Source organism: Myodes glareolus, chromosome 22 (genome assembly GCF_982192425.1).
Source record: "Myodes glareolus chromosome 22, mMyoGla1.1, whole genome shotgun sequence".
NCBI lineage: Eukaryota > Metazoa > Chordata > Mammalia > Rodentia > Cricetidae > Myodes > Myodes glareolus.
Genome location: NC_142047.1, coordinates 54230042 through 54518399, shown reverse-complemented (window position 1 = coordinate 54518399; position 288358 = coordinate 54230042). Strand labels below are relative to the sequence as shown.

At 48.7% G+C, this 288358-nt stretch overlaps 2 protein-coding genes and 1 long non-coding RNA gene across 3 annotated transcripts; 2 read left to right on the top strand and 1 right to left on the bottom strand.

Annotated features, from left to right (window-relative positions):
• The first annotated feature begins 33322 nt into the window (after window positions 1-33322).
• On the top strand, window positions 33323-94484 carry Pgbd5 (piggyBac transposable element derived 5). The gene is given in 8 exon segments (XM_048450248.3): window positions 33323-33676; window positions 77931-78358; window positions 82596-82679; window positions 82682-82732; window positions 87535-87715; window positions 89409-89606; window positions 91087-91192; window positions 92874-94484. Coding segments are annotated over 8 exon segments (1572 nt in total). The 5' UTR covers window positions 33323-33348; the 3' UTR covers window positions 93070-94484.
• A 37220-nt stretch (window positions 94485-131704) lies between these two features.
• Window positions 131705-256178, bottom strand: Galnt2 (polypeptide N-acetylgalactosaminyltransferase 2). Its single transcript, XM_085681892.2, has 16 exons — window positions 256012-256178; window positions 193336-193429; window positions 180185-180338; window positions 158325-158423; window positions 158027-158094; window positions 157843-157908; window positions 150613-150734; window positions 148741-148828; window positions 146908-146995; window positions 146030-146133; window positions 142911-143037; window positions 140856-140948; window positions 140561-140644; window positions 139415-139541; window positions 136425-136544; window positions 131705-134132 (listed from the first exon to the last, which is right to left on the bottom strand). The coding sequence occupies exons 1-16, from the start codon at window positions 256132-256134 to the stop codon at window positions 133977-133979; spliced, it is 1713 nt and encodes a 570-aa protein (XP_085538018.1). The 5' UTR covers window positions 256135-256178; the 3' UTR covers window positions 131705-133976.
• LOC148118615 (uncharacterized) lies at window positions 195561-197856 on the top strand. Its single transcript, XR_015735996.1, has 2 exons — window positions 195561-195759; window positions 197221-197856. It is a non-coding gene; the product is annotated as an uncharacterized LOC148118615 (long non-coding RNA).
• Window positions 256179-288358: the final 32180 nt, after the last annotated feature.

Sequence of the window (288358 nt, the reverse complement as noted above, 5' to 3'; positions counted from 1 at the left end):
CCTTAGCGCCCCAGTCTTCCCGTGGAGGACTGGGGGATTCCTGGAGAGCCAGTGTCTATAGTCCACATTGGAGGGTCGAGGGAACTGGGTTCTGATGGCAGGAGAAGAATGCAGGAGCAATGGCCCTCGACAGTGTGGATGTACTCAAGTAAGAAACAAAGGCAGGCAAGCTTTTCCCGGGGCTGAAGGCAGCTGCTCACTCTCTAAAAGGGGTTTCTCCTGTCTGGAAATCCTCCTAACAGACCCACCCAGAAGCATGTCTCTTTTTTTCTTCCAGATTTAATTAACCTGACAATGAAGATTAACCACCATGCCCTTCAAGGTCCTGATGCTGTGGTTTGGGGGTGAAAGTCAGAAAGTGGCCATGACCTTCCTGCTTCTGCTGCCTTCTCAGATGCTACAGTGCCATGTTTAGGGGTAATGAATCTTAAAACACGCTACATGGTTGCTAATTTATTAAATTTGTACAGTAATTTGCTACAGTGGATCAACCAATACCAATATATTATTATGGGCTGAAGTCTATAATTTACCTTGATTTTTCTCAGCTTTTTCCTAAGGGACCAACGCTACCCCACAACAGCCTCCTGTTGTTGAAAGACTCCCGCGTGGGCGTCTTCCCTCGGGAGAGACCCCGTGCCCAAAAATCAGTCGAAAACACGCAGCCGCATGCAACAGCAAGAGGTTTATTGGATGATACGCAGGTACCTGGGGCGGCAAAGTCTCTCGAAGGACTTCCGCGCCTGCAGGTTGGGGGTGAGGGGTTCTTATAGGAGAGCAAAAAGCGAGGTTTACAGAAGCAAGATGCAGGGTGGTAAATTTTTAACCTAAATAACAATGAGGGGACTATTTAGCGGTTTACTGTTTCTCTTATTCTGCCCCCCTTTCCTGGCTGGCGACTAGATGTCTGATTGCACAGCCCCTGACTCGTGAGAGCCCCGCTTTATACGTGACTCAGGCCTCGCAATCCTCTCTTTCTTTGTTTCTATGGCCAGTCCATAAATCCCTGTCTTGCAGCCAGATAAGGCTGTCCTTGCTCTAATCTCAGGTGTCTTTGCTTTAGCATTCCGGAGGTCCTGAATTAAGCTTGTTATTTGCTCAGCATTCCGGAGGTTCTGAATTAAGCTAAACGGTATAATTGTGGTTAAAACGAGTTGGGGTCCTTCATTGTCATGCTTCTGATGGTCACTTATTTCTACTGTCATGAGATATTCCTTTGCATCATAGTTGGTTTTATTTTATTTTGAGATTTACTTAATTTTATGTATATGGGTGTTTTGGCTACATGTATATCTATGCACCGTGTTTGTGCCCGGTGCCCATGGAGGTCAGAAGAAGGCACTGGATCCCCTAGAGCTGAGGTTGTAATCAGATTGTTGTGAGCCACCCCATGGGTGCTGGGAATCGAACCCAGGTTCTCTAGAAGAGCAGCCAGTACTCTCAGCTGCTGAGCCATCTCTTCAGCACTTGTGATTGTTTTTAATGTTAACTTGCCACAAATTAGAATCACCTGACCACGAAGAATCACCTGGAGAAGATCCCCGATTGCCTTGACTGAGTGGGACGACTCACCCTGAATGTGGGTGGTACCTTCTGGTCGCAGTCCTGATGAAAAGGGTGTGGCAAGGGAGATTTTTTATCTGGCTTTTGCTCCTCGGCCTTCCCTTTGCCAAAGAGCTCGTTTGCCCTGTTGCCGCTGCTGATTCCTTTGCTGACATCACAGCAAGTGCTCCCAAGCTTTCTGGGCAGACTAGGGACCCGCAGCTCCAGGAAACTGAGGTTCTTACACAAGCTTGGGACTGCTGAAGCGCCCAGCCTCAAGGACCTCACAGTAATGAGGTATCCAGATTTTTCAGCTGTGTTGAGGATCAATGTGTGATGTCAAATCCATTGTTTGTGATTAATGTCAAAAATCATTGTGCACAATGGTTTTGATTAGTGGGCGTGTTTACTGCTGTTATTTATTTCCAGTGCTGGGGATTAAAGTCAGGGCCCCACACATGCTGACCCAGCTCCTCTGAGCTGCATTCCCAGCCCTGCCTACAGTTCTGAATACAAGAAAGCTTTATAGTTTCTCGTTCTTTTCTACCCAATCTTGTGACTTTCCAGCTTGGAATGTCAGGCAACTCTTCCTGAATATGTCAAGTATCTTCCCAGATCCACATGCTGTTTTGCCATCGGTGGCAATAATTCATATACTAATATCACATATCCTTGGTATTCAAAACTCCCGTCTTTCACAGGACATTAACAAAGCTACTAGAAAAACTGGATTGCCATGGCCATAGTGTGGAAAGGGGACACAGTGAAGTGAATTAAGAAAGGAGCCAGGAACAGAACTGTTCTCTCTAAAAGAAAGACTTCTATCTAAATCAATAGTGAAATGGAGGTCATGTGACACCCTGAAGGATGTCATGTGACACTCTGAAGGATGCTCTATGGCTCTGTATCTGCAGTGGCCTCCATAGCCACCAGCAGGACTGGGTGTGCTTCAGGCTTTCATGTGCCCTCTTGGGCACTACTCTTTGTCCTCATTCCATGACTCCTTCTGCTGCCCATCACTGGGTTTTTCTCATGCCTGTCTTGTGCCTCAAAGCCTCACAAGAGGATGTGAAGGCTCTGGTGGTCACCATCAGCCAAGCTGGACTGAAGTGTTGGAGACCCCTGAATTCACAGAGCACAGGGAAGCTAATAACATAATTACCTTTGGGACCTGACCCATGGTCCAAGGTCTCCACAAACTGGCCATGGAGACAATAGGTACATGTACTCTCTGGCTCACGGTGGGTGTGGCACCAAATGGGTCAGCTTGGGTTTCTCTTTGGCAAGGTTCTCCTCCACCGTCATAAATATCCCACAGCAGCACACTAGTGACTGAATAGAGAATTGGGGACCTTCTAAATCTATGTAACTGTCTAACTGAGAGCTGTTCCTTCCTTAAATGTCGTCACCCACTCCAGGGTTCCTAATTCCAACAGGGCAAACATCCCATGCTGTTGAGCATGGATATAATTCAGGGGGGCTTCCCAGTAGGATAAAAAATAAAAGAGAAAGAGAGAGAGAAGGAGGGGAAAGAGACTATCCATGGGGTTGATACGTTCCAGGTGTGGGATTTCTGCAATCCTACCTTTCATTTATAAAATTTACTTAGTCATGATAGACGGCTGATGGATGGATGGAAGGAAGAAAGGATAGATAGAATACCATGTATATATGATAGATAATTGTTAGATAGATATATATATATATAGGTAGATAGTAGACTGATAGCTACCTACAGATGATTAATTGATTATATAGATGATAAATATAGAGAGATGATAGAATATAATATATGCAGATGATATAGATATTATATATAGATAATGTTAAATTGATAGATATAGACAGATGATTGGCTATGTAAATAAGTGACAGATGATAGATAAATATAGACAAATAATAGCTGATCAATAAATGACAGCTATGTAGTCATAAAACAGTTATAGATAAGTAGCAGGTAGATGACAGACATGGATAAGTCATATAAAGATGGGGGATAAATGGCCAACAGAGCGTTATGTCTCATGGTCCAACAGCATTCATCCAGCGTCATTTCCACGAGTAGCATACTATCACAGAATGGACAAACCAACAAGAAAAGAAACAAAGGATTTAAACCCAACAGTTTGGGGCTGAGCCTTTCTCTTGTGCCGTGAGAGGTCCAGGGGAAACGGGTTCTCGTGTCCTCTTTCCACATTGTCCATGGCTGTTTTGGGGGATGAATGACAAAGGACTTCAGGTAAGTATGCAGTAGGGTCGACTGTGTTTATGGAGGAATGATGGAGCGAGATGTTGCCACATCACATTCTGGGTACCCCCATACAAATAGATTATATTTCCCAGCCACGAGATGTGACTGTGTTGCCGGGTAAACGCCTTTTCCTTGAACAGAGCCGCTTGCACACCCTTCGGAAACATTCAGCAGCCTCCTTTAGTCTTTTTAAGGGGATACTCTCTCCAGACGGCTTTTATCTCCTCTCACCGACACCACCTGCAGGAGTGATGGATTACCTCGGCATATCTCAGAGAGGAGAAAGCAAATGTGATATCAGGCAAGTTTACCAAGGTGTCTCTGTGTCTCTGTAAATCTATCTGACTGTCTGTCTGTTCCCCCTCCATCTCTCTCTCTCTCTCAGACATGTGAGTGTCAAAACTCACCTCAGCCTAAGACTGTGTTATCTCACAGCTGTTATGGCCCAGGTCTTGCTGAGCTGCTGGGGCCTCACAGCCTGATTCACACACACGTCAAGTGTGACTTGGTGCAATCACAAGCACTCCCCATGAGCTCGGTCTGCGTGTTCTCAGTCTGAAGTATGCTCTGGGAGGCGTGAATAGCTGCAACCCAGAGCCCCAGGAGGCAGAAGGATGTTCCCTTCAGATGCCTGGAGCTATTCTTGGCAGTCTCTGTGCTGCTGAAGGCTCATTATAACCCTGGATGCTATTCCCTTTGGGACATTTGACAATGGCCCTGCAAAACTCCTCTGGCAGCTGGAGGAGTTTCATCCAGCCCTCTTACCTCCATGAGAGAGCCATCCTATCTGACCTTAGAGAAGCACTTAGAAAAATTCCTCCTCTGGGATGCCTGCGTTCCCTGGCCAGCCAGTTTAGCCTAATAGGTGAGCTCCAGACTTCAGACCCTGTCTCAGAAAGTAAGACAGAGAATTGATTGAGGAAGACACTTGACATCAATGCTGATTCACAGCTTGCACACGCACACATGCGGGTGCACACACACAATATTGGCAACTTAAAAAAAAATTCCCTCTATGCCTGTGTCAGGTACCATTCCAGAAGCCTATCACAGAGGAAGGTCCTGGTATACAGAGCTTCTCTCGCTGCTGTGGGGCTCAGTTTTGTCACTGAATCCCCAAAACCCTTCTGCCAAAATCAACAAGGTCCCCTTGTGAAGGTCAAGGAACCTGTGGTGCCCCTGCTTCAGCCTTCCTCGTGCTGGGATGGCACAGAGGCACACGCCATCTATAATGGCAGAGCTGCTCTTGTTTCTCTGTGTTAGGAAGCTGAAGCACCCTAAACAACCATAATCATGGAAAAAAACCACACGAGTGATTAAATGCCTTCCTTTCACTCAGAGCAAACAGAACTGAAGCAGAGCCAGGGACTGTCAAGACGTGGAATTTCTCCCACAGGCTCCTATGTTTTGTGCATAGTCTCCAGCTGTTTAGGGTGGTGGTGAGGCCTCACTAGCTGGGCTAGGCCTTTGGAGTTATAACCCAATCTCTCCGCTTTCTGCTCTTTGTGTGAGAGGCATCAGCTCTAAGTTCCTGCCTTCACGCCTTCCCCAGCATGACAGAGTGGTACATTGAGTTGAACTGCCCCCCGCCATGCTGTGTTGCTTCTGTCAGACATCTGTCATAGTAACAGGAAAAGTAGTGGATATAGGAGCATGAGAGGCAGGCAAGTGAGGGCAGGTCTCACCTAAGCCTCTGCTGCGCTGAGTACAGAGGTGTGGGAGTCTGCTCTAGAACTCCAATTGCTCCAGAGTGGAATCTGAGGCAAAACACCTGCCCAAGGAAGACACCGAAGGACTACAGCTTTGGGCTCAGAGTGAACTAAGTGAGCCTTGTCAGGGAGACGAAGCAAGCATGCTCACTTATCTGGATTTGTATTAGAGAAAGAAAACCTTCCCCTGGGAGCATATAACAATAATAACACGTGATACAAGTTTTTGGTCCAAATTCACAGAACCTCTCTGCAGCACCAAATACCGCAGAGTGATGTTTAATTCAAAGTGGTCCCAGGTTAGTGGGAAAATGAAAAAGAAACCCTCTCTATGAATACCGACATATGGACCACAGGACTCTTCCTTAGACAATGGCCCAAGGCCATAAGCCACTTGTGTCACACAATCTGAAAAGGAAAGGGTACCACATGACAATTAGGAGAGTGAGCCGCTGTCAGAGCAGATCACAGGGAACTGGATGGACCAGAGGACAGTCTGACTGCGAAGATAAAAACAGTCAAGGGCTGCAGAGGTAGTTTTGCAGCTAAGAACACTTGCCACTCCTGCAGAAGACCTGAGTTCGATTCCCAGAGCCCAAACAACAGCTTTCAACAGTCTCTAACTTGAGTCTCAGAGGAACTGAGGCCTTCTGGCCTCCAAGGGCATCAGGCATATATCTGTTACACATCCGTAGCGTAGAGGCAAACACTCATACACATAAAACACATAATGAACAAGCAAAAACTAAATGGGATTGACTAACAAACCTAACACAAAATAAATGAGATGAAATAACAAGTGAACTAAACAGAAGATTCGATATGGTCAAAAAGACACTTGGTAAAATTAAAGATAGGTCAAGAATATTCTTTAGTGAGACACGGTGCACACCCACAATTCTTAGGAGACTAAAGCAAAGGATCAGGAGTTCAAGGCCAGCTTGGGCTACAGAGTGACATTCTGTAAGAAAAGGTTAAGAAAAAGAAGGGAGGAAAAAAGGGAAGTAAGAAGGGAGGGAGGGAGGGAGGGAAGGAGGAAAGAAGGAAGGAAGGACAGGGAAATAGTAATAGAGACTAAAAAGGCATGTTAGCATTTGTCTTAAGTGTAAGCCTTCGAGTGGAAGAGTACGCCATAGTTTAAAAGATAAGAGGATCCGGGGTGTAGCTCACTTGGTTGAGTGCTTGCCTTGTATGCATAAAGCCCTGGGTTCAAGCCTTCAACACTGCACAAACTGAGTTTGGTGGTGCCCATTTGGAACCCCAGAGGCTGGAGCAAGATGATCAGGGCTCAAGGTCAACCTCTGCTACACAGTGTTTGAGGCCAGCCTGGATAATGTGAGACCCATTCTCCAAAAACTGAAAAATTAGGGGGACATGTTTCGCAGAACTGTGACGGACACCAAATTTAGATCCTTGGAACCCAGTGAATTCCAAAGTGATAAGCAGATGGAAGGGCCATTATAAACAGAGGACAGCGTGGTTCCCAGAGGTCTTTGTGCTGAGCAGGACGCTGGCCAGCTTCAGTTCCTATAGGCTGACTGTGGGTCTTGGGAGAGCTCGGATGAGTCACGAGGCTGAAAAGAGCCTCGACGGGACCAAAACAGCAAAAGTCCTTTCGCCACACAAGTGTATCTATCAGCAGATGTTGAAAACAAGCCTTGTGTTCATCAGGAGGCAGGAAGCTGGCCAAACAAACCAAGCCTCCACACAATGAAGGTCTTTAAAAAGAACGGAGATGTGATTTCCCAACAGAGAAGAGAGAGAAAAACTGAATGGTGGAGGTGGGGGGCGGGGGGAACCTGATCAGTACAAAGGAAGGCCAAACACACACACACACACACACACACACACACACACACACACACACACACACAAGGACAGAGACGAGAAAACAATGAATACCAGGACATGGGTCCAGCGGTGACTAAGTGGACACACTGTGTTTACAGGTGAATGTGTTAGAATTGAAAAGAATTCTAAGTTGGCTGTGGTGGTTCCTGGCTATGACTTCAGCACTTGAGAGGCTGAGGAAGGTGGAGTACCATACATCTGAGGCCAGCCTGGGCTAAAATGCAACATCTTGTCTCAAAAACATAAAAAACAATAACAAAAAAGAATTCTATGCATATTCTTATGACAAGATGTACCTAATACAAAGATCCTAGAAAAGCATGTATTAGGTGAACATTAGCACCCAAAAGATGACCAACGGACTTTTAAAAAGATATGCTAGAAATTATAACCAGAGATAAAGAGAGTACTTAGCCAGGTGGTGGTGGTGCATGCCTTTAATCCCAGCACTTGGGAGGCAGAGGCAGGTGGAGCTCTGAGTTTGAGGCCAGCCTGGTGTACAGAACTAGTTCCAGGACAGGACAGGCTCCAAAGTTACCTGGTCTCAGGGGGAAAAAAAAGGAAGAAGAAAGAAAAAGAAGAAAAAGATAGAAAAGATAGTAATTAAAGGCCCAACTTGTGAGAATGAAACTGGTAGAAATGTGATATTTAACTTTAAAACATATTACGTATATTTGGTGTGTCTAAAAAGAGAGGCATAAAATTTACCTTAATAATGAGAGATCTAAAAGTACCTCTCTGTAGTTGACCATAGCTGGTATGCTGTAAGTGAGCTACCAAGTAGACAGAAGATCAGTAGGCATGAAGTGTGAACTCATCTTGACAGCCTTGCTGTAGAGATGGAGGAGAAGGAGGGAGGGCATGGACTCCCAGGCTCAGAGAAAGTCACGCAGTCAGTGTCCACAGAAATGAGCCACCTTCTAGATTGGAGAGCCCCTCTCACCTGTGGGAGCCAAGAGCAGCTCCTGAGACAGCAACGTGACTGTGCGAGAGGGTGGGGACAGCAGGAGATGAACTTGTGGGGAATTACACACCTAGGGGTCACAAGTAGACGCCATGGGTTGATGAGATAGCTCATGGGTAAAGGGCTCTTGTTGTCAACTCATGACCCGAGTTCCATCTCCCAGACCACGTGGAAGAGGGAAAAACCGACTCTCGCAAGCTGTCCCACATCAATGCCCAGCCCCCTTATGGAAGGGAAGAAATGCATGCAATAATAGAAAAAGGTTTTAAGATTGACTTATTTTCAAAAAGATTTATTTTAATTTGACCAATAAAAACTATGTTTGTCCACGGCATACTAAATGCTATAGTGATATTTTATTTGTGTTTTAATAACGCTTGCCTGAAGATCAGAGTGCAAAGCTAGCCACACTAGTCAGCCATCGAGGCTGGGCGTTGGTGGTGCACGCCTTTAGTCCCAGCACTAGAGAGGAATATAAGACGGGAGGAGACAGGAGCTCAGGGTCTCAATCCCCGTCTGAGGTTTGGGGGGTCGCCCTTTCGGACTGAGCGCTGGTAGAGGTGAGAGCTCTCTAGTGACTTAGCTGCCTTGATTTTCTGATCTTCAGCTTGAACCCCCATATCTATCTCTGGGTTTATATTATATGCTACAGAATATGGTTTTTTCATTAGTTCTTTGAGTATTTGATGCAATGAAATATCCCCTCTCCCAGCTCTTCCCAGATCTAACCCTCTCCCTTCCCACCCAAATTTGTGTCATCCTTTCCCCCCACATCCAAGTCATATATTCTCTTTAAAACTTTTTCTATTTGCTGGTTTTGCTTTTTGAGACAGAGTCTCACTATGTAACCCTGGCTGGCCTGGAATTGACAGTGTAGACCAGACTGGCCTCCTACCTGAGAGATTCGCCTGCCTCTGCCTCCCTGCCTACATACTTTTGGTTGTGTGGCCTTTCACTGGAGCATAGCTGACTTGGAGTAATCGGGCCCTTCTTCTCCCAGCAGTTAACAGTTGCCCATAGCTCCTCAGCAAGGGGTGGGAGTTCACGTCCTCTCTCTACACTGGGATTTGGTCTGGCTGGGGCTTGTGCATGCTGTCACGATCCCTGGGAGTTCGTATGTGCAGTGGGAGTTCATGTCCTCTCTCCATGCTGAGATTTGGTCTGGCTGGGGCTTGTGCATGCTGTCACGATCCCTGGGAGTTCGTATGGGCAGGTACTCTGGTGTGTCCAGAAGACACTGTTCCCTTGCCACCACTCTCCACTTCCGGCTCTTACCTGATGGAGGAGGGTTATCTGTCTATTGTGTTATTTTCATTGGTCAATAAAGAGACTGCCTTGGCCCCTTGATAGGACAGAAAATTTGGTAGGCGGAGTAAACAGAACAAAATGCTGGGAAGAGGGCTATGAGCCAGAAGCCATGGAGCCAGCCACCAGGTCAGACATGCTAAATCTCTCCCGGTAAGCCACGACCTCGTGATGCTACACAGATGGTTAGAAAATGGGTTAATCAAGATGTGAGAGTTAGCCAGTAACTAACTCTCTAGAGATAATGGGCCAGGCAGTGCTTAAATGAATACAATTTGTGCGTTGTTATTTCCGGGGCTAAGCTAGCCGTGCAGGAGCCAGGTGAGGCAAAAAGCAGGCCTGCCTACAGCCCCTCACTACACTTACCCTCTTCCCACCCCCTCTTCCGCAAGGATCCTCAGGTCTTTGGAGGAGGGGTGCAGCATGATGTTTGCTTACAAAAAATAAACATCTAAGCTATTCATTGTCCCATCGCAAAATGACAGCAGGAATGGGAAAATATTTAGACATACAAAATCATCAAAATAATATACACAGGACTTGTGGGGGAATTCGAGCAGATGTCTATTAACTTAAGTCCTAATATTATAAAAAGAACGCCTCTAAAGAGATGAGCAAAGCATCCAAATTAGTTTGATTAATAATGTCTTTTGCAGCAAGGCATGGTGGTAAACACCTTTAATCCCAGGACTTGGGAGGTGGCAGGGGGAGAAACGGGGAACAGGCAGAGGGCAGGTGGATCTCTGTGAGTTTAAAGCCAGCATGGTCTACATAGTGAGTTCTAGCACAGTCAGAGCGATGTAGAGAGACCCTGGCTCAAACAACAATAAAATGTCTTTTGCGGAGCAAGTTTTTAATTCTTATGTTTTTGAGATGGGTGTCTCAAATAGTCTGGATAAAATGGAAAAGATGGGTTGTGTTTTAGTTTGATGGAAGCCACTGTGGTAGTTTGAATGAAAATGGCCCCCACAGGCCCATAGGGAGTGGCACTGTTAGGAGGTATGGTCTTGTTGGAGTCGATGTGGCCTTGTTAGAGGAAGTGTATCACTGGAGGTGGGCTTTGAGGTCTCAGATGCTCAAGCCAGGACTAGGGTGGCGTTCTTTTCCTGCTGCCTGCAGATTCGGGTGGAGACCTCTCAGCTTCTTCTCCAGCACCATGTCTGCCTGCACACCGCCATATTTCCATCCAAGGTTTAAACCTCTGACCTGTAAGCCAGTTCCATGTTTTCCTTTACGAGAGTTGCAGTGGTCACGGTGTCTCTTCACAGCAATAGAAACCCTGACTATGAGCCTCTAGTAGGCTTTACCTTCGGAATTAAGATGACAAATCCTCGTAAAACTACACCTAGCCAGCCACCTCGAAGAGCTTGTCTTATGTATTCTAAGAATAAAATTCCTGAACCATAGAAGGTGCGTTTTAGGGAGTTTCATATAGATTCACTGGTGGGAGTGAGGCAGGGTGGAGGGGGTGGAGCTACTGGATAAACAGGAAGATGCTGGGAATAGGATACCGTTGAGCTCGTAGGCTGGGGACATTTTTTTTTTTTAATACAGCTTATAGCTGAAACTGGGGTGAGATACAGGGAGAGCATTGGAGCAAGCTTTCTTTTGGGCTACCAACCAGCTCCCAAATCATGACACAAATTTATTAGTTATAAATCCTTGGCCTTAGCTTATGATTGTCCCGCTAGGTCTTATAACCCGTTTCTCTTTGTCTATGTTTTGCCTCAGGGCTTTTTACTTTTCTTATTTCTGTATGTCCTACTCCATGTCTGGCTCGCTGGTGGCTGCCTGGCTGGCCCCAGGAGCTCTCTCTCTCTCTCTCTCTCTAGCCTAGATTCTCCCTCCCACTTATTCTCTCTGCCCCCAGCCCCACCTATCCCTCTCCTGCCTAGCTATTGGCCGTTCAGCTTTTTATTAGACCAGTTAGGTGCCTTAGGCAGGTAAGGTGAAACAGTAACACATCTTTACATTATTAAACAGATACAGCATAAACAAATGCAACACACCTTTACACAGCTAAAGTAATATTCCACAACATGGCATAAGATTGTCAGCTCATTTGGACTGACCACTGGGTGTCCCGGTGCCTCTTCCCCCAGGTTCAGTTCTGTCCCCATGTGAGGCTTCCAGACAAGCGTAAGAGATAAGGAACTGGGAACTAGAACTCTCTTCTGACATACTTAGCCTCCAGCAAGGACCAAACTACTGTTTCGGGGTCCCTGTTCTACCTGACTAGTTGCTATCTCTTGTTTTTCTCGCATGCTTCCCTTTAGCCTAGTATGATCTTGAAATTCTGATCCCTGCTGTGCCCCATCTGAATGAGTTTGGGGGAGCTGGGGAGGTCTGTGTTGACATGTTTGGATTTACCTATGAAGGTCCCGTTATTCCAGAACCTGCCATTGAAAGCACTCTCCTCCCCGAAGTTTACTGTTTTTGCTCCTTTGCCAAAGATCAGTCAGCCATGTCAGAGTGGGTCTGTTTCCGGGCCCTCTCTCCTGTTCACTGAAAGCTGTGTTCCCTTCATCTGATTCTCTGTTCTCTCGCTAATTCCACACAGTCTCGTAGATACCAAAGCTGTATGGTAAGTCTGCAGGTGGGGAGGGTCAGTTCTCTGCATCTTCTCCTTCAAGGTTGCGCTGGCTGTCCTGTCTTTTGCCCTTCCAAATGAACGCTAGGATCAGTTTGTCACTGCACAGTTACTTGCTGAGGTTTTGATGGAGACTTCCCCAAAGCTACAGATCCATGGGAAGACCTCCCCATCCACGAACATGGGATGTCTAGCACTTGTCGAATTCTCTGGCTTTGCTCATCAGATCTTTGTGGCTTTCCCACATAGGTCTTTGTAGTGGTAACTGTCCTTGCTGCTGTAACTAAACACCTAACAAAAGCAGCTGAAGGGGCGAAGCACATATTTGGGCTCACCCGTCGGGGGTGCAACCCATCCTGGTAAGGAAGGCATGACCTCAGGGGCGTGAGGCAGCTGGTCACATGACATCCATAGTCAGGATGCAGAGAGATGAACGCTCTGCTCAGCTCGCTCCCTCTTCTTTATCCATCTGAGACCACAGACCTTAGGATGGTGCTGCCTGCATTTTAGGGAGTGTCTTCCCACCTCAATTACCCCAGTTTAGGTACTCCCTCATATACTTTCTCAGAGGTTTGTTCCCTAGGCAATTCTTGCTGCTGTCAAGTTGACAGCCAACATTGACATCCCAGTTACGAACATACTGTTAGATTTACACCCAAGTATTTTGATCTTTTCCCTTTTCTTTCTTTTTTCTGTGCTAAAAGAATTTTTAGAGGAAAATGAAATTAGAAAGCTTAGCAATTACAGAGAAGTAAAGTAAAAGGGGGAACATTAAGCTGCGTAATTGAAGGCGTAATTTCAAAGGCAGAATAGCACAAGCACAGAACGCAGTTTGTTAAGAAGGCATAAAGAGAATTCAGAGGCTTCTTTAGTGGAGCAAACATGGGAACAATCTGAGCCTCACAAGAAGAGCCTGGGAGCCTCAGAGGCAGAACGGATTGTCCACAGAGCTGACTCCACCAGGCTGCCCCAGCCCTTGCCACCACCCCACACCATACGCCCTGGGACTGGGGGCATGGGAGGCGGGGGCAGGAAGCAAGAAGAGGAGACGGGGAAAGCAGAGCTCAGATATTGCATGTTTCCTCTGTTGGTCCCAAAGCCACCATGAGGAGCTGAGACGCCACCTGTTCTGAGAAGGCGCAGGCTGTCAGACAGACCCAGGGGAGGTACCCAATGAAGAACTCGGCTTTCTGATGAGCTGTTTATTAGTGAAGGGTGAACTCTGAGAGCAAGGGTATCAGAAACTGAAGATAATGTGAGCTCAACTACAGTTTGGTAGAAAGAAGGAGAAATCCCAAAGGGTAAGTACCTAGACCAACGGGAAGGAAACCCAAAGGAAGGTTGTTGGTATGGTTTGGTTCATGTGGAGCAGACTCCAGCATAGGTATCCCATGCCATGGTGTCGAGGGCTCGCGCAAGGCAGTGGGCTATCTTTCTCAAGCCGCATCCTCACCTCTTACCTAACTCATGAGAAATCAAAACTTGGGGTGTAAATCAAGGAAGGGGGGCTGAATTCCATACCTATGCCAGCTCCTCCTCCCTCCAAAGAGGAAAGACTCACAGGAAAGACAAGAGTGATCTCAGGTCCTTCAGAAGGGACGGCTCAAACAGGCCTAACCAGGAGGTTACAAGTACCAGGGAACACATAAACTCTGTGTGCCAATTGGCCAGCTGTGAAGATCAAGTATTCAAATGGATCACAGAAACAAACAAACAAACAAACCCAAGCTGAGTGGTGGTAGAGTTCACCTACAATCCCAGCACTCAGGAGCCAGAGGCAGGAAATCTTTGAGTTCAAGGCCAGCCTGGTCTACAAAGTGAGTTCCAGGATGGCCAGAGCTACACAGAGAAACCCTGTCTCAAAAAACCAAAGAGAAAAAAGAACCCCTCATTCTCTTGTTTTTTGAAGATACATTTCTCTGTGTAGCCTTGGCCAAGACCCTCTTAAAAAAATAACAAGATCATTTTACATGCATAATCTCCTTTGACCTTACAACCCAATGAGGTCAGGACTATGTACTAGTGTGTTGCATTCATCTAAGTGCCTATACATGTGCAAGTGTATACACACATGTGTGCGTATGGAAGTCGGACATTAACCTCAGTTGTCAGTCGTCAGAAGTTGTCCCCCTCTGTTCATGAGATAGGGTCTTTCACTGTCCTGGAACTCACCAACTAGGATGGCCAGCCAGCAAGCCCTCGGTATCCTCTCTTTCCACATCCCCAGTGCTGGGATTACAAGCTTGCAACACTGGGAACAGCTGTGTAAGTAGGTACTGAGGGTCACACTCAGGTCCTTATGCTTGGTGACAACCACTTACTGACTGACTGACTGAATCATCCCTCCAGTGCGAGGCAGGACTCTCACCTCTATTGAAAGTTTCTCAAAATAGAAAAATTGGAACTTAGAGCAGATAACAACTTGCCAAAGGCTTGGGGGTGCATAGTGACAACAGGATATGACAGAGACTGCTGGAGGGGAGAACCCACCAAAGCCTGGGCTAACCCCAGCCCCTCTGTGTGCCCACTGGAGTATCTCAGAGCCAGCTAGGAGGTCTCTCGTCAAGACCGCCATTTCCTCACCATGACATGCAGTGAGCTGACCTCTGAGTCTGCAGCTGCAGAGGGAAGGCTCTTTTGGAGAAACGGGAACAGCAGGGCAGTAACAGTGCACTAACCACACACTATGTCCTCCCACCTTGGAGCCTCGCTCTTCTCTGCAGCACCTGCCACATTTCCCATTCTGGATTTAGGCAATCCATCTCTCTGTGGTGTCTTCCCTGACCAGTTGTCTCCAACAGTAGAGATGTTTGTTCTTTCTCCCTGAAAATCTTCTTCTTTATCTTCTTGATAAATATTTGTCAGATGAGCCTCTGTATTTGATGTGGGATTCCCCTTGGTATGCTATGAATATGTTTTATTGTCATTGGTTAATAAAGAAGCTGCTTCAGCCTATAGCAGGGCAGAATAAAGCCAGATTGGAAGAGATATAGAGAGTGAGTAGGTGGAGTCAAGGAGATGCCATGGAGCTGCCAAAGGAGAACCTTACCCAGTAAGCCACAGCCTCATGGCGAGACACAGAGTAATAGAAATGTGCTATTTTAAGAAACAAGAGCTAGCCAATAAGGAGCCTGAGCTAACAGAACAATCAGTGTTGTAATTAATAAAGCTTCTGTGTGATTATTTGGGTCTGGGCAGCTGGGAAACAAAAGAGCAGTCTTCTACAAATGGCACCTGAGTGACTGGGACTAACACACATGGCCTGCCACCCACTTCAGTCTGGGTTCCTGTACACCCACTCAGGGTTAGGAGAAAAGTAGCCGAGAGCACACCAGCAGCTTAGCACTCTGCCTGGGTAACCTGCTGAATTGGGTCACTAGGCATGCATAGGCAGGGGAGCATAGCAGATTCCCACTGCCATACACAGAGATATTTCCAGGCTGTACAGTATGCTGCATGGCAGAGTTAGCTTTTACTCAGATAAAACAGGGTTATGTACTTCATACTTCTTCCCAGAATTGAGGTGGTGAGCAAGACTCTTATCCAGCAGTTCCAGAGCTGGCAGTAAACACACCTCCTCCATATTGAAAGGCTGAGAGAGGCGGAGCCAGTCTTCAGGGCCACTATGACCACACTGCTTACCATTTTAAAATGTTCCTGGTCAGAAAAGGATTTCAGATATGCAATAGGACAGATTCAGACATAAAAGACCTCAAAATGAGACACAATGTGTTCAAAAAGTGCATGTAGGCTTGGGAGAGAGAAGAAAAAGAGTATAGACAGTTATAAAAAGAAATAGTTTTTTTTAAAAAAAAAACAAAGAGACAGTCATAGATTAAAGGAACAAACAAAAATAAGCCATGTAAAGATGGAATATACACAGAGAGTCTGCATTATGTATATTATTGTGTTTTCTTTGAATTTTTTGACTGCAGAGAGACATTTGATTCTGGGGGCTGCTAAGTTAAACCAACATAAAGATATTTTGATTTCAAAATTTGGGTCTAAGGATATGTTACTTTGGAAAAGAGGTTCTGTTTTGTTTCCACAGAAGATGAGAACCTGTGGATTCCTTCTAGGCTAAAAGTTCTCCATGAACCCTAAAAATACTTTGACCAACATAAAAGCAGGAAACAGTTTGGAGAAAACTATACCCAAATTCCCAAAATGATTGTTTATAAATATTTGTTTTCATTTAAAAGGGGATGGATCTAAATCATTAATGGTCACAGTCAATCTCTTTTTTTAAAAAAGTAAGGGAGATATGATAGAGATGAATACTTTGCATTTTTATGGATCTTGGTCTATTGATACAAATTTAACGTCAATTTTGCTATATGTATTTCTGTTTAAGTTATTATGTTTAGACAGCTCATCTAAAGATGGAATGTATAATTTGAAATTGAAGATTAATAGGTAGTCATTTATAATCGTCAAACTTGTAGTCATGTTAGTTAGGTTTTCTAGATATATAGAGATATAATTCAGTTAGGTAGATAATCTTCAACACCCCAAAGACCTACAGAATATGGCATTCAAAATGTTTTAAGAACTTAAATTTTTCTCAACAGTAAGACATATCTGCTTCTGGCAACACCAATTACTTCAGAGAGGTCGATGGGCATTGAAGAAACTCGTTAGGGAATTTGCCTTCAATATGTCAAGTCTAGCCATTTGGGCAAGAAACTGCTCTTGCCTGGACTGCTTGATGGTATGCTGTATGAACTGGACATGCTGTACCCACAGAAAAGTGACTGTTGAACCTTTTAAAATATGGGATGGTCCTTCAGGGTTCCTGCATTACAGAAGAAACTGCCAGACATTCTGCAGGACACAGAAGAAAGTGACTGACAAACTGCCAATATAGGTGGAACTGTCTTTTAAATTTCCTGCTTCATGGAAAAGTCTGCCAGATGCTATGGGTATGTAGGCTGAAGATGGATGCCCCAATGTTACAGAAGAACTTTGAGTGGCTATTCAGGCAACAAGATGTCTCTGTCACTTCTAAAGTTTTGGAAGTTGCTTACAATGCACTTCTTGTTTACCTAGATAATATTATATCCTTCTGGGGTCTTTGAAGAGTGGAAGACAGATAGTCATAGTTTTCCTTAGTTATGATAAAAGATAAATTAGATATGAAACTTTAGATTTACAAAGATAAAATAGATGATAGTATATTTTCTTTAATTTTGCCAGATACAAATAGACTAAATATTGTAACTGTAATTCTTGCTTGAACCTGTTTTGTTACATGTAATTTTGCTATGTTAAAATTGAAACCTTTTTATTTAGATAGAAAAGGGGAGATGTTGTGGGATTCCCCTCTGTATGCTATGAATATGTTTTATTATCATTGGTTAATAAAGAAGCTGCTTCATTCAGCCTACAGCAGGGCAGAATATGGCCAGGCTGGAAGAGATATATAAAGAGAGTAGGCAGAGTCAAGGAGATGCCATGCCAGCTGCCGAAGGAGACAGTCACTGAAATCTTATTCAGTAAGCCACAGCCTCGTGGCAATACACAAAATAATAGAATTGGGTTGCTTTAAGATATAAGAGCTAGCCAATAAGAATCCTAAGCTAATAGGCCAAACAGTGCTGTAATTAATATAGTTTGTGTGATTATTTGTATCTGGGCGGCCATAAAAAAAGAGCCATCTCCTTCTACAAGTATTTAATCTTAAGGGGACAGTACCTTGGAGACGTACTTGGTAGTTCCTTTAAGAGCTAAGTATCGAGGTGGGGAGAGGCAATAGCTCACCTGGTAAAGAGAACCTACTTTTGTTCTCCAGAACCTATAAATAACTTGATATGTCCAGGTTTTGTAGCAGGTGATTGTAATCCCAGCACTGAGGGGATGGAGACAGGCAGATCATGGGGCATCCTTGACCAGCTCATCTCTCCTGCTTGGTGAGCTCCAGGCTAGTGAGAGAATTTGTCTCAGAAAAAGAAAATGTGGAGCTGGAGAGATGACTCAGTGGTTAAGAGCACTTGCTGCTCTTTGGAGTTCTAGAGTTTGGTTCCTAGCACGCACATCAGATGGCTCACAATTGCCTGAAACCACAACTCCAGGGGGTCTGAAACCTCTGGCTTCCATGGACACTGGTGTGGAGACACATATACACACCCACACGTGCACAGGCACACATGCACACAAATAAATAATAAAATAAATGCTTTTTAAGGTGAGGTGTAACACCTGAAGTTATGATCTGGCCTCTACATGTAACACACACACACACACACACACACACACACACAGAGTGTGTGTTAAATAAGCATCTACCTATGACCTACCTTCTATGTCTATGTTTGTGTCTAAAAGAAAGGAAGATACACACCAGAAAAAGCCCCGTTTGAGGGTGATAATAACATCCTTGTTTCTGATAATCCAGATGCCTACCAACAGAAAAATGGCTAAGCAAAGACTCCCTTAAACGGAAATGGAATACAACGATGGAAAAGAACAAACAACTATCCTAAAAGCAGCAAGCGTGGTCTCAAAAGCTCGTGTGTTGTGAAAGAAGTTGGACATAGAAATTCTATTTCCAGTAAGCTCACAGAATCAAAGAGCTGACCCACAGTGACCAAAGCAGAAAAGCTGTCCTGGGCGGGTGCTGCTCTCCACAGGGCTGCACAGCTTCTTGGGTATGAAAGTTCTTTATCTTGTTTTGGATTTTGGCCCAGAAATAGGACTAATGTTTGAACTTACCAAATAGCTCATTCAAGATGTGGGTATCTTATTGCACAGAGATGATAAAAAAATTAAAAAAAAAACTTTAAAAATGTTAACCAAGGGCTAGAGAGATGGCTCAGTGGTTAATAGCACTGACTGCTCTTCTAGAGGACCTGGGTTTAGCTCCCAGCTCCTACATGGGTACTCACAAACACCTGTAGCTACAGCTCCAGAAGATCCAGTGTCCCCTTCTGGTCTCTGCAGGCATTGCACCCACATAGTCATCTACATATAGGCATACATACATATACACACAATTTAAAATAAAAATAATTATCTTTAAAAAGTAAAATATTAGCCAACATGAGTCAGAGAATTCTTTCCTTTCTCTTGGACAGCTGTGCTCTCTTGCCAAACGGATCCATTTTCTAGCTGGGAGATCTTGACACTTCCATTTCCTTGTGTGTAATCTGAGAAAGAGAATGTGTCCCTGATGGAATTTTTGTGAGGGTGGAGTGAGGGAAGGTAGGAAACACAGTTAGCCTCCTATTATCTAGCACAAAACAAGTGTTCCCTTATGGTCACCACCGTGTCTTGCAATTAAAAAGACAGCTCTCCACTGGGCTCCCTTTGCTCCGATTCCGGTAGGGTCTCTCTGAGCATGCCTCTGATCTGTGGGTGTGGAGAATGTGGCTCCGTGAGAACACAAGTGCCTCTGACCTTGCAGCAAAGCGAAACTGGGTCAAACCGAATCAATTTTGATAATGGCAAAGTTAACAGTCAGTTCTGAAGCCTGTTCCCCGAATCTCAGATCTGTCTTTTATCTCACACGGGAACTTACGGGAACCACTCGTTGACAAAGGCCTTTAAAACCATCGTTTTGATTCTCAGAGTAAATGTCTGCTAAAGGTTACGGATATGGTTGGCGCTGTCATTTTATTATCTCAGAGAATGAAAGTCATTATTTCTTGATTTTTACATTATTGACCTGGGTAATGATTTCTGTCACTCCAGACAGCTGGGCTTGCTCCGGGGAGCCTATGATTGCTGGCTCCATGCTGTGCCTCTCTTTGTCCATCCCTCCCGGGACCCTGTGACACAGAGAGGTTAGGATGTCAGAGCTGGCTCAGGCTGTGAGAACAAGCGGCTGTCTCCTATGGAGTCACATCAGCTGAGACAGAGCTCTGGGAGTTTCTGGCCAGTAGCCCAGTCTCAGAGCTACAAGCTCGCATCTGAGAATCCAAGACGTAGGAGGTCAGGTGGGAGAAAAGACAAAATAGTCCCTGGCTGCCCTGCTGTGTGTGTCCTGAGTCCTGGCTATGGAGGGCTCAGGTAGAGCTCAGGTAAAAGCGGTGGAGATAGCTCCACCCCGAAACTCTGAGCTTGCCTGCTGCTCTGCTCAGGAGTTCCAGCCAAAGATTAGAGCCAATGGCAGCAGCTCAGGGTTTCTAGCTGAAGATTCCTGGGAGGGTGGATGTTTTTGTGAGTTACAGCAGCGCACTCATGACCACGTTTCAGTCAATGGTGCACAAAGTAGCCCTGTATGATTATAAGAAAGCTGGAAAACGCAAATGACCGGCAATACTGTAGCCAGGGCAACATTACAAATAGTACCTTGGCTCCCTGGTCTCAGCGAACCTGTCCCCACAGCTCCATCTAGTACATATAGGGGAAGGTGTCGCTACTATAGGTTCAACGTAAAATGTCCCTAAGGCTTATGTAGTTAAATGCTTTGTCCCCAGCTAGAGGCCTGTTTGGGGAGGTTGAAAAACCTTTAAAAGGTGGAGTCTCACTGGAGGAAGTGGGTCACCGTGGGTGGAGCTTGAGGTTTGATTGCTAGGTACCATTTCCTGTTTGGTTTCCATTTCTCTGCTGTGGAGGCCATGTGGTCAGCTGGTGTTGTGTGATACTTTGATTGTGTTCTGACGAATAAAGCTTGCTTGGAGTCGGAGTGCAGAGGACTGTAGAGAGAGGGACAGGAAGTGGTGAGGCAGGGCTGAGACAGGATCCCGGCCTTTCCAAACGCAGAAACAGTGAAGGCAGGAAGCGCCAGTGGCTGTTTCCCCGGTTCCTCTGATTTTCAGGTTTTTACCCTGATATCTGACTGTAGATTTTTTATTGATAAAGATGAATTAGATAAACGCTTCAAGCTGGCCTCATGTTCTTGGCACTAGGATGGTGCACATCTCCCGAAATAGGAACCAAGTTGAATCCTTTCCCCCGTGAGGTTGCTTCTTGTCAGGTTTGTAGTCGCCACATGAGAAAAGTGATGAGTTAGCTGGCTTCTCTGTCATGCTCTGGTTGTCCTCCAGTGTTATTTCAGTGCGTGTTCCTACCTAGAAAATGAAAGCTCACTGTAGCTTTCATTGGTGCAACTCAAGGGCAGCTGTGCACTTCCATGATACTGAAGCGGAACAACTGAAAGAAGAAAGAGGTTATCCGACTTACCGTTTCAACGATTTTAGCCCACAGTGGAGGAAGAATATGGTGGAACAGAGTAGCTCAGATTTGGGTGAACGGAAGGCGGCCGGGGTGAGGACAAGACATAGGCCTCAGTGACCTCCTTCTTCCAGTCAGGTCTTGACTTCCGCAGTTCCACTCCCTCCCAACAGCCTCTTCTAGATTCAAACCTGTCAGTGGATCAATTCAATTGTGAAGACAGAGCCCCCATGATAGAATCACTTCCTAGCCTAGGAGCTGGTAACCAAGCCTGAAGGGACCCAGATACAGGCTCTAACAAGCAGCCTTGGTACACAGCATCTCAAAGTCACTTGACCTCCTGATCCTTCTGCCTCTGTCCTCTGAAAGCTGGAATTGCAGGTGTGTGCTGTTGTCGGGTGATGGGGATGGAACCCAGGGCCCCAAACATGCAGACCAAGCACTCCACCCACTGAGCCACACCTCAACCTTCTTGATCACATGCTTTTCTCTTGTGCGTGATTTACCCTCATGCTGCTTCATTCATGTAGGTAGGTTTAGGAGTCATTCATTGGCTGTATCACATATACACTGCGTGACTAGCTACGCAGTTGGCTATACCGTCCAGGTTTATGGATCACACCATGAATGAAATTGCCCCATGGTGCACTTCTTAGAATGATCCCTGTGTCTCCTGTCATGAAACAATGAGGACCCTAAGAGAGAGATACATGGATCTAATCTACATGGGAGGTAGAAAAAGACAAGATCTCCTGAGTAAATTGAGAGCATGGGGACCATGGGAGAGGATTGAAGGGGAGGGGAGAGGCAGGGAAAAATGTAGAGTTCAACAAAAACCAATAAAAAAAAAGCAAAAAAAAAGCTGGCGCTCAACTTGCTTTCTTCCTGACGATGCAATGATGCTTCCTAGATTCGTGGTGGGTCTGAGCATCTCAGGCAAATGTCTCTGAAGACACACACACTCAGATGCATCCAGAGGTGTGTCTCCATGGTGACTCTAAATCCATTCACATTAGCATAAAGATTAACCATTCCATCCTGTCCCTAAAACCACGAGTTAATTTTGAATCGCAGTTGGCTTAGCTGAGTTTTCTTGACCCCTTGTTCTAGTTTGTTTTCGGGAGTGAAAAACACCATGACCAAAAGCAACTTGTGGACGAACGGATTTATTTCATTTTACAGGCCTATTATCCGGGGAAAGCCAAGGCAGGAAGGAATTGGAGGTAGGAACTGAAGTAGAGACCATGGAGAAAGGCTGCTGAGTGGCTCTCATTCAGCTACATTTTCTACACCGCCCAAGCCCATATGCCTAAGGACAGTACCTTGGGCTGAGTCCTCCTACATCAATTAACAAACAAAAGACAGGGCCACAAACCATCTGGTTAAAGCAAACCCTCAGTCAGGGTTCCCCTATCCAGGTGACACTGGGCTATGTCATTACATCAGGTTGGCGATAACTGACCGGCTTGCCTCTGCTCTTGTAGTTTCCACTTTGAGAATTTGTCGCCCCTGTACAGACTAATATTGCCTCTTCATTTTTCTTCACATTTCTGAATCCTCTACTGCTTTCAAGAACCTTGTGGGCACTCAGTCTCTTGTTTGCTGTCATGCTTTCCTAATGATATTAATTTTATTTAACACGTCATACAAAATGAGAGATGAACAACTAAATTGAAAAGTGTATTCTTTTAAAAAGTGTCTTTGGTGGAACTCTAGAATCTTAGAAAACAAATAAAATCAGGGCTGGGGTTGGAGAGGTGGCCAGCAGTTAAGAGTGTGTGCTACTCTCTACTCTGGCAGAAGACCCAAGTTTAACTCCTAGCCCCACATAGAGTGGCTGACAACGCCTGTAATTCCAACTCCAGGAAGTCCAGCGCCACCTACTGGTCACCACAGGCACCTGCACTCACAGGTGTGCATGTGTACGTACTAACTTACACACTCACTCACACACACACAGAGAGATGGTACACACCTTTAATCCCAGAACTCAGTAGGCAGAAGCAGGTGGATCACTGATTTTGAGGCCAGGCTGGTGGCCTATACAGTGTGTTTTGGGCTAGCTGGGGCTACATAGTGAAACTCTGTCTCAAAGAAGAAAAAGCAGGGAGTGGTGGCTTAAACCCTAATCCCAGCACTCAGGAGGCTATGGAAAGAGGAGGCAACTTGGGCAACACAGCCAATTCTAGACCAGTCAAGACTTGTGAGTCCCCAACACAATAACGAGAACTTGGATTTTTATTGAATTTGCGTATGGAGCTAGCTTAGCAGTTAGGAGTACTTGTTGCTCTTCCAGAGGACCCTGCTTTGATTCTCAACACCTACACAACAGCGCACAACTGTCTGTAATTCTAGTTACAGATACCTGACACACTTCCTTGGCCTCCAGGGGCACAGGCGCACACACGGTGTGCAGACATACATGACAGGCAAAACACAAATACACATAAAATAACATAAAAATAAGTTTGAAAAGAGTGTGCATGCATACTTCTTCAGTGTGTTTCTTCCCAAAGGCTTCGCTTTCTCCTGACCCCTGTGCTTTCAATCCATATTAATAAGTTCCCTTTTAATAAGTTCCAACTTATTAAATCCCTTTTAATAAGTTCCAACTCTGTTTCGTACTGTCTCTCTCTGAAATTCTTTTCTGCATTGAAGCAAAGGATTCGGTTTTACCTGAGTTGAGGTCCCTAACCTCAGGCTGTTACAGGCGACAGCGTGGAGCTATGGTTCTGCCAGTGTTTTCAGCAACACTGGCGGGTTGAGCACTTTAGGAACATTCTGGATTCTTCCTAGAGAATGCTGCCCAATGGAGACAGTACAGAGAGATGGGCTCTTCAGAGAAGCAAGCAGATAGCTATTATTTTTTTAAATAACCAATTAAAAGTGCTTTGGTACAGAAGATACCGAGGAAATATCTTTCATTTGATAAGTTTGGGATTCTGAATGAAGCCCGTCTCTTATGTGTAAATCAATAACGGAAATACCAGCAGCAATGAAAGGGACCCACGGTGGCTAGTGACATGTAATTACCCTCATCCCTGCTCTGTGTAGCCAGCAGATAATTAGATTTGGACGTCTGCACCAAATAGGATTAAAAACAAACTCCGCGGAGATGCCCAAATGTTCAGTTCCTCTCCCTGCTAATTTTACGCTAGAACAAAGGAAAAGCCCCAGGCAGGTGCTTTCTGGCATCGGACATAAGGTGGCCAGATCCCAAATTAGGGGCTGTTGGTTTGTTTGACTGTGGACATGTGAAATTATATGAGAATACTTTTTGTTCTCTACAGAAGATCTCACTGGGAAGTGATTGATATGTATTAGTATAGACTGAGGAGCCCAAAATGTAATATTAGTTTGTAGGTGATGGGTACATTAGGAAGGTGCCTGGACACTTGGAAAGGGCAGTGAAGTGGACTCTGAGGTCACCATCCTGCTGTGCTATCAATATCTTAGCAAACACAAGGTTCCACTATGAAGGGGGATGCCTTAACAAAGCATATTAATATTTTTAAAACTATTATTTGTTGATTCCAAAGAGGGACAAATATCGAGCCATATGCTTGTGTTCCAACCTATAGTCAGTGAAATAGCAGTGTGGGAGTGGTGAGGAGGAGGTCAGAGTCATGTGACCTTTTAGGAGCCAAAACCCTGCCACCGATACCTTTGATGATATTTTTCTTCAACAGAGGGTCTTCATGTGCTAAGGGGCCTGGAATAGACAGCTCATTATTCTGTTAAGGAGTGGTCCTGTCTCTGCTTTGGTGGGAAAATACTGTCTTCTGGACATTCTGTGCCCTGCAGGTCTCCCAAGGCAGTATACAGCCCACCCTCTGTTGCTGTTGGTCAGTCATTCAGGAGCCTTAGGCACCATCCACTTTAAGACTCAGGGAGGTAAAGAGGGGTCCTGTGGTGACTATAAGAACATTTTTAATTTTTTATATATTTGTACCTTTATGCCTATATCTATATAAATTTGCATGGTATTTGCATATGTGCATGTAAAAAATTGCGATTATCTAAAATATTGATTTGCCCTCTATTTTGGTAAGGTGGGGCACGTGACAATTTAGAACATGTGGCATTTTCCCTAACTCTGTGATGTGAATTTGGCATTCTCCTAGCCCTCAGAGCATCCCTACCTTTCAGATACTCTAATTAAGGTCCAATCCCTTGTGCACAGCAGCACATCAGTGTGTGTCCTCCAGACTTTGTCTAGCAGACCAGACAGGGCGTCTAGCCAGGCAGCAGGGATTGGGAGGGGCAGGGTCCCTGAGCAGGAACAGAAATCTTGGTTAAGGAAGTCTTAGTTTATCTTCTTGGGCCAAGCATGGTGTCTGTAGAGAGTCTCAAAACCAAAAGGAGGAAAAGGACCCCAGGTCCTGCTTGTCTGTGTGTGTGTGTGGGGGGGGGGGGCGCGCTGTGGAAAGTCTCGGGAAATCCTTCAGTGAGGAACACCAGGTCTGTGCTCTAGAGGGATTGTCCCTGACTCCCACCAGAGCCTTCTCTGATTCTTGTCACTTTGTCCTTAAATGGCTTTCCCAGAAGAAGGATAGTGATTACATCCAAACAGTAGGACTTTGGCAAGTGAGGTGACGTATTGATCCATCCTGGGAGCACTGACTACACCAAGGTTGCTGTTTGTGACCCCAACACTAACATTTATAAAAAGTTACTGGGAAGGGTACTAGGGGAATGGGCAGAAATTGAACTACATATGATGAAAGTCCCAATTTGAGCGTTTCTGTTTTCTTTCTTTCTCTTCTGTAAGAGGAAGGTGGAGAGGAACGCCTGTCAGAGTTTAGTGAGGTTTTGGTAGGCATCTGGCCTTTTACCATAAGTGGATATAAATCAACATGGTGACTCCAGAATAGAGGGGCTGCCTAGCATTATTGCCTAGGAACACACCTGGGACTTCTTCTTTCTTGTCTCCAGTGGATGCCATGGTCTTTGGCAGTTCTTACGGGAATATGTATGACACATTAAACTGAGTGTGACCCCTGCAGCTTAATTAGTTCCTGAATACCAACACTGGTGACTTGGAAGGAAGATTCTTTTCCTGGACAGAGCCAAGCTCTGAAGCAGAGTGCAGGAGGCAGCCTTTCCACTCAGGGCATAAATAATTCCTGTCCATAGTCACCTCTCCTGCATGATCCGTCAACTTAGGTACTGATCAGTGTTCCAAACTGGGAGGGGAATGAGGTGTAAATGACAGTTGGATAAATCCTAGGCAACCACCATGAAGAATATACTATGAGGAGATGGCTTAGTGTATACCTGCTGGGATTCCAGGTTCTTGTGCTCAGGAACAAAGAATTGGCCCAAGAGACACGTATACACAGAGAGCCAAGAGATCCCTTTTAAACTGAGAATTAAATACACATATATAACGTGGTTTGACCAAATCCCCCATTCCCTCCCCTCCAATCCCTCTTCTATCCCCCTCACCACTACTTTTCCCTTCAAATTTCATGTACGCTTTTATTTTTAAAAACTCGCTGTGTCCACTTACTTATTAGTGTCTGTGTGCGCATGGATACAGGGCCATTTACTAGAGCATGGAAATACTGGAACATTCTGGAAATACTGGAAGAGGGCCCCATCCCTGGTGAGAGAACTTTTTGCTTGCTTGTTTGTTTGTTTTTGAGTCCAGGTCTCTCTATGTAGCCCTGAATGTCTTGGAATTTGTTATTAGACCAGGCTGGCCTTGAACTCACAGAGCTCCGCCTGCCTCTGCCTGGTATTGATTAAAGTGTTTATCCTGGCGTTAAAGGTGTAAGCACAGTTGACAGCTTCTGGTGTGTGCATGGGATGACACAGGTATCTTTAAGTGGGTGGCCACTGGGAGCATATGTGCATGCTCCAATGAGGATATAGGACACATAAATAGGACTTGGTGAATTAGTTTTTGGGGGGTGGAGGAGTAGGGCACGAGGGTGGGAAGGTTTACCTGGGTGGAATAGGAAGCAAGTGCGCACTGTGTGAAATTCCCAAATAATCAATACAAATATTATGCTTTTAAAAAAGTGTATGAGTCACCATACTCAGCCAACTTTTATTTTTTATTATTTTTTATTTTTATTTATTTATTATGTAACATACATTCCATGTATGCTTGCATGCCAGAAGAGGGTACCAGTTCTCATTATAGATGGTTGTGAGCCACCATGTGGTTGCTGGGAATTGAACTCAGGATCTCTGGAAGAGCCGTCAGTGCTTTTACCCTCTGAGCCATCTCTCCAGCCCCCTCAGCCAACTTTTAAAGGAAAAAAACTAAAAACTAAAAAAGGAAAAAAAAAAAACAAAACTAAAAGCTGAAGAACCAAAGTTCCTCTATTTTCTTCTCCGCCTCCATCTTGTGTCTTGTGTAAGCTATTTCCTGTAAAGCATTCCAGTCCTCAGAAAGGACCAAGGGCAAAAGTAACAGAGTAGCCACACGAAAAGTGCAGATAACCCCAGAATGTTCCTGAAGGTCAGCCAATAAGAAAACTTGACAAGCAACAGGCGAGGTTTGAAAATAAAATTTCTGAAAAGTCCCTAGACACGAGCCAATCAGAACCGTCACCCCCACACTCTGCTAATGTAACTTTTCTGGGTTTTGCCTTTAAATAATGTCCTCACGGATTGGGCATAACACAAACAAACAAAAAAGTCTTCCAAGGGAAGAAGCCAGCCAGAGAAGGGCAAAAGTTTAGCAGCTCAAATGGGCATTCTGTACAAAGAGCTAGGCTTTATGTTACCTTAGCCATGCTTTTTTTTTTTTTTTTACTTCCTTGCATTATAACACATGCTTTCTCAAGCACACTGCACTGTCTAAAATCTAAAGATTTGTTTTTAAATTTTTTGTTTGTTTGTTTGTTTGTTTTTCAAGACAGGATTTCTCTGTGTAGCTTTGGAGCCTGTCCTGGAACTAGCTCTTGTAGACCAGACTGGCCTCGAACTCACAGAGATCTGCCTGCCCCTGCCTCCCAAGTGCTGGGATTAAAGGCATGTACCATTACTGCCCGGCTATTTTTAAACTTTTATTTATTTATTTATGTGTGTGTGTTTGCATGTGTGCCCAAGCTTGTGCACACATGTGCACATGTGTTCAGGTGCCTGTGGAGTCCATAAAAATGTGTTTGCTCCCATGGAGCTGGAGTTCCATGCAGCTATGAGCGACTAGACATGGGCTCTGGGAACTAAACTCATTTGTGTCCTCTGGAAGGGCAGAAAGGGAGGGCTCTTAACTGCTGAGCCATCTCTCCAGCCCGCCAGTAATTCTAGATACAACTTCCTGCATCAGATGCTTAATTAGCATCTTAAATCTCCCCCCAGTGTTGCTACCACAATGAGACAAAGATTGCATTCAGAGCTCTACTGTGCCTCTGTGCCTGGACCAGCAACTCCGGACAACAGAGAGGGAGGTTTTTAGCCTTCCTCTTTTCCAACTTGTGTTTTCTCAAATATTGATTCCATAAGTTCTATATGAGACTTTCTGGGCCTTACTCTTCACCTTGTTTTTCTGCTGTAGGATGATTACTAGGAGTTCAAAGCCAGCAGCATGGGCTTCATAGGGTGACTAGAGCACAGGAGAAGGAGGAAGAGGAAGAAGAGGAGGAGAGAGGGACTGACAGCTGCACCTCTAAAATCCACTGTGGGTAACATAGAGGACTGTATCTAAAAAACAAAAACACACCATGCAGACAGTTTTGGATTCTGCGCAGATGCTTCAATCTCCATTATCTAAGAATATAAAATCCTAACTTAGCAATATGTATTTTTCTTCACACTAAACATTTCATAATATTCACTTGAAAAAATAATTATTTCAAACCCTGGATAAAGAAAGGTGGGTTGAAACATTAAGTTATTTGTTCTGCCTGGCAGGGGGTCTAATTGCCCTAGATTAGCACATAGAAATGTAAATTATCTAAACAACTCAAGGAGAAAAAGAAATCCTTGTGAGTGAGAAGCCCCTTCCCCACCTTTTCCATGCCCTTGCCTGTGTTCTTGCTTACCAACCTCACTGGTATTAACTCTAAACTCCCAAGTCGGAAGGGGAATCTCTGCAGTAAAAGGGCTTATTGATTGATTTTGGATACTGCTCAGAAAGAGATGCAGCTCTGGGACAGGTTTCCTCAGCTCCCAGCAGCTTAGCTCTAAACAAGGTGGATGGGGGATGTGGCAGTCAATCAGTTGGTAAAAAGCTTGCTTTACAAACATGAAGACGTGAGTTTGGTCTCCAGAACCTATCTAAAAAGCCGGGCACAGTGGCACATACCATGTGCTGTCCCTTGCGCTGTGACCCAGAACAAACCTGTTCTCCCTTAAATTGCTCCTGAAAGACTATTTTTTTTCTTGTTGTATCAACAAGAAAAAAAAAAAAAAACCGAGAAAGTATACTATCAGAGGAGACTGTGTGTGTTTCCCAGCACAGTAACAGAGTTCTTGTCCAAGTATTTAAGGCCCTGAGTTCAACCCCAAGCTCTGCAATCAATCAACCAATCAAAAATATAAAACATAGATATAAAGAAGGCTCAGACACAATTAAAAATGACAATAGTTTTTAATTTTTAAAATAGATTTATTTTTGTGTGGTATCTGAGTGCCTTGCCTGCATATGATGTACGCCAGGCACATGCCTACTGTCCGTGGAGGCTAGAAGAAGACATCAGGGTATGAGATACCATATGGGTGCTGAGCTCCAACTGAATCCTTCACAAGAGCAACAAGCGCTCTTAACGGCTGAGCCACTTCCCCAGCCCCACCAAGGGTTTTGACATAAGCCATGCACCTTTGTTTTAACAAAACCTAAGGAGTCTACTCTAGATGAATCACTTTCACTGCCTGGAACTCTTTCAGAAGCCCCAAAGCTAAAAATTCTATGTTAATCTAAGATTAATTATTTTTGAAGTTACATCATTTGGAGGATATTTTCAAATGACTCAAAGGTAAACAAACTCCGTGTAGTGTTTCCGGTCTACAGCAATGCTCACAGGCTGTGTTCCAGCTAAAGGGAAGGACGAGGAGCCAGGTGGCACCACGCAGAGGGTACTGGGCAGCTGAGAGCTTACTGTCCCTTATTTGCTCTGTCTCTTCTCTCTCCTATACTTTCCACAAGAGGCAGTTGCCTGTCTTCAAAGATTGGCATATTTTCACCTTTCCTTGCCTGGAGAACTTGCTTCAACAAAATAACATGCTAAGTGCTTGACTATCAACTGAAGCAGTCATCTAGCTTTAATTTTTGTATGTATTTATTTAATGTTATGGGTATATGGTGGTTTAAATGAGAGTGGCCCCCATAGGCCATTTGATTTCCTACTTGGTCCCCATTTGGTGGAACTGTTGGGGAAGATTGGGAGGTTTGGTTTAGTTGGAGGAGGTGCGCTTTGAAGTCTGAAATAATCATTTCAGGCTGGTTCTCTCTACCTTGTGCTTGTGGGTTGAGACGAAAGCTATCAGCTGCCCCTGCTCTGATACCTGTTCTGCCATCACGGAAGCCAGCCCTCTGGAACTTATGTAAGACCAATTAAATGCCTTCTTCTGTAAGTTGCATTGACCATGATGGTTTTTTACGACTGGATGTTTTGTTTGCAAGTTGGAAAACAGCCTGGGAACATCAGACACTGTCTCAAATAAAAAATAAAAATAAAAACAAAGAGAAGGAAGAGAATAGGGAACAACAGTTTATTGAATAAGATAAGGGAGTTGAAGAGATTGCTTAGCAGTTCATAGCAACAGGTGTTCTCCCATGGACACTTATCAACAGTACCTGGTGCCTGCGGAAGCCAGAAGAGGGCATTGGACCCCTTGACACAGGAGTTAGCCAGCTATCAGCTGTCACCTTGAGACAGGATTTAGCCAGCTGTGAGCTGTCAGGGAAGTCCTGGGAATTGAACTCAGGTCCTCTGGAAGAACAGGTTGGCCTCCGGCTTGCTATCTCACTCTGCAGCTGAGGAATGACCTGGGACTTCCGCTTCTATTGCCGCCATCTCCCAAGTGCTTAGATTACAGGCCTGTGCCACCACAGCCAGTCTGTGCATTCCTGGGGATCAAACCCAGGGGTTCTTACGTGCTTGGTAAAAGTTCGCTAGGCCCATAAACTTGTTTCTTTCCTCTGTTACTCCCATATGAGCTGCTGGAAAGCACAAAGGCCCTGTGTTTCCTTGGTCTGAGCACCACATCAGAGTCAGTGAATGACTGTCTGTGCTTTGGCTGTGACTGGTTTGATGTTCACATACTGAAGAAACAACCAGAATCACACTCACATTATTAGCTGGGGAAGGATGGACTCTTTCCTATAGACTGTACCCTCTAATGCCAGCCCTCCCCTTTGATGGTCACTTCATTATTTTTAATAGGTAATACAAAATCTTACAGGAGTCTTACCCAGGGTTTGGATTTGATCCATGAGGTCTTATTTTGTTCTTTGAGCCTATGATTTCCCATGACCCTTTCTGACTAAGTCTGTTTCTGCACCCTACATTTTTGCTGTACACAGGAATGCTAGAAACCCCCCTTTCCTGGGCATGCTTTCCCGAAAGACTTGCACACACTTTCTTGTTTATCAGCTAATACACACGGAGGAGAATGATGTGCAAATCCCCCTTCTTTTTCCATCCTGCCGGTTTGTGATTGTCAGTGGGTTCATGCCTGTGCAGAGACCTGATTTGGAGGATAGCAAGGACAGAAGGATAGGACGGGGTCTGGGGATAGGAAGATACGAGTGAAAGGTTCAGCTGGTGGCAGATTGGTCCCAACACCTTCATTCCGTATGCACACTTAGAAATAACAACCCCCCATCTTTTGTTTTGTGTAATTATCATTTAGTATACCCAGTAGGGTTTTCAAACCTTTTATATCTCCGTGGATTTATTTTATTTCAGAGTGAACGTTACTTTATGACTCAGTCACCATTAATGTGACTTAATTATGATGTTAGGGAGGAGAAGGGGAAGAAGGCATTCTGATGAGGGGAGGCTGGCTAGTCTGATGCTTCTGCCCCAGAAGAGGGGGATACTGAACTCTGCTCCATTGTTACAGCGCCGAAGCCCTGGCGACCCAGCTGTTTCTTTCCTGACCATATAATCCTCTTCGAGATTGCATGCTCCAGATAGTCTACCAGAAGTGCGTGTTCAAGGCCTGCGCAAGCAATACCAGAGCGCTCTTGGTTATAGATCTGGAAGCAATCTTGAGTTCCAAAGGTGTCAGCGTCAAGGACTGTGAGGAATGACGAGCCACTTCAGACTAATGTTGCCGCCCTTACACGACAGTTGTTGGAGGAGACTGGATTATTGCCTGAGCCAGCTTCTCAACCGAGCAAGATTCGGGGAAGCCAGAAGGGCAGCCTAAAATTCACCAGAGCGCGCGGCCCAGCCTGGCGAGACGCCCACCTGGAGCGTGTCCGCTGCACGAATTTCAGAACCGCTGGGCGGACAGCTCCCCGGCGCCGGGCGCGGCTGCGCAAGGGGCGGGCCAGCGCGCACGAACCACGAGGACCCGCCTCCCTCCCCACGCCCCCGGGCGGCCAAGAGCCAGTGCGAGGGGCTCCCTGGAGCCGATGGGACGGGCGCCACGCCCCAAGGAGGCGGGGCGTCCGACTATCCCCGCCCCCTCGAGGCCCGCGGTTTCCATTGGCCAGCGGTTGGAGGTGCTGGAGGCGGGCCCGGTCCGCGGCTCGCGCCCGGGAAGGTCGGCGGCGCAACGCGGCTGCCGTGGGGAGGGCGCACGGGGACGCGACGGGGCCGGGCGCGGCGGAGACGCAGCGGGCGGGGGCGGCGGCGGCGGTGGTGGCGGCGGCGGCGCCGGGCAGTGACTGAGTCTCCGCCGCGGCCGCAGCTAGCGGCGCCCGAGCTCCAAGGCGCATCCCGGGCTCGCGGCCCGAGCGGCCAAGACGGCGGGCCGGCCGGGCGCGGGGCGGCGCGCGCTGTGCTGCGGGCTGCGCTGGTGGGGAGCCGCGGGCCGCGGCGGGGGTCCCGGGCCCGGCGTGTGCGGCTGGGAGGCGCTCTGGGGTGTGGGCGCGCGGGCGGCGGCCGGGGCCATGGCCGAGGGTGGCGGGGGCGCGCGGAGGAGAGCTCCGGCGCTGCTGGAGGCAGCCCGCGCACGGTACGAGAGCCTGCACATCTCCGACGACGTGTTCGGCGAGTCGGGCCCGGACAGCGGCGGGAACCCCTTCTACAGCACCTCGGCAGCCTCGCACTCCTCCTCGGCCGCCTCCTCGGACGATGAGCGCGAGCGCCCCGCTCCTCCGGGGACCGCCCCGCCACCCCAAGCCGCGGATCCGTTGGAGCTGGAGGAGGATGAGGCCGGTGGAGGCTGGAGCGCCGCGCTGCGGGATCGCCCGCCCCCGCGCTTCGAGGACACCGGTGGTGAGGATCGACCGGGGACACTGGGATGCAGGGGCGCAGGGCGCGGCCTGAAGGCTGGAGTAAGAGCCGGGCGGGCGCTAGACACTCCCGACCCACACCTGTGATTTTCTGGAAGCAGATGGTTTGGGAGCAGGGATTTAAACAGGAGATGGCCCTCCTGCCCGGGGGGGGGGGTGGTCCCAGGTTTCTTGTGGGTGGAAACCACGCGAGCACTTTGCCAGAGGCTTTCTGTCATCTAGCGGAGTCACACCTGTGGGGTCAGTAAAGTATGGGCTTCCTGACACTGCCGAGGCAGGGTCATTTGCAGTCCGCAGGACCTAGGTGCCTGGGGTGAGGCTGGTCGTAGCTGAAGCGCAGTGAGAGCCCAGTGCGAGGCTACCCCAGCATCTTCACTGAGCTCTGTTTCTCTGAGAAACTTCCTGTGGTGCCAGTCGATCTCTCGCTGAGAGGGGCGAAGGGTGATTCCTCTGCGTTAGTGCGCGTGCTCGTCGTTCGATTACTTTTAAGGTGTGTAGACCGGACCCAGGTTATCTGGAGATGTCTGGAGTTGAGCGCGGTGACTGCCACTCCGGGTCCTCAGGCTGCTCTTGGCCTTTGCAGAGTCGAATTATAAAACATCGCTGCTTTGCAGTAGCTCAGCCCTCTGCTTTCTGAGGAAGTGGAGGTTGCTTTGTGTCCTCACCCCTCTCCCCTCCCGTGCTGCTGTTCAGACTCCGTGGCTTCCAGGCAGGCGGATGTTAGGCCAAGTGTGGATGGGCACCCAGGAATGCCCTTTGCACGATCCCCCTCCCACACACTTTGGATTAACCCAGGGTAGTGTACACTTAGTTTGACACTCTAATTATTGTTCAGCCCAGCTGGAATGCAGGTAGACGGGAGGCAGGCCCCAAGGACTGGATCTGGAAACCTTGCTGCAGGGCACTGGAGATGGGAAAGTCTGCCCCAGCTTTGGAGGGAGGGAGTGGTCTGCAACCTTACCAGGCTGCGGTGTGGGTGGGCAAAGTTGCAGCTGGACTGGAGGTTTACCATCGCCATGAAAAGCTCTAAGTGGGTATATTTGGAAGCGGGGCCGTTTGGCTGTGACTAGCCGTACTCTGAATCATGCTTCTGTACTAGCCTGCATTTTCCAGTGTGCCATTAGGAGCCTTCTGCCCTGGGCAGCTGCTTTCCATATTGACTCTGGGGACTGTACCAGCCCAGTGTCCTGGTTTGGCAGCCTTTACGCTGTGAGCCTGTGTGATCGCATGCTGTAGCACTTAAGATAGAAGTCTGCAGAGGAAGACTCAGCAAGCTCATAGGTCCCAGGGCAAAATAAGGACATGGCGCTGGGTTAGGCCTCGTTTAAGAATGATGAGGGTTCTGGTGTTGAGAAGTGTAAACACACCAAAGTGACTGTTTACACAGTAGCTTACGTCTTAGTAACCTGTAAGTTAAGATTCCAAAGCAGAGTCCTTTCGTCTGTCCACTGCACTGTCCCCATCGTGAAGACCAGTGTTACCTGCCACTGGAATTAGATTCACATCCTGCACCTGAGCCTGAGTCACTGAGGCGTTAGCGACTGTTTGCTGGTGTTTGTGGTTAGTGTTGTTTTTCTACTCTGGGAGTCGTCCTGTCTTTTAAACTGAGATCTACTTTAGAATTTTCTCTTTGGGCTAGCATCTCCTTAAGGGAAACATGGGAAAGGGTAGAGGGGCAAAGCTGATGCTTTGTTCAGCATGCAGACTATGTTTTGTCAGGGCTTCAAACATGCTGATTTCCGGGGTGGTCTGAGCAGACGCAGGAGCCCAGGAGCGTGGAGAGAGGGACGTGTTTATTAGGAGGCCAGTTGCTGCAGAGCTCAGCCAAGAGGTTGAGCTACTGGCCCACAGCATCAGGGACACTCCAACAATTGCTCTACACCCCCAGGGCTGCTGCTTGCATCTCCCTCCCTTCTGTGCCCTCTAGTTTCTTAACAGATAAACTGGTGGGGAGGGTGGGAGGGGAGAGAGGAAGAGAGTGGCACTTTGATCTGTCACCAGGTTCCATAGTGGAACATTTGCAATTGCTCTGCAGCTGTAGTCCAGTGAGGGCTGCACGGGACTCTAGCCTAATACGGGGCTTACTGACTTGCCCCATCGTAAACAATTGTCTCTGTCTGTGAGTGTAAGAGAGTGTGTGGGAAGGTGTGCATTGCCTTTGTCGGTTGAGCGGGGGGGGGGGGGGAGAGTTTTCTTGGGGAGAATGCACCTGTTTGCTTTCTCAGCACCTATAATGACCTGGAGACCTTTGCTGAGCCTTTGGGCAGGAAAGCAGGGCACGATTGGGCCCGTTCTGCATTGAGTTGCCGTCAGAACTCCGTGGAGATTGCGCACACAGTAGAGAGACGTTGGTGTTAAGCTGAGAAGAAGAGGGGAGGAGAGATACCTGTGGTTACTGGTGAGAATCCTGGCCCTTCAGGCTGTTCATCCCTGTTTTCCATGGCTTCAGCTTGCTGGATGGAGTATGCTTGGGGAGGCACAGCCAGCAGTGGCAGGGGAGCGGCTCTTCCACCCCTCTCGGGCTCTGCTCTGAGGTGTGGGTTCCCTTGGGAAGACTTAAATATACACACTGCTGGGAGGCTGGTCGACACACTTTAACCCTTGATGAGAGATTCTTCCTGGAAACTGAACTGCTTTCTGGGAGCACGGATTTGCTGCTGAAACCCCTAAAATAGCCCTGCAAGCTGTCAGCCTCCTGTCTTCCCATTGTGCACATCCCCAACCATGTGCCAGGACTCCTGGGAGCAGTGTGAAGTTTAGGCGGGCTGTGTCCAGGGCCTCTGACCTTCACGTTTCCTCCGCTACTGACAGGCCTTGGATCTCTTCTTAGAGGAGGCAGAGGAGCAGGCGGCACCGCAGTCTCGGGGCTCCTCTTCTAGCTTTGGTGGATTTTTGTGGCGACTGTCTGTGATTGGGCTGTTCGAAAGGGAAGTTCACAGACAAGTCCCCTCCCATCCATGATACCCTGCCAACAACTGCCTGAGACTCACTCCAGTAGGAGCCTCACCTTGGGAAGATGAGAGGAACATGTGGGGTTGGAAAGAAACATTGTTGAATTTAGGATCTTAGAGTTTACTGCTGGCTTATTTTATAATTATTATCATCACTGTTGTTATTTTAGGGACAGGTTTCTCTGTGTAGCAGTTCTGGTTGTCCTGGAACCTAATTTGTAAACCAGGCTGGTCTCAAACTCACAGAGATGCACCTCTCTCCGCCTCCCTCCCGAGTGCTGGGTGGGATTAAAGGTGTGTGTCACCACACCTGGTTTACTGCTGGTTTATTGATAAAATCTTCTATTTTTAACTGTTGTAATAATTATTTGTTATATATATTCTTTGAGAGTTTCATACATACTTGCAATGTATTTTGGTCATATTCATACTGTTCCCACCTCCAGCTCTTCCTAGACCCCTCTCCAACTTTGTGTTTCTCTCTCTCTCTCTTTCCCTCTCTGTCTCTCTCTGTCTCTGTCTCTCTGTCTCTCTCTCTCACCTACTGAGTCTAACTTATACTGCCTGTATATTGCAGTGATGTGGGGCTATCCACTGGAGCATGGTCAGCCTAGCAGATACCACAGTCCTGAAGAAAACTCTCACCCCTAGCTGGCATCAGCTCTCAATAACTCCGTAGCTAGGGATGGGGCTGCTGTGCCCCAGCCCCAGCCATCCTGGAATGTAGACGGCCTTGATCTTGATCTTATGGATTCCTGAGTAGCATGGTCACTGCACCACCCCAGTCCTCCCCAACCTCTGGCTCTTAGGTTTTCCCACCCCCTCTTCTGCCATGTTCCCTAGCCTTTCTGACAGGGGTGTGATGTAGATGTCCCGTTTATGGCTGAGCACTCCATAGGCGTTCTTTGAACTCTCACTATTTGTGAATCCCTAATAACACGGTGATCTAGTAAAACCTTCCAACTAATGAGTAAGAAGAGAAAAATGTTTCTTTTTAAGGCTGGAGTTAAGTGGGGTCTATGACCTGGGAGAGCGGGAGGCCTTTATGTGGAGTTGGGGGAATCAAATCGGCACCTTCTGTCTTGGCCCTGTGCCAGGTTGTGTGGCAGCAGGAGGAGCCTGAGACATAGGGAGCCGCAACTGCAGTCTCAGGCAGTGCTGCCTAACAGCTGAGCAGCCATGCAGGGTCCATGCAGCTAACTTCCTGGGAGCCCTGTGTCCCAGGCCTGTGTCCAGGTGGGGAACCTGGAGCCCTGTGTCCCAGGCTGTGTGCAGGTGGGGAACCTGGAGCCCTGTGTCCCAGGCTGTGTTCAGGTGGGGAACCTGGAGCCCTGTGTCCAGGTGGGGAACCTGGAGTCCTGTGTCCCAGGGCTGTGTGCAGGTGGGGAACCTGGAGCCCTGTGTCCCAGGGCTGTGTCCAGGTGGGGAACCTGGAGTCCTGTGTCCCAGGGCTGTGTGCAGGTAGGGAACCTGGAGCCCTGTGTCCCAGGGCTGTGTGCAGGTGGGGAACCTGGAGTCCTGTGTCCCAGGGCTGTGTGCAGGTGGGGAACCTGGAGCTCTGTGTCCCAGGGCTGTGTGCAGGTGGGGAACCTGGAGCTCTGTGTCCCAGGGCTGTGTGCAGGTGGGGAACCTGGAGCCCTGTGTCCAGGTGGGGAACCTGGAGCCCTGTGTCCCAGGGCTGTGTGCAGGGCTGTGTGCAGGTGGGGAACCTGGAGCCCTGTGTCCCAGGGCTGTGTCCAGGTGGGGAACCTGGAGATCCTGGTGAAGTTCACGCCAGTCATTGCTGATTGTGTGTCGTCACACACCATGTTGACGCAGACTCTGTGGTAGAAAAGCTGTCAGTTTCTGCAGAGGGAGACAGTCTTAGCTTCTTAGCTGTGGAAGCTGATGCAAAGACTTGGCCAGGTGGACACGAGGACACCATCCCCTAGTCAGCCCTCCAGCTCCGGACAGGCAGTTCCACCCCTTTTGTTTCTTGAACATCTTTCAGCCCTGCCACCGTACCTGACTTATTTCTATGTTAATACGTAGAACTGTTCTTTCAGTGGGGTGGGAGGGTTACTGTTCTGTGAACTTTAACACGTGAATATGCTTTTTTTTAACCAACCCTTGTTAGGGTAGAGCAGGGAGAATTTCTACTCTCCCTAGGAACACAGTGCTGCTTTTAAGGAGGCGGGACTTCCTGTGCCAGGAGGCGGGACTTCCTGTGCCAGCAGGTGTGGCTATGGATGCTGGCAGAGACTGTGGAAGGTCCTCACTTGTCCAAGAGTGTCAAACTCATTTTTATTTCTAAAAACTGTGCTTGTATATTTTTCTTAACATCGTAATAAACATCTTCACTCTTAAAAATAAAAATTTATTAAAGTTTTTTTAGTCCCACGATTTTCCATTATCTGGAAAAAGCTAATTGTGATGCTCAGTACATAAGTCATGTATATAAGATTACATTATGGTGGGTGAACTGAGTTTTGAGTGTAATTAATGACCCATGGACACTTTCCATTAAATTTTAAAGTTGTAAATTCTAACGAACATGTAATACTCTGATGATCTGGTTAGCCTTGAGCCTTTGGCCTTAAAAATTACTATTGTGTGTGTATGTGATGTGTTGGGGGCGCATGTGTGCCATGGTGTGTATATAGAGATCAAAGGACAATTGGATGGAATCAGTTCTTAGCTTTTACAGTACATGTGACCCAGGCACGGAACGTAGGTCTTCTGGCTTACGTGGCATCTCACTGGTTGAATCAGTGTTCTCAAAACTTAGTTTGTGGACACATCCTTTATTTAAGGATTTATTATAAGGAAAATAAAGACCCTTAACATAAAACCAGCATAATGGTGTCCAGGGGAAGGATTTTTGTACATATTTAGATCTTTTGGTGTCTGCTGCGAAAGAACCTCCCAGAAGCATATCTGTTTACACCCTCGCCAGCAGTGAGTGCCCTGGCTCCTCCACGAGAAATTTTGGTCATGTGACAGATAACTTCGAGATTTTGAAGCAGGGTGTGTATTGGCTCCCGGTTTCAGAGGTTCCAATCCCTGGCTGTCTCCACTCCTTGTGGTCTGAGGTGAGACAGGGCATCGTGGCAGAGCTGGTCGGTGGTGGATCAAAGTGTTTCATCTCAGTAACAGCTGGGATACAGAGAGGGGACAGAGATGGAGGGGCACAGGACTAGAAGCATCCCTCAGTGGCCGGCCTCCAGTGATCTACTTCCTTTCGGCCTCACTTTCTAGAGTTCATATCAGCACCTCACTAAAGAGCCATCAGCTTGTGACCCGCAAGTGGATGAAGGCTGCCGGCCTTGGGGACCAAGTCTTCATAGCCAAGCCTTTGGGGGTCACTAGTGCAGTTTCATCCGGTTGCAATGGTAAACCGCTGACGGAAAGCAGCTTGGGGGAAGAACGTGCTTGTTTCACCTTACGCTTTCGGGTCATCATCTATCATTAAGGGACGACAGGGCTTCCGGGCAGAAAGCTATCAAGGCAACGCCCCCACAGGCATGCCCACAGGCCAGCCTGCTTTAGGCAGTTCCTCAGTGGAGGTTCCTTCCTCCCCGTGACTCTAGGTTGTGTCAGGTTGGGGGTGAAAGCTGATCAGTACAGATGCTCAGCTCCAGCGTGATTAGGGGCTTCCTTTCAGGATAGCAAACTAGTATGCAATTTTTGGGGTGCCTATGCTTGTGGGAGTCTTGCACTTAGTGAAGTCTGTGTAGGGGGTGTAACAGACATGAGATGCTTGTATCCTGAATTCCCATTCATGTCCCACACAGATACAAGTCAAGGACATCTCAATACCTAAAAGATCCTCCTGCCCCTTCTCGCCAGTGCCTCCCTCTTCTAGAGAGAGCCATTAGAGTTTTATCCTCTAGAGTAATTTTGCTTATATTATGCTTTCAAGACTAAGTTATACTATTGTGAGTCTAAACTTTTTAAAAAATTACTTGTAACTTAAAAAATTTATTATTTTAAATTATGTGTAAGCGTGTGTCTGCTGTGGGTATGTGCACATGAGTGCAGGTTCCCACGGAAGCCAGAGGCCTCAGATCCCCTGGAGCTGGAGCTAGAGATGGTTGTGAGCTACCTGATGTGGGTTGTAGAGCTGAACTCTGCTCCTCTGGAAGAGCATCAAGTGCTTCTATCTACTGAACTGTCTCTGCAGTTACCTGCATGTATTTTTGAGGATCTATATTCCTCCGTTTATTTGGGGCACAAATACCTAAGCATAGATTGCTGGTCTGGTGAGATTTTAAACTAGATTATTTTTCATGGGGGCGGGGAGTCCGTCCTCTGCTTCATATGGCATTAAGCAACATGTCAGGCCCACCTGCCTATGCCCTTCTCCTCGGTGGTAACCAGGCACATTTCTGGACTTCAGTCTGCTGGGGGGCAGGATGACTTACACGCCGAAGACCAGTGTTGCAGTGGGTTTATTCTCCTTCAGCAGGGAGTGAGAGGTGAGAGGTATTAATTCAGCAAGCACTTTGAGCCCTGCTGAGACAGGAAGATAAGTTCAGTCTCCTGGGACCTGGGAGGGTGGAGGGGAGGCTGACAAATGGCGGAGAAAGAGATGGGTCTTAGTGTGTGGTGATGGGGAAAGAGATTTACGTGGGATTCCAGAACATGGTATAAGAACAAGTAAAAAACTAGTCAGGGCTGCAAACCGTCTCAAGAGAGAGGCCGCGGTGGGTGAGAGCCTCCTGCAGAGGATCCGGGTTTGATTCCAGCACCTACATAGTGGCTCACAGTTGTCTATAACTCCAGCTTCAGGGGTCTGACACCCACTTCCGGCCTCTGTGGGCATTGGGCACTGTGTGCACATGGTGTTCTTACATACATGCGGGCAAAAGACAAACAAATAAAAATAAATACACCTTTTTGAAAAGAGAAGGAGAAGTTGAGCAGTGGTGGTGCATGCCTTGGATCCCAGGCAAGAGGCAGGCAGATCTCTGAGTTAAAGTCCAGCCTGGTCTTTGGTGTGAGCTCCAGAAAAGCCAGGGTTACACAGAGAAACCCTGTCTTGAAAAAGGAAAGAGAGAGAGAGGCAGAGGGGACTCCATCTTGCTGTGAGTAGCCTCCTTCAGATGAAACTGAGCTTCCCTGTGCGAATGAACCCCGGGTGAGGATTGGTTTGAAACTTGCAGTTGGTATAGTTGCATCTCGAGTAACCTTGAGCTGAACCCCGAGTTGACCTTGGGGAGCACAGGACTCCCCACCGCCACCCCATACACCTGCGGGAGGATTCAGAGTGGTAGGGGACCTTCCAGGAAGATGGCTAGGAACAGGCAGTGTGGTACAGTGGTCACGGTAGACTGGTGGGTGGCACGAGGACCTCTGTTTTGCTCTCTAAGCTGTAGTGTGCTGTGCCGGCCTTTGTCTTAGGGTCCTTTGCTGGGGTTCCTCTTCTGATTCTCCTTAGATCTAAGAGTTTGTTTCTTGTTTAGAGTGTCTCCATTTAATTTTATGTTTTGGTTTGGGAGACAGGATGTGGAACTTGATATGTGTGTAGCCCAAGCTGGACTTCCGGTCCCTAGTATGACCTGTTCCACCACACCTGAGTATGGTATCTTTCGAAAATAGGTTTTGGATTTTGGGGCACTTTGAATCTTACTCTCAGATTGCAGGTACTCAGTTCATACTACATTGTCTGTTCATCGGTTAGTTGAGATTTGTTTGGGTTGTAACTACAGTTTGGAATAAGAGCCAAAAGCTTACATCTTTGTGTGAATGTAGTCTTCATCCTTCCTGGGTCTATGCCTCAAGGGTAGAGTTGCTGTTTCCTACAGTAACATTTTGGGTTCTCCCTGACTATTTTCCGTTGTGGCTACCCTGTGTGCAAGTTTCAGGAGCAGTAGGTGGCTCGCTAGGGGCTTTCTTCTTGTCCCCTCACACTTGGCGTAGGGGCTGATTTTAGATCATCTACTGAGGGCAGAGTAGATCTAAGAAGGTCCTGATTTGGGCTAGCCTCTATACCTGAAGTCAAGCATCTCTCCTTACGCTTATTGTCTTTTGAATATTCTCTCTGTGTGTGTATACATGTTCATGTGTGTTCCGGTACCCGTGCCCATTTGTGGAATGCATGTGGAGCCAGAGGTCAGCCTTGGGTGTCCTCCTTCATCCCTCATCACCGTATCTTTTCTAGACAGAGCTCTCACGTTTACCTGGATGTCATTGGTTCAGTTCAGTGGCTGGCCAGTCAGCCTGAGGATCCTCCCAGTTCTGCCTCTTCCGTGCTGAGATCACAAGTACACACCACTAGGCCTGGCCTTTTTCAGGGGGGTTTGGGGAACTGAACTCAGATCCATATGCTTGTGTGGCAAACACTTTACCCACAGACTCCCCTCCCTGCCCAGCCCCCTCTGGAGAGTCTAATCCAATCTTTTCTCACGTTTCCTTGTTTGCCTTTTTTGTGACTAAGTTGTAGGAGTTCTTTATATATTCTGGGTACTTATTTTTTAGAAGACCAGTGACTTCCAAATGTGTCCTTAAAAGAAGAGAGCCTGTACATTCTGAAGAGTCTCCCCTCCCTGCTCTATCTCTGTGTCTGGGAAGTAGTGACAAGGTCACTACCCAGCGTCCCTGCACTTCCTCCTGAAAGCGTCTCTTCTGTATCCTGCTGTTATGAGAAATGACCTGGTCAGAAAACAACTTCAGGACGGTTCATCTGGGCCAAAGTTCAAGGGTCCAGCCCGCCACAGTGGGGAAGTCAGGGCAGCTGGCCACATGGCCTCCGCAGTCAGGAAGCAGCGTTTCGAATACGCTCGGTTTTCCCTTCTCATGCAACCCAGGACCAGGTTTAGAGTGGGTCTTCCCACTGCAAGGAAACCTTCCACAGGCATATCCATTGCTGGGTAATTCTAGGACCTCCGGCAGTCGGTGTAAGATATCACAGCGCTGTCCACTTTAGCTCCTGCGCGTGTATCCGTTCCATTCTGAGTTCTGTTCGGAATGACGTCAGGTGCCTGTTTTGTTGCTTTGGGTGTAGATGCTCAGTTTCTCAGCACTGCTCTCTGGCAGGACCACTCTGTCTTCACTGAATTGTCTTGGCACCCTTGTCAAACATCAGCTGACTGCTATTTATAGTCATATCTTTCTCTCTTCCTCTGCACCCCACCCCCTTTCTCTGCAGAGACTGAAGCCAGGTCTTGTGCCTGCTAAGCCTGTACCCCACTACTGATCTGGTCCCTATTTTCTATTTTAACTGTTTCTTTTTCTTCCCATACTTTATAATGAAATGGCTATTTCTACCTAATAATTTGAAAATAATATGCTGATTCCCTAACCAAGAGCTTTTTAGGCTGGGAGGATGTAACTCACTGATAGAGCACCCACCTAACATGTACAAGACTCTAACTCTGATCCTCAGCACTGAGACGTTAAAGAATAAGACCTCCCGTATCAGAAACTTTGAACTTTCTGTCCTTCAGTTGCAGGGTTTGTGACCTGCAGTCTTCCCATGCCACACATTCATGGATGTAATCACACACACACACACATATGATAGATCAAATACACATTTTACCCAAATGGCTAAATGTTTGCTTAAGTCTTGCCTGCAGCTGACTGAAATGAATGTCTAAGATGAAAAGAATATCTTTTGGAGTTTTGTTTGAAAGCATTTACATTAAAGTCTGTGGGTTGAGGGTTGAAAGGATCAACAGCATAGCTCAGGAGTAATAATGTTTTTTTTTCTTTCGGTTTTTCGAGATAGGGTTTCTCTGTAACTTTGGAGTCTGTCCTGGAACTAGCTCTTGTAGACCAAGCTGGCCTAGAACTCACAGAGATCCGCCTGCCTTTGCCTCCTGAGTGCTGGGATTAAAGGCGCGCGCCACCACCGCCTGGCAGGAATAATAATTTTTCAACCCGTCAGAGCCTGGATCTTGCCTGCAGCTGTTCTACTGGGAGCTCGTGAAAAGGGAGAGATGTTCCCTTCCAGCAGGTTCAAGGAGGTCCCCTCATCTGGGGTGCGCTTCCCTTCCTCTGCTGGTTCCACTCGCAGGTTTGCATTTAGACATGAGGATTTACTTTGGTGGGATGTTGTCATTTCATTCATCAAAGTCGGGGGTGATGAACCTTGCTCACTGCCTCAGGGTGTTCTTTGGGCATTCTTAGGAGGAAGTTTCCGGGGCCACCTGTGTGTGTGTGTCTGTGTGTGCGCGCGCGCTCACACACTTTAACTCATGTTTCTCCACTGTTCCTAGGATCACTTGGAAAAGCAGGGACTGTGGCAGTGGACCAATATGCTTTCCTTTCAAGCTAACAAAATCACTGGCTTTGTGTCCTCCCGCAGACATAAGTGGTGTGCAGTGAGGAACGCCTGCCCTCCCATGGGTGATCACTTGGTTCTCAGGGTTCCTGGGGGTGGGGGTTGAAGCACCAAAACAGAAACAAGGCTGGGGCCTCCTTAATCTAGCAGGCTACAGAGGCCGGTGTGCTGGCATGTCCGAATGTCTGCTGCTCAGGGACAGACAGTGCACATTACCCTAGGGAAAATTTTCTCTGCATACCACTTTTTCCAGCAAGGACTTCATCACAGTGAATCATCGTCAGAGCAGATCTTGGAGAGCCTTTCTCTCTTGGTGGACAAACATGGTGGCCCGTCCCTAGTGCTCACAGCATCCCTCATGCAGAGTGGGGCTTTAGTCTCTAGAAATGAAAATGAAAAGGACTTATTGCCACTCCCCTTCTTTGACAAGGTCTCTGTGTGTGGTGTAGGCTGGTCTTCAACACATGGCCATCCCCCTGCCTCAACGCCAGCCAGTATCACAGATGAGAATCATAAGAAGTTGACGTCATTTGCTGTTCCTTTAGTATTTGAGTAAGTTCCCAGAGTGAAGGTAGTTTTTCTCTAGAGCTTTCTTTTTTTCATGCATTGTATATTCTTTGTAGGTCTAGACTGTTTGCCATGAGTGGTATAGTAAAGGATTTTGACCTCTTCCTGAATTTCCAACTTCTCGCTTTTCTACTTTTTTTTTGTTTTTGCTGTTGTTGTTTCTAATTTTAATTTTTTGTTTCATTTTATTATTACATTCTATCCACAGTTCTCCCCAAGATAGGACATTTCTCTGAAATAGTTACATCCCAGATTTAATGTAATTTTATAGCCATTTAATTTAATTATTAAGGGCTGTGTAGTTCAGCATTGTGCATTTTAATATGTAAAACAGTTCTACAAAAATTGTTATACAATCTGGGCTATTTTTCTGCCTTGTATCATGTCAGCTCTGAAAGGATGTTCTTTTAACAAAAAGTGTGTATATATGTGTTGTTGTGTGTCTGTGTCTGTGTGTCTGTGTACATATGTGTAGTTCCCCCATGGAGGCCAGAAGAGGGTATTGGACCCCTTGGAACTGGAGACTTAACAGACACTTGTGAGAGCCACTTGGCATGGGTGCAGGGAACTGAACTGGGGTCCTCTGGAAGAGGAGGAAGTGCACTTGACTCTTGAGCCATCTCTCCAGCCCCAAGGATAATTATTCTCTATAAAATTTGTCCAGACTTTGGGGGTAGAGAGCCGGCCCAGAAGTTGAGAGCACTTCTGCCTTTCGAGAGGACCTGGGATCGATTCCCAGCACCCACATGATAGCATCCGTCTGTTTGTACCTCTGGTTCTAGTGAATCTGACTCCTATTGGCCTCTGAGGGCATCAGATACAAACATGGTACACAGTCCAAAAACCCGTACACATGCAATAGTCAACAGATTTTTTTAAAGTTACCTGGGCAACATACTTATTATACTCCTGTATTGACTGTCTAATTTTCAAGTATAGAATGTCTTTTAGATTCTCAATTTATTTTTGTGTGGTGTGTGTTGTTGGGGGTATGTAGTGGATATGGATGCTAGGAACCTGGTAAACTCTCATTTCTGTTCTTAATTCAGCAGCCATGAAAGTTTTTATTGAAAGCTTCTCCCTTGTCTTTGAGTACATTTATTCCTTTAAAAACTGTATTCCACTTAAAGTCAGGCACGATGGCACACACTGTTAGTCCTAGCACTTGAGAAGCAGAGGCAGGGGGATTTCTGAGTTTGAGGCAAGCCTGATTCTTGATACAGAGTGAGTTCTGGGACAACTAGGGTACACAGAGAAACCCTGTATCAAACAAACAAACAAACAAAGTAAATGTATACCACTTATTTAGTGTGTGTGTGTGTGTGTGTGTGTGTGTGTGTATAGGCCAGGGCAACCTGTAGGAGTCACTTCTCTTCTTCCACCATGTAGGTTCCAGGGATGAGTGGTACAGGATGTCAGGCTCAGGGGCAAGCACCCTTTCCATCTTGCCAGCTCCAGGTATATCCATTCTTTCAGAATTCCATTCCACATGAATCTTGGGAATGTCTTCAATCTGAGCTATGTCTGTGTTGCTTAACTTTATGTGCAAGGGTACAGTCAGGTAGTAATGAAGGTGTGAGTCAGCTGGTTAGTGTGTGCTCCTGAGGTAGGATTGCTGCTGGGGAGTACTGGTGGGAGGCCATGATTAAGGACATTAATCACCCCTTTGGTAGGCTCCTGCTCAAGCCAAGTCTTGGCTCCTTGTTGGCCAGTTTTCTCCTGGCTCATCTTGTATTCTCAGGCATGGCTTCTGCTGCCATGACCTTCGCTGCTGTTTGCTCTAGTTGTGGACCTGGGGTGGACACGCAACTCCAGAAATGCATTTCCTACCTTGGGAGCTGTGGATTTGCAGAGGGAAGCATCCCCAGGCCCCTTGTGCAGCCCTTGTCCCTGCCCAGAGCTGCACTGGCAGAAGCGTGGCCAATTTGTATACCTTTCCTTTTAGGTTTGAGTTCATTCTGCCTGAGTTATAGGCCTTATTTCCCTTTAGTCTGAGATCCAGAAATGTCGCCAGCGAACACCCCGTGTCTTTTCTTGTCACCTCTGTGCAGAACTTGTGCCTTCGTTGCCACCCCTTGGTTATCCCTTCCATCCCTGCCCTGCATCTCCGAATGAAGCCTTGAGATCTCTGGCCTCACCTCTTCTGCTGCTCTCTTCATCCACCCCTGCTTTGCTCTTGGCAGTCTCCACCTCCCAAGTCAGTCATTCAGTAATCATTGTGACCACCTTTGCTAGAGGAGCTGTTAGCGGGGAGATCGGGCGTCATTGTGGAGTGTCTGTCATGAGACATGTATTGCAGGAGAAATCCTTTGGGTGCTGTGATTATTTTAATTAAAATTCAAGCTACACCTGTACCCTCCAGCTGCTCTTTCTTCTGGGGCGTGTGGCTTCTTCTGAGCAGGCTTCCTGCCTCTGCTCCTGAGACTCAAAGCCAGCACTTCCTGCAGGCTCCTGGGATCTAGGTCTGGTAAGGAACTGGCTTCCTACTCCCACGAGACTTTGCTTCCGGCAGCAGCCTTGGAGTTTAGTTTGGGTCCTGCTGCTGCTCGTTAAGGCAGATGGGGAGCCTGTGCACCTCTGAAAAGCTGCATACTAAACTATCCCAAACATGGTGGAAAGGCGGGTACCGCCGTGGTGACTATAGACACCCTATATGTCTATGGCATGCGTATGGCGGTCAGAGGACATCTTGTAGGAGTTGGGCTTTTCCACCATGTAGGCTCTAGGGATGGAACTGAGGCCATCAGTTAGGATAGAAAACACCTTTCCTTGCTGAGCCATCTCCTTGGACCCTACTTTGGGTGTTTCTCAGGGTGGCGAGGGAATCATACAGGTCTTGATCCTGATCGATCATAGTCATGCGCTGATGCTTTACAGCTGACAAGGCATCTCTGATTGCTCCCCTCACTGATAAAGCAGAGAATATTACTTTCCAGGAAGTTGTGGGCATTACAGTGTAACATCCCTGAGCCTGGCACTTGGGTGCCCAGGAAGCAGCTGGCTTTTTCCTTCGCTCCTCTGTCCCTGTGTGGTATCACTTCTAAGCACCTTACATCTCAAGTACTGATTCAGGCTCTTGGGAGACACTTCCGAGCAGAGCCGAGGCTGCCTGGGTGAGGCCTGTGCTCAGTAATGGGATCGTAACCAGCAGGAAACATGACACACTGATGGCATGCCAGAAGAAATGTTACAAAAGAAGCCGTGGGCAAGACTCAGGGTCCAGGGTCTCAGAAGTGACAGCAGGGGAAGGCTCACCGCAGAGTTAAACGGGACGGGCAGGCTTCCCTGAGAAGAGCACGCTCACGGGTGGTAGGGGAGTTGGCCAAGTGTCCATGCAGGAAGTGGGTGTTGCACCCACACAGGCAGATGAAGTCCTTCATGAGGCCTGGCCTGCAAGCTTAGTGGCAGTAAGGCCCCCGGAGGGGTGAGGAGCAAACCAGGAAGTGGGGACATAGAAGAAGGAGGTCAGGAGGTTAAGGAAGGGGAGGTGTGAAGTGGTCTTGCGGGACCTGACTTACAGGGTATGATGTCGAGTCTCTGGTGCCCTTTAACAAAGGTCTATGGGGCCTAGTGTGGCTTTTGAAGACATGTGCTGTGTTGAGAAGATGCTGCAGGGCCTGAGTGATTAGACACTTGTAACCTGGGAAGAGACGGTGGGGTAGGAGTGATTGTTTCTGGGGATAATTTGAATTCCAGCACCTTGATGGGTTGAGAAATTGACCTTGAGAACTGAGTAAAAGAGGGATCGCCAGCACCAGGGACAAAAACATAGTACCTACCATCTTGGCAAGATTTGGATTTTGCAGATGCCATCAACAGCCTCTTCTGGACACTGTCCAGTCACCTGGCCCCGCACTTGCCATGTAACTGTTACTGTTGACAGTATTGATTGTGTCCATCTGTGGACCAGATCAGAAGTGTGGCACATGTGGTCCATGATGGTGGAGTGCATGGATGCTGAGACGTGGGCCGTCGTGGTGTTCCTTTGTGGAGTGGTGGGTGTGACCCTGCATTGGATTCTTTTCTCATTGCGGTGACAGAGACGGATGAGAAACAGCTCGAGCAAAGAAGGGCTTTCCTGTAACTCCTACTGTGGAGCTATAGTCCTTCATAGATGTAAAATGTCATGTTAATGACCAGGCGATTGTCTTCTAGGAGATTAGGTCTCGTCAGTTTGACGGTGTTCACCATCACGAGCTCCACGAGAAGACTGGAGGAAGCTGGGTTAGATGAGCATACGTTCAGACTCTGAGTGGCCCTAGCGTGACTTACCCTAGTGGCATAAACAACCTCTTAGTGTAAGATCCTCCCAGATTGTCCTCAGGGGCACACTTACATAGGAAAATGTATACTGTTTATTGGATATTTAAATGGAACTGAGAGCTCTCACTTTGATTTGCTAAATCTGGTTCCTCTTCCTGGCAAGTCCTTGTTCATTACACATGCCACCCTAGTAACCTGTCAGGTTGCTAAGTAACAGGACTTGACTTTGAAAGAGCCTTTTGATTTTTGTTGGTTCCACTGGGCTCCTGGGTCAGCCTTTTTAGCCCGTTGGCTGAGCTGCACATCAGAGAGTGGAAGGATCCACGTGTCCTGATCACCTTGAGCTTCAGTGTCTTCTGCACGGAGAAGCTGTCTGTGTGCAGGCCTGAAACAGAGTCTGCCATCCTGCAGGCTGTGACAGTGCGGGCCACAGGGAGGGGATGCAGGTGGAAGAAATGCACAGAGGTGCAGCATCCCCAGAGCCTGGAGACTGATATGGAAACCAGGGTGGAGCCAGTGCTGAGGCACAGAGGCCTTAGGTAGATGTCCTCAACATTTGGCCTGCTGATGGTCACCTCTTGTCCATTCAGGGCTGAACTGTGTGCATCTGTGCCATCCCCCCACCATGCCTAAATTCATGCACTGAAATCTTAATTCCAACTGCCTTTATTTAGAGATAGAGTCTTGAAAGAAAGTGATGAAGTCCCTAGTCTGGTCTGACTGGTGTCCTTGAAAAAAGAGGGGATTAGGACGTAGACACACAAAGGGATGAGAGTATGTGACCACACGGAGAAGATGGTCCACAGGTCAAGGGGAGAGGCCTCAGGAGGAACCTGGCTTTGATCTTGTACGCCCTCCATGGCTGGTGGAGATTTCTTATGTGCACGCTCCTCATCTGTGGGACTTCTCACGTTAACTAGCCAGCTGAGGTGTCATCCGATGAAAGGAGGTGAGAAAGATCAGAGGTCAGGTGAGGCTTACAGATGATTGGCTGACTCTAGAGGTTCAGAGGAGATATTTCCAAGGGGTTGGCCCTACTCATAACCTGCTGGGACCACAGTGCTGGGAACCAAAAGTGCCAGTATAGACTTGTAGGTCATCTGGTGCTATCAGCTCCTCTGGGGCACAGCTAAATGGAACCTCCAAGCCTGTGTGTGTATGGACGCAGGGTGTGTGTGTGCATGTGTGTGTGCGTGTGTGTGTGTGTGCGTGCGTGTGTGTGTGTGTGTGTGTGTGTGTGTGCACGCACTATCAGCTCCTCTGGGACACAGCTAGAGAGAGAAGCCTCCAAGCCTGTGTGTGTATATGGGTGCGGGGAGGGGAGCGCTATCAGCTCCTCTGGGGCACAGCTAAACAGAGCCTCCAAGCCTGTGTGTGTATGGACGCAGGGTGTGTGTGTGCATGTGTGTGTGCGCGTGTGTGTGTGCATGCACTATCAGTTCCTTTGGGGCACAGCTAGAGAGAGAAGCCTCCAAGCCTGTGTGTGTATATGGGCATGGGGCAGGGGTGCTATCCGGAACATCCGGAATGACTTTGCAGTTGTGTGTTTACTACCTTGGATGTGGAACCTCCTCTGGTGTCAGAGGTTGGATCACATGAGGAAAATATCACCCTACTCAGAAGCCATCAACCATCGGTTTTTGGTTTTTGTTTGTTTGTTTATTTTATTTTTTAAACTAGGGTAACTAAGGGAGGATGTGCAGTCTGAGGTCACAGCTCTCACGGAATCTGCATATGTTACACCCATGGGTTCCTCGAGGAGGTCTGGGGAAATATCCTAGAGGGATCCTATAGCAGAGATGTCTTAGGTAGCTTACGTATCACTTTTATGACATTGTTCTTGGGAATCAACTTGATAAATATGCTCAAGTCCCTGGTGTTACTTGAATTAACATGTCATTTTAAAATGTGTCTTTCTCTATAAAAATGTCACCTCAGATTCAGAAACAAGACTTAAGTCAGGGTTAATTGGAGAGGACACCATCATAGCAGGGTTCTGGATTTCCGGTTCGCTGTACTTAGTTCTTGTGATGTGATGTGCTGGTCATGCTGGCTACAGAATGCTGCTGGGGAGGATTTGCTTTCAATGGCCTCATTAGGGACTTGGGCTGAGAGATTTGACCAGTGACGTTGAAGTGCTACTTGACAGACAAGGGGGCTTGCCAGGTGGACATCCCTCACCGGTCTCAAGCTGGGGTCACTGAAGGGATTCCATCTGCAGTGGCCAGTTTAGGCTCAGAGTGAGTGTGCAGGTGTGTGTGCTCACACAGGCATGTGTGCGTATGTAGGCATACTTGTGTGCTCATATGGTTGTGCTCATTCAGGCTTGGGTGTGCTCATGTAGGTGTGTGCTCATGTAGGTGTGTGCTCATGTAGGCATGTACTTGTACTTGTGTGTGTTGGTGCAGCCATGAACCCCTGCAACTAACTGTTCCGGGATGGGCTGCTGTGGATCGTGGCAGACTGTGATTCCTGGCTCCTGGGACTAAAACAGACATCTGGGGTTTTGGTAAACAACAGCCCGAAACGCTGTCCTCAGCTGTGCCAGCATGCCTGCTAGCTGTGCCTGGAAAGACTCAGGTGCAGCCCTTGTTAAGGCCCACAGGTATGCGAAGCTGCCTGGAACCACTGGGTTTAGAAAAGGATATTAAAATATTAGGACCATGTTATTTGGCTGGTGTAAACAGGCTTGTGACATTCTTGTGACTGATCTGACCAGCTCCTCTTCCATGCATCGTCTAACCCCCCCCCCCCAACACCAGTTCGCAAGCTTCGGGCAAGGGGCTGGAGGTTGAGGAAACACACACAGAGACAGACAGACACACGGACCTCCAATCACTGGTACAAAGGCCCCCTTTAATAGCACCATGGAGACTTAAATACCCAGCAGTCAATGGCCAACAGGTGAAAACCCCATCCTCTGATCCTCTAGGCAAGGTACAGCTTCTAGTAACTTCCATTAGAAGGCTCTAGAAGGCTCTAGTAGGGAAGAGCAGCTGAAGGCCAGGACTCCATTGGTCCCAACATTCCTCATGGGCAGACTCTCTCTGTTTTTTTTGCAGGGAAGCATGGTTCTGAGGGCAGTGACCTGCTTGGATTCTCAGGACAGTGAGTGTAGTGTTAGGGGTGAAGTTCATTCCCGTGGGTGCTGAGCGGACCTTGCAGGAGGGGACTTGTCAGGGCTTGCCTTTGCTGTTGGTCAGTGTGAGGGACACCTTCCACGCTTGAGTGTGGAATGACCTGACCAAGGGTTGGGTCTCCAAAAATTGAACGGTAGTAGGCTTGTTTTCTTGAGCCCCGGATGAGGGCTGTGAGGGGAATTTATAAGCGGAGTGTGGGGGAGACAGTCTGGTTTTCTGCAAGGGTCTTAGCCCACCCAGAGTGATGAGCAGAGAGTGGGTGGTAGGTGGAGATAGCCCAGAGATCCACGGTTCTGGAGGCCTGTCCAGTCTTTTCTTCCTCTCTGGGTTTGGGTTGTTGCCTTGGAACAGAAATCTGCTCTAGCAGGGAAAGACCCTCTCCTGTCCCATGAGACCCTCTGGTTCTTAAAGGTCTATGGTGGAAGGTGCCAGACAGACTTCTCGTTGTGTGTCTTCCTTCCTCACATCCTCCTGTCCCCTTTTCTACCCAGCTGCCCATCTCCTGTTGTTCCAGGTGCTTGGCTGGCTGGGCCATGACGGTTTTGCCATCACTCTCCTTCCTTGGCTCTCTCTCCTACCAGCCGGTACTGTTCGCTGTAGCTCTGTCTTCCATTCTTTATCCTCAGGCCTTGCTTGGCATGCCCCTGCCTCAACTTCAAGCCTCAGCAGGAGCCTGGGCGAGGGATAGGAGCTGATCAGAACCACAACACTAAGGGACCATGTGGGCTTCCCCTGGGTGTGTGGACCAGTAGGAGACGGGCCACTGAGCCAAGATTTTGGAGGTCGGAAATATAGACGATTTTCTGGCTCAGGATGTGTTCCCATGAAGCTCGGGATGAAGCCATCTGAGCAGATGGAAGGGTAGGACAGAGCCACAGTCCCAAGACACCCTCCCAATTCCTGTGAGCTGAGATGAAAGCAAAGACTTTGTACCTGGGCTTTGGTGGAGCCACCGGTAACTCAGTGACATTTGAAACTTTTGTCACCGAGACTTGGATGGTGGCCTGTCTTATAAACTGGCACCAGGCTGTGCCTTTCTGAGCTTTTGCTCCCACCCAGTGGGATATAGGAAGGGGAGGAGGCCGCAGGCTTTTTGGAGGCTTCTCAGCCACACCCAGGTCCCCTCGTGATAACGATGCCAGTTCCCTCCACCCACTCAGCACAGTCCAGGTGTGGGGTGGAGCCAGGGCCAGCGGGGATCAGTGTCTTATAGCTCACACAGCATGAAAATGGAGAAGCAGGCATCAAAGGAAGTTAGGTTTCCATCTGCACATCTGGTCGGGAAGCTTTGCAGCCCGTAAGCCTCAAGCCAGCTTTCCCCGGTGAGACGTTCGTTTCATCTCCTGGCCCTTTCTGACTTCATCAATCCGTGAAATGCACGCATGCCCAGCAGGATGTGTGTTTGGCTCCCTGTGCAGAAGGAAGGCAGCTGGGTCCTCTCAGCTTGCTCTCACTGCCCCTGAGCACCGAGGGAGGGTTCATGGTGGAGACTCGTTTAGTCTAATAGTGTCAGAGAGAGGAACATCTTGAGTATCTGTGTTGGGAAGCCTCTTCTCTTTATTGCTATGGGAAATGATGTGGATGGGGTTTATCTCTGGAGATAGCATGTTCTCTTAATTGTGCTCCACACACCGTGACAGTGAAATTTGTGCATGACTAGCCCGGCTCTGTGTGCACCTGGGGTCCTAGAAACTCTTCCAGCACAGCCACAGAGGGTGTCAAGGAGTGTCTGGTGTTCCGGTCCTCGCTGACACCAGTATCCGCTAAGGTATACTCTTGTGTGGCAATGCATCCTGGGACAGTCCGTATTTACACAGACTCCCATCCCATCTTTGTGGGTGATGATGAAGCAAAATTCGTGTTTTCCCCGGGACAAAATGAGAGGCGAAATGGGGAAATGGCTAGATTGTCGCTCCGTGTGCAGTTTCTGACCCCTTCCCACGTGCTTCAGCGACTAGACAAGAGCAAGTCAGGGCCCGCCTGGCACCTACCCGTCTGGCACCTGCACTTTGAGCTGCTGCGGTGTCCAGGAGATGACCATTGGCCACCCCACCCACACCCAGAACACTCAGGAGCACAGTCTTTGGCTGTGTCCAGCCTCACTGCTCCAGAGTGGGCCCTTCAGGGTGCTGCAGGCAAATGAGCACCTTCCAGCTGTGGGATCGATCGATCTATCAATCTATCAATCTGTCTGTCTGTCTATTTATCTGTCTATCTATCCATCTCAATCTGTTTATCTGTCTATTCATTTTATCTGTTTGTTTGTTTATTGAGGTCCAACCTCGTGTAACCCAGGCTGTCCTCAGGTTGCTGTATAGCCAAGGATAACCTTCATCTTCTGATCCTGCCGCCTCCACTTCCCAGATGCTAAAGTAATAGCTATGCACCACTGCGCCTGGTTTATGCAATGCCGGCAGATACTCTGAGCTACGTCCTCAGTCCAAACCCATGATTCTAGGCTACAGATACAAACCAGGCAGGGAAGGGGGGGTGGAGTCTGAGAGCACCACTGTGGTGATCTTGACATCACACCTATGCTCCAGGTGAGAGGCCCGGCCACAGACTTGGGTCTGCCCCCCCACCACATCTGTTTATCTTATGTGTGTGTCTTGCTTGTATGAATGTGTGCCACATATGCGCTTGGTACCCACGGAGGTTAGAAGAAGGTGTCTGTTCCCGTGGAGACTGGAGTTCCAGTTGTGAGCTGCCACGTGGTTACAGGGAACTGAACCCAGGTTCTCCGATAGAGCAGTGAGGACTCGTCACCACTGAGCCCCCTCTCCAGCCTGCCCTCACTTTTTCTGAAGCCTGCTGACAGACTGCTGGGAACACAGTGTCTCAGACATGCCTGGGTTGGTTTCGTTTGCTGTTGTCAGAAAAGATACACAGCAGACGAGCCAAGAGACGGTTGAGAGGCTGGGGCTTTGCTGGGTGATGTCAGGATCTGGGAGGAAGCTGAGGCCAGGGCAGTGGATCAGCAGGTCAGTGCAGGTGTGTGGTGGGTTGTGCCATGTCTGGACCTTTTTCCCCTGAAAGGAGCATGGACCTGAGTTAGCGGTGGTAAAGAGTAGCGCTCACTCAGATGCGGCGGATACAGGAAGGGTGTCTAATCGCTCTTCCCTGCTCTCTGCCTAACGCTGTCCTGGGATAGCGTGGCCTCCTGGGTGGCTTGCTATGTTCTGGGACGTTGCTTATGTTCAGTTCCCTCTACCCTAGCTTGGCCGTTAGCTGCTGACCCCTGAGCTGAGGCTGTCCCAGCTTGACTGTCTGCTGCTGACCCCTGAGCTGAGGCTATCCCAGCTTGACTGTCTGCTGCTGACCCCTGAGCTGAGGCTATCCCAGCTTGACTGTCTGCTGCTGACCGAAGCAGTTTTCATCTTCTCATCCTCTGCCTTCTTGCTATATGATTTGGGCAAACTACTTTTTCTCTGGACCTCAGTTTCCCCATTTGTTTAGTTATTCTTTTTATTGTTTATTTATGTATATGCTATTTGTGTGTGTCCATGTGTGCATGTATGTGTGAAGGCCAGAGGACAGCCATGGGTGTCATTCCTCAGGAGCCATCTAGCTTGTTTTTGAAGACAGTTGGTCTCACTGGTCTGGAATTCACCTGGTGGGCTAGGCTGGCTGGTCACTGAGGCCTAGGGATCTGCCTGACCCCACCTCTCTGTCTCTAGGATTGTAGCCATGAACCACCATCCCGGCCTTGTTTTAGACCTAGGCTCTGGGGATCGAGCTCCAGTCCCCATGTTTGTACAGCAAGCATTTTACCAACTTCCTGTCTCCCCAGCCCACTTTCCTTTTCTCTTAAAGGACGGGGTAAAGACAACTTCCTATTGTAGGTCCTCCAGCTCTGGGGCAGGATTGTGTCCTAAATCATTGTGATTGGGTTCATTTTTCCCCATTCCAGGTTGCAGGGGAACTCTGAAGACTCTGAGTCGAGTTGTTCTTGATGTGACTTAGTGACTATGACGAAATAGCCAAGGTTAATAACCTTTAAGGAAGAGAGGCTTGTTTGTCTCAGTCCCCATTCACGATCAGCTGGCTCCATGTTTCAGTCCCCATTCGTGGTTGCCTGGCTCCGTGTCTCAGTCCCCATTCATGGTCGGCTGGCTCCATGTCTCAGTCCCCATTCACGATCAGCTGGCTCCCTGTCTCGGTCCCCATTCGCAATCGGCTGACTCTGTGGCTTTGGTCATCATGGGCATCAGAGAGACTATGGAACAGGGAATCAATCCCAGGATCCCCTTCTAGGGCACACCCACCAAAAGCATAATTTCCAGTAGGCCCACCCCCTGGAGGAACACATTGCCTAGAGCATACAGCCTTCTACACGAGCTCTCGTGAGACACCCCAGACCCAAACTGTAGTGTGTCATAAGGCTGAATTTTGTGTATTGTCGCTGAACATACTGTAAATGACTTTCCAGCCCCTGTTTTTAATGAATCCTTCTGCAGAACTTGTGCATCTCCATGGGTCCCTTCTAAAACCACAGCTTCTGGGCTCTATGCCCCAAGCCTGCAGGATGAACAGCCTACCTCCTACTCCATACAGCCTGAAGGCTGTGGTTCTTGTAGGTGGAGACACCCAGCCTAGGGTGGGCAGGGTGTCTGGGCAGCATTTCATCTGTCATGGAAACAGTACCCATGAGTACACCATGTGTGTTTCTTTGCTCGTTTTTTTTTTTTTGTTCTTGTTTTTGTTTTGTTTCTTTGCATGTGTGTATGTGTGTATTTCACATGTGAAGGATTGTGGGTATGTGTGTGTGTGCGTATGTATGCGTGGAGGTCCCAGGTGGACATCAAGACTTTCTTGCTCTTTCTCCGCCTTGTTCATTGAGGTAGGGTCTCCCAGTTGAATTCAGAGCTCCTGACACAGGCTAGTCTTGCTAGCCGGCTTGTTTCAGAGATCTCCTTCTCTGCCTTGCTAGTGCTGGAATTACAGGTGGGCCCGTCGCACTTGCCGTTATGTAGGTTCTCAGGATCTCACCTCGTCTTCACGCTTGTGCTGAAGCACTTATCCCCAGGCCCTGCTTGTTTACTTTTGAGACAGGGTCTCATGTAACACAGGATGGCCTCATATAGCTGAGGATGACCTTGAATCTCTGATCCTCCTTCCTTTACTCCCAAGTGCCAGGTTCACTGTCATGCTAGGACTGAGCCAAGAGCTCTGTGTGTGCCGGGCAACCCTCCTAACGACTGAGCTGTCACTACAGTCTCCAGCATAGATATGTATAGGAGGAAATCCCACTTACTTTCCAGGGCCACCCAAGGTTTCGAAACACCACTACTGAGTTTTAGTGATGCCTCCTCTTGTGAAGGAATTTGCTCAGCAGGGGGCTCACCTCAGCTCCCTGGGCTTCCTTCAGAGAACTGGCCCAAATGGATAGAGAACTGGTTGACAAATGTCTGCTTCAGAGTACCCAGCTGCAGAAGTCCTTCCCATTTTCGGGCCTGACTCAACCACAGCCGAAGGCGGTAGAGCCCCTTTGAGGCTTTCTTTGCCAGAACAGTGGCAGGTGGCAGGTGGCTGGCTCCTCAGGAGGCCTCATATCCCCCTGCTCACTCTGCAGTTTATCCCTGGGCCAGTGTGGGGAATGAAACCAGAGGAAGCTGGGTGCAGTTGAATGAGAGCAGTGCCAGGCATGTTCAACCCTGCCGTGGGTGGCTGGCCCACTGTGTGCCAGAGTCCTACACTCAGCCACATTGAAATTCCACTCGTAGACCATGACATGGTGCATCTGCCTCAAGGGTCCCAGCCGAGCTCTATGCTAGCTTTTCTTATCTATGATCTACAGATTTGGATGTAGTTATACTTCTGTGGCCATCTACCATGGCTGGGCAGGGGTCCTGGAGTTTGGTTCTGGGCAACAGGCACTGGCTGGCAGAAGAATGGTCTTGGAAAGTAACCCAGTGGTAAGATATTCAGCTAACAGTTTCTGGTTACAGTCCATCACTGTAGGGAAGTCAGAGGGGCAGAAACTTGAGACAGCTGGTCACGCTCATTCAGTTAAGCTGCAGACTGCAGTAAACATATGCGCTCTACTGCTCAGCCCCTCTCTCCGCTTACGGTCTAGGGTTCCAGTTAAAGAATGGTCCTACTCGCCAGGGGTGGCTCTTTCCACCTCAGTGCAGTAAGATACCATCTTCCGGGTCATTTTAGAGTCAGTCTCTAGCCCTCACAGCCAGGAAGACCTCTTTGGCGGACTCCTTGATGTGTTCGGGATGTCGCAGGGGCCTGAGTGATCCTGGAGTTTGTCACAACTTTGAAAAGGGGGTCAAGATTGTTGGACAGATCCTCTCATAAGCAGCCTTGGAAGGGCTGTCCCGGTGACCTTTTGGCTTCCTTCCCTGGGGCTGTGGACCCACTGAGCCCTGGCTATCCCCACAGTGAGCCTCCGCTTTCTCATAGTTTCTGACAGGTAGAAAATCAGGCTGAGGGCCAAGCCGCCAAGTGCTTAGGAGAAGCGAGGGGGCTTCTGTCTTCCTTAGCCTGACCCAGCCGCCTGCCTCAGGGCCCCTGGCCTGCTCACTGCTGGTCAAGAAAATGTTCCTTCCCTCAGGGTCACAAGGCAAGCCCCACTTTGTCCTTTACCTTTCATTCTGGACCACACGGATGACATCTTCACAAGGAATTGAATCAGGGTCAAGAGAGAAGGGTGTTCTTAGTAAAACCTCATTTACTGTTGGCTCAGAAACACTGGGTCTGGAAATGAGGTCGCGAGAGAGCCTGTGCGGCAGGAAGCTTACCGTGCGGCTCCTATCTGGGTCTCTGCTCACCGTTTAGAAAATTTAAAATTTCATATAAATGGCCTGCTCCATTACGACTGCCGGGCTGCCAGGCTGCTGGGTTATTAAAGAGTAAAAAGTGCTTCTAGTACCTGCTGTTAGAACTCTAGCACCGCGTCTCTGTGCAGAGTGGGGTCCTGCAGGCCCCAAGTGGGAAGCACATGTCTAGAGATATCTCTGGAAGAAGGGACCGCGTCTCTGTGCAGAGTGGGGTCCTGCAGGCCCCAAGTGGGAAGCACATGTCTAGAGATATCTCTGGAAGAAGGGACCGCGTCTCTGTGCAGAGTGGGGTCCTGCAGGCCCCAAATGAAACCTTGAGTTCACCTTGATGTTTTGTGATTCTGGGAATTGAACCCAGGACCTCATGCGTGCTAAGAAAGTACTCAACCATTGATCTAAGCCCTAACCCTCTTTTTACTCTATTTTGGGACAGGTTCTTAATATTGATGGCCTTGCACTCACTGTGTAGCCCAGGGAGGCTTTGAACTTCTCCTGCCTCAGCCTCCCGAGTAGCTGGGTTTGCAGTCCTACAACACCAGGCTCAGCTTCACCTTGATTTTTGTTTTCTTTTTTAATTTATGTGTGTGTTTTTCCTGGATATTTGTTTGTTCAAACGTAAGGATGCCTGCTCCCCACAGGGGCCAGAGGAGGGCGTTGTATCCTTTGGAACAGGAGTTAACAGTTTGCAAGTCTCCCTGTGGGTGTTGAGAATCAAGTACATACACATGTATCACACACACACACACACACACACACACACACATGGCAAGGGTAAGAATTTGCAGCAGTGCCTAGTATAGAACTTTAGCAAAGCCATTTTAACTTTTCAGCCCCTCCTCTTTGCCAGCTCTGTGCCGGGTGCCCACCGCCCTCGTTATCATGGGAAGAGTAGTCGGTGTTTGTCACTGCCGAGCCCTCTTTCCAGCTTCTTCAATTTGATTCTGATGCCAGTTTCAGGAGGGAAGACTGAGGAGTGAGGTGGAACTCCTTCCTGACCTGGGGATTAGTCCAGCACTGGGCAAAATGCCACATTTGAAATTTGTACTGTATTGTAATATTTCAAAAATATGCGTTCTAAATATATAAAAGTAACTCAGAAAGGCTAATGAGAGTCATCTGAAGGAAGAGCCAAGGGCAGGCCTGAAGACACAGTGTGATTTAATGGGTTTGGGTTTGGCCACACTGGGGATCCTGAAGTTAGACATTCCTAATGAGGTGTTCTTGAGTCTGATCAGAGAAGCCTCACAAGGAAGGTAGCTCAGTTGGCACTGGGCAGGCGGTGGCATCCTTCTGCCACCATGTCCCTAGGATCTCAGGGTTGTGATTCTGAGTCTCTGGACTCCGCATTAGGAAGGAAGACATTTACATTCTGTTTTTCCTGCCACCTAAAAGTGTCTGGCCTGGCCGTTTACAGCTCCAAATTCTCCCTTCAAAGCAAGGCAGTGACTCGCCAGTTTTCCACTGTCAGGAGCAAGCCTGGTAATTTCCAGGCATCTGTCTCTTTATTCAAAGTCAAAGCCCTGCAGGCAGAGGCACCATGATTCAGCAAGCAGAAGGACAGGGTTGTCAGGGAGAGAGATGGGGCTGTGGAACCCAGAGGCTGAAATCCCAACCTCAAGGCCGGGTGTTGGTACACTAGGCTGGCTGGCAGAGTCGGAGGCTTTCATTCTCTGTTCTGCAGAGGGCAGAGCCAGGCTGAGTGGCTGAAAGCACATTTATATAAAATCAGCCCTTTAGCCAGGGCTTCACCACAGCTCAGCTCAAAGAAGAGATAAGCCAGCTGCCCAGGGCTGATGTTTCATTCTGTTGTTTTAGCGCAGTGAGCGGGCCAAACAGAGGCAGGGAAGTGGGGAAGGGCTACTACCCAGCCAGGTGCCAGTTCTGGAGGAGCACAGATTCCCACAGTAGGCAACAGGAACGGGAGCTGGCCAGGCATCACGGGAGCCAGGCTGACCTCATTCTGCCCCTCTGCCCGAGGAGCCTGGAACAAGTGACTGCTCGGCTACTTCATTTGGAAGACTGCAGTTTATGACACTAAGGGAGGACACGGGTAGAGATGCCTAGCAGAGTGCCCGGCCCGTAATGGCTGCTTGGTAGATGGAAGACCATTAGAATGGTGGACAGCTTGCACGGGACACCAGCCCCACATGCCAGAGCTGGGTTTAATCGGGATGGGTGCCACTCCCGACGTCTCCGTGCGCCATACTGGGCCACCTAGCCAAGCCCCCAGAAACATGCTCAAAACTCTCAGCCTTGCCACCTCCCTCCCACTCCGTGTCAGATGTCGGAAGGATCTGCGCTCGCTCCTCTCTCCTCCACTCGGGCTCAACGCTGGGGGCTCCCTGGGGTGCATAGGTGGGATGTGCAGGTACACTGCTGTACCCAGAGTTCACCCACTCTGCCTGTCTCTGATGTCATGGGAATGGGCTTGGCACGCTCTGCCCATCTTTGTCTTGGCTCCTTACCATCTGGCCTCCGTCCCTTTCTCTGCTTGCCTGGCCAGCCCACATAGCCTCTAAAACCAGAGAGTTTGAGAAGCTGGACATGGAGGTAGGGAAAGCCAGCTAGGGGTCAGGCTGGACACTACAAGTCTAGGGCCTTCCAAAGGCTCTCTAGTCCCAGGCACCATATCTGTTGCCCCGTCCTCAGGCACTGTGGGTCAGGGGGCTGGCTCAGAAGCCTGGCACACGGCTACCACAGCAATTCCAGCCAGAGGACATTGTGAACAAGGGTCAGTGCCCTTGCCACAGTAACCAACACCTGAGACTTAAAGAGACCTAGATGCCCAAGATGCATCTTCACACCAGGCTCATCGCCACACAATGAACATCCTAATTTGCTCTGAGTGTCCTGCTTTCAGAGCTGAAGTCCCGGGTCCAGAAAGATCTCTCAGTCCTTTGCACACCTGGATAGGTGTTCATCCTGTCACCCTCCCAGTGACAAGCCAACTCCATGCCATCATGACCACGCAGAATAGAGGCCGGAATCCCCACCTACCATCGGCAAGCTGGCAGTGCTGTGCTGCCTCAGGAATGGCAGCTCTGGATGTCCCTTATCTGACCCCGGGAAATTCCGTCACTCAAACACGGTGCCACATGTTGCTTGCTGATTGGTTCCTGCTGGCCTGGGACCCTCAGCAGAAAGTGACCACGTGGTCACAGGGAATGGAATCATACATAGAGAAGCATCACGTTAAGGCTGGAAAGCAAACTTTGTATGGCAAAGATGCGAAAGGTGTGGCCTTTGAAGGATGAGGGCTCCACTGAAGTTTTCAGGAGAACGTGGTGGCTGAGCGAGGCTTACAGGCTCTGCAGGCGATGAAGAACAAGGCAGGATGATGAGGAGGAAGCGGCTAGGTCCCTAGCTTCAGTTACTCCATCTGCAAAGTGACGACAGTAAGCTCTCACAGGGAGCAGGGGACTAAGTAAGCTCACAAGATGGCACCTGACACCATGGAGGACATGATAACGGGCTATGGGTGCTGTGTATCACGTGAGCAGTGGCTGACCCTGTAAGGTCAAAGAGGGAGGAGTCAGCCCATGTCTGGAGTAGACCAGGAGGCTGATCACAGAGCGGGGATAAGCTTTGGGGAGGGGAGAGGTTAATCGCTGAGAGCAAAACTGCACAGTGTGCTTGTGAGCAAGTACCCATGGTGTGGCCAAAACCATGCAATGACATGTGGATCGTGTCAAGGGCTCTAACGGGGTGCAACCACCCCTCAAGACTCAGAAGCTAAGGGCTCTTGATACAGTAGACAGAAGGTGCCTGCAGAACACTGGAAGCAGGAGAGTTGCTGGAAAGGATTCTCTTTAAAACTGACTCTGGGGGCTGGGCATGTGGCTCAGTTGGCCCAAGGCCCTGGAAACTAGAGGCAAGAGACTCAGAAATCCAAAGTCATCCTTGGCTATGCATCAGATTTGGAGCCAGCCTGGATAGCATGAGACCTTGACTTTTTTAAACAAAATCGTGGGGTTGGGGGTGTGGCTCAGTTGGGAGAGTGTTTCTCTGGCTTGTGCAGAGCCCGGGGCTCCAGCCCCAGCAGCACATGAACTTGGTGTGGGGTGGGCACCTGTAGTCCTGGCACTTGGGAGGCAGAGGCAGGAGAATCAGAATCCAGTTTCTCAGCTACAAAATAAGTTTGAGGCCAACCTGAGATACAGAAGGACACCCCCCCAAAAAAAACGAAACAAAACAAAACAAAAACCATGGGGCTAGAGAAGTGGCTTAGCAGTTAAGAGAGCTTGCACTCCAGAGGAAGATTTAATTCCAAGCACTCACATAGCGGCCCACAACCACTCAGCTCCAGGGGACTGGGCGTTGTCTTCTCACCTCCACAGGCACCGGGCACATGTAGGGCACATGGGTATAGGCAGGCAAAACATACTCATGACATAAATCAATCTTTAAAAATAACCCCAGAATGATGATGATTAGATGGGTGGGAACTGAAATTCTAGCAGCTCTAGTCTCTCCCAAAGGTGTTGGGGACACTGAGGGAGCAGGCATTCAGGAGAGGATGGTGAGGCCGGTAGACAGCAGCTAGAACGTGGGTAGGAGGCACTGGAGGAAGAACCAAGGAAGTCGTGGGTCTGGGAGGTTGGTGGTTGGCTGGAGGGCTGGGAATGGGGTCCTTCCACTCACTTGGGCCTGCCAGGGTCAGCTCAGGATGGCATTGGACTTGAACAAGCATCATGAATGAGCTTGGGCCATTTCCGTAGGCCTCCCGGTTTGACGAGGAGCTTCTGGTCTGTAGAGTGGCTGGATGGAACAGGAAAAGGCCCTTCCCGTTGGTGTTGCTACCGCAGCCCCGCAGGCAGGAGATGCCATCTTGTCTGTGTAGGACGTCGGGCAGCTGCTCTTCCTGTTGGGCTGACTCATGTAAAGGAGGCCGATGTCATCTGGTGTGGTGATGTACATCTGCCATTCTAGAACACAGGGGGATGGAGAGTTGGAGGACAGCCTGGGCTAAATAACAAAGCCCTGTCGCAAAAAGGGAAGGAAAGGAAGGGCGGGGCGGGGGGAGGATATTGTCCCCATTCGCACTGGTGTTGACACACTGCATAGCCCAAGGCCTTGAAAGGACCCTTCTTTCTCTCGGACACCACAGGCTGTGCCCACGTCTGGAAGGTGGTGTCGCCATGCCCAATGTTGGCAGGTGCAGGAAGTGGTGTGCTAGGCTGTGAGGATGCACAGGACAAGAATATTTCTGCCCTTGTAGGGTGGTCTGTGGGAGACAAGGTGCAGGAGAGCGGTTCCCAGAGCTGGAGAGGTGTTGGGCAGCTTCATGTACACAAGAAGAGCCCCAGCTCCAGGCCCTACACCATGCTCACCTCTCTTCACAAGTTCCAACCTGCTGCGTGGCCCAAGTGCTGAGAGCTCGGATGCAGGGAGGGGAGCTGTGAAAGGTTTTCCTCTGTGCTCAGTGGGTGCTTGGCAGCAGGGGCTCTTCTGGAGGTGCCACCTGACCACCACTGCTCCTTAGTGTCAGGTGAGGTCACCTTAGTATGGAGTACAGCCAGAGACTGGAGGCCCACAGAGAGCATCCCCCAAATACCCTCTGCCTCTGTGGACTTCAGAATGTGTGCTCAGTGTCTGTCAACCCCTGTAGCTGGGAGACCCGAAGGTACATCTTTTGTTATTGATTTGTAAAAACTTCACCCTTCTCAGATGCAGAGTCGACCCGAGGTGGATGCCTAGGTTTTCTATAGCGGGAACCTTAGACAGAGTCACTGTGTCTGTGTTGAGGCAGCATTTGATAGCTGGTGGCTAGCTAGTCCCTAACCTGTGTGAACCTTGTGCTGCACCCTGCTTCCTGTACGGTGCTTTGTTTTGTTCTCAAGATTGCTCTCTGTGTTGAAAACTCCTATTCTGCAGATGGGGAAATAAAATTTGTGGTGTCTGTGCCCTGTCTGTTTGGAAGTTAGGAATGCTTGGCTGCAGACCTGGGCGTTCTTCCTACAAGGTGATCTTGAGGCTCTACCGGCAGCCTGAGCCACTGTGGTCAGCCTGGTGCTCCACCAACCCCTGGCCAAAGGGCTCCACTCCAGACAGTGCTGTCTTGGCAATAATGCCCCTGGCTCTGCATTCCAGGCCATCTTGTGGGTTGGCATTTTCCTGGTTGCCTCTTCTACATCTGTGTGTGCCTGGCCCTGTGGGATTCAGAACTTCTCCCCAGGTGCCTTTTCGTCTCGCTTTTCTAGTCTTCAAACTCAGCAACACAGTATTGGGATCGGGAGATAGCTTTGAGGGAGCTGGAAATCTTACGCCTCTGCCTCTGGGGGCTGCTTGTACCTGGATTTGGGTGGTGCCCTCCAGGGGCTGTATATACCTAGGGGTAAGGGTTTGGAGACTTGGTGAAACTGGAGTCAGGGACAGGTCTTGGGACTGTGTGGATTTGAAGCCAGGAGAGCCTGCAGGTGCTTGTATTTGGGGTCTGAGACTTCTGGAGTTGGAGGACTTTCCCATCTTAGGGGGACTGCCAGGCCCTGTCCACAAATAAGAACTTGTGCCTCGGTTGGCCTTTTCCTGTTTTCTAGCCATGTTTGTGCCTGCCTTTCTTGAGAAGGTAGCCTGTGCCTTCACTATGCTAACAATACTTTACAGAACCATCCAGCCTTTCTCCTGTGCCCTGCAGGTGAGGGCCATTTTTTTTCCTTTCCCACAGTGGAAGCCGTGCCCACTGACTGACTGGGATAGTTGTTCCAAGAGCCAGGACGTGCACATTTTCAGCTTTCATTCTGTAAAGGAGGAAGCTAAGTCCTTTGCCTGGCATCTGCATAGGGTCTCAAGCCCATCCCATCTGCCACCTGAGAGACATCTCAGCCCTTCTCATAGCCTCAGGCTCGGGGCGATGCCTGGCTCTGCAAGCCTTGGAGTCAGAATGAGAACGCTGAGCAGCGGTGATGGGCATGGCAGCTGAGGGCAGCTCTGGAGGACTGGGAAGCCCAGAGGCCAGGCCCTCAGCTTGCTTGGGGGTAGACGAGGCTGCTGGGTGACTCGATTCTATATCCATTTTTCACCTCAGCATGCAAGGATCCTGCAGCCTGAGAAGACAACAGAATCTAGCAGGAAAAGTGGGCTAGCCTGGAAGGTAGGGACTGATAGACAAGTTTGGGCTTGAAGGATATCCAGCCTGGGTCCTCCCCTTAGCAAAATTTCCCCTCTCTAGACTTGTCTTGGAAATACGCCTCCGTAGTGGCACACTGAGTGCAGTCACCCATGGAACTCGGGCCACACTCTGCTCCTGGTTGACTCTGGAGGAAATGGAAACAGTAACACTTGTAGGAGGGGCCTGCCTGCTTTTCCTGGCCAGGTGGTCCTCACACCATCCTATAGTGCTTCTGCAAGGCAGGTGGGCCAAGACAGATGCCATGGTCAGCTGGGTCCCCAGTACCAGGAACTGTGCCCACAGCAACTCTAGCCATTGGGAAAGTATAAAGGAAGAAGACGTGGTTTGTGGGGCTGGTGAGACAGCCCAGCAGGCGAAGGTGCTCAGCACAAAGGCTGACGTTGTGAGTTTGCTCCCAGGGACACACACGGTGGAAGGAGAGACTTGATGCCTGCAAGTTGTACTCTGATCTACACATGCACTCCAAGGCACGCTCATGCCCACATATATACATGAATGCATATACATATGTGCTCACACATGCACAAACATAAAAAAGATAACACCATGGTATATGGGAGTTGGCCCTCAGAAGGACTCTGGAGAAGGACAGCTACTGTATTTGTGGCCTGCCACTTCATTGTGACTTTTTTCCATCTATAAGAAAAGCCAGGTATTATGGCTCCCATCTGTAATCACCGGCACTAGGAGCCTGAGGTCAGAGGGTTGCCCTAAGTTTGAGACCACCCTGGGTCTATGGAGTGAGTTCTAGGCCCAGGCCACAGAAGGAGGTCCTGTCTCAAAAACCAAATTAAAATAAATAGCAGCAACAATGCAAAAAGTACAGGGAGGGAAAACTCTGCTGAGCTAGAGTTTTAGAAAACCCAGTCCAGCCTGATCTTCTAGGCATTTGCACTAGGGTCCAGGGTGACAGAATTCGGTATTTTCTGTGGTAACTCTTAAGCATCCATGTAGACATCCCAGCTGGCCTTTGGATCTGGGGCCAGCTCAAGACTGTCTGGAAGAGGGTGTGCGTGAGGCATGTCTGTCCTTGACTGTCCCTCCCTTCCAGTGCTCACCCCTGGACAGCCTCCTCTTGCTCTCTCCTGCATTTCACCAGCATCTGCTAACAACTGCACTTTCTTCCCTGAGTTTGACAAACAGTACCCTTGGTTTTCGAGAGGCTATTTATATCCCGTGGAAAGCATAAACAACCATTTGACTACCATAGTAACATTTTTGGGATTCTTTTATTTTTTTACAGCCTCATTAAATCTGCATCTTTTGCGGTTTGTTGCTTTCAGCCCGCACATACACATTTGGGTGATTTTGCTTTCCGTGTCTGCTTTCTTATTCCTTTTTGGAAACTTGGTGCAGGAGGGAGAAACCGAAGAAGGTATGGAAGCCTTTGGAAGTCCATGAAGGGGAAAGGCAGTGAGTACCGAGGACGGTGGCTCTGAATGCTGTCCAGGGCTAAACCCTACATCTGCTCCCCCTGAGGCTCTGTGGCTTCTATTAGGGAACAAACGTGGACCCAGAAGCAGGTGGATTGCAACACACAGAGTGCCCCCTCTAGAAAGGATGGAGATCACTGTATCCTGCGCAGCTTTTGCAGGTGAAAGCAGCCCTTGGCTTGGAGGCACAGGCAGAATTGGAGGAAAGAGGACTGCCTGAGCACTTCGATTCCATCCTTGGCTTGTGTATTGGTCGCTTTCCTGGCACTGTGACAAAGTACTCACAAAAGCACCTCTTCTGGCTCACAGTGTAGGGTACGGCTCATCATGGCCGGGAAGGCATGGCAGCAGGAACATGTGAGGTTGCTGGTTACTTTACATCCACGGTCAGGAAGTAGAGAGCAGTGTGTATTGATGCTCGGCTCACAGCCTTTCATTATACAGCTCGAGACCAGTCTGGACTAGTACTGCCCACATTCCGGCCTATGGAATGGTACGGCCTGTGGGAAGACATACAGGGTCTTTCCACTTTAATCAAATCTAGAAAATGGCTCACAGACATGCCTAGAAGTCTGTCTCTTCCTGTGAAGTTGACGGTATTAACTGTTATACTGTGGCTTAAGGTTCTGGTCCCAGCAACACCCCCCCCCCACACACACACACACTCCGTTGGAACTCCATTGCTACCTTTACAAACCATATATTTAGCTGTGTCAATGATTTCCAGAAATCATAATTCAAATGTATAAAGAAGAAGTTGGAGATTCCCATGGATCCTTCTAGGCTGAAGCATGTGTGACTCACCCTCAGCCTTACATGTTTGTAAATGCTTCTTTTAAAATTTTAAGTTTGGACTGTTTTGCTTTTATTACTTTATAATCGTTTTTACAAACTTTGTTTTGTATGTATGAGTTTTTTGTCTGCATGTGTGTATGTGTACTACATATGTGCAGTGCCCATGGGATCCAGAAGAGGGCACTGGATTCCGCTGAAACTGGAGTGACAGTTACAAGCTGCAGTGTGGGTGCTTCTAACCCTCTGTAATTCCAATTCCGGGGATCTGGTGCCCTCTCCTGGCCTCAGAGGTCACTGCATGTACACGGTGTGCTTAACACTGGTACATATAAAAATACATTTAAAAGCGCTCAGATACTTGGGAAGAAACTCTCCCCCGATTGCCCTCCTAAAGTCAGCAAGGCAAGAACATGGCCCCTCACCCTGGTCCCCATCTCCTGAAGCAGGCATCGAGCTACAGTCACAGCACCAGGTGGGACTTTAGACTCCTTGTTGCACACGTATAGACTTGGTGGATTAACTCAAGAGCAGAAGCGTGTGCCAGCTCTACATAGGGGTCACCTGTTTCACCGTGGAGTACCAAGTCCCCTCCCACTCACCCCTGGAGTGTGTGTCTGGAGAGGGAGCAGCTGTGGGGATGTGTCCATAGGGTCTGAACACCCACCACAGCACTGCCATTGCCCTCCTTACCTCATGGCCCTCAGTCTGAGCCAGCCTCCAGATGAAGTCATCCATTGCCTGAGAGCCACTCTCAAAATAAATCCCCTCCCTCTAGACTTCACCTGCTGAACTTCATTCCCAGTCAACAATGATGTGACAGAGTTTCAGTTGGAACAGTGGGGCACTGCAGAGGAGGGGGCTGCACCAGGAGAAGGCTGAGATGAAGATGGGGAGGCCAAGGCTGCCTGCTGCAGGCCTTGAAGTGTCCCTGCTGACACCTCGGGCGGCCATGGGGAGAATCTATAAGGGCATTTTGGTGCTGCTTGACTCTTGTCAAATGAGTCCACCTGTACCGGAGCACATCATGGGGTAAGAAGACAGACCCTGCTCCCCTCTCCACGGCTGTCGACTGTGGGGCTGCTTACAGGCTTCTCTGGAGAGCGTGCGGTGACTAGGAGGGGATTGAAGCACAGGGCGTCCCCACTGTCTACTTCCATTTGCAGGGCTTTCCTTGGAGAGGCAAGTCCTGTGTCCTTTGTGTTTGTGCAGATATGAAGGAGGACTCTCTAGGACTAAGGGGATGAGGGTGGATGTTGGTGATGCCGCTGGGAAAAGCAACGTGGTGCCACGCCACAGCAACAGCCAGAGAGTTCTCTTCAGAGATCTCTGCTTGGGCAAAACCGGAATTCGTGGCTTAGACAACGAAACCCATTTCAGAGTGAGCCGAAGTTGAAGCAAAATTGGGTTTGTTGAAAAGAAAGGAAAAAAGCTCTCTCAGAATGAAGCCATCTGACTTGACAGGTGTGGGCCCTGGAGAAGCAGATTCCTCTGCACACACATGTGGGATCTGTGGCTCTCAAGCTAGAGCTCAGAAGGTTGCTAAGAAACCACCTTGTTTCTTTCTACCCTTGCCCAGAGAGTGTAATTTGTAACACGCTTTAAAGTTAGTTTTTCTCAGTCAACACAATTGTGAGTTAGGTTTATAAGGTGTCTCTGCATCTGAGAGACTGGAATGCTAGCAACAGCTCACCTTCAAGTAACCACAGCCTTGATTGATCACAGCCTTTTGACAGTCTTAATTGAAGTGTCTTGGGGAACACTTCATCTGGCCCTTAAATGAGCACGGTTTATTGTCTTTGATAAGATGCCGTTCAGAAGACACACCTTGTCTCAATGAGCCTTTGTCAGTAGTACCTGGAGACTGCCCTTTTTCTTCAGTAAAAGCAGATCTGGTCCTAGAGCCTTCCCTCTCTCAGCCTTTTCTCCCTTCCTATGTCGCCCCGGATCTTTCTGTCCTGCCTCGGGGAAAGACATCCTGCATCTGCCATGGCTGACTCACAGTGTCCTGTGTCTCCAGGTGCTTTTCATTTTGGTTACCCATTAGATGTGTGTATAATTGTGCTTGAGATTAGCAGGGTGAGGTATGGATTGGGGTCTTTCTAGGGTGGGATTGGCTGTAATAGGAGTGGAATCCAGGGAAACCCAACAGTATGAAACCGCTCCCGCCACCTCCAGCGAAGTCCAGCCTGGGTGCAGAGACTGGCAGAGGGCCCATTCTGGGTACAAGGCCCTGGTTTCCATCACTCATCTCCAGGTGGTTGCTTCCTGATCTTACCTGGAAGGCAGCTGTCTCAGGTGTCCTGGGCATGCTCTGGAGGGCCCTGCTGCCCTCACTCACTGTAACGGAACACAGGCCTCGGCGCTGCATGGCTGAGTAGACGGCCTGTCTCTAGGAGCCTTCATCTGCATCCTCTCCAAGGCTTGAATAGCTTGTTATAGGTTTTGTTAACACCAGAGTGGGAGGACAATGTCACTGGGAAAGGAACTGACCTGGGCACAGACTGTCCCTGCCCTCCAGAGGGTGTTGTGGGACAGTGTCTGAGCCCTGTGCTTGGCCCTCATCTGTCTGTAGATTTTCCTCAGGGATGTGGTGATGAGCTCTCGGTCACTAACGGTCCTCCTAGTACACCGTCAACTGAATTGAGACCAGTGTCCCACACACCAGTCACCTTAAGCAAAGTGCCTCTGGAGTCGAAGATTCCACCCGGCAGCTTTCTTCCCAAAGGGTGTGGAAGCGCGATACCTTCACTGGGAGCAAAATGCTGCCCTGAGTCTGTAGACCTGTTTTTGTTTGTTTTGTTTCTAACAGATTTATTTTGCTTTCCTTTTTTTAATTATTTATTTTCCTTTTTAATTTTATGTGCATTGGTATTTTGCTTGCATGTTTCTGTGTGAAGTTGCCAGCTCTTGGAGCTGCAATTACAGACGGTAGTGAGCTGCCGTGTGGGTGCTGGGAATTGAACCCAGGTCCTCTGGAAGAGCAGCCAGTGCTCTTATCCACGGAGCCACCTCTCTAGCCCCAATTCTATGTTCTTTTAAACAGTAGCATGCGTGTAGAGAGGGTGGGTAGTGGTCACATGCGTGTAGAGAGGGTGGGTAGTGATCGCATGCGTGTAGAGAGGGTGGGTAGTGATCGCATGCATGTAGAGAGGGTGGGGAGTGGTCACCTATGTGTAGAGAGGATGGGTAGCAGTCACATGCGTGTAGAGCGGGTGGGTGGTAATTTTAAATATTCTTTACATCTTTGGTTCCTCAAAACAACAGACTGAATTGTGCTGAGTTTAGGCTCCAGCTGTCTGACCACTGGCCTGAGTTGGTTCTCAAGACTGTCTGGGTCCCAAATAAAAGCCCCACGTGGGGGCTGTCCTTACTAGGGACTTTATCCCATCTCCGCTTTTGTCTTTGTAAAAGCTCGTGATTTGAAGCTTAGGAAAGAATAGCTTTGCCGCAAGATGGGGCAATTAGAGGCGCTTTTGTGCTGGAAGCTTAAGTTGCAGATTAAAGATCCTTCAGCAGACTTGGGATGTAGCTTGCCAAGTGTGCATGAATCCCTGATGTTAGCTCCCAGCACCATATACACCAGGCGTGTAATTTCAGCACTTAGGATGTGGAGGCAAGGGGTCAAAAGTTCAATAGTGAAGTTCAAGGTCAGCCTGGGATACCTGAGATTTTGTCTGGGAACCAACAGTCATGTGGGCTGAATGTTCGTTGTACTTAGAGACTTATGTGTAAGTCTCTCTTTGGGATTGTGTAGGGATTGTGCCCTGGACTGGGCTGTGAGTACCTCGCTCCAACCACACTCAGAAGGAAAGAGGAAGCCTCCGTCACATTAGAGGACATACCACTCTCTATTCTGTTTATTGAGCACGTTTGTCTTGTGCTGTGGGTTGTGTTTCTAAGACATGGGGGCCGATCCCAGCAGGTAATGGCTTCAGAGGGTTGATTTTCTACATCTAGTCGTGAAGCTGTCTTGTGTTGATGTGGAGTTATGGTGAAGGCCTTTGGTACAGGGAACTCTTCTAATAAAATGGACCCAGCTGGAAAGGTGAAGGGTGCATTCCCCTGAGCTAGGCTGTCTGGTTTATGCTGGTTCTAACACTGTATTATTCGTCAATTTTCTTGTTGCTGTGACAGATACCTAACAGGAACAGCTTCAGTTAAAATGGTTTATTTTAGCTCACAGTTCAAAGAAGACAGTCCGCTGTGGAGGGGAAGGTGCAGAGGCAGGAGCATGAGGCTGTTGGTCCCATTGTCTCCAGTCAGGAAGGGGAGCGAGATGCAAGTTGGTCCTCACTTTCTCCTTCGTGCATTCTGGTACTCTGGACTGTGGGGTGGTGCCACCCACATCCTGGGGATGGTTCCCCATCTCAGTCAAGTCTCTGGGAGTAGCCTCACAGATGCTCTGACGGCATTTCCGTGATGAGTTTAAATCCAGTCAAATTGACAGTGAGGACTAACCACCGCGTGACCTTGGAAATGGCCCTGTAAACCATGGCAACATCCCTCTGTGACTTAGATTCCCCCTGGGGTCAATAGGGTTAATAACAGAACAGATTGCATGAAGCTGGTATCCAAGAACAAATAAATTATCATTTGAGAAGCAGACAGAACACACTCTTTAACGCATGGTAAATGATGTGTGTATGTTAAATTGGACATTCTTATATTTATGGCTAAACAAGCGAAGCGTTCCCTTGGCGGTACTTTTGGAGCTAACACTCATGAAGTATGTTGAAACATGGACAGGAGACAACAGACGGATCCCTGCAATCCCTCAGCTCCCGGCCTGGGGAGACACGAGTACCCTGCCTGCACCTCTTCAGGCCTTCACCCTTCTGGTCTCCTGGGCCTGCTGCTCCTTGCTTTGTCCCAGCCCTGTGCTCACTATCAAATGAGGACGCTGAAGTCTGTGCCTTGTCATTCTTGTACTTCTGAGCAGTACCGTCGTCTTGGGATCAGTTTCTGTACCCCAACTCCCCTTTCTCATTTTCTTCTTTCTCTTCTCTCCCAGCAGGGCGTGGGTGGGTGTACGAGGGATGGGAGGGATATAATTAGCATCCATGGAGAAGCAGCTCCAGCCTGCATGCTTTTCTGGGACAGCAGTACAATGAGGAGGACATGGGTGTCCAGGGACCAAGCTCTCTGCTGCCATCCACCCCAGCTGTCCTGCTACCTTTGCCCCAGTGCACACCCAAAGTCAAAGCCAGCAGAGGGCCCAAAGGTGGGACACGGGGCTCTGTGCATCCCATGAGCTGGGCCGTGTGTCCATGAAGGACCATGGGTCTGTCTGAGCTGTGACGAGCTGTACCCTTAGTGCCTTCTAACTGGATGTGTTTATGTTTATGAGACTGAGAGGCAACCTCTCACCCAGGTGTCCAAGTGGGCCCATCTGGGAAGGAAGTCTGGTACCTACACACGCTGCACACACACAGACCAGGAGGAGCCGGCTCCCACGTTGAGCAGGGAGCATGAAAGTGGTCCTTGGCAGGGATCATAGTGAGGTAGAGGAGGATTTGCATCCACACCTGTCTGTTAGGCCATTTGGTTCTCAGTGACATCACTTTCACCAGCATCTCCCTCAGTCTTGCTGTTGCTAAAGAGCTGTGTTTAAGCAGGGATCTGGCCTGTGTTAGAGGTCTTAGCTTTACCCCTTTGTTTGGGCTGGAAGAGCCAGACCTGTCCCTTGAGCCCTGTGGTGTGAACCTGTGCTCGGAACTTAGATCTTCCACTCTGACTAGACCCTAACGACAGGTGACACTGCTTTCGGATCTCTCCCCAGTGTCCAGGCCTCCTGGTTATGACGTAAGGTCCCTGCTCCCTTAGTTACTCGTCAGATGCCTTTACCCTGTTTACCCCACAGCAGGAGGGTGTCACGGAGGAGAGAGATACATGGTTGTTCCCATGGGGGCATGTGGCATTCTTAGTAATCCACCAACAGCAGGCAAAGTCCCATGCAGAGCTACAAAGTCAGCTCGCTCTAAGTCACCCAGAGAGCATGGGCTGTGTCCTACTTCCAACATTCTCTCCGTATGGGGCTCGTGCCCCTCGGGGCTGACGTCAAGTTATGTGGGCCGTGCTAGGAAGCTAAGTGTTCTTTTTGTGAGACTGCGGGCAGGAGCTGGATCAACCACTTAATTCCTTTTTCATGGCAGTCAGCCTGTGTCACCATGTTCCGAGTGACAGGGATCATAGCCACCAGGAAAGACCAACAAGGGAGCTCATCAACCTGGACGGGTCAGGGAGCCCAGCCACTCTGCTGTGGTCGTGAAGCAGGCCGGAGTGGGACTCAGGGATCCGGAAATGGCATGCATGGGAAGGAAGAGAGAATTCCACGCCTCTCTCTCAGCACAAGGCAGCAGTTACAATGCTGGTTCTCTCCCCTGCTGAATGCCATTCTGAATAATTTATGGCTCCACCCACTAACTGCTGAGATGTTCACTAGGGCCGTTAAGGCACACCAGCAAACACAGCCCTGTGTTTCAGCACCCCCATGCCAACTGGACTGCCGCCTGGGTCAGCGTGGTGCACTGGTACCAGCTGGGCTACCTTTCTCCGGTGTGGCAGGAGACGGAATACGGTGGCTACCCGCTGTCTAGGTGAACTGAGAGCAGAATTTGCTTCACAAAGCCCTCGGTGATTTCCTCTTGGTGTCCCAGCAATAGCTGCCAGGCCTTGGGTTTATCTCCTCCTGCCAGTGCTATGCTGGGGATTATGTGGCCTTGTTCATCTTACTTTGTAGATAGTCTTTTGAAGCTGGTTTCCCTCGGTCCATTCTACAGAGAGTAAACAAGAGCTGGGAGCAAGTGGCCAGTCGGATGCACAGTGAACTGAATTTTAAGTGATCTTGCTAGGGAGGTGGCTTGGAGGTTAAAGTGCTTACCTCGCAAGCGTAAGGGTTAGAGTTTGGATCCATATCTGTGAGCTCTGGGTTTGGTTGAGAAACCCTGTCTCAGTGGATAAGGTGGGCATGAATGATTGAAGAAGATTCACAATTTCAACCTGGGGCTTCCATATGCACGTGCACACGCACAGGTGTATGTGCACCCCCACACGTACCTATTCACATGCACACATGCACAGACACACATCACACACACCCATGTACATGGAAACAAAAAAATGTTGTAGTTGCATCCCTGGATCCAGCCACTGCTCAAAAACCCAGCCGTGTCATTGGCTCTATCTGTCTTCCTTTTGCTGTGAACAGCTTGGTTTTTCACAGACCCTGCAAGCTGGTGGGAAAGGAAGGCCTTTGAAGCTCTGGAGAATACACGCAGTTTTTATTAAAAATTGCCACACAGATGCAAAAGAAAGCATGATTCCTCCAAACCAGAGCATGCTGCTTCAAGCCTGTTTAATAGAACTGCAATCGGTGGTTCCTGAGAATCATATAACCACACACATGCTCTTAGGAGGTAGAGGCAGGTGGATCTCTGAGTTCGAGGCCAGCTTGGTCTACAGAGCAAGTTTCAGGACAGCTAAGGCTACACAAAGAAATTCTGCCTTAAAAGAGAGAGAGAGAGAGAGTTCTTGATTTTAGGGTAATGCAAAAGCAGTGGTGTATTCGAGTAGGAACCATATTTGCATTTTAAACCTGGATTTTTTTCTCTGACCGGCATTATGTCAGCTGGTAACAGCTGGTAATCCTCCTGTTTGGAACAGTGATGTTAAGCTATGGTTCCTGGTCGGCTGCCATTGTGAGGGGAGCAGCCAGTACCCTGCAGTGTGCTGTGATTGAATTAGAGCAGTCTGGTTAGGGCGGTGCATGCATTTTCCAATTAAAATGGTTTTGGTTCAAGGTGAACCAAATGTTATAGTAAGTTTAAGAGTCTTGGTGTGTGTGTGTGTACTCGTGTACAAAGAGGCTGTATCAGTAAAAATCTGTGAAGCTTGTCTCCCAGTGGTGAAACTGTCTTACATTATTCCCTTTGAATTAGCCCAGCAATGGTTTGAAATTCCGTGGGAATGCTTAGTAAAGTTTGCCTCTGCTGGCTGCAGCTGAAGCCCGGAAGTTTCCAAGTCCCCTTATCTCACACGGTACCTGCTAGAGAGCCACAGTGGAGCTGCAGGCTCCTCCCATCCATGTCTCTCCTCACATCAGTCTTCACGGGGTGGGCTGCATGTGGCAGAACTCTTGTTAGCTAGATTCTTGCAAGAGTGTTGCCACTGGTATCCTGAAGAGTGTATACGGGGGCTGCCTAGGTGTGATGTGTACGGGGGCTGCCTAGGTGTGATGTGTACAGGGGCTGCCTAGGTGTGATGTATACGGGGGGCCGCCTAGGTGTGATGTGTACGGGGGCTGCCTAGGTGTGATGTGTATGGGGGCTGCCTAGGTGTGGTGTGTACAAGGGGCTGTCTAGGTGTGATGTGTACGGGGGGCTGCCTAGGTGTGATGTGTACGGGGGCTGCCTAGGTGTGATGTGTACAGGGGGCTGCCTAGGTGTGATGGGTCTGGCAGCAGGAGGACCAGGGAACGGGAGGTCAAGGTTGGAAGGGACAGAACAACAGGGCTTTTCTAAGGAGACAGGTTTGGAAGGAAGGTGGGAATGATGGGTGTGTCCTGGGAGATAAGACAGTAGCCTCCAAGTGACTAGAAGCCCAGGGGACGGGAGGTCAAGGTCAGAAGGATCAGAACAACAGGGCTTTTCTAAGGAGACAGGTTTGGAAGGGAGGTGGGAATGATGGATGTGTCCTGGGAGATAAGACAGGAGCCTTCAATTGACTAGAAGCCCAGGGGACGGGAGAGCTGGGCCATGGCCTCCAACTGGGTAAGATGTCAGTCAGATGCAGGAGGGAGAGGGGCTAGAGAGGGTTGCTGGCCTGAGGCCCAAGGCCAAGAGGACCTGGCCCCTGTCAGGTGGTGGTGGCTCTGGGAGTGAACACTTGGTCTGTCTTTGGGTTTCAGGTCCAACCAGGAAGATGCCGCCCAGCGCTAGCGCGGTGGACTTCTTCCAGCTCTTTGTCCCAGACAACGTGCTCAAGAACATGGTGGTGCAGACCAACATGTATGCCAGGAAGTTCCAGGAACGCTTTGGCAGCGACGGTGCCTGGGTGGAGGTGACGCTGGCCGAGATGAAGGCCTTCCTGGGCTATGTGATCTCTACCAGCGTCTCGCACTGCGAGTCGGTACTCAGCATTTGGAGTGGAGGCTTCTACAGCAACCGGAGCCTCGCCCTCGTCATGAGCCAGGCCCGCTTTGAGAAGATCCTCAAGTACTTCCATGTCGTGGCCTTCCGTTCCAGCCAGACCACGCATGGGCTCTACAAGGTCCAGCCCTTCCTCGACTCCCTGCAGAGCAGCTTTGATGCTGCCTTCAGGCCATCTCAGACCCAGGTGAGGCCAGTGTGCATCTGTGTGTGTCTCCATGCATGTTCATGCATGCATATGTGTACGTGTGCACTTGCATGTGTATATCTCCACACATGCCCATGCATGTATATGTGTGCATGTTAACTTGCATGTGTATATCTCCACATACGCATGCATATGTATATCTCCACACATGCCCATGCATGCATGTGTGTGTGCACTTGTCTCCACATATGCCCATGCATGCATATGTGTGTGTGCATTTGCATATGTATATCTCCACACATGTCCATGCATGCATATGTGTGTGTGCATGTGTCTCTGTGTGTCTGTCTGTGTGTGTGAATGTCAGCCAAGGTGCCATTGAATGCCCTGAAGCTTTTCTTAGCTAAGGACAGGATTTAGGATGTCCTCTCTCCCTGTCCAGCCATACTTTCTCCAGTGACTTGAACGCTTCAAGGTCACCAGCCATCCTCTTAACCTTATGACCCAAACATGTTTATAAGGGATAGTGGGGGCTTGAACCCCAACCCCAGACATCTGGAATTCAACCTTTGCTCAGAGGTACAGCACATTCCCCTCCCCACATCCTCCCGCTCCATGGCTCTTCCAGCACTAGGCTTTGCACAGCCTTGTCTCAGGATCCCAGTCCTGGTGGTGTTGCCTTCGCCTTCTGGACAGCGAAGGGGGAACTGGAGCTGCGGCTCCTCTATTGCTCTCTGGGACTTCTTACATGCAGAGGTTCACCTGGCCACTCAGGGTAGAACCTGAAGCCATTTCCAGGGTCTGGTGGCCCAGAACCCCTGGCCCAGCCCCCTGACTCCCTCAGCTCCTGACCACCCTGCCTTCCATGGCCTCCTGTACCCAGAGCTGTCACACTGCCACACACAGTCTGTGTCAGACTCTCAGACTCTCTTCAGAATTGCTGTTGATCTAGCACACCGAGGAGGTGGCTGGTATCTGTAAAGCTCTCTAACTCAAGAAGTTGTGTGCCTGGTAAGTAAGCTGAGTTCCCTCTGTGGAGAGATCTGGTTACAGACGGACCATTCTTGATGCCCATGACTTTCTTCTAAGAGGCTCCTGCTAGGCTCCCATTCCTAACGTTCACTTCGGCCCAAGTCTGTAATGGTCCCCTACTCTGCCCAACTGGAAACACTAGGGTTTTCTGTGGGGGTCTGTTACTGTGTCTCAGGTCCACGGGCTTCTGAACTCTCTGCACAGGTTTCCCTACTGTTATAGAACTTGCCAGATGCCTTGTGAGAGCCAGAGGTGGGGTGGTGGAAGGGGATAGAAAGCTACATTCTTGCATGGGAACTTGTCTGCCCTTGTGTGTTGAAACAGTGTTCTTCCCTGCAGTCTTGCAAGAGCTGGGGTCAGACTTCCTCCAGTTCCCAGGAGTGACCCAGCGCTGTCTCCCTTGTACCACCATTGTGACTCTGCCCTGAACACACAGATGCTCAGGCACATGCACATGTGCCCATGTATGTGCACACACACATACACGTGTGCACATGCACACACAGGTACATGAGCTCTCGGTGTGCAATCTTGGAAGCTATCATTCTAGCAAATGTTACCCTTTGCAGAGGTTTTGCAGAGTCCTCAGAAGACCCCAGAATCTACCAGCAAATAAAGTCATTTTTGTGTGTGACGTTCACATACAAGTACATTATTTTCATCAAAGTCTTAACCAGAGAATATCCCTGGAGAGGGATTACACAAATAAGCAAGAGATGTTTGTCTACCATACGTGCTACCTGGCACACCCCGGTGGCTTGTCGCACAGAGGGGACTCAGGGATAGTGCTGTGTGACAGAGATGCTGGCTGTTTTCCCCAGAGGAGGAAGAGACTCAGATTCTTGCTGGCCCTGCTGGGATGCACTTATCAGTGTGGTTGAAGATCGTGTGGAGATGTTCTCGCTCGTTCACTGAGGAAGAGGACATTTGTGTGGCTGAGAAACAACAGAAGCATGTCAGGGAGACGGGCAGGGGAAGAGCAGGGAGCAGGGGCACCTCCATGCTGTCTTCCCTGTTCTATGACCTCCTTAGATTGTCCATTTTGCTAGATGGTTCCACACGGGGCTTTGGTTGTCTCATAAGCTTCAAGGAGTCAGGGACTATGAGGAACTGGGCACGAAGGTCTGGGCTGCAGCACAGGCCACCTTGTCCATTCCCATACCAAGCAGAGGCAGGGCACATCCTGAAGTCACTATCAAGATTTTCCACCAATAAAAATCCAAGGGGCAGAGTGTGCCAGTGCATACCAGTGAGGTGTGGCTGATGCTTTTTTAGGGAAAAGATTTATTTTTTTTTTTTTTTGTGTGTGTGTGTGTGTGTGTGTGTGTGTGTGTGTTTTGCCGGCATGCGTATAAGTACACTACATGTGTGCAGTGCCCACAGAGATCAGAAGGAGGCATTGGAGCCCCTAGAACTGGAGTTCTACAAGGTTGTGAGCTACCATGTGGGTGCTGGAAACCAAATATGGGCCCTCTGCAAGAGAAGCCATCTAAAAAGCCTTGAGGCTGATGCTTTTTAAAAATAGAACCAAAGGACTGTTACCAAAAGAATGCTGGGTCACGAGTGCAGAGCTCACCTTCCAGGGTGCCCGTGCCGGGCCATGGCCTAATGCGGCTCTTCGGGAGGACCTCATGCCCTGAACTGACTCAAACCTACCGAGAGAGACACACTCGACCACCGTCTCTAGGAGCTGAGGTCCTTGAAACTTGCTCCGCACGTGGTCCTCCCATGAATCCTGTCCCTGCTTGCCTGTGGTCACAAGGCTGCCGCAGTTGAGGACAGAGAATTACTCCAATCAATTTTGTTCACAAAAATAGGCAGTGGTTTGATGGTCCTCCGTTTAGAGCAGTGTGTCGTGTGGAAATCCGTGTGTCTGCACATCCTCTTACTTTGCTGCAGACGCGCACTCTCATAGCTCATAACCGTGGAGTGGAACCGGGGAGGGAATCGTAACATGCGCTGTGCTGCCTCAATGTACTCCCAACAGCTCCCAAGCACTTCAGTGTGAAAAAGCAACTTGGAGTCTTTTTATTTTATTTTTTTCTTTGAAAAGGTCATAAAATCATGTTATCAAGACGTTGACATAGGCAAAGGACAGTTAATGATTGCTCAGGGTGTTGGAGCTGGAGCGACGGCTCAGTGGCTCAGAATGCTTGCTGCACTTGCCGAGGATCCAGGCTCACTTCGGAGCACACATTGGACAGCTCACAACCACTCGTACCTCCAGTCCCAGGGTCAGATGCCTCTGGCCCCCGTGGACATCTTTGTAGTTGCTTTGTTTGTTTTCCGGTTTGCTTGCTTTTAATTTTGGGCCCCCAAATAAATACATGGAGACTTATTCTTACTTACAAATGCCCACCCTTAGCTTGGCTTGTTTCTAGCCAACTTTTCTTAAATTATCCCATCTGCCTTTTGCCTCTGGGCTTTTGCCTTTCTCTATTCTATATACCTTTCTTTCCTCCTTATTCTGTGGCTGGCTGGGTCGCTGCATGGCTGGCCCCAGCATCCTCCTCTCCTCCTTTTCTTGCTTCTCAATTCCTTCCCTAGACTTCTCTTCCTATTTATTCTCTCTGCCTGCCAGCCCCACCTATCCCTCTCCTGCCAGGCTACTGACCATTCAGCTTTTTATTAGACCAATCGTGTGTTTTAGGCAGGCAGAGTAACACAGCTTTACAGAGTCAAACATGCAACATAAAAGAATGCAACAATCTTCGTGTCATTAAACAGATATTTGACAGCATAAACAAATGTAACACATCTTAAATTAATATTCTGCAGCACATCTTCATTCATGTTCACATATGCCCCCCCACACACATACCCCTACACACACAATGACACAAATTGGGCCTGGTGGCCCTGGACCAACGATATAAATCACTGATATGGGCCACAGTCATACCTGGCTCCATCCCTGTGATGTAGGGTTTTGACATGACCCAAGGATCGAGGGTTCCAGATGCTCACAGTCACTGAAGATGGGCCTGGGACAGTGGCTCTGAGCCTGTTGTCTCATGCCAGGGAAGATCACAGGCACAGCCAGTGTGTAGGTGAGAGCACCCATGCTTCCCAGCTGAGTCCTCCCCAGAGCCGCAGTGTGGTTATGCTAACCCTTCGCAGGTAAGGAGACTTCAGGTCAGAGAAGCCAGGCGACTTCATCGTGGTCACACAGCCTTCCGAAGGTGTTGCTGAGAGCCAGACTCACACTGCCCCGTGAGCACTCCTGGTTTTCCTTTTCCCACAGGTGCTACACGAACCCCTGATTGATGAGGACCCCGTGTTTATTGCCACATGCACGGAGCGTGAGCTGCGGAAGAGGAAAAAAGCGGAAAATTCAGCCTGTGGGTCCGCCAGTGTTCTTCGACCGGCTTCATCATCCAGGTGAGTCGGGCACTGCGGAGGGGGGGATGAGAGGTGTAGGAAGTGGGGGGGGGGGACCCTGGGGAGACCCTGGGCCCAGTCAGCTCACTCTCTTCCCACTGTCTGTCACGCTCGGCCCCAGCACTCCAGCAGAGGGCAGTCTGTCTCTACCTCCTGTGGGGAAGCTGGTCCTTGGAGAGGACACAGCCATGATTGACTCCACCCCTGTCATGTAGGGGTTTTGAGATGACCCAAGGACCAGTGGTGCCAGACACTTAGAGGCACCAAAGATGGCCTGGGATACTGGCTTTGAGTTTGTCTCGGTGGAGGCAAGCCTTATTAAGGAGAATTTGGTAAAGGTGGGAGATTGAGGAAAAGAAGAAAAGCCCCTGAGAGCTGGAGGGTTTCCAGGAGGAAAGCCATCAGACTTCCTTGCCTAGGGTTCATCTGGGGCCATGGCAGAGACTGGACAATGGCTGAAGTAATTGCTTTGAGGCTGGTTATTCCTCTTGACTGCTGCGGGCTGAACCGAGGCAGGAACCACGAGCTCCATGCATGTCCCCTGACCCAAAAATGGCGATTATCGTGCGTTGTTCAGGCCATTGGGGTGGCTGGAGCCCAACTCTGTCTATCTCTGGGTCCATCAACAAAGTGCTGCCTTGAGTGTCTGCTGCCTGTCAGTCGCTGGCCGTGTTGCCAGCTCCAGCCTTATTGGCGTCTCAAGTGCTGTTGCTTGCACTGTGTCCTCTCTGCTCACATTTACACGGCCAGCCCACAGTTTCAGCGTCCAGTTACCTGCCGTGAATCGCCATCTGAAACTATCACTTAAACCACTCCAGGAATAGCCTTTCTTGAGTAGGGAGATGGAATCTGAGTCCACCCTGCATATCCACCCCATATACACCACCTGCCCATAAGTCACCTTGCTGCTGTCTGTCATTGGGTCGCCTAACACAGTGCTTGTGCCAAAAATGAGCCGTATTTCCGTATAGCGACCCAGCAGATTCGTCAGAAGTGTCTGGCAAAGTGCTAAGCCTAGACGCAGCGTGAAAGTTCTTGAATTGATAAGCAAAGAGGAACAGCTGAATGCCGGCTTGCTGAGGTCTGTGCTAAGAAGGAATCTCCTTACGAAGCTGTGAAGAAGGGAGGTTCGGGCTCATTTTGTTGCCATATTTCAAACGGCAAAAGGTGTAGCCACAGCTTGCGGCAAGACACAGAATAGTACTGTCTGTCAGATGTCTGCTGGGGGTCCTGCAACAATCCCAGGATAGTGGTGACGACTGAGTTTGTTTTTTTTTTTTTTTAAAAAAAAAGCACTTTGGGGGCTAGGGGTGTAGCTTGGTAGAGTGCTTTCCTAGCATGCACAAAGCCCTAGATTTGATCTCTAGCACCGCATAGCCTGGTATGGTAGTTCCTGCCTGTGAGCCCAGCTCTTAGAAGGTTGAGGCATGAGGATCAGAAGTTCAGGGTCGTCTTCTGCTACATACAAGATCAAAGCAAAGCTTTCATACATGAAGCACCCTGTCTTAAAAAATAAATAAATACTTAAAAAACAAACAAACAAAAAACTTCTGGGTGCCCAACTTCACAGTGGGCTTGTAGGCCGCATGCCACCAATGAGGGCTCCAAGCATGTAATCTGCTTGCTCACAACTGCACCAGCAGTAGGTGTTGCAGCCACGCCTCCAGTCTAGCACCCACGCCCTGTGTCTCCGGTGTCCCTTGTGAGGGGATGTACATAGGCCTCAGGGCTCTCTGGTGTGGCCAGACAACCCCCCCCCCCACCTGTATCTTCCCTGTGCACATTCGTTATGTACCTCTGTGCAGTTTGCCCATGACCGCATCATGTATATCCTCCCTGGCTCCTCAGAGCTGGTACATATCAGTGGCCTCTGCGTTCACCAGCTCAGTTGCTGCCGTGGCCCTCATGTTCTTCCAGGGATCACAGGGATAAACAGGAGGACCTCTTGTAAATTCCAGGCCAGCCTGGGCTGCAGAGTGAGACCGTATCTCTAAACAAGAAGTATAGAGAGGGTCTGTAAGGCAGTCTAATGGGTAAAGGTGCTTGTTACCAAGCCTGACGATTGCGTTTGATTTCTGGGACCCACGTGGTGGAACGTAGAGAGCTAATTCCCCCATGTTGTCCTCTGACTTCCACATACTCTCCATGGTGCACAGTGGCATGTTCACATGCAGGCATGCATGTGCACATACATACATGTACCATAAACTAATACATTTAATTTTTAAGGCATAGAACTTATTGTATAGTAGTGAGTTCTCCACCCTTGGGAGCCTCTAAGCACCTCTCTGGTTCCACTTCCAAATTCTTGACAGGGAGGAAAAGGCTGTTGGCTTAGCAGAGGGCCATTGTACACCATGGCCACCTTGAAGAGAATGCTCAGACTTGTCCCTGTGGGCAAAGTACTGAGCAATTTCAGATAGTCTTGCAAATGTGTGTCCTAAGCCAAGGACAAACTCTCAGCTGCCCGTCACTGGTGTTCGGGGAAAATTACCAGTCCCAGGAGAGCAAGATCCTGGCCTAGCATTGAGTCCTGACCATCTCTAGACCTGCACAAAAGCCAGTACACACCAATGACCACAAACTCGTGTCTTAGAACACATCAGTTTCCAGCTGCACTTTGTCAGTGCTGGTGAAGAAGGTCTTTTATAATTAGTGTCTCCTCCTAATTTAATCCTATGTTCAGCACCACCCCCACAAAACCCAGCATATCTGTAATTCCAGGGAATGCTTTACTTTTTAACATCCATTTTTTGTTTTATGTATATGAGTTTTGACTATATGAGTGTATCACATCACATGTGTACCTGGCGCCTGCGGAGGCCAGAAGAGGGCATCAGATCTCCTGGAACGATTACAGACTGTTGTGAGCCACCACGGAATGCTGGGACCAAACAGAAGTGCTCTTAAGCACTGAGCCATCTCCCCAGTCCTAGTAAACATTTACTGTTCTTTATGTTAGTCACTTTTCTTGTCACTAAGACCAAATGCATGACAAGAGGCAGCTTAGAAGAGGTCCGTGCTAGTTCCCTGCAAGGCAGGCACAGAGGTAGCAGGAGCAGTGGGTAAGGTAGCTGGCTACACCATGTTGACTGTCAGGAAGCAGAAATCTCAGTAGAAAACAGAGACCAAGGCATAATCCTCAAAGCCAGCACACCACACCCTTCATGAAGGCCCCACCTCCAAAAGATCCCTTAACCTCTCAAAGCAGTACCACCAGCTGGGGACCAACTGTCCAAACACACAAATGTAGGGAACATTTTGCATTCTGACCACAACCTGCAGAGATAGCCATTTGAGTATGTAGTCAGCATGTCTATATTACCCATGCTGACTGAAGCCGGAGGGGTAGAGACGTAGACAATCCTATGGCTCCCAGAGAGTGATGGACACTCTCAGTCTTGCAACAGAAGGCTCTTGAGCCCTGGGGGAACACAGTGGCTGGTGTTTTGACTTCAGCCTCGTGGGCCATGAACACAAGAGTCAGCTGTACCGTGCTCAGGCTCCCCTCTTGTAGGGTTGGTGCCAACATATATGTCTGTGGGACATGCAGTATATTTTTTTTTTCGGTTTTTTTTGAGACAGGTTTCTCTGTAGCTTTGGAGCCTGTCCTGGAACCAGCTGTAGACCAGGCTGGCCTCGAACTCACAGAGATCCACCTGCCTCTGCCTCTGCCTCTGCCTCCCGAGTGCTGGGATTAAAGGCGTACCACCACCGCCTGGCTAATTTTTTAAACCCTGGAACATAGTGTTTCTGAAGCTAAGGGTGGATGTGTGCAGAGTCAAAACACTTTTATTACGCTGCATTTACAGAAACTCCACGCAGGCCGGGACCACCAGCTTGCCGACCATTGCTGAACCCAGTGGCTCTGCTGTTCTGCCCGCTTCTCAGTGCAGTATTGCCCACTCTGTTGAAGGCTTTCTTGCTAAGCACATTCCTGTGCGTTGATGAAACACAGAGTTGGGCCCTTGCATTCTCTGTTCTCTTCAGGGGCACCTGTGCTTGGTAGGTGACCTCCCAAACTTACCAGACAGGATGGGTCCTGGCATGGCAGCCGGGTCTTCCACATGCTCCTTTTGGGTGTTTCTCAGAGAGCCGAGCAGCCCTGGCAGGTCAGATTGCTCCAGTGTCAGCATGTGCTGCAGGCCAGGGCAGGGCAGGCACGAGAGAATGGTAGTGGGCTGTGTACAAAGTCTCCGAGCATTCCCAAGAATGTCTGCTCTCTTTAGGGGACTAGTTGGTACCCTACATCGAATCTATCCTCTTTCCCACGCCTTTGGTGGCCATCACGGAGCCGGCATGGATTGTGTAGTGACTGCTTCCTAAGTTCAGCACCCCCTCTTTGCTGACCTGGCCCCTGGAGTGTGTCTGACCTCCACTGTGTCTCTGGTCTGGTGAGACAGGTGAGGCCTGCTCTGCCTGCCTTTGAGCTGACTAGTCATCTTGCCCAGAGGTCAGTACCTACATAAGAGCGTGCCTAGCCCTTGAAATGGCCCTTGCTTCTGTGTTTTTGATATTTTTATTTATGTTTGGGAACTGAGAAGCAGGTTTGCATCACTTTTAACTGCCAGTTTTGCCATCTGTAACTGCTTCTTTCCCACCTAGACTTTTCCAGAAAGAAGCCTCCAGGCTGAACCACCACTGCTCAGGTTTTGGGTGGCCATGGTGGCGACCTAAGACTGTACGAGGCTGATGAGATGCTGGGGTAGTTTCCTCGTGTTCTCTGCCCCATGTGTCCTGCAGCTTCATGCTGTGGTCCACGTTGCCTTTCACTGTCTGACCTCTGTGCATTTCCATTCAAGATCTATGTCCACCTGAAGGAAGGCGGTGGCCCAGATGGCCTGGATGCTCTGAAGAACAAGCCACAGCTCCATGGCATGGTGGCCCGGAGCCTGTGCCGGAATGCGGCTGGGAAGAATTATATCATCTTCACAGGGCCCAGTATCACCAGCCTCACCCTGTTTGAAGAATTTGAGAAGCAAGGTTTGTCCAGTAGCCACCCCAGCGTGGCCAGCTCCTTGGGGAAGGGGTGGGAGGTGAAGAGGACAGGAGAAGTGGCCATCACTGACTGCACAGGTGTCTCGGCTGCCCCGTGTCTGGGTTCTGGTGATCTCAATGTCCTGGGCTCATCATCTAGAGACCGCATTGGCACAGAGCTCTGCCAGTCTTCTGGGCACTCGTGTGTGTGTCCTTCGCCGTGTGGTTCTGGCCATCAAAGGCCTGGAGGAAAAGCTCCTAGTAGGAAGAGTCTGGAAAGTACGAGAATCACCCACCATCACTAGTGAGACTCCTTCCCATCTGGCAGAGACCTGTGTGGTCAGGGACAATCCCATGGGCCTCAGAAAGGTCTTGGGCTTCTCAGGACAAGAGGTTCTGTTTGTTCTTTGCAGACTTGATAAGCTTTTCATGGTTCTGACAGAGTTGGATGTAAAAATGAAGACCTAAATGCTAAGCTGTGCGTGGAGACAGCTCAGAAAGTGTCACTCACAGACAGAAGCTACTAGAATTGAGGCATTTTGTTCTGCCACACAGTGAACATCAGGCCTTAAAACTGAACCCTCCTGTATTGTGGAAGAGTAAGCAGCTTACACCCTGGGCCTTGGAAGCTGTGTTGAAGTGAGGGAGCAGTCCACCTCTGCACTGCAGGCTAAGTAAGGGTGACTGTCTGCACTGGCCGTCACGGCAGGCTCTGAACTCAGCAAGAGTACAGACTGAGAGGGGAAGGAAAGCTGCAGAACTGGTCCTAGAACACTTGACAGGAGGAGATCCAGCTCTCCATGAAACACAGTGGGGAACTGAGAGAGGCGTGACCTCTGATGGTGTCTGCATAGATGTATGTGATGGTCCACTCCTGCCTGGATTTGCTCTCTCTCTCTCTCTCTCTCTCTCTCTCTCTCTCTCTCTCTCTCTCTCTCTCTCTCTCTCTGCGTGTGTGTGTGTGTGTGTGAGAGAGAGGGGGGGGGGGCGGGAGGAAGGGAGGATGGGAGGGAGAGAGAGAGAGAGAGAGAGAGAGAGAGAGAGGGCAGGCGAGAGTGTTGGTACAGAGTATGCCCTGGACCACTGGGGCTGCTGGGCTGCTTCCCCAGGAGTCAGGAGTTGCTTCTGATATCCAAGGCTCAGTAAGCTAGGAGATGGGCAGAGAGTGATTGGGTATGGGCTTTTGTCTTTCTAAGGTTAAGTAATATAGAAATGACATCACTATGAACTTTTGGAAGCATCTAGAGTTACTGAGTTCTTTGCAGTGGAGTGCCATGTGCCTCATCACAGTGACGAGTTCTTAGGACTGTCAGGTGTGTCCACCCCAAGGACTCTGGCTGCATTGTTGGGCACAGCCACAGCACTTTACCATCTCAGCTGTGACCTGGGGTCTTTCCCTCCCTCAGGTCTTCTTCCTCTTCTTCTGGGAGGTACATGTGATAACCCAGCAAATACGGGTTTCTGGAAGCAGACGGGATGATAGGCCCCACGGCGCCAACAAAGGGCCCTGTGGATGAGCGCCATATTGTTGCAACAGTCCATTGCTCACACTCATCAGGGCCTTGGTGACCTTAGTGCGGTTCTTACAGAGGAAGGAAGGCACATCTGGGGGTTCTGCTCGCACCTCTCTCTCCTTCCCTGGGTTGGGGGTGGGGCACCCTGACATGGCACATGTGAGATTTTGCGTCTTTCCTGCCAGGGATCTACTGCTGTGGCCTACTGAGCTCTAGGAAAAGCGACTGCACGGGCCTCCCTCCATCCATGTTGACCAACCCTGCCACCCCACTCGCCCGGGGCCAGTACCAGATCAGGACAAAGGGGAACATGTCTCTGATCTGCTGGTATAACAAGGGGCACTTCCGCTTCCTGACCAATGCCTACTCCCCTGTGCAGCAAGGTGAGTAGGGAGTGTGAGTGTGGGCATAGGAAGTGGGGGGCATCCAGAGCACAAGCCTGGAGGACCCTCATGCTGGCTGTGTCCTTAGTCATTGTTCTGTCCTAGGAAGGGGCAGGGAAGAGCCTCGTGCAGCCCTTAGCTCGCCTTAGCAAGCTGGGAGGATTTGATTGACAAGTGGCTTTGTGACCTGCCTGCTTGTTAGGGTGCGGTGCTTCTGTTGTCTAGGGCATAATGATGCGCTACACTCTGGGTGGATGTGTGGATCATTTTATCATCGCGGACTCCTGCAAGCAAAGCGCCTGTGTAATCCTGGCTGCCAGGCGGCCCACTGCTTTCCTCACTGATTCTCTGGGGATTTAAAATCGATTCAGAACAGAGGGACTTAATTAGCCCAGAGTCTGTATTTAAAGTAACTGACAGTTAAGACAGTGTTAAACTGCTGAGAAAAAAATTGACGATTGCAAAGGAATCTGCAGAGCTGCTTCCAATGTGGCATTCCCATGCGCTGTTTGCATTCCTGTTTGCATGCTGGTAGTGTGACATGCAGGTTCCTGTGGCACATATGTGTGTGCGCGCAAGTGTGTATGTATATACACTGTATGTACATACATGTATATATAGTGGTGCAATGTATGTATGGTTGTGTTACATGTGTGATCCACATGTGCTTCTGCAGCAGTGTGTGTATGTTTGTGTCCTCCGTATAGTATGTGCTTCTGTAGTGTGACCTAAAACTAGTCAGCACAGTGGGACACCCTAAGCTGCTAGGAAGGATACCCCCATCTTTGTCCCTGTGTCCGGCAGAGGCTAGGCAGAGAGTGCAGGCCAGGCCAGGGGACAGGCATCGCACAGCAGCCATTGGTGAGATGGAATGGGGAGGTCCCGTGGGTTCTCCCTTGGTCCCCAGGCTCTGCTGGTTGTGACTTGTGCTCTGACTTTGGAGGCATTAGCTGCATTCCCTTTGTATGTGCAAAGAAAACATTCTGAGGTAGATGTGTCTGTCAGTGGATGGGTAACAGTGGGGAAGGCAGGGAACTTTCCATCCCAAGGCCCCAGGAAAGGACCTTGAGAGGTGTGAGGGGGTTGGACCTCCTTGCTCCTCTGTGATATAATCCATTAAGGATGCAGAGTCCCCTCTCCCGGCAGCCCTTGACCAAGTCACCCACTATGGGAAAGAAGAGAGAGCGCTACTTCCCCTCAGTTCCTTTCAGGCTTGTCCTGGTTGTGCTTCTTAGAGCTGCCCGTGGGTGTGTCATTGTCCCTGTGCCCCTTGAAGCTGCCGAGTCTTGGTGGCAGATGTCTTTGCACTTGCTGCCTTCAGCGTCCCCTCCCCCTCTCTGCAAAAGCATGCGATGGGTGGTGCTGATGCTGATGCAGTTCCCCATCACACCCCACACCACCCCCAGGAACTGGGCTGCCAGGAACACGAGGAAAGTGCCTAAGTGCCTGAAAGAGGGCTGAGCACCCATCTCCCCCACAGGTGTCATCATCAAGAGGAGGAGTGGGGAAATCCCCTGCCCTCTGGCCGTGGAGGCCTTTGCTGCTCACCTCAGCTACATCTGCAGATACGATGATAAGTACAGCAGGTGTGTGGGGGCGGCCGCTGTGCCTTCGGGTGGCGGTGGCTGGGGCTTTGCGGGACGAGCGACACCGGCACACTGGTGTTGGGAGGTAGTGTTGACCCAGACATGCTGAAGAGCATGTGTTTGGAGCATGAGGACCTATGAGGTCGTTTCTGGCCCTCCTCCAGGCCCCAGGTAGCCTACACACCCACCTTAGCTCTAGAGACCTCTGCACTCAGTTCACAGTCCAGGCCTCCAACCCCATCTGAGGTCCCCTTCCCTCACAAGATGCCAGTGATGGGCATCCTAGCACACCCTTCAGCCTTCATCCTCCATGGGCTTCGTCCATCCCACCCCCCCTCCCATCTGCCCACTGAGTCCTTGGTTCCTTTGCACAAGAATGCCCGTGATCAGGTGTGGGCTTATGCTGTGCATATACAGTATGCAGAAGGCACATGCAGTGTGTGCAGCAGATGTGTGTGACTTACATGCGCACAGAGCTAGCTAGCCTGCCCAGGTCTCCTGATAACCAGAGGAGGCTGTTGTGCACAGAGCCCAGGCCTCCTGACAACCAGAGGAGGCTGTTGCACATGTAGATGCCTTCATCACAGTCTTCCTACCCAGAGCAGAGCTAGTCCAGCTGGCCAGGTACCCAAGCTCGGCTGCCTGAGGGGAACCTCCATTGTTGGGCCTATGACCTGGTCAGGAGGGGAGAGCAAGACCTGTGTCTTCTCTGGAGCATCTAGCCTGTGAGAAGCCACCTCTTCTGCCTCAACAGGACGCTTACCACATCAGCGCCACAGCGTTTCAAAGAAGGTGGTGGTTTAGTGGACACAGAGGCGTAGTGTCCTGTGCCAGACACTCTGACGGTCTTCAGACATGATATGGCCAGGATGCAGAGAACATATATAGGAAAAGATAATTCTAAGAGATAAGGTTCTGGGCATGAATAGTGTCCTCAGGGCCAGTCCCAGGGTCCTGCGTCTTCCCCAAGGAAGAACAAATGAATAACAGAAACGCATCTGGGAAAGAGAGAGCACCTCGCAGGACCCGGAGCTGAGGGAGTAAGTACTTCAGGTGTAGATGGGCCTAGAGAAGGGCTTCGGGAAGAGGGCTGCTGGGGATGGGGTTGGGCCTGCTGTAGCCCCACCCTCTCTCCCTTTTTCTTCATTTTCCTTGAGTGAAGCTCACTGTGACAGGGCCCTACCCACAGCTGGTCCCTGGCGCCCCCACCGTATGGGTGTCTGCAAAAACTGTGACCAAGTATAGAGCCTCTGGAGCCCCTGGGCTCTCCTTCCCAGCTTGCCTGCCGTGTGACTTTTCTGAGGAGAACAAACACTTGTGCACCCCAGATCGGGCACTCGTTACAGATTAAAGAAATAGCTCCAATAGTCTATCCTAGTCAGCCAGCGAGTTTGTCATGGTCACTGAACGGGAGCATGGTCACTGACAGCGCCCAAAAGCTCTATTCCTGGGGCTCCCTCAGCTGGTTGGGGAGTCCCCTCCTCCCAGTATTTGCCATGGCTGATGTAGGGATAGGACCTTGTGAACATTGCACCCCCAACCCCCAAGGTTCAAGAGCTCCCTCTGCGAATTTTATTTGTTTACTTCCTGCGACTTAAAGAGCTTCCCTCCACGAGGAAGGGATGGAGCGTTTAAACCCCAGGAAACAGCTCTGCGACATTGTACTCCTCTCTGTCCCCAGGTATTTCATCTCCCACAAGCCAAACAAGACGTGGCAGCAGGTGTTCTGGTTTGCCATCAGCATCGCTGTCAACAACGCCTACATCCTGTACAAAATGTCAGATGCCTACCACGTGAAGAGGTACAGCCGGGCTCAGTTTGGAGAGAGACTTGTCAGGGAGTTGCTGGGCCTGGAGGATGCATCACCAGCCCACTGAGACTGTGCTGGCCCAGGGGTGGCAGGGACAAGGAGGGAGCCTGTCACCTGCCTGCCTGCTGGAGGGCCCATGTGTGGCCAGAGGGTCTGCTATCAGCATCACCCCCCGAAAGGGGGTGGGCTCCCCAGAGCCCGGTACGGGTGACTGGAGGGGCTATGGCGCGGAGGCTACCAGCAGCAGGACCGGTGGACCATGCTCTGCTGCCCAGAGCTTGAGAGATCATGACAGGCTCAAGTTCAGACCAGGCAAGCTTGCAAAATGGGCCACTCAGTGCCACCACTCAGCACCGAGGGACGTGTGTGATCAGCTTAGACGGCTCCCTTGAAAGAAGACATGCGGTGTGGTGCCGTTAAAACTCCATGAGACAGGAGCGGCTACAGCTTGCTGGCTAAACAGGGTGTTCCTGCTGCATCCTCCACGGGGCTGGTGGAGGGCAGGGCCGAGAGGGAACCGAGAGGTTCCCAGAGAAGAGCAATGCTGTTTTTTTATTTTTCAATATATCTTCAGGTTATTTTCCTACTGTTGCTTAAGGTCTACTGTAAACGAGATGTATCCCTTCCTCTCCCACCCCCCACCCCTCACAGTTCCCTGCATGATCACAGTTCTGTGTCTGGCCTGTGACAGGGGAGGAAGGGCCAGATGTGGCTGCACCTCCCAAGGCCTGGGGACCCGCAGGCTGTGCTCTTTGTCACCATGTCGTTGTTGGCAGAATTACTTGTTTTGAGAAATACGTAGCGTTGTGAAAACAAAATCCTCCAGTATCCTTTCTCCGTGTGTGGTGGTCCCCCAGAAAGGTACAGCTGGATCAGGAGGCCCTGGCTAGGGAACCGAGGTTGGGGACTTCCCACAGCAGGGGCCGGCAGCAGCTGGCAGGAAGGCATGTGGAACCCAGAGACCCAGGCCTTTCTGCCAGAGGTTGATGCATCTCCATGGAGCCTCCGCCCCGAGGTGGGTCCGCCATCCCCACACACGGGAAACGAGTGATTCTGCACCTTGCAGCAGCCCCTTCATCTGAGCTCCGCAGCCACCTAATCTCTTCAGATACACCATGTCCTCAACAGGGGCTTTGGGGCACTCTTCCGTGTCCATTTGGTGAGCTGAGGTGTGGCTGGCACCTCGTCGCTCCTGTGTCCTCCCTCTCCACAAGCGTCCTCACTTGTGGTGGGACCCACGATGCCACAGATCGTGGGCCCGATTTCAGATTGTGTTTGAGATAATCTTTGCTGTACCCTTAACTGGATTGCGAGCACTTTTGCCACGTGGAGAAATATATTTTTAATTTGTGACGCTTTTCTACAAGGTCCACTTTTTCTGAGTTCAGGTGTTTCCAACACTTAGGGAGACCAACGAAGGCCAATGACTTTTTCTTTTCTGTCCAAACAAGAAAAATAAAAATAAAAGTCTATTTAGATGTCGGCTGTTAGTCTGTGGCTTTGTTTCCAGGGCCAGGGTTAGAACGCTAACTCCTCTGCCCTTCCTTTCCCATCGTGTGACCAGGTACGTGTGAGCTAAACTGTTCGTGGAATCTTGAACCACAGAAGAGTTTATCAGAAGGAATCAGCGAGGATTTGATGTGTGGATATGCATATGAATGGTTGACAGTAGTTCTGAGTGTAGCTGTCCAGACTCCCCACACACACACAAATATTTTTAGTTTTGGTTACCTGAGGTCAATTGTGATCCAAAAATACTAAAATGGAAAATTCCAGAAATAAACCTTCCATAAGTTGTAAACTTTTATTATAATACATTGCTACACTTGTTGTATTTTATCATTAACTTCTTACTGTGCCTAATTAAACTTCATCACAAGAGTGTAAGAAAAGAAAGAAACACAGTGTGTAATTCCAGCTCCCACACATGGCCTTGGGTCTCTGCCACAGGAGGCCAGCAGGTGGCGCTGTTCTACTGGTGTTTGCACCTGTGACCTGCTGGAGCCACCCCAGGGTGTAGGTGTTCTTTGTGGTTCCGTTGCCACCTATTTTCTCTAAATAGTGGGAAGATGGCAGTGAGGCCGTGGGGGCACTGCAGCCTGTGAGGGTTAGCAAACCCTCAGCTTTGGGCCTTGCTCCTCAGGTGTGCCTTGGAATGGCTTTGGGCACCACTGTCATTAAACTCACTGGACGAGGCCAGTGTCTCCTGGTCCTGAAACAGACACTGACTGTTCAGGAATCAGACGTCTCTGGTCCCTGTGTCCGCTTTCTGTCACCCAGACAGAAGGCAGGCCAGTTAGATCACAAGGCCAGGCCATCTTTCTCACAGCTGCAGGCGTCTTAGCACGTAGCTCACCCTTCTGGTTTAGCAAGGCAGGATACCTTGACAAGAGGACAAGGAAGAACAAAGCTCTGGACTCTGTGGCAGCAAGGAAGTAAAAGGTCCCAGTGTCCTGTTCAAAAGCGCACCCTGATGGCCTAACCTCCTTCCGCTGGACACCCCTCTTGCCGGCTCTGCCACCCCCCAGTAGTGCCATAGACTGATGAAGACTTCAACACAGCCTTTGGGAGGACAGTGACGATCCCTATCCCAGTGACCCAGGAAGTAATTCTCCCCAGAGGCGTAGCACAGGTCCCAACTCCTTCCTGCATGTCCCACATGTCACCACTTCCCCAGGGACCGGCAGCACCGCCACATCCCGTGGCCAGTGAGGCCTCTCTCCACTTAAGCGTGTTCCCCAGGGGTTGTCTTTGTTACCAGGCATAGATATGAAAGAACCATGAACTCCGGACCCCTCCTATGAAACAAACCCCAGAATTTCTCTAAGGCAAATGGCCTTCAAGGCCCCCTGAACAAGTCACGCTGTTGTCCAGGGGATGCGGTGTGTGGTTAGCGGCAGCCTCTGGTGAACTCAGTTCAGAGCATAAAAAAAAAAAAATCTGTGTTTGCCCCTTTCCTTTCTAGGTTCAGTATTTGTCTGACAGGAGGCTCAGATCAGGACACTGTCTCCTGTGGTCTTTGGGTCATCTTTGAAAACTTGGGTGGGTCATTCTAGGCGAAGACTCCCTGGCTACTGACTAACCAAGGTGGCTCTCCACCAAGATGGAGTAGCCTGTGTGTCAAGAATGCTTCCCCAACCCACGACCCAAGGCTCTAAATCTCTCATCTACAGCCAGCCCTCGGCTACCACTTCCCTGAAGCCAGCCTCAGCACCTGACGGTGTGGGTGTGGGACAGTCCTATGGGGGCAGTCACCACAAGGGTGGCACCAGGGTCACTCCCTGTGAGGCAAGCGGGACAGATGCGACCTTCTGTGGGCTCGTCAAGGGTACAGGTCATGTTGTCAGTGTGTGGCCGGCGGTGGGTTAGCACAGACAGGCAGGTGAGCAAGAGGAGGCCCTGAGTGAGGCCTCTGTGCCTTCCCTGTGTGCACAATAGACCAAAAGATTATTAAGAAAACAGGGGTTTTACTTAAGATTGTTTCTAATTTTGCTGCAAGACAAGGAAGGAAAGGGGAGAGGGAAAGAGAGAGGGAGAGAGAATTCATCCGGTGGCTAGAGAGATGGCTCAGCGGTTAAGAACTCTTGCTGCTCTTACAGAAGACCCAAATCCAGTTCCCAGCACCCACACCAAGTGGTTCACAACTACCTGTAACTCCAGCTCCAGAGATCCCACACCCTCATTCTGGACTCTGCAGAAACCTGCACTCAAACATTCACACACACACACACACACACACACACACACACACTCATGTGCACATAATTAAAAATAAGTATTTTAAAAGTTCACCTTGAGTTTTCAAGGTAGGAAGATGGGTGCGTTCAGTTCCATGCATTTTTAGGTGTAAGCTGAGGATCTGGGGTTAAGGGCTGTGGCAGGATTTCACTCGAGGCTTTCTTCCCCGGCATCATTTTGCTCTGATGCCCTAATGCCAAGTAACCTCCAAATCCATAGGAGGACAGTGTCAACTTAAACGTGCAGGCAAGGCTCTCTGGGATCCACACAAACCAGGTATCCTGGCCTCACCCGCAGCTAGAGCCAGTGACTAGGAAGGGGCCAGGGTGGGAGGCCCCCGTGGATACACATGGAAGGGACGGGTGAAAGAACCAGGGGCGGGGGATAGGTGGTCAGCCCTGACCCAGGGGGCCTGGACAGTGGCCTCTGAGTTTCTTGGTCATCTGTGAAAAGGTGGTATGTACTATCTTTTTCTTTTAGGCCACCAACCAGCTCCCAAATCATGACAGACTTCTTAGTCATAAATGCTCGGCTTAGCTGAGGCTCGTTTCTGGCTTGTTCCTTAACTTAAATTAACCTGTTTCTCCTTATTTAGCGTTTACCTTAGGGCTTATTACCTTTCTTTTTATATCTTACTTTCACTGCTTCTAAATGTCTGTCTGGCTAGAGGCTACCCGGCTTCTTGCCCTGGGCACATCTCTCTTTCTCTCCTCCTCTCTTTCTTACCTGGCAGCCCCCACCTGCCCTTTTCCTGCCTAGCTACTGGCCATTCAGCTCTTAATTAGGCAGGCAAGGTGAAACACATTCAACGCATCTGTACATAATTAAACGCAGCGTAAACAAAAGTAACACAGCTTTACAAGGTTCAAGTAATATTCCTCAGCATAAACAAATGTAGCACATCTTTGCCCAGTTAAAATAATTTTCCATAGAAGCATTCGATTTGGCCTAGGGCTGGATGGGGTCTGATGGGTGTTGTCTCTGAGAGGCAGCCTCCGGCACTGGGGGAAGAAGTGTCCAGCATTCAGTGCTGGCTCGATGGAGTCAAGGTGCTTCCAGAGACCGAGGACAACCTGCGAGGGGCGGCTGATCCTGAAAATTGCTCTCGAGGAGTGTTGACGCCCGTGGGTGGGAGGGGCTCCTAAATCCACCTGTAGGCCTGAGCAGGGCACCTGTTTGAAGTGCTGACCCTCAAGAAAACACACATTCAGGAAGCCAAGCCCTAGCTCTGGACTCAGACAGCCGATCCTGAGTTCCCTCCTCCCTTAAGAGGAGCGTGAACTAACACCATGAACATTGTCTGGACCTAAGAACACTGTCTCTCAAGCCCCCACTTCAGGTGGAGGTTCCTGCCCACTCCTGGGGAGCAGCCATGCATCACAAGAACACTTGTGGTCAGAGGAGACAGTAGCTCTCAATGGGGAGCAGCCACGCATGGCAAAGACATCGCTGGGACACCTCTGGTCAGAGGAGACGGTAAGTCTCAGTTTAATACAAATTCCATAGACCGTGAGTTAAGTCTGGGGCCTTCTGTGTGACCTATGACCCCTGTGAGGATAGTTCAGGTGTCCAGTTACGTTTGTTCTGCCAACAGAGTTTCACAGCCCGAAACTCTGAAGTATGGTCACATACAATGTGTTTTCCACTCTTCTGGTTCTCTTGGGGTGAAAGGACACAAGAAATGTGCTCACACAAAGCACCAAGTTTGCTGGTGGACACAGCTGCTATAACTGAGTATAAAATGTCACTGGGAACGGATGTACTGAAGGCTGGGTCCGCGGAGATGGTGCTCTTGGGAGGTGACTGAACTGAGCCATGACCTAGCAGCTGGTGAGTTTACAGCTGAGTGAGAGCCATAGGACCACGGCCTGCTTAGAGGAAGTGGTTACCGGAGGCATGCCTTTAAAAGCTCTGCCTTGTTCCTGGTCCCTTAACCCTTCACCCTCTGCCTCCTGACCACCATAAAGCCACGTCCTTCAACCACGGTGTTTCTGCCATGCCACGGGCCTGAAAGCAACAGACTGAACCATAAGTAAAAACCCTTTTTTTGTTTAAGCGGGTTTCTCAGATAATGTCGTCACAAAAACCTGACCAATAGATCTGGGATTAGGCCACGCTTGGGAACCCCACCCATGGCTGTGGGAGATGAAGACAGGCCAGGGTCCCTCGTAGACCCATTCTGCTGCCGCTCTCTGCGTCTTCCTTGTCTCCACTTCCTTTCTCCCCCACCACAGGCTTTTCCGTGTAGCTAGCTAGCAGCTCCCTCAAACACTGGCCTGCAGGCCTTTGCCTCCTCTGCCCCGAGGGAAATCTGGAATCTGGGCTGAGCATCGCAGTAAGAAGTGAGGAGACCCAAAGGTAGCGTGTGAGCAAAGGTAATGTAAGAGGGGGTCTTGGGCAGAGGGCTGGGCCCCGTGTCCAGGTTCCCGAGTGACTTGGCCAATCACCTGTGCTTAGGAAATCTGCCCAGGGGAGGAGTTCAGATAAAGACTGAATGGGAATGTGGCTCCGGCCTTGCTGGATCTGAATCGTGGGAACCGTGGCTGTTAACAATGGCTAGGAAGAGGACAGTTTCATTGTCCAGGGTTCTGTTTTTATTACTAGAGAACACAAAGGTTGTGGGGAGGGGGGGCTGGAGAAGAGGGCTCCATGGTTAAGAACACTGTTGCTCTTGTAGAGGACCTGGGCTTGGGTCCCAGCACCCAGATGGCAGCTCACCAATGATTTCTAACTCCAATTCCAGGGATCCAACACTCTGTTAGCCTCTGCTGGCACCAGGCACACGTGTGGTGCCCATCCCTACATGCGGGAAAATTGCTCCTGCACATAAAGCTAAAAGATTGTGAGAGGCACATGTCTTTCAACATAAGATAGGACATTAAAATGTTTCAATAATTTTTAGTATGCGTGTGTGTGCGTGTGTATGTGCGTGCCAGCGTCAGTACACACATTGGATGCCCTCATGCTGGAATTAGGTACTGTGAGCCACTCTGTGTAGGTGCCGAGTATTGAACCCTGGTCCCCTGTCAGAGCGGCAGAAGCTCTTAGCTGCTGAGCCATCTCTTGAGCCTCCAGCATTAAAATATTTTTGTAACACATTATAACGATGCTTGAGGTTTTCTACCAGTCAAAGATAGTTTAGAAGCATGCTTTAAAATCTCAGTGCTTTCCAATCAGGCTCTCAGGAAAGGCAGAATTTACCTTCACTACTTTCTGTGTATCATGATGTAATAACTTTTTAATAAAATGGCGACTTTCTCCTAATCCCATTTTTGATCTCTTCCCTCTATGGCTCTGTCCACATCTCGGCAGTTACCCTCATTGCTACCTCCACCTTTTACCTTTCTTTCCCAGAATTCCCCTGTTGGAAGGGGGGGGGGGACAGAGGAAGACAACAGAAGGGAATGGGACTCTCTGAGAGCTTGCTCCCAGAAGACATTGCGAGTAGATGGCATGGTGGGGTGGGCATCTAAACAGGACCAACAGGGACAAGAAGACAGCCCAGGGTTTTATAAACTACCCAGGTCAGCGCGGAATCCCACGGGGCTTCTCCCAGGTCGAAGGAATGAAGCTGTTACTTTCCCTTTCTCTGTGGTTTGGTCTTTAGTCTTTTCTGATGTTCAGTTCTTTGTCCATCCCAGAGAATGAGTTCAGTGATGACCCCTAACTAGGGTGGAGGCTTATGCCTAGACCGAGAGATCCTGCAAACCAAACCCCCAGGAACTGATTATCATCCCAGAGAGAGCGGGAGAGAGAGGACCGACTTCCCATTGGACATTTGTTGCAGGAGCTCCTTCCGCTCCTTTAGCCAATCGCTGCTGAGTTACCAGCCCATTGGGGCGTGGTCTCTCTCTTTAAAAAAAAGCAGCGGCTGTCCTCCTCTCTCTCTGGCTTCCAGCTCCGCTTCCGGCTCCTAGACTCCTTTCCTGTTCGCGTGGAGGGGCTGTTGTCTGGGACTGTAATCTGTAAGTTTTTTCCCCTTTGAATAAATAACCATTCTATTAATCATAATTCCAAACTGGTGTGGTGTTGTCTGTGACTTACGTTTTCATCTGGCGCCCCAAGTTTGGTTGTAGAACCTCCCCTCCCCCCCACTCAACTGCTTGCTGCCAGCTTGGCTAGTCATGAGCCCTCCCTCAGCTGCAGCCTGTGTCCTGTGTGTGGAGCCAGCAGTTCAGTTAAACCCCACGCCTCCCAAGCTCCACAGGCTCGGGACAGTCTCTGCCTGACTGGTTTGCTCTTTTCTGAGTTGTTTTTAAATTTCCTTTGTAAGTGCGGCACTTTAGTGGCGTGAATCAGAACGACTCGGTCACGTGGAGGCATACGTGACTTCCGGGTTGCTCTTTTCTACCCCTGGATTCTGGGTTTCTGGTTCCATGTATGGAATTTATTTTAATTACATTTTCTTTGTTGAGCAACTTATATTTCCTAGTTTTTAACAAATACTAAGGCAGACACTGAAACAGGACCCCGTTTCCGTCACCTTTGCAGTGGTTCTAGTCGCGACTTGGCAACAGCGCCACCCACTAGACAAGAGGTAATATGGCAGTTTTTGTTTCCAACGCCAATTTTACTGTTTTCTTTATTAATACAATGGATTATGTCATGCAAGGTTTATATGACTATGGGGATACATTAATTTACTTGTTACTAGGTTTCAGTTTTCTTTTCAATGTTTTATTAGTAACGAAGATACGATTTTTACAGACTAATAATGAACAACTAGTTGGAAAGATTAAAATTATTGAAAATCAAGGGTTATCTGAACAAGTGGATACTATGATAGACAAAATTGACTCCATGTCCAAGGGTACTAGGAAGTTACCTGAAAGGGTTCAGGCTGTTGAATTTGATGTTCAGACATTACCACAAAGTTTTGATAAGGTGACAGATAGAATGTACCTCCAGAATGGGAACCAAAAAACTGATACCTTAGTGAAATTCCTAGAAACACGGGTAGGTCAGGAGATTCAAGATTTAAGGGAGACAATGATAAAAAGATTAGAAATGATTGAAGAAATTATTGGAGCTGGTGAACAGAGTAAGAAGGCACAAGGACAGGATACAATGCCACCACCAGCTGTTAGAACTGGCTTACCCAGGGTTCTAACAACATACCCTGTAATTTATTCTGACAAAGGGTCAACTTCTAAAAGCTCAAAGGGAGTTAAAGAAGCTAGATGGACACCAATAGCAATGAATGATTTAAAAGAAATTAAGAAAGCTGTCATTAATTATGGCTTGCACTCTGCATTTGTTAAGGAAATGTTAAGGACTTGGGCTTCTAATGTCAGAGCTACCCCCATAATTTCTCTCAGCTAGTGTCTGCAGTTTTAGATGATGGACCTTCCTTGATGTTTGGAATTTATTTCAGAGAAGAATCCAAACATATGGAACAACAAGGAAGAGCAAAAGGTGTGGAGGTTTCCGACGACCAAATTCTTGGTGTAGGAGCATATGTTGATCCACAGGTCCAAGCTCTTTATGACGAAAAAGTGCTGTCCTTATGTCACAAAGCAGCCTTGAATGCTTTGAATAGAATACAAGATCCAGCGAAAAGGGTCGAATCATATACCAGGGTTAGGCAGGGACAGAGAGAACCCTTTACTGACTTTGTGCAAAGATTAATTAAGGCTCTGAACATAGGGGTAACAGACCCAGAAGCTAGACGAATATTTCTTGAATCTCTAGCTTTTGAAAATGCAAATACCGAATGTAAAAAGATAATTGGGCCTTTAAGATCTAGATCAGCACCTATGGAAGAATGGATACAACATACGATTAATGTTGAGACGTTTAGCTATAATGATGAATCCTGGGTAGGAGAAGCGATTTCCAAAGCTATGAGGAGACATCAAACTACCAGGTGTTTTAATTGTGGTAAATTAGGACATCTGAAAAGGGATTGCAGGCAAAGAAATTCTAGGAATAATATCTCCTCTGGGAATGACAAAAGTAGGAGATCTCAGCCTTCAGGTATATGTAGGAGATGCAGTAAAGGCCGACATTGATCCAACAAATGCAGATCAACAATAGACAGACAAGGCAACCTGATACCATCGGGAAACTCCTTGAGGGGCCTCTCACAGGCCCCCAAGCCAAAAGTGCCCAGTCATTCCCAGTTACAGTGGAAAATGTGTCTCACCAAGAAAATTGAAAACTCCAATGTCTGCCGTAAAAAGTAATACTGGTCTAAATGATGAATTACATGTGGAGAATGAATCAAAAAATTCAGTAGGACAGAGTAAACGTATATTGTGGCAAACTTCTATTAACGATCAAAGACCAAAGCTAAGAGTCTGTATAAATGGCATTTTTATTGAAGGCTTATTAGACACAGGTGCGGATGTAAGTATAATTACTCCAGAATCTTAGCATCCAAATTGACCTCTTCAAGAGGTAGATGTTCAGTTCCTGGGAATTGGAACCCTATCTCGTGTAAAACAAAGCACAAGATAGGTGGAATGCATAGGGCCTGAAGGGCAAATAGGAAGACTAAGGCCATATATAGCCAACATTGCAATAAATTTATGGGGCCGTGACCTGCTACAGAAATGGAATACTCAGATTAACATTCCTGTAGTTCCAGGAACTCACAATTCTGGGAAGGATATGATGAGGTATTATGGAAAAAGGTCACCAGCCATTTAGGCTGTACAAGAACATACAGCCAGTAGCAAACCTTTAGAGGTACCAACAGCCCCACCTTTAAAATGGCTAACTGAGAAGCCAATGTGGATCAAGTAGTGGCCTCTAGCTGAAGATAAATTACAGGCTTTGGAACAGCTGGAACAAGAGCAACTAGATGCTAACCATATTGAAGAATCAACCAGTCCTTGGAATTCTCCTGTGTTTGTTGTAAAAAAGAAATCTGGTAAATGGAGAATGGTGACAGATCTAAGAGCTGTCAACAAGGTAATTCAACCTATGGGCCCACTACAATCTGGAATTCCTTTGCCTTCTCTATTATCAAGAGGATGGCCTCTTATAGTTATTGATTTGAAAGATTGTTTTTTCACTATACCTTTGCAAGAAAAGGATAGAGAAAAATTTGCCTTCACAGTGCCTACTTAAAATAATTCTCAGCCTACTAGGAGATATCAATGGACTGTCCTCCCACAGGTGATGCTCAATAGTCCCACATTGTGTCAATATTTTGTTAATAAACCATTGGAAATAATTCGTAAGCAATTTCCCAAGTCCATAATTTATCATTACATGGATGACATTTTATTATCTGATTCAAATAAAGATATTTTGGAAAGTATGTTTGAAGAAGTAAAGAAAGTCTTGCCTAGGTGGGGATTACAAATTGCCCCGAAAAGATTCAAAGAGGAGATTCTATTACTTACCTAGGTTACAGAATAGGGTTAGAGAAAATTCGAATGCAAAAGGCACAAATTAGGAGAGACCGGTTACGGACTCTTAATGACTTCCAAAGATTGTTAGGTGACATTTCCAGTCTACGACCAGCTGTTGGGATAACACCTGATCTAATAGTTCATTTAAACAAAACTTTGGATGGTGATAAAGATTTGAATAGTCCCAGAAAATTGACGGTTGAAGCAGAAAAGGAACTGACAATGATTGAGAAAAAATTACAGAAGGCACATGTGGATAGGGTCAACCCGAATCTTAGTTCCATCCTAGTCATACTGCCTTCCAGAATTTCTCCTACAGGGATTTTAATGCAGAGGGAAGGTATTATTTTAGAGTGGATATTTATACTTCATAAACCAAGTAAAAAATTAAAAACTTATGTAGAAAAGGTCTCTGAATTAATTATAAAAGGTAAACTGAGACTTCGTCAACTAGCAGGTATAGACCCAGCAGAAATTATAGTGTCTTTTACTACTGAGGAAATAAGAAAGTTATGGGAAGATAATGAACCATGGCAAAGAGCTTGTGCTAATTTTTTGGGAGAAATTAACAGCAACTATCCCAAAAGTGATAGACTTAACCTCATAAAGAGAACTTCTTGGATTCTTCCTAGAATTGTACGTGATGCTCCAATAACTGGAGCCCGGACATTTTATACCGATGCAAATAAATCAGGGAAAGCAGGTTATACATTGGAAGAATTGAGTAAGGTGGAACAAAGCCCTTATAATTCTGTCCAGAAGGCAGAATTATATGCCATTTTTATGGTGCTAAGGGATTTTAAAGAACCTCTTAATATAGTTACAGATTCACAATGTGTAGAAAGAGTTATCTTGCATATTGAAACCGCTGAATTCATACCAGATGACACAGAGTTGACTTCATTGTTTATCCAGGTACAGGACATAATTAGGAATAGGCTTTGTCCAATGTACATAACACACATCCGGTCCCATACCGGTCTGCCTGACACAAGGTAACGCTGAAATTGACCAATTATTGATTGGAAGTGTTCTGCAGGCCTCAGAATTTCATAAAAAAAATCACGTCAATAGTAAAGGCTTAAAGAAAGAGTTTTCCATTACATGGCAACAAGCTAAGGACATTATAAAGAGATGTCCTACTTGTTCTTTCTATAATCAAACACCATTGCCTGCAGGGAGTAACCCAAAGGGTACTCAAAGGAATGAAATCTGGCAGATGGATGTGTTCCACTTTATGGAATTTGGTAAATTAAAATATGTACACCACACCATAGACACGTATTCAGGTTTTCAATGGGCGACTGCCCTGAGCTCAGAAAAGGCTGATTTGGTAATCACACATTTTTTGGAAGTTATGGCCATCATGGGTATACCTGCACAAATAAAGACAGACAATGGTCCAGCATATGTATCTAAGAAAGTGAAACGCTTCTTTGCTTATTATAATATAAAACACGTTACAGGTATACCAAATAATTCTACAGGTCAGGCAGTTATAGAAAGATCAAATCATACTATAAAGGATATGCTAAACAAATAGGGACGAAAGATACCCCCAGAAATAGATTGCATAATGCTTTATTAACCTTGAATTTTCTTAATGCTAATGAGAAAGGAACAACAGCAGCAGAGAGGCATTGGATAATGGAAAAAACTTCTGAACTAAACCAACCTGTTTATTTCAAAGACGTGCTGACCTCTCAGTGGAAGCCAGGAGATGTGCTACGTTGGGGAAGGGGTTTTGCTCTTGTTTCCACAGGAGAAGAAAAATTGTGGATACCATCAAAATTAATAAAGGTTCGATTTGAAGAGGAGAAACCTCTTGGAAAGGAGAAATGACAGCTCATCTACAATGATGATATTCATACAGGTGGTAAGAAAAACATATAGAATGGGGGCAGGGATCTGTTTTTGCAATTTTAAAAGACATTGATCTTGAAATTTAACCATCATTTTACTTTCACAGGATCCTCCAGAAAGAATGTCACCCCCATGACAGCTGGAAGTAAATCTAGAGAACGACGTCCCCTCTCCCAGTAAAGTTTGTCCTTGGGTATAGGGACATCATTTAGTGGTTGGTTATAATTAGTATACGGTTGAGGGTTGGGGGAGGAATTTTATAAGCGCAGAAATCTTAAAAAAAAAAAGAGGGATAATTGGATTATGGGATAATAGATTTGTACTTGTGAGCTATTGTTTTTAGACAAACATATTGGTATCGATTCTTATATATTGATACAAAGTTAAATTATGTTAACTATTTTATGCACGCATGCTTCTACTTCTGTTTAAAACATTTTTATGTATTGATATATATATATTGTATTGATATGTGTATATTTACCTTATTGCATTGTACACTTCTACCTCTGATTAAGATACTTATGTATTGTTTATGTATTGATATGTATATTTACCATATTGCAATGTATACTTGCACATTGTTTATATTTGGAGGTCACATTGTCCAGAGCACTCACCCCTCTGCTCAGCGGCTTCCTTACCCCACACTTGGCTCTTGGGCCCCTGGGCTGTGAAGAGCAAAGATCAGGCACCTGGGGCCAGCTGGGAGCCAGGAAGACTTGCCCGGTTTTCTCTTGACAATTCTAGCACTTAGGCAGAACTCAAAGTCATCTGAAGTTCTGATGGAAGGAAAGAAAGTAACACTAAGTGGAAGAAAGCCTGCTTTGAGTTCAGGATGGGGAATCCCTAGAATTCAAGTCCAGGAGGTTCCAAGCAGACTGGAGGGCAAGGGCTGTCTGTGTAGGGAAGCTTCTGTCTGTCCAGGGTCCACAGAGATACTACTGGCGTGGCAGGGCCAATGCCTTCATACATGTGTCCTTCCGCTAACCTACGCTCCCCTGTGCCCCTGGTCCTGTTGTATATGCAATGCTCTCTGCTGCCCTTGCAAAAAGAAAGCAGTGTCTGGGGGTCTCCAAGCTGATGGGTAAGTGGGGAAGAGAATGGCAAGAGTGCAGGGTGTGGAGCTGCGGGGCTGTGGGGCTGCAGAGCTGCGGGGCTGCAGAGCTGCGAGGCTGCAGAGCTGTGGGGCTGCAGGGCTGCGGGGCTGCGGGGGGACTCAGTGGAGACGTCTTATCCTGGGTCCTAGCCCTGGCCCTGCAACAATCAGTCCATGCAGCTAACAATGTACGGGTTTTCCCAGCCTGTAGCCTAAATGGCTAGACCTTGGATGCATGTGTGAATGTGCAGTCGGCCCAGGCCAAGTCGAGGCCAAGAAGGATCAGCCTGCTTGAGCGCCAGGCTGTAATGAGGGCTCCCCCAGGTTCTCAGTGTCTGTTCTTTCTGCCTGGCATCTCTCAGCCCGTTTTTCTCTGATTGAACTAGAATATTCTTTCCCTCCTTGCTGCCACGTTTGCTCTCTCCTTCTACGCCTTCTCATCTGGTTTTCACTTCTCAGCTGCATTCTGTACTCTCCAGATTAGAGGTACATGTGGCAAATTATTCACACCGGCGCATATCATGCTTTGAGATCATAAATGTGAGAAGAGGGGTCAAAGGTGACACTGACTCCAGTTCTTATTTAATGGTGGGTATTACGAGGCTGGGAATTCATTAAGGTCACAGGGTATTGAAGACTCACATTTGCAAGAGTCAATAATCCAAAAGGTACCCATGCCCGCATCTGTAAGTAAGTGACAAGCTGCGGGTGACACAGACTGGAAGATGCTCCAATGAATCTTTTGTCTTACGAATGGGTGATATGTGGCAGCCCCCCTAGACTGTATCCTTGCCCACAGGGGTCTCTTCGCTCTGTGGGCCTTTAGAAGGAACACCTGATAATTTTATACACGCGAGTCTGGCCTCATATAACTGGAGGTTAAGAAAATTGGCCTTCGCTGGGAAATATCAGAGTATGTGAAAACCAAGACAGAAAGTCTCCACAGCTTCAAGCAGATCCTGGTGTGGGCTTGAGGACTAAGTGGACTCATTACTTGCCCGTGAAGCTTAAGAGAATTGCAGGCCCATGTGTTCCTAAGCACTTTTCTGCCGGGTGTTGTCAATAAAGGAAGGACCTTCATGAAAGGCCTCCAAAGCCACAGAGGGAGCACTCATTGCTGTAGAGCCAGGTCTAAAAGAACTGGGTACGCCCTGCTCTCAGGACATGGAGTGATTGCCCCCCCCCCTAGCTTCCTACTTCACATGGTCAAGAATGGGGTAAGGTCTCTAGTTCTGCTTGTCCAACTCCGACAATGCTCCTTTAGCTTGTCCCTGGCCTGGATATACAACCAGGGGATTTCTAGAGATTGGACAATAGCTAGCTTCGTGGCCAAGAGTGTCCCGGTAGATGTCCACTAGTGTGAACCCTTCAATCTGTGGGACTATAACCACGCCCCCTTTTATATGCCCACCGCCCACCAGCGATGGCGTCAGACCTAAGTGAGAATCCGCTTTCTCTATGACTGCTCCCTATGTCAAGTTGCTACTTGTTGGAATTTTGACCCCTTGGCCTGATGGGCATGTCGTGAGGTATAGTAGGGAAGGTGGCTATGAATAGCCAGTTTCTGCTGAAAAACGGAAGCGTGGCTGGCACATAGCAGTGACTGGATGCAGGCACAGCACAGATCAGCCTGAAAGGACCCGTGGGCGGAGGTAACCTGTTTCAGCGGGATAACACTAGGTTTGGAGCCAGGTCTCGTGCGTGAAGCTTTCTTAAGCAGGAGTTTCCCCCTCCAAAGGCCCCTGGCTTGCACATCTGGGGCAGATAGGAATGTTACAGTCACCAGAGGCCAGCCTATAAGAAAGGGACGACCTTGCCTAGATGCCGTGGCTGAGAATGAGCTGGTAATTCTGTTTCTCTGGGATTTCCGTAAATGACTAACACAGGGAATTTCTAAACTGGAAGATGGTTGGTTCCCAGAAGGAGGCAAAACCCAAATTCTGGGCTTCTGAGAGGATGTTACTGTGCTGAAGCTTGGCTCCCAGGCTCTGCCTAGTAGACCCTCGGACATTTGTGACTGTGTAACAAGCGTGACCGTGAGCTGATGGGCTAGAGCCCACTTGCCTCCTTTATGTATCTGGTTGTTTATGAACTGTGTGAGCTTGACCCAGGGGATGTTTTAACTTTGGGGTTTGGTGTGATATGAGGCTGGAGCAGAGCAGCCCCTATCACACAGAATGCTCTTAGCGAACTCAGTCAATGGGGCCTCTTGCCCATCTCGGGGCTGGTATGGTCCACATAGAGAGTGTTTTGAGGACTGGTGGCATCAAATGTCTTGAATATAAGCAGAACTATAGGGGACCTGGGCCTGAGTCCCAGTGGTGAAGGACAAGGCAGTGGCATGGCTCTAAGAAAGACTGATAGAGGAAGGTGGGAGGTGGCAGGGGTCTGGGTGGGTGCGGAAAATCCGTCACTTAGCCTAGCCTTCTCCCCAGCTCAGACTGGAAAGGGCTCAAGCTCCCCACTGCTGACAGGCTTGGACGGCCTCCCCAGGCGGAGGAGGGAATGCAGACAGCAAAAGGGTAACTCCTCCTCTGTCTTATGTAGATGGGGCAACTGGTTCCAAAATTCCTCCAAAGTCAACACATAGCTGCTCTCTCAAACACTGGGCAGTTTTAGATCCCCAGACACTCAAACAGAATCCTGATCTTTGTCAGAAGGTGTAGTCCCAACATCTATGCGGGAGATGATGGGAGATGAAGGCCACCTATGCTCACAGAACTTCGTCTGGCAGAGCCATAGGGTATTGAACGGCTCAGCTGTCTGCCTTCCTATGCAGGCGCACGCTTGTGTGAATTATGATTGTGATTGTGAATGTAGGTTTCTAAGTAGCTGGCCACTGCCGTGGGGTGGCCATTGCTATGATGGAACACCTGGGGGTGGGAAGGGGGTTTATTTGGCTTACACTTCATTATCAAGAAAAAAATTGGGGAACTCAAGCAGGGCAGGACACTGAAGGCAGGAGCTGATGCAGAGACCATGGAAGGTGCTGCTTACTGACTTGCTCCTCAAGGCTGCTCAGCCTGTTTTCTTATAGAGCCCAGGCTGGGCCTTCCCTATCAATCACTGATTAAGAAAACACCCTCTCAGGCCAATCTTATAGAGACATTTTTTTTTAAAAAATTAATTTATTAAACTTTGTGTGCATTGCTATGAAGGTGTCAAATCCCCTGGAACTGGAGTTACAGACAGTTGTGAGCTGCCATGTGGATGCTGGGAATTGAACCCAGGTCCTCTGGAAAAGCAGCCAGTGCTCTTAACCGCTGAGCCATCTCTCTAGCCTCCTGGAGGCATTTTTTTTTCAACAGAGGTTCCCTTTTCTCAGATGATTTTTGCTTGGGTCAAGTTGACATAAAACTACCCAGGACATTCACCCTCAGTCTATCCAGGGAGGGTCTCAAGTTAGACCCCGGGAAGGGCAGACACTTCTGTCATCTCGATCCTCCTTGCTCACGGGAGCTCACTGGGCTCCCCTGTGACCTTACGGCTGGCTAGTTTTTATTGTCAACTTGATACAAGATAGTCACATGAGAAGAGGAACTCCCGTGAGATTGGCCTATAGGCAGTCTGTGAGGTATTGTCGTCTTGATTTAGTGATTGGTGTGGGAGGCCCCAGCTCACTGGGGAGGGTGTGCGGTGCTACCGCCAGGCAGGTAGTCAGGATAGTTTAGAAAACAGGCCGAGCAAACTGTAGGGAGCGGCACCCATGAGTGGTCTCCGCTTCAGTTTGCGTCCCAAGGTTCCTGCCTTGAAGTCTTGTCCTGGCTCGCTCCATGATGGACTTCAACCCAGACAAGGAAGCTAAAATAAACCCTTTCCTCCCCGGGTTGCTTTTGGTCATGGTGTTTCATCACAGCAAGAGAAGCCCTGATTAAGACAGCTTATACAGTTTAAAAGTTTTGGCAGAGCCTAAAGGAACACAGTATTCCAGTGTTCAGGAAGTCTCACCGGTTCCCATTTCAGTCATCTGGGCGCACCTCTCCTGGTTATGAGGCAGGTGCTCTGGGTCCAGCCGGTTATCATCCGACTCACATGGGGCTTCTGTTGAGCATGAGCCGTTGGGTTCAGCTTTCCTATAAACGGCCGTGCACTGTTGGAGCTCCACGAGAAGCGGACTTTGGAGGCAGGATATGCCTTCCGACTTCTGCCTCAAACATCTGTCATCAAATGTCCCCCCTTCGCTGAATCAGGCTGCCCCACTCCTGTGACAGGAAGAAAAGAGGTGCAGAAGGAGACAGTTCAAGGGGTGATGCTCTAAGATAGGCTTACCTGAGTGTGAGGTACTATTTAGACAGCTACTTATCATTAATAATTTCTTCCTGATAAGGAAAGTGTGGGGCACCATAGCCTTGGCGCGCTTTAATACTGCAGCATCTAACTGCAGCATTGCGGCTCTTTATCTCGTGACATAAATCCCTGTCTGCGGCTATCATTCATTCCACATTGAAAGCACCGCCATCGCAGATCTCTCTACAGTCTTGGGTTTTCTGTCAGGTTTACCGGGAACGCCCCAGGTCCGTAGTTTAGCCATATGCACACAGGTAAGAGTATGTGTGAGTTGCTATTCAACTTTACTTTATTAAGGTGACCTTGTACCGTACGGTCTGCCAAGCTAAACAATGGCCACCTTCATGACATCATCCGTGCCAGCTTGCTAAAGATCATCAAAGCCAGGCCTCCTGGCTGCTGGGTTAATTAATGTTATTGTATCTTATAAGAGTGTTAGATGTTTTTCCAATGGCAGAGATTGTTATAAAGCTTAAGTCACATAAACTATGTAAAAGGTCAAGGTTCAATACACTGCTATCAAATCTGAGCTTAGATCTATAGAATTATTGGGCAATTCTCTGTAATAAGGACTGACTTAAATGGAACATGTATGTCATCAGTTTTAACTGTTTGGTGTTTGTTCAAGCTTTATCTAAATATTACGCAGTAACTAAAGTATGAGATTGGTGAAGCTGACCTTCCGGAGGTCATAACCATACGTGGAGGCTATACTAACGTGGTCAGGGGGCTAAAGGAGAGAATGTTTTCCACCTTGCCTTCCAAGGTCAAGTAGATACCAGGGGACTGGGCAGCACCTCTCACAATGTTCTGTAACTATTGGGGAACCACCTGTTCTCTTATTTATGGATACCACGGAGTTCCCACCCAGCTAGTGCTAAGCAGTGTCCAGTCTACAGATGGGAGAGCAATATGGAGGAAGTTTCCTTGGTGCTTTGAAGCCATATTCAAGCAAAGCCTTTGACGTAGCCTCACCTCGATGGAGGAGCTGGTAAATGGGGAGCTAGAGGAGCCAGACGTACCTCCTAAGCCTGGGTGAGGAGGGACAGAGCCTCAAATGACCTTGACAGTCAAACAAAACGTGATTCATTTTGGCCCCTGACACGACCTCAAATGCCCAGCAGGAATGTCTAACCAAAGACTATAAAATGATTGGTATGCTTCTTCAGTAGTCCAGGGGGATCATAAGCCCAAGTATTAGGTTTAATTGCATGGGGCGTTGTAGAAAATGATTTCTCACCAGTGATTTTCTTTGTAACAACTAAAGTGCTGCCCAGACAGGGGACATCATGACCTTGTCTCAACTCAACATACCTACAGCTAGAGAGACAGGCCCGCTAGTGTTTGAAAAGAAACTAGCCGATTTGTAAGGCCTGGGACCGTCCTCCTCCAAGGGTTTATTTGACCTCACAGACTGGTCAATCTGCATGAACACTTTGTTCCAGCATGTAGACAACCTGTGACTCTGTGGGACACCCGAGAAGAGACTCGGGGACCCCCATATTTCTAGTCATAAGGGAATATAAGGTCCCTAGAGGAAAGGTGAGGCCTGCACTCTGCACAGACCCACAGAGAACCTCGCGCTGCCCTTCAAGATGGAGGACCACTGTCCCCTGTGCTGGCGCTCATCTCTTAAGAATCCCCTCTCTCTTGGACCAACCCCCTCCCCAGACTATGCTCATTTCCAAGTCATCACCCCTCCCCTGACAGCACTTGTTTGCTCCCTGAAAAGCGGGGACCAGAGGAGAGTTAGAGAAACACAGGTGACAGGGAAACCTGCGGTCTGTCCCCTGAGGTGATGGGGCCTGGCTCTCAGAGGACACTGTGGGGAAACAGGCCTGAAGGCATTGGTGTGAGTATCTTAAAGAGATCCAGCAGAAGAAAGAGAGGACTCAATGACCCTATAAAATATCCAGTCCAAGCTGGAAAAATGGCTGCTTTTCCAGAGGACCCAGCTATTCAATTCCCAGCACACACATAGTGGCTCACAACCATCTAGCTCCACTTCCGGGGAATCTGACTCACTTTTCCGGCCCTGGTGAGTGCTTGCTCTCTGTTCTGGAAGTCAGAGTACAGGTGCTCCATCTGGTAGTGGTTTGTTGCCAAAAGCATCCCAAGGTGGCCCAGTCATTTCATGGAGACAAGCATGTGTCTGTGTGTGCCCCTTAGCCAATTTTCCTCGCCTCAAAAAAGCCACCAGAATTCAGTCGCCCGCCCCCCCCCCCCCGCACTGATGAATTTTCCTAATCCAAACACCCTTCCAAATTCCTGTCTCCAAATATGACAATCGCACTAATGGCCCATTTTCTTAATGCCTCACAGTGGGGACTGGATTTCATCCCATAGTGAGGCATGGTGGGACATACCTGTAACTCGTGCATGCGCGCGCCGCGCGCGCGCGTGTGTGTGTGTGTGTGTGTGTGTGTGTGTGTGTGTGCGCGCGCGCATACGTGTAAGGAACTCTACTACAGAGTGCGACCCTTTCTCCAAAGCAGACTTTCAGCATGTAAAGCCTGGGCGGGTGCACACCACATTCAGTGTACAGCTGGAGCTCATGGGGATCCTCGGCTGAGGGTGACCTGAGCGAGGCTAGCAGCAGGAAGTAGACTTAAACAAAACAAAACCCAGGCATTGAGGTATAAGCAAGAACTTCTGACCGGTAGAAAACCAGATCTCTTGACTGTCAGACTGAATATAACTGACGCTGGGGCACCTGGGCTGTCACTCACTGTCACTGTCACTGGAACAGGTTGCCGTAACCGGCCAGGAAGCCAGAGAGAGTGCTACTTCATAACCTGAGTACCTACCTTCCTGTGGCAAACCTTTTGGACACTGGCAAATTTGGGGTCAACATCTCCGAGCTTCACCACTAGGAGGCGCTTGAGCCCAAAGGGTTTGAGATAGTTGGCTCTCTGAAAGGCAGGCTGCTGTGCTAGACCCTGAAGCCCACAGTTACCTTGGTGTCTGTAGCAGTCGCTAATGGGAGGGTGTGGCCGCCAAGGGAGGGTTCTTCCTGTTCCGGTTCAGCCCAGCAGAATATCTGAAGAGCTAGGGAAGGAGTCGTCCAGGTCAAATAAAGGTTGTATGGCCTCTAAAGACAGAGTTGTAAGAGTATGTAGAGTCTGAGACTGTTGACCTGGATTAGGGCTGGGAGAGGGGTTAGGTGTAGGCGCCACTCTCTGGCTTCAGCAGGGTTACAGTAACAAGACAGCAGCAAATCTAGCCTGATCTTATCTGCATTTGATGATCTTTCAAACCTGGGACATATCCCCAACTTTGGGCGAGGTTGTTCCCAGTCTGTCCAGCAGAGGGAAGCAGAGTCTCAAGTTATCACAAAACAGACAAAATAGCGTTAACTGCAACCAATGTGGCAAACTGGGGGTTGAACTGTGGGGAAGCTGGTCCTATGAGCGCACGGCCCCAAGTGAGGTCAGCGACAATAAGGTCATGGGGACTAATGTAGAGTGACAGGGAAGGAATGGGAAAGGGTCATAAAATCCTACAGTCCTTCACGTGGCTACTGATGTCTAGGTTTATAAAGTACTCACTCACTTGTGGGAACAGTTGAGAGGACAGAGGTCCCTGATCTATAGTGATATATTATTTGTGTTTTAATAAATAAAACTTGCCTGAAGATCAGAGGGCAAAGCAGCCACACTAGTTAGTCATACAGGCCAGGGAGTGGTGGCACACATCTTTAATCCCAGGACTCGGGAGACAGAGGCAGACAGAGCTCTGTGAGTTCAAGGCTACCCTGAGCTACACAAGATAATACAGTTCTTCCCACGACAAAGGAATGGCTCAGCAGCCACTGGCAGGAATTCAGCCAAGTGGGTTGGACAGCCCAGCCCCGCTCCTACCAGGGCACCGAGAAGCAGAGGACAACAGCTGTGTTCTCTGGTGGACAAGCTAACCCAACCCCTGGTTCTTGGCTGTTCCCAACTCATAAGATATTGAGAACTCAGGGTGAAAACCCACAAAGTCTAAAATGGGTGTGCTCATAGCCCCTCTGAACCAGATGACCTTAGCAAAACGACAGCTTTTAGGGAATGCGTTTACCTGCTCGGGGATATGAGGAAGCTTGCAGAAGGAGTTGCACCGTGTGGCCATGATTCAGGGTGTTGGTCTGTGATCTTTGGCTGTCGTGAAGCCCACTGTCACTATCGGTGAGGTTGCTACCCAGCAGTACTTGTTCATGCGAGGGGCACTGTTTGGTGCCTATGTCCCAGCACCACCCATGACCATTTTCTAGGGTACGTGGGTGACAGACGGAATAGTGAAGAGGAGGCTTTCGTCGTTCAGACAATATTCCCAGACAGACGCTGCCTCTGAGCCAGCGCCCCAACAATTCAGTCTGTGTCCACAAGCCTTCCCATCTGGTTCCTGACTTAACAGTTTGACTCAACGACACATCAGAGAAACACTCCGAGGCACTGTGAGCTCCTTTACTCGCAGGTTTCTGTTTCTTGGGTCAAGTTTGCTATCAAAACATTTGGCACGAGAACGTTCAGTTGAGTGAACTCCCTGCTTCCCTACTTCATTCCTTCCCTTCGTTTCTCGAGATGAGGTCTCTGAAACTTATGCCATAGCCAAAGATGACTTCGGATGTCTGATACCCCCACCTTCATCTCAAGTGCTGGTATTACAGTATATCTCAGCAAACCCACTGATTTTTCAAAATGAGAGAAGCAGCTAATAAAACTTGGGTCTGCTATATGAGACCCACCCTACAGGCCTGAGCAACTCTTTGGTGACAAAGAGATCCTTCACAGAGACGTCTGTCCCTCTGGCGAGCTGGGCAGGAGCCCTGCTGTTCCTGGTAGGGGTATATATGGATGCTTCCTTGGAGAAGAGTGGCTTACCATCAGCTCAAGCCTCAGGCCCCTCTCCCTTTTCTCCAGCCCGGGAGCACAAGACCATGCCATGGTGAGAATAACAGATTGGTAGGGGACGGAAGATACCTGTCTGCAAAGCCATCTTCCTAATGAGAGACTCAGTGTGCCCTCCAATGGAGAAGCAGGGCCCCACTGATCTCATTCAGGAAGCTCGCTCTCCGGACTGACTCCTTCCTCAAAGGCCTTCCCTCCAAATGCAATCCCTTTGAGAATAAGGACCAAACATTCAGATTTAGCGGGTGGGCAGGGCGTGACTGATGGCCTCTGCTGGGCCCCCGGTGTGACCGGATGTAAGAGTGACACCTGGCTGGTTGTAACAGGTGCATTCAAGTTTGACTTTCCCAGGCCCTGGGGTTCCCAGGCTGAAGGCCACCATTCCAGCTCTTACACCTTGGGGTCTTACACATTTGATGGTTAATACTGATGGATTCCAAAGCCTTAGAGGGGGGAAGGTGCGCAGGGTGCTGCCTACATTGCTCCCCAGGGAACCCCAGAGCCACAGGTTCAGGAAGCTCATTTTCAGGACTGAACCATTTCTCAAAAGTCTCGTCTCCAAGCACCATTGCCTTGGGGGTGAGGCACTCTCCCACCCCCTGGCAGCCCTACTTCATCCTTATCTATTCCAGTACAATTCCTAGCAGGGATCTAGTATCTCTGCAGGCTTGTCCAAGGGCTTGGTTCTTTTTTAAATATATATATTTTACTTATTCTCCATCCCAACTGCAGTTTCCCCTCCCTCCTCTCCTCCCACTTCCTTCCCCACACTTCCCCTCAGCCCCACCCCCATCCACTTCTCCTCTGTTTCTGTTCAGAAAGGGGCAGGTCTCTCACGGGTGTCAACAAAGCATGCATATCAAGTTGAGGCATAGGACTAAGCTTCTTCTCCCTTTGTACTAAGGCTGGATGAGGCAACCTAGTATGGGGAGTAGGTCCCCAAAAGCCAGCTCAAGTATTAGGCCCTGATCCCACTGCTAGGAGTCCCATTAAATAGACCAAGCTACACAACTGTCACATATGTAGGGCCTAGGTCAGCCCCAGGCAGGCTCCATAGCTGCCATTCCAGAGTCTGTGAGCTCCTGGTTAGTTGTTTCTGGGGGTCCCCTTGTGATGACCTTGACCTCCCTCCCCCATTTGTACAATCCTTCCTCCCTCTCCCAGCCCAGTGCTTGGCTGTGGATCTCTGCATCTGTTATCAGTCACTGGAGGGAAGCATTCTGATCACAGGTGCCAGTTCAGGCACCCTCTCCGCTATTGCTCGGAGTTTTATCTGGAGTCAACCCTGTGGATTACTGGGAGTTTCCCAGGCCCCCGGTTTCTACCTAACCCTGAAATGGCCACAATCAAGACATATCTTTCATTATTCTCCCCTACCCCAACCTATCCTAACCCTCCCAACCTGACCCCTCATGGCCATCCTCCAGTTAATATCTGCTACGAGCCATAGGATCATTCAGTAATTAGTCAGCATCATTTCACAAGATCAAGCCATCAGAGTCAAGGGCTTTGTTTGGAGGATTAGGCTACGAAACAAGCCATGTTGGACTTAATGCCTTGTGAATTAGGTGACCGTTTTTTAGCTGCAAATTTCTCACTGTAGCTTATCCCTTTCTGTTACAAATTCAGGATTTTTCTCCCACATTTACTGAGCACAGTTTTACCAGTGCATTCGGGGTATACTGATAACACCACCTAGCTGTCTGTGAAAACAGATACACAGTTTAAAAAAAAAAAAACCTGCTTCCCACTACCAGGTCTCTATTCCTGTCTTCAATGTAAATATAGAGATCTGCCTTCCTGCAATTATCTTTATTGGCAGGCATTTGGCCAATGTTTAGGGTCCAGGCAAAAGCATTCCATTTAAGATATTCCCAGATATCCAGGGACATAGAATTACTATATGCCCAAAGCTGTTCATCCATAGCTCTCAGATAGATAGAAAAAATAAGCATGCCCTGGTTTTACCTCACTTATGGATCAGAAAAGTAACGATCTAAAACTAACCTTGCATTAAAAGATTCCTAACTCCTCATGTTTCACCTTCACCTCACCTGATGATTTAGTTCAGGAGATTTACTGCATCTGTCTTATTCTCAGGAGAAATAATCACCCACCAACCCACTGCCTGGGGGAAGACAAACCTCCATTGGTGCCTCTGATCGGCATCAAGCCCCAGATCTGATAATTAAGGGGTTTGGATGGCTCCTCTTTGTCTTCAGTTGTTTAGAGAATGGTGTAAACCTCAGATCTAAAAGGACCTTAGAGTTTGCTAATATTTGACAAAAGTGCTAACATTTGACCAAGGGCCAAAAATGTTCCTTGTCTGTGTATGTGGGTTGCCTGGTTCCTAACTATGCCTGAAGGATTTTGTGGGTCTCTATAGCTGGGTAAGAACAAAGAGAGTTAACAGAAGCTGGAGCTGAAGGGTCCCAGAAATTAGCAGATAGGAAAATGAGGAAGAGGAAGAAGAAAGAAGGAGGTAGCAGAGAATTGAAATTGGAATTAGAGTTAGAACTAAGAAATTATACACAGGACAGAAGAATTAGAACAGAGAACAAGAAGGAAAAAACATGAATAGAAGAACGTGTTGTGAGTAGATTTTGTTCCTTTTGATTTCCTTTCACTTATTGTGGCATCTTTCTTCTGAACCCTGAGAGAAAACTTTAGAGGCAGGACCTTTAAAGTTTTTGATAAAAATACACTTATGAGTGAGTACATACCATATTTGTCTTTCTGGGTTGATTTTTCTACTTCCATCCATTAGCGTGAATTTTATGATGTCACTGATTTTCACAGCTGAGTAATACTCCATTGTGTAAGCATACATTTTCTTTATCCATTCTTCAGTTGAGGGACATCTAGGTTGTTTCCAGGTTCTGGCTATTACAAATAGTGCTGCTATAAACATGGTTGAGCAGTCTGTGAGACTGGATCATCTCACCAGCAGCCTTGAAGCTCTTCTGGAGGCAGAACCCTAAGGAAGCTGCAACAAAGACATTCTGAGAGGCTGGACCACCTAGGCCACCCATTTCATTGGTGTCTGGTTCCCTTATCTGCAAGCATTTAAACTTTCAAAGGTAGCATACATATCTGCATTAATGCAAGTATGAAATGTGCAGTGTCTTTAACAAGTCAGTTAAAGATAATTTTTTTGTTTTATGTTTGACCAAGTAAAATATACATCATCTATTTTATAGGTTTTTAAAGGTTTATTTCTTTATGTCTGTAGTCATAATTTTTAGATTTCTGATAAAATCTTATCTTCTTTAACCTTGAAAGAATCCACAGCCTTTTATTTTCTGTGGAAGCAAACCATAACCTCTTCTCCGATGCAACATATTTTTTGGCTTCCACTTTGAAGTTAAGACATTTTAAAAAATATCTAAGTTAGTTTAATTTAGTGGTTTCTATAATCTAATATCTCTTAGCAGCTGTCATTTGTTCATCAGTAATAAGAAATTCAAAGATAACACAATAACATACAGGGTCCAGACTCCCTGTGTATGTCCCAATCCTACATGGCTTATTCTTTTTAAAATTATTTTGCTCTTTGACTTTATTATTTTTAGACTATTTATTTACTTTATGGTTGTCTATATCCTTTTTCATTCTTTTTAAAGCCTATGCACATTGTTAAAGACATTGCAATCTGTTTAGAGGTTTCCCCCATCTGAATTTCCTTTAGTGCATATCTGTAATCTTCTCTGTCTGTGTGAGCAAAATCTTAAACCACTGTGCAGCTTAGCTCATGAAGTGGCCAGGAGATGTTTCTCTGTACTGCGACCTGTATAAGAGACTGTAGAACAAGGAAGTGGGTTTGGCTCTGTTTTTGTGTTTTGCTTTCTCAGATCTTATGTGGTAATACATGGCCAGCCATTCGAGCCATTTGTAAGGCATCTTTCTCTGTCCAACTAGTCAGCTCCCAAATCACAACACAGAGACTTCTTATTAATTATGAAAACTCAGCCAATAGTTCTGGCTTGTTTTTAGTTAGGTCTTATAACTTTAATTAACCCATTTCTATTTATATATGATCCACCATGTGACCGCTACCTTCATCCCATTTTGTATGTCTAACTTATTCTGGGCCTGGCTTCTCCACCATTCTTCTTCCCAGCATTCTCTCTGCCCCTAAAATCCTGCCTATTGGCTATTTAGTTCTTATTAAACCAATTACAGTGACATAGCTTCACACAGTTAAAAGAATATTTTACAAGTTTGTTTATATGGTGGATTATCTCAACAGACTTTCTTATGTCGAACCACCCTTGCGTCTCTGGGATGAAGCCTACTTGATAATGGTGGATGATTTTTTTATGTGTTCTTGGATTTTGTTTGCCAGTATTTTATTGAGTATTTCTGTGTTGATGTTCATGAAGGAGATTGGTCTGTAATTACCTTTCTTTGTTGAGTCTTCGTGTGGTTTGAGTATCAGGGTAAAAGGAATTTGGCAATGTTTCTTCTGTTTCTGCTATGTGGAACAATTTGGGTATTAGTATTAGCTCTTCTTTAAACACCTGGTCAATTTCTGTACTAAACCCATCTGGCCCTGGGATATTTTTGGGTGGGAGATTAAATGGTTGCTTTTATTTCCTTAGGAGTTATAAATCTATTTAAACTATTCATCTGGTCTTGATTTTGATATGGTACCCATAAGGTTTTCTGTTTCTTTTTAGATTTTCCAGTTTTGTGAAGTATAACCTGATGATTTTCTGGATTCACTCAGTATCTGTTATGTTCCCCTTTTGTTTCCAATTTTGTTAATTTGAGTAGTCTCTCTCTGCCTTTTCGTTAGTTTGAATAAGGGTTTGTCTATCTTGTTCATTTTCTCAAAGAACAAACACTTTGTTTCATTGATTCTTTGTATTGTTCTTTGTTTCTATTTTATTGATTTCAGCCCCGAGTTTGACTATTTCCTGTCATATACTTCTCCTGGGTATGTGTGCTATGGGCTTGTTTGTTGTCTTTTGCCTTACAGTTAGTATCCACTTATGAGTGAGTATATACCATGCTCATCTTTCTGGGTCTGGGTTGCCTCACTCAGTATTGTTTTTTCTAGTTCCATCCATTTGCATAAAATTTTCAAGATGTCATTGTTTTCCACCGCTGAGTAGTACTCCACTGTGTAAATGCATAATATTTTCTTTATCCTTTCTTTGGATGAGGGGCATCTAGGCTGTTTCCAGGTTCTGGCTATCACAAATAATGCTGCTATGAGTATAGTTGAACAAACGTCCTTGTAGTATGATTTGAGCATCCTTTGGGTATATACCCAAGAGTGGTATTGCTGGGTCCTGAGGTAGATTGATTCCCAATTTTCTGAGAAACCGCCATACTAATATCCAAAGTGGTTGTACAAAGTGGTTGCATCATTGATTTTTTTTTAATTTTAAAATTTAAATTTAGTTTTAAATTTTAGACATTCTGACTGATGTAAGATGGAATCTCAGAGTCATTTTGATTTGCATTTCCTTGATGACTAATGATGTTGAACATCCCCTTAAATGTCTTTTGGCCATTTGAGATTCTTCTGTTGAGAATTCTGTTTAGATGTGCACCCTATTTTGTAACTGGATTATTTGGTATTTTGATATCTAATTTCTTGAGTTCTTTATATATTTTGGAAATCAGTCCTCTGTCTGATGTGGGGTTGGTGAAGATCTTTTCCCATTCAGTAGGCTGCCTTTTTGTCTTATTGATTGGGTACTTTACTTTACAGAAGTTTCTCAGTTTCAGTAGATCCCATTTATTTATTGTTGCTCTCAGTGTCTGTGCTACTGGAATTATATTTAGGAAGTGGTCTCCTGTGCCCATGTGTTGCAATCTACTTCCCACTTTCTCCTCTATCAGGTTCAGTTTGGTCGGATTTATATTGAGGTCTTTAATGCATCTGGACTTGAGGTTTGTGCATGGGGACAGATATGGATCTATTTTCATTCTTCTACATGTTGACATCCAGTTATGCCAGCACCATTTACTGAAGATGCTTTCTTTTTTTTCCATTGTATAATTTTAGCTCCTTTGTCAAAAATCAGGTGTTCATAGATGTGTGGATTAATATTCAGGTTTTTGATTCAATTCTATTGGTCAACCTGTCTGTCTTTTATGTCAATACCAAGCTGTTTTCATTACTGTAGCTCAATAGTAGAACTTGATGTTGGGGATGGTGATGCCTCCTGGGTTTTTTGTTTTTCCATATGAAGTTGAGTAGTGTTCTTTCGAGGTTTGTGAAGAATTGTGTTGGGATTTTAATGGAAATTGCATTGAATCTGTAGATTGCTTTTGGTAGGATTGCCATTTTTACTATGTTGATTCTACCAATCCAAAATGGAGATCTTTCCATTTTCTGGTGTCTTCTTCAATTTTTTTTTCAACTTAAAGTTCTTGTAGAATAGGTCTTTCACTTCTTTGGTTAGTGTTACCCCAAGATATTTCATGTTATTTGTGGCTATTGTGAATGATGATGTTTCTCTGATTTCTTTCTCAGCTTATCATTTATATATAGGAGGGCTACTGATTTTTTTAGTTGATCTTGTATCCTGCCATATTACTGATGATATTTATCAGTTGTAGGAGTTTCTTGGTAGAGTTTTGGGATCCTTTATGTATACTATCATATCATCTGCAAACAGTGAAAGTTTGACTTCTTCCTTTCCAATTTGTATCCCCTTTGTCTCCTTTTGTTGTCTTACTGCTCTAGCTAGAACCTCAAGAACTATGTTGAATAGATATGGAGAGAGTGGACAGCCTTGTCTTGTTCCTGATTTTAGTGAGTTTCTCTCCATTTAATTTGATGTAGACTGTCAGCTTGCTATATATTGCTTTTATTATATTTAGATATGTTTCCTGTATCCCTGATCTCTCCAAGATCTTTATCATGAAGCAGTGCTGAATTTTATCTAAGGCTTTTCAGCATCTAATGAGATTAACATTTTTTTTTCATTCAGTTTATTTATATGGTGGATTACATTGATAGATTTTCATGTTGAACTATTCCTGCATATCTGGGATGAAGCTGACTTGATAATAGTGGATATTTTTTTAATGTATTCTTGGATTCAGTTTGCCAGTATTTTATTGAGTATTTCTGTATCAGTGTTAATGAGGGAGATGATGTAGGATTCCCCTCTGTATGCTGTGAATACCACTGGTTAATAAAGAAACTGTCTTGGACTTGCACAGGGAATAAAGGTAAGTGGGGAAATGCTGGGAGGAAGGAGACAGAGTAAGGGAGAAGCCATGGAGCCCCACTGGAGACAGACGCTGGAACTTTGCCAGTAAGCCACAGCGACATGACGATACACAGATGAATAGAAATGGGTTAAATTAACATGAAAGAATTAGCCAATAAGAAGCTAGAGCTAGGCTGGGTGATGGTGACACACACCTTTAATCCCAGCATTCGGGAGGCAGAGGCAGGGGGAATCTCTGTGAGTTCGAGGTGAGCCTGGTCTATAAGAACTAGTTCCAGGACAGGCTCTAAAGCTACAGAGAAACCTTGTCTCAAAAAACAAACAAACAAACAAAAGCAAACAAAAAAGAAGAAGCTAGAGCTAATGGGCCAAGCAGTGATTTAATTAATACAGTTTCTGTGTGATTTAATTAATACAGTTTCAGGGCTAAGCAGCTAGGAACCAACCAAGTGGCCCCATCCTTCTACAGGAAAATCGGTCTGTAATTCTCTTTCTTGGTTGAGTCTTTGTGTGATTTTGGTATCAGGGTAACTGTAGCCTCCTAAAAAGAATCTGGAAATGTTCCTTCTGTTTCTATTATGTGGAACAATTTGAGGAGTATAGGTATTAGCTCTTCTTTGAAGTTCTGGTAGAATTCTGCATTGAAACCATCAGGCCCTGTGCTTTTTTTGGTTGGGAGGCTTTTGATGACTGCTTTTATTTCCTTGCAGATTATAGGTCTATTTAAACTGCTCACCTGGTCTTGATTTAATTTTGGTATGTGGTACCTATCCAGAAAACTGTCCATTTCTTTTACATTTTCCAATTTTATGGAGTACAGGTTTTCATAGTATGACCTGATGATTCTCTGTATTTCCTCAGTGTCTGTTATGTCCCCCTTTTCATTTCTGATCTTGTTAATTTAAATATTCTCTCTCTGCTTTTTGGTTAGTTTGGATAAAGGTTTGTCTATCTTGTTGATTTTGTCAAAGAAACAGTTCTTTGTTTCATGGATTCTTTGTATTATTTTCTTTGTTTCTATTTTATTGATCTCAGCCCTCAATTTGATTATTTCCTGTCATTTATTCCTCCTAGGTTATTCTGCTTCTTTTTGCTTTACAGATTTCAGGTGTGCTGTTAAGTCACTAATGTGAGATTTCTTCTTTCATAGTGTCCCATAGGTTTGGGTACATTGTGCCTTCATTTTCACTGAATTCTAGGAAGTCTTTAATCTCTTTATTTCTTCCTTGACCCAGGGGATAGTTCAATTGAGCACTGCTCAATTTTCATGAGTTTGTACGTTTTCTGCAATTAGTGTTGTTGTTGTTGTTGTTGAATTCTAACTTTAAACAGCGGTGATCTGGTAAGATACAGGCGGTTATTCCAATTTTTTTTTTGTATATGTTGAGGTTTGCTTTGCTCCCAAGTATGTGGTCAGTTTTAGAGAAGGTTCCATGAAGTGTTAAGAAGAAGGTATATTCTTTTGTGTTTTGGTGAAATGTTCTATAGATGTCTGTTAAGTCCATTTGAGTCATGACATCTGTTCTCTTATTTCTTTGTTAAGTTTCTGTCTGGTTGAGCTGTTTATTATGGGGAGTGGGGTGCTGAAGTCTCCTAATATTAGTGTGTGGGGTTTGATGTGTGACTTAAGCTTTAGTAATGTTTCTTTTACATATGTGGGTGCTCTTGTATTTGGGGTATAGATGTTCAGGATTGAGACTTCATCTTGATGGATTTTTCCTGTGATGAGTATTAAGTGTCCTTCTTCATCTCTTCTGATTGATTTTAGTTTAAAGTCTATTTAATTAGATATTAGGATAGCTACACCCACTTGTTTCGTAGGTCCATTTGATTGGAAAATCTTTTCCCAACCCTTTACTCCGAGATAATGTCTGTCTTTGAGGTTGAGGTGTGTTTCTTGTATACAGCAGAAGGCTGGATCCTTCTTTTGTATCCATTCTGTTAGCCTGTGTCTTTTTATAGGTGAATCGAGTCCATTGATATTAAGAGATATAAACGACCAGTGATTATTAATTCCTGTTATCATTTGGCGGTAGTATTTGTGTGTTTCCCTTCTTTGTGGTTTGCTGGTGTGAGGTTATCTGTTGCCTGTGTTTTTGTGGGCACAGATAGCTTCTTGAGTCGGAGTTTTCCTCCTAGTTCTTTCTGTAGGGCTGGATTTGTGGATAGGTGTTGTTTAAATCTTTTGTTTTCTACATGGACTATCTTGTTTTTGCCATCAATGGTGATTGAAAGCTTTGCTGGGTATAGTAGTCTTGGCTTCCATCTGTGGTCTCTTAGTGTCTGCAGCACCTCTATCCAGGACTTTCTGGGTTTCAGGGTTTCCATTGAGAAGTCGGGTGTAATTCTGAGAAGTCTACCTTTATATGTTACTTGGCCTTTTTCCTTTGCAGCTCTTACTATTCTTTCTTTATTCTGTATGTTTTGCATTTTAATTATTATATGGCAAGGGGACTTTTTTTGATCCTGTCTATTCAGTGTTCTGTAAGCTTCTTGTCCCTTTAAAGACATATCCTTCTTTAGGTTTGGAAAGTTTTCTTCTATGATTTTGTTGAATATATTTTCTGTGCCTTTGAGCTGGGATGTCCCCTTCTTCTATTCCTATTGTTAAAGTTGATATTTTCATGATGTTCCAGATTTCATGGATGTTTTAAGAATTTTTTGGATTTAACATTTTCTTTCACCAATGGGTCTAATTCCTTTATAGTATCTTCAACACTTGAGATTCTGTCTTTAATCTCTTATATTCTGTTGGTTATGCTTGCATCTGTAGTTCAGTTCATTTACCCAGATTTTCAATTTCCAGAATTTCCTTGATTTGTGTTTTCTTTACTGCCTCTATTTCAGTTTTCAAGTCTTGAACTGTTTGAACTGTTTGCTTCACCTGTTTGATTGTTCTTTCTTGGTTTTCTTTAAGAGATTCTTCTAATTTTTTTGTTTGTCTTTTCTTCCATTTCTTTAAGGGAATTTTTCATTTCATCTTTAAGGATCTCTATCAACTTCATAAAGTTATATTTAAGAACATTTTCTTCTGTCTCTTCTGGGTTAGGATGATCAGGTCTTCCTGTTGTATAACCACTAGGTTCTGGTGTTACCATATTGCTTGTTAGGTTGTTGAGGGAATTCTTACATTAGTACCTACCCATCTCTTCCTCCAATTGGTGCTGGCAGTGTCTTTGTCTCTTGGTCCAATCCTTGCCTGTGTCTTAGGGAGCTTCTCTTAGTCTACTCTGTGCAGTTGCTGTCTGTGTTTTTCTCAGGGAGCCACTGAGGTCTCTTCTGGCCTGCTCCACTGGTCTGCTCTGTGCAGGCGCAACCTGTGCTTCAGAGTTCCTCTTAGGTTGCAGGGGGTTGGATGGGTTTGGAGCAGAGTGGGACTTGTAGCTTACAGGGTCTGATCAATGGGGATGGTGTTGGAACAGTCTACCTGTAGGAAACTTGCCTGCTTGATGCAGGTTGGAGAGGGGTCCGGGGTTTTGTCCTGGTACTAAGGGATGCCCAACTGGGTTCACTCACTTGGTCCACTCTGTTTCCTTGATTTTTAAAGGAACTTTCTCATTTCCTCTAAGGCCCCTATCATCTTCATAAAGTTATTTTTAAGGTTGTTTTCTTGTACTTCAGCTGCGTTGGAATGTTCAGGTCTTGCTGTTGTAGGATCACTGACTGGGTTCTGGTGGTGCAATATTGCCCTGTTATTGAATGTATTCTTATACTCGCATTTACTTATCTGGGTTTGGGATGATTACAGGTGGGAAGGTTGATTCTTGTGCTGTCTTTGTTGGATGGGTGTTTCATTCCTTTATTTATATGTTTCCTTTATTGTCTTCTGGCCTGAATGGCCAAGGGTTCTGATGACCGGCAGGTCTTCAAGTCCATTAGGGTGTTTTAGCTGAGGTTTGGGAGTATGGATGCCTACATCCAGCATATCTAGTCTGGTTCTTCTGACTGGTGTGGGTTGTACCTGTGCCTATGGACTCTGCTGGAGTTGTGGGGAGGGGCTGGTCACAGGATGATGAAGAGGGTGGAGTTGGGCAGCAGAGTGAGTCTTGGGGCAAACAGAATCCCACGGGTGGTAGCAGTGGTGCAGCCTGCAGGCAGGCATCTCACCTGCTGGCTGGTCGGTGAGGACTGCACCGGAGCAGTATGGAGGCGGAAGTTTCTTTCCCACCTCCCAGTTCCCAAATAACCAACTCAGAGACTTAAAATTAATTATACATGCTCAGTCAATAGCTCAGGCTTGTTATTAGCTAACTCTTACATCTAAATTAACTCATTTTTTTTAATCTATGCTTTTTTGCCACATGGCTTGGCACCATTTCTCAGTACAGCATGTCCATCTTGTTCTCTCTGCATCTGCTTGTGACTCCAGTTCCTGCCCTTCTCCTTCCCAGCGTTCTCAGTTTGGCTCTCCCACCTAGCCTTATTCTGTTCAGCTCTTGTTTAGTCAACTTCTTTACTAAACAAATTACAGTGACATATATTCACATAGTATAGGATTATTCACAGTAGTGGAGTTCCATCAGAGATGGGGGTGGGGCCCAGCTATCTTGCTGGTGCTGAGATGGGAGAGGGAGGGCACAAGATGTGCCCTCGGACTTAGTTTGGAGGTTGGGGAAGTTCAGCTGGGAGGCCAGAACTCACCTGTTCTTCCCACTGGTTTGGGTTGTACTGTGCCTGTAGAGTTTGCTGGAGTTGTGGGGAGGCTGTCCATGGGGAGGATGATGAGGTGGGTGGGGTTGGGCAATGAAGTGGGTCCTGTGGGGGACAGAATCTAGTGGGTGGCGGTGGTAGTTGTACAGTTTAAAGGCAGGTCTCTCACCTGCTGGCTAACTGGTGGGGACTGCCAATGGCCTGGTTCTTAGGAGCTGGTCTTCTTGGATCTAGAGCGATACCTCCTGGGCTGACCAGGCTGCTCTTTGGTGTGGACTTCAGAGCTGTCCCCTTCACTTGTCCACATAAGACAAGACATTCAGTAGGGGCTCAATGTCTGCAGTGGAAATTTCACGGAGTGGCAGTCCCGCCATTGCTCCCTGGAGGGAGGGCCACCTTTTGGTGGGTGTGTAATAATACAGGGGCCACAGTGCCGTCCTCACGCCACCTCTGACTATGGTGCCACTATTGCAGTGAGCAGAGGGTCCCATTCCAGACTGTCCTGAGGGTGCAAGGGGTGGGTCTAGTGTACAAGTACAAACTTGATCTCTGACTTCCGTGGGACCCCACTTCCTTCTCACAAGGCCTTCAGCCTTCCTAATATTCTCCCCCAGCCTTGAGAGCTATAAAGGGACCGCTCGTCCTGGACTCTCCTGGAGGCCCGCCACCCTTCCCACAACCCCTGTCACACACAGCACTGCGCTGAGTCCTCCCCAGGACAGGCTCAGCCTCAGAGATGGTGCCTCACTTGACCAATGTGAATCAATTGGCCACATGGCTGATGTGCCCTGGCTTCCCCAGAGCTCAAACGGGTAAAACTTCACGGGTTATGAAAATTAGAGGTGACACTTACTTCAGGATTGGCCAATCCTGGCAAGGATCACTGAGGTAACTCGGTGTCCTCTTCTGTTCACACATCCCCACCTCTCAAGCTTTCTCCTGGTTCCTGAGTGGCACCTCTTAGCGACAGATTAGAATTCAGTACAAGACTGACCTCATTCTCCTTCCTTCATCCTCTTACTGGACGGGCCTGGATGGAATTCGGGTAGGCAGCAGGTACATGCTGCGTCCAAAGAAGTCTACCCAATTCCCACCCTCTAACCCAACCCCTAGCCCCCTAACCCCGCCCCCCAGTGTCCCCCAGTGTGCCAAGGAGCACACTCTCACACAGTCTTTTCCTTTATTTATTCTGGGGTCTTGTTCTCTCTCTTGCCCAGCTCACTTCCTATGCAGTTCCAAGGCAGAGAGAATCAATCCCGTGCTCTGGGCTCCATCTGTGGGTGGTCTGAGGTTCACAGAGGGGCCTCCCTCTACATTTCTCCTTGGCTCAGCTGCCCCCCTGCCTATAGCACCTGCCAGCAGATATGTCAATAAAAACACACGTTGGGCACTCACTGGCATCAGGTAGGGTTTTCTAGACAGACCAATAAGTACATACATGTAAGAGGACATGGCAAGACAGCTTACTGGATTGTGGAGTGGAGAAGACCCACACCAGACTTTTTGCAGGTCAAAGCCCTGAAATGTTACTTAGCTTGTGTTCACAGGCCCTGGAAACAGCGGTTTCTGGGAAAGTTCTGGAACTCAAGGGCCAGAGAGCCTAGAGCTCCCACGCCAGGGCACATGACGGCAGAGTCCTAGCTCCTGAGCAGTCACCTTTTGTCCTAACACGGCCAGTGGTGCCACCATTTCTCCCACCTGATCCACCTCTCACAGGCCAGGTCCTGTGGGACACATCTAGCCCCCTTGTAGCAAAGCAAGAGAGAATCTAAAATGAAGCCCGACTCTGAAAGGCAGAGATGGGAGTCACCTCCACCAAGGGGTGCATGGATGCCGAGAGATGCAAGCGTCCTGCCAGGCACACGGGAGCGCTCTGGAGCTCAGGCTGGAAACCCCGCCTACCCACACCATGTGCTTCTGAGAGCCTTGATGTTTTTTCCTTTCCCTGTCACTACCTCTGCCAGAAACAGTATTTTTGCTCTATTACCACTGAAGCTTGCAGACAGGGGCTATCATCTCTGTTTTTGTTTGGTTTTGTAAAGTAGCTATTTTCATCACATTAGCAATTGCAGCTTTCCATACACCGTCTATGTGTACGGCTGCTTTGGAATCACAGCAGCGGCGAGATGGGACACTCTTAACCCAGTGAGCTCATTATATACTGGTAAGTGTCTTGGTATGACTGGCTGCTTTGTGATCTGCTGCAATGTACTCACCCCCCATTTGAAACCCTCCTGAGGGGAGCCCCGAGCTGCCAGCAGTTACCAGAGAAGCCAAGAGCAAGAAAAGAAAGGGGCTTGGTAGGCCAGCAGCCACCTTCCCAAAGTTCAAGACCATGTCATTGATCTGTTCATCCTATTGTGGCCCCAAAACAAGGGCAGACCTGACAGGCTCCGTGTGGCTCAGCAAACAGGGTCAGTTTTCTATCCCCTGACAAGGATACACAGGAAGCAGCTGCCCATCTGCTTCCCACGCTCCTAAGTCTAGGGGACCCACCTAGGAGTGTCATGACTGTCGGAGGTGTTTGTCCCACACCATGGTGGTGGGGTGAGGGTGGGGGAGCAGGCAGCGTGTTCAGTGTTGAGCCCATAGCTGAGCTGAAGTCCAGGCTCTTGGATTTCTTGTAACAAGAGATAATGAATATCTTTATTTGAACCACTTGTAGGTAACATGGTTCCAAGAGCACTCTCCAGCTCAAGGGTAACAAGGGCCTTCTGGGATGTCCTTCAGCAAGCTGTAGTCAGGTTCTCCACATTCCACATGCCTCCTAGTGGTGATCCCAAGGGACGCCCCTCATGATCCTCCAAGGTCCATGCCTTTCTGGGCCTCACTGAAATACTCTGAAAGAAACCACTACATGGCTACCATGCCCCATAAGTTCAACACAGCTGAATTCTGTGTCTGGCCCTGGGCTGAGACCTCTTGTATATCCATCCTGCAACCCTCCTGCTAGCACCCAGGCTAGACCTCGGGATAGAAGACCTTTAAGAAATCTGGTTTAGAGTCTCTTCAGATAGTCTGAGGTCCTGGGACATCGCTGAATTCTATGCTAATGCCTTTGCCTCTCAGGTGGCCACAGAGCCAAAGTTTTGGTGTCTCAAATAACGGAGTGAGTGTGGTCTCGGAGGGTTCAGGCATTTCCTCGTCACTGCCTTATCTTGGACCAAACTGCAAGACCGCTGGCCAGTGGGTTATGTTTATGTTCCTGGATACACAGCTAGTCACACAAAGGTGTGCTAGAGGGCATGTGCCAGGCTGGGATGCCACAGATGACTGGTGAGCACTTTAAATACTTACATGTAAAAATTTGGCCCCTAGGGGGTATGAGTCAAGTGTCCAGGGTAGATTACAGAAAGTGGGCTGCATGGGATTCAGGCAACTTTCAGTCAGTCCCTACTTTTATCAGCGGCTGTTTCTTAGCATCTGTGAAGTGTGAGCGCATTGAAGGGGCTGGGCAGGTGTCTGGCACAGCTTAACAGTTCCATCCCACTAACAATTGCCATTATGAATACAATAATGGCAGGCATGGGAGGGAGGGAGGGGTCCAGAAGCAAGAGCTGGATTCCAGCCTCCTGCTTGGTCCCACACCTTACAGAGGCCACAAGACAAGAGCTGGACATTATCTATAAAGTATCTTCTCTTTATTTAAGTTAAACAATTTCAAGGATGGTTTCCATCTATAAAATGGACAAAGTACAAGCTCTGTACAGCAGTTCTTTTTAAAAATTAACTGGAAAAAAAATTACCAAACTATATTTTGAATTTGCAAGACATACTCACAGATACCATCATTTTCAGCTTCACGGAGACTCAAGGACCACCACGGAAAACGACCACCCTTGCCTGCGTGTGCCCAGGGCTCCTGGGAGTTTTCAGTTTTAAAAACAGGAGTGGGAGGGTGGGATAGCCCCGATGACTACAAAACAACGCAAGCACGGTGAGTCACTTTGGCACACTGTCATGTAAACATGGCTCACCGCAGGGCCTTGCCCAGTCCCCCTCTGTTCAGAGCCGGGTTGAGTGGCACCCTGGTGGCCAGACAGATGGTACAAAGGTGATGAGCACACAGGGTGGGGTGCCAGTGTGTGGATGGGAAGCTCCACCCACACCCCTACTTAAAATCAGCCCGCATTGCTTCCCATCTGTGGCTCTCACTCTGATAAGGGTAGCGCAGAGGTGTCAGGGCTTAGCAGTGTAGACTATGATTGGCCTCAACTCCTGTCTTGTCCTTGACAGCCTTGCACCCGTACCTGTGAGTGACATTCCTCAGAACCTACCTTGGAAGGTGGACATGTGTGGACTTAACCAGACACAAGGGCACCCTGTCTGATATAATGCATCTTTTGTTGGCTTCTTGGCAGGGGTTAAAAAGACAGAGGGTCAGCACCTGGCCAGGCCTTCACAGAGGGTCCATGGTCATGGTGTGTACACAGATGGAGCTCCTCAGGTAGAAGAAAACTAGCCACGCCCCCTTTCGGTGCAGGTGGGAAGCAGAGCGCTCGCTCACTGGCTAGACCTCTGACCACCTGAAACTATGGTTCCTGTGATCTCGGGGACACCTGAGATGTTCGTGTGTGACACTTGCAGCCCTACCAGGCAGACACCCAGGCCACCCCTGTAGCTGACATGTGCCTGGGTCCTCCGTGTGAATGCCCAGGCCCTGTGGTTCTAAGTCTACCCACAGTCCCTGCACCAGCCTGAGGATGCAGCTGGGGCTATCACCTGCACCAGGGCTGCAGACACGCGGGGCTCACCTACATGCTGAAGGGATGGTCCTCTGTTCTCTGCCGGGCTCAGTAAGTGCCAAAGACCCCAACATACAGGGTCTCAAACCACTATGAGCCCAGGGATAGCATGTGACAGTGGTCCAGTGTCTCTGGTCTGTCACAGGGCAGTGGGGTCCTGCTGGCTCACATTATTTAGAAGCTGTTGGATTGAGTTTTCTTAAAGAAAAGAAATCTAATTTTAAAAGAAAACTCAAGGTAATAACTTTCCAAACGAGGTAACCTATGTAGGTTGACAGATGACAATGGACACAAAGTGGACTTTCTGACCCAGCCACAAGTCCCTCGCTCAAGTTAAACATTGATGCTCGTGGTTGGGGCCAGCAGTTCGGGGTTGCCTACAGCTGGCAGAGCAGCATGGACCGGCTGGTGAGGCTTCAGAGACAGTGATGTCACCTTTGGCTCTGGGAGCGCAGGCCCCTCTGCATGGCTGAGCTGCGCTGTGGGGGTCACAAGATGATGACGTAGGGGAAGCCTAGGGAGCTATCGTTCTTTCTATGGATCTCTATTTAGTCCCACTCAGCAGTTCATATGCAAACACAGCAAGTATGTCAGTGGAAGAGGGGAAGTGGCCGAGGCCAGGGGAAGACAAGGAAATCTGTAAGGGAGGGACAGCTTTGTGGGAATCACTTCTTTTCTCTTTAGACAGGGTCTTGCCTGTCTCCTGAGTGATGGGATTACAGGCATCGGCCACCATGCCTGGTTCACACACGATTTTGGTTGGGTAGAAAAACAAAATGGAGACTTTTGAGTTCTTGCTGTGAGGGCACCTGCCCCCTGCTCCCTCCATCCTCAACATAAACATGCTCGCTGCTTGTCCACTTCATCTGGCCAGCACTGGCCTGTTCCTCTGCTGGGGTGTGAGCAGAAAGTAGGAAGTGGGAGGCAGAGGATGCCAGTCTTGGGAGGGACCCTCTGGCCTGAGCCCTGGGGGCTCACTTCCTCTTCTGCACACTGTCAGCCCAGCTCATGCCTCGCTGAAGACTTAAGACTTTCAGACCATGATGGAACACTGAGGTATATAGTTTTGCGGAAAGTTTCAGAAACGTAAAATGTGATCTTCCAACTGAGCCGGTGTGCAGGCGGATGGTGGGCCCTTGGGGCCTCTTATTGCTGAAGGTTGAGTGAGAATTTCCACTGCTGCGACAGGGCTGGGCCGCACACCTCCACACTCAGGCCTCCGCTCTTGGCTGTGCGGCTATCCAGGCACAGGTTGCTGCCCACGTGTCGCAGCTTGGAGTTGCCCTCGATCTGCTCCCATTTCTGCAGCAGACAAGAGCACAGCAGGGGAGAGGAGTGTGAGTCTGTGGGCGACGGTGGGCACACACCTGCTATCTGCAGTCTTTCTCTGCCCAGGAGTCCCCACTCTTGGGGCACAAGTTATCATAACAATGCTACTGTGAATGCTGGCACATTTAGAACCAACCCTAGCCAGCAAGTCACCAACCCACTCTGCCAGGCACACAGCCCTAACAGCCTCAAGAAGTCTGGGATGCCCTTATCCTATTGTTTAGCAAGTAGTGTAAACATTCTACTTAAGCAATTATGGTTTTATTTTTTTAAATCACACACTCTTTCTCCCCACAGCTCCTCTTCCCATTAACAAGGACTTGGCTCTAATTAATTTTTAAGCATGCACTAAAGTTTCTTGGAGTAAGTATTTCTGAAAACTCTGACACCGTGGAATTTAATTTTCACTCTTGCCGCGTCCTTTCCCCTTTTGACTGTGCAAATGCACAAGTGCACATGCCCGGAAACCCACTGTTCTCAGTGGCCAGCAGTAACGCACCGCACTGAGACATGCCAAGAGGCTGCCTCTCAGCAGCGAGGCTGACCCTCCAGCATGGTTGATGCGAGCAGCCCTCTCCTGACCCTCCTGATTATTCTTCCACCTGGCTCACGTAGATACCTTGCCAACAGTGGAAGTCAAGGCAACCACAGCCGGAGAGGCTCTGCCACCTGCATAATCTCATTCCCTCCCTGTCCTTGATGCTGTCGGCTTTCTCGTGTTCCCTGCATTGTCATGGAAAGCATGCCGAGAGTCTGCCTGACAGAGAGTGGAGTGAACAGAATCTGATGCTGGCTTCTGGGGGGACCCCGTCTGTCATATACACATAGTCTAGCATCAGCTAGACAGGGGGTGCTAAGAGAATACTGAGGTCACAGCTGTCCCTGAAAGGTGGCCCTCAGTGGAGTCACTGAATCCGTTCTTCCACAGGTGGAGGCGTGAGGCTGTACTCACCACCCGGAAGGACCAAGTATAGCCTCCCCTGTCTTAGTCAGTTAAGAAGCCAAGAATAACACTGGCAGGTGATCTGTCCACTCTTACAGCAGTGACTTGCTTTCTTTTTTAAAGTTGGGGAGACAAGATTAAAGTCTCACTTTATCACTGCCTTATGTCAAGGACACCACAAGGACACTTGGGCTGTGGTCAGGAACTGTCCTCCATGCCAGTTGGATGTGTTCTACGTATCTGGGGGCAGGGGACAGTGGCTTTCCCTGTTCATCCTCCAGGGTATGACTCAAGTCATACAAGGACAACAATGGAGACAACTGTTCAGAGAGCGAGCACAGTACAGGGCACCCAGAGATGGGAGCAGCACTCTGGAGATGGCCGGGGAGAGAGGACCCTTTGCCAGCGTTTCTCCGATACCTCGGATCTAAACGGACTGATGATGGCTGCGGTCCCGTCCCTAGTGGTGATGAGCTGGGAAACCGGGTCTCTGCTTCTCTTTGTGAAATCAGGCGGATGGAAGGTGGCTTAGCTGTGGCTCTGGTAGCCCTCAGGCCTCAGTTTCCCCATGTCTTCTAGGGAGGGACTGTGGGGAGACTGGCTGAATCCTCCTGCAATAGGCTAGAAGGGCCTGCCTGCACGGCTAAGGCCAACTGTTGCCCTAAGGCTCAGAGAGGTGGCGTGTCCAAGATCCCCAGGGATCCCCAGCCAGACCAAGACCAGCTTCCAAGGCTTCAGTAAGTGCGGACCCAACGGAAGAAGCAACATACAGAGAGGCTCCTCACTCTCACCAGGGTTAAGATTCTGTGATCTCGAGTAAGACATAAATGTACCTCCCAACACCCAGTCACATAGCCCAGGGCACTGTGGGCAGGCAAGCAAGTGAGCAGCCGTTCCCTTTGCGATGGGCTGACAGGGAGCTGAAGAAGCTGCTGTGGTCCTGGACTTCAGGAAAATGTCATGGTACATGCAGCTGGCCATGAGAGGAGCGGATTCAAAGCCCCAAAGTCTACATTCTGTGGGATGTGGGCAGCTCTGCTGCTGCCTCTGTGTGCTTGCCCAGGCTCACGTGTTTAACCATTTAGATTAGAATTTGTAAAGTTAAGCAAGAAAAATGAGTAGTTAATGTTTCTGTTTAAAATAAACCATGTAATTTCATACAAAATGCTCTGTGGTATGAGGAGGACTATGTGATGCGAGCCCTCCAGTATATGAATGGCAGCAACTGGACCTGAGGGTGAGGGAGATAACCATGTGGCCCTTGTCACTGTCAACACCATGGAAGCCTGGGACCTGCACCACCTTGTTCCTGAGTGACGCACCTGTCTGCTGTCATTCTCCCGGCAGCCCTGCAGCCTGATGAGGGCGCCAGGAGACCGGTCCACCACAGTAAGGCACAGGTCCATGTGCTTCACCGACTTCTCCTTTGTCAAGGCCCATTCCTGGAAGAGACCACAGAGGCATGCCTCAAGTCAGACTGTAACCATCTGGGACCCTTGACTCAGGACCCAGGGGCTGACTCAGAGCCAGCTTCCCCAGCTGAGGGGCAGACTTACACCCACCTGGCTGCTAAGCTCGCCCACCTGACTGCTAAGCTCGCCCTTGGGAACAGTTTGTTTTAGTGGCAAATGTGTTTGAACACACGGGAGGCCGTGGAATGTCCCACTCCGGCAGCCTCAGTGGCAAGCCACCGCGGTCATGATGGGCTGACTGTAAACCCACCCTCAAGTCCTTTCTGTCAAGTGTTTGGTCAGAGCAACAAGAAAAGGAGTTAATACAGTGACAAAAATGAATCGTATCAAGAAACGTGACCAAACAAAACCAGAAAAGTTAACTAACAGTTATCAAGACTAACCGTGTTAAGTATTTTAGGCCACAGTGCAAGCTGGAGGGCATGGTCACCTGTCTTGCTCTCACCCACAGTTCCTCCCACATTGTTTTGGAATGGCTCTGGTTTGGAAACAGATTTATGAATGTAGGCTGAGTTTGTGAAAATTATATCAATGATGTATTGCAGCTCTCAGCAAATATCTACAGGGCTGATGTCTGTAGGAACCTGCTGCTGGTACTCAGGAGTTCCCCTAACTCTGCTGGAACAATCTACACGTCAACACAGAGCATGGCTCCTCTAACTGGATGCTCACTATATGCCAAACTGTCCTGGGTCTCTTCACAAGAGCTGCACGGGGGCTTTGTATGTCTACTTTCCAGACAAGAAAATTGGGTCAGAATGTATTTAAATATTCTTGCCTATGCTTTTAAAAACTCAAACACATGTATATGCATGTGCACACAGAGGGCAAGACTGTCAATCATCTCTCTGAATGCTAAACAACATCATGTAGAAGCATGGAAGACTGGGGACAGAGCGGGAATGACGTATTTATGGATGGCAGTGGCTCTGTAGGGCCAGAAGGCAGCGTTTTCTAAGTCACGTAAGAATCTGATCCACTTAAGGGTATAGCCACCCATACAGGCCTCCAGGATCCAGAAGTGGAGGTCCCAGTCAGCCAGCATCCCACAGGGAAACTGAGCTGCCCAGGCCCTGGGGGCATCCTGGCTTTCCTCTGGTGCTGCTGACCTCTGTGCCCCTCAGCAGGGAAAAGAAAGATGCAGGATGTCAGTGCTGCAAAGGCTGCCTTTCCTCTCTCAGGCCACAAGGACACGGCTGAAAACAGTCAGCAGAGACGCCGTGCTATCAACTGTCAGGCAGTCTGGTGGCAGCAAGACACTGAAACCCAAAGGGGACAGAACTCACATTGGGGCTGCCACTGGGACATGTGGTTGCTTGACTCTGGGGAGTTCAGGAGGCGAGGGGGGTGTGGAGGGAAGGGGCAGGGAGGGTAGCAGTGCAGAGAGTGGGGGAAGATGGGGGTGTCCAGGACAGAGAGGCTGGGGAAAGAAGTGAGCCTGGAGGCAGGGTGGTCTGGGGCTTTGGTCTGATCTTTCCTGGCTATGGCTCTATTCCTGCCTTGAAATGGGAATGTTTTCTCTGTATCATTGCACCTTAGCAGGAGTAACTCCTGGAAGAGAGCTGGGCTTGAGTCACTGGGGTAGGCCCTTCTGTGCCTGCTTCCCGCCTACCATCTGCTTCCAGACACGAGGGGAGGACACAGGAACCCTCCTCTCTTTAGCTGTCTGTCAGGTGTTTTGGTAGGACAGTGAAGTGTGTCTGCTCTTTACCCAGTGTGCTGGGTTCCAGACGTGTCCAGGGTGTAGAGACGCAGCTCAGGGTCCCTGGTGCACTGTAGCTCTAGAATATTGAAGCCCATGACCCCCGCTACCTCCACTCCTTGCCCACCGCACCTATGTGTGGGCAACAGCTAGAGGCACACCTGCTGTGGTTAGGGGAGTTACGGAGACCTCTGAGCTGAGGGCCTACACTGCTTCCTATGACAAGTGTGGGCAGATGCTGAGGCGGCCATGGCGGGCCAGGGAGAGCACATGTGGCCCTTCATTATTTAAGAAGGGAAATACACTGCCGTCAAATCTGATTTGGCTACGCAAGCAGCAGGACTGGCCACCTCTGTGCTGGGTCCTTCAGCAACCTGAATCTGTAAAGTATTTAAGAGATGCCTTTATGAGCTGCCATCCTTAAAAGGCGTGGCCATCAACTCTCTCGTTCCCTGTGTGCTGCTGAGGCTGCACTGGAAACCAAACAGCAGAGCTGCAAGGATTGTGCTGAGAGCCAAGGAAGCACTGTTTCCCACCCACGTGGCACTTGACCCAAAAAGCTTCACTCTCAATTAACCCTGAGAGGCCTTAAGTCACTGTAGGGACTGCTGGTGTCACCTTTGCTCTGTGTCCCCTCCAGGCACTGAGTGCTAGCCACCAGCCACACATGGCAGCCTGAATTTAAACCCAGGAGAGTTAAACATTGAGGACTCAGTTCACAGCAGACACATCTTAAGGCCTCGTGTGCATGAGAGCTGCTGGCTGCAGTTCTAGAACATTTCCAGCACAGCCCATGGGCACATGGACCCCCAGGTGGGCCGTGGGGTGAGGCATCCGAGGCTGTGGTAAAGTGTGCCAGTCCCAAGCATGCCAAGGGGTGAGCCCAACACCTCCTCACCACCAGCAGGCACTGATCCTCCACCCAAAAAGGTTGACGTGGAGAGCCTGCTAAGCAGGGACCGGGCAGTTTACAAACACGGGTGCACATGAAGGCCTGGCACTGTGGGAGTGGCTACAGTGGGGGTGACAGAGCTGACGGGAAGAGGCCAGGGAGACACCTGCAGTCACAGCCTGAACAACAGGTGCTGATGCCACCTTCTGCCCGTGTCCCTCAGGTGCAAGCATTCTGTCCGCCTACCTGGTTTCCTCCAGCATTGTGACACTCATAAATCCCCACGACTCCATCGGCAAAGTGTCCCAATGTGTCCAGGCAGTTGGTTCCCTGCTGCAAGGCCCCGAAAGCTATGTCCTGGTGGTCTGGAACCCTGAAAGGTATTCATTGCACGCGTCAAGGCCTCTTCTGCACACGGTCTCAAATTAGACAGCAGAAACAGAGTGGCTTCTTGTCACTCCCTGACATGATATGGCTATAGCCTCCGGGTTCCCAAGAGTATAGGTGGGCCAGGCGTGGTGGCACATGCCTGTAGTCCCAACACTCAGAAGGTCAGAGCAGGATTTCTGTAAGAGTTGAGGCAGCCTGGGCTACAGAGGGAGCCCCCCCTCCCCCTATCTCAGACAACAAAAACAGCTGTGAACGGAAGTTTCCTCGCGCTCTGCTGAGGGAGAGGTACTCACAGGGGTCAGGTCCCAACAGACAGAGACCCTGCTCAGGAGGGCGCAGTCTGCAAGGATCTGTTAAGTGGTCAATGTTCACAAATGATGGGCTGTGTGTTGAGTGTTATGTTCTTAAGGAGACAAAAGCTTGGCTTCACCTTGGAGAGGCTTCAGTTGTTGGATTAAGCATCTTATGCTCAGCCTTAACTGGCTCTTTCGTGTGGCAATGATTAAATGCGTGGCCCCTGAAGATGAGAGGACCGGGAGCATCTGCGGCCAGAGCCCACTGGTCCTCTCCTGGGGCCACAGAGGTCCTGGCAGCTGATAGTGAAGAGTGGGGTTGAGGCTCAGCTCGGCACTCGGCAGAGCGTTTGTCATTCACCCTCCAGGAGGAGGTGACACCATCACTGCTAATCTTACCCTATGCTCACCAAGAAGGCAGGAGCAGCCGAAGGCAACTATGGGGTGAGGACCGAGGACCAGAATTGGCTCCTGGAGACAGTGTGCCATGGAGAGACAGCCTCTGTCTCACTAGTCTACCTCTTAGGAACAAGGCTCACACAGCACGGTAACTCTGTAAGGGCAGGGTCTGTGGGCACCTGTAGGGGTGGCACCATGTGCTCTCCCTGGTAGCCGGCTCCTAACCTCACAAGCCTCAGGCCTCTGGAACCTCTCTGACCACCTTTGTTCCTCAACCTTCACAATATGCACTGAGGCCTGCAGGACTTACCTCAGCTCTGGGTAGACATTGTCCAGGTACCACTTGAAGGGCTTGCAGCCCAGCTTTTTCCTGAGCTCCAGCCTGCTCTGAATACTGGAGGAGAGGAGACACATTCAGTTCTGATGCCAGGGACACTGATGTGGCCAAGGTGGTAAGGCATGGTCTGTCCAGCCTCTGGTGCCCACGACCTGCTCACCTCCCACCAGGGCCTTGCTGGCAAAGAGTAGAGGCGCCTGTTGATGCTGCAAGCTACCCCACCTGCTCCCAACGCCCCCACTGGAAGGACCAGGCAGACAGCACTCACTTTCCGTAGGGCACATTTCGGGCAGAAGGCACTGCTGCATAGTAGAAGTTCTTGTATTCATCCATCCAGACCTCAGCTGCCCGGCGTGTGTTCCTGCAAACAAAGTGCGCCTTCCTGAGCTGCAGCTCCCATTCTGGCCTCAGTTACCTGGCCATGCTGGTGTGAACAAGGACAGTGCCCACGAATGTGTCCCTAGCAGAAGCTGCGAGGACAGCACAGACATGTGCTGAGATGAAGTCCCTGCTGTGCCGTGGATAAGGAGCCTCTAGCAGAGACCGCTGAGACTCTGATCGTCCCAGCCTCCCACAGCATGAGTGGGTGTAGCATACTGGGAAAGTGAAGGAGGCTCCTTAGCTTCACTTTCTTTCATGTGGCCTTCGGCTGAGCGGAAAGACATGGGTAGATGAGAAATGACAGCATGAAGGGGTGGGGCTGTCACACCCCAGGTCTGGGGATCCTCGCTGTCCTCAGCTCTAGTTCATAAAGGAAGCACGCACCCATCCACGACACTTAGGAAGGCCGCTGTAAGCACAGACACAGCAGGTCCTCTGCTCAGAGGAAACATGGCCTAGCATGTTCTTCCATGAAGACAGCAGGCACAGTGGTTGCCCTACAGGGAAATCTTTTTCTCTACAGTAAAGGCCTTTTAAATGCTAAACCTGTCATGTTGTCTGAGCTGTAATTACTAAATCCATCTCCATGTGGGGCCTCCATATTCCCCATAAAGTGATAAATATTCCTGTTGTCCCTGAGTGGGGGAGGGGCCAGACTGTTGCCACTGAGACGAGACGCTGTAAACGCCCTCCTGTCTGCCATGCAGTGAGAAGCCTCTTGACATGACACTGCCACCAGCTGTCTCTAAAGAGGTCCACAAAGAGAGACAAGTGACCCTGGGCAGAACCCCCAAAACATCCTGCAGACTCTGGCCACTAACGTTCTCCTGGGTCCGACAGGCTGAACGCACGCCATCTCAGCAGCCTGAAGCCTTATGCCATTTCCACACAGAGCTCTGGGAGTCCTTAACTTGTCAAGCCTGTCCCTCGGCCTATCCCAGTTAGCCCAATCTCTCTTCCCCGTAGCGGTGACCAGATGAGCATCAGAAATACCTTGTCTGACTTAGAGGTTTCGTTGGCTGCTCCCTAAGGTCCAGTTCCACACTGTCTGCCCCCATGAGGTCTCAGTTTGTTATTTTAGACAGGGCCTCACTATGTAACCTTGGCTGGCCGCAGACTCACAGATATCCACCTGCTCCGCCTTCTGCGCACTGGGGTTAAAGGTGTGTGCTACCATTTTAGAACTGGAAAAGATTCCCAGGAAAAGCCTGGACCAAGCAGTTTTCAGTTTTTGTTTACTAGTATCTATTGCCAATCGCTAATCGGTTATGATCCACGATGTCTTGGCTGGAGAGAAGTGTGACTTGCTTTCTGATATGGTTTCAATGTCTGCTCCTTCAGAACTCATGCCGAAAATCTAGTTGTACTGAAATGACACCGAGAGGCAGGAGCTTCAAGCAGTGGCCAGGCCATGGGCTCTGCTGTGATGAGACTGGGGCAGCTCCTGTATGCCCATCTCCTCTCCTACTCTTCGGTACATGGACATCAGGACAGCCCTTGGCAGGGGCTGACACCTTAGCTACCCGGACAGTTAGCCACCAATGCCGCTTTTCTAACGACTCAGCAGCAGCACTGTTACTGCAGTGCATGGTGGGAGAACAACACTGGTCTTATTTGCCCCATGAGTGATACAGCACTAAACCAGCATCTCCGCGAGATATTTGTGTAGGTTTGTGACCATCACATGGTGGCCTCTCCCTGGTGTCCGTCCCAGTGCTAACTCCCTTGACACCACGCCTTTAGTGGCCACATCTGCACCCCTGCCCCCATAATGCTCTTCTGAGCTCTCCACGGAGCACACTGAGGCAGCTTCTTTTCTATTGGAACACCCTCCTGCATACTGGCCACTGCACCCTTTCTCAGCCTGGAGGCCATGCTTGTCAAAGGACACTGTTGCCACACAGTTCCAGGGTATCTTCTGAGCAGACCGCAGACAACTTACCGGGCAAAGACAGTGCCACTGCCACCTGGGAATGTGTAGGGGTGCTGCTTCCGGAACACATGTCCCACACGGCTACATGGAATGATCTCGAGGCTGCCACCGCACTGCCACACTCGGAATGAGATTTCTGACAAGAAGGGAATTTGGCAACCATCAGTCTGCCATAGCTGTTATCTCTATGGCACAGCTACCCCTGCCCTAGCCACCTACCATAGCTCACTTTTAACTACCGAGGAAAACCAATGAGGGGCTGCTTCTCTGGAACCGGATCTGGAACCTTTTATAGCACAAACCCCGGATGCATCCGGAAAGGCCAACTCCACAGCACACCCCAAACTGAACACACAAGGAAAACACTGGCCCACAAGTCTCCCAGACTACGGTTGTGTGCATCTCAGCAAACCACAGCTGTCCATGGAGACAGGTGCACAGCCTGCGTGCCTCCACACCACTTACTGTACACTGAGTACCAGGATGCACTCTGCTTTCCTTCCAGGGATAAAAAATCCTTGCCTATTGCTCTCATGTACCAGCAGGTCCAGGCGCCAAGTTCCAAGGGTAGTGACCAGGGACAGTCCGCCACCCTTAGCAAGACAACTAAGTTTAAACAGGAAGAGCAACGAGTGTCATTCTGAAAGTCACCACGAAGTCTGTAAGAAGAAGCTTCTCTCTGAGCCGTTGGCCACGCCCCTCAGCACGTGCCAGCACAATGAGAGATCTACAGAACCAGCACAGTCACCGACAGGACAGAGAAAGAAATCAGGAGAGATCTCTGCAAACTGTGAAGCTAGTGGTGGGCTAAGTCTTCCAGGCCAGCGTGCTGCCGTGGCAGCAGGGCTGGGAGTCTGAATGTCACTTGGTCGTGCTGCCTGGAGCCCCGTCCAGGGGTGGAGGGAGGGGAGGGCAAGCTTGGGAAGAAGAAATTCCATCAACCAATTCTCTTGCATTGTGAGGCCAACCCCACCTGAACAGATACAGGACATTGTTCTCAGCTTTTCCAACACCCAATAAAACTTGGGACATTGTTCTCAGCTTTTCCAACACCCAATAAAACTTTGAGTAAGACACACCCTGTATCTCAAGAAGAAAACTCGTATGAATACGCCTGCACGAAGACTCCAAGGTGATCTCTCTGGTCAGGGCATCTGCTGAGCTGGCAAGGGGCAGCTTGGAGGCCAGGTAGGCTGCTTTCCAGGCTGAGAACATGGCAGCTCCTTTCAACTGATTTCATATGAGCCCTTGACATCCCCCTCTGCTGCTGGCCTGTGGACCCTGGGCATGGAGTACGCCTTCCCGAGGCCTGCCTTTTGGGCACTGAAAGCACAGGACACCCATCCTAACACCACCAGGGCCTGCCTAAAAGATAGCGCTGTCCCGAATCTCACACCTTTGTCCTTTTGCAACTGCTTCCTACGAAAGTTACTGTTGGTCAGGAAAACAGGCAGTCTTGTCTTGTGAGCACACATGAAGACATGCTCTGACATTTCTCAGACATCCTTACTCTCCTTCTCCCAGCATTACAGCCACCAAACCAGCATGGACTGTTAACTGCCAGCAGTCTGTGTGGCACCCAGCAAAAGGAGCTGACGGTAGGGCTCTGCAGAGGAGCATCCTACCACAGGACTGGTGGTCCTGCCCAAACCCTCTGTTCAGCCTCCAAGTGTTCCCAGGGGGCTCCTGCTAGGGACCAGAGGACATCAGACCTCCTAGGAGGGAAGGCCTTCTACTCAAGGGTTGCCTTTCCCAACCCCTCGGGTTATTAAACAGAATATAACAAAAGCCCACGACATCAACCTTGTGCTCTCTTCTCTCTGGGCTCCAGGCCAGATCACCTTAGAGACAAATCAACCGCTGTAGGGTGACACAGAGACTGGCTGAGTGTATTTGTCAGCCTGTGCTCTCAGAACCACATCAGTTCCTCTGTGGCCTCCTGCGCTCATGACACACACTGCCCCACTGGGTGGCTCTAGCCCCTGGAACCTATAGGTGGAAGAGGCTCAGGGACCTTTCAGGTTCACTACTTCAAAGCCTTTCTTGCTCAGAAAGCTTCACCCAAGCCCACCTAAGCCCAACACTGCACCGAAACAAGGGAAAGAGACTGACTCATGACCCCTCCTTCCCTCCCCATGGAGCCAGAGCTAGAAGCGGCTTTTTATCATGCCGGGCAGAGGCGCCCTACCAGATGAAATGTCTCCATCAACTTCAACTTCAAACGACACATTCCAACGACAGGATAGCGGAAGCTGTTCTTTTAAGCCAACAGAAACTATCAAAGTCTCTGTCACAAGAAAAACTACTCAAAGTGACAGTGGTGCCGCTTTCCCTCCCTCGAGTCCCCTTCCTCGCAGGGCACACCTGCGTACTAACTAAAGAAACTAAACTCTGGAGAGTGAGGGAGTCATCTCTGAATGACAAGCACTTGAGACCAAAGGCTTCAAGGAAAACAAGAAACAAAACCCGACAAGCTGACTAGAGTCTTTTCATCTGCCACACGAGATGTGGAGACAGCCGCCTGTGCAGACCACCTGTGAAGGACCACATCCCATTCCTAGCAAACATGCTCTCCACACAACCCCAGAGAATCTAGACAACAAAGAAGACCCTAAGAGAGACATACATGGATCTAAATAGGAAGAAGAAAAAGACAAGATCTCCTGGTAAATTAGGAGTGCGGAGGGTCAAGGGTGAGGGGAGGAGGGGAGGGGGAGGAAGGGAGAGGAACAACAAAAACAATCAAAGCAGTGGAGGAGGATCTGAACGTCAGGGCCCAACCAGCAGCTGCCCAACCTGACTACCATTCTACAGTTAACCAGAGACCTGGAAATAGCCAGATTTCTCCAGTTCTGGAGGCACGCATTCTGAACCCCAAGGTCAAAGGATGTGACGGCACCTGGCTTCTGTGCAGGGATGACCTGAACTCTGGTCTCCTCCACCGTCACCAGGAACACACCTTACCGTTATCCCTGTGGTCAATGTGTGTGCATGCACATATGCGTGTTCAGGGACGTGTCTGCCCACCGAGTGGCTGCTCTGGAGCCTCCCTAAGTGCTAGCATGCCACCCTGCCTCCCAGACTTCCCCACGGAGATGCTGGTGGACTTGAGGCCAGAGGGTACATACCCAAGTTCTCTCCTCCCCACACATCCATCATCATGTCGTACTTCCCCAGCTCTTCAAAGTAGAGCTTATCCATCACAAACAGGCCTCCAGCGATCATAGGGGTCCTAAAGGGGGAGACGGTGTAAGGGCGAAGTTAGACCACACCACAGGCTGACATCTGTCCTCTGCTGAGCTCCGAGGGGGTCTTTCATTCTCCACTGGCTTTTGTCACTGCCTGGGGTTCCACAAAGGCTGAGACCCCCGGTTTTTATATGCCTTAACTTAGGAGGTAAGCACAGAATACTTAAGGCCATAGCATATAGTTCAATTCTGATGTGAGAGTCTCCTGTGTGTGCTGTGAATGCCATTGGTTAATAAAGAAGCTGCTTTGGGCCTATTACAGCGTAGAATAGGGTAAGGCTGGAATTCCAACCAGGTAGAGGAGAGAGCAGGCGGAGTCAGGGAGATGCCATGGAGCCGCCACAGGAGACAGACACATTGGAACCTTTCCGGGAAACCATGAACCTCATGGTAAAATATAAAATTATAGAAATGAGTTAATTTAAGATGTGACACTAGCTAGAAATACGCTTAAGCTATTGGCCAAACAGGATTGCAAATAATATAGTTTCTGGGTGGCTGGAAACGAATGAGCAGTCTCCAACAACACCACTCTGCTACAGAAAACACTATGTCATAAAAAGGAGACAACATGGAATCAGCAGAGGAGCCTTGTAAGAAAAGGGACCTATAATTTTCTCACTGTCTGACCTGGTGGCAGATGCTGGAGGGTGGGAGGCACAGAGCCCCAGTATCCTCCAGTGTCCTGGAAGCACACTGCTGCAGGGGTCAGGTCTGGGCTCTCCCCAGGAGGGCTTCCTGCAATGTGCTGCACTTACTTTATAGGGGCAACCGGGTTCCCCTGCCGGGATCTCCTCTGCTCTGGCGTCATGTAATCCCACTTGAACACCAAGTTCCAGTCAAAACCTGCCGACCCAGAAAAGAAATAGCAGTGAGAAGACACGGCCTCTCACCTGGCTGCCCCACCCTAGATCCCAACAACAAGCATCCAAGACAGGACGCACTGCCAACCAACCACCCAAGATGAAGACGAGAGGAGGGAACGGAACAGCTGGGGTGGCCGGGAATGTGTGGTGGGGGGAGTATGGCGCACAGTAAAATCTTCTCAGTCCGCCAAAGCAACACAGGGCTGAGTTTTCTTTAAAACAGCAACAACAACAAAGCAATGTGTGTGGCTATGTACACAAGGGCGCAGGTGCCCATGGAGTCCAAAGGGAGTGCTGAAGCCCTTGGAGCAGGAGGAGCTCCTGGGTACCAGATTTGAGTGCTAGGCACTGCACTCAGGTCCTCTGAAGTACAGCGCGTGCTCTCTGAACCATCTTTCTTGTCCCCTCTAACCGTGGTGTGTGTGTGTGTGTTGGTTTTTGACACAGGGGATTGCTATGTAGTCCAGATTGATCTTGAACTTGCAGCAGTCCTCCTGCCTCAGCCCACGCCCCAGGGCTGGGACTGAAGACATGCCAACATGCCTGGCTTGGATTTTGCAACATTAAATGTATAAGAACAAGTATGGTATCTGTGTGTGATGCCACTGCTGCACCTACAAGGGCTGTGCACATAAGACTGGGGACCTAGGGACAAGTCAGAGCTAGATAAATCACAACTGGCTCCCAGAACCACAGTGTAGCACACAGTACCTCCGTGGGGCCCATGGCTCTCCAGGCCTGGACCAGACCTTTCAGGGCCCAGTGACACAAGATCTTACAGGCTGACCGTGATGGTGCGGGCCTGTAATCCCAGCACTCATGAGGACTGCCAAGGTAGGAGGAACTTGGGTTCTAAGCCAGTTTAGCTAAACAGTGTGGGGGGAAACAAGAAAAAGAAAAGCTGTCTTCTACCCTACTCTTTGCTATTTGTGGAGTTGGGGGATCTGGGCTGCTGGAGCAGGGGACAGTAGAGCTGCTCCATCTGCGTGCAGCAATGACTCCACTGACATGTCTAATGCGATCTCCCTCCCACCTGCAAAGCACTGGACTCTCAACAATTCCTAAAAGCAAAGGAAAATCTTGGACAAATTTCTCTTGGGCTCCTGGAGGGTGACCAGAAGGTGACATTTGTAGGCTGTGTGGCCCTACAAGATGCCGGTTCATTCACAAAAACAAAGGTCACCGAATGGTGAAGCAGGCTATGTTTGGGTGGAGGGGTGGAAGGGCCAGCATCCAAGCTTGAGCACAAAGGTAGGACTAGTGCCTAGTGGGCAGGCGTGAGGGGCCAGCAGCAGGATGGCAGAACTCCAGGGCAGCAAGCTGGCAGGGCGTGTAGGCTACAAGAGGAAGGGCTGGAACAGGCAGAGGACACAAAAACAGGTCCCAGGCCCATTCTGCAAATCCTAAATTCCATGGAGTGTCTCAAGCCCTGCCTCTGGCTGGGAGCAGCTCTGCAGCCTCTCAGACCAGCCCCTCAGTTGTTGGGCGTCTCCACCTCTCTCTGCAAGGACATGGCACATTCCCCTAGCTCTCGCAGTAACAGCTCCAGGAGAGAGGGACGGGTTAACAGGTGGCGGGTGGGGCTGGTGTTTCTGTGAGGACCCCGTCCGAGCCCACACTGTGAACCCTGCTGTCAGTGTCACTGCTGACCATAGGACAGCAGAGGTCAGGAGCCCAGCCAGACAGAACAAGCCAGCAGGTAGACAAATCACGGCTGACACCTACCACCCTTGAGGTCAGCAGAGGCACCCACATACTGGAAGTTGTCCATGTTAATGACATCAATAATGGGGGATACAACTCGGGTCCTGTCCTGAGCAGGGACAAAGGAAGGAGAGAATATTTGTTACGTCCCCAGCAAAGCAAAAGCCACCATCCCGACAGGCCTTCCCATGAGATACCACCATTGCAAAATGGGCAGGGGTGGTGGCATGAGGGGGCAGCTGACGCCTGGACACTTCCATTACTTCTTTGTCCAGCTAAAGACCCAGGCTGTGCAACGGCTCTGAAGCCTTAGGTAGATCTCAGTGTCGCAGAACTAAGCTCAGCCACTTTATGCCTGCCACCCTCTCACGGGCTACACTGGGGTCGCTCAGGAATGAACTCACGGCTGAGGCGCCTACTCCACCAAGACAGAACGGTTTCTGGGTGCAGATGGCATATGAGAGGTGGAAGTCATCACCTCCACAGCAACCAACTGGAGTTTTCAGACCCTAACTCAATTCCTCTGGGATTCTACCTGACACGCCCACCTTCCCCTGACCTGTTTTGTTAATGTCTCAGTGCCACTGTGCTGAGGGCAAACACAGGCCTTCCATCCCCTCAGACCTTCAGACTCAGCTCTGCCTCATGCTGACAAGAGAGGGTGTGTGGTCTCTGAGTTACAGAGAGCATTGCTAGCCAAAGAGAGACTCGAAGGAAGCTCAGCGACAGGACCGGCAGAGCTCGGCACTCTTCACGGGTGTTCCCCCGCAGGCTTGAGGGTTGCTGGGAAACAGGCTTTGGGCCATGGAGAACAGAGCAGCAGTCTCTGCGGCCACCCTACTCCCATCAGGCTGGCCCCGGAAGGCTGAGCATCGTGTGCTTCACATTCTTTCTGCTGAGAAGAGATTACAAGAACCTTCATCCTGACCTGCTCCCTCTTCAGTTTAGAGGACGAGGGAGGGGAGGAAGGCTGGGACAGACCCCGTGAGCTGGCAACTCCATGACTCTCCAACACGGTGGGAAGCTAGCCCTCGCTCAGCTTTCCGGAGTGATGGTCTAGCAGAGTACAGCTGTGGGCTGGGACACAGGGATAAGCTGTCTGACACGGATGGGTGTGTCAGACAGGGGCCAGCTTAGGAGTCTGCTGGTCAACCCCGACACCCATATGGTTGTGGACGTTCCTGAAGTCCCCTGAAGTCGTTTCCTCACCTATCAGCTGAGCGGCACCTGAGCCCAGTAGAGGGCAGAGATGGGACTGGAGCAGCTTTGGGTCACTTTGTGACTTGCTGCCCGCTGCGACTTGTGCTATGCAGCCGGCAGAGCGTGCTCGTTCTGTTTCCTTTCATTACGTTTGCTTCATGGCCCCCAAGGAAGCACTTTTATAGCAGCCAGGAAAGAAAGTCAGTAAGACAAGCAGAGGGCAAGAAAAATAACACTAGGCTACACACAGTACCAGTGCAGAAGCTTCTAGAAGGCAGGATGTGCCAGAGTATGGTCAAAGATCACCTGACAAGCCCACCAAGGGCACCGTGGTAAACTGTTTCTCCTTGTAGGCCTGGAACAGGCGATTAGTCTGTCCTTACCAGGGCAGAGGACTATCACTGTGGCCACCCCAGTCCTCCCAACAGGCACCCCATCAGATGGCACTCCTACCAATGGGCAACCCTGCTGGCCACAAATCTTCCTGCATGTGGGCAGGGAGGGTAATCCCCCATGACTGGCCACTTCTTCCCAGGCTCCTGCCATCTTCAAGGTACCAGTCTTCCCAGGGGCAAAGTGACTATTCGTATCAAGGGACACCGTGAACAATGCCTAGGGCACCATCGTCCTTCCCAGTGTCAAGAACAGCCACAGCCAGCGTGTGCAGCAACCCTCTGCGTGGCCGAGGCTCACCTCGGCAACCCGCTCCAGCAGCGGTTCCAGCCATCGCTCGTTACACTCGCAGTGACTGTCCAGGAAGGTCAGGACCTTGGCCTGTGCGGCGTCAGCACCCCGGACTCGAGAGCGCATCAAACCTGTGAAGATAAGTTCAAAGTGCATGAGGGGAGAGAGCTCCACCAGAGAGCCTTCCTGCACGGCCAGCAGCACGGGTGCCCCGTCACAGAAGGGCTGCACATCAGTTGTGGGTGTAACAGCTGCTCTGCAGTCCCTGGGGCAGATCCCCAGCAGGACTTCAATCTCCCTAAGGCTATGACCCCAAGAAAGGTGTTCATCTAACAGAAGTTCCCCTTAGCAAACACCCAAAGCATGTCTTGAAAGCATTTTGCTGTCATGACTATAGTTCGCTACTGAGATAAGGAAGGTGCCATTCCACAGCCTAAGAGCTAATGGTGCAAGTCTGGTGGTCATACCACCTGTGGCTGCAATGCAAACAGCTTTGTCTTCATACAACAGGGACATCAGATCAAAACCCAGTTTTGCCGCTGTGACATAAATCAGGGTCATATGTGGCCCTGTCTGCACTCAAGACTGTGAGCAGTCAATGGCAAGCACGTCATCATGACAGTCTTACCATCAACTGTGCACTGACCCTGGGAGACACACTACACCTGCATGGTAACCTGACGATGAGCAAGGACGAGGGCCTTAAGTTCTTTTTAACACCAGCAAAATGGATTTTTGATGAATCTTATGATAGTGATTTGAACTGAATAAGAACAGTCCCCAGAGACTCATGTGCTGGGATGCTTGGCCCATAGGAAGTGGCACTATTAGGTGGTGCCTTGTTAGAGTAGATGTGGTCTTTTTGGAGAGTGTGTCACTGTGGAAGTGCTCAAGCCATGCCCAGTGGGAGACACCTTTTCCTTCCGCCTCTGTATTAAGATGTAGCAGTCTCAGCTCCTTCTCCAGCACCATGTCTGCCTGCACACTGTCATGTCCTGTCATAAAGATAGCAGACTGAACCTCTGAAACTGTGAGTCACTCCAATTAAATGTTTTCTTATAATGACAACTGGTCATGTTGTCTCTTCACAGCAATGGAGACACTAAGACACTTATTAACCGCATGCTACATCAGGGGAAAATGACGAATTTCCAACTCCAAGCCATATAAACCTTCACTCGGGTAATGGCCACAGCGGTGGAGCTAAACATAAGTGGACACTGCTTGAAAGGGCTCCGAGAAGTCACTCAGGGAAGAACCTTGAGGGGATTCAGTGCTTGAGAGCAGTAAGACTCAAGTCTCCACGGACTTGCCCTCACTTCCCAGAGGCCCCTCCCACCTGTGGCAGAGCAGTCCTTCCAGCCTGAGGTGTCAGGCGACCAAGCGCAGGACGTACAGAGTGGTTGGAAAGGAAAACAAGAAAACCCCAACTCTAGTGCTAAGTGCCCGAAGCCTGTGGCCAGCTCCCGAGTCAGGCGGCCACAGAGGCAGAGTAGGTTGAGAGCAGCAATGGCCAGAGGAGCCGAGGCCTCAGCTCTCTCTCCAATGCACACAGGTTTTGGAATTTGAGCTTGCCAAGTAAACAAAGCTTGAGAAACACCTCTGCCCTCCTACAGAAATTACAGAAGGATTTCCATTTATAATACAACTGTCTTATAGATAAGGGATCTACCCAAAGTGTACTTGTCTGAACAAAGACTGCAGAGAAGAACCAGTATCATGTAGGTCTGAGTATTCAGTGGTGCGACTCGGATATTAGCTCACCCGCAGCCCGCAGAAGCTCACATGCTGAAGCCTTGGTCCCCAGCTATGGTGCTGAGAGGTCAGCGAATAGTCCAGAGATGTGGTGGCACGGCAGGAGACGGAGATGCTGGGAAGCTGGTGGGGCCTCGCTGGAGAAATGGGTCACTGGAAGGGTATGTCTTCCTTCCAGTGAAGAGATATGCAGACCCTATCTCTTCCCTGCAACCCTACTCCAAATGACGTGGGTTTAAAGTCTGAAGCTATGAGCCAAAACAGCCTTTTCCCCGTGACGGCTCTCTTCCTAGGAACTTTGTCCTGGAAGTGAAGAACACCTCTGGTGACTACATGTCCCTGACATCAAAGGCTAATATTCTTCTGGAGAGAAACGAGATGACTCAGAATATCTACAATGCATCATTCATAGCATCTATCATACAAGGAAACATCAGTAAACAAGAGAAGGAGCAAGAGAATGTGGACCACACCCAAGAGGAAAAAAAACAAGCCTTAAGTGAAAATCACCTTGAGATGACTCAGATGTTGGAATTAAAAGATGAAGATCTGAAAATGGCTATTACTATGCTCAGGAACTCATGGGAAATGGCGGCTTTAATGAGTGAACAGGTGGGGATCTCAGAGAAACGGGAACTGTAGAAAGAGTTAAATGGGTATTTCGAAATAAATTATCTCCAACAAAAAGCTCAGAGTGATCTTCAAGGCAGAGCAGAGCAGAGCAGAGCAGAGTCGGCAGGAGGACCAGGGAACTTGAAGACAGTCAACAGAAATAGATCTCCCGGGAAACTGAGACAAAAACACGAGGAGCAAAAGGCCCGAGTGACTCTGAAAGGACGTGAAGCGGTTATGGGCGCCGGAGTTGAAGAACGACACCAGAACTGTACCTGAAGATGTAACGGCCAACTGTTTTCTAAATCTGTGAAAAACATCAAAATTTATATACTCAAGAGAATTTTTTGGCAAACCTGAAGCAAGATGTAAAGAAAATGAGGGCTAGGTGGATCAAATGTGACCACAGAGACACAGATAAAGACTCAGGAGGACTGCAGGTGCCAACGACCTGTCACACGCAAGGGATGACAATATTATATATTAGGACAGTGTTCTGGAAGAAAAACAGCTGGACATGGCTCAGTGTTCTTTCAGGAGACTGGTTCCCAGCACCCATGTCAGGTAGCTTTCAATCACAAGTAACTCCAGTTCTAGGGAGTCCAGTGTCCTCCTCTGGCCTCTGAAGGTACACCCCCCCACACACGTTAGCATGTACACACCCACACCCACAGACATACATGCATGTGAGCACACACCAACACACACACACACACACACACACACACACACTAAAAAACAAACAAACAAACAGAAGACAGAGGTAGACCCTGCAACGTTTTAAAGAGCTGAAAGCAAGACTCACGGTCAGGTCAGAACTCTAGGCTGAAAAAAATGCCATTTAATAATAAAGGAGAATGATTCTTCAGATAGAGAAGCTGATGGGAAAGCCCTGAGAGGAACTGTAAGGGCAAACACCACCATCAGCAGTGCGAACAAGCAGCAGACTGTGGCAGTCTCGTAGCCCAGCCCACTTCTCTACTCTTTTAATTTCCTTAAACAGTACCTGTGGGTCTGCGGATATGAGGCTCACAACCTACTCGAGGACAGGTGGCAGCAATGGCGCAGGGACCAGGACAGTGGAGGGGAGGCGGACAGACCGGGGCTCTCAGGGCTCGTGGACAGCCTACTGAGCTGACTCTGTTTCCTTAGGGCAGCTACAACTCGGCTCCTCGGGACCACACTCTCTGCTGCTAATTAACTGCCATTTGTGCCTGGCTCACAGGTGGGGCTTGAGGTCAGTGCGCACACACAGCTTTGTCGGGCATCGAGCTTCATGTACTGCTCTGCTGAGCTGTCACGCCTGCTACCGCTCCACACTGGCCATGATCTGGCTCCCCACAGTCTCACCACCGGAAACAGCACAAAGGAGCGGCTCTTATCGAGCACATTTAGATGTGCTGTTCTGAGTTCTGAGTGGAACAAAGCACTCTGGCCAGCTCAAGTGATTTATCTATTCTTCTTCTTCCCCTACCCTCCCTACTCTCCCTGCTTCTTTTCTGACCCCTTGTTGACCTCCCTTTGTAGGTAGGAGAGTGGGGGCAAAACTGAGCTGGAAACCAGTTTTTGGTAGGTTGTCTGGGGGAGAACTTGGGGATCATTGCTCTTTGGTTTACTGTAGGCTTGAGTCCTGCAGCAGACCTGCTCAGGGAGAGGATGACTTCAACGTCTGTGTGGGATGGGCTGGTGACCTTGGGTGTGGGTAGCAGTGGGCTCAGTCACTGCACTGATTTCAGTCCAGTGAGCCTTCTGTTGCTTGCCTCAGCGCCTTCCGCATGAGAGCTTTATTTCCTGTGTGTCTGCTGAATGAGCATTTTCTGACTGACGTCACCATGCAGGGAACCCTCTTCCATGCACTTACTAAAGTGCTGCCCTGCAATTTCAAACAGGCTGCATTCTAAGTTTCACATTCATGTTTACTTCCAAAATGAAAATGCGAGCACCCCAAGGGCAGGAATAACAGGCTTCACATTTCTAACCTTCTGCCCTCTAGTGTCTAGCACAGTATAAAGCACGTATTAAATGTTTAATAAATGCATGATTTTTTTTTAAAAGATTCTGGGGACTGGAAGATGGCTTAGTGATTAAGAGCACTTGCTGCCCTTCCAGAGGTCCTGAGTTGGTTCCCAGCGCCCACATCAGGCAGCTCACAACCTAGGACCACATCTGTAGCTCCAGGTCCTAGGGATCTGATGCCTTCTTCACCTGTACACATATGACATACCCATTAGACACACACACACACACACACACACACACACACATAAATTTAAATTGTTTTTTTTTTTTTTTTAAAAAAACAACCTTGTTGGGCTGGGGAGTTGGCTCAGCAGTTAAGAGCACTGGCTGCTTTTCTAGAGAACCTAGGTTTGATTTGCAGCACCCATATGGTGGCTCACAACTGTAAGTCCAGCTCCAGGGGATCTGACATCCTCTTCTGGACTCTGCAGACACTAAGCTCACATGTGGTACATGGACATACATGCATGAAAACATCTATACACATAAACTGAAAAAAAAAATCCTTGCACGAACACTTTCCTGCTCTGAGGGAACTGTATATGGGGACCCGGAGGAGAGAGTCTACACTGACTCGGGGTACAATGCTACTCTTGGGCTCACGTCAGTCTCATACGGTGGAGAGGCAAAGGCCATCGCTCTGACTGCCAGAAACTGGAAGAGGACCAGTGTAAGGAGCCGCCAGGATGTCGCCTTGGCGAGATAGTGCCAGCGGTCCTACAGCCTGGAGGTATACAAATCCTTTGATGCTGCCATGCAGGCCAGTGTGCTTGGGGCCTTGTTTTGCATTTCAGAAACTTGGTTCCCTGACCTGTCCTGTGGCCTTGGGCCCTAGCAGAATGGCATCAACCAATCAGCATTCGAGCCTCTCACCCTAGAAAAGCAGCTGTCTTTGGGTTTTTCGCTCTCTCTCGTCATCCCTTTTCCCATTCCCCTTTTTAATCAAATGGCTCCAATAAATTGTGATTGAGAAGGATTCTTGATTTTGTGACCGTTCCTTCTTGCTGGACAAGGAGTGCGTGTCGCATTTGGAAGAGGACCAGCCCCAAACAGTCACACCCCGAGTGGCCCTGGGAAGCCTCCCGACTCTGCAGTGGGAAGCCAGTCTTTTCCGTAACTGCCCACACGGACGAGAGTGGCAGCTGGGGAAGGGCTGGCAGCTGCAAAGTCCCATCAACATGAAGTGACAGTGCCCCCCTCAGCAGGCTGTCAAACTTCGAATCTGTGATTGTATCACATGGTGTGAGAGAATTGTCTGTATTCTGTCAATCATATTTTAATAAAACGCTGATTGGCCAGGCAGGCAGTATAGGCGGGAAAGCCAGACAGGAAGTAGGGGTGGAGCAATGAGAACAGGAGTATTTCTTCTGGGAAGAAGGAAGCTCTTCCTCCACTCCTGCACAGACCACCGAAGAGGCAGCATGTAAGCTGTCACACTGAGAAAGGTACTGAGCCATTATGGCTAACATAGATAAGGATAATGGATTAATATAAGTTACAAGGACTAACAAGAAGCCTGACCTAATGGGCCAATCAGTTTATAACCTTCTGGAGTCCTGTGTGTGATTTCTCTTTGGAATTTGCCAGTTGTGGGGTACTGGGTGGGACAGAAACCCCAACAAGCCGGCCCCGTCATGTTACAATCACAAGCCTGGAACTTGGAGACACTATGCTCTTCATGGCTAAGCCTTAATGGTTTCTCTAAACCTTTGCAGTAAAGGGGCCGATGGGACTTGTCTGGCTGTGAGGGGAAGACAGTAGCCCATTATTCCAATGTGTAAATACAAATGTGGTTTGAAAATTTGGCTTTACATAAAAACAATTCCAATTAGTTAAGCTGTGACTGTCCTTCCTGCATCTGCTGGGACAGGACTACTGGGTGGCTCTGGTGAGGGAGAGAGACAGACAACGGCTGTGTCACCCTGAAGTAGTTACAGGAGAAGCTGTATCTGTTTAGAAGCCATGCAGACTAGAACTTCATGGAAAGTTTGAATGTTGCAGATCACAAGACAAGATTATCTTGGCCCCTCTTGTTTTTATTAAATTTTGATTTTATGTGTCTGGGCATTTTTGCCTGTATGTATGTATGTATGTATGTATGTCTGTGGACTGTATGCCTACTACCTCAGGAAGCCAGAATAGGATGCTGGATCCCTTGAATTGGCAGTTACAGACAGCTGTGAGCCACCATGTGGGTGCCGGGACTTGAACCTGGGTCCTCTAGAAGAGCAGTCAGTGCTCTTAACTGTGGAGTCATCTCTCCAGCCCCGCTGGCCTGTCTGCTCAGTACCAAGGTGACCAAGAATTCTGGTGCCTGCAGCTCTTTAGCGGGTCACTACCTACCAACCTCAACGCCAAGAATGTCACCACAGAGCTGCTCTGCTGTCACGTGTCTAATCAATGGCCACACCAATACACTCTGTAAGCACACCGACCTACGACTTTAAGCTCCCGACACCTCTTCTACAGTAGCTGTCATTCAGAACAATCTGACGCCCTCTGGAGCAAGAGCACTAACACAGAAGGCCAGAGTGATGGTCAACTTGACAGGACTTAGAATCACCATGGAAACACCTCTGGTTGTGTCTGAGGGCACTTTTCTAAGATTAGGTCAAAAGTGGTGGCACCATCCCATGGGCTGGGTCCTGGCTGAGCCCCAGCGCTCACTTCTCTCTGCTCGCTGCGGGCCCACTGTGACCAGCTGCCTCATTCCGGCCACCACGATGACCGGCATCCTTTGGGACTAGGAGCCCAAACAAACCCTTCATTCCTTCAGTTGCACTGATCACGCCAATGAGAAAAACAACTAATACACACCATCTCAAAAGTGCCCCAAGGAAGGGACTTTCTTACCTTCTCGTCGGTCATTTCTGAGGACCCTCACTTTCTCGATTTTCCCCAAGAGGGCCCCGTCCTCAGCTAAGGAAAGAAAAGAGGCAGAGAATAGTGAACCCCCAGTCTACACAGGCTGGATGGCCACATATTAGGTCACCCCTCCCAGACACGCTGATGCCAGGGGTGGGGCTATGAAACTCACGGTCGTTGCTGTAGTCATCCACCAGGATTATCTCCTTGATGAGGTGCGGTGGACTCCTCTTAAGGACACTGAGAACAGATGGAGGGGCAGAGCCTTGTAAGGGCAGAGCTCTGCCTGGAGCTGCCTCTCCCTTGCGGTCCCCAGTCTTGGCTAGAGGAGCCAACAGCTACCCCAGCTACCCCACACTTGGCAGATGGATGCACTCGTCTGTAGCTCCTGCTGTTTGTGCCTGAGATGCAGCTGTCGTTAGGTACCCCTACCCTTCCTGTGAGACCCTGGAGTTATCTGTTGGCCTCACCTGACCACCGTCCGCAGCAACGCTGATCTAGCTTCATTGTGAAACGTGATCACCACACTGGTGGCTGGCAGGTCCACCCGCCACTGCTTCCGCTGACACCTGAGGAAGAAGAAAGAGGACCCTGTGAGCAAAAGGCACAACTGGCCAGGGACACCCCGGCTGACAGGCAGACTGGGCTGCCAAGACCTAAGGACTGCGGTGAGTCCAGCAGCTGCGGGGGTTCTGGCACAGATGGGACACATGGAAGCAAAAGATACAGCTGAATTCTGATTACAAACAAGGGCGTTCTGCAAGCTGTATGAACTCAGAGCAGGCTTCTAACATGTAAAACGTTGTGCTCCAAAGCAGTGAAACCCTCCCACCTTCAGGCAGCCGCACTTCAGTCATGTGCCTGCCTCAGTTCTCAGCAGCTATTTCTGGGGGACTGGTGCCATTGTTTTCCTCACCTTGAATGTTGCCTGTAACAGGCATGTACTGCTTGGGGGACTGGCTCTCTGAGTAACAGCCCACTGACTGCTATCCTTCACACTGCCTGCCAGGCTTCCTCCTAGTAACCTGGTGAGTGTGCTCGTGGAAACAGGACTGGCGGGTGGGCTGGCACATTAGGACGACCTCAGGCACAAGGGCATAAGAACCTAGGCCTGCAAAGATGCCAGGTGGCAGAGGACCTCTTCGTTGGACTCTGGATGCCAGTTTTAAAGCCACACCTCCTCTGGCCTTGGCAGAAATGTTCAAGTATCACATGGTCAAAACACTCAGCACTGATAGGATCCAGCTCAGCAGAACCCACATGAGGGCTCCTTTCAGGCCCGTCTGGGGAGGCCAGCTCAGAGCAGTGTCCCAGAGTCTCCACACAGTCCCCTGGGAGGATGGGAGACTTGCCAGCTGTGTCTGAGTGCAGTCAGAGTCCTGAGTCACCATGGTGCTGCCACTGACTCCAGACTGAGTGGGAGCAGCACGGTTGAGAGGGTGTACTGAATTGAGGAGAGCAACTGTGAACCCCAAGGGGATCCAGTCCCTGCCCCAGGCTCCTCCATGTCCATTCTTGTCATGTTTTTGGGTGGCAGAGTCTTCCATGGCCCCACACATGGAAGACTCAGTTTACCTGGCAGCTTCATCATCAGTTCCAATGAATATCTCTTTTGAATGGTAGTAAGTGGGAGGAGGAGATGGACTTTAGCGCCCTGGAGCTCAGCCATGGCTTAGCACTCAGCCGCTGAGCAATGGAACGCTGGAGGGCGGCACTAGGACATAAGTGCTCCCCCAGGTCTCACAACACGAGCTCAGACCCCTCCCCTCTCCCAGGTCTCACTACATGAGCTCAGACCCCTCACCCCTCGCCTCTCCCAGGTCTCACAACACGAGCTCAGACCCCTCCCCTCTCCCAGGTCTCACAACACGAGCTCAGACCCCTCCCCTCCCCCCAGGTCTCACTACACGAGCTCAGACCCCGCCCCCAGGTCTCACAACAGGAGCTCAGATCCCTCCCCCAGGTCTCACTACATGAGCTCAGACACCTTCCCCAAGTCTCACAACAGGAGCTCAGACCCCTCCCCCAAGTCTCACAACAGGAGCTCAGACCCCGCCCCCAGGTCTCACAACAGGAGCTCAGATCCCTCCCCCAGGTCTCACTACAGGAGCTCAGACCCCGCCCCCAGGTCTCACAACAGGAGCTCAGACCCCGCCCCCAGGTCTCACAACAGGAGCTCAGACCCCTCCCCCAGGTCTCACAACAGGAGCTCAGACCCCTCCCCTCTCCCAGGTCTCACAACACGAGCTCAGACCCCGCCCCCAGGTCTCACTACACGAGCTCAGACCCCGCCCCCAGGTCTCACAACAGGAGCTCAGACCCCTCCCCCAGGTCTCACAACAGGAGCTCAGACCCCTCCCCCAGGTCTCACAACAGGCGCTCAGACCCCTCCCCCAGGTCTCACAACAGGAGCTCAGACCCCTCCCCTCTCCCAGGTCTCACAACACGAGCTCAGACCCCGCCCCCAGGTCTCACTACACGAGCTCAGACCCCGCCCCCAGGTCTCACAACAGGAGCTCAGACCCCTCCCCCAGGTCTCACAACAGGAGCTCAGACCCCTCTCCTCTCCCAGGTCTCACAACAGGAGCTCAGACCCCGCCCCCAGGTCTCACTACATGAGCTCAAACCCCTCCCCCCAGGTCTCACAACACGAGCTCAGACCCCGCCCGCAGGTCTCACAACAGGAGCTCAGACCCCGCCCCCAGGTCTCACAACACGAGCTCAGACCCCGCCCCCAGGTCTCACAACAGGAGCTCAGACCCCGCCCGCAGGTCTCACAACAGGAGCTCAGACCCCGCCCCCAGGTCTCACAACACGAGCTCAGACCCCGCCCCCAGGTCTCACAACAGGAGCTCAGACCCCGCCCCCAGGTCTCACAACAGGTGCTCAGACCCCACCCCCAGGTCTCACAACAGGCGCTCAGACCCCTCCCCCAGGTCTCACAACAGGCGCTCAGACCCCGCCCCCAGGTCTCACAACAGGAGCTCAGACCCACACAGATTTCGAGCATAAGCAAGGGAAGCAGCGTAATTAGGAGGCAATTAAGCTAGGATTGCAGAAGGGGCGTCTTTGGTTAATTTTAGTCATTATAGTAAGTTCCTTTTAATTAATCACCAAAAAAAAATGTGTAACAGTTGTTTTGGGGGCTAGGGGGGATGAATTCTACAGTTAGTATCTGGTCCTACTGTAAAGGAGCCTTCATGGACAAGCAAACTGATAAAAATTAGCAGAAAATTGTATTATAGAATCTGCAAAGCTTCAACCGTAAACAAATTACCAGATGATGTCACTGTCAAGAAGTCAACCTGGAATGCTACAGGAGGGAGGACTCCACGCTTTGGGGCCACATCACCCTCAGCAGCCAGGTCTCCACTTGGACCAGCAGGAGACTGAGCCAGTGGATCTGGGCTGCTGGGAATGCGGGAAACATGGGCAGCGTTCTTCATTCTCAAACTGCTGGATTCGAGGCCCAGTCAATCATGCCCCGTTCTCTCATTTCCCCTTTCTCTGCAGGAAGCTCATCTTCCAGGAGCTTTTGGAAGTCTCTGGGGCTCTGGAAGCATTTTCTGGGAGAAGCAGGGCTGCTGCTTCCCACCGTTTTATTAAAGCTCCTCTACATATTCATAAGGCATCGAGCTCTGGTCTTGGCAGTCATGAGGCTTCAGCAGGATCCCATCCTAAGGCTGAGGAGTAACAGGCAGGAATTGAAGGATCTCACACCCGATGGGTTAGTGTGTGCACGAATTCAGATAAGCCTCACATTCAACCAAGATGTGGCCCCAGGAGAATCTCTTTAAAAAGAAAAGCAATGCATCCTGCTGTAAAGAGTCTTCTAGACCCTGTCAGCCAGTCCTTGCTGCTCCAGAGGCACTGGGGACAGAGAGGCAGCTGACAGCAAGAGGGGGCTGCAGCTGGGTTCTCTTTTCCAGAGTCACACCGCTAGCAGCCCGCCTGGGACCCTAGCTCACTTGAGGCTTCAAATACTTGGTGTGACATAGTCATTGTCAAAGCTTCCTGTCCATTAAATGGTGACTTGACAAACCAGATACAGAGAAAATGTGAGTGTGTGTGCGCGCGCGCACGCGCGCACACACACACACACACACAATCAACGCTAAATAGATTCAGTAGGTTCTATTTATAAATATTCAAAAAATAGTAACAATAATAATTAAAGAGAAAGACCATGAATTTGAGAAGGGAACAGTGGAGGGGCTGGGGGAAACTACATAAACACAGTATATATATGAATTAAAAAAGTAAAATTAAAAGTTTTAAAAAACCCATAGTTTAGCTAGAAAGAGGCCCAGAAGAATCCTGCTTCTCCTGAACATGACTCTCACCTCTGCAAACACTGGGCCTTCCCCACTCTCTGCTTTATTTTTTCCTATAGCAAATCAAAGCTATGGTTGACTCTCAGGGACAGATGGATGCTACATTCACAGACTGAATGATCCTAAATACTGTTGGATCATCTGTAAAGATTAATGCATGTCACGGTGACCAGACCTTAACATGGTGGCCTTCCTGATCCTGGCATTGTCCATGGGTATCACAAGGGTGAGGCTGAGGACACACAGTATGCCTAAGGTAAGGGCCAAGTTCTGGCTACAATAAGGTCAACAGGGTGATGAGGGTCCCTGGATCTTTTGGCAGGCAACCTCACCTCACATGACATCAAGACATCCACAGTGTAGTGAATTGGCTAACGTAGAGACAAAAACAAGCAAGCAGGCCTTCACTCTGTAGTCATGCCTTAACAATATACAATGCTGCCATCTAATTCAGAATTTCAAACGAAATGGCAGGTGACAGGCAATAGTAGCCATTCCTTTACGTCCCTTTCCACCTCAACTCCCACTGTCAGGGGAGGAAATCACTACCCCAGATTTGTTGCTCAGTTATCACTAGGTATGTTTTCAGTAAGTCATACACATAAAAGACAGACATACATACTCCTGGACAACATAATATCTACATGGCCCAGGGTGGATGTGGAGGACAACAGAGAATTACCGCTCGCCTCGGCCTATCAGCTTGGCCACAGAACCCTGCTGTGTTCAGGTCGCACAGTCCCTTCCTACTCTTCAGCAGGAACACTCAGTCACTCCATGCTGCTCACCCGGTGGAAACACCATGTGACAGCTAAGTCATGCCCCGTTCTGGTTTCACTCCATTGCGAACCTGAGGTCACATGCCCTCTGAATTCTCACCCACCAAGTGCTGAGGTGGCAAATGTGCACCACCATGGCCAGCTCGTGTCTTCTATTTCTTTCCTCCCCGCCTCCCTTCCTTGGTTACAGGATCATCCTGCTGTCCTGCCACCTTGGGAAACAAAGTTGACTTGGACTGATGCAGTCCCCACCTGGGAACAGGGTAAGTTCTGCCCTGGCCAAGAGCAGTTGGGGGTGGGGGCACCACCTGGCTCTGTGAAGATGAGGCAGAGGTGTCTGCTCTGTCCTGAGCTGAGGTCTGCTCCTGCAGCCACGGCTGCTCTGACTGCCGCCTTTTCCACTCTCTCAGCACCTGTAACACGCGTGTCCACAACACCAACAGCCAAAGTCTAGAAAATCAGAGGAACTGGAAATAGATCCTCTTTCTCAGCTGGTGTATGGAAATGCAGGAAGCCTGCTGCCACCCTGGCATGTGGGATGCCGACCGTGAGCAGAGCCAGTGGCACACTGGAGGTCTGCACGCCTGTCCTTCCACTATGCTTGCCCACAGAAAATGCTGGTCAGTTCTTGGTCAGGGGAAGACAGCTCTGTCTTCTCAGCATCTGCCATGCAATTGCTACGATGTTCCCCAAAGTATCTGGAACAGCACTGTCTACCTGCTGTGTGGTTAGGGCTCTTGCCAGGCCATAGCTGACCACTAACTGCTGACCACTACAAAGCCTGAGTTGACTGGCGGGGGGGTGGGGTGGAGGAGGAAGGGTTCACCAGACTCATGCATGGAGCTTAGTAAAATGCAGGTGCCTGGCTCTGTAGCTCCCTTGACCTAACAAGCAGATCAGGCAAAAAAAAAAAAAAAAAAAAAAAAAACCACCTCGGGTTAAGCTGAAACAGCTGTCCTTAGATTCATTTTTTTTAAAAAATATTTTTAAGTTTTCATATACACATATATTTGTGTTAAGCCTATTTCCCACATACCCTCTTCCTTCCCAAGAGTCTCCTTTGCTCGAACCTAAACAATTTTATTTCTACTTTTATGCCATACATATATGATTTTATGTATTTAAATAAAAAGTTTAGGACCCACAAGTGACAGGAAACATGGGATGTTTCCTGAGATAATATGATTATCCCACATTGCATCCTTTTTCCTGCAGATGGCAGGACTTTGTTCCTTCTCTATGGCTGAAAACAATCCCAGTTTCCTTGTCTTTTCCCATGCTCATGGCACCTGGGTTGCTCTATCTAGAGCTGCAGAGAACACCTGTGTGCAAGTGTCTGTCTGTGTGATCTTGACTTGGATGTCCTCTAGGTAAATCCCCAGTGGTAGAGTGGCTGGGTCATCCAGAACCTCATCTTTGGGTTTCTGTGAGAACTCTACACTGACTTCCTTTTATGAGACATGTGAGATGCTATTCACGGCAGCGTTCTCTGCCGACCCTGCTTCTGACCACAGTCAACACCACACAGACAGATCCAGCCACCATGGGTAAGCTGGAAATGGTCCCTCCTGCCCCATCCCTACCTGGGCCAGATGCATATCTCTAGCTCTTTCCTCTGCCTCTCAAAACAACACAAGTGGTTGCTATATGGAATCTTCTAGAAGCCTAGGTGAGCAATTGGATAACTTGTGAAGTAGAAATGGAAGCAGAAGAGGAAAAACAAACCAGCTATTATATAATGTTTACTTAATCAAAATGCCCTTAGTGACCCTCCCAACAGCCAGGGCGGGACATCCAGCCACCAGCTGGCTCCCAGCCAGTTCTGATATCTATTCAGACTGTTCTCAGTCTTCTAACACCAGAGAGTCAAACCTAAAATATTTAATGACCTTTTCAGGCTGCTCTGAATTAAGCTTCTTCAGGTCCGCTGCCAGCAGGCCTGACAAGCCCTTTTCACCTGGGTTTGTCTCATGTCACCACTGTTAACCTACAACAGCTTTCTCATGTCCTGTAGCCTGGCACCACACACTGCAAACATATTAAGAGCCAAGTTCAAAACCACAACACTAATCATCCCACGACACAAGACACAGTCTATCTTACTGGCTGTTCTGCCTCTGAAAGCTTCCCACCCTTCGGGAAGTCAAGGGTATAAGAGGAAAGCAACGTACACACAGACACCCCACCAGGGCTGGTAGACCTGCTGAGGGTATAAGAGAAAAGCATGCACGCACGTGTGCGCACACACACATGCACACCCCAGGGCCAGCAGCCCAGCTAGCTCTCCACACATTTCAGGTTGCACAGCCGGGGAGGTGGTACCCAGCTCACAGAAGACAGCGTGCACCTGCGAGCCTCATGCGACGCTCTCAGCAAGCTGAGCTGTCCTGTGAGGGAGGGAGGCTCTTTCACAGGGCCATCACTTACATTCTCTCCATTGGCTCGGGATTTCCAGACACTAAGTTTTAACAAAAAATTTTCAAAAGAGTTAAAAACTATTGGATGCTGAGAAAATAACAGCCTTGGATAGAGTTGTATGTGCTTCCCTAATCTTAGCCCGTACAGCTCACGGCAGTGAGCACTTGCCTTTAGGGCTGGAGTCACTTCTGAGAGTCAAACAAGAACTGTCCTTTAAACTCATTCCTCCTGATGGCAGGAACCCCTCCCAGAAGCTCAACTTCTGAGGAGCCAACAGGAACCACAATCCATCCCTTCCCCTTGCTTGACCAGACGCTCACCGTGGTCCTCAGCTGTAGACTCCCTCTAACTCCAGCGTCCCGTGTGGGACAGCCCAGGTCTGATTCCCACAGAGCCAGCCATGCCTCCATTTGCTCTACTCTTAAGTGCCAAGGCAACCTTCCGAGGGACTGTTGGGGTGAGCGGCCTACTTTCCCTCCCACGCCTAGCTCCTCCAGGCCAAATGCCAGTGTCTCACGGCAGTGGAAGTTATTCTCCCTATATGGAGCTGGGCAAGACTATAACTTCTGCCCAGCAAGTGGTCTGGGAATTGCCTAACCATAGATGCCTTCAGTGTTCTGTGTTTTGGCACTTTTGGCAAATAGATCAGCTGGCAACTGCAGGCTGCGTTGGTCCCTGTGTTCTCAAAGGTGAAGGACGACAGACAGGGTGTAATTGCTGGGTATGCGAAGGTGGCTGTGAACTTCCATACGGTGGACAGGACAGCATCACTGCCCATCTCTCCAAGCGCTGTGGCCTGCTGAGCTCTCTTAACCCACTCATGGTGAGTCCACAGCAACTCTTCCGAGTCTTGGGGAGGACCGACCTCCCTCTGATGACAAAATGTCAACGACAATGACAAATGACTGGCCCTAGACACCAAGAGTTGCTGTTCTTCAGTCCAGTCTTCACCCACGACATCGCAGGCAAGTGTGCCTGTCCAGCAGGACAGACTCCTCCCTGTCGTCCTCTTCTTGTGGACTCTGGTTTGGGAGGGTGAGCCTCTATCAAAGAGAAGTTCACTTGCTTCCTGGGTCATGAGTAGCCATGCTGACATCTGGGCCAAGGACAACAGCAGCAAGTCCCGGAGGTTCCAGGGACAGATCAGCTTCTGAATCAGAGAAGAAGAGAGCCACTGAAGAAAAGCCCACTTCCGCCCCTCTGTGGCTGGTTTGGAAACAATCAAGATGCATGGAGCTGCGGCAGCCTTCCTGCACAGGCAAAGGCGATGAGGAAGAAAACCAAAAGGTTGAGCAGGGCTGAGGAAAGCTGAGTGCTCCCAGCCCGAGACACGGTCTCAGATGGCCACTTCCAGACTCCTTGCTCAACAGAGCAATGAAGTAGCTTTTTTTTGCATCAAGTGTCCCCATACCATAAGTTCCTGCCATGGGAATGCTTCAGGCCTCCCTGACAGTGTTCACTAGGGAACAGTGACACAGTGTGACAAGGCACACCCTACATCCAAGGAAAACCACAGCTTCCGTGGGTCTGTCCTGTGCACTGGGAACTTAGTGTTTCTGTGAAGCAGTGGAAAGCTGTCCTTAGGAAGGCAAAGGCTCTGGAACTGTATCAGTGATGTGATGCGGATCCAACAAACCCACAAGAAGCTCCAGCCAAAACCAGATAGAGACCTTGAGTCACAAGCCAGGAAGATGACTCATGCAAATGCGCTTACCACCAAGCCTGACAAACGTGGTTCAATTCCTGGGACCCATACAGCAGCAGGAAGAACCAAGTCCTGCAAGCTGCTCTCCAACTTCTACACATGCATTATTGCATGCGTATGCACATGCGCACATACACACACAAAACATTAAAAATCGAAAGATGTAATAAAGTAAGTTGGGGTACAAAATGGGAGGAAACATAAAACTACCTTATACCAGTGCAGCTTTCCTGTGTGCACAGACACTGTGCAAATCAGTATTTAAATTGTGTGTGTGTGCAGTGCCTTCAGAGGTCAGGAGAGGGGCGTCAGACCTCCTGGAGCTAGAGTAATAGGCCTTTGTGGATGATAGACATTGAACTCGGGTCCTCTGCAAGAGACATCTGTGAAATCTCTCCATTCCCCAAGCAAAACTCTCTTAAAAGATGATTGCAGGGGCTGGAGAGGTGACTATGAGCACTGGCTGCTTTTCCAGATGAATAAGGTTCAATTCCTAGCATTCACATGGTGGCTCACACCCCACCACCACCTAGAGCTCCAGTTCCAGCGTATCTGAATGCTGGGCCTCCAGCAGCATTGCTCTTGGAGTGGTGCAAAGACACACATGCAGGCAAAACACCCATACACATAAAAAAGCCAAAAAATTAAGATAATTATAATAATCAATCTAATCTCAGATATCAAATAAGACAAAAAGTGGATGGGCCAGAGAAAAGCCATGGACCAAATAAAATTTACTTTCACCTCAGAATTTATTCAGTCTTTGGTACTCTGCTACAGGAGCAGAAAAAGGACAAAGATACAAATTCAAGGTAAAACGGCCCTCCGAAGTGAACGGTAACAGAAGACCTATTACAGAGCAAGAATAAATGGCAGGGCCTGTGAGACACACCGCTGTCTCCACTGCTGAAAAGGCTGAGGCAGAAGACTGGCAAACTAAAGGTCTGCCTGGGCTACAGAATGGGAAATCTAATGGGCTCTGTTTCAAAATTAAAAGTAAAAACCGGTCTGGGGATGGAGTTCAGTGGTAGAGGGCTTGCCTAGCAAGAGCAAGCCCTGGCTCAACCCCTAGTCCAGGGCAAAAACAAAATAAAGAAAAACAAAGCTGCCTATTAGTGCCATGCAGGCTAAATCATGTGCAGAATGAGAATGTTACAGAGAGGCCTGCGACAGTGGAGGGAATGTGGACTGTCAGGGGACCCGGGTTTCCAGCGTGGCAGTCAGGCTATGGCACTCAAACAATTCTGTGTACTTTAAAACGTGTTGAACACACCTAGAAAATGTGTAGAGGATGGGGAGAGGGAGGCTGGGAGTATGGTGCAGTCAGCAAAGTGTTTCTACATAAACATAGAAAACTCAGTCTTCGCCCTGGGAAAAGTCAGGGGCAGGAAATCCCAGCACTGGAGGAGAGAGGGTGGAGACAGGCAGATCCATGGAGCTCACTAGCCCGCTAGCCCAACCAACTCAATGAACTCCAGGTTAAGTGAGAGGCCCTGTCTCAAAAATTAAAGAGGCGAAGAATTAAGGAAGATACCCTACCTCTGGCAGTCTGGCTGCTACAAACTGAACACACACACACACACACACACACACACACACACACACGGTGAGGATGTGAAGAAATGGCCCCTGTATGCAGGCATGTTCATGCTGGCTCCCACCTGCTTAGCTAGAGGTGTGTGATCTCTGATTCTGTTTTCTCACTGACTCGATGCAGAAACAACAATGAACACACCTGCCTCTAAGACCACTGTGGGAACCAGGTGGGAAATGTGTGTCGGTGTTTAGTGAGACACTTGGAACAAACTCCCAACCAGAGACAGTCAGATGACGATGCTAAGGCCCCAGCACCAGGCAAACAGGATCACAAAGCATGAGATCTGCTTCCCGAGTGATCAGATGAAGGAAAAGACTGATGGCTTCGGTTTAAACTGACAGGAAGAGACGTCGTGCAGTTGTGAAGCTTGCCGAAACACACACTGGCTTAAAAAACAACAACAACAACAAACCTCAAAGCAGAGCTCCAGACAAGTGGGAAATAACAATAGTTTGGTTATTTTAAAGTAGGCTCAAAAATAACCGGAATGATAACACTACGTCTTATAATGCAAGCAGAGACTCAGCACTGTGAGCTGAACTCAAGGCCAGCATGGGGTGGGTATACAGGAGGAAGCACTAGGAGGCTGGCAGACCCAGTGCACCGGGCTATGGAACCTCCCCATGGAGAAGTGAACAAACATCCATTCACCCCAGCTAGGGCAGCCATGACGGAGCAAATGTAGGAGCTGGTGAGTTAGGGCCAACTTACAGGAGTGTGGGCAGCTTCCTGGAAGCTCTAACTGAAGAGCTCTCCTCCCAGGGACTACTGAAAGCCTGGTCCTATGACGGTCTTGGAGTCCCCACAGCTGCTGTGATTTCAAGATGACAATGGTCATGTGAGGACCAGGGTCAGTTCTGTCAGGCACACAAACACTAGAATGCACATGCGAAGTAGAGCCTGCACGGAACCCAGTGATGTGAGCAGGGCTTTCCCTTGCACTGTGGGCAAATCTGAGTCAACTGTGAGCTTGGTTCTCCAGGATGAGAGAGAGAGGAGAGGAGAGAAGACTGTACACCTGGTGAGAGACAGAGGTTTCCTGGCTGCTAGAGACCTCAGTGCAGGCACGTATAGCACTGTCAGGAGGGTTTGTGGTCTTCTGGGAGGACAAAATCTCCAGAGCTATTCAGGTAAAACAGAAAAGTTCACCATCTGCCAACCTCCATGGGCAATCCGATCAAATTCATCAAAGGATTAGCGTGATTAAAACAGCCACAGGTGTGGGTGGCATTCACAGGTGGAGTGTAAGAAATAAATCCTGTGCAAAGAATCTTTTCTGAAAGCACCTAAAGGGATGGCTGCCTTTGTCCTGCATTCACGTCACAGAGTTTATCAACACCATGAAACTGAAGAGGAAAAAGGCAAGGGCACTGGCCCCAGAAAGTCTGAATTAGGAACCTAATTCAAACTCAAAGCAGGAGTCTTGATCAGTATATACAGAATAAATGTTGGGACCTTGTCAGAACCAAGCAACACACCACCCTTTCAAATTATATCTTCAGGGAGCAAAGGACATTATTAAAAAATAGTCACCCCGTATAGTCAGCACTGCAAACAGAAAGGGACGTCGTGGTCCACCCAGGGAGCCACTTACAAGGCTAGGCTGCTGGGTGGCACAAAGAATGGAGGCTGCAGCTACCAAAGACCCCAGAAATCGTTTCCCACACGAGGCCCAGAACAGTGAGCAACAGGGGGACGGGGACAAGTCCGGATGGACATTATTAAGAGACAGCGAGTACTTCTCAGCTTTCTGATGTGGTTTCCTTTTGCTTTTTAAAAACACAGCAGATGTACCTACTTAAAAAAAAAAATACGCTCTCAAAATAATAATTTAAAAAGCAGTCTAGGAAAACAGGAGTATTTAAAGAAAGGAGGACAAGGGGAGGTTGCAACGCAAGGCTGTTCCACACGAGATGTAACAGATCGAGCTCATATCTACCCGAGACAAGGTCCACGGCAATGGGGGCCAGCACCCTGTCACCAGCATTGTCCTTGCCGCCAGCTAACCCTGATTTCCATGGATTGGCACTGCTAAGCCCAAGCATGAGAGGGTGTAGACTCTCAGGTGAGGACGTGGAGCCTCTGCCAAGGACACTGCTGTGTGCAAACCTCCAGGGGGCATACCATGATGAAGGAACTAGAGTCCTGGGTGGCGGAGGCACTCTGCTAGTGGCCAGAACAAAGAAACAGGCCGTTAGCAGGTAGCCATCAAAGAAGACCTCAATGTGACCTCCAAACCACAGGCTTTCCACCATCCCTTAGAGATGATGTTGGCTGTTCTGTGTAAACCAAAGAGATCCTGAGATCCTTTTCTCACTGACCCAATAAAAACTCACTATTCCTTCTCTTCTCGTTACCTAATAAGGGCCCAGTTTTCCATCTACAACTGCATCATAACATAAAGAAGACCAAAATACATACATACATACATACATACATACATAAATGCCATGGGTGGGTAACCCTTATCGTACTTGGTAGCAAATTTTGATCCAATCTGAACGCATGAGAAGGGCCTGGAATGCTGGGGGAAGCCCTGCATGCAGAAGCAGTGCGAGCCCGTGTGTGTATGCACTCTACTACCTGCCCCCATGCCAGACACATCAGCCCTGAGAGAAAAGAGCAGGTGCATAGGGAGGCCCGGGCACCACTGCTCTCGCCAGGCATTATTCCACAGGAAATGATGCCCCCTCTACCTTCTGCTTCATTCTACTGGCAGACACAGCACCCAAGGTGCCATGCTCAGAGCAGAAACCAGCTCTCCAGACAACAAACCCACGTGTCCTGATCTTGTGATCCTCTGGAATGGAGAGGCAGACACTCCTACTCTTGGCAAGCACCCAGCATTCTGTGACTGTGGCACAAATGGGCCTAGATGGGCAGGCAAGCCAACATCCTCACAATGTGCCCTGTGCCCATGGCATGTGTGTATGCGGCACACATGTATGTACACATGTATACGCACATACGGTCCAGCTTCCTGTAGTTGGCTGGATAAAGTTAAGGTAAATGGCTGGTACTGTATTAGATTGAAGTGGGGTCTGGGCACTCACGGATTCCATCACTAAGACCCAGTAGCTTCAGAGCACATGGTCTGCACTAGAGAACAGACAGGTAACACTCATGAACCAATGTCCCTGACCGCTTTTAACTTCTAAAACCACATCCAAGTGTGCAACGTAGGCCAACTGTCCCGGAAAGGCAAGACCCTTGGATCATTCTGTCATCTTTTATACTACACGGAGCTTTTCCATTTCAAAAACAAGTGAACTGGATCTATTCCTATGTATCTGTAAGCCCAGCTATGCAAAAGGCTGAGGCAGAAGGAACTCAGGCTATAGATTAAGTTCACAATCAGCCTAGTCAACTGAGACCCTGTATCAAAAGAAAAAAAAAAAAAAGAAAGAGGGGGGCAGGCTGGAAAATGTGCTCTAGTGAGGGTCTTTCGCCTAGCATGTGTGAGGCCTACGTTCAATATCGGCACTGCAAACAAACACCTAGTTGCTCCTTCTCTGGTGGAGGTGAAGTGAAGGCTTTCTAGTGGACAGCTGGTGGAGGACAGCTTTATTGACCTTATTTATCAAGCCATCCTGCTGAGTCTGTCTTTCCTGCCCCGATCCCCTTGGTAGTAGGTAGGGTCACGGTTTCAAAGGTATTCCCTCAAACTGGTTTTCTGCTGACCTGCTGCAGAGTGCGCCACACACTCATGAAGCAACACAGCACACTCAGGGTCCGTCCTTGAGCTCAGCTTGGTACACGAGTCAAGAACAAAGCTCCCAGAGCACAGCTGGGTCTGCTCAAGCTGATTCACATAAGAGAGCTGCTGGTCAAAGGACAGCAGTGGCTGACCCCTGCACAGCAGTGAGGGGCTCAGAGGCCTTTATATTTCCACAGATGTTCAAGCTTACGACAGCACCAAGAGACAGTCACAGCTATATTGTGATGGCTTTGCAGATAAAACCAAGGGTCAGAGTTCATCCCCACCTTGAACTCAGAGTAACAAGTGACAGTTACTAACGAAAGTCACATCATCCCTCCCGTGTCCACGACACTTCTGCTTACTCATCCACTCTCCTAAGAGACAGACACTGCCACTCAGGGCAAGATGTAAGAACTGTTGACTTCAGACTGGGTTAGGATTCCAAATGAAACACTCAGGTATTCCTCTGCATTTAGTGACAATAAAGTCCTTTGTTCTGGACAGAAATGTTCATGGAAAACAGAGAGGATGAGATGCATAAATTGCCTTCAAAGTTCTAGAGAAACTGTAGGCACCCAGATGTACCCAGAAAGTGGGCCAGGTGGACAGATGCACCCAGAGAGTGGGGCCAGGTGGACAGATGCACCCAGAGAGTGAGGCCAGGTGGACAGATGCACCCAGAGAGTGGGGCCAGTGCTTCTGTTGACCTCCCCTCATCTATGAAACCACCAGGGCAAAATATATCCAACAGAGCAATGGCCTTGAGGACAGGAGGCCAACCCAAGTTTTGAAGGTACTCTGGGCTCGGAGGCCAGTATTCAAGTCAGGACTTGAAAGCAGAAAGACTGAAATTAGAGTGGGTATTTTAGGGGCTGGTTTCTAGAAAGAGAAAGACCTGGAAACTTCTAGACTTCTCCCATTCAACGAAACCCAGTCTGTGGCTCAGTTCTGCATGGTACAAAGGTGACCTGCTTGTCTTATCTGCTAAGTGTATTTTCCTCGGGAGGTGGAGACAGTAGGGAGAGCCTCCAAACAGCTCTCTACACCTGTTCTCTACCACAGCACAGCATTCTAAGTGGGGATTCAGCAGACAGATTTCAGGCGGGGTTAATACTGACATGCAGGGGTCCCTGAGCAGGAATCAAAGACAGAGGAATAAAAATAAGAACATAAGAGGGCAGAGGGCCAGTGGAAATAACCAACGAGAATGTGATGAGGGATTTAAAGGGAGAGAAGGGCACACAAAGCTGGCAGAAGTTATAGGTACTCAAACCCCCTCAAACCCTTCAAACCCTAAAACAGGCTTAAGTAACAAAAAGCAATGCCCACAAGTTCTTATAAATTACTAAAAAAACAAACACAGAGATATATCTTAAAATCTAACTGGAATACAAGATAAGCTGACCATAAAGAACAAGTCACAGTCAATTTCCACCAGGAACAGAAGGAGACAGCAATGAAGGGAAAGGAAAGATGCGAGGCAATTGCCATCCAAAAACCCTTCACTTTTAGCTGGGGTGTGTGGACGGTGTGAAACAGATGTCTTCAGACAAACAGATCAATAGGATCCCCTGCCAGTGAACTGGTACCAAGAGAAGCCACTGTGACAAGCTCATGAGATACAGATGGACAATGGTCTGGGCAGGAAGACAAGTAACAAGTGTTCGTTCATCTTGGACTCTGCTAGTTTATCACAGTTCAAACTTTAACTAGCTGGCAAGACATGAACACTCACCTGGAAGGAGAAGGACAGGTGGAAAGGGCACAGCAGGCAGGACTCGTAACGCAGTGAGATGCTGGCCTTAAACTCAGCTCTCCAGAGCACACATCAGACACACAAGGGCTAAATGCTCCTGCCATGAGACAAGCTTGTCAGAGCCGATGCAAGACCAGAAGTGAACAAGAGGCTACTTTACACATCACATTGAAGGTTCGGGGATGTGTACAGGTAGCAAAACCAATAAGGGAGAGCCTTCCTATGGCAAGGGTGTCAGCCCACCGGGAAGAGCAGAAACTTACCAGCAAATCTCAGGCAAAAAGCACAGGGCTCCAGGTAAAGTGTCTCCAGGGCTGCTCAACCATGAGCTGCTCCACTAGGCTGCAGAACTGGGGTGTGGGCGGCTGGGGAATGTATGTACTGCTATCACGAAGCCCAGGACCCAGGAAGATAGGAAGGACCAGAGAATAAGAAACCAAATGGACATTACTGATTTAGCATCACCTCACCTATTTCCACCCAGCATAACAGATGGAGAAACTGAACCCCATGTGTAGCCATGCATGTGGTGATAAGCTTTATAATCTTGCTGACAACCTTGGGGGTGGTGACTCCCTTCAGGCCTTCAGAAAGACTGGCACAGTCAAAGTGAAATCTGCTGCCCAAGCCACACACCTGCCCATGGCCAGGTACTTTCCCCAGTGCCCGTCACACCTCGAGGGTCCAACGGGGAAGGGCTTATACAGGAAAAGAGCAGTCTGTGTCTGCGACACAAAGGGAACCAAAACAACGAACACACTGATGAATGGCAGGCCTTTCCCTGTTGGCCTGGAGAACTTGAACTGGACGACGATAGCCAGCCCTCCTCCAGATTCTCAGGATCCTTCCCTCTGTGCCCGAGAAACCAGCTGCCCGCTGTAGGTCGCATGCCAGAGGCTCACGTCGAAAGTTAGGAGCATAAGGACTGGGGCATCGCAGCAAGGCAGCTGCACCCAGCAGCAGGGCACTGAGAGGGCACCTGGAAGCTAGGGACTCAGATTCTTGTGGGCATTAGTTTGCCCTTAGCTTGGTGTTTGTGGGATACCGCAAACATATAAGTAACTTCATAATTCTGTTGGCTTCCCAGCAGGTGAGATTCAAGGCGGCACCCCAAGGGTCCCAGTTGCCTACCCTGGCCAAGCTCTACTGGTGGTACTTGTCAGCCATCCATGACTGCCACAAACGACCCACAGCTGTACACCCAAAGCGGAAAGGTTTATTTGGCCCCGGTTTTAGAAGCTTCAGTACTGGTCACTGGCTCATCACTGGCTTGTCACCGAGGGTCGGTGGTAAGGCCCTGTGGGAGCAGAGCAGAGTGGGCAAAGCTGCTCACCTTATGGCTGTTGGGAAGCGTGACGGAAGAGGAGCTGACGCAATACAGAGTCCCCAGGGCTTCACTTTCTTCAGCTAAGTCCCACTTAGTTTCTATCCCTCCCAGCAGTCTGGCAAACTGTAAAGTCACCCAAAATTAATACCTGGACAAAGTCAGAGTCCTCAGGATCCAGTCATTTTCCCCGTGTCTCCACCCAGCTGCACTGGGGACCAACCAAGCCTTTAACACACAACCTAATCCAAGCTACTCCACAGAGGGCGTAAGAGATGGGAAAGCCACCCGGACTTGCCCACCAAGGCCTAATTCCAGTTTGCTGCCAGGTGAGTTCTGAGCGCAGGACTTTGGGAACTTGACCTACTCACTTCACACTGGTGTACACTGAGTGAGAAAGACCAATGAACATGAGACTGAACACACAGGGCCTGCAAGGCCGGCTGCCTCAGAACATGAAGAGGGAACACACAGGTAGTTCCTCACAGAGAGATGACACCCCTCCAACTGAAAGATGTTAGCCCAGCAGCACACATAAGATGTTGCAATATCAAGCTTCGGCTGCTCTGGCCTCTCAGCTACACTAGGAACCGGAGTGCGCTCACCCAGGTCTTACGTCTCACAGTGGAAAATCATACGTCCCGTGAGCATCCTGCCAAGGCCTCCCTCTGCGCTGGCAGGCTCCTGAGACAGCCTTCTCTCGGCATTCACAGTGTTTACTCTTCAGAGGAACATGCAGAGTCAGGGCTGTGGCTAGCCCAAAGTTCCAAACCTGGTCAACGCTGGTGACCCAGAGACAGCAAGCACACCCAGCAGGCAAACACTCACCTAACCTGAAACGTCCTGCTGGAAGCCATGACAACCTCAAGAGTGTGACATCCCTAAGGGCTGCAAATGTGACTTCTGTTTATGGCCAGACCTCCTGAAGAGTGGCTGCTGAAGTCAGAGTTCTCAGAAGAGCAGAGATGAGCAACTACACTGTGCAAACCAAGCAAAGATGAGGCACTCTGGAGGGAAGCCTGAGGGACAAACAGGTTTGGAACTTGGGCAGGCCCACCCCTAATGTCAGGACCATCTTTCAGTGGGAGATGCAAGCACATTTCAAAGTCCCAACATTTGAAATTCAAGATAAGAAGAAACAGGAGCAACTGTGAGACTGACTTAGCACAGCTGTGGAATCCGCCTTCACCAAAGGGCGGTGCTTGGCCAGCAGGGAAAAGAAAACTGACAGTGTGCTTCCATGAAGGTTACTGTTTCCCAACAGAAAAGGCTAGAGTGAACTACCTTGAGCTCCTGGCAGAGAAAAGTACCCAAAACTCCAGGTTCTGCTTGGAAGCTGCATACTGTCCTCACAGGAGCACTTCCAAATGGCCCAAGCTAAGAGACCCGCCTGGCTTGTACCCCACTGCTGAGGGATACAAAAAAGGTTCATGGATCCACATACAAGGTGCTCTCTGAGTCATTCAGGACATACTCGGCCACTGCCACCCATGGCTGCTCACAGAGGTGGCCTTCTCTGCTGTCTCAGTCTATTCTGCCAGGTATTTTGTCTCATATGGACCTCCCTGTGATCAAGGGCTGGCACTCAGCATGGTCTCTTTCTGGGCTGGCAGATGGCCACCTTCCCACCATGTCCTCACCTGACCAAGGGGAAGATGTCACTCTCAGTCCCTCTCAGTCTCCCCTTCTCTTCCCCAACAGCCTTCCTTCCCCTCCATCCTCTTCCTGGGATACCATTCCACTAGATCAGGGCCACATTCTTACAACTTTATTTCACCTTAACTGTGTCTAATAAAGAACCTATTTAATAGATAATAAAGAATTGATCTCCTAATTCAGACACGTTGGAGACTTGGGACTTTCACAAGCTGATTCATCCACAAATACCCACGCTCCGCTGGCTGCTGGCCAGAGGGAATGGAGACTTCTGATGGGGTCCTAGGAGCTGGAAAGCACATGAAAGAACCACAGCATGTCACTTTGCAGGGGACACAAGTCACAGATAGAAGCACTGAAAGAACCCAGGGTCTCAGTCCAGGCCCATAGGGTTCTGGGCACGACATCCCAAATCTGTTTTCACATGTCCTACTTCCAGCTCCATGGCTGTAGGAGGCTGATTTCGGCTGTTATGGGGTCTTCAGCCCACACAGAAGGATACTGTCAAGTCAGAGGCCAGACACTCATAGAAAGGGTCGTGCTATAACTGCTGTCCCAGAAACTGTACAGGGGCCAAAGAGAAAGCATGGTGTTCTCCACTGATGCATGAGATGGATTGTGGGGGCCAACATTAGGAGAGTGGCCACAGTTCCCTTCCAGGAGACTGCCAGGCTTTCTGCAGGATTTAATTCACCCCAATCGAACCAACAGGGAAGGGTCCCAGCAGCTGCTGTGACAAAGGCCGGGCAGAAATCAAACCCGTCCTGGGAGGGGTCATCAAAATCATTTCAAAAATATTGAATAATAACATGTCTGTAGAGCTTGAGGGAATCTGAGAACTCACAATGGAGGCAGCAGCCGAGAGACCCAGCACCATTCCGACAAGCCCCAAATCGCACCTTTTCCTGCACCACAGCGATACCTTGGTGGGAGAACCAGCTCAGCAACAGCTGGTGACACAAAGCCCAATGATCACACGGAGATTAAACTTCAGTCGCTGGAGGCTAAACCCTGTATTAGTTACCTTTGTCACTCTGTGACCAGATATCTGACAACATAAGGGAAGAAGGGTTTATTCTGGCTCGAAGCACAGTGCAGTTTACCATGGCTTAACATGACATCTGCTGGTCACATGACACCTGCTGGTCACATGACACCTGCCAGGAAGTGAAGAGAGACAAAGGCTGGTGCTCACCCTGCTTTCTCTCTGGATTCGATCCGGGACCCAGCTCATGGGATGATGCTGTACATCCAAGTTGAGACCCACTTCAGCTAACCTAATCTAGAAACTCCCTTGCAAATATGGCCAGGGCATTGTCTCCTTGGTGAGTACAATCCTGTCATATTGATAATCACTGACCCTTCCAGTCTTATGTCAGCAGCTCCTAGTTCAGTGCCTGTTTCTTCTCTGGGACATAAAGAAAGGGTTGCATGTCCTGAAGGGCATCTAGACATCACATGCTATTAGTTGGCACAGAGGGAGTAGAGACAGATTCTGGACCATCCGTGAAGAGCAAGACACTGTCCCCAGACACGCGTACTCCTCTGACTGTACAGGGCTTTGTGCTCAACGCTTTCATAGTCTGAAACTCCACTAAGAGGTCCCAGGGGCCCTGGGACTGAGCCTGCTGCCCTTGTTTTAGAAAGTGAAACAGGAAGGCTACAACCAGAAGCACAACAAAAAAGCTGAACAAAGCTGCCTTTAAAAAAAGAAAGAAATGCAGGCAATCACCTAGTGTGGATGGAGAAGGATGAGAGTTGACACCATGGATCAATTTCACTGTGGTTACCTGGGTCATATACTGAATAACCCACAGGCTTCTCCCTGGTCCCAGAGGATAGCAAAGCTATGCTTTCTCTATAAAAACTGCTGAGTTCAGTGCTGACCACCACCCAAAGATGGCTGATAAGGAAAGAAATGAACCCCTAGCAGTACCCAGTATCCAATCCCAAGACTGAGGCAAGAGGGGAAGATCCTCCTGTTAGGGCACAAAGCTGTTTGCCAGTCTTCTAGGCTGATGTGCTGCCTGCCCCTCGACTTTGCCTTCTTCAGCCTCTGGACTGTGATGGAGAACTTAACAAAGAGACTGGATCTGGATAGCAGCAGGGGGAAGAGCAGCCCCAAATGTGTGTGGCACCACTTGAGAGGCTCCTCTTCCCAGGCGTCCCAGATCCCTGTCCTGACACCTGTGCCTGGCATGCAGAAGCAGAGCAAAGGCTCCCAGGCATATGGTGTATTCAGTGCTTCTGAACATGCAGCGAGATGGGACCCAGATCTGTACCCAGTCTGACCACAGGCAGATGTGAGACCCACTGCATGCTCCACTCCCCAAGAAACCAGTGGCTCTGGAAGCAACTTCATTCATAGAAAGACTCACCTACTCAGGACAAGAGCTGCCCTCAGGGTTCAGAGGGTTCAGAGATGTGAGAAGTGTCTCCTCACTTCTCAGCGACCCAAACCCAACTAGCCCAGCACGAGTTGCCAGAGTGAACAGTGGCCTGTCAAGGTTCTTACAGTAACCTTTGGGACACGGGGAAGGGGACCAAGGCTGTGAACACCGCTTTCCTTATTAGTGGTGGCAGACTAGTCTTCAGGGTCTGAGGATACCGTAAACTGAATGTGGCAGAGTAGTCCACCCTCCACCCAAGTCCTGAAAAGTAGAAATGTGTGAGACGTCCCTTCTCCATTGGTGCCCAGAGAGAAGTTCTAGCGCTTGTCCTGCCTCCTGGTTCCAACTCTGCGAGAAGTCCATCTCTTCTCTGATTTCCAGAACATTCCTCTACTAGAGCTGGCCCAGCAAGTGGAAGATCTTCCTTCTAAGATTGTAAACTGTGTTTATGAACGCAGCTTCAAGGTACAAAATGATCAGCAAAGACAAGGCCCACACAACTTTCCCCTGATCCCTCCGCTGGCCAATAGCCTGCTGCCTCTGCAAACCACCAAGAGGCATGAGCCTCATTCCAGCATCCTTCCTGCTCTGACAATGCTACACGGGTGAGGAACTCCAGTGACACAAGGAAGTGATTTCCAGCTCTTCTCCAACAAGCCTAGGGGACTTACTGGTCATGCCGGGTGTCAGGGATGCCTCTGTCCATACGCAGCTTGTCACTCTCAACTTGGTTGAACTTGTTGCGTGCATAGGGGTCCTGCCCAGAGCGAACCATTGTCCCACCAACATACGCCTCCTGGTTAAAGTCTGGCCACCGGACTTTCCCTGGAAAAAGCAGAGCAGAGTGCTGTCAGAGATGGCAATGAGTGTTAGATCAAAAAACGGTGGCCTTGGCTTATTCACAGGATGCCAATTTTAATAAAAGAAAAAAAAAGTAGCTAAAAGCAGCCCTGAGCGTTGTCATATGGGAAGCTGACAGTCTGCCATTTGCAAGACTAGAGGGGAGGGCCTGGCACTCAGGCTCTACCTAAAGCTTCCCAACACAGCGCTGGCAACTCTGGCACCACTTCTCTTTCTGGGAAAGGGATGTCCTGTTTGCCCACCTTCCCAGGGACTTCACCCATGTCCCCAAAGCATCCCAGGAAGGCAAAAGAGACAATGTGTGCATCAATTAATAAAGTACTCCACTGTTCAGCCAGGTACTACAAGAATAAATGTTTGGACTATTGGGGTCCAAAACCAACACCAGAGAGAAGCCACAGGGAGACGGCACTGAAGTGCCTGAGGTGGCAGGGGCGGCGGTCAAGGCACTCTAGGCCTCCAGACTGGGCCTCCAGGAGAAGGTCAAGGGCTAAGGTGAAGATGGCAGGAGGAAAGGGGGGTGCCAGAGTCATACCAACCAGGGTGCTGCCGGTTTTTTTGGTTGGCTGGTTGTTAAGACAGTATATCTCATGCAGCCCAGACTGTCCTCACACTCACTAGGCAGCTGAAGATGGTCTTACCTCCTGATCCTCCTGCTACCATGCTCAGCTCTGCCACTACTACAGCAGAATCACTGAACATCTGGAGAGGGACACACTCGCATAGTGTAGAAAATACCACACCCTAAGAAAAGGTATTTCCACAGCCTCCTGTGAGGCCTCCCTGGGGTCCTCTCTGCAGCTGTCAGGATGCCTGGCCTTCTGCAGAAGTGAAGAGTGTGACAGTCAGAGACACCCCCATGACAGACAGGACACAGTCATCCTTTATGTACATGTCTTTTCCTGGGGAGAAGGTCGCCAGAATGGCCTGTGCACTGTACCCCCACACATACATCTTCCCTGCAGTCCAGACTCCTATGCCCTCTCTGGGGGTGACATGTGGTCACGGAGAGCGTTTTATGTGGTACACCAGGCCATGAAATTGTAGGGCACTTCCCAGCCTTGCGTCGGCGTCTGAGGCACTAGTCACACACTGGCATCATGAGAGATCCATGGGCATAGATGAGCACGGCAGGCTCATGCCTAGCCCCACTGAAGTGTTCATGTTCCGAGGGTGGGGAAGACAGCCCAGGGAGCCATATCTAACCCTGGGGACAGAAAGCCCCACAGAAGGTCGATCTGAGCCGAGGCCAGGAGCCCCTGTGACACCTCAATGAATAAACTACTCTGCAGCAGCTCTTCCCTCTGTGACCATCTCCAGCTGGACACACAGATCCCACCTTGTATGACAGGGACTCTCCCTAGGGCACAATGCCACAGGGCTAGAGCATGCTTTCCTTTCGGAAAGTGTGGTAGGACGTGAGAATGCCACGGGGGCTGCAGACATCTCTGACTGTGACACGCATCAAAAATCAGAAGTGGCGAGGCATTCATACAAACAGCTAGAGCCCGACAGTGTAACCCTGGCCTCGCTAGAGCCTGACAGTGTAACCCTGGCCCAGTGTAACCACTTGCCTTGCTAGAGGGAAGGCACAGTGTAGTCAGTGCTTTCATGCGGGTGGGACATAAAATTGACTTCATCATCTAATAATGGTTCAAAACCCACAATCTGAAAAACACTGGGCTCAAGAGCATCATAGAAATTGGTCAGTATCATGCAGAATTGTTAGGCTGGAGACTCCTGGGGCAGAGACAGTGGAAAGCAGAGGAAGAAAGCTCAGGGGAATAAGCTTCAGTCTGGTCTGTCCCCAAGCCTCCACTCCACCCTGGCCCATGCTCTCTAAGCGAGGCCCACACCTGCTCCTTTCCCTGAGTCCTGCCCAGCCCACACAGACAGGCAGGCAGCCAGGTGCAGAGAGCTGAGCGCTAGGCAGCTCAAGCCACAGGAAAGAACAATGAACTGAATCCTGATATTCACAGAACACCTGTACTCGTACCAAATTAAAATTTCTGCCTTGGAAATTACAAGTTACAGAAAACAAAACAAAACAAAAACCCATCAACTTTGTGATAGGCTAAGAAAGAGGCTTATGGCAAAGGCTCCAGTCATCAGTGAGAACCCTGCTCCCACACACCCCACCTCGAGCTGATGGGAAAGCGTGAGACTACACTTCACAGGAGGCAGCAGGAGCTAGTGTCATCACTAAAGATGACAAGAAGACAAAGTGCACATCCAGAGAGTGTGAGAACCACAGGGCACATCACCCTAAGCCAGCTGTGGAGCAGGTGCTCACCGGGCAGCGCTAAGGAAACATTCACCAGCAGCTTTGCTTAGGAGTGAACTTCTCAAAGGCATGGCCTTCGAGCAGAGCTGTGTGCTCTAGTGCATGCTGAGACCAGCCACAAAAATGAGGTGCACAGTGACCCACAAGCAGGGTGAGCTGTCTGAGACCACACTGACTGGGCTGGAACAGGAAAGGTTGGCATGTCTTTACCCACACCCCTGGTAGTCCTAGGCTCCCTGCCTCTCTAGAAATGGTGTTCAAAGATCACCTTCAAGACCAAGTCTTCTGGAGAGCACTGGCCCATGTGGGTTCCCATTGACTGTATTGCTCCAATCTTCCATTCCCCCATAAGATAGAATCCAGAACTCCGTCACCTGCTGGTTCTTACTCTCAGCATCCTAGGTACCCAACATGTCACAAACCCCTGCCTCTACAGCTTCATTACTGTGGTCTCATCCTGGACAAAGCTGCCTGAAGCTGAGTATCAAACTTGCCAAATCCTTCCTGACTTGGAAGAGCACAGCTTCACACTGGCTCTCACTCTCCTGCTGCAGCACGCCAGGGAAGACCTCCAACTGGCAGCCAGAAAACAGGAAGTCTCTAACCAAACCTCAGGTTCTTCAGGATGAAAACAACCGCTACCTATACAGCCCTCTCTAATGTCATCCCCAGGGGCCAGAGATGGCAAAGGGGTCGCCGTCCTCCCCTGCCCACTCAATGCCAGTCAGTCTCTGATGCCAACAGTGGCAAGCTGGAGGAAGAGCTGGGATAACAGCAAAAGGAGGCATGAGTGCTCCTTGCCCATCATTCCCAACCCACAGCCTGCATCATGAAAACAACAGCTCAGAGTCAGGAGAGGATGAGTCAGTGGACATGGATCACCACACCCTTGGGAGACGAGGACGGATGAGTCGGTGTGGGCCCCGAGATGGGACCCTAGGGATTGTGCTGTGAAGATGCTATCCTCCACCTTTGTCTCTGGACATCCTATACTCCTACACTGTCCTGTCCTAGCCACTGCCTTCCTTTGACTACTGGCTGTACCACCCTCCGGCCACCATCTTCCTCCACTCTTCTCCCACAGATGACTTCCCCAGACAACTTCTGACATTCCGGCTGCAGTAGGTCGGCCTGAGTTTTGGACTGCAGCTGTGTTTTGGACTGTAGCTTTAGACATGGCTGGGCTCCAGAGAGACCTCTCTGTCCCAGAGCCTCCTGGGAGGCTCATGAGTCACTCCTCTGGCTGCAATCCTTGGGTTCCCAGTTCAGTCCAAGAAACTTCCCACATCACCTGTGCTTGGGCAGGAGCACTCACAGGCCTGCTACACACGGGCAGAGCCCTGGGAAGCTATCTACCAGCTCAGGGCTTGGGTGACCAGGACAGAGGACTCCTCAGCACAGAGAGCTGGTGTCAGGTGTCTAACAACTCATCTATAAATGAACTTTAAAAGACCACAGAGCTTCTCAATCAAAATGTGCCAGCCTTCACATAACTCATATTAATACATTTTACTTAAAATAATGTACATTTCTTTCTTAAAATTTTTGTTTTTACTAAACCTCATACCTGAAAGAATAATTGCATCAATCTATAATAAGTTTTCACACTAACGTGGCCTAGTGCATGTTTGAAACAGGCACCAAGAGACACATGTACATGCTCTTAAAAGGCTTCTGGGAGCAAGGACAGGGTCCCTGACAGATGCTCCTGAGGATGGGTCACCAACTGTCACCACAGGTGAATGGGGAGACAGGAGCCTGTAAGTCAGGAGCTCTGAGTTCTGCACAGATGTGAGCCCCCCAGGATGTGGACTCTCCAGCAGAGGCTACCCAACACTGGATAGAATGCTTGACCAGAGTAGAACCACCTTTTCCTGGGACAGCATAGTAGGGGGTCTGCAATAACCCACACCTGTGCCCACAAAGATCCTAAACTCCAAGGTTGATCTCAAACTGAACCTATTATTCCTGCTTGAAAGAAAAACCTCATGATGTCCCTGCTCTAAGTGCCGAGCACAGAAGAGGAGAGGAGGACAAGGCCAGGACTGCAGCAAACCAGTCTGCCTCCACAAGGAGGGGTGTGAATGCTATTACTGCTCGGTAGCTAGGATGGAGGAAATCTCGCTGCACTATAAAAAACTTCTCTTGAAATAAAGCATCCTAAACAACTCATTATTAGGGATGAAAAAGCAGAAAATTCAAAGCAATGAAAAGTAATTTATCAATAAATCTATGGAATTGCCAGATGTTACAGGAGGGACAGAATTTCTTTAGAATTATCGATGCTATCAAATGAGCAGTTTCAAGCAGCAGTGAGCAGGAGCAGCTGCTCTACATTCATGAGGTTTATGCCCAGCTCCAAATCTTCACGGATCAATCTTCAAAGAGCTCTTCTCTGAATTGCACAGGGTTGTTTGGGGGATAAAGTCTCACTATGTAGCTCAGGTTAGCCTGCATTCTTTTCCTCCTAAGCCCTCTGCAGAAGCAGTCACAGTTACTGCAGGATCCACACCCAATGCTGCCTCCACTCACTTCAGGCATCATCACCTAGGGCAATGCTAATCCACCAGTATCTTTGAAAGCCCTGCTCTCAGAGGAGAAAGAACCCCTTGGGAGTGGGGCAGAGGGCAGAGGGCAGAGGACGCCTTACTGTGGACATTCTACTTCTGCAGGAGTGCGGGCTGTGGCAGTTTCCGGTGTGCAAGTGAGTGGTTCTGGGAGCTTGGTGGCTCCTCGCAGTTATGGGCAGTGGGCAGAATGAACTGGCCCAACACCAAAGCTGGAGGACAACAGAAGAAACAAACTATAGAATACAATTTTTTCATGAACATATACAAAAATCCTCAATGAAATATTAGCAAATAAAAATCAAAGAAGCACATACATGACCATATCAAACAATGAAGACAAGGTCCCTGACAAAACCCAACACTTTGTGACAGAAACTCTCAGGAAACTAAGTCAACAAAGAATGTCTGAAACAAATCCATAGCTCAAATACGAGACACTCAAGAGTCTCACTGAGGAGAAACAAGGAAAAAGACCATCCCCTTTCACACTGCACCAGAAGTCCTCCTTAGCGTGGTAAGACAAGAAAGAGAACTAAAAGTTCCAGGGACTGAAAAGAAATAAACCACTGTTGTCAAATGCCATGCTTACCTATACATAAATAATGAAAGAACAACAAAAACAATGTCTGGAAGCAATTTCAGCAAGACAGTAAGACATGACGTTAATTAATAGAGAAAGTCACACTGCTGCATATCGGCAATGAAAAAGTGGAGTCTGAAGTGGGAAACACAGTATCATCTACACTGGCGTTCCCCAAAACGAATCTTAACTTAAACCTAACCATCTGTGTAAAAACTACATAACAGAAAACTACAACGCTTTGATAAAAGATATCAGAAAAAAAAAGAATAAATGGCTATATATTTTATGTCTGCAGATAGGGGACACAATGTTGTCAAACGTCAGTTCTCTCAGCTTGATCCACAGATTCAAATGCAATACCCAATCAAAATCTCAGGAAGCTATTTTGTGGCTATTAGTAAACAGACTATTTCAAGGGAGAGAAGAGCCAGAAGGGCCACAGCTATCCTGAAAGAGAAAGATGAAGTCGGAGGACTGACATCACCCAAATTTAAGACTTTTATAAAGTTGTAGTAATTATGGCTTTGGTTAAAAAAACAACAACAACACAAATACATCAACTGATCTGAATAAAAAGCCAGAAATACATACACAGAATCAGTTGACTTTTGACAAGGAAAAATAGCAGAAAAAAATAAACTTCTTTCCACTTTTTCTTTCTTTATGGATGCTGGAGACAAGCATCTTCATTAAGGGTGCTACCAAAATTTTGGCAAAGATTTCAAACAGATTTGTAAACATAGTGCCTCCCTTTTCAGCCAGCACTTTGAAGAGACAATAGAAGACATCACAACTTGAGCCAACATTAGCTCGAAATCTTTGTATTTGATCACGTAACTTCTGTTCCCACGTGGTAGGACAGGTGAAAGTTTAAGTCAGTGCTAAGAGATAAACTCCCTACAAGGGAAGTTTGTGCTGTTTGCTGGATCACAGTATGCTATGATTAAATACATCCACTTGTTTTTATATTCCTGGTATCCAGGATTTAAAAAAGTCTTTAACTATACATTTAATGTGGGAAATAGCTTCTTTGTAAATCTCTCCTCAAAAAACACTTGATAACAGTATAAAACAGATTACCTATACATCTGGTTTCTCATTCTCCCACAAAATTATTGAGCTGCTTCATTTTTATAACATATCAGATTTTGCCCAGCATTAATAAATCTGACACCCTGTTGGAATGGAAATGGTTGTCTTCCATAGCAGGAGAAGCAAGCCGACAGAAGCCAACAACGCTGACAGCCTACAATGACGCTCATCTGCTGTTTACCCTGAGCGGCCTGCCTACTGAGGAAGGGGCAGGAGCTTTTTACCTTCTCGCAGCTCACATCCACACAAGCTGAACACACGTTCTGACGTTCTGACACTGGGAGGCCACAGCATGCTTCCCATGGCTGGGAGCTGGAAGCAGTGTAGCTACTGATTAGCCACACAAAAACACCTTAAGGCAGCCATTGCAATGCAGGTTTAACCCACAGGGCAGACCTAACACTCCAGAGCCAGTCAGCCCCGACACATGTATGTGCATAGAAAACCACACAACTTTCTACTTTTTTAACCCTTCAGAACAATGTTTTGATCTTTTTTTAATTTTGTTCAAATGTTTAAATATTCTATCATTTAAGGCCAAGAGTTGGCATTAAAAAGGGTTAGAAAATAGGCTTATGTTTATTCAAATGCATCACCTTGCACATTAATTCCTGCTTTGTTTTGTTCTAAACACATGCAGTTCCTGAGTGTGGGCATCGCATCCCTGATATCTAAAAAAAAAAAAAAAAAAAAATCACCTCAAATAACAATACCAGCTTTCAAGGGAAAACTGATTTTACACACACACTAGATGCCCAATATCTAAAATATTGCTTCTATTAACAAACAAGTCTAGGCGGAGAGGGGAGGCTGGGAAAAAAACGCAGCTTCAAAATTCAGAGAAGCAAAGTAAACTGACAGGAAAAAGTAACTCAAGTTTACTAATCCTGAAGCTTCCAACAAGAAAAGTTCCATCTTTTAGAATCTAGAGCAGTGGTTCTCAACCTGTGAGTCATGAGCCCTTTGGGGGTTGAATGATTCTTCCACAGGGGTCATGTATCAGATATTTACATTACAATTCATAACAGTAGCAAACTTAGCTATGAAGTAACAACAAAAAAATTCACGGCTGGGGTCAGCACAACATGAAGAATTGCATGAAATGGCCGCAGCACTAGGAAGGCCGAGAACACTGCTCTAGGGCAGCTCATCCAGGACTGTAAATAGATCACATCTTCTGCTCCAAGCAGAGTCATGGCACTCTTCTTGTTGTTGGTCAGATTCACCTATTAGTCTTTGGATGTGAGCTGGCTTGTTATGAAGACACCGCATCTATAGTTTTCTTCATGGTAGTGGAGGGAATGCAACCTTCTTTAATGTCTTCATTGGGATTGGACTGGAGTTACTCAGCTTGGCAGTTTCTTCTCTCTGGAGGACATCATCCTTCTCCATGCTCTCAATACCATATCATGTCATGTCTCCCCCACCCCCTTTTTGAGACAAGGTTTCTTTGTGTACCCCTGGCTGTACTGGAACGCACTCTGTAGACCAGGCTGGCCTCAAACTTAGAGATCTGCCTGCCTTTGCCTTCTGAGTGCTGGGATTAAAGATGTGCCACCACCGTCCAGTGAAAAAGTAAATCTTCCACAACTGGACAGCCATAAACAAACCAACACAGGAGTCTAGACAGGCACCTCTATCCATAAACAAATCAATACTGGAGTCAAGACAGGCACCTCCATCGGTACACAAACCAACACAGGAGTCTCGACAGGCATCTCCATCTGTAAACAAATCAATTCAGGAGTCTAGACAGGACCTCCATCTATAAACAAACCAACACAAGAGTCTAGACAGGTACCTCCATCTCCTCACAAAACCTAACTCAAATCAGGTCGTAGACATAAAAAAATTTTCAGATCCATAGACAAAATCATCCCCTGCTGTCGTTAGCCTCCTTCACAGCTGCTTACCAATCCCTGTATCTGAAAACTGCACCAAAACCCCCCAGAGGAGATTCCCTGCCCTGTTGACCTCACGGGTGGGTCTGGTGAACATCTTGTTTCATGACCTTGCTCTAATTATAAATTCTCACAGAATCTCTCCCATGGTAGGACACGCCATGTTCCTAGGCTACAGTTACTTACATTTGACTTGGATTCAGACACTGCTTATTCTAAGACACCATTCAGCAAGTGAATGCAAAGTTAAACTGTGTAATATCTAGGCAATGAACTATTATTCAATGATAAAAACTAACCAGTTAGGGCTAGAGAGATGGCTCAGTGGTTAAGAATGTTTTTTGCTCTTGTAGAACCCTGGAGCTGAGTTCCCAGAACCCACATCAAGTGGTTTACAAGACCAAGAACCTGACACCTTCTTCTGGCCTCTCTAGATACCCACATACATGCACACAAACAACCCATCCACGGAGGGGGATAAGCCTAAAGAAAAGAAATTAACCATCAAGCCATAAGAAGACATGAAGGAGCTTGCGTGTATTAGTAAGTAAGACCAATCTGTAGAGTCTGATCCAATCGTGCTGGGAACCAGTGAGAAGCCCTGTGCCTCAGTAGGGGTGAGGAGAGGGAGGCAGTGCAGCCAGAGCACAATCATGAGGAGCCACACATTAGGCCTGTATTGTGTACCAATACCTCCAGCCCCAAGAGGGCAGAGACTGAGCAACCACTGGGGCTTGCTGAGAAAAAGGGGTCCCTCATTCAAAGAAAGACCCTGTCTCGAATCAACAAGTTGAGAATGACAGAAGACACCCAGTATTTCTTCTGGCGATTGCACATGCACTTAATTCCTTCCCTATGTGTAACACACACACACACACACACACACACACACACACACACACACACCTTTAAACAAACAACTCACAGAATGTGCCCTACCACTAGAATGACCCTCACTGTGGACTTGGGTGGTGACCCTGAGCTAATGTGATGTAGGTCATGGCTTGTTCCCAGTGCCCCAATGTGATAAGAATAGAGAGAGAAGAGGGGAGGTGAATGCTATGAGATAACGCTGTAAAGATTTGTCACTTGTATTGGTTTAATATAACGCTGACTGGCCAGTAGCCAGGCAGGAAGTATAGGTGGGGCAACCAGACTAGGAGAATTCTGGGAAGAGGAAAGGTTGAGTCACAGTCGTCATCCAGACACAGGAAGTAAGATGAGGATGCCTCATTGAGAAAAGGTACCACATGGCTCAACACAGATAAGAATTATAGGTTAATTTAAGTTATAAGAGGTAGTTGGTAATAAGCCTGACCAATAGGTCAAACAGTTTATAAAATATAAGCCTCTGTTTGTTTCTTTGGAACTAAATGGACAGCTGTGGACGGGAGGGACAGAAGCTTCTGTCTACAGGTGGATGTGTGGCATAGGAATATTCTGGATCTTTTGGCAATTTTGCTATGAACCTAAAACTTCTTAATGATGTGGGATTCCCCTCTGTATGCTGTAAATACCATTGGTTAATAAAGGAACTGCTTTGGGCTTATGGCAGAGATATAGGGGTACAGAGCTAGGTGGGGAAATCTAAACTGAACGCTGGGAGAAAGAAAGGCAGAGTCAGGAGCACGCAGCCCAGTGCTGGATGGAACTTTAGCTGGTAAGCCACAGTCATGTGGCGATACACAGATTAATAGAAATGGGTTATATTTATATGTAAGAGTCAGCCAATAAGAAGCTAGAGCTAATGAGCTAAGCAGTAATTTAAATAATACAGTTTCTGTGTGATTATTTCAGGTCTGAGCCACTGAGCTGCTGGGACCCAACAAGTGGCCTCCTTCCAACAAATTGGCACCCACGGGGCCAACTAAAATCCACTTAAAACCTGAGAGGACTTGCAAAGGAAATCTAAACACTGAAAAAAAAGTTTAGCCTCATCCCCCTCCCCCCCCCCAAAAAAAAATGGGCTTTGCTTGCTGGTGGCACGCTGCAGCTCCTTTAGGAGAGGTTTTCCTGATTTTGAAGAAAGAAAAAAAAAAAAGCCGTGTGGTTTTAAAATGCCGGCTTTCTGGGCCGTGCAATCAGTGCAAACTCTGGCTCTTTCAGGAGACTGAGCATTCGAAAGGGGTTTGTGAGCATTGTGCTACAGCTTGCTTGGTGGCAACAGGATCGGGTGTGTGCCTAAAGATGGGACACTATGCATGGCTCTCGGAGGCAGCAATCAGCTCTGCCATGCTGGACTGGGCAGGGCAAGCAGGAAGTGCCATATTTCCCCTAGCAATGGTGCAGCTTAAGTTTTTAAGAAGTGCTTAGCATTTTAAGAAGCAGTCCTGGGCAGAAAATAATTGTAAATACACAATAAAGACAAATTCAAATGGAAAAGACCTCTAAATGGGTCACAGTGTTGGATAAATGTATGTAGGTTTAGGAGAGAGAAGAAAAAAAAAGAAGTAAATGGTTTTTAAAAAATAAAACAAAGTCTTTAAAGAGACAGCGTATAGTCATAGATTAAAGGAGTAAGGATAATTAAATATTAAAAAGCAAGAGAGTAAAAAAAATAAGCCATGGAAAGATGAAATACACACAGAGCTTGAATTATGTATATTATTGTGTTTTAATTTTTTGACTGCAGAGAGACATTCAATTCTTGGGACTGCTAAGCTAAACCAACAAATATGTTTTAAAGGTTTCTTGACTTCAAAGTTTGAGTCTATGAATATGTTGCTTTGGAAAAGAGGTTCTTCTTTTGTTTCCACAGAAGATGAAAACCTGTGGATTTCTTCCAGACTAATGTGGTTTGATGAACCAAGACCCCCAGAAAGGTTGCCATGAACACCACCAAAAAGAAAATACTTTGCCCAACAAAAAGCAGGAAGCAAGTATGAAGAGAACTATGCCCATATTCCCAAAAATTGTTTATAAATGTTTCTTGATATTTAAAAGGGGATATGCTATAGAGATGGATACTTTGCACTGGTATGGATCTTGGTTTATTGATACAAATTTAAGGTCAATTTTGTTTTATGTATATTACTGCTCTTGATTAAGGTACTGTGTTTTTGCAGCTCATTTAAAATGTAGTGTATAATTAAGAAATTCAGGTTAATAGATAATCATCTATAATAGTCAAGCTTGTAGTCATGTTAGCTAGATTTTCCTAGATGGACAGATAATGTATTTCAGATGGATAGACATTCTTCAAACCTCTCAAAGACTACAGAATATGGCATTTAAAATGTTTAAAAACTTAGGACTTATCATGACAGTGAGACACATATGCTCCTGACAGCACCAAGATACTTCAAGAGGAAGATGGGCATCAAAGAGGCTCCTTATGGAGTTTTCTAGCCATTTGAGCAAGAAACTGCTCTTGCCTGGACTGCTTGATGAACTGGACATGCAGGACCCGCAGAGAAATGACTGCGGAACTTGCCTAAAGGTAAGATGGTCCTTCAGGGTTCCTGCTTCATGAAAGAGTCTGCCAAATATTCTGCAGGACACAAAAAAATGTGACAGACAAGTTGCCAATATAGGTTGGACTGTCTTTGAAATTTCCTGCTTTGTGGTAAAGTCTGCTGGATACTATGGGCCTGTAGGCTGAAGACGGATGCCCAAACAGTACAGAACTTTGGGTGACTGTTCAGGCAGTAAAATGTCTCTGTCAATTCTAGAGTTCTGGAAGTAGCTTAAAATGTACTTCCTGTTTTCTTAGGTAACATTATATCCTTCTGGAGTCTTTGATGGAGTTGAAGAATAGATAATAATAACAGTTTTCCTTAGTTATGATGAAAGATAAAATAGATATAAATATTGTAACTGTAATTCTTGCTTGATAACTGTTTTATGTAATTTTACTATGTTAAAACCTTCTTTTCTCTTTAAACAGAAAAGGGGAGGTGATGTGGGATTCCCCTCTGTATGTTGTGAATACCATTGGTTAATAAAGAAACTGCTTTGGGCCTATGGCAGAGATATAGGGGTACAGAGCTAGGTGGGGAAATCTAAATTGAACTCTGGGAGAAAGAAAGGGGGAGTCAGGAGAAGCCACTTAGCCCCGCCGAAGACAAACGCCAGTCAGTACTTTAGCTGGTAAGCTACAATCACATAGCAATACACAGATTAATAGAAATGGGTTAAATTAATATGTTAAGAGTTAGCCAATAAGAAATTAGAGCTAATGGGCCAAGCAGTGATTTAAATAATACAGTTTCTGTGTGATTATTTTGGAGCTAAGCGACCAGGACCCAACAAGCGGCCTGCTGTTACACCTTAAGAAAAAATTAAGTTTATTTAAAATTTTTTCAAGAACTAAAACTTCAGATCCTGTGTTTATACTTTATTTTTTCTCTTTCAATAGATTCTGTTGACCACCCACCAATGTCCTGACAGAAAAAGCAAAAGTGTGGTCTTGGGCAGTGTCCAGGAGCTTAAGGGATTCACTCTCTGCCCCAAGCCGCTGCTCCTAGCACTACACTCAGGCTGTTCACAGTGAGGCGGCCACAGAAGCTTGGCTCCGGTACAGATACAGTACCTGGAGGGAGGGTCTCCACACTCTGTGCTTTGTCGTCTCCATTGCTGTGGTGAAGGTCTTTCTTTTTAATGGAGTCGATGTCATTCCAGTCATCCTGGGGAAACAAAGACACTGAGTGAGTTGTCTGTCTCTGTTGGCTCACGTTCACCCACTTCAAAGGCTGTGTCTCATGATGCCGCCACCCTGGGGGACTTGACAGTGAGCAGGGAGTGTTCCCAGCATACAGGGACTCAACAATGAGCAGGGAGTGCTCCCAGCATAGAACCATCTTCATAAACACCCAGAAGTCTAGACTATACTCTAGGGAGAAAGTGGGAGGTGATGTCTGTGGGAAGATACTTGTACTTCCCTCTGGCTGTGACCTGACCACACACCAATAAAAAGATCACTCAGAATTCTGGAATCCCAGGCTCTGTAGTGAGGACCACAGCAACTATGTGCTGAGCACAGCACTATCATGGTGGACAAATCATGGGACCAAGGTAGGCTCTGGGAAATCTAGAAGGTTTGGTTCTCTGAGCTCCTAATACGTCAGAGGGCACATTAATCCTACTGACAGTAATCCAAGAGCTCACAGGGGACTGCCAGGGAGCCAGCCTTCAGAGCAAGACATAAGCTCTGGTGGAAATTATTCCACCCATATGGGCAAGCAATTGGCTGTCATTTATCAATATTAAATCAAACTAAATAACAGTTCCGCAGCCACATAGCTTAATGCATTTTTCCACCCACTTCAGTCTGATTTCTGCAAATAAAAGTGCTTCTGTGTATAACCCAGATAGGAAAACTCCCTGGGCCCAGCCTTGGGGAAGACCACTTCAGGAGCAGACAAAGATGCTAGGCAGTAGGAACCTTCCCTGGCAGCCCCGCCTGCTCTCCACAGAGCCACACTCCTTGGACTGCCTGCTGTGTGTGTTGTGTGTGTTGTGTGTGCTTGCTGTGCTGTGTGTGCTACGCTGTGCTGTGTGGCTCTAAGGAAGGTTTCCTTAAGCTTTGGTGAACACACATATTCTCACCAAACATTACTTGCCCTGCCAATAATCTGCCTTTAAGGGAAGTCATCCTGTCCTTGGCCCCTCCTCTCTCTGTAGTCTTTCCTTCCTCCCATGGCTTCTGCAGTGCAGTGATATGGTTGGGTTTATCATGGGAAGGGCATGTGGGGGTGAGGGGAGGGGGGTGACAGACACATTGACCCCCCTCGCTCCAAACCATGTCCCGAGCCAGCCCTGCCCAGCAAAGCTTCTTTCTCAGCCTCCAATGTCTCCCAGCACTTTTGGCCCCACATGGTAACAAATGTTTTCGCATTCATTTGGACCCTATTTACAAATTTCCTTGCGGCCAGAAGATTCTAAAATGATACTTGTAATCAGCTCTTCTAATTATTGGGTTATAAGTAAACTTTCAACCCACCACTGGTGATGACTACGCAGTGACCCTAGAAACGCAGCGGCCTGTGCTAACTACAGTTTTGCAGTAAAGGGAACCATTAGAAACTAAAGCAGCCAGCTATGGCACTGCAGGGTTGCACAGTGCCACCTTTTAATTAAGCTTCCATTTCTATTTCATAGCTGGTTTGTCAGATTTTATGACTAATAATGCTTCCCCCGACCAGGGCCACCACCCTCTCACATAGTCTGGCTGCTGGATCAAGCTATTTCACCTTGAATAAAACTGAATGTGATGTTGTCTCTGGAGCTGGTGGCGCCAGTCAAATCCTAGTCTGTGACTGCCACATAATCAACACTTCCAGGTCAACTATCAGCGTTTTGGTTTTCTTTTCCTTCCTAAAATACACTTTCTTTCCACCCATCCCCCAACCTCCCATCTACTGTGTCTACCAAAACCCTAATTCTGGAGGTGGTGGATCAGCAGAGTGAAAGGCGATGAGTATGAAGAACAGACAGCTCAAGGCATTGGTGGGGTGGGGCCTAGGAGAGGGAAAGATTACTGGGCACTGTCAGGGAATAGCAATCATGCACCAGCCACCGCTCATCCAGCAACAAACCGGCAGTGTTCCTGCCCTACCCCCAAGGCTGGAGATTTTATGCAATTACAGAGGTCACCCAGCTGCTAAAAAGCTGCCCCACCGCTGACCCTCTAGTGAAGTAAGTCACCAGGGGCTCATTCTCAACATGTCATTAAAACACAAAAATATTTTTCTGAGGGTCAAACAGGACTGCTCTGTAGTGGACTTCCACTCAAAATCCCCAACAGTGAATGGTGCGGGAGAATTATCTGTATTCTGTCAATCATGTATTTTAATAAAACGCTGATTGGCCAGGCAGGCAGTATAGGCGGGAAAGCCAGACAGGAAGTAGGGGTGGAGCAAAGAGACTGGGAGTATTCTGGGAAGCAGGAAGCTCCCTCCACGACTCCTGCGCAGACCACCAAAGAGGCAGCATGTAACTTGCCCAGGTGAGAAAGGTACGGAGCCATGTGGCTAATGTAGATAAGGATAATGGGGTAACATAAGCTATAAGAGTTAATAAGAAGCCTGACCTAATGGGTCAATCAGTTTATAATCTTATGGAGTCCTGTGTGTGATTTTTCTTTGGGGTTTGCTGGCTGTGGGGTACTGGGCGGGACAGAAACCCCAACAAGCAGGCCCCTCATGTTACATATGGCGCCAACGTGTGGACAGCTGTATCCACATAAAGCCTGAGACAGCTTGGGAAGTAATTCTAGAACAAAATGACAGCATTGCGCGTGGTTTCTCGGTAGCAGCAATTTCTCACGTCTGCTCTGCTTGCTAGAGGCAAGCAAATGCTCTCATCTAAAGAGGCTTCCTGACTCAGCTTTAGCTGCAAAACCTTGCAGCTCTTTAAGAGGTCCTGCCACGAAACACTTAAATGGTACTGATGAAAAGCTGAATGCATGCTTTTCGGGTTTTCAGCTGTAGCAGGAAAAAAGCTGCACTTTTTTTAAAATGCCAGCTTTCTAGGTTGTCCTGCCAGGGCAAACTCTGACTCTTTCAGGCAAGCAGTCCGACTGAGTGTGGTCTGTGAGCAGAATGATGCAGCTTGCTTGCTGGAAGGGACCTTGAAACACTGTAGAGTTGTGACAATAAAAATGGCTCCAGGGGCACCTCTGCCATGAGGCTGGAAAGTTAAGGAATGGGCTGGATCTAGCTGTCAAAGCCACAGCTTTAGTCCTACCGATACTGCTTAGTAAATTAAAGGCTCACGTGATCAGAAAAAGAGAGATATACAGTAAAGAGAGATTCAAAGAGGAAGAAAACCTCTAAATGGTTTACAGTGTGTTAAAAATATATGCAGGATAAAAGTTAAAGTTCTTAAAGTAAAAAGAAAGAGAGTAGTTGGGTGTGGTGGTACACACCTTTAATCCCAACACTTGGGAGGTAGAGGTACATTGACCTCTGTGACTTCAAGGGGCAGAAGTAGATTGACTTCTGTGACCTCAAGGTGTGGTAGCACACGCTCAATGTACACATCTCAATGCCTGGGAGGCAGAGACAGATCTCTGTGAGTTCAAGGTGTGGTAGCAGGTGCCTTTAATCCCAGCACTGGGGAGGTAGAGACAGGCAGATCTCTGTGAGGTCAAGGACAGCCTGGTCTACAGAGTTATTCCAGGACAAAGATATACAGAGAACCCGTCTCAAAAAGTAAAAGTAAAAATAAAAGAAATAGAGGTTAAAATAAAGCCTCATAAAGATGGAAAATACACAGAGAATCCTGATACTGTATGCTATTATGCTCTCTTTGAATTGTTTGAAGGCTGAGGGAGGAGCAACAGCTGCTAAAAGACTCTGGTTTATAAATGCTGCTGAACTAACCCAAGATAGGTATTTTGAAAATACCTTGGCTTCAAAACTGAAGTCAAAAGGTATGTTACTTTGGAGAAAAGATTTTGCTTTTGTTTCCACAGAAAATGAGAGGCTGTGGATTCATTCTGAGTTAAGAAAAATCAGGTTCGATAAAGGAAGACCACCTGAGAAATCTCCGATAGGAACAGATGGCCCAGATGACAGAGTTCTAAATCCAGAACAGATTCAAGACTGCTGCCTGAGATGATCAAGACTCACAGGATACGTCAGTCAGGACTTGATTATAACTCTAAATTTTCTTTAGGTCCCCATAAGATCATCAGCACCCCCAACCAGCAGGAAGTAGCCTGAAATACTACGCCCACATTCCCAACAAATGGACTATGGGTATTTTCCTTTGTTTAAAAAAAAAAAGAGGGAAATGGTGTGGGAGAATTATCTGTATTCTGTCAATCATGTATTTTAATAAAACACTGGTTGGCCAGGCAGGCAGTATAGGCGGGAAAGCCAGACAGGAAGTAGGGGTGGAGCAAAGAGACTGGGAATATTCTGGGAAGCAGGAAGCTCCCTCCACGACTCCTGCGCAGACCACCGAAGAGGCAGCATGTAACTTGCCCAGGTGAGAAAGGTACGGAGCCATGTGGCTAATGTAGATAAGGATAATGGGGTAACATAAGTTATAAGAGTTAACAAGAAGCCTGACCTAATGGGCCAATCAGCTTTATAACTTATAGAAATCTCTGTGTGGTTGATTTTCTCTGGGACTTGCCCGCTGTGGGGTACTGTGCAGGACAGATACCCCAACAAGCAGGGCCTCGTACTACAAGTGAGAAGGAAAAAGAGGAGGGCACGAGGGAGCAGGAGGAGCCACAGCCTGGGCTATCCCCAGAGAGGGACCGTCTATGCAGGCACTGAGAACACTGTTAATACAGCCATCACCAACCCTACTGTCAAACACCAAGTTGAGGCACATTCTGAACCCGGAGTCCAGAGGGCTGGAATCCAGACTAGGGCATCTATCGTGCCACCTTCTAAATGAGGTAGCTGCTCTCTCCACCGACTAAACCACTATAATGAAGGAATATTGTGGAAATTTCTTCAGCCAATAGCTTTTAAGATACCGGCCCACTTTGGGTGTGGTCTCAGCACTGTAAGTGCAGATAAAAAGTGTGTGTGCCCCCCCCTTTTTTTCTGGATTTGGTTCCAGGTTCTAGTTCCCAGCGAACACAGAGGACTGCAGATTCCCTCTCTCCGTCAAGCCTACAAGCTATGGACTCAACAGGCACAAATAGCCTCTCCCCCCAATGCTGTATGAACTTGGGCAAGAGCAGAGAACCAGCAAGCACTCTGGGAGGGCTCTGGGGAAGGTTGTGCACTGTGTACAGATGTAGGTTTCAGGGAAACCCAAGGGAGGGGAGGAGTAAGGATAGGGAGGGACTCAGGCATGGGCAGCCCCCAACATGAAGCAGAAGACAAGGTAGACAAAGGCACCTTGAAGTTGTTCTAAAAACCCCTCTTTGAAGACGCCAGGCCAAGTGGTCAAGATACAGATGCAGTATAAAGAAAGGTCACACTGGACAAGTCTAGGACAAAGAGATGAAGGTCAAGTCTCACCAGGAAAAAAGAGATCAGAGGTGGCACCAGGAATCCAACTGGACACCCTGGACTAGGAGCAAGGCAGGTGGCTCTGGTCTGGAAGCAAGGCGCACCTATGAAGCCCTGAAGGAGGAATCTGGAAACCGGGTGGAGTTCAGGAACACATATATTACCCATGCTGCCCCCAGGAAGAGACCACGGGTGGGTCAAAGTGGAGCATGAAGGGTCAGTACTGACAGAGAAGCAGAGCTAAGAGTCCTAGCTGGGAGCCTGAGTCTAAGCCTGGGGTTCTAGGCAGCGCCCAGTCAGTGATAATACAGTCTCACTAGCACTGAACTTCAAAACTGGGAGGCTGGGTGAGCTACCATGACCTCCTGTGGCCCAGGTTTTCTGTCACTGGTGGCCTTTCACACGAGCTACTTATTCACAAGTACAGCATGTAGCATGCAAGACCTGCAGGTCCTCTGTGGTCACAAGAACCATTCACATCCCTCTGGTGTGCCCTTAGCAGTGTGGTGAATGCTTGGTGAACGCAGCTAGGCAACATGCTCCTCCATCGGTCAGCCATGATCACTTTAAGGCTCCTCACGTCTACAGGCATTAACAGCATATCTAATCCAGCAGCACTGTTCTAATATGAAAATGTCCTAATGTCACCATGTGGTAATGCCCTGTGCTCAGGGTGCCTGTGTCCAGGCTGGGGAGCAGGCACTGTGCTTCTCCTGCTATGAGGAAGAAAGATAGTCTGCTTAGTGGTTGGTATATGCCCGTGAGGTAGGAGCAGGAACCACATGGTTTGTGCCATGTTTGTAACAGGCATAAAAATATCCCTCTGAAGAAAAGAGAAAATAAACAGGCTGTTTGAAATCTCCCCTTCTGAAACACATTTAGTAAATGTTAAATCATCTCAGTTACTAGACCATATGTCAGGCACAGAACAAGTCCCCAAAATACTCCTGAATGTTGGGTTCCTCAATGTCACCTGTCAGCATCATTTAGAGACTATTTGGTAGTTGTCACCAAGGCTGATCAGAGCAGCAACACTTGCGTTTATAAAAAGCCAGGTTTCCAGATTCTGAAAGAGGCGCTTACTCAAACTTGGAGCTCGTCTCTCAAACTCAGGCACTCCATACCCACCGAGGGGCCATTCAGCCAGAAGCCAGGCTCTCAGAGCATATCAGACCACACCTCCCACAGCCAAGCTCTTCCACCAAGGGACCCAGAAGGACTCGGGGACTATTGGCTGCTTCTAATTCCTTGGGGTTGGTGTTCTACCATGGTGGAGCAGAAGAAAAACCACAGGTTCTCCCTGACAGGGGGAAGCACCTGCTGCCCACTGTGTCAGGGCCTCACTTTGACTGGGAGCTACTTTTCTTGTTGTGACCAAATACCCATAAGCAGTTTTAGTGGATACAGCCATCGTGGCAGGGAAGGCATGGCTGGGACACCTTGTGGCTAGGGGTGGGGTGATAAGAACAGAGGCTGCCTGCTCACACCTCCCCAGGGAGCAGACACAGGACAGAAAGAAAGGCTGGGTTGTATTCCCCAGGGCTGCACTGTAGAGATGCACTTCTCTATCTCCTTAAGTTTCTACAACCTTTCAAAATAGTGCATCAAACCAAGCAACAGACAGACAGTGTACTGGGAGTCCACAGAGTCTGGGCGAGGCCCCGGGCAGGAGGATCACACTGTACGTTACAGGTTTCCCAACACAATCTCTGCACACACTGATCGCTCTGCCTTAGAAAGCAGACTGAGCTTCGTTTATGGTAAAAGGCCTGCTGGGAGCATGGGCTGGGCTAAAGAAGAAGAGCAGCCCTCCTAACCATCTCCAGCTGTGGAGGGGAGGACTGGAACCACAGTCATGTTCGACGGATCCCTGCTCCATCTCTGAAGCCATTTGCATCACACACAATGGAAAGTAGTGAATCTTCTGGTCTCACCATGAAGGAATGGCACTGGGACACATCGGAGAACAGTAAGTGCCCACACCAGTCTTCCGAGCCCACACAGACAGCCCAGAGCCTTCACTGGGATAACAGCCAAAAGGCATCAAAGTGTAGGAATCAGGAGCGGAAGGGAGGTGAAAACCGAGTTTTTAGTCTTAGTCCCAATGGCTGGTCCTAGTCAATCACACCGTGAGGGCGGGACCTGGCTGGGGTCTGAGTGGTTCCAGGTAGCTTTGGGATGCTGCTTCATCCTTATGCTCAGTGCACTCAACAGCTTGCAGAGCGCGGTCCTGCTCAGATGGGCAGAGGAAAGAATCTACTGTGACATTTGAGTTAGTGTGCTTTATACATACATTCAGTTAACCACGAACAACAGGCACGTTATTCATGTCGAAGGTCATCTGTGCATTTATTTTACTACGTGTGCTCACAGGACAGCTGCTGAGGAATGGCATGGGCACTAATCCTCTGGAGTACTGCAACCAGCTCCACCATGTAACCTTTCTCACATACACTCACTTGGCAGGGCACCCTGCACGCTCAGCACACAGATGCTGTCAAAGCTCTTTTATCTAAATGTTCTCAGCCACACACAAGGGCAATGGCTGCCAGCACCCCAGTCTGCCAGGTCCAGTAAGACAGGAGCACCTGAGACAACTGGGGAGGATTAGACTTGTGCTGGTCTGTCTGTCACCTTAGGCAACTCTGGCTATATCCTTGGGCCTCAGTTTGCTAATACACAACACAAAAATTAAACATACTCTATCCTTTCTCCATAAATGGCATTCTGATGGGTTCAGTGACTGCAAGGCAGGATGCAACCTAGATCACACTGAAGACCTCCACTGAGGAAGCCTTTCCTCCTCGCGCAGAGCCTACGCAGGCTACTGCAGCTATTACATGTCCTCGGGTCTTACTCTGACTTGTCTTTAAAAGAATGTTCACTTCTACAGTCATCTCCCCATACATGACCCCATGAGAAAAACACACCAGACGGCACAAGGGACATTCTACAAATCCTTAATTGGGACTCATAAATAAATAAGCAAATAAGTAAATAAATAAATGCAAAAAACACAGAATGAAGTGTAAGAGGAGTATCGCAGCTAAGAGGAGCCTAAAAGGGTCAGGATTAGATCTTGTGCCTTGGCCACGTGAGGATCAGGGTACCACAGAGCCAAGTTGCAATGCCACCTTCCTCCCAGTAGGAGCCATCAACCACAAGATTCCTTGTCATGGCTTGGCTCCTGTAACATGGTCCTTCTCTGGGCAGTTGTGTGGACTGAAAGGGAAGGAGACTTTAGGTGACGTGTAGGAGCCCAGGAACCCAGGGGGTCGGGTTAAAAACTAAAAGATGTGACTTCACACACTATGTCCAAATACACATTCCCTACAAGTCACCACACCTGGGTGTGCATGTGAATACAGAGACAAATAAAGCGAGAACTTCAGTGAATAAAATACCCATATTGGCATCCTATGAATGTAAGAACTGAATGTTGAGAATGAGAATTCTGTACAACATTCACAAAGTTCTCCAAACCTAAAGTTTTAAAAATTATAAGTACAAGGCTCACACAGATCTCACTTACACAAAGAGAAGGGGTTCCTAGGCCAGTATCTGTCATCTGCTTATGTCTGGGGGGCAGGGTCCTTGGACTTTCTGAATGGCAGTTTTAAGCAATCATGCTCCCAACCCCCCCTTAAAGACGCTAAGACAGAAATCTCTTGAGATAATGCTGAGTTACTCAATGTACTATAAGATCAGTCAGCCCTAGGATGATGGAGGAGAGTCTTCTATCAATCTGTTGCTTTCATTGGTTAATAAATAAAGAAAACTGCTTGGCCTGATAGGTCAGAATATAGGTAGGCAGGGAAGACAGAACAGAATGCTGGGAGGAAGAAGGTAGTGAGGCAGACGCTATAGCTCTCCTCTCCAAGATGGACGCAGGTTAAGATCCTTCCTGGTAAGCCACCACCTCGTGGTGCTACACACATTAATAGAAATGGGTTAATCAAGATGTGAGAGTTAGCCAATAAGAGGCTGGAACTAATGGGCCAAGCAGTGTTTAAATGAATACAGTTTCCATGTAATTATCTCGGGTAAAGCTAGCTGGGAGCCGGGCCGCAATCCCCCGCTCCTGCTACAGAGTGGTAATGAACTCCACATAAAACCAGAGAGGGCTTAAAAAGGGGGGGGGGGGGGAGTTTAACACAGCTTTTTGCTGTTTGCTAGGATGTGCTGTAGAGAGATTTCCTGTTTCAGCAATAGCAGCAGAAAAAAAAGCCGCGTCATTTTAAAACATGGCTTCCTGGGCCCTGCCACCAGTGTAAACTCTGGCTATGGAGCATTTCTAGGCCCGGACGTTTGTGTGCCCACTCGGGGTCAGGAATAAAGTTGCTAAGACCATGCCCATGGCTTGACTCTTCCTGCCTGAGTAGGCAGTGGGATCAGGTCTACTAGAAAGTGGCGGTTTTGAATTACCAGTTTCTGGGCTGTGCCACCATAGCAATCTCTGTCTGGCTCCTGCGGGAGACAGAGCTTTTGAATGGAACATTTGGAATAAAGTGATACGATTTGTTTGATGGCAACTAGACTCACTGTGTGCCTAAAAGGGGGTGATTGCACGCTGCAGCTCAGGGGCACAAGCGCCTCTGTCAATGCTAGCAGTGCAATGTGCAAGGCTCAGAGGCATGAGCAGCTCCGCCATGTTGGGCTGGGCAGGGCGGGGCAAGCAGGCAGTACCTGTTTTTGACCTAGGACTGTCACAGCTTAGATTATTAAGTGCTTAGTGATTTAAAACTGCAAAACAAAAATGCTCCTAGATAGTAAAAAATGTTTCTGGATTAAAAAATTACAGATTCACAATAGGACAGATTCAGACATAAAAGACTTCTAAATGGGTCATAGTGATGGATGACTGTACGTAGGCTTGGGAGAGAGAAGAAAAAGAACATAAGAATAAAGTTAATGCCTTAAAAAGGGGGTAAAGTCTTTAAAGAGACAGAGTACAGATAGTTATAGATTAAAAGAAATAAAAATAAGCCACGAAAAATGGAAAATTCACAGAGTCTGGATTATGTACATTGTGTTTTCTTTAAAATTTTTTATTGTGAAGGAGCTAAGAACAGAGAGACATTTCATTATATGGGCTGCCAAGCTAAACCAGAATGGACATAAGGGTATTATGACTTCAGAATTTGCATCTAAGGATATGATACTTTGGAAAGGAGGTTCTTCTTTTGTTTTCACAGAGGATGAGACCCTGTGGATTGCTTCTATCCCAATATGGTATGATAGACCACGCCCTCCTGAAAGGTTGCTATGAACACCCTCAAAAAATTACTTCATTCAACTGCCAACTGAGATGAACCTAGCACACAGGTTTTACCGTGAAAGACCTAATTAACAGCGCCCCTATACAGCAGGAAGAAGTTTGGAGAGAAATAACTGCGTTCACATTCCCAAATATTGTTTATAAATGTTCTTTTACATTTAAAGGGGGATATGATATAGATATGAATAATTTGCATTGGTATGGATTTTAAGGTCAATTTTGTTATATGTATATGTATTTCTGATCTTGATTAAGGTATTAGGATTGTGTAGTTCATTTAAAATGTAATGTATAATTAGGAAATATAGGTTGTTAATGGATAATTATCGATAATAGTCAATCTTGTAGTCATGTTAGTTAGATTTTCTAGATATATAGAGATGTATTTCAGCTATATAGGCATTCTTCATATCTTTCAAAGACTTCAGAATATGGCATTTAATGTTTCAATAACTTAGGGCTTTTCATGACAATGAGACACGTCTGATCCTGACAGCACAAGCTACTTCAAGAGGAAGATGGGCATCGAAGAGGCTCCTTATGGAGTTTGATAGCCATTTTGGCAAGAAACTGCTCTTGCCTGGACTGTTGCGCAAACTGGACATAACCCACAGAGAGAGGACTGCTAAACTTGCCTAAAGGTAAGATGGTCTTTTGGGGTTCCTGATTCATGAAAGAGTCTGCGAGACATTCTGCAGGACACAGCAGATAGTGACTGAACTGCCTTTGAAATTTCCTGCTTCATGGAAATGTCTACTGGAAACTATAGGCCTGTAGGCCGAAGATGGATGCCCCAACGGTACAAAGGAACTTTAGGTGACTGTCCAGGCAGCGAGATGTCTCTGTCATTTCTAGAGTTTTGGAAGTTCCTTATTTCTTGTTTACTTACGTAGTATTATATCCTTCTGGAGTCTTTGATGGAGTTGAAGAATAAAAAGATAGTTATATTTTTCCTTAGTTACGATAAAAGATAAAATAGATATAAATATTGTAACTGTAATTCTTGCTTCATAACTATTTTGTTATATGTATTTTTACTATGTTAAAGTTAAAGCCTTTCTTTTTGTTTAAACAGAAAAAGGGGAAATGATATAGGAGAGCCTTCTATCAATCTGTTGCTTTCATTGGTTAATTAATAAAGAAAACTGCTTGGCCTGATAGGTCAGAATATAGGTAGGCAGGGAAGACAGAACAGAATGCTGGGAGGAAGAAGGTAGTGAGGCAGACGCTATAGCTCTCCTCTCCAAGATGGACGCAGGTTAAGATCCTTCCTGGTAAGCCACCACCTCGTGGTGCTACACACATTAATAGAAATGGGTTAATCAAGATGTGAGAGTTAGCCAATAAGAGGCTGGAACTAATGGGCCAAGCAGTGTTTAAAAGAATACAATTTTGTGTGTTGTTATTTTGGGTGTAAAGCTAGCCATGCGCGAGCAGGGCGGGAATGCAGCCTTTTACACTAGGAGACAAGGAGTGGGGCCTAGGAGTGATCTATTTCACACAGCGATCTTTCTAAAAAGACCAACTGGTACACCCAAACCATGGTCAATGACATCCACAAGGGGCCAGTATATGTCAAGTCAGCTTTCAGTCCTGTCCCTTCAGGCAGGGGCAGTGGCCCCAGGATACGGTGATGGAGTTCATGGCTGAGCTAGGTGTGATCCGGGCTTGGCATCCATTCTCCTCCTGTAAATGGAGAGCCTGCAGAGATAGCGGCATGGACAGCCGCTTCTCAGTCTCGATTCTGCTTGTTCTGGGCTTCCAGCTCCAGCCACAGCAGATCCCCTCACATTACAGACGTGACACATGTCAGAAGCTTGACAAGAAAATGTCTTTCACATAAAAAGGAGGGATTTTAGCAAATGCTTCCCACTGTGACTCATGCTAGTCAATCAAGCCTTAAAATAAAGTGAAACTTCCAAACAGATGACAGGAAAGTGGTGGGAAGGCTCCGCAGTCAGACAGCACTGCACCATGTACAGCCAAGGGGGAGGGCTGCAGGAGAGGGCAACAGAGCAGGGACAGGGTCTTCCCGGCTCATGTGACCATGGCCTTACGTGTCACCATTCTGCACATTTCACACCATGTGGCATCCTGCCATATTCACCACCAAGGTTCTGTGTGTCCATGTCAGCCTCAAACATCCACAAGGTGTCCCACTGTGTCTTGGCTGATCAGGTCCTATGTGGCCACCTTGCTCCAGTAGGTACCACCATCTATGCCACACCTTGTAATGGGCCTGGGTTCTACATCATGGTCCTTGCCTGTCTGGTTCTGTGACCCAAATAAAGACCAGCTGCAGATTGTGCATGTGCCTTATGGAGTATCTCTGAGGGGGGAAAGTGAGACTGGGGGGAAGAGCTAGGAGCCCTGGGAGCCAGAAGTTAGAAACATGAACACAGACCACCTCCCTGTTCCTCACAAATCACCATGGGAGCAGACACCCACAGGAAAGTCCAGGGAGGCCATTCCAACAATCAGTAGAGAGGACAGGTGTTTGAAATGCCCACTAGTTCCAAGCTGGACCTGGTTAGTCCTTCAGAAGAGCGCCCTCTTCAGAGAACCCTATTCTTTCCCTATGGAAGCATCAGTTCTATGGTGATGCTGGAACACAGAAGTGGGCAGTGTCAAGAGGGCAGAGGGGTCATCCCAACACTGCTCATGGAGACAGCAGAGCCAGCATATTCCAGCGGGGTCACAGCTAAGGGCGGGGCGGGAGAAGGTGTATGTGTACTTGGTACAATGTGGCTGCCGTGAACACCATGATGCTCTGCAGCCAGGTGGGGGACAGAGGAAATGTGTGAAAACCACTCACAGCAGAATGAGGGTAACCTCGAGAGTCTTCCAGAAAGATGCGAGACACAGCAGAAGAGAGAAGCAGACATGAGATGGGCTCTACACATCAAAGACGGCCTGCACTAAGAAAAACCACAACACCTCAGGGAGGCTGTGTGTGTGTGAGGAGGGTTCGTGGAGGGACCTCAGTAAAGAAACCTGAACATTTAAGTTCTGATCAAACTCAGCTAACACAGCTATTTCCTCACCTAGTCTGGTCTTCCCACAACTAAACACAAGGTCTTTATTCACAATGGGCCTGAGGCTTGCTGGCCTCCTGTTCCTGATGAGGAAGCACATGGTGAAAAGTGGCGGATACAATGTAATCACCAGGAGCAGAAACCACCACATCTGATCCAAAGGCTGCCTCTCCAGAGGGCCAAGCGCTCCTGAGGTCGTTACTTACTCTGTACAATGTTCATATCTCCTAAGGGAGTGACCAGTGAACCCCAACCCTAAATACAGGAGCAGCTCTTTCTAGGGAGCCCTGAGACAGGGCCTTACCTCCCCTTCCAAGTCTGCCTACCTTCTACCCAGTTATCACAATGAACTAATACCAAATAAGGGACACATTCTTTGCACAAATACTACAGTATTGCTTATACAAGTAAAGAAACTTAAAATATTCTCCACTAAGCACTTAATTTACGTTACAGCCCCTTAAGATGATATTATGCATTAATTAAAAATTATAATGATAAAGACCACATCAAATATGCAAAATGCTATGTTAAGCTGGAGACCAAATTTTATGTACACAATAAAACAACTATCTAAAAATACACATCCATATGGACTAGCCTGGAATGAGACTCAGGGAAGTAGAAAAACTCATGCTGGCTGAGAATGCTGGGTGGTGTTTCCACTTCTCCAACTTTCTTCCATGTTCTTAAATTATTCTCATGAATAATTTTTAAATCCAGCAGAAATATGTTACGGATGGAATTATGAATCTACGTAGTGCTCTGCGTTACTTAAGCAACAGAAGAGCTGGCCAGACCTGGCCTAAGGTTGCCAACAGTGCCTGGCTGGAGAGCTGTTTCCGGAAATACAGTGAGCCCAGCCTCTACTTCTCAGATGTAGCCCACACAGTAGTCCAGAAGCCAAAGGACCCTAGGAATTCAGATAAATATCCAGAGACTCTTACAGACTGGGCTTCAGCAATGCCCAGTCTGGGCATTGTCTCTATGTCTTTTTGGTAAATGCCACTCCCCATAATAAACCTGTTTTCTTCCAACAACTGGCCAAGGAGAGACCACATCAGCCTTGTAAGAACATAGTCATCACTATGAGCTCATGGCCATTGCCAAACTAAGCCTTAGAGATACTAAGCAATGATGCCCGGCAAGCAGTCACCACTGGACTAAGTGTCAGAGGAGCGCTGGATGCTGACGTCTTCACAGGAGACTGGCCATGCGCAGAGCCAGGCGCTCCCACCATGGTTCGGTGAGAACAACAATACTGCCCCCATAAAGCTCCTGCCTCTGAACATCCACCTGCTGGAACTATCGAGCTCTTGGTCTGCCATTTAGGGTGTGATCTTCACCACACCTGTGGACAGTACCAGCATCTCATTCAAGAGAGGAGAAATCTGAGACACAAAATAATTGAGGGCAAACGAGTCTATCGTGAAATCAAGGCTGCCTAGGCCAGGGTGCCAGCTCTGTTCCCATCACAGGGGTAGTTCTAGATAGACTGGCAGACCAGATGCACGGTCAGTCCCCTGGCACATGCTGGCCAGAGCTCGGGACACAGCTGTTCTGGCAGCACAGGGTCCTCCCATTATTCTCAGCAACTTGGGAATGCTGTGACCCACTCATGCCTGTCTTGAAAGTCACCTCCGTGGTCACACATTATCACGTCTGATGGTCATGAGGCACCAGGGGTGACCTGCTTTATAGCACTCAGCTTTGAATAAACTCAAATTCCTGCCCCAGGCCAATAGCCCAGGAGTCATCTTTTCCATCTGTGGTGACACTGGAGGAATGGAGACGACTCACATGATAGCAGCAGGGGACGTTAACAAAACCCACAGAGCTGAAGTCACAGACCCACATTCGAGTGCTCAAATGAAGTCAGAAGTCTCCTCCCCGCGATCTGGTGTCTGGCATTAAATCCTGAAATGTGTCATGAAGACACTGGTTTGGAGCTATGGGCTGCTAGGGGTCCGAAGTGGCCATGTTTCTTTGCCCTTCCTCCATGGACCGCTGGGGTGAGAAGCTGGATGTGGCCTCAAGGGCACTCTGGCAACTGCACCAGACTATGCAGCCATGTAGAGAGCTGTGAGGCTCACACAGGAGCTGGAAAGTGTTGAATGTGTGTGGCTATCTTGGATGAGGAGCAGGGTGGCGCTACCAACCACAAGGCTATGGAAGGAGACCCAGCATTACCCACATCTAGGGTGGTTTGCTGAGTGGCACAGATTACTATACATGGGTGTGACACGAAACTATGCAGGAAGTCACCAGCCACAGCTACTCCACAAGCAGAAGCAGGTCCTAGACTGCTAAACAGCCAGTGCCATTCATGCAGCTTAAGGCAGCAGCCCTGCTCTGGGTGCTGCACTCATGTGACCAGCTAGGAGGAAGAGGCCAGAGGCTCTCATCACTCGAAACCATGTTTTCCCATGGTCTTAGGCAGCCCCTGTGAAATGATCATTCAACCTGCAAAGGGTCATGACCCATAGGTTGAGAACTGCTGGCCTAGTGGAAATCAAACACTGGGCAGGGTAGCATTCTGAGGTCACAGTACCCCATATCCTGGAGGTACCGATAGAAAAGCAGAGTGGTCTCCCTCTCACCCATCAGGAAAGCCTAGTGCATCTGAATCTAACCAGATTATATCCAACTAGTTTCTTCTGACTGCAGGAAGGCAGAGCAAGGGCTAAAGGCAGCAATTAACCAGGAAAATTCCCATCATCCCTGGGCTCACTAATTTACTCAATGCCACTTTTCCCCGATGCTTCTGGTGAGCTCCGGGAGCACTGAACATTCCGGCCTCAGAGATGGAGAGTCGTGCAACATTAAATGCAGAGAAGAGCAACTGGGTACAGAACTCACAGGTAACCGCTCAAGGCAGTGGGAGGCACTGACTTGCACACACCAGATGAGGTCAGAGGGTACTAGCAGGGGCTGCCCTGGATGCTCTGCTTCAGCCACTCAGCACCCACAGCAGAGGAGGCCCTGGCCAAGCACACAGGCCTGCCCTGTGGCTCAACAGCCAGCTGAAGGAGAGCTCAGCCTTCCGAGGCTGAAGCCCAAGGACAGTCCCCTTATCCTTCTGTTCACGCCTGTGGAACCCACCATACACACAGGCTTGCCAACAGGCTGATGGCACTCCACCTTTATCTGCAAACCAAGGGCTTCTTGGAAGAGTCTGGATGGGGCCTGCAGATGCTGGGTTCACAACCTGATTTGGGTCTATCTGCAACAAAAAATGTCCTGGACACCTTAACAGGCCTCAGCCTGTAACAGCAGAGAGCTGCCCAAGATGGGCAAGAAAGCAGGTGTTGTTGAGGGAGCTGCTACAGACACCGCCCTTCTCTCTACTCCAGAACCAGGCCCCTGCCAGTCCTCACTCCCTGGGTCACACGCACCACCCAGAAGGGGTAGGCCTCCCTGCATTTCAGATCAGCAGCCAATCCTCCATAGGAAGCAATCACGTCCACCTCTATGGATATTCACTCTGTCACCCCCAGGCACCCCAGGCTACCCCACGCACTATGCTAGCCCCCTTTTCCCCAGCCAGCAGTCGGTGTCCTCTCAACCAGCACAGGGCTTCCATTCAACAGGGCATCCTTGTTCTAATGGACCTTTGTCTACACTTTGACCCAGCTTTCTCGGTGTGTACCCGTGTGCACATGCTTGTGTACATGTGTGCATGTGGAGGCCAGAGATCAACCTCACATCCTTCTGCCTGAATCTTTGAGAGAGGGCCTCTCACTGACCTAAAGCTTGCCCAGCTGGCCAGCGGAGTCCAGCAATTCAAAGGACTACAAGCATGTACCACCACAACTAGCCTTCTCATATGGGGTCTGGAATTACACCAGCTTCTCACCGAGTACAGCAAGGGCTCCACCAACTCAGCCACCACCTCAGGCCTCGTGAGAGACCAGAATGCTCTTCTACACAGCCTATAGCCCACCCCCAGGTGCTGTGTGTGTGAGCCTGATTTGGGGTTATAAGCCCTGAACCCCTCAGAAATGACTTCAGGCCTCACAAAGCCATGCTCTGCCCACAGCTGGGAGTCCTACCGGCCCCACTGATGAGGCTCTGTGTGGCTATACATCCTGTAACACTTGTGGGAACGGAGACCTAACCACTAACACTCCCACTTCCCAATCTGTTCTTAAAAAACATGGAACTGAGAATTTGTTTATCTTAACCTCTGAACTAAATCATCCTGAAAAACCTTCCAGATGGATTATATTCTAATTTCAGTTCGTGGACAGGACACCTGCATTGATCACTGGTAACAGGTGGCCATGACCTCAGAGACCTATCTCCTAAAGGTCACAGCAGAAACCAAAGACCCGACCCAGAGTGGGATCTGGACAGGGCACCGAGCCAGGAAGAACTGGCACCCAACTTCCCGGCAGAACCTCAACCAAAGCCGAGCAATTTCTACATAGAGAGAAGTAAGCTCCCCTGGACCTGAACCCAAAGCTGGACAAAGCTGCAGCCTGCTGGGGGTGCTAGGACAAAGCCCCAGACAAAGTCCAACAGCAAAGGCTCTCTTAGTTTGGGTTCAACTAGGAGAGGCTGTAGTCATACTAAATGGTATATAACCACGTGGTTCAGGTCTTGAAGTTAACTCACAGCCCAGAAGATATTACTGAATCTGGAGGGCTCAAACAGCACAAGTTTATCTTTCATAGCTCTGGCCTAAGGGTCACAGGGTTGGTACCTTTGGCAGCTGAGATGTCTGCTCCAGGCCCCTGTCCCTAAGCCTGCAGGTGGCTGCCTATTCCCCATATCTTCTCATCACCTCCATGTGTCTCAGTGTCTCAGTTCCCCTTTTATAAGGACACCAGTTACATGGCTTAGAGCCTCTCTGATGACCTCATTGCAACTACATTTCTTCAGCAAAGACCCTGTCACCAAATACAGCCCCATTCTGAGGTCCTGGGGATTAGGGCTCTAGCCTTCATTTAACAACCCCAGAGATTTTCCCAAGGGGACAGACTATATGAAAAGACGGGCCCAGGGACCTCCCTTGGCTTTGGCTTCCTTCCCATCCCCAGTGGCTTGATCTTAAAAAGGCTGGTGATTCTGGCTGTCGACCAGCCCTGGGAGGGCAGGTGCAGAGGCCAGTACGCTCAAGGGACCACGCTCCCTCTCTTGTGTAAGTGTGTCCCACACAGAGACGAACACAGCCCCATGTGACTGAGGGTCTCCATCCGCTTGATTTCTGCCAAGACTGAACAGTGAAGTATTTAAAATGTTCAGAATACACTTTTCAGTTTCAGGAGGAGGTGAGTTCTTGGCCCAAGAGCTCCACAGACAGTTACTATTCAATTTTGAGTCCCAAGAAGCTAATCTGTCAGAGACTTATTATTCTCCTCGAATAATGGATGAGAAAGAACCCATTTTGTTGTCTTTAATAAGTTAGACACTCAGGCAGACAGACCCACACAATAAATCTGCATATGTGCGTAAGAGGGGCTGGGCTCCGGGGACTTTTATTAACGTATCAATTCCAGACTGGAGGCAGAGGCCAAGTGAATGCAAACCAGTGCCTCTGGGGAGCTGGGCCTCCACCTAACCCCGCTGTCAGCCGTGCCAGGAGGCCTCAAGAACAATGAATGTAATCTATCTCCCGGGGTAGGGAGCAGCCCAGACAGCCTGAGCTCATGGGTCTGACAAAAGGAACCTCAGACAAGACCTCTGGGTGGAATCATGAAAGCAAGCAGGGGAGGGCTGGAAGCAAACTCAGACTGGTGATTGGTGGGTTCAGAAGGCGTCCTCAGACAAAATGGGGTATTGTTTTTCAAAAGAATAGAACAAGGTCACTGTAAAGCCTATTTCTATATAGAAAGTGCTGTGGGTGTTGTTTTTTGCTTTGTTTTGCTTTCCTCTGATATGCAGAAACATACTTACAAAAGAAAGGAAAAGGGCAAGCCAAGTCAGGTCCTAGTGGGTCCAAGGATGAGCTACAAGCTGTATTGCTCCTGTACGCTTTATATACCCATATCTAAGGCAGCCACACAAACACCCTGTGGTGAGGGAGAGACATCAAGGCTCTCTGCTGTGTCGGTTCCAGGCAGAGCGTAGCACGCTTCTAGATTATATCATTTAATTTTAGCCCATTAAAGAGATTCGAGAGACAGCTCACACTGTGACGGTTCAGGCATGAGAAGAAGATAACATTTGCCCACCCCAGGGTCAGTGTGGAGGCAGCAGGCACAGGGGAGGAAGGTCCAGGAAAGAGAACAAAGAGCCCCCCCCAACCCCGGGTGCGTACCTGGAGCACGGGATGATGAGGGTGAGAACGCCCTCTATCCCAGAAGACAGAGGACATGAGAGAGCAGGACTTAACAAGGGACCAAACTCAATGACCTGGCTCGCAGACAACCTGTCTCCTTGGTCCCCTTTGGAGATGCACAAGGCACAGAGCCTTTCAGACTTTTCACCAAACTCACAGTAATGCAGGTTTGATGCAGAAACAGTCAGCACATGGCACGAGGCTCACAGAGCACCGTCTGCCTCGACTCACGGAATGTGCTCTGGGCTTGCTGTCTGTTTTCTACAGCAGTTTCATGAGCTACTTACTGTGTCACAACTTTCAACGGGGAAACTTTGCCAAGAGTCTGGACAGCGTGTGAGGTTCCTGCCCGACATCGGCTGCAGTGAAGCCAGGAGGTCATGCCTGAATCAAGGGAGCAAAGCTCTCCCTCTGGGTGACTGGGTGGGTGGGAATTGAGTCCTCCCAGTCTCTGCTCACAGACGAAGCCACACATGAACTATGAACTCCACTCTTGCTCCTGGGTTCTCCGTAGTGGGCCCAGCGCCAAGCCAGGGAGCTCTGTAACACATTCTCCCTGGACCACCTTACAACTTTCCTGCCTGTTAAGGAAATCATTGCTTTACAAAGGTATTTTAACAAGCTGTCTCCATGGCAACCTATGCTGCCATTCCTTTAGTAGGTATCATCTGGAGCCTCCTGGGACACCAAGGTGGACACAGACCACCATCCTGGCCCATATCTAACCATGCTAGGATGCAGCAGTAAAATTCTGTGAGAATTCCACTGGTCTTCTATCAGGAAGATATTCTAGAACATCCTATAAGCAAGCAGCGGACAGAGGAACTGACCCCATATCTGGTGTGCTCTGAGGAACAGTATCATCAAGGAAACAGGCCTCCCATGACTGCTGCCCTGGGACTCTAAGGAGGCCAGAACCTGCCCCACTTAGAATGTTTGGTTTTGAAACAAACACAAAAAGCATAATTCGTAAATATTCAGAAAACTCAAGCCCTCTCTGGTAGGCCCACAGGAGCACAAGTGTCAAGCCAGAAAGTATGCACAAACGACCAGCAAGCAGACAACAGTATCCTGTTAACAGCAGGCCCCAGGCCACCCATGAAAGCTGAATCTTAGATCTCTACCCACACTTAGCAGTGGCGTGAGCTACACTCACTCTGCATCCTTCTTACCCAGGACTGAGAGGTCACTCAAGGTTAATCCACCTGCCCCAGGTTCAGCAGCCAAAAGGCAAAGCTAAATGACAGTCCCTAAACATTAAACCACACAGTCTGTGCCCAGAAAGCATTGACTCACCTCAAAGCTTGTTGGGAGAGTACCACACAGTGCTGCACAGGGAGGCATAACCTCAATCTGGCTGCAGTGCAGTTATAAACAGAAGAGCCTTCTCCTTCAGGTCCCCTGTCCACAGCAGCACCTGCCCAAGTGAAGCTCACCTCTAGTTGAACAGAATGACAAGGACTTCCCAGTCTGACTGACATGACACCAAGTATGACTGTATAGTCACCATGACACCTCCAAGACAACATGGGAAGAATGGAGAGTACAGTCTGGAAGAGGACCCCATGCTATACTTACAGTGGAACCAACAACCCAGTACCCATCAACACAGGCAATGAAGTGTGCACTTCCACAGCAGAGTACTGTCCATGCCTAAAGGAGAGACCAACACACACACACACACTATGGCAAGTGAACCCTAAAGATGCTGGTCAGCAAAACACACCTCAGAAAAGGACAGTGTGTCCACCCACAGGAGACTTGTCATGGCAGAGCCAGGTGTTGGCAGGGAAGAAATAAATACATGACCCTTGGCCAAACCTCCCAGCCACACTGTCTACTGTGAGCAAAATATCTCCTCAACTGCTCTTTTCCCTGCCCTCCACACAGCCCACAATCCTAGAGGGGTACGGTTACGAGGCTAACACCTAAGAGAAAGATGGAGGTCTGGAGGAATGGCCTGTTGGGATAGGTTAGCCATGTGGTCTCTAAGGGATGCTAGACTAACTTTTTTCTGGTCACTTCCAGTGTTCTAAAAGGAGCCTGTGAAACCACAACAGTTGTAGGCCTCCAGAGCTTAGATACCTGTGTATCCCCTTGGGGTCTGGCAGGGCTGGTCTTGATAACAGTGAGATCTAGGGCCTAAAGGAGGGATTGGTGTGGTGACCCACATATCTGTCAGCCATCAAGAGAAGGGGTTGGGGCTCTTCTTAGGACTTCCTTCAGACCAAAGGCAGACTGATCAGCAAACTACAGACCCAGTGCATCTCTAGCTTAAATTATAGCATTGCAGCAACTCAGAAGCAGGTATTAAATGGGTGTTTCTAACTTCCAGGGCTGATAAATGCTGAGCCCAGGGACAACAGGCACAGTCATATAACCCAAATGGCACTAACAGGCACAAATGACAATACGTACTGCATGACATAAAAGGAGCATGTGCAAGGCACTAAGGTGCAACTGAGTTTATTATGGGGTTGAGGGTGGGGGGCATTCAAGTGTCTACACAGAGTTGAGAGGTTTCTATGTAAAAGCAATCCTCAGTCTGCTGTGGTAGTTATGTATTTAAATGGTGGGTTCCCAGTTGGTGGAACTATTTGGCAAAGACCAGGAGAGCCCCTGGGGTGGTCTTTGAGGTTTCAAAAACTTATGCTATTCCCAGTTAGTTTAGCCCCCAACCTTGCTTCTCGGTTGTTGTTTCAATGCGTTAGTTCTTAGCTACTGCTGCAATGCCTGCCTGCTGCCATGCTCCCTGCCAGGATGGTCATGAACTCTACCTCCTGGAACCGTGAGTCCCAAATTAAATGCTTTCTTTCATAAGGTGCCTTGGTCATGGTTCTATTCCTCAAGGGAACTAAGGTGGACAGAAGCCGCCAGAAGGGATCTGTCTCAAGGACCATCTGCCCAAATTCCCCCTTTAAAAGTAGGAACACAAAGGTCAGAAAGATCTGTGTGCGAGGCTCTGACCACATCCTGAGTTGTAAGCCCTGCTGTTCTGTGGAACCCTAACAAGCAGGTGGTATCAGCCCTCAAGCAGCTGCAGAGGAAACACCTCTCTGCTGATCCTTGGGCTGGGACTGTCTGTGTCTCTTTAGAGCCAAGGCTCTGACACCCAATGACACATAGTGGGGACTTTCTGGTGTTGGGTACATGGCCACTGCAGGATATGTGGACTCATCGCTCCTTTCTAAGAGTTCCATGTCTGTGTTCCCTCCCCAGTAGTAGGCAGGCAACAGGACAGGAGAAACAGGTATTAAGAACAGCAACAGGCCCTGCATTTCCACACTCAGATTTTGGCTTTGATTCCTGGCAACACAATCGATTGAGCATGAGACGAGTTCGCTAATTCCAAATGAGCAGCTTAGACTACAAACCAACAGCAAGCACACTGCGGAGCTGTGGCAGCACCCCAAATATCCCCATTTCCTGAGAACTTGAGCAGGGCCACAGGACCAGAGGAAAACAGAACTGCCTCGTAGGGGCTACAAGCTTTAGGAAGGGGTCTGTTGGGGACCCCTCCTGACTAAAACACCCGAAATGTGCCAGAGTTGGTGGTTATGACCAGGCAGGGCCACTAGCTATCCCTGGGCACTGCTCAGTCACCAGTCCAGATGTGAGGGACGGTGGTTCAGGAAGGCTGGTGATTCGGTAGAGAAGAGGAGCTTCTAGACAAGGGAAGGCTGGGAAGGAAAAGACCCATAGGACAGGTGTAAGTCCGATCCAGCCACGGCTCAGTCTTCTCTGACCCTTCAAGGAGAGAAAGTCTGAAGTCCCACTGGAATCCTTGACTAATTCCCTTCTCTACTTAGAGCTCTCTCTGCTTTCCTAGACACCAGTGGCCCCAACCCGCCACGGAATTGAGTGTGGCTTTTAACTAATAGACACAATGCAACACTGGGCTCTGCACCCTCTACAGACTCACAGCACAAGCCCGCTCCTGGTGGAGCTCTGGGGAAGGGCATGCGAAGATCATTGTTTGAGCCTGCCACTTAAACAGGGTAGTAATCAAGGCCCAGGTCACTGCCAGAGCCATGCATAGGGTCTCCTGCATTCCTGAGTTGAAAAAACAGCTCAGATGAAAAACTCTGAGCCCCAGCATCCATGAAAAAGTCAGGCTGGTGGCACACACTTAAAATTCCTGTACCGGGGAGATCCAGACAGGCAATCCCAGGGCCTTGCTGGCCAATCAGCCTAGCCCAACTGACAAGCTCCAGATCCCAGGGAGAGATCCTGTCTCAAAAAACAGTGTGGATGCTGTCCACAGAGTGTAAAGGAAGCTACACTCTGGCTTCCATGTGCACACATACAAAACCTAAATGAAGACAAGCTGGGATGAGACGTGGAGAAGAGCACCCCTGCGGTAGAGAACTAATGTCCCTGGGCAGCCAAAGGACACTAAGTAACTTCAGAGGCCAATCCTGTGCCCAACAACACTGCCATGAGCAGCTCCAGAGAAGACAAGAACCGCATGTATGTGAGCCACCTACTCCATTACACCCTCCTCCCCACCACAGCATGTGCGGGGGCTGCAGGTTCCTCACAGGGCACCACAAAGTGAGGCTTTGTCTGAACTCATCAACATGACTCGTGTTTCACGCCGTGTAAGCAATACCGCAGTAACAAGGAATGAGTTATAGCACCAATAATTCACACCTCGAGAAGGTTCCCACACCCAGCAGCGCACAGGGCAGACAACAAATCGTTCTGATGGATTCTAAACAGAGCGCATCACCCAGGAACACTACAACCTGCCGCAAGGTACTCAAATACATGCCATCCTTCAAAATAAAGGACCTTTCAGCATGAATTTTAAATCAAACTATTAAGACAACCTCCCAAAGCAAGCAAATAAGGAGGGCCTGGCATGTGTGGAGAGGTAATGCCACACCAGAGCATCAGCTGGGCAGAGCTCACAGTGGGATATGGGAAGCCTCTCACCCCTGCAGAGACCTTCTTCCCAATAAATTAGGAAGGGTCTGAGCCCCTGCCTCAGTCACCAACAGGAGACATTTCCCCAAATGTCTATCCTGAAGAGGGAGCGACTGTCCGCTGTATTCCCACCACCAGGCTGTGACTGTGCACTAATGGCTTGCATGTGGACAAGGTCAGCCCTTGATATTTCTCTCCCCATTCCAAGTTCTGAGGGGCACAGGGCTGACCCACAGACTGTAACCTGTGCTGATGCTGCGAGAAAGAACTACGCCCCGCCCCTGTGCCTGGAAGGCCAAGTACCCAGCAGAGCATGAACTGTGCCTCCACAGAGGCCACTCCCAACATGGCAGCAGAGTTCCTCTTCTGATCTCAACCATCCCAAATTTCCCCAAAGTAGCATTTCTCACCAAAACCTTTACTCCTCAGCTCCTACCCTTAGGACGCAGGCTGAAGGGTGGCTCCCACCAAGCAGTAAACACACGCCCACCCGTGCAGCCCTTTACCCTCTGGGTTCATGCTCCAAGCTGCTCCCCTGCTCTTCTCTCAGTGAACACCTCATACACCAACCCTGTACCTGGCCTATCTGTCTCAGAGGGTTTGCGTGCATATGCACGTGACCTCCATCCGGTTGAGCACCAGAGGTCACCATCCCACCCGACACCTGTCAGTTTGGTCCAGGGAGACAAACAAGAAAGAAAGATGAAAACCCTTCTATAAACCATGCAGGGCCCAGTTTTGGAGACTCAACATGGCAGAGCAGATGTAAGTGGCAAGAGCAGTTCATCCGTTGAGACAGAAGCTGCGCACCTGGTTCCACGCTCCGAGTGTCATCCAACCCAAAGTTCTGCTACCCTTCACACCAGTGTCCTCCTGCTTAGGAAAGCTCCCAAACCCTTCAGTACTCAGCTCTTGTGCTGCCCATCAAAACCCACAACCTCCGAGGACCAGCCCCTGTACAGATGTAGGCTTTGCCCGCACTTCTGCCGCTCCCTATTGGTATAACGAACACTACACAATACAAACTGAACACACGATCTTGGCTGAAAGGCTCCTGATCCTAGCAGCAACCCCCACCACCTCCTTATTCCATCTGCCTTTGATTTAAAACATGTTATGCTCTCAAACTCCAGCCAAACCGGCTGGCACTCTCAGGAGGGCGATTTGCAAACTGTGAAGTGGACTGGAGCAGTATCTTCCGCAGCTGCTTCTGATCCTGTGTCCCCACTCTCCTCCACAGCTTACAGGCTCCATCTGAGCTCTGACCCAGTGGGGGCTTCTGACCTTTCCCACACAGAAGTACCAGGCAGCCAGCAAATGTAATCACTTGGGTCAAATCTTGCCTGCTAAGGACAGAGAATTCTGGCTTAAGCTATAACAGGTCACAGGTTACAGGTGGCTCTCTAATCTCAGCCAGGAGACATCTAGGGGTCTGGCTGAGAACAATTCACAGAAAGAAAGCAGAAGAATGATCTCCTAGTGTGGGGAGGTGTCTGTGTCTAGCCACCTTTCACCAAACCTTAACTAATCCTCCTCCTGAAAAAACCTGGGTACTCGGGAATAAGGCCAGATGCCCAGACCTGACTGTACTCCATCCTGCCACTGCATGAACCCAGGTAAGTGCAGCCCACCCAACTGTGACACCGCTGTGACCGCTGTTACCAAAGGAAGAGTTCGGGTGGAGAAAACAGGGGACTCCTGATTACACCTCCACTCCTCAAAGGATCTGAAGAAACAGTGTTCTCTGAACCCCTAGGAAATCACAACCTCTTCAAATCTCCACACCTGACTCTTCTACACATCAGCAGCTCCTGCCACACCCCACCATGGCTGCTTCTGAGTGTGACTCATGTCACAGGCAGATTTTGGAAGAAGTCCTGGTGTGTGTGTGTGTGTGTGTGTGTGTGTGTGTGTATATATATATATTCATTTTGCTTCTTCATAATATCAGGCATCCCACTAGTGACAAGCGGCCATGCTGGCTTGTTAAAAGCCTAGAATAACCAAAGCTGGGGCCAAAGGGGTAGCTTACTCAGCAACATTTATCCACAATCTAAAACACATACTCGGGTGCTGATAACTTCCACTTTGCTGTCTTATGGGCACCAAAATCAGAAACAGAAGAGAATCAACTTCAAGAAGCACCTGGCAGGCAACAGACTTCATGTGCCTCAATCTGAATCAGGTGATTTTTTGTCTGGTTGGTTGGTTGGCTTTTGGCGTTGTTTGTTTTAGGCAGAATCTCACTATTTAACTAGCTGGTCTGGAACTCTCTAGGTAGACCAGGCTAGCCTCAAACTCAAGAATTCAACCTGCCCTTGCCCCTCAAATGCTGAGATTAAGGGTGTGTGCTGTCACATCCGCCCATCTCTGCTGCTTAAAGCAGAGGCAGCTTCTGAGCAGTCCAGAGGACAGTGATCAGAAATTCTCTCAAGCTAGCTACACGCCATCACCGGAGACTGGACTGTGTGGAGAAGGGGGGGGGGGGTAGGACTAGAGTTCACCATGGATAATCACATGAGTCTTCAAATGCCAGATGGTTCCATTTTATATCATGCCTGTCAAGTGTACAGGCCATTTTCAGAATTACAGATGCCCAGAGTCTAACAAAACAGTGGTCACAAGGCTAAAGTAGAACAAACCCAAAAATAGCAGTAAAAACACTTCTAGGGGCTGGAATATGGCTCAGCTAGCAGAGCACTTGTCCAGCATGTAAGAAGTCCTGGGTTCCATCCCCAGCACTGTATAAAAACCACATGGTGGCATATGCTTGCAATTCCAACACTCGGGAGTTGGAGGCAGGGAGATCAGAAGTTTAAAGTCACCTATATACCAAATTCTAGATCAGCTTGGGACTTAAGACCACCTCAAAATGGGGAGGGGGCGGGAAAACACACAATACAGTCCTCCTGTTACTCTATAATAAATGCATTTTTTCCTTCCATGGACAGCAGGAAAGCAGGAAGAGAGGTCCACTGGGTGGAGCAGAGGTTTGTCTCCGCAGGTGCTCCAGCAGTCATGCTGATGGGAACAAGAAGAAAAGTCAGGACAGAAATCAAAGGTGAAATCTGCCAGGGTCCTAAGCAGTGCACCACGATGTGCCATTTACCTACAGAGTTGATGATTTCATTTCCTTTACTGTAGCTGTATTCTTAACAAGAGAAAACAAGCCAAATAACCAGCAGTCTAGCCTGCTCTGAGCAGGACAGCATCAGTCAAGCAAGAGGCAGAGCCAGTCTCCCAGTGTCTTTGGAGATCAACATTTCTCTAAAGGCACATGCCGCTAAGAGGATGCAACCAGTAGAGGATGCAACCAGTGTTCTGACTTCATAGCCACCTCCTGAGAAGTTGCCCCCGGACACCCCTCCTCAGTGTAACCCCAAATGAGCTGTCGCTGATGAGAGACAGAGGGCATCCCAGCCAATGAAGATGCCTATGAGTAACAACAGTGTATGTGGAGACAAGATGCCAGCATTCTGGGAACAGATGCCAACATGCAGGAGTGGGGCAGCCGTAAATATGCATCACATGTGTACAGATCTCACACACACTAGAGAGTCACAGCTTTATCCTAAATGCGGGTAACAAAGCCCTGTTAATATCATCAGAGCCCTTTAAACACGCTCTGGAGGAAACACAACCACATGCCTGTGCACGCACACTCCTATAGGCTGACCGAACAACCGTGACCCCAGGCATCCTACTCTTGGGGGGAAAACTGTTGGAAAGTATAGCCAGAGGAAAGAAAAACGGAATCATCAACTCTGCAGGTAAACAGATGGAAGCAGAAATGATCATATTGAGTGAGGTAACTCAGATTCGGAAGACAAATGTCACATGTTCTCTCTTATCAGAGGCTCCAGCTCCGAATGACGCGAGTACATAAATACTCCGGAGTAACTACAGATATCAGGAAAGTAAAAAGAAACCATTGCCAGGGAAGGGGTGGCGAGCACAGTGAGGGAAAGTGGGGTACAAGTGATCTGACGGGGAAATGGGAAAACAGAGCAGCCTTATTTAGGGAGGAGGAGGTGATAAATACAGAAAAAGGAGGAAGGAGGGTAAAATAACAGGAAGGGTGTCTGAAAAAGTCATGGGGAATCATACCTTTAACCAGCTACTTAAAAATATCTATCATACATATAAATGTCCCTTCCGCCCTCCCTACCCATGTGTGTGCACACACGCACATAATATAAATTAAGTTTTCCCTTTGGGCTGGCAAAACTTCCTCCAAGAGCCAAAGACCACCTATCAAAAACCCCAGAACCAGGCATGAGAAGACGTCTTGAGTTATTGGTCAGGGCTGTCCAAAAGATCCCCAAACAGTATAGGCTACTGCACTCCAGAAGTGGAAGATAAGTCCCATTACTGAAGACATCATGCACTTCAGGCACAGGGCCCAGAGCTAGAACTGACCTAAAGTCTGGTACCAGAAGGCACCTTGAAAGCTTCTAGAGGCCAACAACCTGCCCGGCTATGACACCTATGAACGGCAACCAACATGGCACAATAACCCAACGGTACAGTAGTGGCATGTGTTACCTTGGCAGTAACCAACAGCTCCCTTAAACTAACTTAAGACCGCTGGTACTGGAACCTAGCCAGCTACCCAGAACTAGTGAAGTCATGCATCTTGGAGGAGAACCCACTACTTTATAAACCAGCACAATCCCTTACTACATTCCAAGTATCTGTCCTGGTACTCACAGATAAATGGATCTTATCCTTCTCTAAGGAAACTTCTCTTTGCCACAGACGGAGACCACTGTAGAAACCCACACGCAATCAAAATGCGGTTGTGGAGTTCAGTCCCAATGGATCCATCTACAAGCCAACTTCTGAAAGGGGGGTGGGAAGGCTGTACGAGCCAGAGGAATGGTAACTTGCTGTGTCTCCTAGGAATGTCAGAGGCTACACCCCTAAGGTCTCACCAACTGGACTGCCTAAAAGTGAGCTGAACCATAATATAGATGCTAAAGTGGATGGGGTGGGGCACAGGGCTGCAACCCTACACAAAGAACTAATGGCAATTAAAGAATGCTAAAAGCAGGAGTACTAGTCTTCCCCAGGGCAGATCACGTCAATTGGTTATCCAATACCAAATGGTCAGTCCTGAAACATGCATAAAGTAACAAAATATATTCTGAGCAGGTTGTATTTATGTATTTATGAATATATACATAACAGTGAAAAAAGAGATCATGAATTTGAAAGAGAACAAGATGGGGTATATGGGAGGTCTGGGGAGGAATGAAGAGGGAGAAATGATGTAACTATAATCTCAAATAAAAGACTGTTAAATAAGTACATACAGCTAGAAACATCAGACAGGGGAAGCAGGAAGAACAGTGTGGCCATACAGCCACTAACAATCAGTCTCAGGCTTGTGACTTAACTAACCCTCAATCCAACGAAGAACAACACTGTTGAGGGAAAACTATGGAGCTTGCTTTTCCAAATAAAAGAAGATATGGTCCGCTAATTCATGACTACGCCCGGGAGAAAGGCACGCCTGTTCACACTGGAGGGTGTGGTGTGAAGAACACAACACTCTGCAATTCCCACAACCAACCTGTTTGAGGTGGCCACCATCCTGCTCAGGAACACACGAACATGCTTAACCACAAACCCAGGTCTAACTTCAGCAATCCTTTTCTGCTTCTGCAAGTTTCTCTCAGCATGGGTGTCTTAGGGTTTCTACTGCTGTGACCATGGCAACTCTTATAAGGGAAAACATTTCTTTGAAGCCGGCTTACAGTTCAGAGGTTTAGTACGCTGTCATCATGGTGGAAAGCATGGCAGCACACAGACATGGTGCTGAGGAAGTAGCTGAGAGTTCTACATTCGGATCAGCAGGCAGCAGGAAGGGACACTGGGTCTTTCTTGAGCATCTAAGACTTCAAAGTCCACCTCCAATGACACCCTTCTTCCAACAAGGCCCCCTCCTAATAGTGCCACGCCCTAGGGGTCCATGAGAGCCATTTTCATTCAGCCCACCAAAAATGGGTATTAGGGGGATCCTGTCAAGTAGAGCTCATAATGGTACTGACCTCTTAGAGCTGTCATGAGGCCCAAGCCAAGAGGTCTGGAAAGAGTACCACACATGGGGCCTTGGATATAAGCAATGACTGTTGCAAATGATGGCTCTCATCCTCTCCCCCAGAGAAGGGACAGACAGCTACCCTCTTTCAGGAGTGTCTGGAAGACCTGTCAGGACAAAGGTAGGCACTAGTATCCGGCAGCAGAACAAAACCCTGCCAAGTATCCTCACACCAGGGCTCCTGCTGCCTGTTGAGTAACTGGCACGGCAGGTACCGTCCTTACCAAGACGGAAACTGACAGGCAGAGGCCCCAGAACTGAAGCAACGGTCAGCACAAACTTAGAAAGGAGAGGCCCGACAGGCAGGCAGGTGGGACAGTGCAGCCTGTATGGCCTGGAACTGAAACCAAAGGAAGGACGCCAGGATTAACACATACCCCAATTCACTATCACTTTCCGAAGGCAACCTCTCAGCGTTCCCTAGTTCCCAATCTTGGAGGGACCTCCAATTGCGGCGAACAGCGCCTGTCTGTGCTCTATGTGCTACCATACAGTTCGCGCGCTTCGGGTAAGGGGCTGGATGGAGGTTGAAACACACAAAGACACGCAGACAGAGACAGGGAGACAGAGACACAGACCTAGTCACTGGTAAGAAGCCCTTTATTCAATAGCACCACGGAGGCTTATATACCCAAGTCAAGTGGGCCAACAGGTGAAAACCTCATCCTCTGATCCTCAAGGCCAAGGCAACACGTGCTTGTGAAGCAGAGCTAGTAAACAACTTTGACACAGCCTTTAGTAATTGAAATCAGAAGGAAAGTAAAGATCTCTAGCAGGGAAGAGCAGCTGGAGGCCAGAACTCCAAATGGTTCCAACAGGACAGCATGGGACTATCTACATACATTGGCTCTGTTGGCATCTCTTCTAAGCCGCCCCACAGGTGCTATGCCACTGCAATTCTGAGTGGAATCCAAGGACCTGGCTGAATTTCTTGGGCACTCATGGACTCTAGGAAGCAACACCAGGTACATGGAGAACCACAGCTCTGGAAAAGAGAACAGCAGCAAAGGCAACAGATGGCCTGGTACCCAGGAGGGCACAGGTAAATGGCTGCATCCATGTGGCTACCGGCTCTTTCTCATGGCTCTGAGGATGAGTACAGGGGATACACATAACAAAGGGCAACAACACCTGGGCTAAGTCTAAGGGACGCTCCCCCGAAGGTCTGGAGAGCAAGCAGAAGTCTTAAGTAGCCTGAGATTAACTGGTTCATCTCCAGCTTGGCACACACAGGAAGCTGTTGTGTAACTTTCCTCCTAGACTGAAACACTCCATCCTTCAGGGAAGATCTTTAAACAGAAAGGGAAACAATTCGAAAGAGCTCAGGAACTCCCTGAAACTGACCAGATTCTCTAGGCCCCTCCCTGCCCGAGTAAGCAATAAAAGCTGCAAGTCCCCCTCAGAATGAAGGAAGCTGAGCTGCAAGTTCCACCCTGGGATCAGAACATCTGCTTGGAAGAAGCAGAAACCAGCAGAGCTGCCTGGAAGAGGTTTGGACCAACTGAGGCATCAGGAAAGGACACGTTCAACCTGCTGAGTGTGTTCTGGTTCCCAGCTTCATGCCTGTCACCTGTGTAACTGCTTCTGGATCATTTCTGTTCCTGTAAGTAATGCCAGTAAAACTAAGTGGTTCACCAAGCTGCACTTTGGTGTCTTTGGTCTGTCATGGGCTCCCTATGTGAGGTGAGCAGACACCATGTTGCGGCTCCCCAGGAAAGGTTTTGCACACACAGATGCTCACTTGTAAGCTCCTTGGCCTATCAAGGAGTTGGGAAAGGGGCAGAGAGATGGCTCAGCCAGAAGAGGCACTTGTTGCCCAAGTCTGATGACCTGAGTTCAATCCCTGGAATCCACGTAAAGGTAGAAGGAATAAACTGACTCTACAACACTGTATTCTGATCACTACACAAATGCTGTGCCCCCAATCATAATATTAATATATACATTTATACAACAGTAATAAGAAGGGGCTAAGCCAGGCAGCGGTGGTGCACACCTTTAATCTTAGCACTTGGGAGGCAGAGGCAGGCAGATCTCTGTGAGTTCAAGGCCAGCCTGGTCTACAAGAGCAAGTTCCAGGACAGCTCCAAAACTACAGAGAAGCCCTGTCTCGAAAAGCAAAAAAAAAAAAAAAAAAAAGTGGGGGGCAGACTGAAGAGATGGCTCCTTGGGTTAGAGCACTAGCTACTCTGACAAAGGACCCAGGTTCAATGCCCAGCAACTACATGGCGGCTCACAGCCATCTATAAGCCTAGTTCTAGGAGTCCCCAACAACTTCTTACCACTACAGGCACCAGGCACACATGTAGTGCAGACATACTCGCAGGCATACACATAAAATAAAATACTTTTTTTTAACGGCTGAGGAAGCCATTGGACATTTTACTATAGCTGAGGGGTAGAAGCCACGCCAGCATCAGTTGGCCTGGGCAGAGCATGCCTGGTACGGTGATGACCAGAGAACGCTAACCCTGTAAAGATATTTTGAAAGGGGCTTGTGTAAGTGGAAGAGCAAGAGGCAGACAATCAAGGAAAGGATCCCCTGAGGAGCAGGGCTCCCCCCAGGACAGCATGGAAGGGCTGTAAGCCTGTCTCATGACTGTGAGCCACAGGGCTTGGAGTGCAGCTGGCACAGAGACATGGTGACACAGGGAGGGAGGCACGTGGGTTCCGCTCAGAGCACAGAGTTCCGATGGGTGGAGGCACCATGGAAAACACCCAGAGGATCAGAGGGCAGCCCTTTCCAGGAAGAGGTTTGTGATAGCTAGCTACCCTGGGCACAGGTGCCAAAACCTGACCTCCTCTGTCAGACACCCATGTGCCACTGGGAGACAGAAGAGAACAGTTCACACAGCTGTAGCCTGGTGTGACATGGGCTGGCCCTGCTATGGTGGTAAGGGTCACATGCTATGCAGCAAAACCACTACTGAGGCCAAGAACCTAATGTGAGCTACCCGGCCTGCCTCTGGACACTGCCCCTCACCCTCCTCAGCCTCCAAAAAGGAATGAGCAGAGCAGCAGCAAATGACAGCCACACCTGGTGGTGGCACTGGGACTGTACAGTAGGCCATGTGCACAGGAATAGAACGGAAAAAGAGGCCTGGCCTGAGGACTCTGGGCTCTGTGAAGCAGGAGACTCTCAGCCTGGCGCAGGAAGGGCAAAGGAATCCTGTAATTAAGGTCACACAGATCAGAAAGATGTGGCTCCAGGCTAGAGGGTCACCAAACATACCCAGGGCCACCTCAGGTAGTGCTAATAGACCAGAGTAGGAGCACTTCAAACACTGGAAGAGCACTGACCAGAATGAACACAAATGACTCAAAATCAAACGAAAACCCTACTGGGTCACCACCGCCTGAACACTGACCATGAAAGCACTGTGTGCTTACACCCTTCAGAGACGGGACTACACACCACACCACACCACACCACACCGTGGATGGCAGCGCGCTCCACAGCTGCTTCCCAGAAGAAACACTAGACATCTATGGTCAGAGTTAAACAGCACCACAATGAGAAAACCTTGAGCCCTACCACTGTCCGCAAGGCTGCCCACAGCACAGAATGCCAACCAGTGCCATGGGACACCTCTTGTGCAGGAAATAATCCTGCCCACCACTGAGAAAGGAAAAGGGAACTTAAATAAAATAATTTCTATTCTCAACAAGCCTTAAAGCCAATTTCCAACGTGCATAAAGGAAGCATTTGAAGAATCACAAGAAACTACACCATGGGGATGCCACCCACAAAAGGCAAAAGCCAGGCCCCTAAACTAAACCTACAAAAGCTCACCAGCAAACAAGCAGCAGGTTTCAAGGAAAGAGGAGACAAGGCTGTGATTAAACACAGAGGGAGCCTGATATGAATGCTGAATTAAGAAAAGTTCAAATAAAGTTACAACATGCATGAACTGCTACCCAATGATGTAGGGTGCTCATTCATTACATGGCAGGTGCATCTGTGGGACTGCGTGTTTTTAAATATCTTTCATAGACACATAACAAAGTACAGAAAAATCCCAGTTTTGGAGTCCAGTGCAGAGGGGCAGGGGCAGGGGCAGGGTGAGACTGGCCACCAGCTGCTGGGAGGCTGACGCAGGATGAAAGACATCAGGACCCACTCGGCCTACTTACATTTATTTCAACTCCTCTGTGAGGCCGTCGTCACTGGAGTGTGAGGACCTAGTCTGTAGAGCCAGGTCTTACATGACGGGGACACAGGGAGAGAGATACCCTCAGACAGAGCATGCAGAAAGGAATGCCAGGCAGTCCTTGCACGGCAAAGACAGAGAAGGGCAGAGGATGGGGTAGAGAAATTGCTATAATGTCTCCTTGATTTTCCTGGCCCTAAGACTGCTCTAAAAACAATAGAGCCTATTAAAGATAGGCTTGTCTTTTCCACAGGGTGCACACCGTGTATCTTCACCATTCTCGTGGGGCCACACGGCACACTTCTGTAAGATGAGAGCTCATTGGCCTGGGAGCCAGACAGGAAGAAACATCAGGCACCAATGTGATGACGACAGTTCGGGGCGGCTACACGCCCCCATCAGCATTCCAAGTCACTTCGCAGTTCAACATGCTCTCCTGCTCACGGCACTCGGAGGCAGCGGCAGCAAGGGCAAGAGGGTAAAAACTGAGAATGAACCCAGTGCAGCCCTGAGCTTGGCCAAGAAATTTACATTTGGGAAAATTCTTCCCCAGGAGCAATTCTGAAGTTACCAGGCAACAGCAGGAGACAGGCAGGCTAAACTGCACCAGCCAGACATGAACATGGTGGGAAACAGAAAACAAAAATGGTCTTGACAGAGGTCTAACAACATGTCATGGCCCGAGAACCTGATGGCCAGGGACTCAGTGAAACAGGTCAGAATCTACAGCTGTAGCGAAGTTAGCTTCGTGCTAAAAAGAAACCTGTATCAACTACAGCCTGTCTTAAAATGAGACAGAGACCCAGGCTTAGAACAAGGTTAATGGTCCTCGTGTCACCTGCCCACTTCCCCTCTCTGTGAGTCAGACACCTGGCATTATGCTGACATTACTCTGCCAAGAAAGGCACAGGACAACTTGCCTCTGGGCTTATGATGCTCGGCTGCACATTATATACTAGGCCCTCTCCAAGTGCCCCACACAGAGACAGCGACTTCCTCCATCCATCCAGGCATAACATTCCAGTGCATACTCCCTGGGCCTCTGAAGCCAAGATCTCAATCCTGCACATCTGACATGGGAAAGGCTCCATCAAAGCCCAAAGAGCTTTCTGGCTCCCAACCCTTTTGATAAGGATTGTCCCATCATTTGCTCAACACACACACAGATGCCATGCCAAACTCATGCATGGATTGTGCCCATGGTGTTCCACAGCTTCACTGTACTGGCTTTCTGGCCCCAAGGAAAGTCGGCCACAGCTTATCCCCCACACACCTGGGCATGAGAGCTGTGCCCTACAGTCAGAGAGATATCCTAGACCTAGCGCCACAAGTGTGGTGTAAACCAGATTGCTGTGCTGTGACGAGGAGAGATGTTGGGGCGAATGGGGCTCAAGAACAAAGCTCACCTTGCTGCCTGCTCAGAGTGGGTGGCTGCTCTGAGCACCACAGGAATTGTCCCAACAAGGTCTGTACCATGGCTCGGGGCTCTGCCTCTCTGGCTGACCATGTGGGAAGAACACCTCCTCAGGTCAGAAGCACCCTAGCAAGCATGCTCACAAGTGTGCTCAGAAGTCATTAGGCGCTCAGGCCCAGATGCCATGACTCTGGCTACCTGGGGTGGACACTGGTCAGAGCTGAAGAGGCAGCAGAATTCAGAAGAAAATCCAGAATGCAGTAAGACTTTCCTGAGCCCATGGAAAAGCCCTCAAAAGTCCATGAGGACAGTTGCTTTCTGGGAAAGACACTTACTCGGTGGGAGTCTTCACCCTGGTCCAGCCTGGGCTTCACCAGCTTCCTGCCCCGAGTACCCCACAGAAGTCAAGCTTTCACGGAATCTCAGCAATACAGTATGCCTTCCCACAGACGACCCCCTCACTCTTTTTACACTGCCCTCAACCCCATGGAGAAGCTCTAATGTCTCTGTTTAACTCATGTAAGAAAGAGCAAGTCCCAGCGCAGAAAGGGAGCTCTCGGAGCAGGCTGGCTGCACCCCAACGCCGGTGCTGCCAGTCCCTCTTCTCCCTCCACCACATCCTAGCTATCCAGACTAAGAACAAAACACATAGGAGCAACACGTTTTCCTACGGAGACTCTGAAAATAGAGCCTGCACATGTGACGCCTGCTCTACACAGGCCTGCAACAACCAGCCACACCTGCATGGCACACATCCCTTTCACATGTGTCAACAGCAGCAGCCCACATTGAACAGGGCTCATGGTCTCCTTCAAGGAGCTCAGTCCAGGCTGAGCAGCAGGGCTGGGGACCATTACAGGATCCCTGAGTAGAAAATACCTCCACGGAAAAAGGAGCAGAGCCACCTGTTCTGGGAGCACAAAGCCAGGCCACTGTGACAGTGATGGCCCATGCTGATGCCAGGTCCCAGTTCTCATGCCTTCCTGGCCTGGCAGCCCTCTTCTCAGTGAAGTAAGATCCCTTCAACCCAAAGCGCTACCTCTTGGCTAAAGCCTGTCCTGGGTTGTTTTTACTTGTAACCAAGATGTTCTACAAGGGAGACATCCATAACAAGGAACCAAGGAGTGCTGGCCTGTGCATCCTGGCTTATATCTTGGAGCAAGCTCCAGCCCAGAGCCCCAGATTCTGCATTCAGGTGACCCGACCCTTCCTCCACAGGAAAATCTTCCATTCTTCATCTTGCATAAATTTCCCGAGTGAAACAGTTTTCATTTTAAGAGGCTTTAGTTCCAGGCAAGCTGACAATTAATTTAATCAAATGAGCTAATCCAAGCGAGAAGCGTAACAGCAAACATTTCCATTCAAGTGCAGGCACAGGGACTTAAGGGAGTGGAAATGGGGAGTTAGGACTGAAAGGATCCCTGGTGATTTCTGCAAGAAGAGAAAGCTCACTCAAGCTTCTGCATAAACAGTGTGGCCAGGCTGTCTCCTGGGGAGTTCACCTGGAATGTTAGTACATGCATGCACACATGTCACAAGTACATACAGGTCTGAGGATACACAAATAGGCATGTACATGTGCCATGTGCACACACATACATGTATACAACATGCACTGTGGTATGCTGTGGATATACATGAAATACATTAACGTGTGCAAACATAAATGGTAGTACTGAACACATATGCATATATGTATGTAAATGCACTGTGAACCACATATGATCACCCACAAACACATGTCCATGCATATGCACAAACATACCCATCACATTTTTACATGGAACTAAATGCAAAAACATGTTTAGTATGCATACACTTTTGTGAATGTGTACAGTATACACACGTGTGCATGTATGCATTCCTACAAGCCAGCATGACCACTCCTCCTGCTTCATTATATTTTGACTGGTATAGGTGGTATCTTGTATTTACAGGAAGGAACCTCAGTCCTGAAAGACCAGAAGGCCTGGCATGAATTCTGCAGTCCTTCTTGGCTGTCCAAGGTCGTCACTTTCAATTCATTATCAACACAACCACGCCTCTAGTGTTACTTTGCCACAAAAGTCCCTAGAAAAATATGTTGAGGATTAAAATGCCAGAAAAGTACACTTGAATGGGAATGTCAGGTCTGAACAGACAAATACTCTGAAACTCAAATAAATAAATGAGAACACCGATGAACAAGTGACCACACAGCCTCAGCATGTGCCTAGCGCTGTGTTCTCACTACCACCGAGGCTCCTCTCTCTCAGGCCAGTCAGCCCACTTAGTGCAGAGCAGCCTAGGATCAATAGAAACCTCACTGACTCTCTGCAACCAACTCCCAGTCTCCACACATCCTTCCACCACCAGCCTGAGGGCTGCCGTCATCAGACTCACCTCTGCAAGTGAGAGAAGTCCAGGGGCAGAAGTCCCTCAGCAGACTCTGCTAGCAGATAAACATGGCCGGCAGCTGCTGGGAGCCACCGAATGCCAGTGACCCTGTGCTGCGGTAGGATGAATAGTGAGGGTCAAGACACCCCCAGACACCCTGAGCATGGGAGGCCTCCTTCTGCTCCCTGGGATCCGGGTCTGGCAGCCTCCAGGAACGTCACAGTGATAGGAATGACAAGACTCCTGGTATCTGCAGCAGTGAGCTCGTCAGACATGCTGCACTGGGATACTGGCACCCTCTTCAGTGAGGAGAACAAGGCTGAGAGCCCAGGCAGGTCAGACTTCAGAGGCCACTCCCTGAGCAGCACATCCACCAAGAGATGAAGGTAAGGTCCTCAGATACAAGACAGAGTGGCCATGTTCAATTAGACATTGGCCTCTCTAGTAGCAGGACCACCTGTGTTGACGCAGACTGTGCTTTTGTTTCCCGGCTGTCCAGATCCAAATAATCTACAGAAACTATATTAATTACAACACTGTTTGACCAATGGCTCAGGTGCATTTCTAGCTAGCTTGTACATCGTAAATTAACCCATTTCTATCAGTCTATGTATTGCCATGTGGCCATGGCCTTACCTTATTTTCTACATGTCTTGTTTCCTCAGCAGCTGGCTGGCATCTGCTTGACTCGCCTAACCTCTATATATCTCTGTATTTCCCACCTGGCTTTACTCTGCTAAGCTATTGGCCGAAACAGTTGTATTCATCAACCAATAAAAGCAACATATATAGAAGGACAACCTACATCACACCTGTCCAAATACCTAGTTGGGATTCTGTGTTACAGGAATCTGAAGCAAGAAATCTGTGAGGGGCTGCAGGAGGGTCTCTCCCCACTCAGTGAGAAAGTAAGAGAGTAGCTGAGAACCACAGAAGGCATGGGCCCCATACACTATTAAGGCTTCCTACCCACCCTGGAGAGAGTTTGCTACTCCAAATGTCAATCTCTGAACCCAGCCAGACTCACTGAGGAGAGAGACAGGGTGGAAGTAAGAGGGTGAGCAGAGGGACAACTGACAGAAAAGAATCTCAGGCAACTGCAGGTTCCAGGTTCTTCTGTGTGTGCACCACCCTCCAAAGGCCTCAGCTTGTACATTCTCCTACATAGAACATGCACCTCATCCTGTATCCTCTTTCATCCTGCATACATATTTCACGTGTGTATCATTACTTATCTAGCTCATTTAAGGAACCATACACACATGTCATCACATATAGACCTTACCTTCAAAGCTAAGGAAGAAAGGAAAGAGAACCTGCTGCAGAGCTTGCTGCAAAAGCAGGAGGACTCAGGTTTAATCCCCACATGGAAAGGTTGGACTGGGGGCTACAGAGATGACTCGGGGTTGAGAACACTTGCTGCTCTTGCAGAGGATTGGAGTTCAGTGCCCAGCACCCATGTTGAGTGGCTCACAACCACTCTAACTTCAGCTCCAGGGAATTCAGTGCCCTCTTATGACCTCTTTGAGCACCAACACACACATGCACATACACACACTTCCATACACATGATAAATAATAAGTCCTTGACACACACTAGGCAGATTCCTAGGGCTTGTGGATTGTATCAGAGAAACATCTGAGACTGTCCTCTGGCATCTATAAACATGTGCACACGCACACAAATGAGCACAGACAGAAAAGAAACATGTCCTAGGCTGTTGTCTTCTGTGGTCCTTCAAGAGTCTGGTTGGAAATGCTCTTTCAGGATCATTGCTGTCACTTCATGGGGTAACCGATTTCTGCTCAGTTCCTATGGCACAGCCTGACACAGCCTTCCATAAGGGTCTTGGTCCAGCATTTCATTCTTAGGCAAGCCAGGAGCTCCAGCATGGCGTGTGTCTAAACAATGCATTATCCTATACACCTCACAGGATAACACTCACCTTTGTACCTGCACAAACAAGGGGACCCAGAAGTCCCAGCATACCAACAGGAACAACTCAAACATAGGACCAGCAGTTCCCGGCATAACCATCCCTAAAATGTAGCCTTACTCCAGCACTCCAAAGGAACTGCCATGCCCTGTTTCTCTTTTCTACAAAAGTACAATCTTGTACTTCCCCAAGTTTAATGAACACCAGTTATGAAGATTGCTGGCTTAATTACTCAGGAAAAAAACTCTCCTCCAAAAGCTCTGTGCAGTAAGCAGGATGGAAGCCACTCTTAATCATGGCAGAGCGCGAGTTTAGTGCCGTGACTCTCCTTTCTTTAACCAACGGCAGGCATGTGTACGTACGTGTACAGACAGACACACAGACACACACACAGACACACACACACACACACGATCTGTCCATGACCTTCTCTGCCCTCCAGACATGAAGTCTGTTTGTATAGCTGGTTTAAAGAGTCTCCCCTGGCTGCCAGCTAAGCAAGGCACATCCCTGTAGACTTAAGGCTTCATTTTTCAACACTGCCATTCTGAAGGAACACAACCTCCTGCAGAGAAGGTCCAAAGGCCTTGCCCTGCTCCAGAAGCTGCTTTCTCCTCTACTCCCAGGTCTTCAGTAGAATCCTTCAGTGCTACCTGACCACAGGAACTATGGCGTAACTTTTGCCTAGTTGTGTTGCTGCCAGAACTAAAAGAGATGACATACAGGATGGACTCACTAGTACCGTCCAGGCTGGGCACCCATTCCAGTTCCACTGAGGGAAACAGCAGGCTCATTTCTCACTAAGGCAGCAGTCACGGTGCCTGCCTCCTGAGGTAAGTGCAGCTTTATGGTTTCATCCACAGACCTCAAGCTATGACAAAAGCATCAACGGTGGCACTTTTGCCCCTGCCCACCACACAGCAGGTGCCCCAGTATTGTTTGCTGGTGTATGGTCCTGTGCCTCGCACATATGAAATGAGCTACACCTGCTGCTTCACAGGGGACTGAAGCTAAACAAAACACAAAGCTCTAAACACAACACCTCGGGCAGCTAGATTTCTAAGCATTGTGCCCAGCCACTGTCAGTTCCAACACACTGAAGGACCTAGACCCTCGGGTGTGCGCTGCAGGACCTAGACCCTCGGGTGTGCGCTGCAGGACCTAGACCCTCGGGTGTGCGCTGCAGGACCTAGAGCCTCGGGTGTGCGCTGCAGGACCTAGAGCCGCAGGTGCACATAGAGATGCACAGCCCTAAGGCAGGCACTTTGCCAGTGTTTCCGCCCATCTCTTTTGTCACTGAAACCTGCCCACAGAGGCAGGTTGCCTCTATAGGCTTGGTTACCTTATAAGGGCCTTGATATGCTATCCAAAACACAAGGCCTGAGCAAAGACTGGATGCAGAGCTGTGAGCCAACATTCGGGAAAACATGGGCAAAACCTAGAAATAACACCTTCCAGAGTGAGTGACCAACTGTGTGTCAGGGAACCAGGCAGCCACTGCACAAACTTCTGAGAAGGCAAGCCCCAGGAGCAGACTCGAGAAGTGAATAATCCTCATCACATTTTCTATGATCACTATGGAGGCCTGGAAGGACAAAACTCAGGGGAGCAGACAGAATGGGAGGACAGGGGAGGACAGACATCTGTCGACCCTTCTCTGGGCTGACACCCAGTGTTCATAGAGCAGATAAACAAATTCAGCTGTCAGCCAGATGCAGGCCCCTCTGCGAGCTTGGAAGCAAATATCTGAATTGTGGATTCCTTGGGGAACCTGTAGGGCCATCATCACTACAGGGCTGCCATTACTGCCACGGTCCCTCTCAGGCTGCTGACAACCATGGAGGAGACAGTGGGAAAGAGAGAAGATGCTGGGTTCCCTAAGCTTCCACTGCAATCTCTGCAGGGCAGGCACTTAGCACTACCTTCTGGAGTGGTGTGTAAAAGCATCAAACTTCTTAACACCAGCCACTGAAAGAGGCATCACAATTTCAGAAGTGCCAAAATATGGGGTAGGAGTACTCCCGAGAATCTGGGAATAACCCAGCAGGAGCCCCAAGGCAGCCAGGAACTCAGCTCTGTTCTTGTCTGGGGAGTGCCAGTGAGAGGCAGCACTCGGGTAGACTCTTTTATTCCTGGGAAATGGTTGCTTCAGATCCTGACCTCACAGAGACTTACTGGGCTGCTACAGATCAGCCTGGAGACTCTCTCACTTGAAACAACTGGATGACGCAGTACTCTGGGCCCCTACTTCCAGAAGGGACCATGGACGTTACTGCTTCATGCTGGTCCCCCTACTTCAGATGCCCCCCAGTCTAATGCATCAGAGTGCCATTTGTGAAAAGCCAGGTCAACTAAAATAGGCAAATGCTAAACAGCCAAAAAGCACTGGGACCAACCTCGACCCCCAGCTCCAAGACACACCTCAGGAAGGAGCACTGAGCAGCAGGGTCAACAGATGGTGTAGCCCCAAACCCACAGGGTACGCCATGCCCTCTGCAATTCATTTTCCAAGTCTGTGCTTGCAAACCTACGCCTGAAACAGAGGGACTGGAGGAATCCTGGATGTCCTCAGCTCTGAGGGCCATGAAGAGTGGCTTCCTAATGAGGCCAGCAGTCATAGGCCAAAGACTGCTTACAACACAGCCCCTAACACTTCTGTGGAAGAGATGAGGGAAAGCCCAGGGTCTGCAGGAAATGTGGGCAGGCCTCCATGCACTCGAGTCTATGTTTTAGGTTTTGGAAATCATTAAGAAAGGCCAGCGGCAGAGTGGGCAGCTGCACAAAGCAGTCCTGACCACCTGACTCCCTCTCCTGACCCACTCCACACATCACACATTGTACCTGAAGAGGCAGGTGTCCCAAGGTGTCACTGTCATGAGGCACACAGTGCGGGGAAGGGTAGCCCTGGGAGTAAGCAGCAAGACCTCTGGGCTGGAATAAGAGCCATGATCTGAGGCTGCCAGGACGTCATCTGGGCTCCCTGTATCTGTTTTAAAGGGCAGGACAAGCTTGTTTTCAGGAGGGGAAAAGTGCCTCTGCTAACACTGCTAACAGAACAATGGGACATGGAGTTCTGTCAGCTGCTCTGACACATGACCTGTCTTCAGCCCTTCACACAACACCAGAGGGACCGTGCAGGAGCCAGCAGGGGTGGTACTGGGGAAGCAGAGTGGCTCACTGAGGAGACAGTGCCTTTGCTGGAGCCCTCTGCACTTCTTCAGGCAAAGGGGCAGAAAGAAGGTAAGAAAAGTGGCCCTTAGCTTTCCCCAAGGACAACTCCATCACACACTAATCCACCCTCCCAGGCTCAAGTGCAGCAAACTGCTGAGAATGGGGGCCTACTGCAGGTCTCCGAAGGAAAAGGAGACTCTGGAGGGTACCCTCAGCACCGCCTTCTGACCCAGACCTCAGCAGCCCAGGGTCTGACACTACAGGCATGCCATTTGGAGCCTTTCACATCAGGATACTGCAGGTGTGGGAGTCTTGGCCACACTAACATGTCTTGAAACACGTGTATGCAAGGTGAGACAGGCAACTGAGAGGGACAAAAACACGGCATCTAGAAGGAGCTAGACACAAGCCAAGGACCTCAGTTCCCCCAAAGGAAGGAAAGGGGTGGGCAGGTAAGAATTACAATGAGCAAACACTTAGGTGTAAAATATACACACACAACCTATGCACATATATCTTACTGCCCCCCATGCACTTCCTAAGGTGCCTGAGTGAACATGCATAGTTACCAGGCTCATAGCTGCTACAGACCTGCATAAGCTCCACCCACGGCCTTTGGACCCATTCAAGAAACACTTAAATACACTCAAAAATCTAGACAACACTGTGTTGGGCAAGTTGCCTAGAATTACAGCGAGTTAAAACCGCTGCCAGGACCAGACTCTTCACTTTTTAATCATTTGCTGAACAACCCAGTTTTGTAATTCTAACTGCACAGATCTGGGAATCCATCCATTGGGAAGCTTATGCCCGACTGCGAGCATGCGCCTGAAGGGGCGGGGATGGGGGGTGCTTTTGCCCAGAAGAGCTTAGGCCTCTGAGAGAGGAAGTAAGACCACTAGCTAACCGGTCACCTGTGTGGTGCCCAAGACACCAAGTCCAGGAAAAGCAGGTCCTTAGACAGCAGGTGTCTCCAGAGCACTGTAGGGAGGGACAGTGCCCTGCCCGCAGCCATCAGGCCCAGAAGGACATTGGTATGGTAATAGTTTCTGACATTCGAGGAGCAGAGTGTCCACCCAACTCTGCACAGGCCAGATTCCCAAAGACACGTGGTCACAATATTAAAGACTAAGGCCAGCCAAAGGCCAAGACTGTAAAAGTAAAACAAAATATACTAAAAACTGGAAGCCCATGGCTGAGTGAGCCTGCTGGAGAGCTCCAGCCTCTGTCTAAGTATCTAGACTAGCCAGACCAGCTGCTCCAGGCGAGCTGTGTACAAGCCTTAGCATCAGGAAGCTCTCCCCTGCCTCACAGAGTGGTCTTGGAGTGAGCTCCCATCTTGGTCAGCCATGAGCACGGAGTAGTCAATAAACACATTCTGGAAATGGACTCAGCCGGCTCCTCTCCTTATGAATGTCATCCTTGTGAGGACAGAGTTACACAAGAGGAGAAAGACAGAAGACAAAGAAAGCCAGGTCCAGGTAGGCACCAATGGTCCTTCCATACAAAGAATTCAGACACAGCCTCAGCCCTCACTCCGCACATAGTCCCAGATAGCTTAAGCCTGGACTAAAGACATGGCGAGTATAAGTGCTTGGAATTTCTAGAAAAATTAAATCATGTCCAATCCTACTGCAAATATTTATGGCACACACAAAAAATCAGGACGTATTACCTGGTATTAATATGCATAATGGTCATTTGGTTACCTAGAGTCACCTACAAACATTTTTACACAGCATACTCACACACACCAACTCATCTAGAGCCCTGAAATCCAGACACATAATTAGTTATATTAACCATTTTGCAGAAGCCAGCCTACACACTTAGAATATACCTTGCCCTACACACCAACCAGTTTCACATTACTGATAACAATGTACTCTGGTACATACTACATTATTTCTCCAAAATAAAGATGCCTTCAATTTTCCTAAGATAGTGGGACATAGAATGCTTCACTTCATGTGAAACTGTAAGAAGTAATGTAACTTTTAACAGCCAAAAAGAAAAAACCCTAGCCAGTGTCCACAGCTGGGTCAGCTGGATAAACAAAGGAAATACAGTTCATCTACAAGACACTGTATTCCCCTTAGCAAAAGAAAAAAGAAAAAAAAAGCCTAACAAAAGGCCTACCAGTCATGGGTTTCTTTAAAATTACACTTTAGTTTATTTACTTTGTGTATATTTACTTTAGTTTATTTATTTTGTATGGCTCAGGAGCACAGTGCTTGCTTCATACACATAATGGCCATACGATTTCCAACACAGCAAATCATAATAACGATTTGGAGTACATTGTTACAGAAGCCATCTGTGACTCTAGGGTAGAAATCTGCAATGCCCAGCAAGCCTTTCCCTTTCTGCCGCTATCTGCCTTCTCCATGAACTCTAGACGGCACTCAGCATGATTCTGAAATCCTCACAGCAAATGTTACAGTGGGAGGGGCCATTTGTTTGTGTCTCAACAACTGTCAGATGCAAGAAGGAACCACTCACTGTGGGATGCACTAATCACTGTCTGAGGCAGCCTTTCTCACAGGAGGCTGGGCAGGAGGAGCCATGTGGACAAAACCCACAGAGAGACGTGGCTTCTAGGTTCAGCTCCAGAGTCACTCCGAGTGACTCACTGCAGAGCTATCCCTGAACGGTGATCAGTGAAGGGGAAGGAGGTTCTGGGGAAGAGGGGGAAGAGAGTGGAAGAAAGGGGGAAGTGAAGAGAGAAACCCAGAATACAACAAGGGAGTAAGAGGGAAAAGAGGCGGGGTGAGTGGGGCCGGGGAGGGAAGTGAGGAGGAGGAGGGAGAAGTAAGAAAAGGGGGAGGAAAAAACAGAAGGAATAAAAAGGAGAGGGATGGGGAGGAAGAAGCAGGACAGAGAAGGAAGAGGGAGCGATGAGAATGAAAGGGGAGAGGAAGAAGGAAGGGAGAGGGAAAGAAGAGGTGGGAGGAGGGAGAAGGGAGGCTGCCAGGCTCCTCTGGCTGCCCTGCCCGGGGTCCCCAAAGCTGTGCATTCACACTCTCCTGGTCACTGAAGCAGATGACTAAGCTGCATGACCAGACCGCTTTAGTCCTTATCACCAAAGATATTCATGTTCATATTCATGTTCATATTCCAGCTCAGTAATTAGAACCTTCTCCAAAGAGAAAATTCTCTCTGCCTAATGTGCCGGGTGCTAGAATGAGAAGGTTCATGCAGCTAGCTAGGGTCCCTTCTTAAACCAAAAACGGGTAGGCATCACCCCGGCTGGTGAGAACCCCACGAACCCCTGCATGTCCAGCGAAACAAGGTCCCATTAACCATGCCACATGAGCACGGAAGTTCATCAAGCCTCCATTATCACACACACACATTCTGCAAACAAACTGGCGTGAACAAAGGTCTCTATCTCAGATCCTTCCTTGGCGACTGGGTGGGCCTGGAATTCTATCAGGGAGACTGCTGGTGTTGACACCGGCCTCTGAACTCAGGCCTCAACCTACCTGGCCCTGCACAGGGCTTCCTTCCCCATTACAATGGTAGAATGCCTAAGCATAGCAGCTGGGCTCCTAGTTACCAATACAGGGCTGTAGCACAATTCCAGTTGTTCTTAATAAAAATCCGGAGTCAGATATCAGGGGGTGAAAGCGAAGAGATCAGAGAAGCAATGCAGCCAGCCACTAGAGAGACCTTTTACCTCCACCGAATCTTTAGACCGAAGAGATGATCCTGTCCTCAGACTGCATGCTCAGACTGTGTCCTCAGACTGACTGCATCAGACTGCATCTCAGAGCGCATCTGAGTTTCTGTCTCCTACTTTATACTTCTCTATCCACGCAGCCATACCTCTTTCTGTCTCCACCCCCTAGTGCTGGGATTAAGGGTGTGGGGCTCCCAAATACTGGGATTAAAGGTGTGAGCCACCACTGCCTGGCTTCTAGTGGCTTACCTCTGCACTCTGATCTTCAGGCAAGCTTTATTTATTAAAACACAAACAAAATATCACTACAGAGGGTAGCCAGGCCTAAGGTGGCATCCATTCAGACAGGCTGTCCCTAGAGCCTAGGTGTGAGAAGGAGCACTTGGATAGAGGAAGCAGAAAATACCAGACCCAATGTGGCAGGTCACCCACCAACATGGACCCTAGGGTCACCACTCTCTCAGGCTAGTCAATCCCCAAGAAAGGCACAGTACTCCAGAACTCTTATACGTGCCTGGGATGCAGACCCAGCTATCTCAGAATTCACACTGAGGTGAGGAGCAAAGCAGGCAGGGTGTGCATCCTACCCTAACACTCCCTGTGCCCCAGGCAATACCATAGAGACCCCTTCCTCCCCACCCGCAGATTTCTCCATTACATGAGACACAGACAGCAAGGCTTCCCCGGAGTTTGGCTTGGTGAGAGATTTTCCTGTGAGAGTTTTTTGGTTTTTTTGTTTGTTTTTGTTTTTGCAGGTGACAGGTTTAAGATAGGGCCAGGCTGGCCTGTTACTCACAGAGATTCACCTGCCTCTGTCTTCTGAGTACTTGGATTAAAGGTATTTGAACTCCATCTGACCCCTCATGCTCATGGGCATGTAGTATAGGCCAGCATTGCATTCAGTCATGTCCAAGGCCCTATTTTTATCATACCCAAGTATAGTAAAGACCAATCATACCCCTGTGACTCGCTGGTCACTGCGCTTAGCTCCAGTGACTTAACACACTGCCTGCCAACAGTGTGGCAGGCACTACACTACACAACTACATAACTGGGGACACTGGGAACAACATAGGAACAGCACAGTGGAATGAAGAGCTGTCTGCAGCAGCTGAGGCAGTCAGGCGACCATGAGTTCTGGGTATCTCTAGTCTGTGCCCAGTTTTACCTGCATGACGTCACCTGGCCCTCATCACCTTGTAAGGAGCGAGGAGCACGTATAACACAGGTGGGGGCCATGATTCAGAATCTACTTCCCGTCTGTGAGGAGAAAGACCACTGGCCTCTGGCAGCCCAGGCACCTTGGGCAAGCAATGAATTTAAAGACAAACCAACAAGACTGTTGCCCCTGGTTAACAATGAATGACCCTAAGGTTTCGAGGTTTACAAGGCTCTGACTGGTCCGGTGGTGACCTGTGCTACTCGCCAAAGCGTTCTGGCTTACTAGAGTCAAGTGGCAGCAAGCTTCACCCTGGCCGGAGGCAGAGCTATCGCATCAGATCCTGGCACTTCCTTAATTGAACAGGCTGCAGGAGCACATCTTCACTCATAACATCCCCACAGCAATAACCATTACTATGTTTCATGACCTCGAAGGCAGCACCCACAATGATTTGTATCAAGCTGAAAGGCTACCAAAAACGTCTTCACATGGAGATGCCTCATTCGCTGAGAAAATGTGAATTGTACAGGCTAGCACTATTCTTAACCGAATGGCTTCTCTGAACCTGTTGGCTGACAAGCAACAGGGGGTCCTAGAGCCCCTCGGGATACTGACTGGTTGGGGGTGGGACAGTATATCGTGGTGGACTGTGCTGAGCACTTAACAAGACACGGGAGAAGAAGGGCCATGATCAGCCCGGGGCTGCAAGTGCTCCGAGACTCTCTCAGTTCTCTATCCGGGCCACAAGGGCTCCGGGACTCTGTCAGTTCTCCATCCGGGCCACAAGGGCTCCGGGACTCTGTCAGTTCTCCATCCGGGCCACAAGGGCTCCGGGACTCTGTCAGCTCTCCATCCTACTCACATCAGATGGTCCTACACTTCCAGTTTTGATTTTAATTGTACAAGAAGTTTTAATCGTATTATTACTGTACATGTGTGTGATGCGTGTGGGTGAGTGTGCACATGGACACCAGAGAACAACTTTCAGGAACTGGTTTTCTCCCTCCATCCTCAACTGCAGGAACAACCTCCACCTGGGTCTAAGGAAACCCAGGGAGGAGGTCAGATTGAGCCTCTATACCTCGAAGGGCTGGGACATTCAAGGCTGGGGCCCTAGGGACAGAGAAGCACAGGGCGAGATGCTCCTTGCCTGAGGCTGGCGTCTCCAAAGGTGAGGGGCCAAAGTCTGTTAGTGCCAGGAAAACTAAAATCTGCAGCATTGCTACAGCAGGGGCAACAGGAGCCAAAGAGGGACCAAGTCTTCACCTCCCACCTCCCTGGGCCCTCTCTCTCATATCTCCTTCCGGTGGAGGCTGGCAAGGTGCTGCAACAAGGCTAGATGTAGCCCTAGCTTCGGTCACAGCAGGGCCGAGAATAGCACAGGATAAATGGCACACTGAGACTCTGAAGAGGAGGTAGCAGATCTTTGGGTAGGGAGCTCCACAGTATCAAGACTACAGCAATAGAGCAACTATGACTGTAGAAGCCCAAAACCAATTCTTCCAAACCAGAAGACCAAGCAGCATCACACCAGCACAAGAACATCATGGAAGGCTCTGATCTGAGCAGCCCCTCCCCAATGGATGAAGCCACGGAAGTGCATCCCAGCAGCACCTGACAGTACTGGAATCCAAACATAAGCGGGTCGGGCACAGACAGACCCGCTTGCCGAACTGCTCAGGGTAGGTCTTGGGCCTCTGTATTTTAAAGCCCTGTCCAGGTATGTCTAAGTGCACCCAGACTGAGAACCACAAGACCACTATGGAGGCGAACAGTAAAAGAGCCAAGGGAAGGGCAAGATGTGCAGGAAAACCCAGATGGGGTGAGGTAGGGAGCAAAAAGGCAGCAGGATGGAATCAGAGTCTCCAGCTGGTCTTGGGACTCAAGTACAGCCAAAAGGCAGATTCCTCATCTTGCTTCCCTTCCATTTGGGGAATGCAGTAGTCATTACTGGGCGCCAGATGAGGCAGCTCTTAAAGTATGGAGACAAGACACGCTTTGGCAGGTCAGGCCTGGTCCCCATCCCTGAGGGGAGCTGCACTAGCTGAAAGGGGCTGTACCAACACTGACTTAGAGTCTGCAATGCACGAGGAGGGCGATGCCAACAAGGTGCCAGGCCCTCACAGGTGAGATTCGCCACCTGTGCTGGGAGCCTACTCACGGGCCTTGCAGAGAGCTTTTCTCTGTGTCTTGGTGTTCTGTAACAGCTTCCTCCAAGACTGAAACATTCCATCCTGCAGGAAATCCCTTAAACAAGAAGACAAACAACTCAAAATAGTTTCAGAAGTCCCTGAAACTGACCAGACTCACTAGGCCCTCCCTGACAGAGAAAGGCCCTGAACTGACCAGACTCACGAGGCCCTCGCTGACAGAGGAAGTCCCTGAAAACTGACCAGACTCACGAGGCCCTCGCTGACAGAGCAAGCAATAAAAGCTGAGAGTGCCCCTGAGTGCCGTCTAGGTTCCCAGTTTTGTGAGTTGTCACCCATGCTGGGGCTTTGGTGATGTAGATGTCTTTGAGTTGTCTCAGCCCCTATAAAACCCCAATAAAACTCATTGGCTCACCAAGTTAAGACCCTGTACGGCTCCCCTTGCTCATTTGTCTTGCACGCGTCACTCACCTCCAATTCAAAGGCAAGCAGAACTGAACTGATGAAATGAGGAAATCAGGACCTGTGGGAAAGTTCCAGGTAACACGCAATTCTCAGACAGCAACAACTCCAGATGTTGAAATAACTAATTAACAATTAGTTTTAAAAATTAATTATATAGCCACACAGTTAAAACACACATCCTGATACAAATGTTCAAAGACAAGTTACCAGGGAGGAAGGGATGGAACTGGGAAGGAACTTTTGAGAAACTCAGTGTTGGGTATGAAGGCTGAGGTCTGTGCATTGGCTCTCACAATGGGACACTGCTCAGTAGTGACTCTGGACTCAGCTTCCTCAGGTGAAGAAGGACCGAGAGTGCAGAGTCCTGTCACCTCAGCTCTTCCATAACAATACATTGTGCAGAGGCTCCTTTCAGGGTGATCACATGGCTCCCATCTCTAACATAACCCTCAACACTAACAACAGCCATCAAATGCTGGGCATCTGCTGGGTGCATACCAGGACAGATACGAACAGTTCACACATGGGAACCCGCTCCTCACTGCAAACTGCTAAGCCAGGCAAATGAGGAAACCACACAGAAAGGTTAGGGGACTTGCCTGAGGTCACAGGGCCACCCAGGATGCCTGGCTTAGGCCCAGACCCAGGCTCAGTACTTGGCTATGTCCTTTCTGCCACATCACACCAGCCCTACAGAGGAACCCAGAGCCAGCTCCGCTGCACTGTCCAGGTTGTCTCCAACCCCCCAGGTGGTCTTCAGCATTTCTGAGCGACCCTCTAGTATTACGACCCCCCCCCCCCAAGCCTTGGTGACCAGGTGGCAGGGAATCCACTACATGCAAACACTGGACTGCGCTCAGGTCTCACACCAGACCTGCTTACAGATCCTGGCAACTTGGAGGTCAGAAGAAGCAAACAACATTTTGTGCCATCCATGTCCTGTTAGGGAAAAAAAACTCTAAAACAAAACGCTACTGCAATGATGCCGACACCAGGCTGGAAGGAGATAGCCCATTTCCTAAAACGAAGGTACCAACTAGCTCATGTCATCGCAGGCGGATGATGGGTGGCCCACACTATTCCGATACCTACTGTTATGTGTTCTTGGTTTCTATCAGGAACGAGACACCCCAGCCCTTACCTGCCTCTGTGAGCTCAATGGTGAACCTGGGCAGCTGCAGCCATACCCCTTTCACAATGCCAGTTTTGGGCCTGGTCCACAGACCACCCAGAAACCCAGACACTCCCCTCTGGGCTCGTCCACATCAGCAGTTTAGATGGAGGATAAGCAGAGAATAGCCGTGTAATCAGCACCCTCCTGGTCTGAAGCTGTGGCTCTGACTCCCAGAGGACCTGCTATTTGTGCCGATGTATTGGAGACACAGCTGGAAAACAAGCCAGCCAGTGCTGGCTTCCTGCAAGCAGCTACTGGTACCTTAAAACAGCCTGCCTTTGCTATAGCATGACCTGGGGGATAGTCTGGTGTCCTTGGAGTTTTCTAGAAATTTAATGTGTGTACAAAGGAAAAACTTCCCAGCCCAGTATGGCCTTAGGCCTAAAGAGAAGCAAGACAAATGGCAAGGGCTCAGAGCCTTTCAGGAACGGCAGTGACAGACTGATATAAATTGAAGTCACCAGGAATTACACCTTACAGAAAATATGCAGCATCACATCCTTGCCAAAATCACCGGTTACAAATACAACATAATATGTGGGACTTTTGCAACAACATCCTGGTGAAGGAACAAAAAGGAATAAAACATATTTATTAATCGTCTCCCACTCCAGGTTCCTGCCCATGATAAGGCAAGGTATTGACGTAGATATATAGGGCACCCAAGAAATCACTGTTGAATAGCCACGCCAGCCTTGTTGGGTAAGGGGCTGTGAGCTGCTGATGGCAGCTTAGGGGACAGTGACTTGTGTCTACCCTGATTTACACCCTGCCACCAAGTGCTCCTAGAAAGGTATCAAGGCAGTCAGGTGATTCTTACAGGAAAAAAGACAACAAACGGTGAGTGCCTTCCTTTCAGGGTCTCCTCCCAGCATTTCAGAGCAGCCCGGATAAAACCTCACTAGTGTTTCTAAACCCCAGAAGGGACTCCTCGAAAATGCTAGCTGCTTGGTAGCTGAAATCTCAATATAAGACAGGACTGCCCTCTACGACCTGGCACCCAAGGTGACCTCTCACATGGCTAACACTCCAGAATGTTTCTGAATGGCTGTGCGCTCAGCTACTCTCTGAAATAAGTAGTGCCTGTCTATCAGGATTCTGGGAAATCTGTCATAAAGAGGCCCAGAGAACAACTAGGCTCTCCTGGGTGGGGAAGAGCGGGGCCCTAACTGGTTCATTCTGAGATGATTTCGCAGTTGAACTTCAGAAATTGGTATGTCTCAAAAAAAACATCCAAGACTCTGTTAGCCAGGTTAGGGCCTCAGTGCATCAACACAGGCTCAGGGTCTCAATCTGCTGGACATGTCAAAAACTTAAACAAAAATCCAAAAACAGTAATCCCTGGAAATCCCATGAGATAGGAACAGACGGTGAAACCGAGAACTCGGCAGGATTCAGGAGAGGGGTGTAGGGTTGGGGGTGGCTAATTATACAACTGCCAAGACACCTTGGTTCCCCCCTCCCTTGGGAAAAGCTGTCACCAACAATTTTGGTGATACAGTGGACAACTGAAAAAAGCAGACAGAAAGTGACTTAGGGTAGCTGGACTCAGAAAAGGTTTTGGAAACACCTTATACAATATATTCCACTATGTTACCTTTGTGTCTATGAACAAGAGTGATATATAAAAAAAAAATCAATGTCTAATTAAGTCAGAAAGGGCTTTTTCAGTGATTAGAAAACAAAAACGTTACCGAATAGAAACCATGTCATTTAGTTCAGTGGACAGTCTTCTCTCTCCTAGTGGCACACAAACTACAGAGTATTTTACAAACCAGCGAGTCTTGGAGCTGATGAAGAAGATTACAGATGGACAAAATTGAGTTGGGAAGACAAACTGCCAAGGCCAGGTGGGAGGGGACAGAGAGAAGGTGGTTCTAAAAGCAAAGGCCCAGCAAGTGGGTCAACAGGAAAGCCCAGGCAGTTAGAACAGGACGGTCAGGCCTCAAGGCATCCCATGCTGGGCCAAGCGGCTGCACCAAGGCCACATAAATTCCCAGTGTGAGCGTCTATACTCGTCCCAGACCTGGAGAAAGCTTAATTTATAGGCCGTTTCCAGTCCAAGTCTTTAATTTGCATGAGCTCCTAAAGCTCCCATCCCAAGTGATTCGGCTGAGAAAGACCTTTCATCAGACGTCTGTCCATTTCCCAAAGCCAGAAATCAAAGGTCACACCTGGGCTGGCCTTCCAGGAAGCTATCAGAAGCCACCACAGCACACCTTCCCATACTACCTATCCTGGGCTGCCACATAGCCACTCTAGCTGCTTGCTCCCAGAAGCCCCTGTGTAACAACTCCCTCCCCCACAGATACCTGCCTGCCCTGGGAATACAGCTGACAGACAGCTCTCACCTGGGGAACCCGCAGGAGTTATGTGTTTGTCAGGTGATGTCCCTCAGCAACTCCACACAGTGAGGTCACAGCTTCATCTTGCTTTCCACAAATACCATAGACCCCAGAAACCACGTTATCAAGTGCCACCTCCCCAAAACGGGGCACCATAGACCCCAGAACACACGATACCAAGTGCCACCTCCCCAAAGTGGGGCACCAGCAGGTTCTAGCTTCTGCCCTCTTGCAATTGTGAGGGACGTACAAGCCCACCTTCACCTCCAGCTGCTTCTGGGGATGGAGCAGTAATGGAGACCCTTGACCGCACCAGGGGCTCAAGACCTGAGCTCTGACATGTGGGGACAACTCTGTATATTCACCGTGTCCTCTCATAGACCCTGAACCATAGACTGCCTCCCTGCTGCCCCTCACAGACTAGCTCAGGAACCCAGAGACTATCCCAACCAAACACAGCCTAGCTAGTCCACCACACACTCAACTGTAGGTGTCTTTTGGAACGGAGAACAATAGAAGGGTAAGAGGCCAGGGTGCGGCAGGTAACTTGGCATTCACCAGGCGCATGTGGTAACCAAGTGAGCAGGAACAGGAAGCCCAGGCAGCCTGTGACAGCAGAGCTCTGCTGGTAAACTACAGGCAGTGATCCCTGGAAACTGGTTTATTCTAGTCACTGAGCACAGACGAGGATGGGCCAAGAGGCTGGGCACTGGGGGACCCGGGGGTCTCGGGAGCAGAGAAAGCCACAGGCTGAACTCACTCTCTCCATGATCCGCATGTCCTCTGCCCCAATCCCCCTTATGCTGCTGTGTGCCAGCACCGCCCTGTATGCTACACTGTCTGCTGTCCTCCCCGCCCCACCCCTATGGAGTCAAGAATCACAGTCTGCTGGGTTCCCAGGAGGATCCCAGACACGCCTGTGCTAGGCGCACAGAGTCTCAAGAGACACGTGGTGAGAGAATAAAAGGCACAGACCCTGGCACCACTCTCTGACCAGGGCAGCAGCGAGGACAGCTGCTTCGGGTCAGGCCCAAGCCTGCGGGTAAGAGGGTAGATCTAATGGTGGACAGAAAGAAACCTAAGTAAGGCAAGCAGCCTGCCGCTGCTATCAGAGTGCTCCTGAGCATGGATGTTACAGGGTACCTTCCCAGAGTCGCCACATTGTAAGGGAAAGGACACTGACAATCAAGGAAGGGGTGGAGGAACCTGAGAGTTCACAGCCACATCCTGACAATGGGAAGACCTCAGGAGACAGGTGCCACCACAGCCCAAGTGATTCCCTACCCACAAGTTCCATGACCCTGGGAGAACCTCTTGCCTTCCCTGCCCTTCAGTTTCTTTAATAATATGATAGAAGCTTTAAGGGCATATATGGCGTGCAGCAGGTGCAAAGCAGGTATCTGCTAGATTGTAAAACTCCGTTCTCACCTGAGTGCCCCTAAAGGGGGCCTACCACAGACAGACCTCAGAGAGTGGCTGTTTCCTTCTGAGAAGGCCCAGCCCACAAAGGTGCAGGGAGAAAAAGCAAAAGCTAACAGTTCCATCAACAGGTGAGTCAATCCTGTCTCATGCCCTGACAGGACCTGGTATGACCAGGGGCACTGGCACCCAGTGGGCAGAGGCTGATGAGGCTGTGAACCTCCCACAGTGGAGGATGTCATCATGAAGACAAGTCCTCCAGCCCCAATGCTAGCCCTGCTGGATGTGACAAAGCCCAAACAGTGCAACCGCTGCCCCTGCGAAGACTGCAATTCAGGGGCCCTGCCCCACCCCTTTCCAGGTACTCCTCCTCCTCCTCCTCTAAAGAGAAGCAAATGGAAGGGACCATTCACAGGATGACAGCATGCAACGAAAGGTTGGGCCACGGTGACAGGTACGGCTTGGCCCCAGAAAGCCACCCTCCTTCTGGCTGTCAGAACCAGCTTCAGAATGACGTATGGCTCCGAGGAAAATTCAAGCTACAGCTCTGCGAATCAGACTTCAAGTGAGAGGCCCTGCTTTTCTACACGTCCAGCCCAGATGAATCGTGGCCATCTACATGTCTGCATGCTAAGAAACCCAATCTGTTCATCACAACACACACTTCCTAGGCCCACACTACTGGACAGAGTTACATACAGACATGTCAGCTTTACAGTCCAAACTTTGTGGGAAGAGGGCTGGGCAGCTTCACAGCCATTCCAGGCCCGGGAACCTAAAGAAACAAAGGGATCCAGCAGATGAGCTGATTGATGTTGAAGCCTGGGACCCCACCCCCACAGCGGAAATGGCCTATAGTCTCTGGGGAGAGAGGTATGGAGGCCTTCTAGACTAGAACCTCTGAGCCCAAGATTAGTCCTGAATATAAAGTCAGGGTCAAAGGTCAGGGAGTCTTCCCACCCAGAGAGAACAAGGTCAAGTTCTGCCCAGGCCAGGAGAGGCTGTGGTGAGCTCCTCTGTATATCAGAGTGACAGTGGCCACACAGCTAGCAGAGCTGCCCACCCGGCCTAGCCTGTCCTGCAGAAGAGACCCCACCAGGAAGGAGCTGAGACCATGTATGTGGAACAAGCACCCCTATGTGGAAGGCCAGACCTCAAGGCAGACAGCGGAGAGAGCGCCAACACTGGCACCTGCTTTGACCCAACAGGGAAGTGGCAGGAGTCCTACTGGGTGACAGGGTTCATACCCTTAGTGGAAAGAGGAGCCAAGAGGGAGACCGTCTTTCTCAAAAATACAGGGGGCAGAGGGCAGGGAGAGACAAGCAGCTAGAGCCTGGGGGGGAGGGGAGTCAGGGGGGTATCTAGGTGCTTAAGACAGCGGCAATCAGGCAATATGACCTGGCGACATACACGGCCCCACTCTGCCTAGATAGCAAATCTGTGTCACCCTCAAGCCGAGCTCTCAAAGGAGTGGGCTTGGCCAAGGCCCTGGTTTCTCAGAGTGCATTCAGCTGGGCCTGCAGAAGACTGTCCAAAACCGCCCAGAAACACCTACAGGCTTCCTGGTCTCTGCCTGAGCCTCCACTCATTGCGCAGGCAGCCGCCACTGAACATGGACAGGGGCATCAGGGCAGCCTTGGGCTGACATCACGTTCCTCTCAAAGAAACACAGTAGTCAAAACCCGAGACTACAGCAGCAGAAGCAGGGAAGCTACAAACATCCCTGTCTTCCCGACCTAACTGTTCTTCCAACCACCTGACAACCCTTAGACACAAAGGACGGCAAACAACCCCCAATCCCCACCACCCCCTTTCTCCCAGCCTCGCTGGGGAGATCCCAGCAGGCTAAAAGCCTCAGAAAAGCTCTCCTGTTCCCAGGGCCTTGCCACACCCCCACCACCACTCAGCAGTTAGCCCTGCAAGCTGAGCAGACTGAGGACCCCAAGCCACCAGCAAACAGGTTCCTTTTCACTGCTGCTGGAGGGCCCAGGGCATAGCTTGCTATCTTTGTAGTGTTTACAATCACAATCTGTTTCTATTGTGTTTGCACTCCCGTGGGCAGCCACAACAGAATTCTACATGAGACTCTACTTTCTTTAAGGAGGCTAATCTTACAGTGTAGATGAGGCTATTGCTGGGTTTTCCCTGGCAGTCTTCCTGCCTTCACTACCAGCCTCGGGGGTTGTTCTGAAGCAGGATCTCATATAGCCCAGGCTGGCCTGGACTTGAATGTCACTTATATGAAAAGGTGACCTTGAATTCCTGACTGTCCCGCTTCCACCTCCCAAGTGCTAGCACGACACCCTATGTCATCACACTTAGTGTAAATGGCCTTTTTGAAATTGCACACTTATCACTGCTAACCTGCTGGCACAGGTAACAACACTGCACGGCAGCCTCTTGTTAGCCTTCAATAATCACGGCGACACGTGGGATCGATCCAATGCAGGATCAGGGAGGAGTAGGGAGCCTGGAACCTACCCTGCCAAACTCAGGTGCACCTCCAGTCTGATTAGGGAGGAGTGGGGAGTCCGGAGTCTACCCTGCCAAACTCAGGTGCACCTCCAGTCTGATTAGGGAGGAGTAGGGAGCCCAGAACCTACCCTGCCAAACTCAGGTGCACCTCCAGCCCTTTCACCATCATGGACTTTACCCTACAGACCTACACACCTCACCTACTTCCTTTACTGGCAGTTGGCTACCGGGAACCCTACTATGACACCAACGCTGGGTACAGAGCTGGTATGAGTGTCCTCAGGGTTTTCCCATAGATGGCTCATTAACAGCATCCAAGATCCCAGCACAAACCCAGAAGGGACCCCGCAGACCTGTCCCTCGGGAACTATGCAAAGAAGATACCCAGATACACAGTTAGCCAGAAACATAGACCTCGCAGGATTCTGGCTCACTCCATTTCAGGGGTTGGGGAATTTTTCTCTGCTGCTTTCTTTCTTTTCTTCTTTCTACATCAGTTATTCAGTACTGGCTTTTTTAAAAAGCCATGGTATCAGGATGCTAATCTCCCAATGTCAAGATGAGAGAACTGAGAGTCGGAGATGAGCGGTGAGGAAGGGAGGGTCCCGAAGCAAACGGAAGAAAACAAGGTGGTACTTGGCACCATTGGAGGCACACCAGTGGAGCCACTGCTTCCGGTTGCATGTCTAGACAGTACTGGTTCCCTCCAAACCAGCCAAATCAACTAGCAAGCCAGCTTGTCATGGGACGCCCTCTACAGGACAGCATAGCCCCTAGTCCCTTCTCTTCTATATCCTACTATTCTACTGAGTGTCCCCTTCAGAGGTCCCTCCCTAGTTCTTAGAGAAGCCCCTTCCCCCAGTGTCTCCTGCAAGAGCCCAAATGACAAACACCTGTATCTGGGCCCAGCACAAGGGTGCAGCACAGGTAGCATCTCCTAGGAAGAGTGATGGGTACCTCAAGCACTTAGGCAGTCCATGAAGGAGCCCTGAAGACTCTCAGGGGAGCTCACTGCTCTCCTGCTGGAAACCCTTCCTGTGGCTACACTTTAGCCAGAGGCAGCTTCCTTTCAACAGAAAGCCTCTCCTCTCCTAGGCAGCTCCATCCACTGCCAGCATACCAGGGCCCCAGGGAAACGTAACATGATTAAACTTTTAAAGCATTTAAGATGCTCAAAGGGAAGGCATTCTTGAAGTGCAAATCATCAGTTTAGGGAGGAAAGAATAAATATGGCAGTGGGAGATACCTATACAAATGAAATGCAATTTTAAACATCATGCACAAATTGCTTTAACATAGTGCTTCAGCATTGCGGAATCTCAGCATTGAGTGCCGGCTTTTCCAGCAAATGCTGACAGTTGGTTTTCAACTTCTTAGTTCGTTCCATCTGTAGTCTGAGGTGAGCTGACTTTCTGGATTTTGCTAAATGAAGAACATCAGTTCTGAGAGAAGTTGTTTAGCAGGCAGGGCACACAGCGCACAGCCTGGCCTGGCTGCTGAAGCAGCAGAAATCCTAACAGGATGCCCTCAGACAATCCCCAAAGCAAATCCTGAAGCTTGGGGCCCATGGGGGGAAAAAGACACTAGGGCATGTAGAAACTAACAGAAGATAGGACAAGAGCCTGGCTGTGAGCAGTACCAAACACAAGAAGAAATGTAGCCTGCGTGTCTCTAAATAAATAAACCGTCCCAGGCTTTTAATAACTCCACTCTTCATATTTCACATTCATGGGGTACAAGCTAAACAAACCCCAAATTTTCCCCTATCGTGAGTACAAACTAACTGAATGTGGGAAGCCCACTAAAGGATTCAAGATGGCACTTCACGGTTCTGGGGCATCCTCTTCTCTCAGGGTCCACCCCGCTACGCTAATGAGAACACAAAGCCTACAGCATTTGCACACTCTTCCTCCTCCTACAGACCACTAAACCAGGATACTTCCAGTCAGGACTACATTTTATGGTTCACTGACAAAACAGAATCCCAGGTCTTCAATCCACGTTTAACTGTTTATCTCCCCTACTCTGTTCTGCATGCAGATCACAAAGAAGTCCTGGGCTTTCTTCAAACCGGTTTTCTTCAAACCTAAAGCTTATGCCTCAGCGGCATCCAGAGGACTTTACTGGAGAAACAGCCAACTGTCTGCCCACTGAAGCCCCTAGAGGTAGGGTGAAAACGCCCAGGGGGCTGATGCCACAGGTGCCTCTCTACATACCTGTGCCATTCAATGCTTTGTCAGTCTGCTTTACTTCGTGTGCATAGGAACAACAAAAAAACATTGCCAGCAGCCAGGCTATTTCCAAGGTTCCAAGGTGGGGAATGTCTACTTGGGAAGCAAAGTTGGTACAAACCACACCTGCTCAAAGCACTGTCTTTCTCCAAAGATAGACAGCTAGATGGATGATAGATAGATAGACAAACAGACAGACAGACAGACAAAAACGGGGTTGCTTAAAAACTAACAGGGGCTCACAACACACCAACCATTCAGAAAGCCGAGCTGGGAGTCAGTGTCCTGGCCACACAAGCCAAGCACTGTTTCCACTTTCGCTGTTGCAAATAAAAATGAATCACGAAATCCTCCAAGAGCCGAATAAGGCACTGCCACCTCCCTCGCTCTATACCTGCAGCTGGAAAACTTGAAGATGCCAGAAGGGAAAGGGAGTCACCGAAGTGCCCTTGACATTCAGGGTCTGACTAGGGGTAAAGTCGGCTCAGTGACAGTCCTTCCTACTCAAGACCCTACCCCCTATCTCCCGCAGCCACGGCTACTTCCATCCAGTCCTTTCCGGTCGCATAGTGTCACTCAGCATCAAGCAAGGAGGGTTACAGGGCTTTGGAAAAGAAAACTATGCTTTGAAGCTCATTAGCTAGTACCACATCGCAGAACCCTCCGGAGAGGCTACAACGGCCCAGAGTAGTCAGCACTAACACATCAACAAGGAGCTCACGTTCTAGGTACCCAAGCCTAGCGCCGAATCAGGACCTACGAACTCTAAGCAACCCGTGGTCCCCACGGCCTCACCACTCGGTCCTCAGAGTAAGACCCATCAGAAACACACACACACGGAGGGACTTGGGGCTAGAAAAGGCAAGTGCAAGAGGTTAGACAGTTCCCGCCGTGTGCCGTGCAGGGTCAAGACCGGAGGTGGGCAGTGCAAGTAGGAGGGGAGGTTTGGCAGAAACGCGGTACATCTTCACTGACTGAGTATAGGGTGAGGGGCAGAGGGTGAAATCACGCCTCTGATCGCTCGAGCACCGGGGTTCTGGCGGGATAGAGATCCCCTTGATCCCGGATGTCGAGGGTCGGGGTTCGAGTTGGGAGGATTGTGGCTCTCAGGGAGCACAGGGTCTCAGGTGACAACGATCCACAAGATCCCGGAGCAGGGAATGGGGATCCTGGGGCGAACGAGGTGGAGTGCAGAGCAGGGAGCAGGGAGTCTGGACCCTAAGTTCGCGGTACAGGGAGCAGAGAGCGGTGGATTCACCAAGACAACAGTGCCCAAGATCCTTGCGCAGAATCCTCCCGTACGGGAGGCAAGTCGCTGGACCCAGAGCCACTGAAAAGCGGAGCAGGGCCGGGGCTCGCACTCCTGGCCTGAGGGCCCGAAGGAAACTTGACTCGCACGTCCAGCCTAGGGTCCCCGCGCCTGCTGCCCGGAGCCGGCAACCACTCTCGGTGCACGGTGCCTCCCAGCCACAGGCCCGGGTCGGCGCACAGGCCTCGCGGCACTCACCTTCCTGCCGGCGCCGCCCGCGCCCGCGGCCAGCGCGGAGCCGCCCCCCGAGTACATGTAGTAGGCGATGCCCAGCACCCAGAGCAGCGCGAAGCACAGCAGCATCCGCGAACGCCGCCGCATCCTCGCACTGGGCGGCCGCCGGGCAGCTGTCGGCGCGGCGGGCGGAGCGCGCGGCAGGCGGAGCGCGGGGCGGCGGCGCGGGAAGACGCGGCAGCGGGCGGCGGGCGGCGCTCAGCGCCCGGCAGGAAGCGGCGGCCCGGCGGCGAGGTCAGGGAGCAAAGGGCGACCAATCGACGCCGAGGGGCTGGGCGCTCGGGGGCGGGGCCGCGTCTCCATGGCAGCGGCGCCCCGCCCACCTCGCTTCTCTGGGAGTGGCAGGTGGACGTCTCCGAGGCTTGCTGGAGGATTCCGAAGACCTGAAGTGGTCTTAATCCAGTCTGCAGAGGACGCCTGGGCGTCCATCTCATTTACTATTTGAGCAAATATTTGGATTTTTATTTTTTATTTGTCCTTTTTTTTTTTTTAAAGTACAAGGTCTCATTCTATAACCCAGACTGGCCTCGAACTCACTCACCATCTAGCCCAAGGTGGCCTCAAGCTCACACACTCCTGCAACAGACTCCTGAGTCTTGGGATGACAGTCGTGCCCCCACCCTGCAGTTCGAACAAGATTGAGTCAGGGAAGGTAGATTTCAAGGAACTTGTTTGTGAAGATGAGCCCGCCTGCTCTTAAGAGCAAAACCGGGTGGTTTTAAATAAACATGAAAACGAGGGGAGAAGGATGGCAATTTATGTTTTTTAATCTTGTCTTTTTCATTGGTTGCTTTCTTAAAGGAATGAGGTGAGCAGAGTAATCCACTTAATAGAGCAGGCAGCCGGTTCCCTGACAGCAACTCTCTGGTGACTGTAACCTTGGCCATGCCCTTGCGACTCTCTAAGTCTCTGTGTCTGAAAAAGATTTTCTAGTACTTCAGAGACTGCAAATATTACTGAGATCTACACAGACTCAGGAAGCAGGGACTCCTGAGAGGTAGTCTACCCAATCCTGAACAAAACAAAGGCACAAGCAAGCCTTTGCTACTAGGATTTTGAGACTCTCCCGAACTCCAGACTTTTTAGAAATGAGGAGGAAGAGTTACTTCGTTCCAATAGGCACCCCATTCTAGCAGACACCCCATTCTAGCAGACACCCCATTTCAGCAGACACCCCATTCCAGCAGACACCCCGTTCTAGCAGACACCCTATTCTAGCAGACACCCCATTTCAGCAGACACCCCGTTCCAACAGACACCCCGTTCTAGCAGACACCCTATTTCAGCAGACACCCCATCCCAGCAGACACTATTCAGCAGTTGTCCATCACGACTGCCGAGATCTTAAAGATAGGCTTGTCACCACCATAAGGAGAAGTCCAATTCCAAGAACTAGTGTCTGAATACTGTAAGGACCGGGGAAGAGATCTGTAAAACACTGAACAAAGATGACAGGCCTGAAAAGGTCCAGAGTTTGGGGGAAAGTCGGATAAGTGAGACAAGGATCGCCCTTCAGAGGCCTGGTAGTGAGGGGAAAGGAGAAAGCGAGGAGAAACGGGACAAACTCGGAGGAATGAGAGAGAAGAAGAGCAGCCCCTCCTCCAGCACCCACACCATCTACTTAGAATTGCACTTCAGCGAAGACAGACAAGCAAGTCTCCACCTGGAGCCCTGCCCCCAAATGCTTCCTAGCTGAAAAGGTGAAAGACAGAAAAAGTGCCAGTGCTAAAAGAAAACAGAAAATTCATCATATTTCTGATTGTGGAAAAGGAATCTTAATATTTCATCTGATACCCCGCATCCCTGCCACACCATTGACTGGTGGTGATTGTGTTTGCCTGTGATCTCGGCATTCAGGAGGCTGAGCCAGGAGGATTGCTATTAAGACCACCCTGGGCTACAAAGTGAAACCTGGAAGAGGGGAAGGTGGTCTGGGGAGATGGCTCAGCAGTTGAAGCACTTGTCAGACAAGCATGAGAACCAGCATTTGGATCCCAGGAGCCCACCTAAAAACTGGGTAGACTCGGTGGCCTGCCTGCGAGAGCATATGGAGGCAGAGGCAGACAGTCTCTGGGACAAGTTGGCTAGCTAGACTGAGCTGAGCATCAGCAAGTTCAGGGTGCAAGAGACCTTGTCTCATTATACAAGGTGAAGAAGTATCAAGGACCACACCATAGACCAACCTCTGGCCTCCACACACATTTACATGTATACACATGCACCCACCAGACAGGAACATGTTTGCTCTGGCCTTCACACATGTATACTACATACACGCATGCACACACACACACTCAAACATGCATATACACATGTGCACAGCATACGGACATTCACATGCAGAAAAGGGAAGGGTGGAGAAGAGAAAAGAAAAAGAAGGAAGGAGGAAGGAGGGAAGAAAGGAAGAAGACTGAAAATGAGATACACAAGTACAAAGGTTCAGATAGAAGTTGCTGGAAGCCAGGACAGAGGAATGAAGTACACTGAACTGGAATCTCTAATGACGAAATAAGGAAAACAAAGTGAATATTAAAATGCTAATCTCTGATCTTTATGCCTTCAATAGCTTTAATGCCAGCACTCGGAAGTAGAGGCAAACAGATCCCGGAACTCAAGGCCAGCCTGGTCTACAGAGGGAGTTTCAGGACAGCCAGGACTGCACAGAGAAATCCTGTCTGGAAGTCCTCCCTCATAAAAGTCAATCAGCTAATCTCTGCTGGGATGTAACTCGGGGATAAATTCTCTCTCTTTTTTCTTAGATCAGGCTGGCCTCCATCTCACTGAGATCTGCCTGCTTCTGCCTCCCAAATGCTGGGATTGAAGATGTGCGCCACCACTGCCCAATTTAAGGATAAATTCTTACCTACATTGAGCAAGGCTCTGGGATTGTATCCAGCATCATCACCACCCAAGGTTTTCATTTTAATAGATATTTATCAACAACTGTCATCTGGGAAATAATCCAGGAACAATGGAAACGCAGCAGTATACATGAAAGGTGACTTCCACATACCTTGGGAAAATGGTGTGGAATGACCAAGACAGACCTTAGCACTCCTACTAGATACCTATTACTAATATTAGTAGAGGGGCTGTGTGCCTCAGTGGGTAACGTGTTTGCTGCACAAGCATAAGGAGCCGAGTTCGGATCCCCAGAGCCCACAGGAAGTCAAACACGGTAATGAATGACTGTACTTACAACTGTTCCTGTGATGAGATGGGAGATGAGACGGAAAATTCCCAGAAGCTTGCAAGCTAGTTAACAACAAAGACACCCTACAGCCAACAAGGTGGAAGGTGACAGCCAACAGAGGAAGTCACCTGCTAGCCTTCACATGCATTTCATCACACACACACACACTTCCACACATACACATATCACCACATACAACAGACACACACATTATAATTCAAAGGCTAGGAAGATATAGAGATGTAGGGAGCTATCAGACTTCCTAAGATCAATGCAAAAAGTCAGGCAACAAGAAAATGCATTCACACAGGACTCAGAAAAGAGTGCCAGCGAAGAGCCCTCACACCCAGCCTCCAGGCATGCAGGCTACAGGTGAACAGGTATGAACCAACTGTAACAACTCAGAAGCCCCACACCCAGGGGCTTTTCCTCAGAAATATCAGCAATTGCATCTCCCCCGCCCCCATCAGGAGACTACAGAGGAAACTCGCAGAAGGAGAGAGGCACCAGCACCACATTTTATGTACTGGAAAGGTCAAAGACAGTTTCTCATATAATTAAAACAGAATTATGATACGATCCAGCAATTCTACTGCTAGATCTATACCTAAGAGAGTAAAGAAGAAGACACCCAAGCCCATAGCAGCGTTCTTCACAATAGCCAAAGGCAGGAGTGACGTCAGTGTCCGTCAACAGACAATGGATGGCATGGTCCCACCGTGGAGTGCTACTCACCCTCAAAAGGAAAGGACTGATTACTACATACTACTGTGTGGACGGCCCTGAAAATTTACATAAAGGAGACAAGCTATGACTTCACTGATAGAGTTGGTAGGGCTGTCAGACTCATCAGAACGAAGGTTAGAATGGAGATTGCCAGGGCGGGGGGAGGAGGCGGGGTATGTTTAATAGGAAAAGAATTTCAGTTTGAGACGAGGAAGTTCTGGTCATGGATGGCAGAGACAGTTGCAGAGCAACGTGAAGGCTCCCGATGCTACAGAACTGTCACCCAAGAACGGCTTGGGGCTGGGCAGATGATTCAGTGGGTGGGAGTACTTGCTGTATGAGCATGGTGACCTGAGTGCAAATCCTCAGAATCCATGTCTCAAAAAAAAAAAAAAATACCCCGAACTGGAGAGAGGCTCAATGGTATACTGTGCTTCATGAGGATTAGAGTCTGATTCTTAGCGCCCACATTTGTTAGCTCACAACCACCGGTAACTCCAGCTCAAGGGAATCCAATGCCTGTGTGGGCACCTGCACACGCACACATACACACACACACACACACACACACACACACACACACATACACACATGTTTAAAATATTTTTTTTTCTTTTTGGTTTTTCAAGAAAGGGTTTCTCTGTGTTGTCCTGGCTGTTCTGGAACTTGCTCTGTAGACCAGGTTGACCTCAAATGCAGAGATCTACCTTCCTCTGCCTCCCGAGTGCTGGAATTAAAGTCATGAGCCACCATTGCCCTGGCTAGAATTAATCTTTTTTGTTTGTTTGTTTGTTTGTTTTTCGAAACAGCGTTTCTCTGTAGCTTTGGGACTGGCCTCAAACTCACAGAGATCCACCTGCCTCTGCCTCCTGAGTGCTGAGATTAAAAGTATTCACTACCATTGTCCAGCTAAAATAAGTCGTTAAAAGAAAGAAAAGAAAAAAAGCCCAGTGTGGACATTTGAGCCTCTAACCCTAGTGTTCTGGGGTTACGTAAAATAATATAATAATAATAAAAAATAAAGGCTAGGGATGTAGTTCAGTTAGTAGAGTGCTTGCCTAGCATCTCAGTACTGCGTACGCCAGGCGTGGTGACACATATCTATAACCCTAGTACTGTGGGGACAGGAGGATGGCTGGGGCTTGCTGGCTGCCAGTCTAGCTCCAGGTTCATTGAGATACCCTGTCTCAAGGGACAGCGCTGAGAGTGAGAGAGAAGGACACCAGATGTCGTCCTCTGGCCTCTGCAAGCACAGGCAGGCGTGCATCTACCACACACACACACACACACACACACAAACACACGCATTTTTACAAGTGACTGAAATGGTCAGGTTTGGCTGTGTGTGTCTTACAAAAATAAAGACACACACAAATGACGAACTGAAGGAAATTATGTCCATAAACGTAGGTAAAGGAAAAATACCCCTGGTGTGTAAAACACTTAAACACAAAGAGGAGATTTCCTAAGAAATGGGAGAAACTGTAAACAATCCCCGCGATGTGCCAAGAAGAGCCATCCGTGTGTGCAAAGATGGTACGTTTCGCTCCTTTTCAAATTAAAACTACAGAGATGCTGTTTATCCCCCCTACAAACTGGCAAAAACTCAAACGCTTGACAAAACACTGTCAGCAAGACTATAAAAAAGAATAAGGCAGACTTCTGTGAACAGATACACAGTGATTTCCAGGACACGCTACGAGATGAGGAAACAAGTGTCAGAGAGCATTATCATATGCTGCTGCTTTTATATAAAAATGAAGGAAAATCAGAAAACATAAATATGTCTGCTTGTTTGGGTAAAACACACACACTAATGATGAACCAGAAAACATTCAGATTGGTGAGCCAAAAGCTGGGTATAGTGCCTCATCCTGTGGCTTTCAGCCCTTAGCTATGGCAGGAGGATTGAGGCCAGCCTGGGATACATAGTGAGTGCCAGGTCAGCATGGGCTATCGTGTGAGACCCCTGTTGTGATAGTTTGTGGTTTAACAGATAAAGCTTACCTGAAATTCAGAGTGTGGCACGAGCCACACTAGTCAGCCATAGAGGCCAGGCAGTGGTGGAACACACCTTTAGTCCCAACACTTGGGAGACAGAGGCGGGGGGGGGGGGGGGATCTCTGTGAGTTCAAGGCCACCCTGGGCTACAATAAGATTGATCCAGTCTAAAAGAGAAACAGACCCAAGTGGTGGTGGCTCACACCTTTAATCCCAGCACTAGGGAGATGGAGGCAGGAAGTGTTATGGCTGGCTGGAGAGAGGAATAAAAGCCAAGAGGAGATAGGAACTCAGGATTCCGTCTGAGGACTTGTAGAGGCAGGATACTGTGTTCAGTCTGAGGATTCCTAGAGACAGGATCGCCCATTCGGTCTGAGGATTCAGTAGAGGTAAGAACTAGTGGTTAGCTGCTCTGCTTCTCTGATCTTTCAGCATTTACTCCTATGTCTGACTCAGGAGTTTTTATTATTAAAACCAATTAGAATTCACGCTACACCCTGTCTCGTTAAAAAAGAAAGAAAAGGATTAGTGAACCATGAGGACCCCTAGAGAAAGACACATGAGTGCTTGCCTTGAATATATGACCTGAGCTCCAGCGGAGCCCCACATGAACCAGATTCGGCGGTGCATGCCTGCAATCCCAACGCACAGGAGGTGGAGCAAGAGAAGCCTAAGTGCAAAATCATCCTCAGCTACAGATCAAGTTTGAGGCCTCAAAAAAAGAACTATAAAAAGGCAAAAAAAGAACTATGTAAAGCAGTGGAGATGGGAAGGAGAGCAAACACGAAATTCCAAGTCTCGTATTTGCACCCAGCTATGTTGCCCGTGAAGACCATCAAGAGACCCAAGAATGAATGTTTGTCACGGTTGTTTACTTCTCCTACGTAGCTGAGGATGACCAGACACTCCTCATCTTTCTGCCTCGGGCTTCGAGATTCTAGGGTTGTTGGTTTGCACCACCAAGCACAACCTTTGGAATGTGTAAACAAAGTGCTTGGACTTTTACGTCTCAATCTAGAGGATCAAAGAACTGCAAAGAAATCTGACCCTTCCTTACGTTGTCTTTTTCCCTAGTGTTATAAACTATCTTCTTTATCACGTCATACTCCAAATTATAAAGGTGTTTGGGTGACTAGGAATCTCACTATTTAAGAAGAGAGGTACAACATGGATTAGAGAAAGGCAAAGAATGTTCCTACCGACGAGATGCAAAGCTAAGGATGAGGGTGTGAACTCATTTCACACACATCCACCGCTATGCTCAATACGCAAGCCATGCAAATTACGTGTTATTTAACGTTATATATGGGCTGTAGTCAGCGGCAGCCAGCAACAATGGGCACACCTCCCGTTCTGTGATGGCTGGCGTTATCAAACTGACACACTCTAGAATCACCTCAAAGATCAGCCTCCGGGGATACTCTGAGGTATTATCTTGATTACTTTAATTGATGTGCTAAGATTTATCTTAATTGTAGACTGAACATTCCCTGAGCAAGACGCCTTGGACTGTGTGCAAACCGGGGACAGTGAGGTAGGTTCTTCAATGCGGTCGTTCCTCTCTGCTTCTCGGCTCCCTCAAGTTCCTAGGCTGCAGTTTCCCTGCCACGATGGACACCTGAACTGTGAGGCAAGCAGACCCTTCCTCCCTCAAGCTGCCTTTGCCAGAGTGCTTTATCCCAGCAAGAGAAAGGAAGCCAAGGCATGCCCAGCGCTCCATCCCCGGTACCACACTGTGCTCCACTCTGAGCTGGGTGTCTTTGGAGAAATGACTGACTCTATACCTGGAAGGTACTAAGTGACCCAGGGACATCTTGCTATAACAGAATCAAAAAAGACAGGGGAGAAAAGGGAAGAAGCTACCATGACAATGTCAGAACAACATGGAGACAGCTTGCAGCACCAGTCACCCCCACTAAACTTAGGATATGCTCCTTAAAACAAGTCTGGAAGAAAAGCTAAATCTTTGAGCCCATACTGGCCAGAAATGGGTAAATATACGGGAGAGAGGAAAGCCTCTTTCGATGAGTACACACTGACCCTTGGGAAGGAGTGGAGTGTCATGGCTACAGCAGACACAGTGAGGGGCTGTAGAGAGGACAGTGGATAAAATGCTGGCTGCGCTAGCATCAGGACCTCATTTTGGATACACAGCATCTACACAAAAAGCTTGGCATGACAGCACACAATCCCAGGGACAGAAAAGAGAGACAGGAAGATCCAGGGCCTTGCTGGCTAGCCAATCTCAGGTTCAGTGTGAAACCCTCACTCAAAAGTTAAGGCTGGAGAATTGTCTCAGTGATTGGGATCGCTTGTTGTGCCAGATGGTGGTGGAGCACGCCTTTAATCTCACCACTCAGAAGGCAGAGGCAGGAGGATCTCTGTGAGTTCAAGGCCAGCCTAGTCTACAGAGCAAGCTTCAGGACAGGCTCTAAAGCTACACAGAGAAACCCTGTCTCGAAACCACCGCCCCCAAAAAACATGAATGTGGGGATCACCGAAAATCTGACTAAAGTGTACAATGATCAAAAGTTCAGAATCAAACGTGTAATGAATCTGAGGTGTTTCTGGCGGTGCCCGCCCCTGTTGCATTGTGAAACTTCACTACAGCCTTGGTTCTGGCACTCAGCACATACACTTACATACACTTACATACCTGTGCATGATATCATGGCACACAACACCAATCAAACGCTGAAACACCTAGGCTCCATGGCACACGACACCAGCCAAATCCTAGAACACCAAGGCTTCCATATGCTAAGAAATGAAGGACATTTTCTTTCTGATTCAGTAGAAACATGAAGGTTTAATTACAGGGAGCAAAGACTTTTGATATTTTTCTACTATCTTTCCTCAGCATGGGTCAAATTGGTGTGATCTTTGGGGTGCATTAGAATGTCATTTTTTTTTGAAAAAATGGTGTTTGAGCTGCTAACTTGAGTTTCATTTTAAAAATTGCTAAATGAATTTTGGCTTGGGGTTAGTACTGAATTTCCAACAATTTCTGAAATGTCTCTAAGCACGTGTCTACTATTTTGGACTATGTATTTATGTGAAGCAGGGTTCTTAGCACTGGCTACTGCAAAATCAAAATATTCACCAACTCTGAAAAACCCTGAAGATGCTCACTGTCCTGAAGTATCAAATACTCTGCCAAAATTAAGTCTTTATGTAAAAACAGACTAACACATTAATCTCATTAGTATGAAAGCTTTCTCTTGTCTTTAGTAAATTGTATAATTATAGATAGATAGATGATGGGTAGATAGAAAATTGCTTTCAAGTAAATTTCTTTATGATTTATTATTAGCGAATGTTTGAGTTGTATACCTATTTTATATACCTATGTCTAGGCTTGGCCATCTCTCAGATGGAAAGGGGCAGTCACAAGTGAAAAAAGTCATACCCTGATATCAGCCAGGAAGAGCCCTAAATAAATGAATACTACACAGTCGAGCCTTTTCATAATGGTTGCCTGATTTTTCTTTTTTCTAAAATATTGCCATGGAGAAAGTAGACACAGAATATTTCTGTGGGTGTAGGAGAGTGAGATGCACATGTCCTTGTGGAGGGCACAGGTCAGTCTCAAGGTTGTTCTCGGCTCCATCCACCTTATTCTATTTTTATTTGTTTATTTGTTTGTTTATTAAGACAAGGTCTTTTATTGCAACCTGGAGCTCACCAAGTGGGGTAGACTGCTGGCCAGCAGGCACAAAGGTTCCACTTGCCTTCCTTGGCCCAGGGCTGAGATTTCAAAGGTAGGCCACTACTCATGGCTTGTTACCTGCGTACCGGGGCTAGTGTTCAAGTTCCCACACTTCCTGAGCCATCTCCCTCGCCTCTAGGACCAGAATAGTAAGCACTGATATTGGGTATCAGAATTCCCCACCCTCATCCAGATTCTAAACCACGTGTACACAAGGGCTTTTGTCAAGATATTAGAATGTCCTTCCCAGGTTCTAGCACACTCCCGAGAGCTACTGCCCCTGGAATTCTCGAAGGGGGCATTTTAATGTCTAGGCTGGCTCTTAGTAACATCAGGCATGGTGTCCACCACCCTCCCTGCCTGCTCAGAAATTTCCTGATGGGCTGCGAATGAGAAATACTTTATCACCAAGATTTAGGCAAAAGAACTCCTAACCCCCACGTGGCGATGGGCTCACTGTACGCTGAGCGCTATTCTCAACACAATGCGGCCACTCTTGCTTTCAGTGCGGTGTGGTGCTCAGCCACTTCCTGATAGCAGCTCTCAGGGTGAGAAAGCCAGAGAATGTGGGCTGCCAGTGAGCTCCTGGTCACACTGCACTGCTAGGCTTTTCACCAGAGAGGTCTGGAGCCGGTGCATTCATGAGCCCAGAAAGGTCAACGGGCTGTACAAGGAAGCCATATGCAACTTCCACGGACAAACTGCTCTTTAGCAAACATCAAGGATGCCAAACCCCGCTAGCTTCTCCCCAACTCTCTGTGAAGAGCTCTGAGAAAAGTTATCCCATGTGCTGGAGCCTGAAACCACGTGGGCGGTTAGCCAGTCACTGGTCCCCATTCTTGGAGCCCTGTGACTGAAACTCTGGCAGGGACACTCTCGCCAGCAGGATCTACAGCCTTCTGTGATCATGGAAGCAACACTGCTCCCCCATGGGAGGGCTGTCAGGCCACTTAAGGGTGTCAGGTAAGCCTCAAGAAAGGGCAGTTCACACACCGGAGAGCTGCTTTGTCTCCTTGACTTCCCAGTGGCCTTCCTGGAGCCTCCATAGGACCAGAGCTATGGGGAGGATGTGGCTGGAGGCTGGGTGGTCAGCACCATGGTCCTTGTAATCCTGAATTACTCATTTCTCATTGAATCATCCAGGCCACAGTCCTTATGACATGATGAGAACCCACCCATAATAGCCCAACATTCTAGTAAGAGGGGACGGGTCATCAAGAGCAGAGCAGGGCAGGGCAGGGCAGGGCAGGGCAGATTTACTTCATCAGAACTTTCTGGGTTCCGGAAGGTGACCTACAGCCCCCTCCACGTCCTCACTAGTTATTCTTGCTGTTCTGGGGGGGGGTGTGTTCTTCTCATCCACTCTCTTCCCAAGACTCATCCAGGGTTGTGTCCAAGACTCAGAGCCCTTTCGCCCCCTTGGTGAGCAGAAATCTGGGATACTGCGAACGGGGCAAGGAGTCAGGGTGATAAAGGTACAACACCCCCCTTGTGTCCACATTCAAAGAAGCTTCGCTTGTACAGTGTCTTCCTATTCTGCCTTCTGAAGCAGAGGCAGATCCCTCCCCACCACAGGCTGACACTCCCCAACATCAGGAGACTCTCTGCTCCCCCCACCCCCCACTGCAGTGCCAGCTTTATGCAGGATGAGCTTCTTGCTAGGAAGCCCTGCTTTCTGCAGTGTCCTGCTTCTGGAGATTCCACCTATAACTCCAAGTGGATCTAGGTTCCTGAGGACTCACGGAGGCTTGCTTGGACTCCCACTCCGTGCTCCATGCAATGCTTCTTCCAAGTGCAGAGCCTTCCTGAAGGCTTTGGGTTGCCGTTCTGGAAGGTACTCACCTGAGTCTAAGCAACTCTTTGTCAGCCCGGAATCAGAGACTGTGACTGGCCTGTGTAAACTGTGTCTCTGAGATATGCCCTTACGCATTCATGGATTTGTAGGAACCAGAACTGGTCCTCAACAAAAGGCTGTCACTGTGTGACCCCAAAGCAAACTTCTCCAATAATAAGTGGAGAATAAGTGGAGGGCTGCTGGGTTATGCTTTGAGATGATTATTAATTCCTTGTCTGGGTAAATGTACGCAGAAAACGTCCTCCTTCTCAGAGATTGTGCTGGCATATTTATGAGTGAGATGTCTTAGTGCCTGCATCTTCCTTTCAAACGACCCAGCAAAGGAGTACATTCCTAGAGAACATTGTGAATATACTATGTGGAGACAGAAAGAAAGAGGAAAAAAAAATGTATGTGGAAAACATTTATTGTCGATCAGGTGGAGAGCAGGATGGAGCCATCTCCGTTCCGCTCTTCCAGCCTTTTATCTATGCCTTAAGCGTGGTTTCATAGTGAAAAGTTGGAAGAAAGTAAGGGAAGAATATGGGGAATTTGGTGAATAGCTGCAATGAAAATAATTACAATTTTTACTGAAAACGAAAAAAATCTCAGACATTGTGGCCAGACAGAAACATCCGGCAGGCCCAGCTGGCTGTCTATCAATCAGTTATGTTAACAGGTGTTTATTACTGGCCTGTGCTGGGCCTAGAGTGTCTACAAATAATGAAAGAGAAACAAAACGGCACACTGTGGGGTTCTTGGTTTTGAAATGCTGATGATCAAATTCAGCTTCTGAAAGGACTTTGCTCCGCCTCTCTCTCTCTCTCTCTCTCTCTCTTTCTCACACACACACACACACACACACACACTCACACACGGGCACTAGGGAGGGGGAGGGAGGTCCAAAACCCACCAGCATTTTGCCTCTGTTAGCAAGTGGGCTTCCTTCCCAGGAAGGAGACCTTTCCCAGGAGCTGTTCCTCGGAAAAAGAAGCGATCCAGGTTGTTTCAGGATGCCGGACAAGATGGGTTTTCTGAGGAAGAGGCCTTCAGTCAGATCCTAAACAGGGCCAGCATGAACATTATGTCCAGAAGTCTGGAGCAGAGGGGAGAACGAGAGAAACTTAGTTACAGGCAAATGATGAAAGCATTTAGCTCTGGAGGGGGGGCAGGGGATAGCCCTGGAGAGGGGGGCTCCCTGAAAATGGGCAGTGCCACAGCTGGTTCCAACCAAGGAACAGGCAGTGAGCCCAGAGCCCCTTAGAAGCCTTGGTGAGCGGATCCATCCAGAGCCATGTCAAAGCAATTACACGATCAGTTTAATGGGGTAATTACTGGGCATGCTTGTTTAAAGTGGTATGGAGAGGAGACAGTCCTGTACCAGGCACTCGGAGCTGACTTCTCACTTGGGCCTGTAGAGTAAATGAAAACAAACAGACAAACAGGATGAAGCCTGGCCCTCTGTCTTTACTGTACAGCTATCTCCCATATTTCGGGTCACCTACTTGACTCTGTACTGGGACTCATGGAGTCTCTGTCTAACCCACCTCACCTCCCAGTCATTGTTCCAAACCTGCAGTCACCCATTCTAGAAACAGTAGAGGCTCACAGGACAGATAACCCTGCTATGAGGGCGGTTATCTCTGAGGTGAGTCTTCATCAGGAGCTGAAGTAATCATTTCCTAAGAACCATTGTCCCTTCCAGCAATTAGGATTCCTTGGACTGCCTTGCATAAGCAAAGCTGAGATAATGATGGGTGGGGCCATACCTTGGCCAGGATGGCTTAATTACACAGACCTCATGCCCTACCGCAATTCTTTCTCTCTTTAAACCTAAAGTTCAAGACAACCTTGGGGGTCAGCGGACCTTCGTTTGCTCACTCTTTGCCACACATGGCTTAAATCCCTGCTTTCTGCCTTCCACTGTTAGTTTGTTTCTTTCGTTGGTGTTTTAGCGCCTGTGGCTAAGTCTTGCCTGTTGGGGCACCTGGAGTCTGATGGTTTCTATTCCTGAGTCCTAAGGGTAAAAGATTCAAAGTATCATTTCCACTGAGGTAACGCCCAGATAACTGCAAGAGCAGTTACTGTCTGTCAAGTTCTAGTCTGTTCTGTTTGTTTTGGATTTGTTTTTTTTAAGATAGGTTTGTCGTCGCTCCCCCACCCCCTCCACACACCCCCAACTCCGCCCCCCCCCCACTCTGAAACCCTGACAGGCCTGCAGCTAGCTAAATAAACTAGGCTGGCATCCAATTTTGGGTGAACCTCCTGCCTGGACCTCCCAAGTGCTTCGATTACAGGTGTGGGCTACTAGGTCAGCCCCGAATCTCACTCTACGTGACAACAATGTATCAGTGAAGAAAGCAGAACTTAGACCGCATTCCAGGCGCCACCGCCACATATATAAACACCATGGAGATGATGGGACGCAAGTCAGGTTGTCACCTGCCTCTCTGTGGGATTTCCCATTGAAAAAAGTTGCCCTGCCCCTAGCACAGGCTGCACTGGCCTGGAATGAAGTCAGTAGCTCGCCTACCATATCAGATGCTGTGGTTTGAAAGAAAATGGTCCCTAGAGAGACTGGCACTATTAGGAGGCGTGTCCTTGTTGGAAGGGTGACACAGTGGGAGTGGGTTTTGAGGTCTCTTTTGTTCAAGCTTCCCTCAGGGTGACTCTCAGTCAATTTCCTGCTGCCTTCTGGTCAAATGCAGCTAGCACCAGTGTCTGTCTCTATGCCACCATACTCCCCATCACAATGATAATGGATTGCACCTCTGAAACTGTAAGCAAACCACCCCAATTAGATGTTTTCCCTATAAAAGTTGTCAAGGTCATGGTGTCTCTTCACAGCAATAAAAACCCAAATGAAGACAGATGTTGAAGCAGGAGCTGGGAGGGACTCTGGCATTTGGTCAGATGCCCATGCCACGTGGCAGGTACCCTCCTGGATGCTCACGGGTACCCTCTGCTTGTGGCATTGCTCACTCTCATTAAGTTAGAAAAGGTAAACCTGTTCTTTCATTTGGATAATAGAGTGAATTTTATTCTCCTTTCCACGTATTCAGTTAAAGTCACACATTACTTAAAAATAGGTGCTTTAGGGAATGCACGGCTAGGCAATTTCTATTCCATGCTATTTCAAGCACTACGAAGCAGGACTTGTATGCATGAAGCCAGCTCTGGCATTATCAACCCACATAACTGCACAAGGACCACCATCCTGGGTACATCCTGCTATGGGACCAGGTTACGGCCTCTAGTGTTGGGCAGTCAGAGGTGGCAGATCTGTAACCGGGGTGGTGCACCCTGGATACGTGCTGTGATCAACACCATATCCACACTCCAGTTCAGAACTGGGGTTTGCACGGACATCCTAGCTGCTCTGCTGCTGGAAGAGAAAACCGAACTCCTGTCAGGCGAATGCTATACCAATGAGAAACCCCTCAGTCCCCTTTCTTTAGTCTTTTTAAAAAATTATATGGTTATTTATTTATTTCGTGGGAGTGTATGTATGTGGCTGCACACATGCCACAGTGTGCATTTGGAGGTAAGAGTCTGTTCTTTTCTTCCACCATTGTAGGTCCTGGGGATGGAGCTCAGGTCATCAGTCTTGGTGGCAGGTTCCCTAACCTTCCAAGCCATCTTGCCTTTTTTTCTTTTCTTTGGAAATTGTTCTTGGGTTGTGTAACATGAAGGCCGACTTGCTTGTTGGGGTTTCTGTCCTGTCTTATACCCCGTAGCCGGCAAGCCCCAAAGAAAATCACACAGAGGACTACACAAGATTATAAACTGATTGGCCCATTAGCTCAGGCTTCTTATTAGCTCTGGTAGCTTATATTACCCCATTATTCTTATCTATGTTAGCCATGTGGCTCAGTACCTTTTCCAGTGGGGCAGGTTACATCTTGCTTCTTGGTGATCTGGGCAAGAATGGGAGGAAAGGCTTCCTCCTTCCCAGAATACTCCTGTTCTCATCGCCCCGCCTCTACTTCCTCTCTGTAGAATACTCCGCCTCTACTTCCTGTCAGGTTGATCCACCTATACTTTCTGCCTGGCCAATCAGCGTTTATTCAAAATAAACAGATTGACAGAATACAGACAATTCTCCCGCACCAGGGTTATACTTGCGTAGCAAAGATTTTACCGTAAGAGTCGTCGCCCCAGCTTTTCATTCTTTACTTTTATGAAGCAACAGAATGAGAGACCCAAGGATGGCTTCACAGCCAGACCTGGGATGGTTGGAAATACAGCACCACTCATGGATGGCAGTTCCTCTCTGGGCGTCAGTCTCTCTCTAATGCAGCTCAGAAATGTGATGTCAGCAGCGCTGAGCACTGGAGCCTGGTGTTACGGCTAAGCTGCTTTCATTTGAGTCTTGTTTGTGGTTGGTGTCTTCACAAGTCTGTGGCCGGCAGATCGAGCTTCTGGTCCCCTTCCTCTCTAGTAAGGTCTTTACACACTCCTGGCTCCTCCAGTGGTCTTTAATCTCCCATAATGTTCTCAGGCAGCACAGCCTCCCACATCACAGAGAGAATAAATGTCACCAGGAAGTGCTTCTCAAAGCTTTCTGTCAGAACCCCAAAGTGAGGGCATCTGTCTGTCTCTCAGCTTCTCTAGTTTGTTGAGGCCTGAATGGTTTTTATTTATTTATTTGCTTGTTTGGTTTTAAGACAGAGTCTCTCTTATGAAGCTCAGGCGGGTTTCAAGCTCTCATGTAGCCAAGGATGACCTTGAACATCTGGTGCCCCTGCTTCTATCTCCAAATGTTGGGGTTATACACAAGAGTCACCACACAAGTGTGTGGAGTGGTGGGGATGAAACTGAGTGCTTTGTGCATGCTAGGCAAGCACTCTATCACCTCAGCTACAAACTTAGTCCTTCAGTGTTTTTTTTTTCAATACAGGTTCTTCCTACATAGCTCAGGTTGCCCCTGAACTCAATTCCTCAACTCCTAGCTCTCCAGTGTTGGATTATAGTAATGTACTACCATATCCAGCCTTACGTCTGCAAGAGAAGTCTATTTTCCACCATGAATAAAGGAGTCCCTAATTCTGTCTGACTTTCAAGATGCTTCTTTCTCTGCCAAGAAATGTTCTCAGTGTATTTTAGACTTCCCCTCCGCCCATGATGAACTACAGGGGTTAGATCTCCCCACCATACAATAGAAGAACTAGACAAAAACAAAATACAACGTTTTGATAGACAGTGAAAAGCAAACAGTAGAAGTGCTGCTCGGACGGGATCCAACCGTGTAACTGCCAAGCAAGGCACTTGGGGCCGTTCACAGCTGAAGGATAGGGTGCTATAGCCTAAGGTCCTGAGGACTAGAAGAGAGACCTGGGAAGGCAAGGTGGCTAGAACCTGTAAGGCACGATCCTGAAAGAGCAGCAGCAGCAATTGTATCAAAGAACATCCAGAGAAAGTTCTGGAAGTCTATAGAAGGAGTCACTCGGGGTGCTTTATGAAAACGGATCTTCTTGTGCACAGAAGACTGTGGGGTCTGGGATGAGCTCTGCAATGCTGGAGCCCAAGCATTCCTAGGCTGGCAGGTGGGAGGGAGCAACCTATGCCCTGCTAACCAAAGAGAACACCGGACATCAGGCATGGTCCTCAGGAAATGCCACCTGAGAGGTCAGGGTCCATCAACCTGAGACCCAGGGCTGGTGCTTAGCAGGAGGCTTAGGAGGCAGAAAACTAAGTTGAGGTAACTTGATTTCTTGCCAGAAGGAAGCCTGACACTTGAAAAGGTCAACAAAAAAACCCAACACCTCAAAAATAGAAATTACACAATGTCTGTCATGCAACCAAAAATCACTAGGCAAACAAAAAGCAAAAGCATTTAAAGCATTATCTGGAGAATCAAAATAAATCAACAAAACAGAGCAGGAACAAGTGGGCTGAGGAAATAGGACATTGTTGTGTATAACAATATCCTTATGATATATAAATATAGGCTACGGTATAGGGAAGTAGAAGAAAAGGCAAACATGGACACGAAATGAAAGAGATGAGGTCGGGATGGAACTTGGAAAGAGGAGAACACAACGCCTGAAATAAAAACACAGTAGTGTGACCGGACCTTTTTCTCCCACCCACCAGTTCCCCAATAGCCACTCTGAGGCTTAATATTAATTACAAACTGTTTGGCGGATAGCTCAGACTTGTTACTTTTTGTTTGCTTGTTTCCAGATAGGGTTTTTCGGTAGCTTTGGAGCTTGTCCTGGAACTCACTCTGTAGACCAGGCTGGCCTCTAATTCACAGAGCTCCACCTGCCTCTGCCACCTGAGTGCTGGGATTAAAAGTGTGCACCACTACCCGAACTAACTAGCTTTTACATCTTAAATTAACCTATTTTATTAATCTATGCTTTACTACGAGGCTCGTGGCTTTGTTACTTCACATTTTGCTTCTCATGTGGCTGCTTGCATCTCTCTGACTCCATCTTCCTTTTCCCTTTATCTTTGCTTGGATTTCCTACTTAGCTCTATTCTGCCTGGCTGTTGGCCAAACTGGCTTCTTTATTACTCAATGGTAATAAAACATACTCACAGCATACAGAAGGGCACCCCATATCACACTGGAGTCAGGCAGTGGTGGTGGTACTTGCCTTTAATCCCAACACTGGGGAGGCAGAGGCAGGCAGAGATCTCTGAGTTCAAGGCCAGCCTGGTCTACAGAGCAAGTTCTAGGACCTCCAGGGCTACAAAGAGAAATTCTGTCTTGAAAAAACAAACAACAAAACCCACTAGAATACTGAATGAGCAAAAGTGATTGCTTTGTCATAACAAAGAGGCCAAGGAATCAAGAGGAAGTCATAGGTCAGCTTTAATTTTTTTTTTAAGTGAAAGCGACAAACCTGAAAGGGGAAATAGACAAGTTACAGTCACCATGAAAGTATCAATGTCTCGGTGACTAACACAGCTAGAAGCAATAGAGTAGGTGAGGTACAGATGATTCCAGCAATACCATCTATCAACCCTTCTTTTATATAACACTCCAGCCAGGAATAGCACAGCAGAGCCTGCCTTCTGTTGACTGAAGACCGAGCACAGCACAAAAATGTAAAGAAAGGAAGTAGGAGCTGGGCCTGGTGCTGCAGCCCTGTAACCCCAGGAAGACGGGGAGGAGGAAGCAGGAGGATTCCAAGTTCAGGGTCTTCTGGGATACAGAGTGAGTTCAAAGTCAGCCCGGGCAACTTAGTGAGACCCTGTCTCAAAAATAAAAAGCAAAAAGAGATCTGGGGATGCAGTTTAATGGTAGAACATGTGCCTAGCATGTGTGAGGCCCCCAAAGTCAATCCCAGGTCCTGGAAAGAAGAAAACAGATTTACTGTGACCCACAATTTGGGCCCAAGGTTGGGAGGACACATATTGGACAAGTTCCTTGGTGGGCTGGGGCGTCACCTTTACATTATTATTTTGAAACCTCGTTTAGAGAATGTAAAATATATTAGAAAAGTAGGGTCAAAGAGTAAATATTAATGAGGAATTTGAAAATTAAGCAAGATGCCTCAGCAGGTCAAAGAACTTGTAGCTCAAGCTGACTGACTTGAGTTCCAGCCCCAGAACCCATGTTAGAAAGAGAAAACTGATTACAAAAGTTGTCTTCAGAACACAATATCATACTGTGGTATGCATATGCCTACACAGTCCTACACAATTCACAATTGCAATAAACAAAACATTTTAAAAGAGACACACATACACAGACTTTTTTTTTTTTTTGAGAAGGGGTCTCATATAGCCCAGGCTGGCCCCAAACACACTATGACCTTGAACTTCTGGTCCTCCTGAATGCTGGGATTGTGAGTGTGTGCTCCCGCCTCATCTAGTTTGTGCGGTGCGGGGCTTCGTGCATGCTAGGCAAGTCCCCCAGTGCATAAGCTGCACCCTCAGTTTCCCACGTTAGCCTCTCTAAATGCAGTCTGAGGACTGTCCACCCTCTTAACTGCTTCTGGGCCGCCCAGCCTCCTCTCCCCTGCATCCTTTCTCCTGCAGGCTCCAGGTATTTACCAACCCAGAAAAAACGACATCATAGAGCAGTGTGGCTGCTGTCCTGCATGATTCAGAGTGACATGTCACCATGAATTTAAGAAAATAAAGTCACAGCTCAGAGCAAAGTGGATTTAACAGTCACCCAGGTGTCCAGAAGCCCTTCCCTTCCCTTTGCAAGCTCACACTTTAATAATTTAACGCAGTTTCTGCCTGACAGCAGGGTTTTATGAACCAGGGAGAAAGCTACAATAAGACACCGTCTCTCCCTCACCATTTTCACAGCTGCAGATAGCGTGCCGTACCCACCATCTGGGCAGGGAAGGCCCAGGCTGAGGAAGCTGCCTTTTCCAGCCACTGTGCTAGAGGTCCTCAACCCCCACCTACAGGAATTTCCAGAAGCTCTTGTGCTCACAAAGTTGTCAAAGAAAAAGAGGTGTCCACTCTACTTGACGGAATGTGTTTAATTTCATGCATTTGTTTCAGGGACTCCAATCACACGGTGACACTCCGAGACCATTAAGTAAAGTTTACCTTGACTTGACGGGTGGAGCTGGTGACTAGCTGACCTTGTTTTATGGCTGGAGACCCAGCAAGAGATGTGTCTCTTCACTCTTCCCAAAACAGAAAGGAAGTCCCCACTCTTTTCTTCCTGTGGGTCTTCTCTATCCAAATTGCTGTCTTCTCTATGGTCAGTTCTGGTTGGCTAGTTACTAGCTAAGCCTCCTGATCCAAAGTAAACTTATTTAACAGTTTTGGAGTGCTATCTAATCTCCTCAACACCCATCCATCCATTATCCATCCATCATCCATCATCCATCCATCATCCATCCATCCATCCATCATCCATCCATCCATCATCCATCCATCCATCATCCATCCATCCATCATCCATCCATCCATCCATCCATCCATCATCCATCCATTCATCATCCATCCATCCATCATCCATCCATCCATCCATCCATCATCCATCCATCATCCATCCATCCATCATCCATCCATCATCCATCCATCCATCATCCATCCATCATCCATCCATCATCCATCCATCATCCATCCATCATCCATCCATCATCCATCCATCCATCATCCATCCATCATCCATCCATCATCCATCCATCCATCATCCATCCATCCATCCATCCATCATCCATCCATTCATCATCCATCATCCATCATCCATCATCCATCCATCATCCATCCATCCATCCATCCATTATTCATCCATCATCCATCCATCCATCATCCATCCATCATCCATCCATCCATCATCCACCCATCATCCATCCATCATCCACCCATCATCCATCCATCCATCCATTTCGAAGTGCTGGGGATTAAGCCCAGGGCTTACATACCAGGCAAACACTGTACCACTTATCTGCATCCTTAACCCTCTTTTCACTTCTTATTTGAGACAGGCTCTCACTAAGTTGCCTAGACTACTTTGAAATTCCTCTGCAACCTTGAGTTTGCAATCCTCCTGTTTTAGCCTCTGAGTATCTGGGAAAATCGTGTGTATAAACAGACCTGGCCTGATCCAGCTCATTTTAAGTTAAATTCTAAAATCTTTACCCTATAAACTAAATAGTTAGTATATGACAATATCAAAACAAAACTTCAGCTCACAGAGATTCTTCTGGTCTCTGCAGGACCTGCACACACATGGTACATAGATAAACATGCAGGTAAATCAGCCATATACATAAAATAAATAAACCCTTTTAAAACAATATATGTGCATTCTAAAAGTTTAGAAAATGAGGTATACTCAAAAGGAAACTGAAGTTACCTATACCTTCACTAGCTGAGAATTGTTTTGGTGATTTTTAAACGTAGATATTTGGACCTTGAAGCATTTGCTCTCAGGTTTGTGGGTATTTGAGCTCATTCTATAGACAATTTATGGTTCGCTTCTTTTTGACATTTTGTTTGTTGGATGGTTTGAAGTTTTTGTTTTGCTTTTTTCTTTTTGAGACATGGCTTCTCTACATAGCCCAGGCTGGCCTTAAACTCCTGGCAACCTCTCTGCCTCGACCATCACGTGGCCTCCTATTTGTCTCCCACCCCAGGGTTCTCTTCCAGCAGTCTGTCTTGTTGGAGTCCTGTTTGTTCCTACAGGCTTCCTCCTAATCCAGGTACTCCCTTAGGGATGATAATTGTTCTGGGAACCATCAAGGGTCAAAGGTCAGCAAGGTGGTATGAGAGAACTGTGTCTAATCTCCCAGCCTGACCTGCGCTGGTCCCTTCCCTCCCTCAGATAAGCTGTTTTATCTGAGTGCAGTCATTTTTCATCTGTGAAAGGCCCTGCTCTGTGGGGTTTTTGGAAGACCTGAGGCATAAATCCATGCATAGATTTACATGAAGTATAGTGTATGCTCAGTAAGTGCCAGTTACTACAGCTTTACACCGCGGGAGATACTGGGGAGTGGGTGGGGGCAGAGGAAGGGATACGGTGAATTAACCAAAACTATAATTGTATATAATGAACTCTAGGAAAGGGTGGTTGAATTTGGATTGTCCTACCTCTCAAATCTGCACATGACATTGGGCATACTCTCTGGTTCCTTGGTGCTAGCAGGAACTACGTCCTGTCTGAGGTACTAGCAAGAGCCAGAATGGCGTAAGCATTTCCTCTGTGTTAGTGACCTTCCCGTCATCATGACAGCATGCCTGATTTAAACAGCTTAAAGGGGAAAGATTTATACTGGCTCACGATTTCAGAGGGATCAGTCTATGGCTGCTTGGGCAGATCATCGTGATGGAGCAGAGCTTCTCCTTCCTCTCATAGTGGACAGGAAACAGAGAGTAAGGAAGAGGGTAGATACAATCCTCACCCCTAGAGGCCACATCCTTCAGCGAGGTCACTCCTTTTAAAGTTCCCCAAACTTCCCAGAGTAGCACAGTCAACTGAGGACCAGACATTTAATACGGACATTCCTGATATAAATCATAAACTGGGCACGGTGGCACACACGTGTGGTCAAAAGCACTCAGGAGGTGAAGGCAGAAAGAACAGCGGTTCAAGGCCAACCTCAGCTACACAGTAAGTTTGAGGCCAGCTTGGGCTACATGAGCCCCTGTCTCTAAATAAACTAAAGAAAACACAGCTGAAGAAAGCTCTCTACGAGGACACTGGGCTCTTGGGTCCCACTTGAGCTGCAGTTTCCAGTTGGTGACAAACAAAAGTGATGGAGAGTCTTGGGCATGACGGAACACCGCTCTTAGTCCCCTTCATCTCTGCTCCATCCAGCTGGCTCGCGTTCAGTACCTAAGATGTTCCTGCAGCAGTCAGTTTTATTCTGCCTTCCACCTGACTAATGGTATAGATTTAATTTAATTTAAAACTTAATCCAGGCAAATAATTGATAAATATGGAAAGCCAGGATTTCCACCCTGTGCATAAGGCATACGCAAGAATAAAATATATTTATTAGAATAATTACTAGTTTCGAAAAGTCTAATAACAACCTCTTACTGGGAGCAAGCTCTTGGAGAGAAGGGGAGGGGGAGTTAACTTGGGCAGACAAAGAACGTGCTGTTTGTTGCTCAGCTGTCAAGGAGAGATGAGCATCGCTTGCTGGTCAGATCCTGCTCTAATGGAAGCAGAGAGTAGAAAATCCTGGTGGGAAAGTTAGGCCTTGGACCAAGTGATCACACTCATCAAAAATGTCCAGGGAAGCAATCAGCAGGAGAGACCCATGGGTAAACAGAAGGACTGCACTGAGAGGAGCTGGCTCACAAGAGCACAGGCTAAGAAGGCCCTTCACACTCTTCTCAGGCTGGAGGCCCAGAGAATAGCCAGTGTGAACATGGGGGCTGGAGAGCAATGTGCCCATGGTACCTGTGCCAGGAGATCACCCCAGGAGCGTAGTGTTTGATAGTGTGAAAGAACGGGTGTCCCAGCTCCAGCAGAGAGGGTTGCTCACCCTGCTTCCCCGCTTTGTGCTCCATCTGGGCCCAGGGAACTAGATACGGCCATAGCAACGAGGGTAAGCGTCCTCCCGCAGATCTCCAGCTGAGGGTCTTCTCCAGAGGGACCCCACAGACGGCCCCAGAGGTTGTGTCTCACTGCCAGTGTAGATGACATCAAAAGAACTGTTATGAGTGGCTATCATCTGCTCCTGTCCGGTCCACGGGGTGAGGGTGAGCTTCGCATTTGAAGGTGATCTCACCAACTCCTTATAGCAACCTCCAGTTCGCCCGCAGCTGATGGGAAGTCAATCCCAGTCACCCTTGCTTGCTAGAGGGATCCCTTGAGGACACTAAGGCTACACTCACTGTAGCTCCGAAGTATTGCACACACTCCTTGTAGCACTTTAAGGAGAATGGATTTTAGGATTAGCAGTCATGGAAAGCAGTGGAATAAATGGATCAACCATGGGTTCGCCGTGCTGGTAAATCCCCAAGAACATGGGCTGTTCTGGCTGGTTTGCTTAGCCGTACTGAGAAGAGACGGTAAAACCTGGAGGAGGCATACGTCTATTCCGTCTGTGAGATGAGGAAAGAGGTCTTCAGGCAAAGCTACATCATTCATTCATTCATTCATTCATTCTAAAAACTATTTGCTCCACAGAGAGCTTTTGCATATGATCCCTATCTGCTGTGGAGCAAATGCCTTATGGTGACTGCTTTTGCTTGTCCCCTTGACAGGATCTAGACTCACCTAGGAGACAGACCTCTGGACTTGTCTTTAAGGAAGCTTTTATAGTGAGTTGGTTGAGGCAGGAAGACCCACCCTAAGCATGAACGGCACTGTCCCATGATCCCGCGTCCATGAACAAGAAGGAGAGTGAGCTGAGCGCCAGCTTTCTTCCTGCTCCGTGACTGCGGATGCTCTGTGACCGGCCGCCTCAAGCTTCTGCTGCCATACTGTCTGTTGTGGGACATTTGGACACTGTGTGAAGATGTATTACTGTGACTGGTGTAATGAAAAGCTGGACAGCCAATAGCCAGGCAGGAATTATAGGTCAGATGCTGGGGCAGAGAGAGGACTCTGGGAAGAAGAAAAGCAGAGCTGCCAGCCAGGCACAGGGGAAGCAGGATGGCATTACAGAGATGAGGAAACAAACCAGGCCAGAAAAAAATATGGGTTTACAGAGAAACCCTGTCTCAAAAGCAAACAAACAAAAATATGGGTCAATTTAAGTTATAAGAACAAGGAGGGGCAAGCTTAAGCTAAGGATGAGCTTTAACATGAATAAGAAGTTCTCATTATTTGTGAGCTGGCTGTCCCAACAAGGAAGTACGACTACAGCCTACTCCGCTATAGTGGACTGAACCCTCAAACTGTGAGCGGAAATAAACTCTCATCCCTACGGTGCTGTTGTCAAATACTTGCCAGGGCCCTGAGAAAAGCATCATACATGCTCGAAGCCTCTGACTAGAAGCTGGAAGGAAAGAAAAGAGGGAGAGAGATGTGAAGAACAGTAAGTGTCCTGAACCACATGCTGTGGGCAGACTGAGGCACAGCCTCTTTGGAGGCGCAGAGGCACAGCCTCTGAAGACACACCAAGGAGAGTGGCTGCTGACCTCAGGAATGCAGCTGCATTTGAAGAGTGGATTAAAAGGCTCTGTTTAGCATGGTGCTGGGATCAGAGCTGCCCTTGAGCCCAGGAGCCCAGGGAGGTCCCAGAGCCAAGCTGGCTCCTAGCAATGAGATTACAGAGGAAAGCAGCTGGTAACCCTGGTCTACCTCTGAGACCCTAAACTCCTTTATACAGGGCAGGGTTACTGTTTCAACCCCCTGAAACCTCCAGTCAGTCAAACCTTCCTGGAATAGTGAAGAATAAACTCAGTACGGTACCCTGATGCCAATCTCCACTCTCCACGTGTGTCTGCACAGGCAGATACATACACATACTCAACATGCACACACATCCATGCATGCCTGAGGGAGCAGATGGGACATGGGTAACAGGTTCTGCAATTATTTCACTGCTGTGCCCCCTGGGCTGGCAGGACACTGTCCCACGCTGATCGTTAAGAACCATGCCCAGTGAGTCCAAGACAGCCGGACCTGGAACTACCGAAGTGCGTATTCATTTTCTTGTCATCTCACAGCGACTTTAACTATAAGGACTCTTTCTTCCTTCGCAATGGGCTGGGTTGGATAGCAAGAAGACTAAGCCTGCTTATGGAGGCATGCGAGTTAGAGATCAGAACAGAGCAAGCGTGAAACCTACAGCTAAACTTTCAAAAGGGAAAAGACTCCCAGAGGCCAGGTCTGCTGTACACCCGTCACTCCCGCGTTTGGAAGGCTCACAAGGTCAAGGCTAGCCTGAGCTACATAGCTTTATGGTGAAACAAATACCTCCTAATAAATAAAAATAAGAGCAAAGAAAAAAGGTGATAACTCAGAGGTAAAATCAATGACTAAGCTGAGCTGGTGACACGTGCCAATAATCCTAGCACTTGGGAGGAGGAAGCTGGAGGGTCAAGGTTAAAGCCTCATATAGTTACGTAGTGTGTTGCAGGCTAGTCTGGGATGCATGAGCCCTTGTCTCCAAACAAAATAAAACATCAAGCAAACACACAGACAGTCATAGTTAATGTTTATTACCTGCAGATTTCTCATTTCCTGCGTGGTAACATCCACTCATAGAGGCCGAGGCCAAGGCCAAGGCTCGCGGCGTGTTTGCCGTCACTCGTGCCCTGAGCTGAATTGTGAAAATTGGAGTCGGTTCCAGCGGATGTCCAGCAGAGTGAGGCTCTGTCTTCCTGTGCCAACAAGCACGTCCTTCTACAAGCCCTCGGCACAAGCGTTCACACTGCTCTGCTTTGTTTTTCGCAGCTCCCGTGCTGAAGGTGTCCCTTGTAGGTGCCAACGTGCTGCTGAGAGTCCTCGAGTACGGGAGGCTACGAGGTACCTGGCGAGGAGAAGCCGTGTTGGCTCAACTTTGCTGAGGTGGGACTGCAACCCTGCCAGCTGTGACTTCTGTCTGACAACCGTTAATGAATTCACAAGCACAAACACACACAGGTCCGTGCCAAGTGCTGACCAGTCAGATGGGAAAGCTGTCAGCAGAGTTTCAAGACACTACCCCCAGGCTTCCCCAGGAGTGGGAGTCAGTGGGCTACCTCAGTGTGGGGTGATTCTGAACACAATTACTGCCAGTAGGGAGACATCCCAGCAGAGCACAGAGAATGAGGGAGATGATGGTCTGAAAGCAGAGAATTGTCTAGACTTGCCATAGGACACGAATCTCAGATTCACAAAGTACAACGGGACCCAGACAGGATTAGTAGCAGCAAGCCAACAGACCCAGCACAGTGACTCTGCAGAGCACACCCCAAATTCAAGTCATTAAGGCAAGAAGACAGATGGTCCCAGAAGTTCATGCTCTGAGCTCCAATTCCAACTCTCTGGAGGTGGAGGTGGAAGGATGGAGAGTTAGAGGCTAGCCCAAGTTACATAGATCGTCTCCAAAGAAAGCACATCACAGTTACAGTATTCAAAGAGATCAGAAGTACATCCTGTGGGACTGAGGACAGGGTTCTCAGTGTCAGAAGAGGGGAGTCGGAAACCATCCGAACAACAGATTGCCTAGGGCCCTCTGTACAAACACCATGCGGGATCAGAGGAAGTCAGACTAGCGTGGTTGCTCATGTGGTAAGCCCACCATTTGGAGGCTCAGGCAGGAAGATAACTGGAGTTGGAGCCAGTACTTCTGGAAGCAAACAAGACCCTGTCTCAGCAAACAAATCAGAGGAAAACGAAGTCATCTGCAGACACATAAATGTGGAGACAACTTTCTGCTGGGAACCCCACTGGAAGACTGAATTGCACAGCTCAGAAACTGAACTCGGGTGGAGAAGGGTATCTTCACTTGCTTTCTGACGTTGTTAAAAAGACCACAGGCAATTTGGGGAGGAACAGGTCCATTTCAACTTACAGCTTCTAGTTCGTCATGGAGGGACGTCCAGGCAGGAATTCAAGGTGGGAGGAGCCTGGAGGCAGGAACTGAAAGAGGCCATTGAGGGGTGCTGCTTAGTGTCTTGCTCTTCAAGGCTTGCTCAGCCTGCTTTCTTATGTAACCCAGAACCACCAGCCAAGGGTAGCACAGCCCATGCTGGGCTGGGCCTTCCCACCTTATTCAATCAAGACAAAGTCCCACAGACTTACCTACAGACAATCTGGCATTTTCTCATTTGAGGGTCCATCTTCTCAAGCTGATGAAAGAAACGTAAACCCACCAGCACTAACAACAACCACCACCACAACCCACAACCAGCCGAGGAATTCTGCAGGAAAGGAGGAGGGGCAGAAGGCCATTCATGAGCAGAGGCGTGAAGAGACAGAAATCCTCCCTGTGTAAAGCAAACGCAGACAGAGCTTGAGCAATGCTCTCGTCCTGCAGTCATTGAACAAACATTTGTTAGCATTCGAGGTACGCTGTGGAGAGTCTTACAGGGCAGCGCAGAGTGGCACATCCCAAATGTCTGCTTTGTGAGCAGCTAAAACGCTTCCTACATTATGGGATGATCTCTACGACGATGGGGAAGGGCAGGGCAGGGCAGGGTGTTGGGGCTGTTGGGAGCGCGGTGGGAAGACAAGTCTCCATTCTTAAAGTCAGCCTGGTCCATCTGAGGGGAGCTTGGGCTCCCAGGCTACAGTGGAGGTGCCTAGGGGTGATTAGGGAAATTTGCCATCTCTAACGCCCCATTGCTTCCACTTGTTTTCCAACTCAAAGAGGTAGAGTAGGTGCCGAGCCTGTAGCTCAGTTAGTAGGCTGCGTGCCTAGTGTGCAGGAAGCCCTGAGTTCAATCAGAACTACACTGATCGGGCGAGATGGTGCTCTCCTATAATTCCAGCATGTGGCAGATGGAAGCAGGAGGATGAGGTGCTGAAAGTCATGCTTGGCTACCTAGACAGTTTTAGGTCAGCTTTGGGTACATAAGAGTCTGCTTTTAACTCTCACCCACCAAATAAGGCCATCCTGATGTAAGTGGGAAAGCCATGGCACCATAGTTACATCCCTGACTCCCCTTGAAAGGTGCAGCTGGGAAGGTTAGCGATGGGGTCACAGGGGAAATTAGCTAAACCACCTACCAGCAGGATGGAGGGTGGTTTACAGCCAACCTGAGCATTGTCTTAGGAGAATAAGATACTGATCTAAAGGAAAGACCCCTTAGAACTGACACAAAGTGTTTGCAGAGCAATTTAGCAATCTTCGCTGAGATCTGGAGTGAGATATAGTGGTAAACCGGTGTGGCATCCTGACTTAGGAAGAAGTGGGTTTAAACCCGCGACTACAGACAGCGGTTAAGAACACAGGCTATTCTTGCAGAGGACCAAATGGAGTTCCCAGCACCCACACTGGGTGATTCGTAACCACTTGTAACTCCAGCTCTGTGGAGTTCTGTTACCTCAGGTCTCTGCGTGCACACACACACACACACACACACACACACACACACACACACACAATTAAATGAACTAAGATTTAAAGTGAGACACAGAATCTTGGATTGGGTCCAGTTGTACGTTTAAGAATAAAGCTTTCAAAAGTAAGTTTTACCATCTAGAAACCAGTTTCCCTTACGAGTTTAACTATCTATCCTTCTTGATAGATAGATAGTTGATCTATCCTTCCTTCTCCTCTTTGTTCATAAGCTGAGCTTGCTGTTGTTCCTTGGACAATTGCGTAACACCAAAGATCCCAGCTTATTAAACTCGAAGTGCCCTGACTTATAAACAGTGTTTAAAAAGGGCTTCCAGTTAGGAACGTTTCCCTACCCTGTCATCAGGCCACTTCTGGGAAAGACCCTCCTTCCCGAGCCGGGGGAGTGGGTACACCACTCCCCAGCTCACAGGGATTTGTTCACCCCATCACTGACCTCAGCAGAGAAGGGGACTTTTGTAGGCAATGCTGGCGTCTGAACAGGGTATGCACTGGGAAGTGAACTCAGTTATAAACAACAGATGAATCCATGGCTGCAGCTCACGCCTACATGGGATGGATGTGAACCAGATGACATGGATGATCAGGAAGGAAGGGTCCCTGCTAGGTCCAGAGAGATTAGCCTTCTCCCCACCACCAGGACACTTGGCTTTCTCTTGAAGAGCTGGGCTTGGTTCAGGGAGGTACAGAAACTAAAGCCAAGGCCAGATGCAGATGCCCTAAGGGAAGAGGAGGAGAGCCACCTTTAACTGTCCAGAGCTAGAGCCTGGAGGCTCACCTTCTGCAGGGAGAGGCAGCCAGGGAAACAGGGAACCCTGAGCTGAGCACCTGCCGTCTCTGGGCTTAGATCTACCTGGCCCTTGCTGGCATGTCCTCCTTCTGAGATAGCATCCTGGAAGGCCACCGTAGGTAACAGGAAGTTTGACAACATAGACCATTTCCTGTAACCTCCACAGATGAAGACTGTCTGTGCTGATTGTAGACGAGCTGGACACCAAAGAATCTAACCATAAGTGTCCCCTGGAGGCTTCTGCAGAGAAGCCTGAAGAGCTGCGGATGGCAACGCACACTGTTATCCCAGCAAGAGGATCAGGAGTTCAAGGTCACCTTCACCTGCATAGATTGAGTTGGAGGTGAGCCTGGGTTCCTGAAGTCCCTGCCTCAAAGAAACAAACAACAGAAACAAAACTCAGACCCAAGATGACTTCATATCTTGGTGTCCCACCCCACGGTTAGGAATCTGAAAGAGAGTCTGAGAATATTGACCTTTCTAAGTCTTCTGATGACCCGGATGAGGAGCCTCAGAGAAAGCCTGACATAAGAAATCGAAAAAGAGGTCTGTTTGAGTCCACTGTTTTCAAGTCATGAGAACCCCTTTTCAGCATCTAACTCTTCCAGGCCGATACAGAAAATGAGACAAGGCCACTTCCTGGTCATGAAGCATTGGAGCAGCCAGACAGAAATGCTTTCACACAACTGGAAGAGTGGAAAAACGTCCTCTACTGAGCACGGCTTTTGGGAAGAAGCCCACACCCCTGTGCCCTGTGGGTGGAAGCATGAATTGATGCAATATGTTTGCAGAGCAATCTAGCAACCTCTGTCAAAATCTGATCGGAATGCGGCTCTCAGGAAGTGATCCCAGAGCTGTTGCTCTGCTAGAGTGTGCTTGCAGACGCAAACGGCATGTATGCATCACAGCGGCTCTCTCAGGGCTGTTTATCATAGCAGACCCAGAAACAGCCCCGTCGTGTCAGCAAGATATTTGTGCGTACTGTGGTTGCACAATGATTCTTGCTAGGCTGTCAGAGGAACCATCCAGATCTCTGTTTGTCTCTGGGACATGTTTTGTAGAGGTAAAAAAAAAAAAAAAAGCACTTATGTAGAGTGAGACTTTATTTCAAGTAAAACAAAAATGAGTATCTGTGCTTTTATGTGCATGGGGTATGTTTAGAAGGGAACCAGAGTCATAAAAGGACGTTCCTCTGGTGCTGGGGAAAGGTTTGGGGAGAGAATGTCTTTTATTTACTTTTTATCTGCCAATCATAAGCCATTTGAATTTCTACCATGAGCTTGTATGACTTTTGCAAATTAAAATTGAGGCAATAAAGCTAAAATAAAGAAGTTGAAGACAGGACTGGTGGCGCAAACCTGTCATCTCAGCTGCTTGGGAGGCAAAAACAGAAAGATTGTAAGTTCAAGACCAGCCTGAGTAACTTAGCTAGACCTTGCTTTAAAAACAAAAGGGAGGCCAGGTGGTGGCTGCACATGCCTTTAATCCTTGCACTCGGGAGACAGAGGCAGAGGCAGAGGCAGAGGCAGAGGCAGAGGCAGAGGCAGAGGCAGAGGCAGAGGCAGAGGCAGAGGCAGAGGCAGAGGCAGAGGCAGAGGCAGAGGCAGGTGGGTCTCAGTGAGTTCGAGGCCAGCCTGGTCTACAAGAGCTAGTTCCAGGACAGGCACCAAAGCTACAGAGAAAGCCTGTCTTGAAAAACCAAACCAAACCAAACCAAAAAATAAAAGGAAGGCTGGGGATATACAGGGCCAGACCCTGTGTCTAATAATAATGAAACCCTAGGTTCAGTCTCCAGATCTGTAGTACCGCAAAAAGAAAAAGTAAATAAATAGATTGAAATGCAATTTGCAACTGGTGTGTACATGGTGACCTTACTTCCTGGTCTGGGTCTCTATAGAGAGCTCTGGCAGGTGGCATTTACTAGGTTCACCTCCGAGTCACCCCCTCAGCCTCATGTGAACTGACCTCCTGCATTTGGTACCCACCCAGGCTCATGCTGGTCCTGGTCTCTCTATGCACTAGAGAAGTCCTGAGTCTCTCTATGCACTAGAGAAGTCCATGCATGACAGAGATTTCAAGGGACAGCCATGAGCAGGGACAGGAGACACCATTACTGCCCAGCTCCATCCTCCAGAAGAGCATGTGGGCATTCTGTGCCCTTCTCCAGATCAGAAATACAGACTCTGGTGCCACTTTCCCATACAGCCATGCTGGGAGCTGTGCTTTCTCCAAGCAGCAGTGGCAGCAACACAGATGCAGTTTCCGGGCAATGGGGCACCATGCTGGGCTTTGCATGTACAACCCATGTCTTCATCCAAACAGCCTACTGAGCAGATGCTATCTTGATCCCTGTTTTACATGTGAGAAGACTGGCCGGCCAGCAGTCTTCAGGCTGGTGATCTTTGTTTCCGATGGGTCACCCTGTACTTCCTAGGGCCCATGTTTCGGAGCCTGGAGCTCACAACCCTACCTGCACTTTACGGGTCTGTAGGAGCATATGGTGGGTCCAGATGCCGAGGGACACATCTGGACTTCTAGAAAGAAGCCAAAGCAGCAAGAGCAAGGGGCTAGTGCCAGCGGTGTGGGAGCAAGGGGCAACGTGCAGAAGTCCTTCCTTACTAAGAAGGGAAGGCACTCGGGAAAGAGTTCCTGAACTGGAAGC

Excerpts from the sequence above, each read along its gene's own strand:
- Galnt2 (XM_085681892.2), bottom strand. The coding sequence starts at position 256,134 with ATGCGGCGGCGTTCGCGGATGCTGCTGTGCTTCGCGCTGCTCTGGGTG. Across the intron at positions 150,735-157,842 it reads CAGAAATGACCGACGAGAAG|GTTTGATGCGCTCTCGAGTC; the intron begins GTAAGAAAGTCC and ends TTATCTTCACAG. Across the intron at positions 134,133-136,424 it reads GGGAGAATGACAGCAGACAG|AAATGGGAGCAGATCGAGGG; the intron begins GTGCGTCACTCA and ends TGTCTGCTGCAG.